This window comes from Calypte anna, chromosome Z (genome assembly GCF_003957555.1).
Source record: "Calypte anna isolate BGI_N300 chromosome Z, bCalAnn1_v1.p, whole genome shotgun sequence".
In the NCBI taxonomy this organism is placed as follows: domain Eukaryota; kingdom Metazoa; phylum Chordata; class Aves; order Apodiformes; family Trochilidae; genus Calypte; species Calypte anna.
The window spans coordinates 17,487,118-17,775,475 of NC_044274.1; positions in this window are offsets into that span (position 1 = coordinate 17,487,118).

The window sequence follows — 288,358 nt, forward strand, 5'->3', positions numbered from 1 at the left end:
AAAAGGACTGAGTTTCCTTTTTAGTAGTTGGTGGGGCCATAGCTGTTATTTTGTTAATCACGTCTATTGGGATGTGGCGACGTCCATCTTGCCACTTAACTCCCAGAAACTGTATCTCTTGTGCAGGTCCCTTAACCTTGCTCCTTTTAATACCAAAACCAGCCTCTAGAAGGATTTCAATTATCTTCTTACCTTTCTCGTAGACTTCCTTTGCTGTGTCACCCCACACAATGATGTCATCAATGTATTGAAGATGTTCTGGAGCTCCACCCTTTTCCAAAGTATCATGGATCAGTCCATGGCAGATGGTAGGACTGTGTTTCTACCCCTGGGGCAGTCGATTCCAGGTGTACTGGACACCTCTCCAGGTGAAGGCAAACTGTGCTCTGCATTCTGGTGCTATAGGAATAGCAAAAAATGCATTAGCAATGTCAATAAAAGCTACCACCTGGCTGCCTTTGACTCCAGCTCATACTGAAGTTCTAGTATGTCCGGCACAGCAGCACTTAGTGGCGGTGTAACCTCATTCAGGGCACGATAGTCCACTGTCAGCCTCCACTCTCCATTAGGCTTTTTCACTGGCCATACAGGACTGTTGAAGGGTGAATGAGTCTTGCTGATCACTCCTTGGCTCTCTAATTGCCGGATCAGCTTGTGAATGGGGATCACAGCATCTCTGTTGACACGATATTGTCTACGGTGCACTACTGAAGTAGCAGTTGGCAGACGCTGGTTTGTAGTCCTCAGCAATCCCACTACAAAGGATTTATCTGAAAGGCCAAACAAAGTATGCAGCCATTCTGCATTCTCAGTCTTAATAGCTGCAGTACCAAAGGACCAGTGGTACCCTTTCGGGTCCTCGAAATCACCTCCCTTGAGGTAGTCTATGCCAAGGATGCACGGAGCATCTGGACCAGTCACTATTGGGTGTTTATGCCACTTTATTCCAGTGAGGCTCACATCAGCCTTCACAATAGTCAGTTCTTTAGATCCCCCCGTCACTCCAGAAATAGTGACGGAGTCTGTGCCTTTCTGATTCAATGGCATTAGGGTGCACTGTGCACCAGTGTCCACCAAGGCTTTATACTTTTGTGGCTCTAATGTGCCAGGCCATCGAATCCACACAATCCAATAGATTCGGTTGTCCCTCTCCTCCACCTGGCTGGAGGCAGGGCACCTCTAAGCTTGAGCACATACAGCATTGTCAGTATGTGCATTACTGGAGCTTGCATCCCCAGTACTCACACCTGATGTGCATGGATCTTGAGTCACCAGCATTTTTGGGTTGGGTAACTCCACACTGGACACTTGAGCAGCCATCTTTTTAGAAGGACCTCCTTTTGCCTTTGGCTTACTTATCAACTCAATCACTCGGTCCTGTAGGGCAGCAGTAGGTTTTTTGTCCCACTTTTTCATGTCCTCCCCACATTCACACAGGATTACCCATAGGGTCCCTCTTACTGATTTCTGTTTCTCTCGATTCTGTCTCATAGGAGGGCGTCTCCTCTTAATGGCTGCAATGGGGCGTCCTCCGTCTGTCTGAGGAGAAAGGGGTGAATGCCATTCCTCAGATGCTCTCTTGATAGCTGAGACCCAGGCCTGACAAGGGGCTATGACAGCATCTTCACACTCTCGTACAGTTTTAATCACATCACCCACAGTTGTATCTATCTCTGCAGGAACCCATAGCATTACTGATAGTGTATGATTAAAAGGTGGTGGTGCAGCATGCACAAACCTTTGCATCATAGGTTTAGGGCATGGTACGTGATAGGGATCTTCAATGTCATCATTATTATAGATCACATCTCGCACAGCCAATTCTTCGAGATACCTGATAGCTTTTCCAAGTCTGCGTGCTTTGATCTGTGGGCAGTCTATTTCCTCTTTATAGGGATATCTCTCCTTTACAGCTGACGAGAGTCGTTTCCACAGGCTGGTAGTTCCAGCCTTTTCCCCAAATGCCCGATCAATACCTGCATCTTTGGCCAGGGATCCCAACTGCCTGGCTTCCTTCTGAGTTAATGTTATGGTAGCAGCCCCCTCATTCCAGCATCGGAGTAACCAAGAGAGAAGTGGTTCACCTGAAAAACGGCTGAAATCTTTTCTCAGAGTACGCAAGTCTCTCATGGAATAGAGCTGAGCAGATTCTGAGTCTGAGTCCTCATCTGACTCTGCTCTAGCTGCTCTAGCTGGTCTAGGAGGAGAGCCATTATCCTCTATTTCTTCTATCACCTGGTCATCTTGTTCAGACTTGGAAGGGTTAAGGCTTGCTTCTGATTTCCATTGTTTTCCTTTTCTCCTAGTTACAGGGTCAACAAGTAACTGTGTGGGCTGAGGGGGAGAGGCTGTAGTATCTGCAGCAGTAGCAGCAGCAGGGCTTGCTTTCTGAGCAGCAGCACTGTCTGTGGGAGTAGAGACAGCAACTGGAGCTGTAGCCGATAAGCTGGCAATGCTGGCCGGCTTTATCTGAGTTGTGCCCTTGCGTGAGGGGGGGCGAGAAGCGGCTGCAGAGGCAGGAGTGGGGGTGCTCTCTTTACAAGGTGCACTCGTTCCCCTAGTTGTAGTTGTCTTACTCCTCACCAACATATGGTAGTACATGAAAATATTCACAGACACCTGAACAACAATGCCTACAAGAATCAGGAGGTTCAAAACTATAACAATCATAATGCCATTTTGACTAGAATACATTGAACTCAGCCCAAGAGTGGTGTATTTCCTCAAAAGCAGGCTGAAAATGTAATTACCAACAAAGTTCTTAATCCTTCTATGAAACACCACGACACCATGCACGATGATATACATCAATATGGAGGACCATATTGCAATGATGGTTCTTAAGCATTTCTTACGGAAGAAAAGCCACATATTAACAGCAATTCCAGCTGCGAAAAGACAGATTGCATACCCTAAATACCAGAGGTACGGCATGATTGGTTTAATCTCCAACCCTGTGAAATTTCCAAAGAACAAGGTCTGATTCCAGCTCAGGAAAGCCATTCTTTCACTGGAGTTGGAATTCAAACTGTTCAGGCAATTTAGTCAAAATTTAAACTGGACTCGAGCCAATTAGCTCGGGCCCCACGTTGGGCGCCAATAAATCTGTCACGGTTTAACACTGGCCCGGCAATTAAACCGAATAGCAGACGCTCTCTATTAATCTCTCTCTCCTTGATAGAGAAAGGAGAGAGAATAAGGGAGAGAGACTTATGGGTTGGAAACTAAACTACACAACTTTAATGAAACAGTAATGATAAATAGGTAAAATTACTAAATATATACAAATATACAGGAAAATGGAAAACACATTCCTCCCCTCTCTCCCCCAATAACTCTCACGTCACCACCGAGGCTGTAGGGCAGCCCTGGGAAAGTCCAGGCTGGACTCCTGGAGTCGGCAGCAGTCGGGAACCGGAGGCAGGAACACACAGATATGGGCTGGCACGGATCACGACCACAGGCAGACGAACGGACAGGATCCTTCCAGGATGCCGGGTGAAGGAAGGGAAGCAGGAAATCAGGAAAAGATCAGGCTCGGCCCTTGTGATGCCTCAAATTTATACTGAGTGTGACGTATATGGGATGGAATACTCTGGTCAATTCTGGCATCTATCTTGTCTGTTCCTCCCTAAAGGAGGGCTCAGGTGGGACCTCTGTGTCCTCCTGGACGGTAAAATGTTTTCCTCAGAGCTGAGCAGTGTCCTTGGCTCTGCATACCAGTCTCTAGCAGTAACTATAAACATCAAGTGTTATCAATCCTAGAAGCACACACTATCTGAGAAACTTAGCTAAAAGCAAAAGTACAAGACAGAAAATCACCTTTATCCTGGCCCAAACCAGGACAATTCATAAATGACTTAGATGCAGGACTTGAAGAATTAATAATTAAATTTTCAGCTGACACCAAATTAAGGGGAGTGGTTGACTCCTGAGGGCAAAAAGGCCCTGCAGAGGGACTGGGACAGATGAGAGTGCTGGGCAATTGCCAATCTTGTGAAGTTTAACAAGGACAGGTTCTGGATCTTGCATGTGGGACACGGTAACACCCTGGGAAGTGAGAAGCTGGAAATCAGCCCTGTAGAAAGGGATCAAGGGTTTCTGGTTGATGGCAAATAGAACATGAGCCAATAGTGTGTTCTGACAGCCTGGAGGGCCAACGAAGTCCTGGGGTGCTTCAAGCATGGCATTGCTAACGGGTCAAGGGAGGGGATTGTCCCACTTGACTCTGCACTGGTGTGGCCCCATCTTAAGTATGGCATGCAGTTTTGGGTACCACAGTACAAAAAGGGCATAGAGTTACTAGAGAGTGTCCAGAGTTGAACTACAACGTTGATGAAGGGTTTAGAGAGAAAGCCATATCAGTAGCAGGCACTTGGTCTGTTCATCCTGAAGAAAAGGAAACTGAGGGGACATCTCATCAGAGCTCACTGCTTTCTCACTGGGGAAGGAGGAGGAGCAAGTGCCGACCTTTTCTTTCCAGCTAATGTATTTCTAGCTAATGTATTTATAGATACATGGTAGCTCACTAGTGTTTAGCTTTTATTACAGCAGTTTCCTCTTGTTGCTCTGTATATATATATATATATATATATATATATATATATATACGATGATGCAGTCTTGGCTTCAAAAAGCAAGGTAATATAGCAAAAAAAATAAACAAATATGACAGGAATTGGTAGCAAGATGGAAAGACAGACAGTGATTGCTTTTTCTATCACTAGGTTATGTGTATTGAACAATTTACTTTAATGAACTTTTTTTAGAGTGAGAAGGGAAATTTAGGAGGATTACTTCCCCCATTCCCATAGCTGTACTTAGAAAAGGCCTGAGAATATAATTGATACAAAAACACTGATACAACTGTAGATGGGAAAAATCACAGAAACTAAATTATCTGCCATATAGCAGATATGACATGAATGGAAATATGACTTAATTTTGAATATCTGAATTATGAAATTTTTTGACAGCTGCAGCTGACTACATGGAAGAATGGACACCTACATGGAAAACTGCTGAAATAAGTGCCCCTACATCTGAAAAGAAAAGCAGAGCAACTGGCTTATGCCTGCATTACTATCTATAACCTGTGTCTAAACAGAAGATACTAGAAAGCAAGCAAAGTCTTTCACAGAAAATGTAAAGGTATAAAAGTGTGCGTCGTGGATTTCAGTCAAAATATCTTTGACAATTGTCATGGCAAGTCACAAGGTCAAGACAGTGAATCTATCTGTTTAAACAAGTTTGGAAAATTGTTCTGCACCTCTGTAGCCTTAACCTTTGGTGGTTTACTCTAATGTTCATGCAGGTAGAGTAGATTTTTCTCCCACCCAATAAAATATTCATCCAGATTCTAACAGTTGTCTAAAAATAATTGCATGAGAACTGGACTTCTCCACTAGTAACAATTATAGAGGTGATAAAAGTTAATAAAAAATGTGGGTTGTACAGTGCTATCAATACATGGTGGAACGCACACAGAAGTAATCCATTGAATTTCCATTCAATGTATTCTTCAAACTGCTGAATAAATAGAGAACAGGTTGTGATTGCTTACAGGGGAAATCTTTTCAGTAAATAATTCTAATTGAGATACTCACTACTAAAATGCCAATTAACCTTGATTTTCCCTCCTTTATTATTATTTAAACTAAGCACAAAATAACTTTGATGCAGAACTGTAAAACATTTAGTGATGTAAATTACTTATGGAGCTCTAATTAGTTCAGTCATTTTCTGTCAGCTCTAATTACATAACATAAATATCAAAAATGTCACATTTAGTATGAACTTTTGTTCATGGTAATTAGCTCAATATTTAATGACCTTTTTGTACACTCTGGTAACTTAATTTATATTTTGTAAAGCTGCATCAGTTTTAGTGTCTTTTACCAATTCAAAATGGATTTTCAGCAATTCATTTCAATTGTATGGAACATACTATATAAATGATTATCAAAGTATCTGAAAGTTTGCTTTTCATAAAATCATAAGATTTTTAGGGTTGAATGGGACATTTAAGATCATTTTGTTCCAACACTCCTGCCATGGGCAGGGACACCTCCCACTAGATCATCCCATGCCTGTTCTTAAAAACTTCCAGTGATGGAGATTCCACCACCTCTCTGGGCAACCACCCTCATGGTGAAGAACTTCCTAATATCTAATCTAGATCTACCCTCCTCTAGTTATAATCCATTCCCTCTGTCACTACCTGACATCCTAAAACATCACTCACCAGCTTTCTTGTAGCCCTCTTCAGATACTGGAAGGCTACAATAAGGTCTCCTCAGAGTCTTCTCCTCTCCAGACTGAATAACCACAACCCTCTCAGTCTGTCTTCACATCAGAGGTGCTCCAGCCCTCTGACCATCCTTATGGCCCTTACATGGACATGATCCAGCACGTCCATGTATTTCTTGTGACAGGAGCTCCAGAACTGGACACAGTTCTCCAGGTGGGGAGTCTCGTGACAGAAGAATAGAGGGGGAGAATCACTTCCTTCGACCTTTTTGCCACATTTCTCTTGATGCAGCCAAGGATCTGGCTGGCTTTCTGGGCTGCAAGTGCACACTGGCAGCTCATGTTGAACTTCTCTTCCACCAACACCTCCAAGTCCTTTTCCTCAGGGCTACTCTCAAGGCAGTCACTTCCCAGCCTGTATCAGTGCTTGGCATTTCTTGACCCAGATGCAGGACCTTGCACTTGGTTTTGTTGAACTTCATGAGGTTGTATGGACCCACCTCTCCAGCCTGTAAAGGTCCCTCTTGATGGTATCCCTTCCCCCCAGTATGTCAGCCACACCACACAGCTTGGTGTCATCAGGAAACTTGCTGAGGGAGCACTCAATGCCACCATCCATGTCCATGCTGACAACAAAGATGTTGAAGAGGACCAGTCACAACACTGATCTTTGTGGGACTCCATTTGTCACTGGCCTACACTTAGACATGGACCCATTGACAGCCACTCTTTGGGTGTGGCCATCAAGCCAGTTCTTAATCCACTGAGTGATCCATCCATCAAACCCATGTTCTACCAACTGGGAGACCAGGATACCATGTGGGACAGTGTGGAAGACTTTGCTCAAGTTCAGATAAAAGATATTGGTTGTTCTTTCCTTGTCTGTTGATGTTGTGAGCTATTCAGAGAAGGTCACAAGATTTTTCAGGCATGACTTGCCCTTCTACCCAGTCTTCATTATTCATTTGCTCCAGCAGTGCCTCCAGGAGGATCTACTCCATGATCTTATTGGCACAGGGGTGAGACTGAGATCCTATGGTCCGTCCTGGCCCGCCCTTTGTTCTAGGGCTTTGTCCCATGGTACTTTGGTCAGCAAATCCCTGAAGTGATCAAAGCCTGCATTCCTAAAGTCCAAGGTTGTAAGCTTGGAAATATTCAATTTCTTTTGCACAAGACTTTAGAAAACTGATATTATGGCATCTTTTTTAGCATCAATGTTGTTTCCTTTCAGCTACCTGTGGTGGTGCTTAACTATGCACATGGTAGACCCTCTATTCACTGACCCATGCTGCAGCATCAACACCAGCCAACATGGTTCTTTTCTTAGCTACAAGACCTGTGGGCCCAACATTACTTACTAGAGCAGCAAATTGAAAAAGTGGGCGCCTTCTATTCACGGATTTGGGGTGATCTGCAACCACACCTGGAACTCTGTTCTTTGTGAAATATATCTGAGACGTCTCCTGCTCGAAACACAGGCTACTCTGAAAGCTGTCAAAGATGATCTTTCATGGCCATCATGGAAAAATACTAACCAAAGTCCATCATCTTGTGATCCAGTAAATATTGGTCTTAAAAGGGAGGCCCTTTGGAACATTCTAGAATTGTACCAAGCTGGTATAGAATCATAGAATCATAGAAAGGCAAGGGTTGAAAGGTCTTGTAGTCACAACCCCTGCCAGAGCAGGGTCACCTAGGAACATGTCCAGGTGGGTTTTGAATATCTCCAGGAAAGGGGACCCCACAACCTCTCCTGGGCAGCCTGTTCCAGTGCTCTGTCACCTTCACAGTGAAAAAAATTCTTCCTTATATTTGTACAGGGTCACCTATGCTCCAGTTTATAACCATTGCCCCTTCTCCTATTGTTAGTCATCCCTGAGGAAAGCATTACTCTCTATTCCTGGCATTTGCCCCTTACATATTTATAAACACTGATGAGGTCACCTTTCATTCTCCTCTTCTCCAAGCTGAACAGACCTCAGCCTTTCCTCATATGGGATTTGTTCCACTCTCGTAATTACCTTGTTTGCTCTGCACTGAACTCTTTCAAGCAGTCACCTGTTCTTTTGGAACAGAGGGTCCCAGAACTGGACACAATGTTCCAGATGTGGCCTCACCAGGGCAGAATAGATGTTGTGAAGAACCTCTCTTAACCTACTAACCACCACCATTCTAATGCACCCCAGGATGCCATTGGCCTTCTTGGCCACAAGGGCATATTGCTGGCTCATGGTCATCCTTCCACCTCCCAGCACCCCCAGGTCCCTTTCCCCTTCACTGCTCTCCAACAGCTCAGTCCCCAACTTATACTGGTATCTGGGGCTGTTCTTTCCCAGCTGCAAGACTTCACACTTGCCCTTGTTGTAAAACATTAAATTTCTCCCTGCCCAGCTCTTCAGCCTGTCAAGGTCTCTTTGAATGGCAGCACAGCCTTCTGGGGTGTCAGCCACTCCTCTCAATTTTGTGTCATCAGCAAACTTGCTGATAGTACACTCTGTTCCCTCACCAAGGACATCAATAAATATATTGAACAGTAGTGGTCCCAGTACGGACCCTTGAGGGACTCCACTAGAAACAGACTTCCAACTAGACTCCATTCCATTGACTACAACTCTCTGGCGTCTATCTTTCAGCCAGCTCCACCTCACTACCTGATCATCCAGGCCACACTTCTTCAGTTTAGTTCCAAGGATACTGTGGGAGATGGTGCCATATGCCTTCCTGAAATCAAGATGAACTATGTCTACTGCTCTGCCATCATCCATCCACCTGGTTACATCCTCATAGAAAGCTATCAGGTTGGTCAGACATGACTTCTCCTTAGTAAAGTCATGTTGGCAGCTCCTGATAAGCTTCTTGTCCTTGATGTGACTGGAGACAGCACAAAGAATGAGTTGTTTTATCACCTTTCCAGGAATGGAGGTGAGGTTGACCAGCCTGTAGTTACCCAAGTCCTCTTTCTTGCCTTTCTTGATGACTGGAGTGACATTTGCTTTCCTCCAGTCCTCAGGTACCTCTCCTGTTCTCCTTCCCAAAGATGATTAAGAGCAGCCTAACAATGGAATCTGCATGTTCCCTCATCACCTGTGGTTCCCTCAGCACCTATCTGTGTCTCATGAAGAAAGTCGTTCCATAAGATTGGAAAGATGGCTACTTTTCATGCATGTTATAAAAAATTCAAATTATATTTTGCTATATCTCAATGTGTCAATCAACAGTATATTGCAATATGTTTTCATGCAGTTGAAGGATTTTCAGGTACCAAAATTTAACTTCTTAACATAATTTAACCTCTACAATTTGTCTGTCTGCACAATTTAGTTTAGAGACTTTGTTAGATCTTTAATGTAATGTCTGTATTGATTATAACAAATTCTTGATTATTAAGTTGCTGTAATTATTCATTATTCATTATAATAATGCCAATCCACCTTAATTTACTGCTGCTTCAAATCACATCAGACCTATAACTTTGTGTTAAAGTACACTGAAATGAATGCCTACACTTAAATCCTTTAGTTATAAACTTTTGACCATGTCTGTGAGTAGGTGGATATATCAGCACCCAGAATCCTCCCTGAGAAGGATTTTAGAGAACAAGGGGGTTCACTCTGAAATCTGTGACTGAACAGTCACAAAGGTCCTTTCTCAGATGGCAGAGAACTTACTCTGATACTGCTATATTTTTTTAATTCAACTTGAGCTTCCTAATGCTGGATATTAGTATTCTTTCAATACATAATTACATCCTCCATGTCACAAGCAACTTCCAAAAATGTGCCATAACCTCAATGTTAACCAAGTTTTTCCTACATGTTGAAAAACAGCACTGTCTCATATTTTAGAGCATCCAATTAGCAGGATGTGATTCAAAGTATCAAAAACAATGTCCAAGAATTACAGCATGGAAATTGGATCTTCAGCTGACAGTGGGAAGAAATCAACAAAATTTATCATCTTAATGTCTGTGTCATGCCTTGCTCAAAGCACAATGCCGACAAACCCAGGAAGACAATAGCTGGTACCTAGAAAATTAGTTACTTTTATCATTAGAATTTTTGCCAGAAAATATTAAAATAGTGAAAGCTGGTCAGTATCTGAAAAATTGCCAGCATCCTCTGATGATGTATTTTTTTCCCTAAAAACTATAGGCAGATTAGCACTTGTGAGAAGCTGCATTCTGCCCGTGAAAGGCACTTGATATTTTCTTAATTACATTACATTCTTGACGTGTCATGAGAACTGGAACAGAATGGACGCATACCATGTAAGAGAATTCCAAGAGTATCTTGACCATTAATTATCTTGAGGGAAAGAGTGGTGGAGACGCAGTGTGTTCCATGCCAAACCTAGAACATACAAGAATTGTATAAATCAAATATAGTTTTTTAAAAAACAGACAAATGTAGGGCATTCAGAAACATACTTTGTTTTCAGTGGTGCCCTCACATTCATATTCTACCACATATACCAGAAAGTAAATGACTTTTTCTTTTCTCCTTTACACCAGAAGAATCTGTCTAGGAGTGGATTTACTAGGTGCCTTAATTCCTACATATTTTTGAAAGTTAAGAACATTAGGCAAAACTTAAAAAACAAACAAACAAGCAAACAAAAATTTGGAAAGGGAAAAAAAAATTCATAGGAATAAAACAAAGCAATCCAAGGAATGTCTTGTCTATGGCTTAGCCCAAAATACCAATAGCACGTTATATTTAGTGTGATATTAAAAGACTAACACAAATAATACACTTGTTCTTCCCCACAAAAAGTCATCACTCTTGATTTTTATACAGAGTACCTGAAATATATCAATATGAGTCAATCAGCTGTCTGATTAACAAAAATTATAGATAAGAATCAATATATACATTTCTTATTTTAAAGTAACTTTCATAAGTTATTGTTTCTATTTATGTATTGTTTGCCTGCCACATGTCTAAGAACTTTAAAAGATGAAAAATCATGATGCTACACTTCTACTTTTCAAACATCTACAACATCATTGTGTGAAAACAGACAATGTAGGTTGGTCTCAGGACCTTTCCTTTTAGTGACCATTACATTTTTAATTAGAAAGTCTGGGTTTATTATTTTTTAAACAATAATTTTTCCTGCATTTTATGACATTATTAGTCAGAATCAGACACTCTGAAGCTTTAGTTTTAGAGAATTACCTGATATAGCCACTTAGTTTTCTTTTAAATTAACAAACAGTATCAAGCAAACAAGAAAGTTGTTTGGCTTTGGTACTGTCAACCACCCCCACCCCTGCCTACTTACCACTCCTCCCCTATTTTTCGCGGTGAATGCTGTTACACTGTGCTGGAATTACAAAAGATCTGTCCTGCCCTAAGTGAACTTAAATTACTAATATTTGTGAATAAAAGAATTTCCTTCTGTGCTCTAATACTGTGCTAAATTGCTTTTTGCAATGTGAATAATTTAATAAAATTTATATCTCTATGATATAGACAAATAGAATAGAGCTATGTTATCTCAAACATATGTTGACATGAATTTTTGCCGTAGGTAACATGCCACTCACTGCATTTGTCTGTGTGTAAGCTACGGATGAATTTTGTTTTTTAGTTTGTACTGTAGCTTCCCCATTAATTAACTGCTTGTGAACCTTGTTTGTATAAGTAAACTAACACAAGATGTAACTAGATTTGAGATAACAGCATATTAATAAATACTAAGACCTTACAGCTGAATTGGACACATTTTTAAAAAAATAAAATCCTCATCTAGAGAAGTATATTTAAAATATACAGAAGTCTAGGGATGCTTGTTTAGGTTATTGTCAATACCTCAAAGATATGTCAGAAATAATTTCAGAAAACATTTACTTTGTAATGTGCATGAAATTTTATAATCTAAAAGATTAGATGCAAGTAGGTGATAAAATAATATAGAATAATGATTTCCTAAAATAATCTTATTCTATCATTAGAAATTTTGTGTTTAGCTTTTCATAAACCATGTTCTCTCTTTTTTCTGGATAAAATAAATACAACTTGTCAATTCTTCAGTTATTTTTTCATATCAAGATGATATTCTTTTTGAGTCTTACAAACAAATACAGTACATTTAAACTGAACTTTTGATCTAATTGTTCCTATACAACTTGTATTTAACATCTTTGATGTCTAAGTTAGTGATCTAATCTGCTGTATAACTCAGCTTTTATTGATCTGTTCTCATGCTGAGCAAATCAAGTCTCACTTTTATGGGAGAGATTGAAAAAGATAGTAAAACTGCCTCTGAGACAGCAGTTTAAATCTGTGCAATAACAGTGGAGGCAAGAGATAAGACTTTTATTACACTGCCAAACTTCACATGAACTCAAAGTGTCATTAAATAGGTATGTGTCATTTGCCACATATATTTATTTTACTAGATAAGTTGGTAACCACCCATTTAGATGCAGTGCAGTACCACATTTTCTTTGCTACATATTCTTTGCCACAGAATCTCAAAATGCATTTGAAATGTCTTTCTTGTGGTGCTTTGAATACATTTCAAATATTCTGTTCTCATGCCGTTTTCAAAAAGAATTTTTGAACCTTTTTTGATTGAATTCCAAAAGCATTTGTCAGTAGTTGTACAAGTGGGACCATTTTTAATACGCTAGTCTGTCTTGATAAAAGAAGATTAATTCTCATATACCCAGAGCTTTTCAATCATGCTCCATAACATATGAGTTCTGTAATGCCTAGTGTTATTACATTACTAAGCATGAAGGAAAATAAAAGCAGTGAAAGTGCTGTATCTCAGCTTGAAGTTATTGAGTGTAGTTTTACTTTAGAGGGTTTCTTATTGTGTTATTTTTCCTATTGTTCGGTAAGAAAGACCTGATGATCACACTGAATGTATGCAGTATTTGCAATGGATGACACTTTTCACTCCCATATACAGAACATTGGTGAAACAGAAAATGCTTGAAAATAGATTGCCTGAACATTTTTAATATCCTGGAATTAGTCTAAGATTGGTGATTACACTACAAGGTTTGCACGTCTCTCAGTTACAAGATTCTGGTGAACAATCTCACCTACCTTTCCCATGTAAAATTCAAGCATTTTATGGTATTAAGCACTGAATGCCTTTATGTAGATCATAAAGAAAAGTTTGTTTACATGCCTCTAGATTTTATTGTATGGGTGTGTGGGCACTGCATAAGAGCTGAAAGAGCTTGAAATGCATGGCATAATAATAATCTAGAATTTTATAACATTTTTTTCCTATTGAGATCAGTGGGGGGAGGGGGAAGTCTGCGAACCGTCTTTACTGTTTATTGCGATGAGGTCATATGAGTGAGATGTGTGCTTCTGTAAAGACATAATGGCATTAGTCAAGTCTATCTATCAATTATCTTCTACTAGCAGCTTCATTTTCTCTGAGACAGCTGAGGGGTTGGGATTTGCAAATGAGAGAATGAACAATGGAGGAATATGACTCAGGTCTAGAATAACAATTCAAATCTAAATTATACATTATCAAATTTATGAACACAATTTTATTTCTTTAAGATTTAGTACCAAGTGTGGAAAAAATTCTAAAACAACATATTGATTACATAGAATCATAGAATGTTTTAAGATGGAAGGGGGCTTTAATGGTCATTTAGTCCAACCCTCCTGCAGTGAGCAAGGACATCTTCAACTAGATCACGCTACTGAATGCCCCATCAAACCTGACCTTTAGTTTCTCCATGGATGTGGCTTCTCAGGGCAACCTGAACCAGTGTTTCACCATCCTCACAGTGAAGAATTTCTTCCTAATATCTGGTCTAAATTTAACCTCTCTCAGCATTTCAAACCACCAGTTTTAAACCATTACCCCATGTATTGATGCAGTGGGTTACCCCACCACCTGCAGGATGTCACACTTGGCCTGGTTGAACTTCATTATGTTCACATAGGTCCACTTCTCAAGCTTATCCTGGTTCCTCTGGATCACATATGGTGTTTCACTTTTGGATTCATATTTTAAAAGCATAAGGATACCATTCAAGCACTGACTTCTCTCCCTTTTCACCACCAAACTCAAAAAGACAGTGCTTTCAATGCTTCTTAGGCTGTCGTGTGGGAACAATTAAGATTTAACCATAATGATATCATTAATCTTGATGTACAATCTCAAAATACCCAGTATAAAACTTCAGTTTCTGGCTGAGATACCAACACTTCCTGTCTTTAGCAGATGTATTTAATATTCATTTAGTAGGACATAATATATTCCTGTTTAGCTTTCTATATTAGTTATATTTCAGTGGAATGTAGATCAAAGCCATAAACAGAAGTGGGATGAGAATGTGTGGATTGTGAGTGGGGGAAGGCAGACAGTGATGTGCAACCATGAGAGAGAGAGAAAAAATATTTATAAAGGCTAGACAAGGTTCAGGATGACAGGATGTAAAGAATTCCAAGATTTTTAGGTCTGAATTATGCTACTGCTAAGTTTTGCACCTTCATACACCTATTGTAATTGGACTACTTAAAGGCTGTTAGTTGCTGCCTTATTCTGACTGAAATGTCTGCCTATAGTGTGGATTGGATACAGCTTTGGTGAGAGGGGGCTGGAGGGGTTTAAATTTCCTTTCCTCTTTCCCATTGGTGTCAGTCCATGAAATGAATACTCCCTAGTCCTGCAACATTGTCACATCTGGACAGATCCATCCAGTCAAACTAAGTCTGTAATTTGTCCCATGGATCTGAGTTTTCCATTCTTATGAAGAAAAGAGTTGGCAGCACAGAGTCATGTAATCTTTTGTTGAAGGGTTTGGCTTGCTTTTGATGTATCTGAAATTACACACAGAACATGTTAAAAGGTAACTAAATTAGGAAAATTCAATGCTTGTCATTGTTACCAATTGTTTTATCTGAATTAATATTTTCTTGGTCACAGCAGCACTGCTAGGGTCAAATGTTAAGGAAAGCAGCAGGGTAATTATAATAGAATACTGGCAGTCAATGGACTCAAGAGAGTTGAACAAGTTTAACCAAATTAGGAATTTTTAAAATTATTTTTCTAGTGTCAACAGAGCATTAGAAAATACAGATGAAGGTACCAGTGCAAGAAAGCTCACCAAGCCCTAAAATCAAGTTGTGCATTCACTCTGTCAGGAAGGCAGCCTGCCAAAGGGGTATCATCTTGATTTCTCAGCAAACAAGTTTGAAAAGCTCCTGATGGCATCAGCTTTTGGGCTGCCAAATCACATGCTGCTTTGTTAAATTCAACAGCAGCCTCTTTCACCCACTTCTTTTTCAAAAGGAAGAAACTATGTTGTAATTTTATTCTTTTGGTTGAATACCTAAAATTGTTAAATGGAAAATTTTACTTATTGGGGAATGATTGCTTGGCTGTTTTCTTTCTTGATCAATCTTAAAGATGAATCAAAGCTTTAAGAAGAACAATTTTTGTAGGATTACACTGATGGCATGGTATCAAGTCAGTTGTTTTTAACACAGAGAATAAACTGATTTCCATCATTAATAAAACACTTTTTATCATGTGTGGTGAAAGAGACATCTCCTGAGTGGCATCCCTGAGAATGAACCCTGCCTGCAGACACTTCACTTCAACTATTCAAAATTCTGCAAACAGAATTTAGGAAACCTAGCTGTGAAGTAAGGCATGCCAATCAATATTAGCAGTCTCATCCATCTCTCTGTTGGAGGTGTGAGAATAATAAGACAGAAGCCTCCAGCAATTCTGAGCCACATGGGAGTGACACAGGATATCTTCAGTATCACTGATTCCCAACCTGGAGGTCATGACCCCAGGGTGGATAGTGAAACTATTTTCTGGGGAATGCAGAAGTTTCCTTCAGAAAGAGTGTCTCTTTAGATCTGTTTATAGACTTTCTGGCTGAGTAGATAAGCTACAGGAACTGTTTCCTTGACTAATGAATGTATGAAAAGAGACTATAGCCAGATCCTGAGACAGGATGGGAGAAATCATGTTCCTGATCTTTCCCCTACTCTGCCCATCAGAGCAGCCCTATGAGAGGTGCTTTGCCAGCAAAAGCAAATAATCTGTGTAACCAGGGCTTCTCTTCAAAAGGCATAAATCTTCTCCCAATCCTCTGCTAACCTGCTGATGTGGGAAGACTATACTGTGTCCAGGCACACCCGCATGCTTGCCAGACACAGGCTAACCTGTGCTGTCTCACAGTAAAATAATTGTAACTGTCTTAGGGGAGGCAATGCCATCTGACAGCTAGGGAACTGTGATGCCAGCTTTGCGACATGTCTTTTAGCCACGTATCTTTTTCCTTGTTTTCCCTTCCCAGCCCCCTCACTTTGCAGGTTTGCTTTTCTGTGTGGAAACATAAACATTTTGAGATGGATGAGGTCTTAAACTTTTAGTGCTGAAAACAGTAGGATCTGTGTCGCTGAGGGACTTCTGAATACTAGGTTAAAAATAATAAAAAGTTTTCCTCATCTTCCTGACTTCTAGATAGCTTGTCAGCTTTTTGATGGGAAAAAAATCAGTGCTGCATAGACTAATGTTAGGTGATGTGTGAATAGTCTTTATTTTGCTGTATCAGACTTGGAACACAAGCATCAGAAGTTTCAAAAAATGATTTTTAAACATACTGATTTTTTGATTGAATGTTTAAAATTTTCATTTTCTAAAATTTTCATTTTCTTTATTTTTACATGCTAGTTTAAATGTAAAAGTATAAGTGACTGTATTTTTCCTGTAAATTATCTTTTCTTTTTGTATATAGGATAACAAACCTCATTTTAAAGCAAAAAATTTTCTTTTTTTAACTTTTAAGCTCTAGATTTCAATACAATATAATTTCATTGATTAATTGAATTAGATTGCTGTATTACCTGAAAATTGCTAAAAATTTCAGAAAAATTACATTAAAATCTTGATGTACATTCCCTGAAAATGTCAATGAATGATGTTTGGTAATGTAATTTCCGTTACTAGTAAATGTCTACATCACAAACCCACTATACTTAATTTTGCATGATTGATAGTCTCTGCTTAACTGAGACCTAGGGCTGAGCCAGCCTGGGAACTTTATTAGCTCCCATTCTAGTAAGGGTGGTCCAGCCAGGTCAAAGTCGAGGTCAATAATAGGACAGAGACGGCACTACTTTTGCTTTGAAACAGACTGCTCTTCATGAAACAAAGAACTTTGTTCTCCAGTGCTATTTCATGACTAGAGATAATCTCTTGGGAATGAAAATGTTTCCAATATTATCTTCTTCACATTCTGCTTTTAATCATTGCAAATGTAATTTTTATAAAAAGCCTTCCTGTATCAAATGATCATCTATTTTTTTAGGATGACATGTTTTTTACTTAATTTTGAATTGTCCTACTTGACGCCAGCCATGGAGAATGGTTTTGTGCCTTTCTTTTCTTGGTTGTTAAAAAAGGAAATGCTCTTAACATTTGTTTATAATTTCCTCCGAGTAACCGGAAGTTTTCTCAGCTTTCTTGAGAAAATGCTAGCTACAGAAATATTGCAAGGTCTCAATATAACTGAGAAAAGTAGTCATACAATTAAAATATGTTTTTATATATTACTTATCTGCTTACTATTGCACCTATGATCAGATCTTCATATGATATAAAAGTCCATTAGTGAAATGTTCTAATCCAGAGGAGCATTAACAGTGAGACTGGGGGACCCTGAGAAAGCCAGAAGGAGGTTAAATGAGTTCGTTTTTATTGCATATTTTGATTTCTACTGCGAGACATTTATTTATATTAGAGCTAAGGAGTATCCTCCAATGACATCACTGAGAGATGAATCACAACTGCAGCAACTTACACTAGTCAGGTCCCAATTCAATCATACTTGTAAATCTGTAACTAGTATTAAGTATTTACTTAAGTTGTACAAAAGATAGCAAAGTGCTAGTTAATCAGGCATTCACACTTAAAATGAGGAATGCTCTTCACTTGTGGGAATTAACACTTCATAATTTTTAGAATGTCCTTAGCTGAAATATATATCCAATTTTTTCAGTGAATGAATTTCACTCCAGCATTAAAAAAAAAAAAAAAAAAAAAAAAAGTATCTTTATGTACTATTTGGAGTGGTAAATATGTGAGGCTGTAATGAAATGATCTTCTGTACCTACAGAGCCATCTTCTCCATAATGAAACTGCGGATTGTAGGGAGGCTTCTCAAAGAGAGAACAAGAATTGTTTTTTTCTTTCTCTCACATTTATGTAATAGGTACTCATCTGCAATGCTTCTAGGGATGAGAGGATGTAACAGAAAAAAATATGTTCCATTCCTAAGCATCTAAATTCTGGGACAATTTTGAATTTTAAATTTCACTGAATCAAAGTGAAGAAGGCTTTAGAAAATATTGAAATACAAGTCTTATTTAGGCATACTAATAGGAAGAGGACATTTTTACCTGTTTTATGTGTTTTTTTAGGATATTCATGCACTTTCTTAATGAACAGGTCTCACTGTAGAATTTTTAAAGTTAAAAAGTCACAGTTTCATTTTCTATGAATCTATGAGAATACAGATGACTTGGTTAGAAGGGAGTTTACCCTATTCTATTATAAGACATCAAGTGCCTAAAATGAGACAAAGAATGTGTTAAAATTAAGGACAAAGTGAAAGTTGTCTCTATAAAATTATTTAAACTGCAGTCCTCTTTCTTATTTCCTCACCCCCCTCAAATCAGTAACTTAATTTCTGATTGCGACTTGAGTGTGTAGTCTAGCTCATCTGAAAATGAAAAAAAGTTATTTATTTAATTGTACCGAAACAAAAAAGATCAACTTTTTCAAACTTGAAGCAAAACACCTTTCAGATGAGGTGTCTTTAATAAAGGGAATATGGACACTTGACATACAAAAGCAAGTATGTTTTGGCTGGAATTATTTGCTACTGTTTCAAAATCTCTATGCTACTAAAGGTCTTACAGAGGGATTAACATTGCACTGTTGATAAAAGATCAAGAAGACAATATAGTATGACCTTACTTTGTAAAAGTAAGGATTGAGTATCTAAAGACTTCTGGAAACAAAGCATGATCTGCAATGAATTGGAACCATATGGAGGAGTGGAAAACCCAAGTCTAAGAAGTAAACATTAGTTGACGTTCATAGTGAAGATCAAAAGCTCCCATAAAACATCTCCCACAAAAAGGATGGAGAAAGCTTAGACTAGAAACTTTGTTTATATTCTGCAATTAATTTTCACACTTCTTCTTCACTAATTCATAGTACAGATTCATAGTACAGAAGAGAGACTGAGAATTGCATAACTTGGATGTCAGGTACTTCACATATATTAAGGAAAAAGAACCTTATTCATCTTGTATTCCCTTGTCTTTACAGTACGATAACTTTGATAACAGTGTAACAATATTGTAACACAGGGTGTAGTGCTGTGAAGACTTAAATGCAGAGTAGATTGGGTTGTTTTTTTGTTTGTCTGTTTGCTTTTCTTTGCTTATGAGTTACATGATACTAATGGAAGAAAGTAATCTTCCTTAAAGGTCTGATGATGATTTTTATTAATTAATCCACTGACCACTGATAGATTGACTTATTCTCAGGTGCTTGGGTTTTGGTTTTTTTTTTTTTTTTTTATTGTTTTGATTTGGATTTTGTTTTGTTTTGGGTTTTTTGTTGTTGTTTGTTTTTTGTTTTTTTCCCCAGAAAGTAGCACAACAGGGAATAATACCATAATGACAGAGATAGTCTCATCTTCATCATGGTTTGATCTCACTGACCTGGTGTATTTGGCACATATGTTAAAAAACACATAGTACTTTGTAAGTTCTTTAATTTTCTCTTTAACAGCTGCTAAATATAAGAGATAAAATTAGACTTTTTATCTTGTTCATTTATCCCTGCTTCTATAACAGAGAAGCTAATAATCCAAACACGTTTGCTTACTCTCCTTTATGTATACCAAGGTCTGAAATGATTTTCAGAATGCTAAGATAAATACACAGGTAAGTATTTCATGATTGCATCCTAAGCAAGCATAATGAATTATTTTAGAATGTAATCCTCTATTGTTTTTACTAAATATTTTATGAATCTCAGAAGAATTTTATTTTATAGGAAGCTTTTTCTTGTATGATTCTCATACCTTCTCAGGTCTGTCAAATAGTACGTTGACTATTTGTCACTCTCTATAACACTTCTGGTGGTTTAGGGGGCATTTTATTTGAGAAGAATTAGAATATTCATCTTAAAAGGAATATTCCTACAGAATACTTAGAAAAAGTATGATATTTGTTTGAAGCATTTTCCTTTCCTATATTAAAGCAGTTAGCAAAATAAAATTAATTTAAAGCTGATCTTAATACTGCCAGCTCATCTTGATTTTTTGTGTTCCTAATTTAATTTTTAGGACATGAAAATAATGCTTGAGCGGTATTTAAGTAAAACAATTCCTCTTTAAGAGGATTTTCACAATAGTTTTTTTTTTCTAAGGGTGTCAGTTTTCAAAAAGAGTAATGGTCATGATCCTTGATTTGAAAGTTTACTGTTTGGTTTGTCATTTGATGATTTAATATCAAAATTATTTGTATTATTTAAAACACATTTCTCAAGTACCCTGCAATATTAGAAAGATATCCCATATTCTAAGCCTTTAATTATTAGTAGCTTTGATAATATTTTTTTTAATCTTACTTTATTTTTAAAGGTTCATTATTGAATTCAAAAAATAATTTGAAAATCTACTTTTTTTTGTCAAAAAGAAGAAATTTTCCATTACCACCACTAAATCTCATCAGCACTTACACAGACAATATGACTCAGCCAGCCCTATATGTTTTGTGAGTAGTTTGTGAGTTTTAACATTTTTTTTTAACTATTTGGTTTTATTTTCCACAGGACTTTAAATGTCAATATGAATTTAATTAATCGATTTTTCTACTAAATGTCCTTTTCCTAAACAAGGAAACCAGCCTGAAGTTAAACCATCAGTGAATTCTGTATTGTTACTGCACTGCAAATCCTTTTTTGATTCATTCACTTGATTCATCCAAAGGCAACATATTCCATAAGAGACAAAAGTAGCTCTGTGAAAAACCTACTTATGAAATACCTGTTTTTTTTTTCACTCTTGTAAATGATGCTTTGATGGCAGAAAGCTGATCCTTACTGGACCTCTACAGACCTTTAGATCTCACCACACTACAAGAGAATTGTCAGCAGCTGCTGTACATTTACTTGTATTTGTTTTACATGAGCTACAATCAGCAAAGCTGCTGAGGAACTTGAGTTCTTCTACTGGGCTGGTCTTGTCCAAGACCTCCTTTGTATTTGAACTTTCTACTAGATCCTACCTCTGTGATTCATGCAACTTCTCTGAACATGCAATACACAGACAACAAGAAAAAGCAAATATACAAGAGAAATGTGCACTTGAGGAAGAGATCAATTTTGAGCTCCTTTGCAGTTAGCATGCTGGGAACATGAATCTTTCTGGGATCTCCTGTGGCACCCCGAGTCCATTGCTAAAAACCAATATCAGTGCCATGGAGCTCTCTTCTTCCTCCTGTCAGAGAGGGACAATGAGGACCCTGATGTCTTTGCTGAATCCAAACTACATGTATTACTATATATATATGTGTTCTAGCCTGAGACAGCTATTGCTGTGGAGGTGAAAAAAACTCAGCAACTGCTATTTTTTGCTAGGCATGGCATGTGTTAGCATGTCACTCTCATCCCCAATGTACAAAGCATCATATATAGCATGAAATGGGACAACATAAATCTCCCTTTTCAAGAATTCATGATCTAGAGACAGTGAAGGGACAAAGCAAACACAAACCCACAGGATGTTTAGGAGACATTGCAGAAGGACTGCAGAGAGTTTCTGCAAGGAATAACTCTGTTCTGGGAAGTTTGTTTTTGTGAAGGAGGTGGGATGGGACAAAATTCTCTGATTGTTCCAGGAGTAGGGCAGGGTAGGAAAAAAGACAAGGTGCAGTCTGGAAGAAGGAAAACTGGAGCAGAACAGAGCAAGTGGGGGAAGCAGCAGTGTTGAACTCCAGTGAGATATTTTTCCACATTCATTATATTTGCCAGGTTCTTCTGCCATGTGGATTAACTGAAGTCTGAAAGAGAAAACTTTACATGCAACACCTGCAGTCACGAATGCCATGGGCAGTCATCCCCTACAGACACTGTTTAATTGTTCAGTGGTTTAGTCCCATGGAGATTATTTCTACAACTTCTCTGTCAGAATTGCCAGTGCACACAGTTAGGAAGATGTGTATCTACACATCTCAATGTGCAATGCTTCTAGCACCCTTTGGGGCAATTTCTAGGAACTGAGAATTCTGATTCCTAGCCTAGTGGGTGACACTGGCTAATACAAGGTAGAAAGCCTAACTGCAGAATACATGAAACTTTTTGTTGTAAAAAACAACAGGCAAATTCAATGCTGCCTGGGAGGGTAAATTTGAGTCTGGAAGCTGTTAGACTTTAGATACTGATAAGGGAATGTATGCTGCACTGCGTTTTAAAAAAAGTACAGTAAACACAATTCCAGTCAGAACAGGTCATTTAAAGTCTTTCCTGCCTCAGGCTTAACATGACACTTAAGTGCTACTACATGTGAAAAGAAAAAAGCAATTCAGCACTCATAACAAACTGCTTTTTTTCTATCACTGGTCTGGGATACCAAAGGATCCCTGTAAGCAAGGGAATTGTTGCCTGAAAAAATTTGTGTTTTCATTTGATCCTCTCTTTGTGCAAGTCAAAGAAATAAATATTGCTTTAAGTAAGAAGAAATATGAAAGCATATAAAAAATCTTCTATATATATAAATGCAATAAGTGGGCTTCTCTTTTCAGAATCATTATGCTGGAAGAAACCAAGAAACTTTCAGTTCAAGAGGAAATACTTTGTCCTCCACTGAAAATTGCAGGACATTAGTTTTCATTGGGCTCCTCTGGGAAGAACTCTTTTGGTCGTTGTTCTCAAAAATTCAGCTCTTACATTAGAAACACAAAAATGTGAAATAGTGTCTTTATTCTTAGGGTAAAAACATTTGTTCACAAATTTTACCCTTGAAGCTGAAGTTCACTTTGATGAAAGTAAAACTTCAGGTCTAGACATAAACCTGACTGTGAAACCACTAGGAAGATGGTGACATGGACCAAAATAGTTACCCTTGTAAACTAAATTTTGTAACCATTTTGAAATCAATACAAGTCATCAAAATTATGGATATTGTCCTGAAGTTCTTTCCCAATCTCTGACAATTAAAATGCCTCATTCTGGTAATTTGGAACAATCTATTTTGTACAAATGAAATTTTCAACTAGAGAATTATAAAATTTAGGTTATTAATTTTTTTTTTAATTCATTAATTATGTAAATTATTATTTTTTGCAGTTTAATCTAGAATCTCATATTGGTTAGAATGCAAATACTTCTCTATGTATCTTGCTTTAGTGATATACTGAGTATATTGGCACATTCCTAACTCTCTCCACCCCAAAATGTATATATAAGGATGTTTTACACTGGAGAATAGAAACCAAGTTATCCAGAAATGAAATTCATACCCTATTCATAGAGGGGTTCGTATTCTGTGAACTCTTGAAACTTCTGCTGAAATGGCCACTTCCTGTCAAGATGACAATTATGCTACTGAACAATAAATTCACTACTGTAGATCCTTTCAAAGACAGATTATGGCTTTAAAAATAAATACATTAAGGCTTAATTAGCTAATTATTTTCCTTATATTAGTTATAGAATAGAAATTCTTGTGAGTGAAGCAATCTCTCATTCATCCAGAATTCCTGCAATCACTTTTTTTTTAGAAAAAAAAAAAATCTATGTAAATAAGACTGTCTAGTATCACTTCATTAATGAAAGTGGAAAAGATCTTTGACCTTTTTGGGTCCATTACACCCTAATGAATACTCTGACATCCTCAGATCCCACCTTTTAATTTTCGTTTGTGCTTCTCTTTATCTCTCTTCATAAGACAGTTATTTTAAATTCTTTCATTGTTGTTAATTTTTTCTGAAACTTTTCCTGTTTGTCCTAGTGTATTTCTTATTTTCATTGTCAAATTCTATTTCGATTTTCCATGGCTTTGAGAGATCACAAGGTTAAGGAAAATCTAGATTTTTCTATAGCAAAAATAAATAAGACATAAAAAACATGCAAAATTATAGCTTTCTCTCTTTCCCACTAGACTGTCCTACCCGAGGATGCTCTGGACTGGTGAAAACTGAAACTCTGTTGTTAGGCTAGTCAGAGGGGTGTTCTTTCAGAGCTGCCTTTGCTTTTTATTTTTCACTTTTTTATTCCCAACATAGGAAAGTAAAATATGATGTAATGAATTTTAGAAATACTGACACTACACAATAGTTTATCTTTTTCAAAGCCACTGCAGTTTATTATATAATAACACATATACTGCATAATAACATACATTTATGCAGCATTTAGGAAATGTGTGCTATTTACCTGATGGACTAAAATAACTGCCTCGAAGCTGCTACAGTTTTAAACTAAACATGTGCTTTGGCATTCATGCTAATTTTAAAAACATATACTATTTACCCCATATGCTGTAATTGCACTGTGAGTTGTATACATGTGTAGAAAGGAACACTTCTTAAATGGATTTTTCCTGAGATGTTTTGTAATAGCTCTTTCAGAGTCCTCGCAGCTATCATGTAAATTAAGTACTCAGATGATAGATCAACCATTTTCAGTCACTTTTACTTCTTTGTTGTTTGGGGGTGCTGGAAATGCTTTCAATTTTAAAGACATTTGATCATAATATGAAACAGTGAGCAAGTGACACTACAAGTAATCATGGTATGTCTATGAGAACTGCCAAACTCCTTGTTTGTTAAAACCTAACTTCACGTTCAAGGGCATTTATGTCCCTTAGTGATGTGTTAACAAAATGGCCAGTGCAAAGTGCTGCCTGAGGGACCCTGAGACATTGATCCAACACAAATAGCTCTGTTTACTTATATGTGGATATGCCAGAATTTTAGATGTGCAGAACTTTTTGTCCCATAGGACAGTGTAAAATAGTCAATCAAGAGAGACAGAGACATCTAAAAGTCTCTTTGATGCACCACCATACATACAGAATATTTGGCTAAATTACTTTTTGTTTTCTCTCTTCAAAGGAAAAATTAGTAAATAGAAATTTTTTTTCTTTCTTTTTTTGTGTGTGTGTTTGAAAAACCTCTATGGCCCAGGTAGCACATGTATGAGAATGTTTTTGGGTTTGTACAGACACAGATTTGATACAGAAATGTAATAAATATTGATTATTTTCTCTTCTTGTGTCATGCTGTCACTGGGAAAAGACCTGTGCAGCAAGTTTGAATACTAGCTTACTTGACCCTTTTTAATTTTTCTTTATAAAGCAATGTTGCTTTGATCATATAAACCAACAAAATTTTGATTCCTACAACAAGTGTGTGGAGAGATCAATTTTATTATTATTATTCTTTTCAGTATTTAATTTCCACGATACGTAACAAATTGCAAGTGAGCTATGTCAAAGTTCAATAGTTTGACTGAGAAAATTAGAATTATCATTAAATTAAATTAAAGCAATATTATTTGTTTTCCTGTCATACCAATAGAGACATTTCTAATGTTAAGAAGCCAAATAAAAATATTGTGAGTATCATATTATAAAGGCTATATGATATTTGAGAAAAAAAGCTATCGTAGGCATAAAAATATTTATAGTTAACAAAATCATATTTTTAAACTAACAGAAGGCAAGCATGCCTTTTCATGCTATGCAGAACCAGAAGTAACATGGATAAAACATTATTCATTGTGAATTAGGGTACCTGACCTCAGATGCTCTTTTGAGCTTGAGGTCTAGTTTTTGGGAAAAAAAATTATTTAATAATGTTAAATGTATTCTGTAAATATTCATGAAAACAAAAAGTACTACCTTAAAGGGATAAATAAGGACACCTGGAAGAATTCAGCATGTGACAGTATTTATGTACATAATGTGTTGAGCTTTGAACATTTCCTGCCTCAGAGAAACAATATGCTAATACTACACAGCTGTGATACCTAGAAAAAGAATTCTTCTTGGAAGACCTTTTTCTTTTTTGAATCCAGCCTTCAGATACCTAAAGTTCAATTTCAGTCTCACTCAAAACAAAAGCCATTTGTTGAATGATGCTATGTGTTCTTCACACATGTGAAACATAATATGCTTTGGTACTACAATTTCATATAAAAAAATTTAGATTATATAAAAATTTTATCCTAGAGCTATATGAATGACCAGAATTGTTACTATTAAAATAAACCAGAGACAGTTTGACCTCTGCAATGTTTTATTGTACTGTGTCAGAACAGTGTGACAGCTACTAATTATTACATGTTTTTTGTTGCCTGAGGGATCAGCTATAGGAAAAAAAAGCCTCAGAGAATTTGAGGGGAAGACAGAGGGAAGGTTACACAGTGTGCTACCATGAATAAATATTTACAAGGCATCTTCAGTATAAAACTTAGCTGCTTAGATCAGTGTAGTCTAATTTGACTCTGGATTCTTTCACACTAAATTCTTCTAGCTAGCCAAAAGATCTCCAGTCTAGATGAAAATATAAAAGTAATGTTAATGACAGCACCTTCATTTATTTGAAACAATCAAAGTCACAAAGAGTAAAAAATCAATAAAAATAGTACAGTTTCAAACATTACTGAACAATATTCTCAATCTGAATGGTTGAATTCAGTGGTGGTGGGTCCATTATCTACATTGTCTCCGTTGTCTGCACTAGGATCAAATATGGGCTATAAAATATAGACCTAACCTACATAAAAATATAAGCCTGACAGTATTCTTTTCCCCAGAGGAGGTAAATTGAAAGAGTAAGTATATGTTTTAGAAGAAAAAAATATTTAAATGAACTACAGATTCTGAATAGTTTTAAAAAGACAAAAACCACTACATTTTAGTAAAGAAATACAAGATAGAGTGCTTGGGTATGAAATATTTAAGAAGTAAAGTTTCAGTCCTGTTGAAGTAAATAGGAGACTAAGTTCCAAAAAGATAGTTAAACACTTTTGGAAAAAGATAAATCTCAAAGGTCTTATAAAAATGAAAAGGTTGTAATTATTGAATAAATTACCTGAAGAATATCCTATATAGGAACTTTTATTGTTCATCATAAAATCAGCAATAACTGCCTCTATAATCCCCATATTATACAACAATAATTTTTTAACAGATATGAGACTGAACCCTGCTTTCATCCAATTAAATAACAAGTCTTTCATTAATTTCAGTAAGAAACTGCTTTTTGTTCCTATACAAAAACACACCTGTTAAAAACCAGATGTGATGGATATATCTTTTTGTTTTTTTTTTTTTTTTTTGAAAGGAGGAAACATATGGTACAAGACTGTGTGAAACAAGTGAATTCCTTGTAGTTTTATTTTTAATTAATATAGTTATGCTCATATATCTTTACTGTATTTAGAAACATAGTAGACTGAAAACATTGTGGTCACTATTTACACTTTAAAAGAACATAAGAGACATATCTAAGGAAAATTGGTTAAAATTATAGGCACATCAAAGATTTTGTAGATCGTGTAACCACTACCTAAGGTTATAAAAGCTTATATATTATTTGAAATACAAAAAACTGTTCTTATGATGTCTCCAAATTACTTCTGCAAAACATAGGATAATGTTAGGTCACTGTGGAATACAGAAAACCAGTAACCAGATTGTGAATTACCCTGCTCTGTAAGGGACAGTAGTCTGAATGTGAACACACAATGTATACTTCTAACAACAGAGAGAAAAACATAATGGATATTTAGAAATGCTAATAAGAAAAGAGGCCAAAAGAAATGTAATAATTTACCAGTTCCTGTGCAGTCTATTGTAAGTTTTATCTCTAAGGGGGTAGTAGGAAAAAAAAAAAAAGCTTAAACAGGGCCTATTAGCAGTAAATACTTCTGCCAATATCCCTCACAGTAGGGGAACTCCTCCAGCAATTTTCACGATTAATTACCAGTGGCAAGCGTATTCATAATCTGGTGTTAATTTTGCAGTGTCTGAATGAACCCGGCTCTGGCATGCTCAGTTATTGTTTCCCTGCTACTAGTAGGATGAACTACTTGTTCAGTTCATGCTGTGTCAAAAGAGTGCTAATGTGTTTATATAAACACTACAAACAGCACCTGCTTTAACCACACTTTTTATTATTTTTTTTCTGTCACCAGCTAGAACACATAATCCTTTGGTGCAGGAATGCAAAAAACAAGAAAATATTACTACAGCTTGTACTACTATTTTGGATTAAGTCTTTTCTGTCCTTATTTCATAATGTTTGGAAAGACCGCTAGTGGCTGATTTGTCAGCTTCTCATGAACACGATCATTCTTTTGTTGAGAGCATCCAGACAATTAAATACATGGAAAGAAAGAACAAATCCGACAATTGTAATACATTCTTTATGCTATATTTGATTTTCTTTTTCTTTATTTTTTCTCTTTCTTTAATTTTTTTTCTCTCAGTCATATATTTCAGAGTAATTTTTGTAATGCACTTTTGCAGATTCTAGGGGTTGCCCAAGGAGAGCTATTTCTGATAGAATTAATTGCCTGATATGCATGGCTTGCTGAGCAGTGACAACCCCCACTGGTTAATAAGGATTCTCAGATGTGCAATGACACAACCACATCTATGAGTACATTACCAAAGTTACTGAAAGGCACAATTTTTATAAAACCGTAATATGCTTCAGGGTGTGCATTGCCAAACTCATACGCCTACTAGACATGAGGTTTTTACAACTGACATTATGATTTCACACCAGGTCCTGTGTACACTTAGAGGATTTATACATGCTAATTAACATCAAGAATGATTCTCACATCCAGAAGAATTTAAGGGATATAATTAAGGAGAGGACAATTAAATCAGGTATACGCATTGGCTTTATATATTAAAATATAAAAAGTTTGCAACATTTTAAATGGTGTAAAAGTGTTACTCAAGAGGACTGGAGTGCTAAAGGAAATAAAGAAAAAGAAATCTTTTCAGACAAGATTATAAAACAAGTGGAGCATTTTTAAGAGTTGTACCGTTCTAAATATGAAATTAGATAGACCCTATTATGCACATTACCTTTCTACTTAATATTTTATTTTATCTGACAGTCTTTGTTTATCTGATGTTCTGAAGTTGACCATATTTGTAGCAATTGATTAAAAATATTTGAAGTACTTAGCTGATTAGATTTGTATTAACAAACAGCTGAAGCACATCGGTGGCTAACAAAAAGAATGATATTTAGGCCATAAAATATAGCTCTCTGTCCTTAGTATTAATTCACATTGATTTCTGCATGTTTCTAACTGGAATTAAGGTGTTATTCATGAAGTATAAATTGTAATAAAAGCATTTACAGTTCCAAATTAAATCTGCATTTTTTCTAGAAAAAGAAGGACTCGTAACTGTAGTTATGAGATCCAGAGGTCTGACAAAAGACAGACCTTAGTGGACTGGGTACACGGTGAAAGAGACGGAGCCATCTGAGATTGCCACTTCACATTGTATCCAAAAGTCCTCAACTAATATATTCAGCCAATGTATTTTCTCTGCCAGGTGAGAATTCAGCTGATGCGAGTTCTATGATTATCTTTGCATTTTTAAACATACATTTTTCCACCTTCAGCCTAACTAAGAATGTCTGCAGCAAAAAGCTTTTGAAATTACATCTTTGTACTCAGTGCTAGAGCTCCAAGCTTCATACAAAGTGCTATATATAAGAAAAGTATCTTAAGTCAAGATAATGTAGGTATCAAATTATGAGTTTCAAGCATGGAAGGTACCCTTGAAGATACCCAATGTATCTCCAGTCTAGAGCATGAAGAAAACAATGGATTCTCTTTTTCCACTTCCAAGCTTGCCTCACGATTGCATCATGCCTTTGACATTTGATATAAAGCAATCACACCTAGGGATTGAGTTTGGTTGGGCTTTATCTGCAAAAGACAGAGAATCATACTTAGGTTATGTTAACCATCCTGGGCTCCGTGTCTGTAACACATAAGCCACCCAAATCTTCCATGGTGACACTGTGGGGGGAGCCGAATGGCAGCAGAGAGGGTGGCAACAATGGACCCATTCTGCATACCCACATGGAAGGACTAGAGAAAGGAGAGTTAAAGACAAACATATATAGCACAGGGTGCTATCTCAGCTCCTCAAGCTACCTAGGGGCTCACTCTAACTTTCATTTTTGAGGAGGAGTCACAAGCTGGATGGAGATTAGCTGCCAGGTCAGGAGCAAGTCTCCTGGTCTCAGTGCCCCAGACAGGGCTAGTAGCTGCTTCTCCTGCACCAGGGCAGGTCAGCCAGGCAGAGTTCACATAGCAAATGTGCCTTGCAGAGGGTAACTTTTTACCTTAATAAGTGCATAGCTTGTTAGAAAGAATAACTGGTTCTGTATCAAAGGTGCTATGCCCTTCAAGGGAAGGATCTTTGGAAGAATGGCACTCAGGACACTAACAAGAATTTCACTTATATTCAGGATATCAGCAGCAATGTGGAGGACTGAATGTGAAAATATGTTTGTGATCCTTTGCTTATGACATTGTTTTTTTACCTTCTAATCTGGTTAGGCACAGAGACTGTGGAATTACAATAAGATGGAAACTGCAACCCCATCTCTTGCAATATTTTCCAGTTTAGACAGGAAGGCCAGGTTGTCTTGTCCTAAAGATTTTTTCAGAATAGGATCCATGCTCACCACATGCTGCCTACAATGGGACATATCGTTTCTTGTTAGTGCCTAAGCACAGTGAAACAGGAAGTCATCCCAGGACATCTCCAGCTCCCTTCACCAGGCTGTGCTTGGAGTGGTCTGAAGTCTGAATTTGCACTAAAGTGAACATAATAAAAGAACAACAAGCCCTTGACCTTTATTCTCAATTGCAGTGATGGAAATAGGCTTCTGGAACAGAAAAGCTATACTACAAGTGTATTCTTGTATGCATTTTTCTGATGACAGAATAAATCCCACCCTTGGATGGCAAGTGCTCTCTAGTCCATTTGAACTGTTTGTATAAGAAACGGAGCATGTCCAGCAAATCTTTGTTATGAAACTTGAAGATTTCAAATCTAGTATGCTTGCTGGGATACCGTTACTTGATATATGTAATAGTTTAATCAGGAACTTGATTACAGTGATATTGCTCTTAATTTCTTGCAATGTCATCTTGCTGCAAAATTCAACAAATATGCAGCTTCTTTATAATCTGTAGCCTTGGTCTTAAATGGACATGAATTCTACAAACAGCAGAGACTTTAAGATGATTGAGTCCTGCAAATTATCAGTATAAAGCACTGGCAATATGACTACAGCTTTTTGCAGAAGTTGTGTGCTGAATATGTGATCCTGCTTCTTTGCATTTATATCAAAGAATACTAGAAATCCCTATAGTTAAAGAAAAATAAGAGGAATCCAGCAAAGCATTTATATCTACTTCTACATTGTTTTTGGCAATTAATATCCTTTATCATGATTCAGGATTGCTGGGTAATTAAGGCAGTCACTTCTAATTGGATGTTTAATGATTTGCTGAGGAGGAAAACATCCCCCATGAAAAAGGAATTCCTTCTTCCATTCTACATAATTGGCTTAATTATTCATGTCTTGGAATCTGCAAATTAATAATACTTAATTAAAATGAATTTCAAAATATTTTCAAGCTTGAAAATTATTTAATTGCCACATACATTTATGTTGTTTTTCATTTAACATCAGGCTGCAAAGACTTTATTTGCCTGTCTTCTGATATGCTACAAAATATGCCTCTGTAATTGAAAAATATTTATTCAGTTCTATCTTACAATTTCATTCTAGGAAAATAGAATAAACATGTAGCTCAACACTCATGTAATCCCTTGAAGCAAATCTTTCTTTAGCTTTCACTGGTAGTCAGCACAGCACAAATTTGTAACAGATATTTTTTTTGTGTGTGACCAAAGGCTGAAACAAGGAAGGAAGGACAAGTTATGCTTCCCCAGGAGGAAGCTCAAGGGATAATTTTCCTCACAGATTGCCTCTGTGAGCATCTCTTAGAAGCTAATAAATAGTAGAAAATAGCACATATATAAAGCCACAAAAACGTGGCACTTCTGAAGCAAAACATGGTCCTTGCTTCAAAGATTCACAGGTCACAGATTGCACAAGAGCTTTCAGCTTATGTTTCAACAAATATAGTTTCATTGAGAATGCTCAGGTTATGTCTGTGGAGTCCAAGACAAGCACATTTATTCCTCACTTGTCTACACTGAGACCCGAGTTACTGTAAGGTGTCTCCTCAGGATTTGTCACCAAGGAGCCATGGGGCATCTGGCCTGAATGTGACCTGCTGTCCAGGAGTAGAAAAGGGCTCTTTTAGGAGTTTAAATCCCATGAGACTGAAAAAGTTTTTTTCCAGTGGTTTGTGATGACACTGACAGTCCATTCATTTCCAGGCTTATTCTCACAGGAGTTCAGATATGTTCAATTGAGTGCTGTTGTAAGAAAACCCAATGTTATTCCAAACCCTTTAGTAAGACACATAGATATATATTTCTTAAAAAATTTCTCCATTAAACAATAGCATTTTTTTCAGATAAATGTGACAAAATACTATTTTGACATATTAATTAATACGTTTTTACTTTTATCACTTTCAATAATGATTTGATTTTAAAAAAATTAGAAAATCTAATGCCAAGCTAATAACCCAAAGTAAATCAATATTAGACATACTGAATCTACTAAGGACTCCCAGATAACATGCTAAACATAAGCATTCCTGAAGAAAAAGAAGAGTTTATAATGGTACCCCGTGGTTTTGGAGATTAATATACACTGTAAAAATTAGATAATCCCTAAAATCTGTAGAAATCGTGATTAGAAGAGAGACAGTAAATGGCTCCTTTACTGGGCATTTCAAACTTGAGTTGTTTAGACAATAGGCCAACTTATATTCATGTCTTTTCTAACCTTTACAAAATAGATACAATAGTCAATATTTCCAGGTTTCACAAGCTACGATGCAAGAGTCCTAAGCAAGAAGCATGTGAGAGAACATTCAGGTAAGCTGTATCTAATTTGGGCATTAAGGGGTTAAAACATTACACTGACTCCTCATTTAAAAACCCCACAGTTCATTATTCCATGATTTTTTCCTAAAATCTGACTGGGGAGAATTGCCATATTGTTATACATTTACAAATGCATACTGATAAGAAAATCAGTTATTCCCTGAGCAATTCCTTTTCAAGTTTAAGGCTGGAGCTGTTCATTAGGCAGTTTATGAGGCTAAACATAGGGTTTTTTCCTATGTCTCTTTCAAGTGCATACAATTCATGTATTTGACAAGCTGAGCCTCCTGCTCCTGTCTGCCAGATTTCCCTCCTGTCATGAACTCTGCCAGTTGCAATTATTTTCTTGTTATGATGTTACTGAGAATACTGGAAACACTTAGATTATTTTTTTGTGGCATGGACACAGCTGCCCTCCTTTGGCCTCTTAATCTGTGTCGGTGTTCAATGCAGAGGCTCTCTTATGAGGTAAGAATTGAAATTGCTTTTTCTAGCCCACTCAAGATATAGATATGCATAAAATGACAAGGCACTGCTAGCCTAGTTGTCTTATCCCTCCCCTACCTTATTCTTTGTCACTCAGAGGGGAGTTTAGCATGTTACTATTATATGGTATTTCTATTTTCTATTCTCCCTTCATTGTGCACGTGCTTTCCCTTTTCAGTATACTAGTCTTCCACCTTTCTCATTATTGCCTAAAATTTTATGTTAAGAATGGCTTTCCTTATAGAAATGACTTCTTACAGAGTGGATTTTTTTTACCAGGATAGTACACTATGTCACTTCCACATTTCTTCAGAATAGTAGTGACTTTGTTCACCTAAGGTAACATTCTCTAGCCACTGCTGTCTCTGAATATTAAAACTGCTCTATCAATATGTGGTTAAAGATGGCACAACATTTATTTTCAGAAAACAGGCATAGTTCTCTTGCTCAACAAAAGAGACTATTAATTGTCTCTGCCCAACTGATGCTGCAATACATCTTCAAAGAGGCAGCAATGTACTAATTTCAAAGCCATTTAAAAAGCAGCTTTGAATTTTTTAAATTGAGAAGTTGAAGAGTACTCCACATTTTCTCATTTTATTTCTTCATAAGGCAAATTTAAAAGTACTGTTCTTATCAAAGACATACAGATACAACAAAACTGGTGACATCGTACACTGGGAAGGGTAGAAAAAAGGAAAATGTGGTTTTGCTCAAGTTCACACAAGGTTAATTAGTTCACAAGTTCAGCTATAAACACCCTTTAATTTAGATTCTAGGTAGACCATCATTTTAAAAATTGAATTTATTAGTAAATTCCAGAATAAAAAAACCATGCCTAACCTTAACTACCTGTAAATGGTAAAACACTAGTAGCAATAACTAATTGATTCAAAATCAGATCTTCCAGGAAATGATAAACCTTCCAGAAAAAAACATTGCAAAAATCAGGAAAAAAGGAAAAAGTAATAACAGATGCATTTAAAAAAATTTTTATTTAAGATTTATAGTTTATTATTTATATCCTAATGTAGATGTTTGGAATTGGGGAACATCAAAGAAAACCCCTGGGACTGAATCTCAACTCTGAATGTACAGAATTTAAGAAATAACCTTGTTATTGATCGGAACTAGACCTAAATCTTAAATTCTTCAGTTGGCTTTATTCCTAAATTAACCAGGCTTACTCGGTGTCAGTATCAAAGTTAAATTTTCTAATCCTGGATTTAAGACTTTTGTCAAAGGAGTAACAAAATTACATTCTTGTTTATTAGGAACTTTGAAATGTAGGAGTGCATACTAAAAGCAAGAGACTAATTTTCTAATTTTTGTGAAGACAAGACACATAGTTATTATTATGAAATATTATATGAATTAGAAAGACATAAATGTCAGCATACTATCCTGGCCCCCACATCACAAACACAGTTACAGTCCAGCTCATTTAGTACTACTAAGGAAAATGGTTATGTTAAACATAAAGTAAAGAAGAACTTAAGTGTTCTATCTGACCAATGAAGATGGCCTCTTCTTGGTGTCATTCTGAAGGCCTCTTGAGCTATCCTGTCCATCTCTTTGTGGTGTGAAAAATGCAGGCAGATATGATCCTCTCCAGAGAGATCAAAGTAATTTAGTTCTTTAATTTCAAAGTACTTTCTTACTTGAAGACTGCTGCTTCTTAAAAAAAAGTAGGCATGAATTAATTGCCTACGGAAAATGAGGTGAATCTAGCCATGGCCTTCCCTATATATGTATTATAGGGATAAGGATTATAGGGATTGCACTTTCTTGCCCAGTTAGAGTAATGCTTGCTTTAAATGGCAGAAGACAATGATGGCTTTGCGACTCTCAGAAGTAATGGAATGGGACAAGATCCATTTCTCGTATTTTGTGTGCCTCCAGGAATGCTCATGGTAAAATGTTACAGTCAGCAGAGGAGCGATGGATTTTCCTCGATTGCCATGTGCTGTGCAATGCTTACTGAGGTTTTGCAGTTGAGGAGTGCAATCTGTGAAATAATAAACCCTTGACTGAGCTAGGACTGTATGTATTGTGCACTGTTGTAAAATCACAGGTGACCTTTTGGTAAGTTTATTGATGTCTTCAGAAAAAGAAACAAACTGAAAAAGGAATGTGATGGATTATTGCTATGAACCATAAAAAACCCCTATGATAAATATTTTCAAAGCTTAAAAAAAGGATTGGCCTAAATAAATTTGGGAAATTGGAGTAGATAACACTATCCCTCTGTTTCTAATTGATACCAAACTGTATTTGATCACTCCTTTTCAGATTTCCTACCTCTCTGGAGTCAGACCTTTTTGAGCCTCCCTCGGGTTCATATTTTGCTTAATCATGTTGTTTAAAAAAACCTGATTCTTTAGGATTGGAAAAAGAGAACAAAACCTTCAAATGAAGTGAGGTTTTTTGATGTGCAGAATTTTTTTTTTTTTTCTTCTTTGGGGCCTGTATTCCATTTCTGGAGAAACTTTAAGATTCTTTAAAAGTATGTGCAAAATTAGGTGAAGGGTAAAATTATGAATTTCCCACTTGGAAGAAAGTGGCTTAAATTCTATCCAATTATTTGCCATGGCAACCAGCTAAACACAAAAGGGCTGGAATGGATGTAGAGTACTGCCTCTATAATCATCACTGTATGTCCTTCAAATCATGGATATGCAGCACCGCTATCCCAATCTACTTCAGGGCCATAAGCCTACACGTTAATTATATGCTTTGGAACACTCCACTTAAGTGCATCAATAATATAGTGAGTGAACATGTTCTTTAATTCCACACCTGTAAATGGAGAAAAAAAAAAATCTCTATCAGAACATGGGGTGGAGGGAGAGGAAATTAGATTATTACAATATTTTTAACCTACTTTTTGATATATCGAGCCCTATATACAGTTAATTTTAAACGATCTTTTAATAATCAACAAGTAAAAATGTTTGCTGAGTACCTTTCAAAATTATGACATGCTTTTATAAAAGAATTAAAAATTAGGAGCTCCAGATGAAGGACTTAATCCCATCAAGTCTTCTTTTTCCATAAGGCTTGCTGTGCTTCCCCTGGTGGATTTCCACTAGTGGGTTTTCGTGAGTTAGGAGGTGAGTAATTTTGCAGCTCAGACTATTGATTTGCAGAACCAGGCCCCACACAGTGACATAAATAGGATCCACCTTGACCTTCATGCATATAAGTCTCTCCCGCTAAGGGCTATGAGGGAGAAAATGTAACTTGCCATTCATGCTTCAGATGTGCTCTGGGCAATTTGGATTGCAGATCAGGAGATGTGAGTTCTTATCTGGCTCTGTTATTGAGCTGTTAAAGCTTCACCTTTGTGTGCCTGTTTGCCCCCCTGCTCTTCCTTTGCTGAGTGTTTGGCTTGTGAACTCAGTGGAGCAAGAACTGCCTCTTATTTTCTGTTTGTACAGTGCATTGCCCAATGGATCTCCATTATGCCTATCTGTAGGTGTTAATACAAAATATGGTCAATATAAACTCAGGTTAGCCTTGAAGTTTGTTGATTCTCTTTTATGTCTAAAAAAGGTTGTTTTGTTCTGGTTTAGCTTTTCCAACTCTATTAGCTGACTCATAACACAGATTATATTTCTCCCCATGAATCTTGTATTGTTTATACTCTTAGACTGCCAACAGCTATAAAGATGATGATAATAACAACAACAATAATAATAAATTGTAATGATTAACATAATTGATGTTACAACTGTACTCAATAACTTTTCGCTGAACACTAGAATGGATGTTACATGGTTTTGGGCAGTCAGCTCTGATTGAGCACAGGGGCCTAGGGGTGAGCAGGAAGTCTTAGTTCTGGAGCTGTGTGCTTTCTATGAGCAGCTGTACATTCATAGTTGTAGGGGTTTTTTTAGACAAGGAAAGGGAGAAGCCAACCCCAGTCAGAGTGAAGCTGACATGGGCAAACAGCTCTGCAGCACACCAAGGAAATGTAAAGAAATTAAAACACAAAACTAAACTCAAAACACCTCAATCTTCCACGACTGATTAATCCTGCCCCAGATGTCTCAGCTCACACATAAACTTCTAACAATGTTTTTAATTTCAGTGAGCCCACTCTTGAACTTGTGTCAGTAATTTGTATTTTAGATTATATATTTAATGTTAATAACTACTTGACTGATAAGAGTCAATAAAAACTCAAGATTTAAAAACATGCGGGTGTTTAAATCTCAAAGTTCTGCAAAAATATTGCAACTGTTAAATGAGTGTCCTTTGAAATGAAGAATGTAGACAGGAGATGAGAAGAATCTGACAAATATGATAATTTAAACATCACCAGAAACTTAATGACTTCGAAACAGATGTCCTGACTTCTGAGAAATAACTTTCAGATTTTGAGAAATGTATTTTGTTCATACTTGTATTTATTTATCATACTTAGAAAGGAAAAAAATGAAAGTGTTTGGGAGAAATTAATCTATACACCTGCCCTACATCTATTGCAAGGTATTAGGAAATCTCATGAATCGCTCCTGAATACAAGCAATAGCACACAGCAATAAGCAATACACAGCAATAAGGAGGTTGCTAATTCCGGTGCTTGTGTGTAAAGCCCCCCTACAATAATGAACTTCATTTCTCTACCAAACTGAGACATTTGATAAGTAATAGAAATAAATTCTGTGGTTTTATCAGACTGTTAAAATTTTAATATTTAACAATACTTTAGAAATGAAAAAAGTTTTAATACACATCATATATGCCCCAGAAATTCCCCAGAAAAAAAGACAGCTTTAAAAAAAAGCTTTAAATCTAAAACAATTTTCTTCGCTCACTTTATATAGTCAAAAATTAAAAAGTGGATATTACCTGATAGTATATTGCTTACAGCTTTTTTACAAGAAAAATATTTCAAGGGTGGAATAGCAATGTGATTAGATACACACTTTACCTGCCACACAATACATTTTGCGTATGAGGAGAATCACTGGAGTTCTATGATGCAATTTGGTCTGTAAAACTGATGGGAGGAAAACTAGTTGGATTTTTAACAATTCAGATTTCAGCAGAGTATGCAATTTTTTACTGACAATTCTCATTGTTCCATAAAAAAATGTGACATGTTCTTGTAGAGAAGACAAACCAGGTGCCTTGAGTTGCCAAAGAGTGGGTGTGAGTCCACCTGTGCCTGATTAGGACAGGCCCCTATTGGGCATGAGCAAGGCCAGGGGGCCAATAAAGGTGGAACACACACCCACAGAGAAGAGCTCAGCTCACTCTGGTGTGAGGCATGGAGAGGCCAGCAGCTCATCGAGCCTCTGGAGCAAGAAAGGCTCTTCCCACTACACTTCTACCCTGGAAGCGCTGTGTGGTGGCTGGAGTCCTGGAAGAGACCAGCAGCTCGTCGAGCATCAGGAGCAAGAATGGCTCCTCCCGCTACATTTGGTGGAGAATGCGGGCAACATACAGACATCTAAAGAAGCAACTTGTGAAGAGCTGGCAACAGGAACATTCTCCCTGATTTGAAAAAATGCCTGGGCTAACACTCTCCCTGAAAGGTATGACCAGCAAGCTCTTTGGCAGAGGGAAGCCAAGATAAGGATTCTCTCTTTGGAAGCCCCTGAGCAGAAGGAAGCCAGGAGGATGGAATCCCATGGTATGGAATCCCACGGAGGAACCAGAAGAAAAAAAATTAATTAAAGTATAATAAATTAAAGTATGGAATCCCACGGAGGAACCAGAAACCCATGAGGAACCAGAAATCTCTTTGGAAACCCCTGAGCAAAGGGAAGCCAAGATAAGGATTCTCTCTTTGGAAGCCCCTGAGCAGAGGGAAGCCAAGAGAAGAGCAGATACAGGAGGGAGAAAGAACAGAGACTTTGTGAAAAAGTGCCTGGGCTGACATTGAACGGTTGCCTAAGCTAGGGTTAAATCCCGTAAGTCGTAAGTGTATTTTTGTGTAAAAAAAAATTTTGTGTGTAAAAATCCTGTATGTCTATGTCTAAATCCTGTATAAATCCTGTATGTCTATGTCTAAATCCTGTATAAGTGTGTTCTGTACTGCCCCTTGGTGCCCCCTCGATGCTCTTAGCTGAGTGTCCCGCGGGGCCCAAAGAAAAATCCTGTGTATAAGTGTAAATGTTTAAGTGTAAATGTTTGTAAAAATCATGTTGTATTCTGTAATCAGTGTTAAAAAAAAAAAAAAAAAGGGGGGGAAATGTAGAGAAGACAAACCAGGTGCCTTGAGTTGCCAAAGAGTGGGTGTGAGTCCACCTGTGCCTGATTAGGACAGGCCCCTATTGGGCATGAGCAAGGCCAGGGGGCCAATAAAGGTGGAACACACACCCACAGAGAAGAGCTCAGCTCACTCTGGTGTGAGGCATGGAGAGGCCAGCAGCTCATCGAGCCTCTGGAGCAAGAAAGGCTCTTCCCACTACACTTCTACCCTGGAAGCGCTGTGTGGTGGCTGGAGTCCTGGAAGAGACCAGCAGCTCGTCGAGTATCAGGAGCAAGAATGGCTCCTCCCGCTACATGTTCTCCATAAGCTAAACTAAAATCAACAAACAAAAATTACATTTATTCTTTGTAAGAAAATAATGATTCACTTACTTTATTTCCAGGAAGTATTTAAATCTTATTTTTTTAAACAAAAAAAATAAAGTTCAGGTCAATTTTGTCTTATCTATGATAATTGATGGTGTGAAATTTTCTATTCAATTACTCAGAAACACAGTTGCAGAGTTCTTTTAAGCATAGCTTTAACAGTCACATAAAATAACACTTTACAACCATTCTCCACATCATCCTGAAGAATTTTCAGACATTTTACAAGTCACATTTCCATAAAGCCATTGGGAAAGAAAGCCTTTCTTAAGCACCAAAACTAATGCTCTGTTTGAGCTGTTCTTAAAAAATCATGGTCCCAAACTAAGCTCCACATTCTACAGGAGGAGATTATGCTAGGCAATAAGACTTTATTTCTTTAGTTACATTCAAGATCTATGTGAACACTCCTTATAACCCTTATAATTTCCTCGCATGATGACTTGACATTCTTTCTCTGCTTTTTATACATTCACCGTTTTCTGATTTCCACTTGTTGTTATTTTAACCCTGGGTGGTTGAACTGACTATGGCAGCCAACTGGGCAGGCTGCTTACCTCACATTAGCACCCGCCCCCATTGCATGGCTAGCACCAGAATTTCTGTAGCACTGAGCATCTATAGAGAGCAGGTTCCACCCTAGCCCCAGGCTCCTGGTTCTGCCTCCATGACTGTTGTTTCCAGAGAGGAAGCAAGGCACTGAATGGATATTTGTTCATCTCCCAGCTAGTACGTGGCCATAGACCCATGATAACAGCAATCACTTGGAGTGACTCAATCAGGTTTTGAATGAGAGGTTGCACCAGAGAGGTATAAATTTGTTGCTTCATCACAAAGACAGTTAAAAATCCCAGTTACTATTAGAAATTCCACTTACTGCTGCTGTGCTCAATATTATCTACTATTGTATTATCTGTTGTTTTTTACATATATAAAGTCCACCAGTAAGACTTTTATAAATAATATCTTCCCATTATTATCATTACCATGATAACACAGAAGGGAACTGTTGAAGTTTTAATGATAACCATTCTTATTTCAAATTTCTCATTAACAATATAAGGTGTGTGAAACATGTCGACACACTTAAAATATGTTCATATGAGAAAAAAAATAGTCCAGTTTTTTTATGTTTTGATAAGCCAGTGAATGTTTATGGATTACAGTTTAGAGTGAAAGGTTATTGCTTAGTTATATTATGACCTGGAAATAGGGAGAGAAGGTAGGAAGAGTTTCTAAAAAAAGACTCAAGGAGCATTATTTCCCTAAGACTACCATATTGTATGACCATACCAATTATCTGTATTATCAGGCAGGCTCTACATCCCTACTTGATGTTAATGGGCAACATTAGTAGTTCTATATTGCTTTTATATTGCTTTTATAAATTTGTACACAGATACATGAGACTAGATTTTTGTCCGCCACTTAGAAATTTAGGCTATTTTTTGTTAATGTAACATCCATTCAGCTGTGGGTACTTAACCATTTTTTTATTGAACTAATGTTGTTACAATCAATTAAAATAACACAAGAGGAAAATTTCAAACCTTTGTCTTCTTTCCTGTTATAAAAACGTAAACTTCAGAAATTTATATCAAAATTTTGACATTTCTTCCAGCAAGAAAAGACATTTCTTAATTCTTAACATCAAATCCTGTACTGTTCATTTTGAGAGAACAATAAAAGTAGCAGAGAATAACCAAAGATATAATTCTGGCCTGGTGAAAGTCTGTGATCTTATACCAAGGTTTGATAATACCATGTTTCTGCATTGTGTGGATTCTCAGAGATTGATTGTGACCCACAGCAAATGGGAAGTTTGCTGTACAAGCACAGGCAGACTCTTGGTTTTGGCAATACAAATGATGCATCTGTAATAGGCAATTAGAAGTATGCACAGCAGGGAAGGGGAGGTAATGTTTGAGATCCACTGTCCAAATGATCATAAATTCCAAGCTGTTTGCACTCTAGGACAGTAATTGATAATATTAAAGTAAGGTATCTATTAATACTTTCCCGATTACTTAATTTGCCTACCTCTGTAATCTTAATTACAATCTCAGCAAGAATGTCACCTTTTGACCAGACAGATGAATAAAGAATAAAAAAATCAAGTCTATAGGAACTATCTCTTGGTGTCATCTAGTGGTTACATTCCCATACTGCAAAAAGAAAACTGTAGTTTTATTTATATATATATTTACACTCATGCACACATGTATAAAATACGTTTGCTTCTGACTGAGTGGAGTAAAGGAAGCTGCCATTTTTAGCAAACAAGGCAGGGTTAACCTTTCTCTGCTCTTCACCCTGGCATTTTTGCTGTGTCTTCTTATGAGGTCAAGACACATCCGCAGAGATCTGTTAGCATACACTGGTGTGAAGGTGTTGCCTGCTGCCCCATTTAGGCTGCTTGACTGAGTGACTGGGTGTTTTAAAAGAACTTCCTCTGCCAACACACAAGGTAGTTCCTTATGGCTGACTGAGTAGCACTCAGGGGGATGCTGACAGATTAAAATGACATGCCACCAATCTGATTGCACATGGCACTGGAGGAAGACTAGAAAAAAGAAAAACAGAAACGGCATTCCCTAACCCTCCTGCCAGCTGTCTGCCTTTCCCTGTCCTGAGAAGGGGATGGCATGGCTGACACCAGGACAGGCAGCACTGTAAGAAACATTTTACCACAGAGATGCTGAAGTTCCACTTAACAATAAATAAATTCTTTTTTAATATATCTGCCTTAGGGAAAGGAAAGGCAATAAATCTCTTCTTCTAGTTAGAATGGTTTAAAACCCACAAATTTTGCTGGAGATACTACCCAGTAATAAACACAGTACCCAGATCTGGAAGTCCTTTCTCAGGAAGAATATCCATTGATACCAGTGAATTATCAACAGGAAATTGTTACAGGTATTGCTGCAATAGAAAAGGGAAATACATAGGGCAAAGAAGATTTTATTCTAAAACCAAAGCACTGGAGCAGGCTTTGTTTCTGAGTAAGTAAACTCAGTTTTCATTTCCTGCATTGTGACCCAAGATGTCTAAAAACACATGCTGATCTTTTAATAAGTGACCTGATATTCAGAAGTTTTAATTGCAGTGCTACACCTCAATTTTTTGGTGGGGTTTACTGAGTGTTCAACTGCAGAAAATAGTTTGAATAGTGATAACATTTACCTTCTTTTGATGTCTAACAACTTTATCAGTGCTTTGGTCAGGCATTTATGAATCCATGTTTGGGTCTCATAACCTAGATTTTAAAAAATAGGTCATTTTTTGTCCAAACTGAGTACAATAGTACAAGAACACAAGTTCCTAAATGTGTTCCAAAAATAATTTTTAGTTTTTTTTTTTTTAATAATTTTTAGGTTTTTTTTTTTTTTTTTACTTATGGAAAATGAGAATATGAAAATAAAAGACTGTTTGAAAATTTATAAAAAGTGTTTCCAGATCTAGCTGAACTCATTGTTTAAGAAGACACTCACAAAATTATGTTCCTTGGCACTGGCTCTTATCAAGGCAAATGAGAAAACACGAAGGAACTTCCTCTGTTGGATAGTTTCTTGATGATCTGCAAGAGGGATTTAACACCAAGAAGGAATAATACTCTGTGTACCTCCTGGAGACAGAACTAAGAATAAGTGAAAATGAGAGAAACAGCCATCCACATTTTGTTCCAGCAGACAAATAGACTCTAGGGCAGCACCAACTAGGATAAACCAGAGCAGCATAGAAAAAAATCCTTTTGTGGGACACCCTATTTAGCATCCTCCAAAGGTCACCCCTCACACAGCTCTATTGTAGCTACTGTCGTAAACACCTGGTCTGCCCATCTAGTTGTCAGACCCATGGCCTGACTCTGAATTTTAGTTTTGTATTTAATATTAACATTTCACAGGATCACAGGAAGGCCTATTCCAGGCTGATGTTCAGTTACATTAAGCATGGCACACATGTCTAACATCAAGAGACTTTTAAAAAATTCAGGCCTAAAATGCTTTTACATTTTAAACCTGGTTAGAAATAACTCATTCAGATGGATGTTATGCAAGGGCACTGAAATATTTACTGATCTGTATAAAAATAACTGCTCCAAATACTGAATTTTAGCTTAGGTAGAGAGGGAAACTATGCAGCTAAAGCAGTAAAGAAATACTTGAAAGAATAAGAAAAATTATAAAAATACATATCCTTTATGTATACTGGCTGAATTTCACTTGTAAGAATATATTTAATCTTGTTCAGGTTACCTTATAAATTCTTATTAACATCTTGACTACTGCAAAGCATTTAAGCAAGGGTTTATCTTTTTGCTTGAGTAAACCACAGGAAGTAATGAGATTTTGTATGTGCTTAAAGAGCACGCCTCTACTACTTTTTTTATTCCTTTTTGAACTGGGGATTATAACATCAATACTTAAACCTGTTCTTGAACACTACAAAAGAATAACCCTTTAATATTATCAGAATAGGCTCAGTTATGAGGCTTATTTCTCTCATTTCCATAGCATATGTTCATGATACCACTGAAGTTATATTTGCTATGCATATCAAATCAAAATGATTAAAGCTATGTCCTGTGTGTCAAGAAGCAGTACTGGCTGGTCCCATATGCTCTGCCTTCCTCAGTGGGAAGCTAATCCCATGCTCTGCCACTGAATAGTGTGCATTAGGCTAGGATCAGAATACTGGGAAAACCTGAACCACCAAAGGCACAAAAATGTAGTCTTTAATTGTGGTTTTTATATGACACCACACCTGTATTCTAACTTCTATGTACTATTAGTCTCCCTATACTTAAAAGTATTTTGTGACACATTTGCAATGGGTAAGTTTGGTGAATACATAAACCTGTCACTTCCGCTTCTTCTCTAAGTTGGACAGTAGGCCCATGATTATTGATATATTTATCAATAATTTATTAATTTCTTTCTTTTGGTAATATTGCATCCCAACATCTTATAAATGTTAATGGAGTTTGACTGTGATAGTTATCATGAAACAATGATTTGGAAACTTTATTTAAAAAATCAAAATTTTAAAGGCTGTCCAGAGAGATGACAAGAATAGAAGGATTAAGATCTTGATTTAGCTTTCTCTTCTGACTGCACTCCCACCTCTCACATCACTGTTCCTGAAAAAAAGTTTCTTTTAGCTTCAATGCAATAAGAAATATCTATTCTGAATGGAAGAACAGGAACTAGGAAGAGCAGCCTGGTTTATACATGTCTAAATCTAACTCTGAACATGATACACTTAGGAAAGACTGAGGTAACAGGAATTTAGAAAAGAAGACAGGATACGAAAAAGGGAAAAGATGGAAATAAGGAAGTCCCTTAAAAAAATCTCCAGATCTTCTTTATCAAAAAGTGAGGAAAAATTCTTTTACAGTGACAGCTTCTGTTTTTTATCAAAAAATGATAGTAGTAAAGGTCACATAAAATAAATACATACATAAATGGTTCATTGCTATTCATGACGAGCAATGTTGTTTCAGTCACAAAAAAAAATCCTGTACATGAGCAGAATACTCACAATTTGCTATGATTGTTTTATCTCTTAATTAATGCAGATTTTATAACTAATTTGTAGGAAGCTTAACAACAATAATTTTTTCTTTTTGTTTGTGGGTAACCTGTAAAACTTATGTAAGTCTCTATATATAATTTTTTTTTCCGTGTGCATGGAAGCTAATTTTATCTTCTAGATTGTCATCAGAAGACACTGTTTGTTCATGAACTACCATCCATATGACAAAAAATACTGTTTTACACTGAAAAGTTAAGGCCTTAGCCAAATTTCTGTAAAAAAAATATTACTCATATTCTATGAGAGTAAGATTTTGGATTTGTTTTGAAAAAACAGAACACATTTCTGGTAGGTACACCTTGGAACTTCCAATCTTAATATTTGTTTTGAAAATGTGACAAAAATGCATTGTTTCTTTTAATATCAAGACTTACAAAGTGGACAACTAATTCAGACATCATTTTAATTTGGAGGCACCGAGCTTCTCCTAATATAACACCCCAGGAATGGCAGCATCCAGTCCAGTAAATTTCCTATGCTATCTGGATGGAAGAATTCTATACTTTACTCTCCCTCTTTGCTGTTTCATTATTTTCTTCCATTTTCTAATGCATGAGTTTCAGAGGGATGTTTTACTACACTTCCCAAATAGAAAATAAGGTTAAAGGAACTCTACTTCTTTCTAAATGTAAATTACATTAAATGCTGACCCAGAGACAATTTGATATAATAGGAATACTTTTGTAACCTTTTCCCCATGTAGCCATAACCTGATTTTTCTGTAAACTCAGAGAAATCAAGGTTATAACTTAGGAACTAAAGCACTAAACCTTTATAGAATTTTAAAAAAATATTTAATATTACTGAGCAGAGATAGTAAAAGGCTATATATTGCCCACTTATTCTCTTCATGTTTGGCACTGTCTTATCTGAATAATCTCATTGGAAAGAAAAAAAAATATTATATTTTTAAATTTGAGTTTTCAAATTCATAAATAATGCCAGAAGAAATTTAAAAGGTAAACCCCAAAGATTAATCCACTTGGCATGTACTTACTGATTAAAAATATTTGCTGTATTATGTTTATTATCTGATAATTTTTTAGCTCTATGTCTGTGAAGAAAAAGCTATCAAAATTTTGCCATTACAAATCATTTATTAAGGCTCTTGATTTTCCATGCTGAAACCCATTTTCTGCTGGTATATGAGAATCTTAAGGTGGATTTTTGTTGTTTCTTTAAACTTTTCTTCCCAGGAATGTTGCTCCTAATTGAAAATATCTCAGAATTTGTAAAAATTTTCTCTTGTTCTTTCTATCTCTGTTTTGCTAATTTCTCCATGTGGTCTGATTATCTGCTTGAAGAAATAGATAAATTTTGTCTTAACCTTAAGGCCTTTTCACCAAAAGAGTTGGTTCCATTTAGTATGCACTTGATTGACTGAAGTCTGGATTCATAAGGGGACTGCAACAACCTCTTCAAAAAGTATCTTCAGACTTGCCTCTGAAGTTTTTCGGGTCCTTATTTTTAATATTTGAATAATATCTGCAGAAAAAAACATTAAAACCATTAGTTGAAAACAAATTAGTTTCTTAGGTTTTGCAGTAAATAAGTAAAGGTCAAATGTTAATAGACTGATTCTTCTGGCACCTTTAGATTTGGAGAAAATTCATAGCATCACAGAATCATAGAATGCTAAGTCGGAAGAGACTTCAAGGATCACCTGGCCCAACTATAATCCACAGCAGTCACTCCTAGTGTCCAAATTCAAAATACATCTTTCTAAATATCAGAACATTTTAAAAAATATTATTTTTTCAGACTTTTTAATACTACATTGACTTGTGTTGCAATATTTCTAGAGGTATGAAGAAAATATAACTGTGATTGTGATTTAATATTAATTTTGAAAGAAGGAAAATGTGTGTTTCCTTATCAGCATCTCTACCTGCTTTGTCCCCAGCTCTTGTAGCTTTTAGTACCAGCTGCCTATATTAATCATGGAGTAAAAGACATACTCCACAAAGTAAAAATTCAGTCCACTAAATTCAGTTGTCTCCTTGGATGTATGCACAAGGAAGCAATCTTTGCAGTTAAGCTTTATACTCTTCCCTAATTAACTTAATCTTACAACATATTTGTAGAGAATTTTCTGAAAATTTCTCAGACAATTTTCTCAACAAAATGGTGTCAGATAGCACCAAGTTCCACTCAGTTTCTTTGTCTAGGAAATCCAGAAAACTTAGTCAGCACAATATTTTGTTAGTTTCTAAGCAATAGAATGTAGCTTCATGTCTTGTCATATGCACTTAAAAACAACGACATCTGTATAACGTACATCATAAATTTGAATTTTTTCTGATAATCACTGTCCTCATCATAACCATCGTAACTCTAGATCAGCTAAATATACAAAGAAAATGTTCTATGGTTATATGTAGGATATATGCAAACCAAAAGATTCACAAATATTCCAGATTACAACCAATTCCAGCACATAAAGTCTGCAAATGAGTTTTACATTTCTGTTCTTGAACTACATTTATCTGATAAACTGATAATGCATCTCACATCACAGTATAATCCTGACCTTTCAATGAATATTACTAATGATAATTTATCATGAAATGGTAACATTATATAATGTCTTTTGAAAAAGAAACATATGTCTATATATGTATATATACCAGATACATGCACAGAGAGTGAGAGACAGAGATGTGAAAGTGTGTGAGACTGACTTGATATTATTTCAAAATTGTCAAACTTCATGAGAGAAGATAGAGGCCAATCTTTGCAATACCTAAAAGGAAACCCAGGAAGGTAAGTGGGGTTAATTCCTCCTCATATGATATAAAGTGCAATCATCTCCTAACTAATGCTAGGGTTTTTACCAACAAACGTTTATTATGTTTAGTATTAGAATTACTCTTGAACTGCAATTACAAAATCAGAAAGAATTAAACAAACAGAATAAGACAATAACAAAGTTATTATAAGAACTCTCAAAGTAAAGAGCTTTAAAACTGAGCTACATCCACTATACTCAATTAAGGTTTTTTTTCAGGCCATTTTACATTGAATTTCTTTACACTTCTAAGAGGAAAATTTTTTGTGATCCACATTGATATATACATGTAAGTTATGATAACAAACTACCTTGAGCCTAGAATCCTATTCTTTGAGATATGTTATCTGATGAAAATCAGAATGTTAAGAAGCATATTTACTGCAAAGAGTTATGGCTTACTTATATATTAGACAAACACATTTTTAATAGAAAATTCTTGAGTAGAGATGCAGCTAAAGCACTCCATAACTCCCTTTCCCTGACAAACATTATTAGTGGTAAGTTAAAAGTTTGCCTGCTGTCACTGTGACCCCAGATGACCTCTTAATTTCTTGAGTTCAAGTCCAATTAACCTTTCAGAAGAAGCACAACTGCTCTAACCAGACAAGTCAATAGAATCCAATAGTAATCATTTCATTTTCTGGTTTGTCAAAGGGCAGTGGTCCCACCTCAACCATTTCACACAAAGGTGGTAATTTATCAATGTTTAGAATGCTCTGTACTGGACTATACCCAGCCCTCTACGGAGTGAACTAATCAATTAAACAGGCTGTATCTCAGTCATGCCACCCTGTGTGCTGCCACAGAAGAAGGCGCCAGTTGAAAAATGACTCTCTTCTTGTGATATTTGCTGGTTTAGTTTCAGGAATGAAAATATTGATATACACTTCAGGCTCTCGTTGCCACAAGAGGCTTGAATTAGATCTATGAGAGTATGGTGGGAAAACCCGTCTGGTGTGAAAAACTACTTTTCAACATTGTCTGTCTTCTGCCACCTCTTTGTACATGTGTGGCTGCTGTTGAGTTTATCGAGAGCGATCTGTAGCATAATGATGGGGCAGAAAAGCATCCCAGGAGAGTAGGAGCAAAGTGAGATTAATTAAAGTTAGCTTCAAGATTAAAAATAGGAAAGGACAGAAAAAAGGAGTGACAAAGTCTTATTGCTTTCTTTCTTGCTACTAAATGCTGTCACCAGTAAATATCTCAGTATGCAGTGGAGAGAGAAGCAGTGTCACTCTACAATGGTGGTAAAGCTGGGCTTACAGTTCTCCAGCTATCTAACTATGACTTCCTGATTATTTTATGCATGTGTGTGAATATAGGCTGGATTGTATGGCAGGGGTTTGTCAATAAGAGGTAAGAGCAGAGGGAAACTCTATTAATAGCGTCAGGTATAATAGTTTCGTCCTCAGCCAATCTCCCTAAGTGCTTCTCTTCTCCAAGATGATGATCAGGTTTTGCTGTTGTTTTTTTGAAATAAAAATATGTGTTTCCGTGGTATTTCAGATGGCTGAAAGACTTTTGGATGAAGATACATAGCAACAAGCTAGGTGTTGAAATGCGGGTCCCCAGGTTTAATGCCACAGTTCAGAGAGAAGACCAACAAATATTCAGCTTTGTTCAACAAGACTAAGACATAGTTCTGTGAACATCTCTTTGTAGAAGTGGAGCCCACTTGCTGGGGTAGAGAAACATACTTATTTTTTCCTGTGTTTTCTCCCCAGCTTCCTTGTAATTGCACACATCAATCCACCTTCCCAGATCCAAACTGAATAAGGAAAGGTCATATCTCAACTTCGCAGAGATGGAGCCTTTGACGTAAATAAACTACAAATGAATTTCTTAACCAGTTGTTTGCTTTAATAAGAAGGTTTTTTTCTAATTAATTGCTTTCTGTTTTTCTAGTTTAAATTAATAAATGTCTAATTTAAATAATAAAATGTTTTTAATACTTCAAACATCTAAGTGATTTTTCATTGACTTATGAATACATTAATATACAGTAGTATTTGACATTCATAAGACAGAAGCCATATTCATCATTTGCTAAGAGCAACAGCAAAATTTTTACTAAAAAAGCTAAGTTTGAGATCATAAGAAATATTTAAAATACAACTGAGTCTATTTTTAGTTTAGCTTTTTCTAGTTTATTTTCATATAGAATAAGCAAAGATAGTAAAAAAAATAAAATCAAACAACAACAACAACAAACCTTTAAATTAGTTTTGCAGTTTCTTACTGTCCTATGCTAAAGGCAACCTAATAGAATTTATAGGAGTAGAACCCTTTTAGACAGAGCTCTTTATATTTTTTATTAAGTCCATACTTGCAGAATCTACTTAATGTCAATTTTGTACAATGATTACACTGCACAGAGTATTTTATTTTAAACCTGCAGGACACAATGATAAATTGATAATTGACCCCAAGGCCATAGCAAATAAAGAAGCCCTGTTTTTCATTAGTACAGTATTACATCGTTGTTAGGGGAAAAGAGAGCAATGCTAATTGAGTACCGAGGAGCTATACAATTAAGAATTCATTCATGGTTTTAATTTCACATGTTTAAGGCTGTAAAATTCCTAATTGTGAACAGTAAAGTAAAATAAGATTAATGTGAGATAAAATTATAGAAACCTTCACCATCCAGAAGCAATTTCCAGTCCTCTGTATTTGATTACATGTACACTAGTGGTATAGTCAACAAACACTGCACTTTTGCTTTTGTCTCTGCTCCTGTAAATCTGTTGTATTCCTCAATTATCATACAACACAAAGAAAAAATACCATGTTGGCTGTAAAAATTTGGGTGTTTATTTTGAAAAGAAACTCCAGAGTCTTCCATTGTAATTGAGTTTATTTTCTATTGTGCTTTCTTATGTGAAGACCAGAGGTCATTCATATTCAAATAAGAAGCAAGCTAACTCTGTGGTGGAACAACATGGAATCACTAAAAGTATATCGTGACTTTTTTTTTGTTAGTGTAAATTAATCGTTGTGCAGACTGTAATCGTTGTGCAGAATTTCCCAAGCATTCCAAGTTTTAGCACCTTCTCACGTATGGGATTAGCTGTGACTGAGACATCTTCACTACAGGCTCTGTAATTCAGCTCCTGATTATTTCTTCTTCTCTCCAGCACATTTGAATTCCTTTAGCTCACACTCACACAGTTAGCTTAGAGCAGTTTTTATTATGCCCAAGCTCAGTGCTAGTTTGTGCTCATTCCTGAATTACACTTTTTTTTCCTCAAAGGCAGTATGATAATGATTGCAGCAGCACAAGGTTCCTGCTACCCGTGTTGCATCAGCTTTAGTGAAAAGTTCCAGCCCAAGCACTATCAGAAGGGAGGGTATGTTCTGACTACCAGGAAGAGCCACTGCTTTAGACTGAAATGTTTAATAATATAAAAAGTAAGCAATTCATAAATACAGTCTAAAATTCAAGAGTTGGGCAGTAATACACTTGGATCACTTAAGCAGTGATAACACCATCCCAGAGGAACAAAAAAGCTCAGATGAAATTAAATCTCCAGGTTCTGGGAAGCCAATTAATGTGACCTATTTTGTCACATGCGAGTAAAGCAGAAAATCAGGATGTATTCCAAGTATCGGAAGAATTTTCCCATGTGACCTCTCCCCATCAAGTGGTATTAAATGCAAAATTCACTAGAGGAAGAGGTATAGCAGCTGAAACATTTAAAAAAAAAATATATATAAATACATTTAAAATTTTGAAAGCATTCCTTCTTCATTTAGAAGTACTAACAAACAATCCAGTATTTTTTGCTATTTCCTTATCTAACATCTTCATTCGTCTTGAGCCTTTGCCATTGTTACTCGGTTTAATTGCACCTTTATCTTAGCCCAAATCAGGACAGCCATCTTTTTTTCCTCTGACCATAGCTTCCAGGTCTCACCTATGATACATATGAAATCAGATTTCATCTATGAGGAGCATCTTACTTTCTTTCATAACATCACAGAATCATAAAATCATAGAATCATATATTCATTTAGGTTGGAAAAGCCCTTTAAGGTCAAGTCCAACCATTAACCTAATACATGGCCACATCCACCACTAAACCTACTCCCTAAGTATCACATATGCAAATCTTTTAAACACCTCTAAGGACAGTGACTCCACCACTTCCCTGGGCAGCCTCTTTGGAATGGTAAAGAAAAATAATATAACTGTGAGAGAATAAATATTTGTGTTGTATGGAAAAATTCTCCTTTATAAGTAAAATTACAAACTGGAATAAAATGTTGTTAAAGTACTTTGGAAATAGTGTACAACTTCCCCTTCTGCTGCTGGCTAGTTCCCAAGATGTTCATCAGATTCACCAGCCGTCAGTTACAGTGTTTAGGAGGCCGGGAACAAACAGGCAGCCCACTGGCCCTGTAAAAGTCCTTCATTGAAAGCTGGTATAAGAACAGAGACATAATCCAAGTGTCACTTGTCCAGATAATATTTGGCAAAAGCGACTGAGCAAGCTGGCAGTGGGTAGGGAGCCATGAAGTCGATGGCTGTAAGGAAAGCAGAAACCTTCTGAGAGTAACAGATAAACTGGCAGGAGTCAGATGGCTTATCCACCTGGCTTGAACCAAATACACAAAACTGCTACTTCCATCTAAATGTTGCCCGAAAAATATTCTTTAAAAAAAAACCAAGCATTTTGTTAGCCTTGTCCAAACAAAGTGACAGGTGCTCAATAGCCATTGACCTAGGTTGGCATTATCATCTTTTGCTCTCTTTTCACTGATATGCTTTAATAGAATTTCCTGAGAAAGATTTTGGCCTTAGGAAAACATAACTTGGAGCAAGGCTACAAAAAAAAGTGTAAAGCAATTGTAAAGTCCACAGTAATAAAAGAGTAAAGGATATAAGTAAATAAAAGAGTAAAGGGTATAGAAAAGCATAGGTTCATCAATGCTACTATTATAATAAATATTTCTTTAAACTCACTTTCTCATATAATATGAGAAAAAGCTTTTCCTTTGAGACTTAGCAGTTGATAAGTTATAGGTTAATTGTATAGCCACACAACTGAGACCAATATATGCTACAGGTAGAGGAGCACTATTCCTTCCTACAGGACATTTTCTCTGATAAACAAACACAAAATCCTGGTTGGAAGAAGCACTTCACAAAATTCTAAGATGTAACACAATGGTTGTTTTATATCAGAGAGCAGAATTTAAAACATTTAGAATTTTTTTATTGATAATTCCGTAAACCAGTGTCATAAACTAACACCAGGTTTACATAATTTATTCAGAATTCTGATGAAAAAGTGAATACTTTCTCAAGATAGCTCTTTGACTTTGCAAAACCAGTAGCATTTTGTATCAGAATATAGAATGCCATTTAGAGATGGGATTTTTGAACAGTGAATAAATCTCGCTGTATTTTTTCTGTTTTCACTATGGTGTTATAACAAAAAAATATTGTTAAAACACTGTAGGAACAGCCCCCAGTAATGATTAAATTCTGGGTGAATCAAGTGTCTTCTGCTTTGAACATGCAGCATCCTTTTAACTCCACCTCTATTTAGTTATTTATTTTGCAAAGGGAAGTGGTGCATCAGTCCAGATGGGTCACAGTGGCAGACTTGGTAAATTGTGGAAGTGGAGTCTATTAACAACCTAAAAAATTGCCTCATACCAATAGTAGGAACAGTGACTGTATGCCGTGGGTCATGACTTCAGATACATCCAGGCTGGAATATCCTAATTCCGGAAAAATTCAGTTTTAGCTAGAAAATCTCTTCTTGAAGCAAACTAATACAGAAGAGTAAGAGAAATTATATAGGAAGACAGTTTATATTTCAAAGCAACCCTTCTCTTCTGAACAGAATTATTTCAAATTTGCACAGTTTAATTCTGAGCTAATCAGAAATAATGTGGTGAGTGTAATACCAGACACAGCTTCTGGACACTGAGATCTTTGTGGCAGAGTTAGTCACACATGTGAAAAACAAGGTATACAAATTAATGTCATCAGTATCTCCACACCAAAATAGCAAGTCTCATGACCTCTCCAAGTCCAGAAAAGGAAGTGAATGGAAAATGTTATGAAAATATTAGAGAATGTTTATGAGGATGATGGGCATCCATACACCACCTCGTTTAAATTCATTATTAATGCTGGGAAGATCTAGCATTTTTCCTATGGACTCACATCTAAAATTTAAGTCAGTTGTAGATGTACAACAAATGTAAAATAGGCTCATATATAGCATGTGGAACCTCACAGTACACTGAGAGATAGAAATCTTTTTTTTGGCATAAATTACAATTTAGTTTGAATAGAACAGGTTTTCTAGCTGAATAACTAACAAGTAGAGAAACACTTTTAGGTTCAGTTGGAATGCCAGTAACATATATTTGCTTGGATACAGTGTATTTTCTGTCTTGCAGCACTATATTTCATTTAATGTGCTTTCTGTTCCCTGTCCAAAGGGCAATATGAAAGCACAGGTAATGACAACTTTTCACCAAGAACATTTCAAAGCTTTGTTAGCAAACTTTCAAAATGCCTGGATGATGCTAATGGAAACATTTAAAACACACACTGGTAAATATTTATGTGACTCAAAATTGTTCTTTAGAGTAATTTCATTTGTACAGCAATTGAAAGAGATTGGCAGAAGATTGCAAAATATAAGTAACACAAACACTGGAAAACCTCATTTTACTAGTGGTGTGTTCAAAAAGAAAAGCTTGCATATGGTGTATTGTCTTCCAGAATTTAAGTGCATATCATTTGATGCATGGAGATCATGATAGCCAAAAACAACTAGTTACACTTACAGATTTTATCAAACGGTTCTCTTTAGTAGACCTACACCCATGATAAGAAAAAAAAACAACAACTAAAAAAAGCACCACCAACAAAAAACAAAACAAAAAAGCAACCAAAAAAAACCTCAAGCCCCTGTCCTTGTTTTTGACTAATCTGTTGTCTCTATAATAAGTGTGAAATCTGTAAGTATACGCTCACTTACTACAAGCAAACAAGCCGTCCAGAATCTAATTAGACAAAAATCCACCCATCTGTTCTGCATTATCATGGGGCTTGCTCACATGCATGTTGTCTCATTACTAAAAGGTGGAGAGAAAAATTGAATTGAGCTGGACTTCCTCATAAAGTGGGATCAAGACATGAAGTCAGACTCTTGCTGTGAACCAACAAAGCACCACTGGGAGAAAGTAGGATGAAAGTTTCTTTTTCCTAAAGCCACATGTCCACTGCTTGTCATGAGGCCTAGGGGGGTGTTAATACCATTGTTTGGCACAGTACAGCACACACTACTACCCTATAAACCTTGTTTTCAATTAAATTTGTTTGCTTTTTTCCCTAGTCCCCTTCATCCCGTGTCTTTTTATTTGTCTGCCATGGTATGCTGCATCTGAAGCATAAAGCTTGTTTACTGGAAGGTAGGAAAGTTTCACTGAAGAAAACTTTTCTTATAAAAGTAATGAGAAAAATGTTTATTTTAAAAATATTTTATTTTCATTTTTAAAAAGTTTTATTTTCAATTCATATATTTCTACCTTATTCAGGCTTTTGAAAGTGCTATTCCACATGCTTCTGAGAGAAATCTTATATGGAAATTGGAATTTTTTATATGACTATGCTTATTTTGTTATTTTCTAATAATTTTTATTATTAATACATATCAGAAGGGATTATATATAATATATTATATATGTTATATAATATATATAATATAATATATATTATAATTATATCATATATAATAATTATATAATTATTATATTAATTAATATGAGCATCATATAATTATTACATATAATTATATAATTATATATAATAATTATATATAATTATATATTACATTAATTATATTTAATATAATACTTATATTCAATAATATAATTATATTAATTAATATAATTATATAATAAGAATTATACATAATATATAATAATTATAATATAATACTATAATATAATAATTATTACATATAATAATTATATAGCATATTATATAATATATAATGTATACATAAAAATAATTATATATAATATATATATTATTATATATATAATTATATAATAGAATAGAATATATATATTCCTCTGATTTGAGAACTTTGCATCAGCAGTAATTAAAAAGTTAATTATTTCTGAGAGTAAATATGTCTAGTGGACCATTACTACCTTTCTTTAGCAGAAAAATGTTGTAAATGCTTCAAGATAGTAAATACTGTGAAAAATTGTAGGTTTTTTTAAGATTAACAGAATAAGTACAGGGTTAGTTCAGATATGAATAAAAAAATCGAAGTAAGTAGGGAAAACCTAGAATGCTTGAACACAGCACTAACTTAATTTAATAATTCTGTTCACAAAGAGCTCCTTGAAATGTGCAGGATGTGTGCATCAGATCATCCCAAGGAGTAGAATGATCTGTCTTTCCCTCCTCTTGCCAGAAACCGTTTTTTTCACTCCCTGGAATTCTTCTTGTCTGCTTTCATCTTGCTCTATGACTGATCAGATTAGTAGATTAAAAGAAATGGAGAGAAAATCCAGAATGTTACAAAGACTGTTTGCATAATTTTTATGCTGGTGGTATGAACCTAAGCTTGGGTACAGGAAAGGTTATACAACCTTTTTGTCTGGAACCCTGAGCAGAAGGGAGTTTGCATAACTGAAGCAGACTGAATACTCCTGTGCAGCTGTTTACTTTCCTGATATACCTAGCTATATCCCTTCTCTGACAGCATACCAGGCAGGGTGGGACATTTTTCATCTAATGGCAGCTAAGTGTAAAATGGAAGAAGTGGCCTGAGATCTAGAACCAGAAGTATAGCTTATTTTTTACAGCAAGAAATTGTATGTTCCCACTGAAGCTCAGAAGAGCTGGTGTCTCTTAAGGGAATGAATAAATAAACAGATCAGAAGAGAAAATTATAACTATTTGGCATAAAAAATAATGGAAATATTGTCACATTTAATCTGTTATACTAACATTTATAGTAAAAAAATGTATGATACATAACACTTTATAAAAACCCCACAAAATTATCTCTCCATAGAAAGCAGAATTACTTTTAAAGTGTAGAAAGGGCAAAGGAGTTAGATACTACTAGTAAATTCCCATGGCAGGATTTGGTTCATACTTGCAGCTTGGTGGACAATAAGCATAAAATGAGTGAGCAGCATTCTGCTGCAGCACAGAAAGCCAACAAAATGCTGGGTTGCATCAACAAGGATATCATCCCAGCCTATTGAGTGCTCGTAGGCTACACTTGGAACACTGTGTTCAGTTATGGTTCCCGCTATACAAAAAGGATTTGTACAGGATGGGGAGGATCCAGAGAAGAGCCTCAAAGATGATTAAAGGACTGGGCAGCCTGCAGTATAAGGAAAGGCTGAGAGAACTGATTTGTTCAGCCTGAAGAAAAGAAATTTTAGGGTAGACGTTATTGTCATGTTATAGTATTCAAAGGGTGTCTACAAAGAAGACAGAGGCTCCCTTTTAGCAAGGAGTCACATGGAAAAGATGAGGTGCACGTTAATCCTGGAGTAATCTCTATTGGACAAGAAAAGAAAATTTTTCACTATGGGAGTAGTTGAACATAAGAACAATCTACCCACTGTAGTGGATTTCTCAACACTGGACAGTTTTAAGACTGAGCTTGACGGGATGCTGGGCCATCTCATCCATAGCACATTCTTACCTAGAAGGGTTGGACTAGATACCCCTTGAGGTCCCTTCCAAGCTGGCATTTCTATGATTCTATGAACTGCATTTCTTCCTTTAATATGAAAAATTTACTGATGTTGTGAATAATGCACAATCTCTCATAAAGACTTCACAGGCAGTGGTGGCAATATCAACCAAAGCTGCTCAGTGAAGACTGCATTTATCCTGCAAACATCAGAACTGCAATGTGAGGGAAAAAAAATGAAAAAAAGAGTCATGCTCAGACACCAATAATGAACTGTGGGTTATAATAGAGAACAAAGTGGAGGAAATGTGTCATGGGAAGGAAGAGTCAGAGGAGTTATAGGGAAGAGACAATTACATGCATAAGTAAGGAGCTGGAAGCATTAAAGAAGAAACAAATTCAGAGAGACCAACTGAGCTTTTCAGCTAGGGAAAATCCATTTTTAAAATAGATTTCATGATACATTTAACTACACATGTTACGGAAAATCCAGGAAAATTTTGGAATATTCTTCTCTGGCTATATTGAGCACATACATATGTTTGCCCCGTAATAAGAGACACTTAAATAATAGCTTCCATAGAACAGAAACTTCAGTGCCATAAGATGACCAAAAAAATAGGTGCCCGTTAACTTTGTCTTTAAATTTTATTTGTCTTTAAATATCTTCTGTTTACTTCCCTTCCTAATATACATATTTAATACAACTTGGTCGCTATGATCTGTATACTGAATTAAAATATACTGTGCTATACTGATAGTCATCTCATGCAAATTGTAAGGCCACTATTTATCCCTAAGTGGTTTAATAAAAACTTGTTTTATACAATTCTTACAGTTGTCCAGACTCTAGACAACACATAAGTGACACAGAGCCCTGAACTATTCATTCAGTCTTTCTCAGTTGACATAATACTGAACCTAAATTCATACTTTTCTGTCATCTTTATACAGTGCATTTCATACGTATATGATGTACAAATCAGTAAAGGAAGGATAATTAATAATAATTTCCTTTTTAACATCTTATTATTTTCTCTTTATTCACAGAGGTGGAATATGAGACAAGACTAGAGCTTCCCTATAAATACTCATTTGCCAAAAGAAAACAAAATATATTTTGCCTTTAGACAATCTGCATTGATATATTGAAATAGCAGGGAAGGGGGGAAAAAGCCCATAATGCTTCATTAGTTAATTGTGCAGAGCACAGCTCTTTAGGGGTAAACAAGTGAAGGACATTTGCTGAATGGTCTATGCCCATCATGCACATTATGGTCTAATGGTGCTAGTAATGGTAGGAGGCTCCTGGAGAGTCATCTGTCAAATTAGCACACTGAATTATTTATTGCCTCAGAGTAAAATTGTGGAAGGGAGCAGCTGAGACCCATTTGTAAGAAAACACAAGATAAAGAAACATTCCCTCCCCAAAATAATGAAGTATCCCTGCCCTAAAATAACTAGTACAAGGGTTTTGAATGTTCAGTAATGTCACAGGCACTTGTGAACAACAACATTTAAACAGTATGTGTCTGTAAAAATATTGAGATAAGTATATAAGTTCTAATAAACAATAAATATTATATACATATTATTTATATATGTATACTATATTTATTTACTGCAAAGACAGGCAACTCTGTATAGATTATTAGCATTGCATGATGCTAATTACTATTTCTTTAAGGCAAAAATGATAGCACTAACTTCTACTGCATATTGTATTCTAGTTATGGAATGTAAAATATATACAGTATATGATACATCTTTTACATTTTTATAAAATTATATATTATTAATTGAACATGAACAAATTACTTAAAAAGTGTGTTTCTATTGGACTCGTTATTTCTCTACAGATCTCAGGATGTTGGTTCTCAACATATATATAGTGTTAAAACCATTTCACAAAAACATGAAATAACTTTTCTAATCATTGAAGGATATATGCCTTACTGCAACTGCATCTAGAGATCATGGAAACTATGTAAGATTTTAAAATTTGCATTGTGTTAAAAAGAGTAACTGCTGGAATTCCTCACTGGTGATGATTTGAAATTAATATTTATTGTTAAATAATTCCTTTGCTCACTTCTGTCATTATCCACTGTAAATTATCAAAGTCAGGGTAATTTTCCAACACTTCTGATAATGATTGCATACTGTGAATGGACTTCAACCTCAGGTACTTTTCACATCACCCAAGTGTCCCAGATTATAATCAGCAGGCTGTCTGTCTATAACTCTCCTCAGATTTGTTTGAGTGAGACTTCTGTGACATCTGACATCAAAAAAATATATTTGCAAAGAGTTATTACTAAAGTGTTGAAGGTATTTTCAACTACATATTAACTAGCTTGCATGGTAGCATTCTGAAAGGCACTGAACAGTCTAATGAGTGATTTCACAATGAGTTTCTGTGGCACTGATCACCAAAAATACAGTTAAACATGTTAACATACGCCTCACTGCATATAAAAACAGATTCCAAGACAAATAGAAGATAGTTCATATTGACTAGTAATGATGACATGGAGAATTTACTACTTCAAAGGTGTTATATACTTGACTACACCTAGAAATCAGTGCTACCAAATTTTCAAATACTTATTTGTGTGATTTTTTGTTTGTTTGTTTTCACTTTTCTTGCAACATTAAATTTAAGGGCTTAGTATTTCTTGTTTAAAATATCATTTAGTTCTTTCAGTACTGATACTCTGAAGCTTCCACCCACACATATATCAGGCATTAGGAAATGATGAACAAAAAACTGTCATCTGAAGGAAGAGAACTTCCCCTCTCTTCAGCATAGAAAAAGACATGTTGATAATGCAAGAAATATTTCTTGGAATGATTCCCATGTGAACAGACCTAATTAAAGAAAATGTGTATGTTGGTAAAAGTCTGCAAGAAAAAAATTATAGTAATATAGTTGATAAAATCTAACACTGTATTTTAAAGAAAATATCTATGATCCTGAAAATATTTCTGATCAAATTATTTTCTCAGACCTTATCTCCTTACATGTATAACTGTTTATTTCTTATTTATTTTCTGGTTTTCTTTTGGTCTTGTTTTTGGTTTTTTGGGGGGGGTTGTGTGGTTTTTTTTGGTTGATTTGTATTTTTTTGTTTGGTTGGTTCCATCTTACAAAGACAGTTGTGTGCATACACACATGCACACTAGGTCTTTATTGCTGCAATTTTTATCTATATAATGCTGATTGAAAAGTAAAGAAAAATAGAATTTTAAAAATTACAGTGTACAGTTGCTAAAAACTATCCCATGAATTAGCACTTGGAAAAACTTGTGTCATTAAATGTAAACTTACAAATATTTTGTCTGATTGTATATATAACTTTAAAAAATAAAAGCAGCAACCATGACTGGATAAAGACAGCAAAAAACAACTTGTCTCTATAACACGGGGTAATTGTTCCTCAATATTTCACATTCAGGTGGCTTGACTACTTGATGGTTATCATATGAATAAACTTAATTGACCTTAGAATGAAACCTGAATTTCTGAAGGCCAAAGATTTTTACCTATCAGTCTAATATTTTATTGTAAGGTTTCCTCTTTTGGAATGAATTTATATGCCCAGTCCATGACCATTGCCTGGCAGAGAGAAAATAGTGCAGAATTAATAAAGAACTGAAATTCATAATAAAGAACTTTCAAATCCATATGACAAGCAGGCCACCATCTAAGTGCCAGAGGATACTGAATATTTAAGTGTCCAAGTCCATCTAGAGCTGAATGAAAGGATCTTATCTGAAACAAAACCAGCAAGTAAGACATAATTATCACTTATTACCCAGTAAAAAATAAAAGCAGTTTCAATGGCAAAACACCAACGAAGCAGCTGATCCTTGAAGGACAGTTGGTCCTACTTTATTTATCATCTTTTAAGCTGATCAGCCCTCCATAAAGATCTAAAGTAAATGTGCTCTGTGGAACTGTTTATGTGTGTTTGCAACAAACAACCTGTGTCTTTTAAGCAGCTGGCATCTGCTCAAGATCACACAGGAGCAGAGACTGATTTTTTTCAATTGTCCCAGGAATAAAAAAGGCAAAAGACAATTGTCAATTCATGCCAATTAATAATTATGACAAATAATAATTTCTAAAAGAACAGCTCACACCCTGCTTTGTGTAAAAGAATATGTGAACCACACACAAGAAGGAAATCCTGTCCGCATTTTTAGTTATAAGCTGCAAATATTTTTGAAAAGGAAAAAAAAAAGTGTAAATACTTTTTAAAATTTTAATCTACCAAGGATTATGTCCTGTCAGCTTTTCTCCTGTTGAATATTAAATTGCTTCCAGAAGCCTTGCTGTAATCAATGAAACTTTGTGAAGGCAATTATTTTACATACAAGCCTGGATTAATGAATTTTATATATTTTGAGTTTTATAAATTATATATATATATAAGAAACATATATATATATATATATATATGAGTTCTATATATTTTATATATGAGTTTTATATATTTCATAGATCTTGAAATTTGTTAAGAAGGAGTCATGTCCAGGTGCCCTAACAGAAATATCTCCCCTGAATCCATGTAACCAAGCCTGGCATTTGCTGAATGGTCTAGCAGTCCAATATCAGAATAAAATTTTTAAGATTATTTGCTCTAAAAAACCCTGTGTTTAACCATCCCAGGAGGCAAACTCCATGAAAGTAGTTTTGTTTATCTGCAGCCATATGAGTGTAGATTTGAAGGTGTTTCATGTAGAACAGGAGATATACACAAGGGAACAGTCATGAAACTTTATTGAAAGATCAATAGAGGACCACACTTACCCAAGCACATTACTAACTCATGTGTGATGGTAAGGATAACATTACTAAGGACTGTGGAAGATTATCGACAGCTAAAGGTAGCAATGGGAGGGAGAGAAGAAGGATTGAATAATGAGTAGACTGTGGATAGGAGGAACACGTGGACATCATAAGATATGTTGGTATATCTGGCTTCTTTCAATATTCTTCCAATTACAAGTGTCAGGACTGATGCAGCTTCTGGAGTTCATGTAAATAAATATCAGTACTCTTCCCTGTTCAGCCCAGCACTTGTCCCAGAGCACTGTGAAGCGCTCAAATATCTGTGCAAAGAAGCTAGCAAGTGGCAAGGTCCATCTCCAGAACCTGTGGTACTCTACAGTGTCTTGCAAGGGACCTGAGACTTTGACAGAAAGGGATATTGCAGAAGAAAGAGAGCAGCCTCGCAGACAGGAGCAACTCCTGGTGTACAGAGTAGAGGTTAAAGTATGAATACCCTTGTGGAGAATAGCCAGCAGCAAAAGTCTTCGTACACAGACTTCCAGGACAGTCTAGACTTTTTGGGTCCTTGTAAGCAAATTTCTTACATACAGTAAAGCAGGGGTTTATGGGATGCTCACAGTCTCTGCCAGCTGGATAAAACATGAAGTAGACAAGCTGTAAATCTATGAATACAGCTCAGATGAGCACAGCAAGATTACCTTGAAAAGTAGAACTTAGTATTTGGATCTGTAACAATTACACCTTTTCTCATAAGAGCAAAAACATCTGGTGAAATAAATTTGTAAACCAAAATTCTTAATCTGCTTGATCAGCCACTTCTAGATATAGTGCTATATAGTTTCTAAAGAAATTATATCTTACGCCTACAGAGGTTACACTTGAAAACTTTATTTGAGGGGAAAAAATTCCCTTAAAATTAGTTGCAAGTTCTGATTGAAAACTTGATTTTTAAAATTTAAAATAGATATTTTAGCCTTTGTTTTAAATTTCAAGTCTAACTAATTACAGTTAATTTATCTGTTTTTTAATTACAGAAGTCATAATATCATTTTCCTTTTTAAAAAATTTTAATAATTTTTTTTAATATCAGAAGGCATAATATAATAAAAGATCTCGTTACAGGAGTTTTTTTGTCATGAACGTAATTTTTTACTTTTCCAAACTGTTGTTGAGTAAACAGACAGCATTACTGGATAATTAATATAATTCTGTTTCTGTTTTATTTTGTGTGACTGATAATGATCCTGGATAATTAGTCTGGTACATTTCTTTTTACTTTAGTTTTCTTATCAAAGTATTCCAATTACATATTTCATTTCTTGAGCTGGCAAAAAAAGTTACAATTTATACATAACCTTAATTTACCAAATACAGTGTAGCTTTAGTGAGATGTGGTTTTGTACATGGAAACTCATGTAATTTTACAAAATTATATATGATATGTGCTATGCTATAGATATTTAAAGGGCCTAATTTATGTATAAAAATAGATTCAAACCATGTATTAGAAAATTATTTGATAGACTGAGTTCTTATAACTACAGCTACTTCACAAAGGTATTTTTTACAGTGACTGCTTCTATTTTAATTCTACTCATACACAGCTTATTTATGAAACCCAAAATTCAGGTTATAATTCAGATATAAAGATGCCTTTGTTTTTTTCAATCCTATTTTGTTTGTTGTTTTCTGTTGGTTTGTTTCTTTGTTTTGTCTTTTGGTTTGTTTTGGTTTTTTTCATCTAGGAAAGGTCACCAAGATTATCTCTGTTCAGGTTTCTAGCATTTACTTCTGTCCTTGCTGTGTACTCAACTCTGTTTATATTAGGTGACCTTTAAGTCTCTAGTCTTAAGCAATAAAATGAAGGCTTCCTGTCTTATTGATTTGGTGAGGCCTATTTTCACACTAATAAAATGGAATCCAGTTTACTAAAATACACTTTTAACCAATGTCTGTAAATGAACCCAAGTCTTGAGAATTTTGGAAGGGGTCAGCCTAGAGTAAGCAGGTCATATCTGTGGTAAATCAGCTTCCAGGAACAGATCACTGGACACTATAAAGATCAGGAGTGGTTTTTTAGGAGACCAACTTGAACCCTCCTTAACCAGAAAATAACATTTGACCTTGGCAGTGAGATGTATTACAACGTTTCAATTAAAACTTGGCAGCCGCATAAGCAATGCAGTGCACTATTGCAACTGATCTTATTGCAGGAAGCATGTATGGAAGGAGACGCACAGGTAGGCTGCCAGCTGTCATGTGAATATGAAGGATACACAAGTCTTAGTGCTGATGTCTGAGATTTACTAAGTGCCTCATTAACATTCTCAATAAGGAAATTACTAGTTGCCTACTGATGTTGATAATCACTCGGTATATGTTTTTCATTTCTAAGTACATGTACATTAATTTTAACATAGCTCTGCTTACATCTTGTGCTTCATGATGAGTGAAAACTGCCCAGTATAACAAATAACTGTTCCGTTTTCTAGAATTTTAAATCTGAAAAGGAATGGATGTAGGTTATGTCCTGTTTGTCCTCCCCAAACAACAAAAAGTTCATGCAAAAGTTCATATGATTTAAAAGGTAAGGTTTTTTGCACGTGCCACTGTCTCTTTCATTGAGCAAGATGTTGCAGATTTTCCTTGTGGAGCATGCAGTGTGTAGGGGACAACACTGCTTCTGCAAGTCTGCAGTACTGGGACTGCAGAACAGCCCTTTGCTGTTTCTCCCCAGACTCAGTGGCTCAATGAGGAGAATGATTCCACTTTCTATCTGCTGGTTGTCCCTAGCCATCAACAGTGGTGGCTCAGCTAGTGATAGGAGTTAGCAGGGTTGGAGAAGGGGAAGTGAGAAATAGCTTCATTTTCCTGCAGACAGTGGCAAATTGTATTAGCCTACAATTTGATGTGGAAAACAGAGTTCACTCTGTCAAGCCGATGGAAGAAAATACCTGCAGGAGACCTGACAGCTGTCCTCTGCCCCTTTGAGCTTTGTGCCCAACCTGGATTTTGGAACATTGCATTGACATTGCTTAAGTTTGTGTTTGTTTGTTTTTGTTTTTGTTTTTGTTTTTTCCCTTCAAAAGCTTTTAGAACTGGTTGTCAAAATCCTCCAACTATTCCTTCAGTGATAAAGTCACACACTGATCCCCTTCCCCCACCCCCAATTTCCACTACTATTGAAATAAACTCACTAGGAATGATTTTCTGTAATGTCTATTGTTATTCTAAGAGATATTCAGCTCAGATCCTTCCTGCCTCCCACAGGATGTGTTCTGCCAGGTGCTTGCATGCAGTACTACCATGAACAATGGAAAGTGCATCTCAGTGAAAGTTTGGCTGTGCTACAAATCAAGTGTCTGAAATACATATTACTTTTAGCACTTATAAATGGTAGCAGTTAATATACTAAAGTTGCGCATCACATAGTTTGGAAAGCTGATGTGAAGGTGAAAGGAGTGATCTCAGCTTCAGGTCCATGGCTTTTAATGATCTGAACTTGTTAGTAGATTTATTCTTGTTACAACTAGTTGTAAATAGGCCATACAAAAGCCTGATACTATAATTTCATCATTTGTATTTCACCACTTTGATTAGAAATATTCTTATGCACAGCTATGCTTCATCTCTGTTTGCCACTAGGGCACTTTTTATTCAAAAAAATCATCATTTTATATGTTCTGACATTTTACATCTCCTATTTTATCACATCTTCTAGTTCAATATACGAAAATATTCCTTTTAATTAGATGTGGAAATTTTCTTATACATTTCCAGGAAGAGACTTCCCAGGCTTAATTTACTTCATTATGCTAACATCAATCACTTCCTAGTAATTTGTGTTTCAGAGAGCTCATCCTGTACAACTTTTCTCAGAATATAGGACTTCAGCTGCCCACTAAAGAAATTAGACAAATCCTAGTATAAGTATAGATTTAATGCCAGAAATTCCTGTGGTATACATTATTCAGCATCTCAGATGAGACTACTGGAAAGTGATTTCTGATTTTATAATATGTGCCCCTATAATTCAGATTTTACTGAATCAAGTCTAGATGCAGCAGTTCTTTTGCAGTCAGGAGACATGGTGAATTAGTAAGAATGTGACATCAAAAGAAGTTAGCACGTGGACTAATAGCACGTGGATCTAATAGGATCTCACAGAACAGACAAAGTTTTAGTTCTCTGCTATTTCATTTCAGAGCAGCAAACAAGCATTCAACACAGTACCCAGGGAAAAGAGAGAGCAGTCACTTCTGTGATTCAGAATTAGTGCATTCCTGAGTGTTTTATTCCAGCAAGTATTTTCTGAATTAGTGTCTTTTGCTTTCAGCTTCACAGAATGTATGTTTGGAATTTCTATAGTTTAGCTAGGACTGGTTTTGTTTTCTTTGGTCTTTTTTTTTCTTTCTTTTTTTTTATTATTTTTTTATTTTTTATTTTTTATTTTTTATTTTTTATTTTTTTATTTATTTTGTTTTGGTTTTAAATTCTGTATCAAATAGCCAACAAATCTAATTCATACATGAAACAACTCATGTTTTCAGGTTCTGCTTCAGAAAATCACCCTGGAGAGACCCTGTTTCCAAGGAAGACATTTTATGCAGTGTGTATGTAGACACTAGTGTGCCATTATTAAGATACAAGCTTGCAGGATCTTCCCATGGGACAGAAGCATTGTTTTCTTATGCTCTATCTTGCTTTATTATTAGATTATTAGATTATCTATTATTAGATTCTATTGTTTATAATGTGATTTGTGCTTGAGTCTGAACCTGTACAGACTGGAAAAAGTGCTCTTAGGTACAATTATTATTGCCCATATTCTACCCTGACTATGAGCACTCCAAGTAAGGGGTAAAACACCACTTCATTATCCTTACATAGAGATTATAAAATCCAGCCTTCATCTGGTGAGCAGAAGATATGCTTCCTAGCCTACTCTCCTGGGCTTGTTACATCTATTGAGCAGTCATTGGATAAAATACAGAAACAGTTCTGGGACCAGAGATGTGGTCGCTCACCTCACATGTGAGTGCCCTAATGATAAGACTAGAGCATCACACTCACTCCTGTGAGATCTTTCTAGCTGAATAAATCTTGAACTCCTTCAGCAAAGTGGCACAGCTTCAGCAGCAGATTTATGTCTTCCTTGCGTCCCCAGGCAGTTCATATTCCAGTGGCTTGAATAGAAATTTGAACACCTGTGGCAATAGATGGCATTGAATATCTGTATCTCACTTTTTTAAAAAAAAAGAAATAGTAACTCACTCCACTGAGCTGCTTTTACTTTGCTTGTACTGTAGACCAAAGTACCTGATGCAACAGTGCTTAAAAAAATGCAAATCCTGTTGGGGTATGTTAGGTTCACACACTAAAGATGAACACAAGCTTGAGCCTCTCTAAAAGAAAGCAACATGACTTGGAAACTTCAAAGTCACAAAATAGTTTATGAGGTTCAGACACTTTCAGAGTTAGGCATCAGCTGAGAATACAGTCATAATTTAGAGCATCAGTTTCTGCCCTAAGTCCTGTTTGCTTTAAATCCTTCATTGGATTGGACACTAACATAGTGTGGGCCTCCTTCAGGACCTCTCTGATTTCGTAGTAGGACTATAGCAAATATAGTGGAAAGCAAGTATAGCAAGTATATCAGAAAACAACTCTACAACTTGAAAAGTTATAGAGAGGAATATGTTTATTCAGTGCTGGTTGCACAAGGGGATAATTCCTCCAAAATCCATATGCACCAACCTTGGGCTTTTGTTATATACACTGAAGTTTTACATGTTCATTAGATTTCACAATATGCCTATACATATGTATCATCTACTCCCACTTAGTCCCAGGAGGTCATTTTCATAATCTCCTCCTTCCTGCACTTGCGTAGTGTCTCCTGGTGGTGGTCGTGGAGATGAAGTAAAAATGAAGCAAAGGTCTTTCTCTGGGTAAACTTTTCACCTCTTCTTCTCTGGGCATGCGCATTTATTCTGTCTACAGCCAAGCGGACAACGTGTTCTGTTTCTTATCTCAAGGTTGCTATAGTTATCAGTTTAGAACATATATTTCTCTTATAAGGTGATGACTACCTAAACAATTTCTTAGCTTCTATTGAACAAGTATTTTGTGTTCACTTCTATCAGGTCAATGTGACCCCTAGACAATTGCTAGCAGGCATTTTATGTTAACCCTTACATCAGTGGTCAGACACAGTTTGATACAGTCAAACCAATATTCCCTCCAGATTAAAGTAGCGAATTGGAATAATCCCATGTTATTAAATCTGCAACCTGATTATAATTTTCTTCTATACACTATTTAAGAAATACAATGAACAAGATTCAATAAATCATATTCATCTGTGACTTAAATATGTCATGTAATTTAAATGAGAAATGTTGCTGAATTTAACAAGGTCTCTGGTTCAAATTATGCAATATTTGCATTCTTATATTAATTTTAGAAAAATGTTGCTGATACATAATTATATTCAGGAGCAATAGAATCTGATAGGTTAATGATTGTGGTTGAAAACAGTTATTTACCCTGACATAGAATATGAATTGCAGATTTGATGGAGAAAGTGAGTTATTTAGTAGAGATGTTTCTCAGAGAGACCCGGAGAGTATTAGGACACACAATATTATCTGAAAAGTGTATTTGTAAAACTACTGGTGTAGAATATGTAGCAATTATTAATTAGTTCTTATATGAGGAAAAGAAATCATTCCATCACTTCCAGAAATGGTGTATAACTGGCTCAGTAATTATTTTTTAATGAATTAATTAGAATAAATATAAAAAAAGGCATTTAAAAGGTAACTACTTAATGATACTCCTTTTCCAAGTTAATAGTTATTTACAGATTTCTCACATTCTTCCTTTAATATAATTTTTCTGGAAAATAAATAATTTTTTTAAAGTAGTATCCTGTACAGAATCCTTTAGCATTTTTAAGGAATCTACAAAAAATGTATTACACAACTTTTGTGTAATACACAATGTATTACACAAATTTTGTACATATGCAGGCACTCTATCAAAAATTATATACCCTGGCCCATTGCCAAAATAGACATTTCTCTCAACAGAGGATGAAGAAAGTCTGAGTCCAGGGGGGAAAAAAATTAGCTTTGTCACCTTCAGTATTTCAAGATCCCTTATGACATTTTTTTTTTAAACTAAATGCTTCTCTTCATTGAGCTGCAGTAAAAAGGAAATTTATCTGTTCAGTTTAGATTGTTGTAAACACTTCAATTGTTCTCATGATAGTTTTAAGATTCACCTTTTATCCTGTTATATGTTTACCCATTTTGCAAAAAAGAATAGGTTCCAAGTCAAGTTCAATCACAGTGCTAAAATGCTGAATGGATACACCTGATGTTCTCAGGAATCCATGATTCCACATGTAAATGGATATTCTTTTATATAACTGTCTGACATAATTTTTCCTATTTTAATACCTTATCAATATATAACGGTAACACAAAGATACTGAGAAACTTCAGGAATGTCTGCAGCAGAGCTGTTCTCATAACACGCTAGTGAATAAATATTTCTGTTGAGATTCCGTAAGTCTTACTGAAGAGAAATTTATACTTTTGGTCCAAAATTGAAGATTAAATTACAGAAAAATTTAGGTTATAAGTATATTTTGGTATCAACCCTTCACGTTCATCCTATATGCAAGTGATATTTCTTTTTAGTATTGTTTTATTCTTGGAAAAAAAAAAAAAATAGACCAAAACTATTTCTGATACTATGAAAAAAACATACTTTTTGCTATCTGCCTAAGTGTTTGGTTGTGTCCCTCTGCTGGTCAAATAAAAACTATCCTGTTGTAATCAGTTTCTCTATTTCTTACTTCTTTACATTTCTATAATGTTTCCTATCTGTCTTGAAAAGACTGCAGGAATATCATATTTAAATAAAAAATGTAAAAATGTAAATGCAGCTGTTTAAATCACAGGAAATGTGTACCTAATTAAAATGTCTTGACATATTGATTCTAAGATTTTATGTGGAGATAAAGTGCCTTAAAATTAAAGATAAGACTATAAAATCTGAGATATCCGATTATCCAAGATCAAAATTTATCCAGGTGAAATGGATCTGTCTTCAACTTGTGATCAAAGCAGGAGCCTTTTCTCTGCATATTTCATAATGGCTAAAAGTGCTGCTAGGAGCCACTTAGCAAGCTCTGGCCTACATAGTCTGTTATGTTATGAGCTGGACATGGAACAAATCTGGTTCATCCTTGTCTGCCTTGCTTTGACCTCACTGACTACAGGCATTTATTCCATTTGTAATGAACAACTAACTTCCCCTCCACCCTCCCAGGAACTGGTCTGGATTTTAAAAAGAAAAAAATTGGTTATGTCAATATTCTCTTGCTACTCTTATCTTTCCATATTCTACCAAAAGTCACAAAAATCTCATGCTGGTTTTAGAATGATCTTTCCACTAGGAATAACAACAAAAGTTCTTCCAAGAACTAGTATGCTGTTCTCCTACACATGAGCTCTTCTCTTAGACCATACTGCCACAAAGCAATTGGGTAAATTGGTACTTATGTGTGCCAATGGTTATCAGATTCCATAATCTCAAGGATTATGGAACGTGTTAAACTGTGTATATGGTTCTACACTGTAGATGATACTGTCCACTGATGAGTCCTCTATTGAAGATGAGGGACAACAAAAATTTTTTTCTTGATCTTTAGAACAACAGTACTAACTACAAAGATGACTTAAAAGAGAAAAAACACATTGCATCTTTCTCATTTATTCTCTTTTTGATCCTTTTACTGATTAAGAAGCAAAGATACATGGGACATTTCCTGTCCTTTAAATAACAGATGTAGATGCAGATGTAGTGCCCTAAATCTGAGCAAGTCTTAAGTCAGTAAAAAAATTATGTAATGCAGGCTGCACCTTAGTATCTACTATTTACAACACTTACTGCTGATCTCTGCAGCCTGTGGTTGATGTGTTGCTGATTCTGCTCTTCTGCCTGACACTCATGCAAGATAAAGATATCCCATCACGGTATAGAACAGTTCTGGGACAGCAACGTTGTTGAGGGAAATGACATTAAATAAATGCTTGTGAGATTTAGATACCTCCAAACCATGTCTGTAGACAGAACTGGGCTTCTATGTGTTGAGTGGACTCTGAGAATAAGGCATTTGACATGCTGACCTTTTCAACAAAGGTCAAATGCATTATTTTGGTAGTGCTGAGTATTTCTCCCCACCTTCCTCACCCCTCCTTTCTCTAACTTGATTTTTCAGTAGGTGACTTATTTGAATGGATATTTCAAGAGGTCAGCATGGACAAAATTCAATGATTTGAAAATGTCATGCATTCTTACTTCCATATGCTATTTATACTCAACTGTCATTTGGACATTATGGTCAAAAACTTTGAAGACTTTTGATGCTTTTTCCTTCATATGAAATTTTGCACAGTTGATTGACTTTGTGAGAAGTCCTTAGCTATTATAATACTTAAAGGACATATCTAATTGGATCACAGCTTGAAGTGGTAGCAAACTGAGTTTGCCCTTTGCCTTAACGTACCTAGGAATCCTGATCTATATTCCTGATTGGTATTGAATTTTCTAGATTTCATTATAAAATCAATAAGCATTGCACATGGTAAAATAGTTTACAAGAGCTGCAACATATTGTGGACTTCTGAAAACATACTGAGCTCACTGAAGCCACCCAGGCAGCCAATTAGGAGAAAATATCTATTAAGGAAAAACAGGGAAGTCCCATTGACTGCTATTGATTTTCTTGGCCCTGTGAAAAGACAATCAATTAGATAAAGAAGGCTAATGTTACAGCTGCAATTTAATAACCCCTAAAGAAAGGAGGAGGGCTATTGATTCCTGACATGGAATGTGGAGCTTATTGAAATATACTGAACTTCACCTGTCTTATAATCAGGCCTTGAGGAAAGAGGAAGGTCTTTTTGGGACTGAATGTAACTTGTGGCATAGAATCTCAACTATTAAACTGGCTTGGTGATGTCAGACCTAAAAGATGCAAATGAAACAAAACTTTAGAGGAAACACAAGCCTAAGGTTGAATAATAAATCACAGGAGCTATTGACAGATGCTGTCTTGCTGAAGGTTGTTTCTCTTTTTCAAACAGAAAGCACCAGAGTACCACCTGTCATTTTCAAAAGCGAAGTCAGTTTTGCCAACCAGCCATGAATGACAAATAAAGCTTTATATGAAACACAAGGACATATTATGTGCTATTGTAGGTTCTGCTAAGTGCTAATTTATCTGGCTTGTTCTCTTCAGCAAACACGCACAGACACATGAAATAATCCATCTAATTATGTAGCTATTTAGGAGAAAAGCAAAGCAAGGTGTTTTTGTCTGATACAGAAAGTACATGATACAACAATGGTTTCAACAAAACCTAACATAGTTAATGAAAACAAATGAAGTGCTGTAAGCTGAAACAATTTTAGAACAAATAAAATTTTGCCAGTTTTATATTTAGGGTAGACACAGCTGCATTTCATAAATAGGTGAGTACTTTCTTTCATTTTTTGGTAGTCCCTAATTGGAAATGGCTAATAGGCCTTGTCACTTTCCACTATAAAATCTGGTCTAAAATACTTTATATAGATATTTTCTTGATGCTTTTTTCTATTGCTTGTATTTGATCCTTTCTCTCTCATTATATATGTGCCTTTTTTTTTTTTTTTTTCCAGCAGACAGCTGCTATTCACAATAATTGCTAGGGCAGTCAATTATACTTTAAATAGGCCTACTTGAGGGCAAATGAGCGTATGGTGGCCTAAATTGTTCTGGAGACATATTATACACAAAGACTGACATTTCAAGGATCTGGAACATGGCAAATATTATTTGGAATCAGAGCAGTACCTATATCATGTCTGTGCTCATCACTATATGAATATAGCGATACCCAGTGGACTGTGCTTGGATGTTTTGTAATGCTGGTGTACACACACACACACAGATATATATATCCATTTATTATTACTTTATTTACATACACACAAAAACCCTTCATACATGTATATTTAAAATGCACACAAATCCATATATAGACTGTGTGGCAAATAATTGGTTTCCTCAAATCCATGTCTATCTTTACAAACTGAGAGAGAGTACAAGTGTTCCTACATAACAGGTTTTCTCAAAGATATGATTTTTCCTAATATTATAGAGTAATATGGAACCAACTACAGCAAATACATGGTTAATTTATCAGAGCAGTTAGTAACTTTTCTTCCTTGTGTGTACTTTAAACTCTAATTCTTTACTACTCTAATTCTTCTCTAATTCTCAAATTCTCATGTACTTTAAATACTAATTCTTTACTAAGTTAATATTTATGATCTAGAAAAGTGAGTCAGACTAGAATAGCATTACGTTTAACATAATTGAAAAAATTCATGTAAGAAAGTTGTGACTTAAGGCAACAATGACTACAAGAAACAGCTTTTAAGGTATTGAAGATAAGTGAAACTTCATTATTTTGAAGCTAAGGAAATGAAGCAAGGAACAGATATGAAATCTGGAATTAATTCTTAGAGTACTATTGCAGATACAAGAATTTACATTGGAGGGTTTGTTTCTTAGAGGTACCAAGTATATCCTGTTGGTTCCCGTGGGAGCTCTGAGTATTGAGCTCCTTTTAAGATCAGGATGCTTGTAATGGCTTAAGTCTTCAGAAGGAAGTAATAAAATCCATCAATACATGGATGCAATAATACAGATAAGATGCATCTTACTATATCCACTCTGAAAATTAAGAAATCACACAGAAAATAGGCAGGATTAAAAATTGGTTATGTAGGTGTTTGGCTACTAATAACCAAAGCGGTTTTTTTGGTGGTTTTTTTTTTTTTTTAGATGTTTTAAGTTAAAAGAGTAGCACGGTACAGGTAGTACCTGTAGAAGGAAAGAGAATGAAACAATATATTCAAGCTTGTATATACTATTTTTGAAGGTGGATGAAAACAAATACAGGGGCTAGGAATTACTATAAAGTTTCATTAGAGTATAATGTTGTAAAGCACAATTCAAAACACGCAAAAATAGTGAACAAAGCAACATATACAGGCAAAATATGTTTGCAAGGAACATGCCCAAATAACAATTTCTTTCTTGTGAATTAAGTTGCATCACTTCAAATACAAAATATTACTAGAGAACGCTTGGATTATTAAATGAACATACTAAAAAATAGTTTCATGTTCCTTTAAAAAACTAAAAAATAATTCAGGTCTGTAACTCGTGTGCCGTTTTACAGATGATAAAACATTAAGTCAATTTTTTTTTCAACTAAGCATTATTTTGTGATGATTCAATAGTGCATTTCACTCACAGCACGGGTTATATGTAAGAAAGGATTTTAGTGCTTGCATCCAATGTCCAGTTTTCAAAAATCCCCCACTAAACCATTATTTGATCCTGCAAGCCTAAATTCAGTTAATGTCACAGATTTGAAGTTCTAGTTCTCCTTCCAGCACTACACTTTCAATAAAAACAAGAAGCTCAGCAGTTTTCCTGTGTCTTAAAGTGTATCTGGAGTAAAATCATAGGGAGTCTTCCACAGTAAGTGTTTGAAAGGCTCCAACTGCCAGTATTCTGCAAATGTACCATGCTTATATCCCCAGGGTCTCTACAACTGGTAAGTACAGCCATCAATTGTTTTAGAGCATGAACATAAAGAGATTTTTTCTTTTATGTTGTAGCATATGAACACAATGGTTGAAGCACCCATTTTTCATGTAAGAGATCATACCTGAGCCGGGGTTAAATACATCTTCCATTAGCTAACACTGAAATGCATGCACCAAATAATAGCTGCTGTTGGAAGGTTATTCCCCACTTGTCTTCTTGTATTTGTTACTGCATACAAACCTTCCCAGTTTAGCAAGCTAGAAAGTAGACTAGAGAGGGCTACTCTTCAGACTGGAGGGCTTTGGTATGGGAAGAGGAAGACGTTGCATCTGATCCCTGCTCTCAGACACTCTTATGTATTTTAAGTGACATAGCTTCTGAGGACAGACACTCAAAAAACCCCATAAATGGTAGTGGGAGTGAAAGCTTGTCCCAGGAGACCTCCACATTTACATGAATGCCACAGATCCTGGGCAATGGAAGACTGCTTACTTACACAACCATTTGTCTCTCAGAGGTTTTTCACAGTTTAAACTGTAAAGGTAAGTGCAGAAGAAAATTTCTTAATTTTCAAAAAAGAGGGTTAGTCTTCATTAACAGTAAACAGTAATAAAAATATATTAACTACATTCATTGTTCTTTCAGTGTTGCATAAAATTTAGGAGAAATGTGTCTTGAAAAAATCTCTGGTCAACAAGATAAAAGTATTAGGATGTCTGTATGTCAAAGTCAATTAGAAAGGTACCTTCTTATCATTACTGCTCATCATAACTGAAGGAAATGAGTGGTCCTGATTTGCAGAAATTAGTTAAACATCTAGTTAGACTAGATTCAAGTGCCAGCTGTTCACTGCTTTAGAGGCTAAATTACAAAATCTGTATTAACAAGTAAAGAGGAAAACTAAAAGGTTTAATGTGTTTCTGCTTTTGATGGAAAAGAATCACTTCTAAATTTGAAAAAGGCTATTTTGTTCAGGACTGTCTTCTGGTCTTTCGAATTCCTCCTGTGCACAGGTTATGTTTTCTTCTTCATGCTGTCATAAAATGGAGTAAATAAGCATAAAAATGGTAGTTCAGGAATTCTCAGTTTCTAAATAAGCAACATAACATATAGGTTTAGGGTGGACCAGGATAGCAGTTAAGACTCTGGTCTTAAAGTCTGGAATCTTGCTGATCTCATGGGCCAATCTTCAACATACTAATAAGGATAGAACTGGAATTAGAAGATGAGTTTTGATACAAAGTACAGCAGAAGTAGAGAAATAAAAAAAAAAAAAGACCAAATTCAGTTAGGTGCTATAAGGGTTAATGCAAGACCTATTTTTTAATAAGGTGGAAAGTATATGTATACCCTTGTTCCCTTCAACACATGCACTAAGCCATCTGTTGTCAGTAAACAAAATGACAGGATGGTACCAATAAAGACATCTTCACCAGACAATAAAAATATGAAAATTTCAGTCCTATGTGACTGTAATATACAGCTTACTGTTCTATGTAATTTTCATATAGATAGACAGTTAAGCAAATTTATTGTTCCCTCTTTAAGCTCAGAAAGAAAAAAACATTGCAATAAAAAACATTGTAATAAAAATGAATTTGCTTTGGCTGAGGTCTGAGCCACAAAACCTTGAAGCCCCTTGATCTAAATAAAATTCACATTGGTGCATATTGGGAAATGATAGGCTTGTTTTCTGGGTCCAACTGTTGTTCTGGGTAGTATTGTGGGCTGACCCTATGCAGCAGCTAAACATCCACACAGCTGTTCACTCACACACTGCCTCTCCAGGGTGGAACAGGGGAGAGAATTAGGAAAAGCAAAAGTGAAAAAACCCATGTGTCAAGATAAGCACAGTTTAATAAATGTAGAATAAAGGGAGAGACAGAAAAAAAAAAAAAAAAAAAAAAAAAAAGTGATACAAAGTCAGACAGTCACCACCTCCCATAAATTGGCTGATGCCCAGACAGTGTCTGAGCAGAGGCTGCCTTAGAAGTCAATACGTAGAAGTCATACCAGTTTGTGTTCAGTGGGAAAAGAGAGAGAAATTCTTATAGTCTTGGTTCACTGAATGGCATAAACTGGAAGTAGGGACATTTCCAAACAAAATAATGATACTTTTATGTTCCATGGCCTCTGGGGTTATGAAACAAGCATACAGGAGTACTCTGAGATAGTTTTGTTCCTCAGGCTTATTGCCCAGCTTAAGCAGCTAAAACTTCATTAATTCTAACCCCCAAATTGTTTAGAAAGGGGCATTCCACTTCTGGTTTTAAGAAGACCTCCCCTTTAAATAGAGGACATCCTTTGGAAAACTACTTTTTTCTCTAAAATACAAATGAAAATTTAAGAGGAAAAATCCATAAACTATGTAAAAAATATTTCAGAAATAATTCTGCAGTTGCCTAATGTTTCCCTTCAGTAAGGAAAAAAATATAAAATTATTCAAATAATGTGACTCACACTTTAATAATGGCAGAATAACAAGAAAGACAACTGTCATTCTAATTTTGGGAAAGAGAGTATGTTTTGTTGAGAACAAAATGTTTTTTAAAAAAAAATATTCTTTTGAATACTATGGTATGCTATGTTGGGCAAGAATTTACAATATATGTGAAACAACATTAATGTGAAACTCTCTTGATCCATCTTTTTTGTAGAGGCAGGGTCCACTAATGAATCATTATCCCAATAGAATTTCATGTTGACTATCTAAGGATTTTTGTTAAAAAAAAAACAAACAAAAAGCAAAAAAAGACTCTAATGGAATGTGCTTCCATATGTTGTCTTAAATACTTTACTTTATGTGCAAAAATAGTAGATTTCTTGACCATGGAATAAAGTGACTATTTCCTCCTTCATTCCAGCTTTAAATTGTTATGTAAGAAAAAACTCTGAAAAAAGATTTTACCTGGTCACAGATAAACTGTTTTGAAGAAGAAAAAGAAAATAAGACAAAGGCACATCTGAGGATCAACGAATAATTTTATTTCAGGTGGATTACATTTGTACAGTAGTAAATTGAGGATGTTGTATAGTTCAAAATGAAAAGAAATGTCTAATTCTTTTGTTCTGTTTGCTGGTTCTGAAAATCTGTGAATTAACAGCAATTTTTTGATATGTTGGTTCTTCATAATTATATGCCAAATAATGTCTGCATAATTATTGGGCATGAACTGATTCATAAATGGCTTTTTGCTTATGCTCAACATTTGACACAGGCTGTGCCTCCATGTTGTGAAATGTCTCCTGTTTTGGAATGAACCTGACAGCTCCAGAGCTCTGGCACCACAGAGATCAGGGAGATTATTGCATCTGAAGAACAGATGAAACATTTTTTAAAAAGTACTTCCTTTCATATCTGACACCTGTGAACATTTTTCAAAAGCACAAAGAACACTCCAATTTTTAATAAAGAAAAAGACTAATATTCTTGGCATCTCATCCTCCCTCTATACTTGTTCCTTTTACAACACAGATATCTATACTTCACTTCAGTGCCTGCTTTCCTCTTATCTGTTTTATGTAATTGAATTTATTTCTATTTTTCAAAACTGTTCACTTTTCCCCAAGCTGAGATGATTTCTATGACATTTGCCTCATTCCTCACACTTGATTCTGTTCATTAGATGTTAATTTTCTTTCAGTTAGTTGTTTCTGCTTTGCTAAGCTTTTTGAAGCATGTAATTTATCTGTATAAGACAAGCTACTAATCTATATAGGGATTAAGATTTACTATTTTTAGGATCTACTGTAATGAATAATAGTATCAAGATGACATAGAGCAAAACAAAATGAAAAACAATATTAAGATGGTCGTCTTCCTTATTACCATAATCAAAACTCAGTGGAAGTTCAAATTCTGAATATTTCTATCCTCTGTTGCTAGTGCACAGGTTCATATTTGAAATATTTGCATTGTATCATCCATTTGTTGGAAGTCAAATGTCAGTAATAGTTAGCATATTATCAATTATACAGACTATTCAAACAATGGATTAAACAGTTGTATAGATAAAGATGTTAAAGATACTAGGCATTGTCCTAGACCTTAGAAGTAGTGTTTAATGGTTCTTTTTTACCACTTACCTATATGGACTTCAAGGTTTTAAAATCACAATTCTAAAATATAATAATCCCTAAATAATCTACTGAGGAACTAAGTGTGAATTTAACAGGCTGTCATTCATCTGGTAAATATAAAATCATCAGTAATTTTCCCATGTCCATTTATGATGGTTTTTGAGAAGAGAAGACTATCACAAATCAAAAGAGAAACAAAATTCAGTTTGCAGCTTTTTTTTGTTCTTCTTTTCTCTTTCTTCCATCACCACCTGTGACAGATATTAAGGAAAGAGATGGTTGTTTACACCCTTTTGTAAGTTATAGCTTACTCCTTGAGTTTCACTTGGAGACACTTGCTTCTTATGTAGAGACAGTCACACATTCCCTATCCATCTGATGATGGGGGAAGAATATAATTCATTAAGTCTTTGATGAGCTCCTCACTGGTGTCCAGAGCCACAATGCTCTTAAGGGATAGGCAACTGGGAAACACCATTCCTTTCTACACCTGAGAGCAACTGTGTCAGTCCTGGAGACAATCTAACTCTTTGTTAGCATATTGAGCAAAAGAAATAGATGTTTTGCCCACATATTCTATTCAGATTTAGGTATAAGGGACCTAAGAGAGTATTTAATCAATGTGAATGTGAGTTTTCAGTGTGGAAGATTCCTGGGTAACTGATGTCTCCTTAAAGGCAGCAAAAGTGGTAACAAGCAAAGTATCCTATGCTATTGAAATAACTGGGAGTGAATGAAGGCTCTCAGTTCAGACAGCTCTCACCACAAGAGGAGTTATCACAAGTTCACTAAGCAGAATTGAAGATTTACTTATTTCTTCTGGGCTGAAACTCAGGTCTGATAAATGAAGAGTCATTCTAGTCAATTACGAGTTCAGAAACTGAATGGGAACGAATTCAATTTGTCATCCCCCATCCTGGGGTCATTGAATAAAAAAAAAAAAGTGTAAAAGAGCTATTAAAAAATACAGGAAAAAAAGGTTCTTAACTCCTCCACGCATAAATTCTGCAGAGAACTTCTTCAAAATGCTTCTTATGTGGGTAGAATTATTTTTTCAGTTTATGTTATGTATCTGACTGAAAGAATCATTTAGAACTGGCAAAAAGGAAGTTCTTTCAGAACATTATTATAAAATAAAGTATAAAATCAATTTTTAAATACTTATATGTATTGAGTCCATTAACTAAGTCTTTGATAAGAATATAACCATATCCAAGAGTCAAAATGCAATTTTCTTAGATATGCCTTGTCCAAAATAATAATAAACAAAATATGTTGCAGACATTATTTCTTATTTGTTAGCATTTGTTTAACACCAGAATAATGAATGATTTCTTGACTAAAATCTTCCTTCTCTCTTGTTATTCACAAATGAGAGGTAGTACTGGTACATAGGTTTGCAGGCTTCAGGAACAGATTGCATGAAAAATGAAGCAGTGATGGATATGAGCATGGGGGAAGGCATACATAGGAAGATGGGTGGAGTTGCAGTTCAAATAAGAAGTTAAATTCTTGAAACTGTACTACAGAATGGACAATCTTATGTGATTGATTCCTAGGGAAATGGTTGAGATCAGAGCCAAAGGATATTTTGGTGGGCATCTGATTCAGACTGGCCATGAATTGAAGATGGAGAGGATGAAGTATTAAAGTATCCCAGTCCTTAACAGCACAGTCTTCATTCCTATGGGGGAATTTTGGAGGAAGACGTACTTGGAGTGGAGTGGAGAGTGTACTTGGAGTGGAGAGCCTGCGTAAATAAGCTGGAGTTATGCAAGGTCAGAGAAGTAAGTTTAAAAAAGAAAGGGTGATCCAGATAACAACAGAACAGAGCAAATAGAATCAGGTTTGCCCACAACCATACCTAGTTGAATTTTCAATATTGCCAAAGCTGGAATTTCCATTGCCACTCTGAAAGCGCGTTATAGGTGTTGACCATCCTCACAACAAAATATTTTGCATTTGTATTGACTTGAAATTTAAAGATTCAAGTGAAAGTGGAGGTGTGTGAGAACAGCCAGCAGAGATTTTCTGCAGTTTCTAAATCTCAGTATCCTTTGCCTTAAGTTTGTGTATCACACCCTTGTCGAGGTAAAGGAGTGGAAAAGACAGTGTTTTTATTTTTACATTGAATTCTTTCTCTATTCTTTAAGGCTTTCTGTGTTTTATGCTTTGCCTGGGAAAACTGAATCAAATCAAACCACTAGCACTTAATACTAGGTACAAAATAGACTAAATGCGTATGCTAGTGTGTTGTAACTGTCCCTTAGTAGTCATAAACTGTCTTCAAAGGCTAGTAGTATGACAAACTGTCAAAAATCATTATGCAATAATTAAAATGTTGAGTAATGATGAAGTGTCCGTGCATATACTTGTTCAGTTTGTTTGGGCTAATAGTTAAGTTTGTCTCATTTCTTTGTTGATATTGTTGGTGACATAATTTTGTTGAATTTTTGATGGTCATAAAAATTATTATCTATTGTAACAGATATTTTTAGACTGTCTTCATTATTTGACAGTTTTGACAGACATTATTGATTTGGACGGCAACTGTGGCTAACCAGAAGGGGACAATGTGACAGTTTTATGTAACAAAAGGCACAGTGTCATGTCAACTGAACTAAATGTTGTACAAAGTGACAGCAGGACAAAAACGCCTTTCAGACTTAATTTTCTGCTTCATTTTTTCTACCATCAATACATAAGACAGTGCAGTAGGTGACACAAATTAGCAGGATAGAGCAAAAGGTCTATCCCCGCTTCTGTTGCTATACTTGACTTCTTTCCACTACGGTAACCAGCAATTATTTTTAAGGTGAACGAAAAAGAAGAGCAGCTTATAGTAATCAACCTACCATTTTAGGAGAAAATATATCCCTTATCAGGATTCTTTATATGTTTCTCCAAGATGGCTTTTTGGAAAAGATGAAAGAAAAAGTCTCCCATCTGCTAGGTCATGCCTACAAGACACATTCTGTCAAGTCTTAAAAGCAAGAAGAGCTTTGCCTGTGGGATACCTATAATTACTATGCGGAGTGGCCTTGTGCCTGCTGTAGCTCATTGTTCTGCTAACACAACCCGAATGAGAATAGTGGCTCCAGGCTGTGAGATGATAAAGTGCAACTTTTCGATTTTGCTCTTATACGGCTCTAGCATTGTGCACAGCCCGTGAGTGACATCTTTGGCCTTCCTTTGGGTTGAGCAGATTGAATCTGTCATGCTGAGTTAAACAATGAGGAAGGGACACAACCTTAGCAAGGCCTGTAATTTTTTCTTACTAATTCAATCTACATTTAATCAATGAAAGTAATTTCTTGTTTGTTTAAGTCTCATATCCAGTGGATCTAGAGGCTCCTGAAGTAGTGCACCTCCACCATGACCTTCTCCCCTTTTTGAACTTGGACTAGTATATCAAGAATGGAATCAGTGAAAATTGCACATTGTGAAGTTGTCACACTTCTCACTATATATTTAGTTTCCTTTAATATTTATGTATAGCTATCTGAGTGTCATTTTATAATTCAGCTTTCCCATGGATCTGATGAAAAAGAAATTACCTAGAGTTTTATCTCCAAATCCCAACTGTAGTATAATCCTACTAATAATTATAATGCACCCTCTTAACAGAGCACACATAGTAAGTAATTCAGTGGTTGTCCACATGTATGTTTCATATATAAAGGTACTAATGTAAGGATAGTTCTTCCTAAGTACTGGCTATCACTGTTATTGAAAGTAGCCAGTAGTGACTTATGCAAGTTCAAGGACTTTATTGATCGGTTTAGCTGGTCTTAATCAACATCTGTCTTCCTTTCCACTCATAGTGATTAAATAAGTCTAAGAGAGCCTGACATCAATTCTTTGACTTTTTATTGGTTCAGAGCAACTGCTGTGCTCAGCACTTAGCGGTCAGCAGTTGCCAGGCAGGAAGTTAAAAACTGAAGGAAAGTTTGAAAAAGAGATATAAATATATATACAACAAATTAAACATGTCAAGAAGCAAGAGCTTGAATACAAGTTCTTATGCTTTCTGAGCAGTTTAGTTTATTTTTAATAAATGGTACCTTTTGAATAGACTGGAAGCAGGAAATCTCTATTACCTGATCATGCATATGAGTGGAAAAAAAATCTGTGGTTCTTTAATTATATTCAATATTTTTACCTGGTTTCACATCCAGATTTTAGCCAGTTAATCTGGAAAGATTCTGGAAGGAAAAAACAGTCCAGCAAAGGAATTAGCTATAATCTTTTGAGGCAATATATGTTGTCTCTAAAAATATATAGAATTTTTAGCTTATGTATTTGCATACAAATTTATTTCAAACAATTAGATGCTCTTTCTTAAAGATATAAGCAGAATTTGAAAATATACTTTATGACTGACTTTTTCCTTTTAGAATTTCTTTCACAGAATCATAGAATCATAGAAAACCAACTTGGAAGAGACCTCAAGGATCATCTTGTCCATTCTTTCTTGGCAAAAGCATGATCTAGACAAGGCGGCGCAACATCCTGTCCATCTGAATCTTAAAAGTACCCAATTCCAGGGAATATACAACTTCTCTGGAGAGATTATTTCGATATCTGACCATGTTGTGATTTTTTTCCCTCTTGTGTTCAACTGGAATCTTGCCAGGAGTAACTTGCACCCATTAACCCTCATCTTTTCCATGTGACTCCTTGTGTAAAAGGAGTCTTCATTTTCTTTGGATACTTAATTCTCCATTCTACCTTTGTATACTTAAACATGGCAGTGAGATCCCCCTTAAACTTTCTTTTCTCTGGGATAAACAAACCCAACTGTCTCAGCCCTCTCCAACCTGTACACACCTCTTCTATTGTACAGCAGGAACCAGACTGAACACAGTGCTCCAGGTGAGACCTGACAAGTGATGAATAGAGTATAATGATGACTTTATCTCTTCTGGTGATGCATCCCAGCGTCCTGTTTTGTTTCTTCTCCTCAACAGTATTCTGTTCACTCATAATGTCCACCAGAACCCTCAACAACCTTTCCCTAGTGTTGCTCATCATCAGGTAGATCCCATCCTGTGTTACACTCCTGGATTATTTCTTCCCAGGTGCATGACTTTACATATTTTTTTGTCAGATTTCATAATGATCTTCTTAGCTCACTCTTCCAGGTCTTTCTTCAGCATGGGTTTCCTTTCCAAGGTGGCTGCTTAACATGCAGTTTGGCATCATTAGCAATCTTAATCCGGATACACTTGATCCAATCATCCAGATCACTTATGAAGATATTAAAAAGTGGTGAGTCCAATGTCTTTCACTGGGGGACCCTACTTGTAACAATCTTCTAGTTCAACAAAGCTATTTACCACCACACTCTGGATGTGAATGTTGCTTGTCAGTCAGTTCCCCACCCACTGCACAGACTTCTTGCCTAGACCACAGAGCAGCAGTGTCTCCGCGAGGCTGTGGGCAACTGTAGCAAAACCTTGGAGAAGTCCAGGTAAAGTATATGTTCACATCATCCAAGAATGTTACTTTGTCATAGAAGGCTATCAGGCTTTTCAAGCATGATTTGGCCTTCGTGAAACCCTGCTGCCTTTTTCCAATCACAGGCTTGGTTAAACTTGTGATAGACTCCAGGAAGGATTAATCTATAACTTTTCCAAGGACTGAAATAAGACTGGTGGGCCTGTAGTTTCATAGATCCTCCATTAACACCTTCCTGAAGATGGTGGTGACCTTAGCTTTCCTCCAGTTTTCTGGGAAGTCCCCTGACCTCCCCAATGTTTCAAAAATTACAGAGAGTTCCTGTGCAATGTCATCCAGCTCTTTTAACCTCACTGGGTGGATATGGTCATGGATTTATAGGCATAAAGTTGCTCTAAGGGTTCATATATGAGCTTTGTCTTCAGTGAAGGTAGGTCTGTGTGTTCTTGTTTCAAAGGCCTGGGGCCCAACAGCAGTGGTAAAGAAAGAGGTGAAGAAAATGTAGAGAAACTCTGACTTTTCAATATTGCTGGAGACTAATTAACCTCTCCTTTTTAAATACTGGACCCTTTCTTGTAGTTTTTGACATCTGGTCAATTTCTCTGCACACTGTGGCAATGCCCTTGTAGATATCAATGGGTAATATCTGCTTTTCCATCTTTGTTATGTTTCTCTTTTGAACAGACACAGTAGCTCAGTTAAGCCAAAGGAGTCTCTTGCTTTTCCTGCTTCTCTTACCTTTTTAATTCAATGGAATGTTTTTGTCCATTTGGAGAGTGTTCTTGAAAAATTCCAAGTACTTCCTAGCAGCTTTATCATCCATGGAAACTTTCCACGGCATCCCTCCTGACTGAGTTCTGAGAGATCTGAAGTCTGCTCTTTTAAAATCTTAAATCTTTGTCTTAATCGTGACTTTCAGCATGCTCATCAGGATCCCAAATTCCACAATACTGTGATCACTGGAGCCAAGACCATCACTAATGGAAATAATACAAAGCAAATTTTCTTGCTTTGTGAGTAACAAGTCCAGCAATGTCTCATTTCCATTTGGCACATCTAATATTGTTATGAAGAAGCAGTCCTCTACACATTCCAGAAATCAGAGTAGTTGAGATCACCTATAAGAATCAGGTTCTGTTGATATGAATCTTGTTTAAGTGACTCAAATATTGCTTTGACAGCCCCAGGTTTGGCAGTCTGTAACAAATGTTTACTATGACACCCCTTGGAGATCGTCCCTGTGATCTTGACTGAAGTCATTTGACAGGGTTTCCACAATTGCCATAGCTGAATTCAATACAAGGTTCTCCTTAATATAGAGCAAGACTCCTCCTCCTTTTCTCCTCCACCTATGTTTACAAAACAGCCTGTAGCCATCCACCATAGTCATCCAGTCATGTGAGTTGTTTCATGATGTTTCAGTTATTGTTTTGATGTCATAAATTTCTGACTTGTTGCAAAGCTCCAGTTCCTCCTATTTATTCCTCAGACTGTGCATTGTTACAGATGCTCTTGAGGTTCTCATCTTCTGGTTCTCATCTTGGGAGGTAGCTAAGGAATTGCTGCTCTAGTTGGCCTGGACTATTAACCAGATGGCTGCAATGATGTAAGCATTGTCATTTTGGACCCCATCCTTCAAATCCTTTAGTTTAAAACCTGCCTCACCAAGCTGGCTAACCTGCTGCCAAAAATTCCCTCTAGGCTCGTGGATTCTGTCCCTCCCTAAGAGGCTGTAGTCATTAAAGATTGTTCTCTAATGGCACTAGCCATGAAGCCAGAAGCTGTATGCATCATACATTTTTCTGTCTGTACCTTTTTCTGTAACTGGTAAAATAGAAGAAAAGATAAATTGAGAACTAATAGGTTTTTTATGCATCTTGAGGGCTTTGTAATCTTCCTTGATTCTGCCCAGATTCCAATTTGGACTGCTCCTGAAAGGCAGCATACCTTTCCTGACTTCTTGTCTAGCTGGCAGATTTGCACCTCAGTGCCCTTCAACAGAGAGCCACCGACTACAAGCACTTTTCATTTCTCTTTGCATTATCCACTATGTGTTGCTGGTCCAGTTTGTCTTTGCAGACCTTACTCATGGGTGTCTACATCTGTTAAAGCTTCATTTCTGTATTTTGGTTGCAATGCTGTAGGGTAGGGACTAGAGACCTGTTTTTGTGGATGACTAGGATCTGGGGTCCCTCATTCTCTGCAGTGTCAGTAACAGGAACCACTTTTTTATCTGAAACCACTTATCTATCTCTATCTCAGCCCTAAAATGTGCACAACCTTTTCACTGTTTCCTGAAACTCAGTCCACCTTTTCACAACAAGGGTCTGGACATTTGTTGCAACCTACTGTCCGAACTGAAGTTTCCTCTTCCTTACTGATTCCACTTCTGTGGAGGCATCAGGCATCTCAGGGTCTCTCTGTAGAAACACTGGGTTTTACTCTGAGGGGTCTGCCTGCCATCCTGGCAGAGATCTAGAGTGTCTCTGGGCTGTGGGCCTACAAGCACAGTGCATATCTCTTCTTGCATGCCCTTTAATGAACTGCAGTACCATTCCCGTGTGCCCTCTTAATCTCTGTTTGAACACCCTGGTTGCAGTGTTCCTGGTTGCCAGCAATCCCTAGGACTATTTACATCTTCTGTGTCTACTTCAGGTAATGCTCAAGCTGTGTCTGTCTCTCTGGTGAGAGCTGCCTGCTCTTGGAAGGGCTATTCACTCTTTTTTGTGTTGCCCTGGTTCTGAGAACCCCTCTGTACACTTGAGCTTGTGAGTCAGCCACAGAATTTACCTTTGCCCAGCTGTGTGCTCGAGACTGAGTCTTTGGTTCAATGTAAAGTTATGACATTGGAATGGTCTTCTGAGAACCTGGGTAGCATTACAGATCTGCCTAATTTGGGGTTTCAAGGAATTTTACTTTATTGATGTTCCTTTGTGTTAAAGGCATAGGAAGAGTTTCTTTTAGAACTGGAAAACTGAGCAAAACCAGTTTCCTTAAACAATGCTTAAGCAGTTTTAATAGCCCAAGCAGGGTAGCAGGACTGTTAATGGATCATGCCAAAGTAAGAGTGAAACAGGTAGAAGTTTCATTTTCTGGCCATGTAAAGACCTAGCAGATCTCCCTCCTTCTTGGAAAATCTGGCAAGCCCACCCACATGAGAGAAGGAATAAGGAAAGAATTCTGAAGTGTTAAGGGAATTAGGACTTTGTCAGCAGAAACTAAGTCCCACAAAAGAGCAGGCTCTCTCAGTAGTCCTACGTGCTGTAGGAGTGCTTACAATAATGGCCCCTGATACAACCTATCTCTACTTGGCTCATGAGCATATAGCCAGGCTGTAATAGCATTAGTAAGAACAGTGACAGAAATAATATGATTTTATTCCAAGACAAATGAAAGGGTTGTGTGGCAGAGAGGTTCCAAAACAAAGAGTTAGTTTGATTTTGAAAAGCTGTACATGTACAGAATCATATCATTATATTCAATTTGCCAGTTAAGAGTGTTGCAAGTGTCTGATTATAATAAGACATGGGATACTCAAAAATACCAGAGTGATTAAAAGGAAATTGAAGACAACAATAATGATTCATTTGTTCTCTTTCTTATAACAGTATTAATGTACACCCACATAGTTTAATTACCTTACTAATTGTTGTGTATAGCATGAAAACCACCTATAACTACCAAAAATTTTTTTTAAAGTCATTCCACTCACCAGCAGATTTAGATTATCCAATACAGACAGTTATTCCTATCATCTAATGAGTGCATTTTCAGAAGCAGGATTGTTCGACAAATTTTCCTCCGTCTGTCAAATGATATGATACCATTTTTTTCTAAGTCGTTTGTAATTTTAATTTACTATTTCAGCATTTCCATGCACATATATGTGAATACAGTATGTTTTTGGGTAGAATCAAAGTGTTGTTCAGGCCAATAATGTTTAGACTTTTTTTAGTTGCTTCTCTCCTAAAAATTCCACCTTTATGGCTGGAACTATAGCCCATCTCTAGTGATGCTTCATCTTGAATTAAGATAAACATGTGCTCCACTGTCAGTTTGTAAGTGTTTAGTGAATGAGTTTAAGTTTAAGGATACTTATATTATTAAGTGTGTGGCTGAATATTTGGCTGACTAGTCCTGCAGTGAGGAGTCACCTTCAGAGCAATTTTGCAGCCAGGGTCTAACCTGCCCTCAAAATTAGAGAATTATGTGCTCATTCTGACAGCTTTCTCCTGTTATTATGTCATTGAAGCAGAACAAACTTGATGTGTAGGATGGGACAGTGAGGTGAGCTGCTAAATGTAATGTTTAGAAAGGAATCCAAATCATATATTCAGAATGTATTTATTTGGGGCTTATTTCAAACCCACCTTTCTGAAAATGCTTTCTACTTTCATATATTTTCATCAGTTCTGTTTGAAAGTTAAACATTACAGTCACATGTTAAAAATTAATAAAAAAACCCATTGCTAAGGTACAGAATGAGTCCTACTATATTTTGATCAAAAAGAGCAACTGAGAAAAAAAAAATCCTGGAAAAAAGCATTCAGGAAACAAGTGGAAATAAATTGCTAGTTTAAGCGGTGCATCATGCAGTACATGTTCAAGAACCCTTTGGCTTGTTTCAAACCCTTTATTACCTTAGTTTTTCTGAAAAGCGCTTGCATCTTCAGAAGAAGTCTCACAATGCTCCTATATTTTTTTTATGCTCTTACATCTGAAGTCTCTGTAGAGTTTGCATGAGAGGATTTGAGGTACTAAGGGGAGCAGCTGGGCACAGGAGAATGATACAAAGAAAGGCAGTACCTTTAAATTTTTTGTGTGTTTGTTTTGTTTTTCTTTGTTTGGTTTGAAGTTTTGTTTCCCTGGGTGTTTTGTTGTTGTTGTTGCATGCCTGTAAACACATAGCACAGTAAAGTGCTATAATAATGTGAATAATACAAGCAGAAGCAGTAGTGTCCCAAGGACTGAGTGGGTTATTTGCTGGTGAGGTGCCAGCTAAGGCTAATACATGTCTTGAGATAATCCCTACTGACTGCTTTGAAATACAGCTGTTAGGAAACAGAGTAAGACCCTACAATGGAAAAAAAAATAATAAAAAATAAGAGAAAGCTGAAGTGGGGAAAGACCAAGTGCCAGAGGACATAGTGAAGAAGCATAACTCTCCCTGCTTTGCCACCCCAGGAGATAAAAAATGCAGAAAGGTGATGGTGATATTCTGAACTTTTCAGAAACCTCTTTTTTACAGCCAAAAGTGAAAGTGAATTGTTTAAAATGTCAATGGTTATTATAGCTGAAATTCTTATACTGATTATAATTCCTTAATATGCTATTGTAAACCATCAGAACAAAATATCTTGCTCTTAAATGCAATTAATTCAGCCAATTAAAATGGGTAACAGGAGAAGTAAAGACAAGTTTTATTTCTGAATTAAATTGTCATTGAAATAGCTTACCCATGTTTTTCTAGGTCTTGTGCACAGAAATCAGACGTGGAAATCATCCATAAAAATATATTTATTATATTTTTAAGTTAATATGTGTATAAGTCTGTAATGTATAAGTAAATATAAATATGATCTAATCTGATTTGTCAATTACAGTTCCAGAACATCTGTATTCCTTTTCTTTCAGATAAACATCAAAACTCCGGTAAATAAGTATACCCTGGTTGTAAAAGCTGTTACAAACAAATTCTGCTTGTGATGTAAGATCATTACTGTACCATTACTGTATCACATTCTGTATTTGTTTTGAAGATATGAGAGCCAGATACTTAGCAGTAGGCTAAGTGTATCAATTTCAAAGTATTAATGGCTCTGATTCTTGTTACTAGGAAAAACATATTAAAAATATTTATTATTTCAAATATTAAAGTCTACTTCAATGAAGGTACATAAATTGATCACAACTTTTTAAAATAATAAGAAAATTATTTCTGTGTCTGCATGATATTAAAGGAGTGCTTCATAAGTAGCATGGTTTTTTTAAAGTCCAAAAAATAATCTTTGTGATTCCTACTCTATGTATATATTGATATATATTAGATTTTTAATACAGCCATCAAATTAATTATGGGAACTCCTGTCTGAATTGCCCTATGAAATAATTTAACATTCTAGTTTTTCCTTCTTCTATGACACTTTTTATTAAAGGTGTTTCCAAAGGTTAAGAGATTTCATCATCAATATAGCAGGTGAGAAGAATAATGGAGGTGACCATAACACACACAATGTCAGAACTGCTGCACCAGTCTTCCCCTGCTAAGCCCTGTCAGTCCTTTCCTCTTTCTCTGACAACCAAACAAAGACTGTAGTTCAAGGAGCAGGAGCAAAGTGTCATCTATGCAAAAAGACATGCCTCTGCAGCATTTATGTAAAAGCTTCCGGCTGGCACATCTTCCTCAAGTCTAAACACGGCAAAGGAAGGAGTTATTACTAATCAGAAAGGATAACCCCTGGCTTCTCTTTCTATTAATTCATTTGTTTTGATTTTTCTTTCCTTATCTTTCTTTCCCATATACCATTCACTAAATTTGCCTTTGTGTAATTTCAGACTAGCTTTCCCTTCCTGACTCACTTGTCTCCCTCTGCATGGAGGTAGCCTGCACTGTATCAGACAACAGAAGCATTCAAAGAATGCCACAATTTCATTTTGACAAAGGTTTTGACATACTTAAGGAATGCTATTTCCATATACATAAATAACCTTAAAACCACTAAGAATATGTCTGTGGCCAGAAACTGTCCTCATTGGAACTTTGGGGTTTGTGGTATTTCAATAGTTCATCTACTAGCTTTCAAAATAATTCTGAAACAAAACTTCAAATATTTTCAAAACTTATTTTTCCCCTTAGAACATGATTTTAATGCAATGCCATTCATCATCTTATCTGCTGTGTTGAGACAGACTCAAACTCTTTCCTCTGAATTTGCAATAGGAGTTTACTTTTGTAACCAGCTATGTAATGTGAATTAAACATCATATTTGTGCATAGCAATTTAGCAATGTATATATTTAGAAAACTATCTACCTAATACATTTACAGAACAATTAGGAATACTTCAGTACAGGTAATTAAAGGATGAATTCTCAGAGCAGGATTAGTACAGATATTCTTTGGCAGGTGAATCTAGAGACCTTGATTTTCAAGATTAGTAGAAAAGGAATAGAATTGCTATATATTATACAATATTATCAGTTCTGTTGTGTTCTTCCTTACTAATCTTATCTACACTATACTGTCAATCTTAGCTTCTACTTTAATGCAAATGATACTCAACACTTCCTCTCATTTCAAATTTTTAATAATTTGGAAACCTTTTCCTTGTTCTATCTCAGGCAGCATCTATGACTTCCAAAATATTCAGCTAAATGTCTGCATTATAAGTGCAAGAAAAACATCCTCATTTGCAATTCTATCAACTGCACCTCATCTGCCTACTCCCTGTAATCTTGACATCAACCTTGATCTTGAAGATTATGCCACCACATTTTTTTTTCAAATTAACCAACTTTTGCAGAAAATCTGTTAAAGTGACTAGTTTATTTTCTTTTAGCTTAATTCCATATCTTGAATCTCTATGGTCTTCTTCAGCTTACAAACCTCTGAGCCCTGACAAATAAGAGATGTCCCTGACCTCCTTCACAAGGCCATTGAGACATAAACAGGTTTTTGTCTCTGCACATCTATATGCCTAGTTTGACAAACATGCTCAGAATAACCATCATTAAATTTTACTGTGCAAGTACCTTCCAACTCACTAGCCCCCTCTGTTGCCTTCTTTAAGGCCTCTGACTAACAATTTCTTCTCCTTCTGTTCATCACACCAGACACTGTAAGATCACCCCATATCTTTGTGGAGCAAAGTATTTCATCAAGTGCAGGTCTCATCATAGTGAGCAAGAATTAGGTAGCCAGGCTTCAGTACATACACAGAATCATACAATCACAGAATGTTAGAGGTTGGAAGGGACCCTGAGAGAACATCAAGTCAAAATTCCCCTGCAAGAGCAGGATTACCCAGTGTAGGTGACACAGGAAGGGTTTTGAACATCTCTGGTACATGGGGTTCTTTCCCAGATGTAAGAATCTACACGTGCCCTTGTTGTATTTCTTTAAATTTCTCCCCACCTAGCTCTCCAGACTGTCTAGGTCTTGTTGAACGGTAGCACATTGTGATTCATCTGGTGTGTCAGACACTGCTTTCAGTTTTGTGTCATTAGCAAACCTGCTGCCAGCGTGCTCTGTTCCCTCATCTAGGTCATTAATGAATATGACGAATAATACTGGTCCAAGTATTGACCCCTAGGGGACTCCATTACGTACAAGCCTCTAACTAGACTCTGTCCCATTGAGCACAGCACTCTAACTTTCCTTTAACCTTTAAATCCTTTAATCCTTAATCCTTTAAAGTTTAAAATCCAACTCGCTACCTGCTCATCCAGACCACATTTCTTCAGGTTAGCTGTAAGGATTCTGTGGGAGACGGAGTCAGAATCTTTACTGAAATCAAGATAAACCCCATCCACTGCACTACCATCATCTATCCTCATAAATGGCTGTCAGGTTCGTTAAACATTACTTTCCCTCAACATGGCAAAGCCATACTGAGTGCTCCTAATGACACTCTTGTCCTTGGTATGCCTACAGACAGTGCCAAGGATAAGTTTCATCACTGGTCCTGGGATAGAGGTGTGGATGACTGGCTTATAGTTACCTTCTTACCCTTTTGGATGACTGCAGTGACATTTGCTTTCCTTCAGTCCTCAGGCACCTCTCCTGTTCTCCACAACTTACCAAAAATGATGGAGAGTGTCCCAGCAATGACTTCTGCTTGATCCCTCAGCACCATCAGGCACATCCCATCAGGACCTATGAATTTATGTGCTTAACTGATCCTCATCACCCGATGTAAACTTCTCCTTTATCCTGACTTCCTCTGAGGCTCCTGAGAACAGTCTCCAGTGGTATAGACAGACATAAAGAAGACATCCAGTAACACTTCCTTCTTTGTATCCTGTGTCACCAGGGCACACACCTCATTAAGGCCAATATGGCCTCTAGTATTAGTTTTTTTGCAATGTATTGGAAGAAGCCCTTTCTGTTGTCCTTGGACTCTCTTATAAGGCTTAATTCCAAGGAGGCTTTAGCTTTCCTAGTTGCCTTCCTACATCTTCTGTAAACAGTCCTGTATTTCTTCCAAGCAGCCAGCCCCTCCTTCCATGAGCTGTACACTTTCTTCTTCCACTTGAGTTTGCCAGCAGATCTCTCTTTAACCATGTGGTTCTGCTGGCTCCCTTTCTTGATTTCCTACCTGTAAGGATGGTCTGATATTGAGGCTGGTAGGAGTGTTTCTTGAATATTAACCAACTGTCTTTGGTCCCTTGATATTCTAGTACTCAGTCTCATGAGATTTTCCCTAGCAATTCTTGAAAAGGACAAATTTAGCCCTTATGAAGTCCAGGATTGTGATCCTGCTCGTTATTCTACTCCTACTGCACAAGATCCTGAACTCCACTCCACTCCATCTCATGGTCACTGCAGCCAAGGCTGCCCTCAACCTTCACCACTTCAGATAAACCCTCCTTGTTAGTGAGTATAATACCCAGAAGTGTTCCTATACTGGTTGGTTCATCCATCATTTGCACCAAGAAGTTATCAATATGCTGGAGTACCTGCTGGACTGTTAATTGCTGGCTAATATAACAGAAAATATTCTAATATTCCAGAAAATGTAATTTTCATGTTGGCCAAGACAAATTTCGGTCCTAGAAGTCCTCCCAGGATAGAAATGTGTTAATGCTCCAAGACAGATTTAGCTGGTCTATTAGTTGTAATTATATACAAATTATATATAAATATTTTATTCTGTGATTACTATCCACCACAGGTTGAATCAGTTACTTTATAATTGTTCCTTTCTCTCACAGGCTGCTAAAAGGAGTATGAACAAAAGTATTAGATGAATGAAGTTGCATTAGGTAAATCTTAGCAGAGAATTTCCTTAGGAAATTATTTTTCCTAGCAATTGAATTCAAAGAGAAAGTTTATCTCTGTACAAGAATTACATTTTTAAAAATATTTAAAAGAGAAGAAATACCCTTTACTGAGTTAAACATTTCCCTTACACCCTTAAGCTACTGCAGTTACATTAAATCAATACACTGAAAAGAAGGCAAGTTTTCAAGTGGTGGATGTTAAACACTATAAAAATAATCTAATCCTATCATATATCTTTGGATGAAATCTTTAGACTGCAAGAGTACATTTAAAAGACAAAAATATGTGATTTTGCAGAATTTGTTAAAAAAAAAAAAAAAAAAAAAAAGCAAAACCTGAAAAAAACCAAAACCTGAAAAAAACCAAGACCAAACCTTCAGCTGTGGAAAACAAAACCCACAAAACCAAAACAAACCAAGTAAAATTACGCATGACATATGTTGAAAAAAAAAAAAAAGTAAAATAGTAAAATCTTGATAGGAGACACTATTTTAGTACAATAAGCAAAAGTACTACACAGCTCAAAAAGAGACTAAATTTTCTCTGAAGGACAATTATGTATTTTCCATCCCAATTTATTCTGATAATCTGCAAGACAGTAAAATTAGTTTCAAAGCTTCCCTATTTAATATAAAATGTAAGCCCTCTTTAAAGTTCCTCTTTCTGCCTCTAGCAATTTTACTAAATTACTACAGTAATCTGCTGAGATCCATTAGATGTTAGCTTGACCTGCTTCTCAAGTATCTAAGCAGATGTAGCTGGAATGAAAACAGATGGAAGGTGTAAATGAGAAGATTCAATTAACATTTTTTCTCCTTCTCATATGGGTTTCAAAAAGAAACTCCCTCAGGACTGAAAGTGATCCTTTAATTTAAGAAATATCTTTTAGTCTATTCAAAATAAAATATTTTAACATCATTGTGAGCCCTTTTGTTCTGCCTGGGAAATGGTGCTTACAGGTTCATGATGTGAAAACAAGAAAAATGAAATCAAGCTGAATCAAAACTCTGCATTTACTATCTAAATAACCAAATGGTAAAGCCTTAAGGACAGTTAAGTTACTTAGAAAGCAGAAGATAATTTGTACAAGAATTTGCTACAAAATTAGAATTTCACACAATGCTTACATTTCCAAACATAATGAAAAACTAAATTTCTTGTATTAAGATGTTGATAGATATGATAGACCTTAACCTCATTTGATGTTTTTTGGTACAGCTCTGCTTTTGGTAAAACTACACTAAAGGATGAGTACCAATGACATTTCAGATGGGATCAGTTCCGTAGTGATAAAAATAAATACCCTACTTTTATTTAAATATTAGTCTAATATTAGTCTACAGGTTATGACAGCTTAACTTAATATGAAGATACTACCTAACTGTCGTTTATTACTGTTGCTGAGTTATCCTGGTTCACATTGTAGCACCTTTTTAATAACTGAAGACTTTTTAGTGGATTTTATAAGCAGATAAGTGAGTAAATAATATCTTGCAGATAGCCTTAAAATATACAATTACATTATATCATCATATACAATTACATTATATCATCATACTTTCTATTAAAAATATCTATGTCTTCAAAGAATATCTTCAACAGTAAGAGGAAGAAGTAAATAAATTCCACTGAGTCCCATGTTCATCACCTACATTTATGATATGAAGGAGCAAAGTTAGAATTTTAATTTACAGTGGAATTTTCCAGTCACTGAGAAAAAGTCATAGGTTTTGATTCTGTACACATTCATAGCCTCTCAAACTGACCTCTGAATTTTTCAAGGCAGTACTTTGTCTTCCCTATGACAGTTTCTGTGTCAGCTATCACAGTCAACTCAGTGTCATAGAGTCATAGAAACATGGACTCGTCTGAGTTGAAAGGGATCTTAAAGATCGTCTTGCTCCAAACATCCTGCCATGTGAGAGGTGCCTCCCACTAGACCAGGTTGCTGGCCTTGAAAACTTCCAGGGAACTGGCATTTACAACTTCTCTGGGCAATCTCTTCCAGTGTCTCACCAGTCTTACAGGAAATTATTTCTTTCTACTACATAATCTAAGCCTACCCTCTTTCAGACTGAAACCGCTCCATCTCATCACATTACCCTTGTAAAAAGTCCCTCCTCCTCTTTCCTGTAGCCGCTCCAGATACTGGAAGTCTGCAAAGAGGTCTCCCTGGCTGAACAACCAGGCTGAACAACCCTAACTCTCTCAGTCTGTAGAAGTGCTACAGCCCACTGAACTTCTTTAAGGGCCTCCTCTGGACTTCCTCTAATTTACTCTTGCTTATGTTGAAAACTCTAGAACTGGACACCTTTCTCCGGGTGAGTCCTCACAGGAGTGAGTTAGAGGCAACCTCTCTATCTATCAGCATAATCATCTATCAGCATAATCTCTATCATATCAGCATAAACAATTTGATCTCTTAAATTTAAATTTTGCCGAAGTTTAGTGGTTTCCTAAAAAAGATAATTTGTTGTGTTTTATAGATGTAAGAAGATGGGTTCATAGTTTCATTTTCTACCTAGGGTAAGGTATTCAGCACTTTCTGCTTATTAATGGTTTTGGATGAAGAAGAAAATTTAATATTGTTTTCTAATAAAAAAATGTAGTGAACAAAAAAAGCAGTTCCAGATTTTCAACAAGTTGTATACTGAGTGAATGGGAGCAACTGAGCATAGACTATGTCATGGTACAAAAGTAGGATAATAAAGGTACTAGAGTACTTTTACAAGACTAACTTTATATTTTTTATATAAAATGTATACAGCCATTCTTGGCAGGACCCTACATGGAGACTAGGAAAATAGATTGATTGTACTCTTTCTCTCATGTACAAAAAATAATGAACTGTACACAGCAATGCTTTCTAGACTGTTCTCTGAGAACAAGCCCCAAGGTCATCCTTACAAGGTTTGCTGTTCAAATGTACAGCCAATGTGAATGCAAAACCCAGGAGTCCTGACAGAGCATACTTCAGGGTGCAAGGGTGCCCATCCTAGACAAGCTCTCTGAGGACTTCCTGGAGACCTGTACATATTGAAAGCAGAAGGATGGTTCCATGATGGCAGCCACCTACTTCTGGTTGCAGAGACCTATTAGTGTATGTTCATAATACAATGGAAGCATAGATCTTAACACTAATGTAAATATTTTCCATATTGGAAAAGGAAAAACATTCCTGTTAAGTTTAGACATAAAATATATATCAGAATTTTTTATTTTTTAATCATTCAGAGCCTTAAGAAGATAGACCTAGGCTGGTGATTATTGGACAGTTAGGAAAGATATTTCTTAAACAAAAAATTTATTCTCTTTGAAAATCTGCTGTGATAATTATTTTCTTGACCCCTCTAACATTGTTTAGGTAATGTAATAAGTATTTTCTTTATTTTAACATCAGAGTTTAAAAAACGCCCATTTTTAATATAAAACTAATAATTGTGTTATTTCTGAATCCAGTTAATATCACAGGGGATCCATCTACTACCGTACAGCATTCAACAGTGCATTTTTTAGGCAGTCACATTCAAAACATATTTTGAACTCATTTGGTTACTCCTATCTTCTTTTATCTGGTAGCTTCCTTTTGAAAATGTTACTTGACTTTTTCTTGTCCCTTGTGTATAGATACATTCAATACTTTAAAAAATTTTCAAATTCTAATTTTAACCTCTTCACTCTCCTTTTCATTCCCCTGTACATTAGGACCAACAATCCAGAAATAACTGCAGATGTGCTCTTTGATATCTTGAAAGTATGGTTGCCATACATCATCTTGGGTGTGAGAGGGTATCCTACAATAACCATTATCATTGCATTATGCAGGCAGTGATGGATCAGGCTGCAATGGCAGTGGTGGGTTGTATTGAATGTTTCTTGTCCATTGGATGTTCACACTAATAGCAGTATAATTAATGGCTCAAGGGAAATATACTCCTACATTCACTTTTCATTTATATTACTGTATGTATTTGCATGTGAGAATACAATGTATGGTGAGTATCTGTCTTATTTTGCTTTCAAATAAATTGGTTTTCTTCCTTAGTTTTTTGGCCTTTTTATTGCTTGTTATTGTTTTTATTATGGGATTATCTTCTAAAATATAAATCACTCAATGATATAGTTGATTCTAACTGAATAGCTCCTGGCTTGTGACTCTTCTACTAAATGATAATCACACCCTAAATTCCATGTTTTTTCAATAATTTCTGATTCCCACAGTTGCACTGGATTCCTTTCTGATCTAAGTAAAACCATTTCTATGTCACATTTCTGCTAAAATCTTGACAATTTATAATGATGAAATTAATTATGACTCCCTACACAATAACTATTTTATATTTCTGCTATATTTCTGCTATATTTCTTGATATGTAAAACTCATCAGTGATGACCAAAATAACCTTTTTTATATTGTGTGTTAAAATGTGAGGTCCATCTCATACAGAAGTTAATTCTTTGACAAATTAGAATAATTATTTTTGCATACCATTCAGGAAGGAAGACATTTCTTCTCTTAGTGATGTGCAACTTAAAAGTACATAAAGAATATTTTAATAAATGTTTTATTAATATTTTAGCATATTAAAATCAGGTTAATATTTTAGCATATTAAAACCAGGTTTTCCAGTATAATGTTTTTAAAGGAGCACAAGATGAGCTTAAGAACAAACGCATATTTTTTTGCTCAGGAAGGCATTCAAGAACAAATAGACCCTGTGATTTTTTCAAAATATAAATTTTAAGATATTTCTGAAAGTATACTTATAATGATCCTACATGAATAAATAAATAAATAATCTATATTCTATGGTTCTATAATATTTCGCAAGTGGACTTTTTATAAATATGCTCAGAAACCGAGATAAACAAAAATCATAGATATGTTTTATTATTATCCAAATGAATGGATAGATTTTTCAAAATTATCAAAGTGATTCAGATACTTAATACATGTTTAAAAAAATTCATTATAGGTAGGATTTTTTGTTACTAGTTAGATATAAATGTTGGGATAAGTTATAACAACGATATTGAAAATAACATTGGGACTGATTCACACCCTCAGGAACCCAAATACCTTAAAAATACCTTAAAAATTTACTCTACCTAATCATTCTTGAAAATTTCTTTCTGTTTTGAATGATGCCTAAGAAAGAGAAAGCCTACAGCACTTCTAAAATTACCACATGCTCATCAAACACAATAATTTTTGTTCAATAAGATCACATTTACAGAATATTTAAGCTCCTCAAATTTGGTAAAAAGGCAAGATTTTGATTACAAAATACTTTTTTTGTTTATTTGTTTTTGTTTTCTAGGACATCCTATTTGCATGTGATCTGCTTGCACGACTCTTTGCATGTTTTACAGTAGAAGAACATGTATAGAGTAAAATGATAATTGATACGTATTTTCTCTTGACTATAAAACTGTTTTCCTTACATTGTAAGCACATGACAATGGTCATCAGTAGGAACTAAAATGCCAGTGGAATTGCAAATATAAAGCTTCTTGAACTGGATAACTCAGTTTTACTTGATCAGTGAACACAGTGATTATGTTGGGCCTTGCACTTATGTAAAGTCCTCCAAATCCTCCAAACCTCCAAATTATCCTAGGTGTGATAAATTCAAGTAACCCATCTGTGTATAAGAAAAACAAATGTCTAGCATGTAGCTGCCTACTTAGTCCATAGGATGCAGCTTACACAACCATAGTGACTATCTGGAATCAGATACCTTAAATTTACTTCTTAGGCATTAGTTTGAGGTACAAAAGAGGCTTTTAGTATTAAGTATTTCATGTTGCTTTCTTCACAGAATTATTGTTCTGAAAAACCACAAGTATTGAACATTTTCTTAATATCTTTAAGAAGAAAACCCTTGCAATCAAGTTTTGAGAGGTATGGCCTCTGTATGTCCAGGATGCATACTTTATGCCTGTGTGGCTTTGAAAAAAAAAAAAAAAAGAAAAAGCATTTTAGAAAATTTAGTCCCTAGCTCTGAAAACAGTTTATATAACAGCACTTTTCATTCATCACGGGGAAAAAGCATCTTCTCTTTTTGTTTCATTTTGCTTTCATATCTGGCTCCAGCCCATAAATAAATTGCATTATTTGCCTTTTATCTCTCTGGATATTATTTTATAAAGCTTTTTATTCTGTTTGAGCTACTCTCATGGACAGATGGACTGGAATCCAACCTGCTGGCAAGGGTTTAATATGTTACAGGAACTCTGCCAGTCTTTCTTACCTCAGGCTGTTTGCGGCATAACATAAGGAACTATTATTTACACTTGTGATAGTGGAGCAGATGTTTCTCTGCCTTGTGTAATCCCCACCTGGCACCATTTGGGTTGTCTATAGCTATAACACATGTAGTCAAGAGGTCAGCTTGCTTGTCACTTATCTTTAAAATGGCTCAAGTTTTTTCTTCTTGTCTATTTTTAGACTAATACTGGCATGCTAAAAGAATCCAGCACATCATTACTGCAAATTCTGCTGAGAAGACTTCTGGCTTCTATGGAGGCAGTAGTCACACAGTCACTTCTTCCATTCAGTTAAAATTTACGACTGAGTATTTTTCAGTGATGGATTGCTGTATCAACAGCATAGCCAGGGAGAGAACAAGCCATTATGTGTAGCAGTTATTTTTTCTCATTAGGTTCATATCTGAGATCTCTCACTAAAATTTGAATTAAAAAAGAGCAAGACTATTGAACAATCACTTCAAATTGAAAACAATTTCTATAATGAAAGGAATGCTCAGTCGTGGAATTAAAAAAAAAAATTGATTCCCCACCCTCTTCCCAGGGGAATAGTTGAGGACTCTAGAATCCATATCAGATTTTGGTGAATCTTCCTTAGTATTTCTTCTGTGATCCTTATGGCTCTTATAAAGGGTGTGAGACTGACTATCTTCAGAATTTATAAAAACCCAGAACATTTTTGACAAATGAAATGAGATATGCTGGTCAGGAATGAAGAAAGAGGCAACTGGAAATACTCTCTATTAGTTCTTTTTCATCTGGCGTTCACCACTAAGTTTGCTCTTGATTTCTTTCAAGACCTTTCATGAATGTAAGCCTGTAAACAGCTGGCAGATTTAACTTCAGTTCACCTGAATACTATCTGTATTTAAGTACCTAGGATAAGAATGATAATGAATGGAAAAACTGAGCAAAACATTCCATTGTTTGTTTTCTTCTGTTTCTAATTTATATTTTTTTCACAAATCTGTTTGCAATGGCATTTCTCTACTGAAGTATGCTTTGCATATATGTAAATGTTTTGTATAGTGCTACATACTCTGACAACTAAAAAGCATAGAATTCTGAGGATATTTTTTTAGTCTCAGCTAAAATTCCATGTTCTGTTCTTCAGTTCTGACTTGCTTCCCAAGTAGATAAAGATCAAGCATTACAGATCAGTGTGGATTTGCTGTCTGAGTTCATGGAAGATTTGCTCTTGGAAGAGCTGGAGAAAAGAAATCAAATTCTTCACTAAGGAGCATGGCTTAAACATAAAAATTAACCTTCTGTGTAATTAAACTAAATCTCACAAAGGCCAGTGTGGTCAGTTGACCACATGGACCTAAGTTAGGCACGTAATTTTCTTCTACATTATATAGGCAGAATCGGGCTTTTAGTTATAGATGTCTGGGTCTAATCCAATGCAACATAATTTTCTGATACAGTTCTGGTACAATGTGAGTAACACCTTAATGATGCTTTAGATGTGCTTACCTACATTTTGCTAAATATCTGACAATATGACCTTTCCTCATTGTTTGGTTGCCTTCATTTCTGCTTCTTACCACTAGTAGCAATTTCCATGGCTATGACCTCACTCTGGAAAAAAGTTTCTGCATGTATATAGAAAATAAAATGTTTTGAAAATTGTAACCACCAGCTAGCACACTCCTAACTGGCAAATGTACTAATAAATCTGGAAGGAGCAGCAAAAGAAAAGAAGGAAGAAACCTAGAATGTGAAGGAAATGAATGATAGTAATGTGTAGCAGAAAGTGATATCCACTTCATATTCAGCTGTAGGGACTGGAAATACAGGAAAGAAAAGATACAATTATTACAAGTAAGAAGTGGGTATGTAAAGAAGGCAGGGAGATGAATTGTAAACGTAACTTGGAAAGGCATGAATGGTGACAATCAGCATGTTTGGTTTTCTGTAAACTCAGTAAGGTTTTTATCTTTTCTCTATAATTATTTCTGAAATGTAAAATGTGTTGCCACTATTGATCCTACCTACACCCACCTACACCATTGCTCCTGTTCCTATTTTGTAAAGGTAGATTCTTAAAGATGACGAGCCAGATATAGTGGAAATATTTGATCCAGTGGCAACTTTTTCTTCTGCTAGAAAACATACATTCATGCATAGAGGGCACTGATAATGTTTTATAAAACACTCATTGATTTAGTTCACTTTAAACACTACAAGAAGTGAATTAAGATAAATATTGAACAACTGGATCGTCAGCAATATTCCTCTCATCGCTGGCTTGATTTATAAAACTGAAGCAAGCAATCCCAATGTTAAAGGCTAACTTTTTACCTATTGATTTAAGATGACATACTCCCATAGAGTATTATGGTTAAGACTGTCCCTGTAGAGCTACATAAAACAAAAGAACAGCATGACTTCTCATTTTTGCCATCCCCAGAGAAGATCATAGAATCATAGAATCATAGAATTGGCTGGGTTGGAAGGGACCTCAGAGATCATCGAGTCCAACCCTTGAACCACCGTTGCGGTTGGATCAGAATCATTAGCCAATAATAACATCAGAGAAAAACCTATTAAAACTATTATAGGTGTCAAACAAAAATGATGACATAAAAATAAGAGTGAACAGTGATGGTGGCCCATAGGGGATGAAATAATTGTTTTGTCTGTTATATTTTGTTGTCTGAAGTAAAGTACATTTGGGTTTACACTTCTCAGCGACAGCTACCAAGAGTGCCAAAACACTTTCAAGTTTCAATTCCATAACAACTTCCCTACCTTTGTAAGTGATCTTATTCATTACTATCTGAGAAATAAAAGCTGGTGCACAACAGATACTGGCAGGAGATATTTATGAAACTACTATCTCACAAAATCCATTGTGACTCAGAACTTAAGCATATGAAGGAAATACGGATTGAAAGTCAAAATAAATCAGTTCAGTCTAATCAAAACCAGTGAAGATTAAAAAAGGAAAACATATAGAAAAATTAATTTTAAGTTTCCTAGAAACTCTCACTCAGAAGATCCCCTATAAAAAAAAGAAATTTGAGGGGTGCCAGGTCCTATTGCAAATATTGCCCTTGTCATGTATTGCCCTTGTCATTGGAATTTTTTCAGGCTGACAGGAGTTTGAAACTACATCCAGACATTTTATGGAGAAAACCCCACCTGACTACCAAGAAAAGGTTTTCCTAGACAAGTTCAAACTAAGAACCGAGATATCTATTGAACTGTTACAATCTGATCTGTACAATTACTAATAATTTTAAATTTAGAAAATAGCTTTTATATTCCTTTAAAACTGTAGTCTAACTGTAAACAGATATCCAAATAGAGGCCTATTTAATTACGGTTATATTTTTACAGTGCTTTCCACTCATGACTGCCTACAAACATATGACTTTTTTTTACACCTTAATACATAACTTTGTCTCTTCTCTAAATGACTCTACCCAAAGCAGGAATAGCTAGAGTTACATAATAGAAATATGTTTTTATATGTCTTTTAAAGAAAGATATGATGTTAGAACGTTACTTCTGAGTATTAATTATGTTAGTGTATTAACTTCAGTATTGTTTTATTATGTTGACTTAATTTATAATGGACTTTTCAAATGGAACAAGGACAACAGTGTCTCAAGGCAAACCTTCCTGAGGTTTACATGAGTAAGGAGAGCAGGACCCCATCACACATGAAAACTTATTAGAATTGTTATACAGACACAAATACAGTGCTGACATGATTTTTTTAACAGCAGAACAACATTTTAAAAGAAAAAGAACTTTGAATAATGGAGTTTTAAGGAAATTCCTGAAAATATGGTCCAAGTAATGGTGAGAGTGTTCTCTAAACGTCTCTGATCTACAATGAAACCTGTATATTTTTAGGAAAGCTCTGAGCCAAGTTAATTGCAGTGTACTTAATGAATACTGAATGAGTTCTCAGAAAATTTAAGAAGTAATACCAGCTCAGTGACTTTCATTAAGCTCAGGAGTTTCATTAAGTTCATATTTATTTATTTTATCAGAGCAGTAGTTTGCTTCTAATGTATCGCTAGGCAGTGTCATTCACTTTTGTTAATTATGCTTTATTTTTTAAATATTTCAAATTTGATAATTAAAATTATATAGTTTTGATTATATAAAATTAATTTATAAACTGTAATTTAAAAATTTAAAATTACAAAAGTTAATATTATAAGATAAAGTACATTATAACAATAATATGATATTATAACACAACAGTATATATCTATATATTAAAAATAATGACTGTCCAAGACAAAAGTTCATCATACAAATTTTTTTCAATAGTTTCCCTTTATCTTCTCTCTTGGGCATGCAGACAAGTGAAGAATGGACATGTCATTTAATATCAGCCAGCTCTGCCAACACACTTGGGTGCATCCAGTCAGGGCCCATGGATCTGTATACATTCAATTTGCATAATAGATCTCTAACCCAGTCTGCATTGACCAATGGTGAGTCTTCTCTTCTCCAGGCCTTCTCTTTTATGTCCAAGGCCTGGAGTTCACAAGGGCTGCTCCTAGGAGCAAAGACTGAAGGAAAGAAGCCATTCAGCCATTCTGCCTTCTCTGAATCCTCTGTTATAAGGGCTCCCACCTCATCCAGCAGTGAGCCTACATCTTCCCTATTCTCCTTTTACTACTGATTCTTTTGAAGAAACTTCTTGTTTCCTTCCTCAGCCACTTTGAGTTCTAAGAAGGGTTTGGCCCTCCTTTTTGCTTACCTACATCTTTGCTTTTTGTTTTGTCAGCATCTCTATAGTTCTTCCAAGTGATTAGTCCCTTATTCCATGAACTGAGAATTTCTTCCATGAGTCTTTATTAGAAAGTTCATTGTTGATACATACATGTCTCTTACTTCTACCCCCTTTTTTACTCAAGAGAATGCACCTATTTTGGGCTCAAATGAAGTAACATTTAAAAGTGACCAACTTTCTTGGGATCCCTTCCCTTCCAGAGTCTTAGCCCATGTAATTCCCACAAGTAGATCCTTACGAGTACAAATTTAGCCCTTTGGAAGTCCAGGGTAAAGGTCCTAGTTATAGACCTTCTTCTTACTTGTAAAACACTAAACTCGACCATGTCATGGTCACTGTTACCAAGGCTGTTTAAAACCTAAATATCCCCAACAAGACCTTCTTTTTTTGTTAATACAAAGTCCAGCAGTGCACCTCTCCTAGTTGGTTCTTCAACTAGCTGCATAGAAAATTATCATAGATGCACTGCAAGAGGCTTTTGGACTGGATATACCTGGCTGTGTGGGCATCCCAACAAGTATCAGGGAGATTGAAGTCACCCATGAGCACTAAAGAGTGTGATCTAGTGGCTACTTCCATTTGACTATAAAAGGCATCATCAGCACTTTCTTCTTGGGCTGGTGGTCTATAACAGACACCCACAACAGTTTCATCCTCATTTACCTTACCCTTAATTCTTACCCACAAGCTCTCAACCTCTTCTTCCTCTCTATCTGAGTGGAACTTGGTACATTCCAGTTGTTCTCGCATGTAAAAAGCACCAACATCCCACCTTGTTAGTCTGTGCTACCTAAATAGTGCATAGCCACCCACGTTAACATCCCAGTCATGGGAGCTATCCCACCACGTTTCATTGATTGCAATTACATCTTACCATGCAACCTAACGCAGATCTCCAACTCTTCCTGCTTGTACCCCAAACTCCGTGCATTGGTGTATAAACATTGCAGAGAAGGAGTCAGGCAATTAGTTTTTCCTTTTGGTATTTGACCAACCCCAGATACTTCAATAGCCACTAATCTAATTGTGAGCCCTGTGTTTTTGTTTTGCCCATGTATATCAGCATTTCTCACCTCAAGTGGAATGGCAAGCTGATGGACGTTCTTAGGCGCATCTCTAGTTCGTTCAGAAGCTAATATAATTCAAAATATAGTAATTATTTGAATGTTATTTACTTAATTAATTGAAACTGGTGTTTTGCTTTGCCATATGAATTCAGTGGTAAAAACATTGAATGAGTCCTGTGGTAGGAAGGAGAAGTTTCTGCCTGGTTTTCCTGTTGTACTTCAATTTTCACCAGAAATAAACGAACTAAAATATAACCAATAAATAAATAAATAAAAAAAACACCCAAAGAAACAGAAAAAAAAGCTCCTCCTGTGCTCCAGTGAAAAATACATTCCATTATTTAATTGTAACGACAACCAAATAATAAGATAGTGGATTTCATCTGTGGGTCATCTTTGGTTTATTAAGTCTCAGGGTCCTCTTTATGGACAAAGCAAGCAAACCATATTTTTCTGACAATGCTTGCAGTGGATCTTCAAGATATTTATAAATGACATTTCTTCAATATTTTTCCCCCAATATTCTTTACTGTTAAGAATTAAGTCCACATTAAGTATTGAGATCTGAGCACTCAAAATGTAAAACCTATTTTTAAATAGTGATATATTTAGATAAGTCCAGAAAAAAGATTCTTTACAGACAACATTGTAGCAATTTAAATCTTTAGAAAATGATACAGAGACACAAAAAATAAATTAAAAAAACCCAAAAAAACAACCAACACACACCAAAAAAAGAAAACAAAATTAAAAAAATATTGAAAGGATCAACAAAATGTACACTAATAATCAGTGTTAAAAGTAAAACTCATGCACAGGTTCTGTGGAAGGACCCAATGACAAAACCTTTCCTTACTACTTACTTTCCTGGATCATTGATATTGTCTCAGTTACATTTTAGCCAAAGACATTCCCACTTCTCTTACTTTAAAATTCTGGTTGAATTGTGATTGAATGGTAGAAGACATAACTTTTCTTTACATCCATTAAGGAGGCAGAAAGACTGAGTTTGGAGAAGGCCTAGGAAGAAAGAATAATATTTTTGTGTCCTTTCTAGTATACTTTATGAGACAAAAAAAGACAATGAAATACATTTTTAATTTTGAACAACACTTGCAATAAAATTTTGAACAACACTTGCAATAAATCAGTTCTTACAATAATAAATATGCCTACAATTTTCAAACAAGATCCCGATATCGATTAAAAGAATAAATATTTCTTCTTGTATTTTAGCTTCTAGACAATGATCTGAGGGCCAAATATTTACCTTGTGCTGCAATTGAATATTAAAGAATAAAGAAATGAGATTTTTTAAAACCAGTAACAATGTATATAAGCTTTAATAAGATTTTCTATTTTAGTAGATGATCTTGATGCTTCAAGCAAAATTTTCTTTTGAATTATCTTTTTAATGATTCAGAAGAAGAAACTAGTTTTCTGTCAGTTTTATAATCCAAGCGAAATAATCCAGCAGATGGGAAGGTAAAAAGTCACTATCAACATATGCTAAACAGTCAATGAAATATTAGTGGGAAAACAAACTTTCCTTACTTGTTGCTATGCAAACATCAGTCAGTTCAGAAGCTCTGAAAGGGGAATGCTGATGGTAATGATGAAACAACACAGTCAATTGTTCATATCACTACGTGAAGCTTCAAAGTTTACAGATAACATAATCACTGCCATTCGTAATGTGATGTTGACTTCTGCTGACATGTTTAAACCTTATCTTATAAAATGTATATTTTTTAAATAATGTAATCTCACCTTCTTCAAAAGCCCCTTATCTTTCATTAACTTTTTTTTTCTCCCAAGAGTGAAATAATAACATGATCAGCATTCTATTGACAGGCTTAGCAGAACATATTATTTTCATTGCAGGAGAGTGTTAGTGTGTACCTTAAAGTCCAGACAAACAGTACATACTGACTCTATATTTTAAAAAAATCACAAACATGATGCTAAAGTGACTTTTTTACTCTGTTTCTTGCTAAATAAATCTATTCCTTATCATCCAATTTTACACATACTTTCTACATGAGTCAGACTACTGTTTTTTATTAGGATGGCTTGGAATTGTTTTAACTGCTGAGGCGTCTGTAGGGTCTGAAAGATAACTGTATTCTCAGCTCTTGCAGATAAAAAATATTCAGATATAAACATATTGTCTTCAGAATATATATAGTCTAATGAAGCTCATTGAAATGGGTATTCTGAGTTGAAGAAAACTTGAATCCACACACATATTGAGGTGGGAAAAAGAACTTTGAAGACAACTGTTTTCTTCCACTTCCAGTTCTTTCTATTTATCTTTGTCTCAGGAAAAAAAGGAGTACATCATGCTCACTAAATAACAATTCTAATTTTACAGTGGTAGTTCTGAAGTTCCCTAACATAAACTTATGAACAAGTTCCCTTATGAACTTGAGCATAGGGGCTGTTATTTACGATGTTCTACCTTTTGGCCAGAGAGGCTTCTGTTGGTTTACAGGATAGGTTAGTGCAATTTAGCTCTGATTTCCAGTATTGCTTATAGCAGCTTCTGAAAGTACTTCATGAATGAATTTGAATAGAATACTGTGATGGTGCTCATCTTTGTTCATTGTAGTTTGGAATTAAGATTAATAATTAAACCTTGCAACTGAACTTGCAAGTACATAGCCATCTGCTAGAAAGACAGCCTTTTAAGCTTCAGAGTAGACAGATATTACCTATGTAAGTTGGCTGTTTCTTCGGTTTCAGGTTTTTATTGTGTTAGACCAGTATACAGTGCTGGAAGCTATAGCAAAAAGTCAAGTAAAATAATACATACATTACTTTCTTTTGCACTACTGCATTATTTTTTTTCTGAGTTTCAGGTAGTTTCTTCTTCCCTTGGGCTAAGCAGAATATAAACCCATATAACAAAACATTTTTTATGTAGTGCAGCTGTGAAATCAGACTGACCTTGACTTCTGTTTCCAAGTAGCTATATATTCCTTTTTAAGAAACAAAGATGGAGAGTGCATGCAAGAAAAATCAGATATGGAATGCAGAATGGTCTTGAATCTGAGTTAACATGATACTGTGACAAGCCAAAAGATTTGATGAGGTAATGCACTCACTCCATGGTACTGAATGATTGTACTAGTCCATTTGGAAAGCTTACTTATCAAGATCACTTAATGTAGATATATGAACCAATAGCTGTTTATCACTTCAACAGATATTCTCCCCAGTTTCTTCAGATTCAAACATCTGTACTACATGCTGCATTGAGAGGTTTTATAGATGATGTAATACAAGAATGTGAATAAAAAAAGCTGAGATCACTCTTTTATTGATTTGACTGTTCATGCTCAAAATATTTAGTTGGTGGATGATGTTAGGTCTATAAAGTAATGAAAACATAGGACTAGACTATCTCCATCTTTTTGCTAATGCTTTATCAAGATGTATGTGATGGATTTTACTTGGTTTAGTTTTTTTTTTTTTTCATTTGTTTCCAACATTTGTAAATACCCTAACTCCTGGCAAATGGATGTTTCTGGCAGGTTCCTTGTCCTTGCTTCTCTTTATAACAAAACCAGCTTCTAGCTGTATGAAGATTACTTTTCTGCCTTTTTTGAGGACTTCTCCAGCTGTATTACCCCATACAGCAATATCATCAATGTATTGCATATGGTCTGGACCTTCACCTTTCTCCAGTGCAGGATTAGTCCATGGCAGATGGTGGGACTATGCTTCCACCCCTGAGGCAGTTGGTTCCAGGTGTACTGGACACCCCTCCAGGTAAAAGGAAATTGGGGCCTGCACTCTGCTGCTATGAGAGTGGAGAAAAACATATTAGCAATGTCAATAGTTGCATACCGTTTGGCTGCCTTAGACTCCAGTTCAAACTGAAGCTCCAGCATATATGGAACAGCAACACTCTTTGATGGTGTAACTTTGTTTAGACCACAATAATTCACAGTTAATCTCCATTCTCCATCAGGCTTTCACACTGGCCATATAGGTGTGGGAGTCTTGCTGATCACCTATTGAAAGGTGAGGGAGTCTTGCTGATCACCGCTTGGATCTCCAGTTGGTGAATAAGATTTTGTATGGGGAGCAGGGAGTCTCTGTTGGTACGTTACTGGTGAGGATGTACTGTGTTAGAAGCAGTTGGTACCCACTGTTCCTCTACCCACATCAGGCCCACACCAGAAGGGTCATTGGAAAGACCAGGAAAGGCAGACAGCTGGTCAATGCCCTCAGTTTCTACGGCTGCTACACCAAAGGCCTACTTATTCCCTTTTGGGTCCTTGAAATACCCTTCCCGGACAAAGTCTATACCAAGGGTGCATGGAATATCTGGGCCTGTCATTACATGGTGGGTCTCCCAGTTATTTCCAGTCAGGCTCATTTCAGCCTCCACTACAGTCAGTTCTTAAGACCCTCCTTTTACTCCAGAGATGTTAATAGAGCCAACTCCTTTGTGATTCAATGGTAGTGAGATGGACTGTGCACAAGTGTCTACCAGGGCTCTGTGTCTCTGGTTCTGCTCTGCCAGGCCACCTAATCCACATTGTCAGGTAAGGTCGGTTATCCCTTTCCTCCGCCTTTCCTGAGGCAGGTAACTCTAATGTTGAGTACAACACCCATACTGAAAAGAGGGGTTAGTGTGGCAAACTAGACCCTCACTCTTACTTCCTTGATTCACAGCTGGATTGGAGACCCGTCTGCTGGGACCAGTAATGGGTACTTCTTGGGAGACTAGAGCAACCATCCTTCTGGAAACACTGCCCCCAGTGGTGTTACCTTGAAGGTCCTGTACTCTTACACGCAGGGGTGGTTTACCATCCCATATACACATGCTTTTGCCAAGGTTGAGGAGGGTCAAACACAGAGAACTCCATGTCAAGTTCTGCCTACCCTGAACTGGTGTCCTAGGGAAGCACCTGTTTTTGATACCTAAATTTTTGATACACGAATCCATTCAGGAGAACAATGAGTGTTACTATTGTGTCCATCTTGGATAACTTATCATGCAGCTTCAAAAAGAGCTTTCTAACTTCTCGGCTGTGGTTTTGAATTCCCCGTCCATTTTTTCCACAGCTGAGACACAAACTTGTAAGGGGTTAGAGTCACTGTCTTCACTGGTCTTAGCTGACCAATAAATTCACTGACAGTTGGTGGTGTTTCATTATCTCCCCAACGACTCTCCACCTAAAATGTGGGAGCACATAGCAGGTGCACTCTGAGTTTTATTAAGCAGAGGCCTCCTGCATGGAATTTCATCAGGATTCTCAGGATCCCTATCACCATAGATGGCCTCCCAAAATGCCAGCTCCCTCAGATATCTGATGCCTCTTTCCACAGTGTTCCATATAATAGGGAGACATCTGATATCCTCCTTATAAGGATATAGGCTTTTTACTGTGGATAAAAGGTGTTTCAAAAACTGTAAGTACTGCTTTTCTCCCAATTTATCAATGCCCCCATCTCTGCCTGATGATCCCAGATGCCATGCCACTATGCCCTCCAGGTCTACCATACCTACCCCCTTGTCCCAGACACACAGCATCCAAGCAGTCAGTGATTCACTTTTGTTGCAAGCATAATCCTTTCTTTAATTTAGAATCTCTTTCAGAGACATAGAGTGAATAATTATCTCAGGTTCCGAATCACTCACCTGTGTCATTCTTGCCTCAGGATGATTCTCTCTCCACCCCTGGAACACATCTAGGCACAATGATAACCAAAACAAGTAACACAAATCATCACCAAAGCCTCAAAACTCTAAAGGGTCGAGCTTACCAGAGAAATGAACAGAATAATTTTGCATCGTGAATTCATTCACCAAAGAGTCCCAAAATTCCCCAGTCAAATTCCCAACCAAACTCATTCCCTCAAAAGCCACGGTTTTAACAGCATAGTAAAGCATCATGGCTGGGAGATGAAACCATAAAAACCAAAATGCATAGTTGAGTAAATTCAAAAAGGCAGTATATACAAAAGGCTTTCATCCATGTAATTTTTAAAACAATTTTTCTTTTGTCAATTTCCAGCTTTCCAGTACTTTCAATTAAAAGAAAAAATTAAATTCAAGCCCTGTGTCAGATGTCAATTATTCTGTCAAAACTTAGCAGTTTGGGTGAACTTCAAGCCTAGGACAGAATTCCTCTCTATTTCCCCCCTTCCACTCCCACCCACTCACACACAAGGGGAAGATAAAATGTGACTAAGGAACAGAGACTTTAAATTGGAAACTAATAATAATTGGATAAAGATTTTATATAAGGGAAAGGCAATAACGTAAAAAATACAAATATATATAAAAAAAATATATATATATATACACACAACCTGATAGCATGTGGTGAGCTGGAGGTAATGAATAGTAACACAGCTAGCAGGAAGTGGGAGGAGAAAGAGGGAGGATATGCTGACTTTCTGATCTTTTATAGAGTATAGGAAATGGGAGGGAGAGATCCCTCTCTTTGCATTTTGCCCCTCTCAGAGTCCAAAAACTTCCCTTCTTCCTCTTATTTGAATGGTGACAATGCATCAGACTGTTCAGAGTGTAGCAAGGTTTCTACCAGTCTTCCATGAATATTACTAATGGAGCTTGCTGAACCCTTTTTAATCCTTCTTTAGGGCATTCCAGTAACAACAGAGTATTTTCCTATATGTCTAAGACTTCTTCTCCACAACTGCCCAGAAACATTAATAATTAGGAGTGCCTGAGGTCTAGGTCTGTCTTTTCCTTGGCATGTTTTGAACAACAAATGTCTTCTTGGTTTGTTAGGGTTGGTTTGGGTTTTTTTTGTTTTGGTTTTGCTTTTGTTTGCTTTTTTTTTTTTTTAATTGAATTTTCCACCTATATAATACAAATATGTGTAAATCTTTATGTCTTTATATTCCTACTAATTTTGTGTGGTTTATTTGTGAAATGCACATATAAAGCTTGGTATAAATATTGGGTTATAGAGGAATGAAAAGCCTATAATAAATTGAAAATCACAGAGCAAGTCTTGAAAATGTAGAAAATACCTATGTAATAGCTGTCAAAATAAAGGACTGTAGTGATTGGTTTTTTATTTTATAACATCTAGTATAGTGAAATAGGATTGCTTATCTGAACAGAGGCCTTGAAAGATGATAAGAGACACACACATCTGTGTGGCCAATTGAAATGACATAATTAAAATATATGACTCCCAGTTGTAGAAAGGGAGACAAATACACAGAAATTAAAATGATAGCAAGAGATCGCTAAAAAAGAGCAGCCAAAAAGAAAACAGTTTTCATACGTACTACTAAGCATAGCTAAAACCTCCTAGAGTATTACAGACATGCATTATAGAGCACATAGTGTAAAATAACAGATCAAAGAAATACAAAGCATATATCTCTAATAAGGTGTTTGCAAATTAATGTTTTTGTCTGTCACACATGCTTTATTATAATTATTCTATTTAGTTCTCTTACAATACATTTGACAGCAGTGGGGTTTTTTGTTTGTTTGGGGCTTTTTTTTTTGTTTTTTTTAATCCCACTACTTAAAAGTCATTCATATTTTTCCTTTGGAATACACTTTTGTGATTTTTTTTCTTTTCTTTCTTACAAATTTCAGACACTAGCTTTGAAAATTAGAAATATGTGACACAAGTAATACTGAATGTAACTACATAAACATAAAGTTATATTTATGTAATATTATAAAATAACATTAAGGTAAACAAACTGTAGAAGTTGTTATATAACCTTTTTTGTCACTGCTTCCCACTTAGCAATTTCATTAGAGACTTAACCTTCTATGAAGTAGTTCGAATAGGATCCTCTTAGTATGGTACTGGAGACAATTTAATGATATGACTCTCCAGAACGAGAGAATAACCCAGGAACTATTTGAGTGAATCAAAATATTCTCAATGTTGTCAGTAAAAAATCTGAGTATTATAGCATTATTTATCACAAAGAAGAAACAGTGGTAGTTGTCATCCCAGTAAGTTGACAAGAAATTTGAATTTCGGCCCCTGATCCACCGCTTAGATGATCTTCAACAAATTTATGCTGCTAAAAATACAGATACTTAGGAGTCAAGGGTCCCTTTGTTTCTGTAGGTATAAAGAACAAATATGTACACTGCAGGCAAAATTTGCCCCAGCCACCCGTAGGAATGGAAGTGCTGGAGAGTCTGACATTGCTGTCTCTGAGTATATCAGGTCTGGAAGCAAAAAGCTATACTCATTAAATGCTCCATTCAAGGAGGTAATTCCTGCTTCTCAAGAATATTTTTTCATGTACAACACAAATTTGATTCCAGAGCCTTCCTGTGGCTTTCCCAATGTGGAAAGGTGACACTGCCCTGTTCCTATGAAACTCCCTATTTGTGTTCAACTAGTTTAGAATATCTGCACTGTGGAATCTGACTCTGATCTGCTTTTGCATCTGAAGCAGACATGCTCCAAATATTTTAAAATGTAGAGATTAATCTCCTGCTAGTCAAATTTTCCCTTCTGAAGGCAGTTTAATAACACTTTCTAGGAATGCCTGAAATGTGCTTAGTCAACATTAACGAGAGCCAGGTAAGTAGTTAACATAAACTGACACATTTATGCCATCCTATAACATAATAATAATTTAGCCAATATAAGTGACATATTCCTGGTATTCCACAAGTAGGCTGTGAAATTTTCTAGAACAAGAGAACCTGTCTGAAGCAAAGCTGTCAAACTGACATCGTTACTCCAGATGAGTAATTCCTCTGTACGAGAAAATTTTCAATAATTTTTCAGTGCTGCTTGAGTTATAGGCTCAGTATATCCACAGTAGTAGAGATAGCAGAATTTACCCGTAGACAAAAAGCAGACAGTAGAAAAAGCTATCAAATGTATTCCCCCCAGTCCCCGCACACATACACATCAGTTGCCTGCCAGCTTCTTAGTGCCAATATTTACCACTGTGACTAGCAGCCCCAGGAGATATGTGAAGCAAAATGTAAGCAGAACCTGGTGATATGACCATTTAAAAGTGCAAACAAGCTGAAAGAACGACTATACTTCAAAGGAGTCTGCCATGGTGAAGTCACCAGAAGGAATACTAACAATGAAAATTTTATAAATGACTGCCCAGTGAGCTAATATGCTTTTTAAATAAAAGTCTTTTGTGCAAAGTGATAAAACACAGTCACTATCAATCTGGTAAAATGAATGAACTTTCAACAAGAATCGACGGTGCACACTGTGTACTCACTTTGTCAGTTCTACACATGGCACAAAGGAAAGTTATCTGAAACAAATCCCTCCTGTGAGAGAGGAATAATCAGTAAATATATTGAGCTGTTATCACACAGGCTGATAACATTTATGATGTGTCGATTGTATAATGTGTAATATACAGGACAAATGAGTTTCATTCATGTAAGAGTTTATTGTCTATGAATGTACTGGCAGTTGGGGCACTTTAAGAATGCTTTATGCTGAGACAGTTCCCATCTTCTGACTGTACACTGGATTACTTGTATTGCTGTCCTGATGAAATTTCTACTTTGTTCTTTTCTCTGTGTATAAGTTTTGGATCACTGCATGAATCACTTGCTTTAGACTAGCTTTGGGTTTACAAGAAAGCTTTGGTGTCACAAGGTTATTTGCAGTGAAAACCAAAGGGCAAAAAAGAGAATTAAAAAGAACCTCAACAAAGTCTCTAATCTACAACATCTAGCAGCAATAATTTCAAATATATTATTGCACTCAAAGTAAAAAAAGTGGTTCTTTTTATTGTAAACAGTATTGTAAAGTCTACCTAGTCCAGTCCTTCCTAGATACTAGCAGGAATCAGTGCAAGTGCTTTAGAGGAAGTGAAAGAATTCCACTACTGGTAAACAATCTGTTTCTATTGGTCACTAACAGCAGAAGAAGGCACACAACAAAAGAAAAAATGCCAACATCCATGGCTCATATGTCTACATTCTCTTACAGCCTTCACTCAAAAACAAATTATTTGTATATCATGCTCCTAGTCTGGTATACTTCAGAGTCACCTGTAAATCATCTTAGAATGTGTGCTGAAGTTTATTTCCTGAACTGTCCAATGTTGGGTTTTTTTTTCCCTCCATGGTCAAAGGTTAGAAAAATCTGAGGGCCTACTGCATGTGTGGATTGTGTTCTACAAAGGCTTGGAAACTGCTATTTGTGACTTCCTTCTATCAGGTTAAATATGTTAGTTATGTAAATATGACTTCATAAGTGAGAATCAACATATGATGTAATTTACTTTTTTTTCCATTTATTTGGGACTGTATATCATTGTATAACTAACACAGTTTAAGCACTATTTCCAGATAAAAGAAGGATGTAGATATTATACATATTTGACAAATTAAATAGCTTTTATTCAGGAACTCTAGATGAAGAGAAATCGTAGAATCATGAAGACATGAAATCCAGGGAGATAAATGACCTGGTATGTATGATAATTAGGTGACATTGTGATAAGCAGCTCAGAAATATGGTAGATAGACTTTGCAATATACTGTTTCCCTGATAATCTTTCTACAACATACTCATTCTTTCCCCTTCAGAACAATATTCAGTTGTTAATCTCTTTACATTTGTACTTGTTCTTTGCCCTTTTGGTCCCATTCACAGCCACATGAATTACTCCCCTTCCAGTTCACATAACATTCTATGAACATTGCTGATGGTTCATCTAGCACAAAAATCACAAGTAATAAATATGTAAATTGTTCATTTTCATATAAATACAAAGCCTTCAATAGAAATTTCATGAAGAAATTGTTGCTGGAACTTGGGAACTTTCTAGGAAAGGAAGCATTACTGGCAAAAATTTAAACCAATAGGTGTTTTGTTGCTACTTGACAGTTTCCAAAAAATATTGGAAAACTCTTGAAAAAGTACTACCTGTTTTGTCATGAAAAAAGAAAAAGAAAAAAAAGGATATTCTGTCCAGAATTAATTTGATATAAATCTTCAGCTAGTGTAGCAGAGTGTTCGGAAACCCCAGCTGGATAAAAGCTATATTTTTGTACTTTAAAATTAATGCAGTAAACTTATGCTGAAAATCACCAGGGCAGCTGGTGGTGTTCAATTGTCCCTTTCCAAAAGTGCAGTTGTAGGGAATAAAACCTTAGCTTCAGAGAGAAAAGAGTGAGACATTAAAAAAAAAAAAAATCAGTTTGAGAAAAGCTGCACAAAACCAGCATAAATATTGAAATTGATTATAACCAAATTACACTTGAACTTTTTTCTTTGTAGTTCCTCTGCTATCTAAATATCTTAATTTTTCTTTCTCACATATCCCGCTTAATAGCAACTGTGCAAGCATTATGGATAAATTTGTCCAAAATTTTCCAACTTAATTTACTTTGCTTCCAGTGTGGAAAATGGCAGTTCAGAGCCCAGATAATTGCTAAATTAAAAATTTATTTGCTTCAAAACACTGTGTGAAAATGAAAAAACCACCAAAGCAAAACCAAAACCAAAACTAAAATAGAAACAAAATAACCCCCACAACATAACAAATGCCAGTAATTCACCTACCCCTTACACATGAAAAAAAAAAACCTTACCACAAAACCACAGGACGGCTATATCAGAGAAGACTTTTCTATATTTCCTATTTTTCAAGATAGAGTTGAACTTTAAAAATTATACAATTTTTCTGTTGCATTTCACAAAAAAGGGCCATAGTTTAATGTTACTAAATATGCAGTTTAATTTAGCTATGATCACAGTGTACAGTTCTGAATAGCTCCAGATTACATGCTTTCTATTCACTTTTGTTTAAATTACTTGGATTCTCAAATCTGTGAACATTTATTTTGAAGCATTAAGTAGCTCTCAGATGCCCAGCAGTCAGCAGTTCCACAGCTTTCCCTGCTTACTGTGTCTCAATTTACCACCTGTCTCTCCAGACCCTTTCTCACCCAGTTTTGTTTAGTTCTACTGCCTTTCTCACGCTGTGGTCTTCACACCGTACTGATAACTAGAATGCAGCCCTCCTTTTGCTATACAGCCGTGATCATGTTTCAATTATTCCACCTTTACAGCTTGCACAAATAAATTACTATGTAACTATAATAATGTAGTAGTAAAGCAACTATGCTTTATGTATAGAAATATACAGTTTCTGCTTGTAGTCCTCTGTGACACAGCTTGACACTGTGTTTGACAAATACCAGTACTATTAGGCATGTCCATGACCAGTGCATATGCCAGCAAGTTGAGCTCACTGAAGGAATTAGGAATTTTCACTGCACATATTAATTTAATAAGGTAATGTCAGATCTTTGATAAAGTTATGTAGCAATGTTTCTGACATATTTGAAATAAATCCTTAGTACTGGAAAGGTATGCCCATAAGCTAATAATATGCTTTTTTATCAATCGTCTCAGCACAAAGTTTATTCTTTAAATAATTAGAATTTATATTTATGGCTGGTAGATATATTGTCACTGCTAAAATAAATATTCACCAAGTCTGATTCCTGCTGTTCATTTTTTAATCAGAAATTCTTCCTCTAGCAGTGTGGGACTACAGTGTTGTTAGACAGGACTGAAATTTAAATTTTGATATAAATTTCACAGAATGCTTCATTTTACAGGTCACAGTCTTATTTATTCATCATTCTGATTCTATCTGATCTCATTTTTCTCATCTAAACAAAAATGTTGGGATTCTGTTAATTTCAGTTTGTCACACATGATTGCTTTGTAAAACATTTTTCTGGTATCCTACATTTTATGACTATCTAATATCTATTAAATACTTCTTAATGCATATTTGATTTTTTGACATTTATTCTGTTTCTCTCTTTTTTTTGTAGCCCTCCAACCTGTGCCATGAATCTGGAGTGGTTCAACTGTCTCACTATTTAAAGAGATTAGGCAGATTGTTAGATCCAACACTTGTCCCATACTACTATAAGTTAAAATCCAAACTTGAACAAAACTATTAAATTCAACATGGAAGCGATGAGCTCCAAATTTTGTAATCAAACTCCAGATGTTTTCTCAGTAAACAAAGATAGGTCATGTTTTCATTTAATAGAACTTCACATGGAAATTTTAGTGCCAAATTATTAACATAATTTAAAACAATCTTTTTAACATAATAAAGATGTGTAGATTCTTTTTCATTGCTTTCTAGGTTTTGAGTTTTAACTCAAAGCAGTGTAAAAATAAATATTTTACTAATCACAGATTTGTAAAAGTCCTCATGTAAATCCTAGATTCTTTCTGCTATTTCAAGGCTTAGAATCTTACTTTTTCCTAAGTGAAAATTGAGATTTTTCATCTGTTCTTGAAAACTGATGCTCTCAGAAAATGAAGCTCATAGTAAAAGGAATTAATGTTGTCAAAAATGTGTTCTTAAGAAATATTTCACAGCCATTCTTCCATCCAAAAATGGTAGCAGGTATCAAATGTTCATGGCAGAAAGTATAATAAAAAGCTGAAAATATACTTCTGGTTCTCACACTGGCAACTACACTCATAAGCTGCTGATGCCTGGCTGGAGATCTGTGGTCCTAGTGACAGATCATGGTGCAGAGAATATTAGTTCTGACATCTGGTAGGAGACAGAGAATACTCAGGAGACTCTGTGTAGCCTGCTCAGAACAGCCAGCTCTTGGCTAATTAGCCTGTCAAGGGAGCTAGCTCTGGCTCTACTTGTCTTTTATTAACTATGTCCTCCAATTTCAGTTTACATGCAGATAATTTTGAGTTGCCTGGTGACACTAAACACATCTGTAGGTTCTACACCTCTCCTTGGCTGGATACATTAGAATTTTTGCGACTACTTGCAATACCCAGTCCATGTTGTGATATGGTGCTGAGAGAAATTCCTGTCTTGTACTGGTGAACAGGAATCTTGAAGAGGTCTTGGTTTCATTTCCAGTTTGCCAGAAGGCAGTGTGCATAATCACAGAAAAGCTACTTATAATTCACTCAGTTTTTAAGAGGTGCTGAGAACCTGTACCTTGCATTGAGAGACTACCATTAATCTCTATGTAGCAGTTGCTTTTATGAAAAGAACAGTTCTGAATTTATGAAGTCATGCTGGCTTGGAGACCTGTTTTGACAGAGCTCAGTACCTACTGCAAGTGCAGACTATGCATAAGACACAGGAAGGGCGGAGGGCAGAGTCATGTTTCTGGATATAAGGGGGAAAAAGAAGTGATTTAGAAGTTACCATGAATTACCAAGCCTCAATCATGTCTGAATAAACTGATCGTTTTCTATGGCAAGTGCAATGATTGTTTTCTATGAAAAATAACTGTATTTTGGGACAAGGAGAGAACAGAGGATATCACCTATCCTTACCTCACTCAAGCTTTTGGCACTTCATTTCCACAACATCATATGCAAGTATGCAAGCATTCTCTATCTGGAGAGAAGTCCAACCATCTAGAAAAAAAAATGATTGGATCATTCATCTCAGGGAGTGGTATTAAGTTGGTTGTATGATGCCTAAAGGCTGATTAGGTGCAGTGGTGTATACTGTGGCATGCCTTATTTAACATCTTCCTCAACAGCCAGGGGGATGTGTGGAGACATTTTCTACTTGGGCTGGAGGATGACCCCAAACTGAGGGATCTGGCTGATGGAATAGAGAGCAGGGCTTCCATCCAGAGGAACTGGAGCATACTAAAGTAGAGAGTGCAGGTCACTGTAGAAAAATGATGACCCTTCCCTTGAGAAAGCAGAGCTCTGGGCAGTCGAGGCTGAGCACTTCCTACCTGGGAAAGTCCTTGGGGTCCTGGGGAACTCAAGCTTCAGAGGAGCCACCCTGGAGCTGGCAGCATTTGGCACTACAAGAGTAGGAAATGCTGAACCTGGCAATTGTTCTCTGTTCTGTAGTAGTTTACTTCCATTAGAACAAATAACATTTATTTACTCTTAAAAGTATTTCTGTTTCTTTTGTGACTCCTTATTTCAGCTGGGAGGAGCAAAAAGCACTTTTTCCTAATGAGAGACTCTAATTTTCTACCTTTCTATGGCTTTGGAAGGGAGATCATCTCAATAGCATTCTGAGATCAGATTCAGGATGGTGGTGAGGGATGTTCCTTCACTGATGCGAATGACATGTTCACTGCAGAGCTGAGCACTGGAATTGCGGTATCTTTAGACAGAAAGGAAACAAAAAGTGATGCAGATGAGATGACAAATAGCAAGGTAGATCTCAGTGAGATCTAAAACCTGTAACTGGCATCTGATAGGAAAAAAAAGTAGAAGGTTCCTCTTTGCCTTTCCCAGGCACTGGCCTTGCCCTCTCCAATAGACCACTGGTAGTGGCAGTTATTTATATTCATTACAAGAAGTGATCTCTTGATATATATGAGCAGATTTTATAACCTGGTAATCTTTTATAGTTTGTGTCTGCAATGTTAATTTTAGAATGTCTATAAAATTCATTTATGAGCTTTAATGATATAATGTTATTTAGTTCAAGAACATAGATTGAATATTTTTGGATACAAAGCATGAAACTTTTAATGTAGGTTTAGCAGTCAGACCAAGTTTAGCTTTGAAAAATACCAAAGCTTGGTGGGATGAATGAAATTCCTTTTCTTGACAGTTTGTAAACACTAGGGACTAATAGCAAGGCACTTAATTGGCTCTTTCTTAGTTTATTCCCCTATATTAACATCAAATGAAGTCAGTAACAAGGTCTCTACAGACATGGTCTTGAACTGTATTGATTTGCATTTCCTGGTTAATGAGTATTTACATATGACTGCAAAAATTGAGATATTTTAATTTGGGACCATTTTAATTTTACTTTACTTGTTGGAATTTAGAATGTCAAAGAAGTGTACAGAAATTTCTTTTTAATATATGGTTGTCTAGTAAAACGTATTCTCTCTGGGGTCTTTGTATGGATTAGAACAGAGATGTGAGTGTTGCCAGAATGCAATTTAGGTGTCTGGACAATGGTGAGTAGGCTGTCGAGACACAGCTAACTGACAGAAAATCATGGAAGTAATGAAATATTTTTCACAGTAGCCAGATATTTCTTCCAGACCAGGAAGTTTAAGTTAACTCTTATATTGCCATATTCCATGAAACTTTGTTATTCTTTTAAGATGCTACTATTTTAGAAACAGCATAAAACAAGAAGGTAGTGAAAAGCAATCTGAGTGCAATTTTCCTGTTTCAGTAATTGTACATGAAATTAACAGATATACAGGAAAGTTTCCAAGTCTGACTGAAAGACAAACTAAAATACACTAGAAGAAATAAGGGAAAAATTTAAAGATACAAATATATGAAGTTTCCACACTAGCTCCAGCATAAGAAAATATAAAACTGAACACCTTGAATTTGTACGGACAAGGAAGGATGTATTTCCTTCTGTTTTACGTAGAGGCAGCTAGAGCAATTTTGACTAACACAAGCTGTGAAGTGTCACAGAGTTAATGGCATTCTGAAAGGCAGGGCATATCAGTTAGGTTTAACTCCTCCACTGAAAATAGTTCATAAATAAAATCTCAAGATCTCCTGACAAAGTATTTTCTGAGAAATGTAAAATTAGAGGTGTATGCTTGACAGTAAAATTTATACTAGAAGCAGTAAAAGAACTTTATTAACATAAACAAGTCAAGTACCCTAATCCCTTTCAGAACTCCTAAGCTTCTCAGTCAGATGAACTCCGGACAAGAAAGTTATCTTGCATGTAATTTACCTCTGTAACAAACCCTTGTTATCATCTTTTTGAACAATACTTTCTCTCAAAGGATATTGGAAGGTTTTGTACAACTTCTGTTGCAATGCAGTTATCACAAGGTCTGCATTTTATTTCAAGAAAAGACAATGGAAATATGTACAGAAAAGGTTATTTTTTTTTCAGGCTAACACACAGCCTTGATTATTTATCACTTTTTGTGAAATTTGAAGGGCATTAAATAAAGCCAGCTGTACTGGCTCCTGTGTCAGGTTACAGTCTGACACCCAAATAACAGAGAAAGACTACTACTTCTTGTCTTCACCCCCATACATTTTTCGTCTGGTGAAAGATGTCAATAATTGTTGGTTTGCATTTTTTTGTTTGTATGTTTTTGGTCTTTTTTGTTTGGTTGGTTAGTTTGGGTTTTTTGTTTGTTTGGGGGGTTTTTTGTTTTATTTTGTTTTGCTTTGGTTTTTGTTATGTTTTGTTTTGCTTTGTTTTGTTTTTTTCTGTGAGTGCTCATAGGTGGCTTCAGACAATTCTGGTAGTAGAGAATCAATACCTTAGTGCCAGCAGCTGTGGCAAAACTATTATCATTATTGTGTTTATCCTTGATCAAGTTACACTCTTTTCTCCCAAAGCTACAGAAAATTCCAGCTAGTACACACAGTATCTATTTGTTTCATTTTATTTTCCCCTCATGGGACGCTGCTATGGCTAAGAAATAAATTGAGATAAAAACAAGCAAAGAGACAGAAGGTCTCCTGGTCTCTAATTAAATGACATCAGGACACTGTTTTGAAACACCAGTGATTATTGAATTGGCACTCCGACCTAGTAAAATCAGGAAAAAAAAAAAAAAGCCAGTAGGAGAAATGTACCATGAAAAACTTTGTGTTTACTATGACAGTAAAAAATATACCCTTCCAAAGATTTTCTTCTCTGCTCAAAACACACACACATGAGAGACTGTGCTCAGACTGCTGAAGACAGAACCATGAAATGGAGTGATTTTATAGACACATTTAGCCTACCCTTTAATTAATCATCAGAATGCCTCATTTTTACTTCAACTCATTCAACATTTCTGGCTTTGTTGTGTCATTAAATATGACATTTCCACATTTGGAAAAAATGTCAACCTATAATGATACACCTACTGCAGTGTTCAGCCTCTACTAAACAGAAATCACGATTGACTGGCAGTTTGCATTTCAGAAGGAATAATTTTTAGTAAATAGGAAATATATAACTTTCATTAATGGCTGTAAAATATTTGAAAGAAAAGTGAAAAAATATAATTTTCTTTTTTTTGCATTTTTCTTATGTTTCATGAATCATTAATCCTTTCTCTGTTATTTGGTACATGACTTAATAAAATATTTTCTATTTTTTAACCTTATAGCCACTCTATGGTCACCAAAGGCATAATAAAACTACTACTTTACCTCAGTTTGACTGAACTATAAGAGCTGTGTCACTTACTAGGCGAAGTGGCATGTATTAATAATGGGTCTGCTCTTAAAGATCTATTCACATAACTCTCTTTGATTGCATAGAATAATTGTGAAGGTGGAAAGCATGATAATTAAAGAAATTTTGGAAGAGATTTTACTACAATTACTACTTCTAGTTTGCAGCTATTACAAATGTTTTAGTAGGACTTTTAACCTGGTATATTTGGAGGGGTTTTTTAATTATTATTATTTTTTAATAACTAAGATGAAAGTAAAAGTTCACTGAAGTAAACATCAGTGAAAGTAATGATTAAAATGGTTGATCAGGATTTGAGTTTAGATTTTTCAGGGTCAGATAGCTTCATTTAGACAAAAAAATCCCTGGTGAAGATAAGGAACAAGCTGTTCCTCAGAGATTTTCATACTTAAATTTGAGTGCTGGTCTTCCTTTAATAGTAATGTAGGGTTAGAATTAAAGGGCAAGTTCTCTGCTAGAAAGAAAACCCCTGAAAGGGAGGAAATAATCCTAGCATAGAAATTAATTTTTCCAGTGACAGAATTTGTACAGAACTGTTTTAGATTTTCAAGACTCTTAAGAAGAGACAGCTAGGAAATTACTATTCACTGAAATTGCAATGGAAAGGTCTTTTCTACCATTGTAAAATATCAATGATTTATGAAAAAACAGGGTCATATGAAACCATTTATTAAGGGTTGACCTTTTTTTAAAAAAAAAAAGTCAATATTTGTCAATATTTGAAAAAGACTAAACATTTCAAAGTTATATCTTGCATTTTCAAAGAAAAAGTCTTTTTTATATCATAATAACATTCACTGCTTTAAAAAATGGTGTTTCATATCAAAGAGGGATTTTTCCTTTAATTTCTAGTTCAGAAATTTGTCAAAGAACAATTCTTCTACTTAGGAGCTTTCTGGTTTGATGAACTAATGACCTTATAAAACCTGTTTCACTGAAAAATTCCTTACCAGCTCAACAGCTGATATTTCCACTGATGACTAAATTCACTTCCCTGCACTTAATTTCCCACTGTGAAGCTTGAAGCTGAAGAACAGCACTAGCTGTTCCACTGTGCATTCATACCTTTCTGAAGTGCTGGAGTGTGGAGCAATGGCCTTTCTTACTCTATTCCCTCTTTGCGCTTTGGGGCTATGCAGAAGTCTGAGTGGTACCAAGCTCAGAAACACTTTTCTCTGGACCTTTTACCTGTTGCTGAGCCCTGAATGTCACTACTGAGCAGATCTGGTGAAGTGTTTTAGGACAAGCTCCAAAAATTCTTAGCAGAGTCACTGAAGAAACATAGTACTGCTGAGATAATGGATTTCAGAGTCAGAGAAGAGCTCTACTAGCTCTTGTTTACATACTGCTGATATTATATCAGGTGTAGTTAAGCTCCACCAAGAGGTACAGACTCATGGAATGCTTTGGGTTGGAAGGACCTTAAAGATCATCTAGTTTCAGCCCCCAAGCTCAGTTCATCATTATATTTATTTGTGTCATTTTTGTGTCATTTTCTCCCCTCCATACTGAAGGTACTTCCATTTTTGCCTTCCTTATTCTGCTCAATGCCATGGGTCATTCTCTATCACTTCACAAAAAAGCAAACAAAATCACTCTCAGTATTCTCAGTAGACAATGCTCCATAGAGATACAAATAAAAGAAACTCATATTTCTATTCAGAGGGAAGGTAGGGTTAACCCAAGAAACCAGCTTGCCCTGAAATTTACTAGGACAACTAGCCAAATTTTGCATATTTGCATAGCTAAGATATCAACCTCCAAAATTTTGTGGAAACTGCATAGAAAGTCTATGAATCTTTTCCATATACTATCTTATAAGTTACCTTTCTACCTCTGTGAAGAGACTTCTGTGCTTGTATAAACTCAAATACAATAAATATAACATTTATCATAATATCTGAGAGTAATTCCAGTGCCTGTAGACATGAAGAAATTTATTCTGTTGAAAAGAGAAATTGTCAGTGCAGTATGAAAGGAGTTCAGGAGGAAAATGTATGTCATTGTAAACATTGCTTTCTGTGAGATTGTGTATTGTGTGATCTCCTTCAGACATGTGAAAAGACAGGAATAAATTCAACCATTATAATCTAGTGAATAATACATCTCTCCTAAAAGTTTTGTATAAATCAGCCATTCCATAGAAATTCTGATAACAATATTTTTCTCCTCCATTATATATATTTTTAAATTAAGTATCATGGACAAACATTGTTTAGATAGAAACCTAATGTTATTTCTCCGAATTACCTTAAAGAAAAGTGGGATGTAGGAGGATATAATATAAATCTGAAGTTTTTGTCCAATATAAAACTTTCACACAGTCCAGCCTAGTTTTTCTAAAGACTGGGATACTTGAGACATTATGCTTCTATATTCTAAGCTAAAATATATATAAACTTTTAATAAAGGAAGTATTTAACAGCACTACAACCATACCCTTTAGCATACCATTATACTGCCTAGGTAGCAGTCATAAACTGGTAGAGGCACTATTTAAGAAGTCTAAGTCTTTTAAAAATATATAATTCTGAAGAATAAAAGAGAAGTCATTAACCTGTAGGATAACCAATGCAACTTTTGAGATGTGTTATAGTTTCGTTAAGAAAAGACTTTGTTGACTTGGGATAGTAAAACAAACAGGAACTTTTTATATTTCACAAAATGTTTGTGAAATATACCAATAATCTCCCTTTTGCTGGTACTGAACAATGAAAGAGAAGTTGACTTCATCCTCAGCTCTTAAATATGCTGTAATTATTCTTCCTGCTTCTGCATATATTTTTATTTCAGCTTTTCAATGACAGTCTAAGACCACAATAAAGATAAAAAGAAATAATATTTCTTCTATTGACTGAGCCAAGATCCACATCATTGTGTGCAGAGTATTTGTGATTTGTCCTTTGATTTGTCTTCTGATGCTACCAACCTAGCTGCTGTTGCAGAAGGCAATGTTGAATGGCCCTGCAGTCATTCACTGTGGGAATATGTGGGTAGGTGGGAATTTTAGAGTATGACACGAAATCCACAGAGCAATTATTTATCTCTTTGAGATAAGTAGCAGGGGCACTTAAGATCAGCTAAGAACTCTTAACTTCCCTCAGGCCAAGTATTTCCATACTATTGTGTTCACCCAATGCAGACACCTGCACAAGGTCCTTTGGTCTCTTAAATTAAAACAAGCATAGTCTCAAAGTCAAGGTTAGTAACAGTTTCCAATTTAAGATTAAGCATTTAGAACTGCATCTGTCTGACAAAAGAACATTGTTTTTCTCCAAATATAAGCCCAGTGTGGAAAGGCTTTACTATCTTTTCACAGAAGTCAGTGGGAAAAAAATCAGTTTTTTTCCACATTACCAGACTTAAAAAGGATCATTGTTGTTGTAGCATCTTGAAGTTGAAGAAATTAAATATAATTTTATATTTTACTTAACAGATAGACTAGGGGTAACAGACAGTATTTTAAAGATATCCTTTATGTCATAAATTTGGCAGCTTTTTTCTTTATATTTTAAAGTAAAAGTAACTTGTGTTTAAAATTAAACACAATCTATTTTCTAACTGATATTATTTGGCTTTCATGCTCCCATCTCAACTTTATTTATTTCATTCATGTTTTTTTATCCATTGTCTTGTATTTGTCCATAATATATTTTTTAAAAGTAGGGAAATGTCAAAATAATGCTGAAAAAACTCAAGAGTATTGATCACTCTCCTTCAAATATGGTGTCCTCTTCTTTAGGGGGATGTATCTATTAATTTCATTCTCATTATTTCCTGGACTATAATTAACAAGCTTTCATGGAGAAATTCCAATTTCTGGCTCCCTCTCATGGCCCACAGTGGAATGATACACTCCAACTACCCACTAATATAAAATATTTAATTTATAATTTTTTCAAAAGTTATTCTTGGATTTGAATACCATAGCCTTTTTCCTTTACTTCCCCTTCACTGTGTTGAGAGGGTGTTTGTAAGACACTTTTAAACTTTAATATGACTCTACAGCCATTCACTAGCAGATCTCTAGTACTTTATGTTCTTAAAATTGCAAATTAGAATTCTAGGGCTTTCTCTTTCCAGGTTTCCATAGAAACCCTTATACAGCTTATTCATTAGAAAGAGTTCTGTTTAATTGATCTCCTAATGTATTGCTTAATAGTAACTGTTAAGCAGTCTTTTGTTTCCAGGTCATATTTAGGGTTCACATATTTGCATAAAAGCATTTCATTAGCTGAAACCAATCATTATTAGTAATTTTCTTTTTTTAGTTTAAAATAACTAAACCCTCATTGAGATTTTCTGAATAGCAAATATTTATATCTTACTAAATGGGTTTTCTCTGTGAGCCTAGGTGCTTTGTTTCTCTGAACAGCAAGAAAATTACAGAGCTTCAAAATGTTAATCAGAGAAGACAAAAAGAAAGTGGTTTTTTTTCCAATTGAAATGTAAATGCACAGTGACAATAACCATAGGCCACAGGCAATATTTGATGACAAAGTTGTAATGGATAAATATCCTTTAAAAATCACAGTGCCCAACTTGAATACATTTGGATTTTTGTCTAACATGCATAATACAGCTTTTCTGACACCTTAGGCCATAGAAGTTTAAAACCTCAAAGAAATATTTTTTTTGCAATATAGTATAATATTTTTTTGCAATTTTTTTGCAATATATTTTTTGCATCATTTACATTTGATGAATATTTTTATAATAAAATATATTAATTTATTTAATTCTGCAAAAATTACAAGCTGATTTTCAGCTTACTAGGGCACATGAATGTCAAACCATTCACCAAGAGTCACATTATGAATATTAGTCCTGGCAATAGAAAATTGTATTCACAAAAAACAATACTTTAAATTCTATGATGATAATAACTTCTATGGAAAACAAAGCATGTAGTTTCTCAAATACCTTACAAACAGCTAACCCATGTAACTTTCTCATGCTGAAAACTGCCTCCCAGATTTAAACTCTCTCAGCTTAGAACAGTCTCTGCTATTTTTTCCTCCTTTTCTTTCCAGGAGCCAGTCCTAATATTCATCTTTCTTTCTATTAGTCAACACTAAGGCTACTGCTCTAAAAAGCCTTTCTTATCACCTGGATTGATCAAACACTCAGGGTTGTGCTACTGTCTTGGATGCCAATTTGATAACACTATTTGTCTCTTCCTTTCTCTTGTAAAGGGACAAAGATTATTCTTTCCTCATTAAAAGGGGAGAAAAAAACCTCAGACAGCTTCCATTAGCACAATGCACATTTCTAAGCATTCACAAGGTGAAAATACTGTGTACATATTCTGTAGAATGTTAACTCTGTTACACAACTTTTACATCCTGCAATAGAGTGATGGGTGCACCTTCAATGAGAAAATTCAAAATAGAAACATTGTTTAGAAGAAAAGATAGAGATTTTAATTGCATGCCTACATATAGAGAATATCTGGCAAAGTGTTAGGGTCTGTTAGAGTGAAAAGCATGAAAGAGCTTGAAGAAAACTATTGGTTTTTAAATGTGTCTGGTTTATGAAAAAATTAAATTTATCATCTGTGGTTATTTTGCAGAATGTCTTTCTAATGATTACTTTAATTGCAGACTCTGCAGTTTTTATTAATCAATAAGACAAGGATCCTTATAATGAGATTATACAAGTAGCAACTAATCATTAGCTCATCATCAACCTCTAAATCTGTTTCTCATTATTAAAATCCACAATACTTTAGATTCCTCAACAACAATATTTTACAGCTACAGTGTATGTCACAGCAAAGGTGTTTTCACTGTCAATTATCGTTTAATTTCCCTGCTAGCTATATTATTATGAGCAAAAATTGGTATGTAAGATGTTATGAGCCAGTAGCAGTGACATTCAGCATTACGACTGCCTGGATTTTTCCTGCAGAGGTTATAGAGTTTTTGAAACTATGTGTGTCTGTCTTGATATACTACCTGCTCCTAGGCTGGGGATGAAAGGAAGAAACGTGGCTGATGTTTTCTGCTTAGTTTCCTGCAGTTAAACTGGTTAAACCTGGTGCAGGTGTCATCAATCAAGACCTAAACTGTGGAGAACCTTCCAGAAGGTCAATCTGTGCGTGCCTGCCCAGCAGCAGCCAACTCATCAGGGGTTGTGGGATTTAGGCCAACAAGCACTGCGTGTACTCCACCCAGTCCTGTAAGAAACACAGCTGCTGAATGTCTGAGGGTTGCTGGAGTGTGTGAGGGTTAATATAGGGAAGCTGTGTAACCTGTATGCTACTAGTTTGGGCTGCCACATTGGTCACCCGGCTTCTCTCCTTGGCTGTGTCATGCTTCCCATGGAAGTTTGTATGGCTCACTAACAGAAAGAATGAATGTGACTATGAATGCTTTGGTTTCTGAGCCCATTTAGTCACACACTATCATTTTAATTTTTAAACTGTGGCAGCCTCCCACCTGAAGCATGCTGAGAAGACAAAGACAAAAGAATACAGTGTGATAGATGCTCATTTAAAGGCAATACACGTTAAGAGCATATTTTTTTTTCTTTTACCTCCACTCTTCCTATGCATCCCAGGAAAACACAATTCCTGACATTCCTGTAAAGATAATCAAAGTGAGAAGTGCTCTCTTGCTTGCAACTTCCAAGTTACCAGCTTTAATCAGTTTTAAAATCTGTGATAAATTCTTAATTTTTCCAATACCCTCTTGTCCTATTTCAGCAGTGAAAATGTGTTTTATGTTGTCAGTACTGCAAACTCCTACAATCCTTGTTGAAAATAAACAGAACAGTCTTCTGCTATAAGTTTATTCAGTTACCCAGGATCAAAATTACAACAGCCTTCTTTTGCACCATCCCAGGATTAGCTGCTTAAAAGTTTATTGTTTTCGTTTCTGCTAATTTCTGTTTATTTGGGATTTTTTCCTGATTTATTGTTGATGCTGTGTATATTTCATTCAGGTAAACGATCAAGGTAATCACTGTTCTGCTCAATGTGAAGAGAAATAAATAAGTGTCTTCTCCTCCCCTGGAATCAGTATTGACTATATGTTGTGTGTCTGACTGCAAGTCTACTGTGCATTCAGGAATTAGTGATAGACAAAACATTCACCATGGTCAGGCACAGGTCCAATGAGGCCTTAAGATCAGTCCTCTGCTGAGCAAGTCCCTTGCCTTTTAGAAAACTCACTGTACAGGAAGACTGCAGGCAGCTTCCCCTCCATACCTGCAATTTCACCACCTGCATGGCCTTTCCTTCATCATAATTTTTATTTGACTGTAAACTTGATAAATAAAGCTGTTTCCTGGTCAGAAAATCATAACTGTTTGTTTGAACATCTAAGAATATCTGCTGTGGATGAGTTCTGCATGGTGTGCTTCATATCTGTGGCAGCCCTGTATGATTCCAATGTTAGCACCTCTACAAATAGACAATTTTACACTACAAACTCTCCCATTTCAGTATTTCTCACACATAGTATCTGTAATTCAGTCCAGCTATGATCAGTTTGGGTGAGTAAATGATTTATGCGGTTTAACTTGACAAAGTCCATGTACTGGGCATCTAAAGAAAGATGAGGGTCCTGTCAGGAAGATATAAACAAAACCTGAAGGTCTTTGAAACACAAAGGGAAGTCTGATATGGTATTGAGGAAAGACAGATAAATTGGTATAATAATTCAGGATTAGGTAGGATGAGACCCTTCTTTCCTAGCAAAATTAACAGTCTTTCAAACGTGATTAGAATAAATAATTTAATATCATGCTTCAAACCATAAATGCTGTATATTCCTCCAGGATCACACTAACTAAATATGTTTGATTTCACTGTAGGAGCACAGATTGATGATGGTAAGCCATACACGGAAGTTTCTATAAATAGACATCCACAGTGTAAGTATCAAGTGTTTACTGATTACCAAATGCATGCCAGAAGATGACATTCATGCGAACTGTTCTCTCTCTCCCTTTTTTTTAAAGGCTATATCAAGTCTAGTTAAAACTTTTCCTCCAAAGTTTCATGGACTTCTTTTATGATGGCCAAATAAAATTATTTCCTACTTAATACTACTAATAAAAATGATAAATCAGGTTCAATAAATTCTGTCTAAAATTCAGGTAGAAAACACTGCAAATTGAATGAACAGCAAAAACTGAAGCAAAAAGTACAATAAAATTAAAATTTATAACATCCTGCTTTGGTGATTTACATATGTTTGCTATGATTTTTATGTAGTACACATGCTGACTTTTCTACTGAACTTTAATAATCCATGTTTGCAGTAAGTATTTTGAATACTCTTTGAATAAATGTAGATGAATAAATATGTCATCTACATTTGCAAAAAGAAAACAGTTCAGAAAAAGTATGACTTTGTACTTAGACAACTCTTGAAGAAAAAAGAAAGATCTTTAAAAGATGTGTGATTACTTAGGTTATTTGTGATAATTATCCTTCCTATACTTTTTTGCTTTAATTTTATAACCATCTCCTAGTTATTTCATATTTTTCATGTAGAAGAACTAAGTAGTAAAATATATTGAGATGCACATTGGAGAAGTCTTGTGCTCATTCCATGACCTGAGATATTTGAAAAGGACATATAGTCAGTAGAAAAATACAAACAGCATTACATACAGTATAAAACAGTACAAAAATAATTCAAAGTGTAGAGCTATTTACATTTATAGCTTTAAAGTGAGCTTCCAAAGAATATTTCTGTCATCATACCTACTTAATGGCTGAAAAAGTCATTAAGACATCTCTTATGATACTTTAGAAAAAGACATTTTAAAACTCATAAGACTATCAGAGTTGTATTCCAATAAAGTGAGATTTAATTTGCAACACTGCTCTTACGTGATTGGAAAGTAAATCTTGAATGCATAGATGCATATCATTATGACTCAGGGAAGAATTTGGCACTTGGGTATGCTTGCTCACACAAAATTTTCCTCCCAAAAGAGGAAAAGAATGCAATTCTTTTCTACCTGCAGTGTATTCTGATGAATATACTGTAAAAATGTATCCTCATCAGCCATCTGTCTTCTTTTTTTTTAATGCATTTTAATGTTAACACTGATATCTCCATAGTGATGAAATGGTTAAAGTAAAAAGGTTTAACCTCTTTCTCTGCCCCTCCATAATTTATGCTATTTTTCCAAAAATACACGTTTTTCACAGAGTAATGAATTTAAGAAATAGATTGTTTGCATAGAAAGTGCTCAAGAGGGATCTGACCTGATAAAGAGGCTTAAAAATGTCCAGTTCCGTAGAAATTTTTTCACATTACTCCATAAGGTGGACTAAGAGAAGTAAAGAGTAGTATAAAAGTGGGTAAGAATTATGAGCCAGATATGTTGACTGTGTCACTAAACATTAAAATGTTAATAAGAACAGCAATCAAGAAAGTGCAAATTCCTACACGACAGGCTGAATTCAGCTACCCTCCAAAAACATATCTGAAGTAATTCAGAGGTCTGGCAGGAAAAAATTCACTTTGTTACTTTTCATTAAAAAAAACCAAAACCAAACCCAAAACTAGGGTCCAGATTCAAGGATACATTATTCACCCATGTACAGAAAAATGCAGACATACCTTAACTTAAGAATAGCCTCCCTGAGTCTACCACTGATCATGAACAGAGGAGAAAGAAATAAGAAGATGAAGAAATAAAAATAAGTACAGGACAAGCAAAGAATGAAATAGTTCTTTCTATGAAAAATTGAAATTCATTACCACCCCAGCTTCTTCTAACAGATTAAATTTCTTCATCAAATTTATCAAATTTTCATATACTATTCTTCCGCTACTTTTTCTAATTTCTTTTTAAGCCTATTCATTATATGGTTTTGTCATGCAATATAATTTATGACAGTGTGTTCTGGGATACAATATCTGAGTTTATGAAATTTGGTTTGAGCCTGTTTGTCTGGCAATTTCAAGAAATGTCCCTGTTTTTCTGTTATGGGCGATATGAGTTAATTATTCTTTGTTCATCATTCTTGTTTCTATAGAACACTTTTCTGTTGTCTCTCAGTCTTACATTTTCCCTCTTTCAAGAGTTTCATCACAGAATGGTTTGAGTTGGAAGGGACCTTAAAGATCACCTAGCTCCAATCCCCCTGCATGGACAGGGACACCTCCCACTAGATCAGGTTGCTCAAGTCCCCATCAAACCTGGCCTTGAACACTTCCAGGTTCCAGGCAGCCACATGTTCCCTGGACAACCTGTTCCAGTGTTGCGCCACGCTCAAATTAAAGAATTTTTTCCTAAGGGCTATCCTAAATCTACCTTATTCAAGTTTTAAACCAATTCCCTTGTCCTCTAACTACACACTTGTGTAAAAAGCCCTACCTCATCTTTCTTGTCAGCCACTTCAGATAATGGAAGGTTGTTATAAGGTCACCTCAGAGCCTCCTCTTCTCCACTTTAGCCTGTCTTATGTTAAATTAAAGTTTATGTTTAAGCTTTCCACCTCTAGGAGCCACCATGCACTTCTGACAATGCAGTCAATTTTATTTGAAACATTTTCTAGATTTATCATGTTATTTTGAGATTATGAGACAAGAACTGAGTGAAATTTTCAATTAATTGAGCAAACTGATTACTTTTCATTTATTTTATGATCAGATTTCAAAGAAGTTGATTTGGGTTTCAAGGTTGTTTTTTTTTTTTCACAAAAGTTTTCTTTTTGCTTTGCTATTATGGTAATTATAGAATTACCATTTGCCATTGCACAATTTCTCTGTGCAGTTACTAATCTTATTTTTATGCAATTCCTGCTAATGTGTCTTGTACAGAATTCATATTTTTTAGCCTATGTATCTAAAACACTGCCTTAAGTCCTTCCTCAAAATAAGTGCCATGGGATATCTATATTTTTGACAGGCAATGTTAATCACATACTCATCACCCTTTTTGAGCTCTGTGCCCCATATTAGACATAAAACAGAGAGTTTTGGGGTGAGTGACAAATATCCTCATGTTCAGATGACATAATAAATGGGAGGCTTGCCAAGATGGTAAAAAATTCACGTTCACTGAAAAATTTTGTAGTAGTGATAAGGGAGAATGGTCAGGAATTTAGTAACCAAAAAAAAAAAAGCAAGAAAAGATTTTTTTTCTCCTTTCCAACATCAAAATCTATGGGTGAAGAAAGCTGGGAAAATACTACTTTTCCAGGTGCTTGATACTAAAACAGAATATTATTTCTAGTAATGTTGAGATGAACTCAACTTTATGCAGAAAGCCTGCCCACTTTCTTCTTTCAAAACTGCTATCTATGAAGATTATCTGATATCACAGTGGCAGAAGTATTTATAACCAGATAATATGGAAGGAAAAAACCAAAAAAGCCTTGAAAATGCATATTAGAAAAAATAATAATTATAAATAATAATAAAAAAACTTGTTTAGTTGGATGGGAGTTTTATATAATTTCCATTTTAAACAGCCATGCCATTAAATTATTTTGTCCAATGATATGAGTACGTCAGCAGCAGTGTTAAATGTAGAACCAGCATATCACAATTCATGCTTAGTAACACTCCACTGTACTGGAATTTCATTTGTTAACTGCCACTGATGTAGTATGACACCGTTCAGTCTAAACCTACCATCATTTGGCTGTAGATATTAAAAAATGTACTCTACACTTGAAGTATTAACCACTTACATTTTTGCACATATTAATGAAATATTACATGTATATCTTTAAATACAGAGTTTGTCTGTCTGTCTCTAACATAAAGTTCACTGTGTTTGTATTTATTAAATGAGACTGCACTCCCAGTGACATATAGATATTTAAAACCACAGATATTTAGTTTGTGCAACGGTAGATCATGGAAAAATCTCTGGTGGGAATGTTGTAAACTGTTGGTAAACTTGTCACAGCCTAGAAGTGAGATATTCTCTCACTGTTTACAGTGGTTGATCTTGGCATCTGAAATGGTGTGAACAGCAAAATGTGATCTCAGCATTAGTCTGTATTAATCTGCCTGCTAAAAGTAACTCAATTGCTTTAGAAATTCTCTGAATATTTATGAATTGTGACAGAAAGGATGCACTGTACCTTTCTGTGTTCTGTCATTGTACTATAGATCCATTTTTAAAGCATAGCAGTTAATCTTAGTACATATACTAGAATACAGTAAAACTTACATTCTGCCGACTTTTTTCTGCGTATTTTGAATAACACATAAAGCTTAAACTTATAAGTTTTATTCAAGAATATGTACTCATTTTGAAATAATATTATTTTTTTTTACCTACTTCTTAGATTCCTTTTTTGACCTTCACACTCAAAGTTAAAAGCCTTTATAATTTTAAAGCCATTGTGCTGGCAACTTACCTACTTATATGAAAAATCTTGGAAAGGTGCTCTGAATGTGACTGATAGAATTCTGTGTAGGGATTTTTGTCATGGAAGTTTCTGGACATGATACTTAAAGGATCTCCCTCATTTCAGCAGCATTATTTCACCATAATGCAGTTTAACTCTCTGAGATAAAAGTGGCAGCCCAGGCACTGATCTCCAGCTCAGATGAACATTTTCCCTCCCCCCTTGAATTCTGTTCAGAATCCTATGTGAGCTTGCAAAGCATGTTCCTGCTCTTTTGTTCACAGTTTCAACAACAAACTGAAATTTCATGCCATACCAGTTTTCAATTTGCCTTTATTTCACTGAGCCTAGAGTTAGCCATCCAGCAAGAGAATTCTGCCATTTGATTATCCTTCACATAAAAGAAAATTTTTGATGTAGTATTTTTGGGTGAATCATTGATTCCTGTGTAATAGTATATAAATAAAGAGACCATAGGCTATAAAAACACGGGTAAATCAATTGCATCTTCCTAAAGAAAATGACACTAGAATTACAGAGTCATAACTTTGAAAGTATTATGCTATATATACAGTTCCCTTCCATATCCATGGCTTAGTCACCTGGCAAGCCAAAGGCTCCTGCTTCAAGAACAAATTTTTCCACTGATGTGCAATGAGACTGGTTGAAAGAAATTGTGTGCTGTTTTCTTAGTTTTATTAATTTTCTTCTACTGTTCTCAGTATGCTGCAGCCAACTAGATAAATGCTCCTAGTGTTTGCTACACAGCATGAGCAGAGTTTCCTTTTCTTGCATATAGGCTAAAGTGATAATTATAAAGTCTCTCGGTTTAAGACACAGCAATACACTAACAGGAGTCAAGAGATATTTTGTCAGGTAAATGTCTTTTACTTCTGCTTCTACTCTCCACATCTTTCTCTGATTCTTTTAATTGCACATGGAGCAGCTGGTACCTTTCTTTCTACACTTAAGTTACTTATATTTAATGATTTTGCAATTGTGGAGTTATTCCTTCTGCCTGCTGATTTTATTTAGTATTACAGACCTCTCTAGGCTACTCTGTGACTATGAGGCCATAAGAAATCTATCTGTCAGCAGGTATAAAACTAACACACAAGTACATTTGGAACATCTATAGATGTAATGATTTATTGGTCAAAAAGAAGCATACTGACCACGAGCTACACTTGGAACTTCATCTGCTTATGACAGGCTTGGGTACTACTGCATTTTTTGTCATTAATATATTTGAAAACAGAAAAGGATATTCTTTCTTCATTATCTGTGCAAAATCATTAATGTTATAAGTGTGTAAGAAGTCCAAACCAGAAAATTTACCTATTGTTTGATTACGATCTCTGATAATTATAGACTCTTCCTTCTTATGAGAATATGGCCACATGAAATATAAAATCATCACATGTAGACTAGGTTATGTAGGGATATTACATCAGAGCAACTGATGTCATCTACCTGGACCCGTGCAAAGCATTTGACACTGTCAAATGACATTTCATAACATCCTTAACTCTAAATTGTAGAGACATGGACTTGATTAATGGACTGTTCAAAGGGTAAAGAATGGGCTGGATGGCCACACTCAACGAATTGTTATCAGTGGTTTGATATGCAAATAGAGACCGGTGAAAAATGGTGTTTCTCAAGGGTCTGTACTGGGACTGGGGATGATTAACATCTTTGCCAGTGACATGGACTGTAGGTTTCAGTGCACCCTCAGCAAGTTTGATAATGACATCAAGGTGTGTGTGGTGCTTGACACAATGGAGAGAAGGGATATGATCCAGAGGGAACTTGACAGGCTTCAGAAATGGGCCCATAGAAATGGCATTAAGTTCAATAAGGCCAAGTGTAAGGTGTACCTGAGCTGAGGCAATCCCAAGCAAAATTACAGGTTGTGTGGAGAATGAATTGAGAGCAGCCCTGAAAAGAAGGACTTAGGTGTGTTGTTTGATGAGCAGTTAAACATGAGCTGGCAAAAATAGAATCATATCATCATTTGGGTTGGAAAAGACCTCTAAGATCACCCAAAGGTGTGCCATAAACCCCATAACCACTATGTGCACCTGTAGCCCAGAAATCCAATTTTATCCCAGCTTCAAGACAAGAAGCATGTCCAGCTGGTTGAGGGAGGTGATTCTCCCCCTCTACTTCACTCTCATGATTACTGTGTCCGGTTCTGAGGTCCCCAACACAAGAAGGCCACGGAGATATTGTGATGAGGTTGTATGGGACTTTGAGTAAGCTGGTCTAGTGGGAGGTGTGCCTGACTATGGCCAGGGAATTGGAATTAGGTGATCTTTAAGGTCCCTTCCAACCCAACCCATTCCATTACTCTTTGATATGTTTTGAGTAGTAGCACACGTTCATTCACAGTAAGGCAGTGGCACTTCACTTTAGGCACTTACTTATCTTTTCTTGTCCTAGCTATCAATCTAGACCATTGTGGTGAAAGCCTCAGTCTTACCAGACTGCATTGGTCACCCAGGCCAATGAGTACAGCTCTTCTCACATCAGTAGTTCCCAGAGGCCAGTACTTCATGGGAACCGAACTTAAGTATCCTTCATTTAAAGAGAGTGGCTAAAAACAGGCTGCAGAAAACAGTGAACTAAGGTTCAGCTTATTTTTGTCCAAGCTGAAAAAGTTAAAGTTTCTGTCACAGTGCTTGCATATGATTGTGCTGTTACAAACCATATATTGCACCGTGTAAACTGTATTGTAACAGATGTCTCTTAAACAAACAATTAAGCCAAGACTGGATACCTCTCTGATCTATTTTGCGGTAATTTTCTATTGTATTTACTAAAAAACATGCCACTCAGATCATGTAAACTAATCTCCAAAGCTGTTTGTTTTTTCTGTTTGTTTTTTTATTCATTTTTTATTTATGTTCAACTCCATTTTTTGTCTTTTTTTTTTTTTAGAGAAAATGTAGTTATTTAAAATGCAAATTACTGATAAAAAAGGGAAGGAAATCAAGTTTTCAGTTCCCACTTTTAAAGACTGATGCAATATTTTTTTCAAAAAGCTCACTTCCTTTCTCTTTCCTTTATTTTTCAGGGCTCGTGACTTACCAAGGGCAAGGTGATTCATCAGAAAATCCTGTAGTTTAAAAAAACGCATCGGCTAACAAACTTCAGATTTTGGAAGACAGATAAAATAATGGCTTGTTGAAAGCCAGTGTAAAATTGGAAACCATGCTAGAGACTTGGAAAAATACCTGAAGCAGAGTATCCATATCAGCTTCTCTCATAGTTTGGCTCTTATTTCTTCTGTTTTGTTTTGCTACAATACTCAATATCAGACCCTCAGGAAGCAACAATTCTACTTAGCACAGTCCTTATTCAGAGAAATTTAATCTCTGCATTAGCTGTGGATGCTATAATAGGAACGCTGTGATGAACTGTGGTCTTCTGTTCACCTTCTCTCAATACTTCAGCTTTTTAACCTTTCCTTTTCCAAAGTCATTTTCTCAAACGTATGAGATGATTAATGAGAGCAGCTCTTTTCCTGTGTTTAACAATCATGTATTCTTCTTACCCATCTGTCCTTGCATAATTATAGTTGTTCTGTTCATGCCAATATTTAGGGCTGTGTCAGCACTTCCATTACAAATCCCCGTTTTCAGGTGTTTGTAATAATAAGGCTGGTGCACTTGGCATTTGGCTGAAATTGAAAAGGGCTGGAAATCACACTAGTCAGAACACTGAATCCAAAGCATGAACAGTGATTTGTTTTGGGCTAGGCTCCATGTTTGGCAAGAAAGAGTGGCTGACAGCAAGCGCAAATAATGCAAAAGAGATCCAAGCGTCTGATAGTACAGCTGAGCTTTACATAGTGTCAGAGAACAGTGCAAGACCAGGTCCAGCTAAGTAAGAAAGTCTTTCTTAACACAGCCAAATAAAGTTCCCTTTTTGGAAGGAGGCCAAAGTGGGGAAAATGAAGAGGAAGGACCTATAACTGGGATGGATTTGTAGGTCTCTTATTGCCAATTCATTTATTCATGAAGAAATCCCTAACACAGAGCAATGAATACCTACGTACAGTTATTCAAAGAGGAACAAATTAGTAAGGTATTTAAAGAAAAATGAGTCCATTTTGAAAAGTTACTGGTGATTCTGGGAACAGAGTCTTATAGAGTGAATTCGGCTTTATTTTTTTTGCCATGTGTTGAGACCTTTCTAAGATCCTTTGTACAGCTAGAGGCTGTCAGTCAAAGAGCACTTAGACTCTTTAATAACTTGAATCCATTTAACCCTAATATCCAAAGATCATTTCAGACTATACAGGATAATAAAGACCGGAATAATCTAAATAAAGAACAAATACAGATAATGCAAAACCTATGCAAATTATGTTGTAAGAAGATGATTTATTTAGTATTTTTTACCTTCAGAAAATGAAGTTATGATGTGAGGGAGGAAACTATGCAGAAACAAAAGAAAAAAGATGGGGTTATCACTCAAATGGAATTATCTACAAAATTAATAAACTCCTCTTGGGTTATAAAGAAGTAACTCAATAATAAACACAAATAAAATAATTTTTAATCCCAAGTACTCATTTTTATAAGTTCTTGCCAGTACTCACTCTGTTGTTTTTTTCATGAATAAACCTTGTCAAAGGTTTGACTTTGCTCTATGTAATTAATGTGCAGTTTTTGACTTCTTGTCAAGACTAAGAGTTGGTTGCAAATTTGTATCCTCTAAGAGAAAAAAATACCACAAGTCCAACATGGCACTAATGACTTGCTAGTACACAATTTTAATTTGCTGTGGGGTTTTTTTTTGTTTGTTTCTTTGGTTGGTTTTGTTTAGTTTTCTTTTTCCAATGACATTACAGGGAAAGCTGTGTGAGAAATGATCGAATTCACAAATGTGCAAGCAAATCTAGAGAAATTAACAAGTTAAAACTGAATAAAATATTGTCTGACCACTGATTCTTTGGTAATTACCTCTGGCTGCTATTCACATCATTATTTGTGATGAACATGCAATCCTCAACACACAAGCACTTACTGTGATCCCCTGTATTATATGAATGTATTTATCTGTTGCTCCGTGTGTTTATCCTGTCACTCATTCTCATGTAATTTATAGACCATATACCATGATATTCCTTGAGATTGGACCAGCTTGAGTTCAGACCTCCTCCAATTAATATTTACTTCAATTGAACAAAATAGTTTTCTTCCATAATTTCTAATAGAATATTTTTGATAGTCTAGTTTTGTTCAGTCTTGAACATAGTAAAAACCACCAAATGTAAACCTATCAAATGAGATTTTTAATTTTTATTTCAGGAAGATAATCAGTAAATATTTAGAAGCTCGTCTTATAATGGGTTCATTATAAATTAACTCCATATTTATAAAGAATGTTCTTCATACTGTACGGCGATTCTGAGAGACCAGAACACGAATATGTAGTGAGAATTGCATGGTTCAGAACTAAATCTTTCCCATGGCCTGGAGCAAGAAGTGGACACCCAGCTGTACCAGTGATGAGCATATAGATAACAGCACTGCTGCAATCTTGCATTATTTGGTAAGCTTGGAGAAGCAGTTAATAGAACACTCTTCACATATAATTCAAAATGCATGTAACATTGCCTGAATAACCATTTTTTTTTTCTTTGAGCAAGGCTTAAGACACAGGAATTTAGGAAGTAGTTTATGCCTGAAGAGACTGTTTTCTGCTTTTCTAGGTTAAATAAGCTACATCTGCAAAGCAAATGGCATCTGCTACTGCTATAGAGTCTCATCACTCCCGAAAATCATATGCCTCCTAGTTTGCCCAGAAGCCTGATGCTGCCCCACAGCATTTTCAGCATCCCTCTTTGCCTCTGTTCCATTTCACTCCTACCACTGACATAGAAGGTCCTTTAGCCATCTAGAAGTATTTTAGAGAATTCTGAATCTCTTCTGAATCAGAATATTCTGACTAGATTCAAAAAAGGGTGTGAAAATAAGTCAGACTTTTATTACAAAATAGAAGTAAATTTTGAGCTTCTGTATTTCTGGGAAATAAACCTCTTATTAAACACACTTATAATGGAATTATATTACAATGGAAAACAAGGGAGAAAAGCAAGTCTTAAAATTATTTGTATAATCAGGAGACTGTGACAAAAAGAGAATAACCGCTAGGTTATTATCAGGTTTTATCATGCATTTTCACAGCTTTTATAACATTTTTTTTCAAAAGGTTGCCCTGTGCTCTTTAATTATGTATTTCTTTATTGATTAAATATCACTCTGCAAAAGCTCATAGAAATACAACTGTCTGTGGCATGATGTCCTTCCTATTGCTTTTGGATCAGAGGAGCAGATAGCATCATGAAATAAGCTTGACCTTTGGTTTCTCCTATCATAAACTGACAATAGAAACTTTTTTTGTGAATACCTCACATTTTCCTCCGGTAAATTTGATCTACATGATCTGCCCTAGGAAAAGTGTTGTAGTTTGTACTCAGTACAAACATTATTCTTCACTGAGGCTGGAGGAGGATAAGGAATGTTTTCCAAAGAGCTATCCAGCAAGTGCATTCTAACTCTGAATTTAGTAAAGGCAATACAAGAGGGAAGAAAAGGAAAATGGAAGCACTTGTTACAATACAAATTACACTGAAATGAAGAGAATGTCAAAAACCAGTGCTAAGAAACAGAACTAGCTTTTGTCCTTTTACAGATCTTTGTGGTATTAGAGAAAATAATAGGTTTTACTATAAATCAGGTGTCTTTGTCATGTTGCTGTATATTTTATTCCATTACCATATAGTTGGTGCACTCTAAAAGCTTCTTTATTAAACCACTAAATGGAACAAATAGAATTGAAAATGTCAATTTGCTATTCCAGTGTACTAATGAATTACAACTATGCCAAAGATTTGGGTTTATTTATCTTTCTCAGCTGCTTTACTGAGAAGATATACATGTTTTGATTATTACTTTGTTTTAAATAAAACTACTTGGCTGGGACCATACCTTGGAAATGAAATTAAATTAAAAAAAAATTAGAACAGACATTAACTATAGACTAGAATGTATTGTTTTTCATGCTAAAATTAGAAATGTAACTTCTCTTGGAAGTTATCTTTGTAATTATATTTTTCTTTGCCTTGGTGATGACAAATGTCACTTTACCAAAAGAAAAAAATCCAGAATTTTCCAAAACGTCTTGCATTCTGATTCCCATGCCATTTTGGTTGTCTTACAAAATTCTTTAGCATAACATTGTATCTAGCTAAACTGTACTTTTAGCAGCTGGAAAAGTTGGTATGTTCATGAATATCATTAAGTATAATTTTCATGCACATTGGCTGCCTCTTGCCTATGTCACTGTTTCAGTGGCAAACTAAGCACTGTGTGAATGGTTTTTCTCTGGGTTTGGAATTTATAAAAGTTTTTTTTTTTTTTCTTTTTTAATGTCATACAGAAGAAAAAGATTATGCCTAAAGAAAAAATCCTTTAAAAAAATTTCATGAATCAAAAACACTTCTTCAAATTCTACTTCTTTTTGTTGTTTGGAACATCTTACATTGCTGGAGATAGTATCTCATTATCTTGATACCTAAGAGTAATGTCATATGATGAGCATAGTTATAATTTGATAAAGGAGGAAATGTCACACATGCATATGTATTCTTTTGTTACACTAGTCATTGGATATGCTTAATTGGACAGGTTCTGAATTTGCTTTCAGAAAACTGTTTCCCTTAGTATGAGTCTAGGACAACTCTCTGTCACCAACATGCCACTGCCATCTTGTTGCTCAATAGCTCTTTGCCAGCGTTTCTACACTGTGAGCTCTCTGCCAGGATAATTGGACATGGGTTAGCCGGGGGCCCTTGTTCAGTTCTGTGAACAGAACCTTGTTTAGTGCCTTTGAATAGAACCTCAGGGAGGGGGCTGCTCTGCTCAGGGCTCAGAGTGCTCTGATTTTTACAAGGAAACTGAATATATAGGGGAGTCTAAGAGTATGAGTAACAATTTGTAACGTGCTGATGAACCCACACCTTCATTGTGCTGGGCCATCAGAGGCGTCCACCTCCCTCTGTTTCTCTGTTTGACTATGTCATGATTATCTGAAGGCAACTCCATCAAACGTGAGAAAACAAAAGACACATAAAGCAATTGTCTATTTCTGAGTATTACTATGAGACTGGTTATACTGCAGTTTCTTTAACTATTTGCTGCTGTTGTTTATACCAGCGACAGAATGTATCTCTACTTCTCTTTTGGGCCAAATGTGGTATTTGAACATATTCAGTAGTATATCATCAGACCGTGTTTGCTGGTCAGTTTCTCAATCATTCAGAAAAGCTAAGCCATTGTAAGTGAAATTATTAAAGCTTCTGGAAGTCTTATCATTATAAATTTAACTTTTTTAGCCATGGGATACCACCCTGAATCAGTAGCTTACCTTAAGGGACTCACATTGGATAGGGTCTCTAATAGCAAAGAGGGCTTCAGTTTGAGAGCAACAATACCGCTGTTCAAAAATAAATGATCACTATAAACCATTAGTGAAAATATCTTGATTTTATTTTACTACCTGCTGTAAATATTTACTTTAATGATCTGCTTTGACTATGACAATACAATTTTGTGTGTGATAAGACTGAAGGTCAGTGCTTGTTTAATAAACTCTAAATAAAGAATTATGTGATACACTGTACATATTTCACATCCAGTGATGTATTAATGCATTGTTGGACTCCGTATAATCAGTTCAAATTACTTCCTTTGAGAAGGGAGAGACTGCTTTTCTTGCATTTTTTTTTTTTTTTTAATAATTAAATGCACTATTGGTCAAATTTCAGTAATTCAGCTAAAATTTAAGTTGAATATTATATCAGATCTATTGAATTTTGTAAATTTTAATGTCTTAAAGGTAAACGAGACATAAATAGTCCAGCTTATATTGCAACATACTTTTAAAATAATTGCTTGTTGATACTACAGCCAAATTCAAAGGCATAATTGTCAAATATTCATACTTGGGATGTTTATATAACTTAAGTGTTTTTCACGCAGAAGTTTCACCATGGGTGCTTTATTGTATTTTTCTAGTTGCTTATTTATTCCTTTCAATAAATGCAGGAGATTGCAAGATGCATAAATATATATAGATATTAATAGATACCTAAAGTCCACTGAACAAAACATTGACTAAATGTTTGAAGTTGGGTAGGACAAAGCGCCTCTGATTTGCTGAGCTAGATATAGATAGGAATATAGGCTAGATAAAATTTCTGTCAGTGTACAGTTGTACTGTCTGTTTGTTTGATGTTTTTAAAATTTCAGCTACTGAAAATGCTGATGTGAAGATATTGAAATGGTGACTCCATCAGTCTGCTCTGGGATATTAACTGTCTGAGTCCAGATGTATGGATCAATCTCTGTATGGTTCTCAAAGTAGTTCTTGAATTATTAAAATCATAGTGAGAACTATCTCACTATCCCAAGGTCCCTATATTTTGTCCCAATATTTATTTTTATTTCACTCATCGAAATATTCCTTTTTTCTAGATCTCTCTCTCTCTTTCTTTTTTTTTTTTTTTTTTTTTTTTTTTTTTTTTTTTTTTAAGAATTTTTTCATATTATTGGTCATAAACATTATTGTCATAAGTCAAAACAGATAAAAGATTTACCTTGGTTTAGTTCAAAATCATAGGGTAAATTAATGCATACAGGAAACACAAAAGTTTGGTGTTCATAGGGTAGGAAAAATAAATCCTTGTTCTTTGAATATTTTTTTAAATGTTTCAATAAAGTGGAACCTATGTTCTCTGTGTGTATGCACGAATCCAGTCACTTGTCACCATTACCATTAAATTATTACCTTTCAGTACCCCTTAGGGCACAGGAATATGGTTGAGATGGAATGTAACTCAGAAAGCTTTGGAATACTCCATTTTGTAACTACACAGTGTCCCGTTCCTGGAACACCCTTCTCTCCTAGAAAGGAATTTATATTTTTTTCACATCAAGACCGGATATGTTTACACAGATTCAGCTGAGCTGTACACTAGATAGTTTAGGTTGAGTAGTTTTCTGTGGCTGGATATCCAATTATCAAATCTAATTTTTACTTTCTGTAAGAAATTACAGAAATTAAGTTAATGGAAAATAATTATGTCAGATGAAACTCAGGTATTGCATATCATTGGGGAAGATGTCATGGTGATGTATTGATCTTTAGTAAAATTGCTTACAGAGTTAGCTTAATACGTTCATGGAAACCAATGACTAAGAGACTTTACATATTTAAAAGTGGTATAAAACAAGTCTCTGGCAGTCATACAGGGGGCAGGGGTAAGACACGTGAAAGGCAGCAGCAGCAGTAGAAATTATTTAAGACCATCAGGAATCTGTTTCTTCCTTCTGCATTTCAAGAGACAGTGAGAAAGAGTACATTTCCCTGAAACTTGAAGAAAATTAACAAATGCAACTTTCTGGTAAGAAATCTAAGCACTTATAGCTAACCTGGGAGCAGATCATGGGAGTAAAATTAAAAGAATGGAATACATGCTGAATACCTTGTGATACTGTGTGAAGGGAGGGCCTTTTCAGTCTCTTCACCTCTGCCTCTGTATCTATTCTCTCTTCTCTGGCCTTGAGGCCTCTAAAATCTTTTTTTTTTTTTTTTTTTTTTTTCTTTTTCCTTTCTTTCTGTGTGTGTGTCTGTGGATCATTGACTGTTTACTCTAGTGCAGCTGTAGCTTGAAGAGATGCAGGGTCTGAGATGAGATGTTTTATCTCTTGTCAGAGCTTGCTTCAATTAAATTAATGGATCCATTCAATTCCCTCTTTTCTCTTTCAGCTGCATCACTGCCAAATACATTAAAAAGATCTTAAGTCTCAAGATGCTACATCATGGCAATAGCCAGGGCACTCATTTCCCTCTGTCTTCTTTTTCTGTAAATCAAATAATTAATGAGATCTCTACCTCAATAGAGCATTTCATCAATATTTCGTAGCAATAGGAAAAAAGATGTGCTTTTTGCTCTTGGAGAAGCTTTTATCACCATTTGTGTAGGATTTGTTGAGCAAATGTTGTAATCTTAAAATTGCAAAATATTGACTATATTTTCAATGTGTTCTTAATTTCTGTGAAAAAAATCTACAGGTTTAGCTACTGATTCCTTCTGTTTTAAAGATAGGTGCTGCTTGAAGTTTGGACTTGTGAAAAGATTTAATTGAAATTCAGTTATTTCTAGAATGTGTGCAAAAGAGTATATGACTAAGTATCACAAATTAATGTTCAATACTTCAATTCAATTAATAAAAAATTAATTATCCTGCACATAATGCTAGCTATTCTATTTCCTTTCCAAAACATTATTGGCCTTGGTATCATTGACCCTCTCATGGGAAAAAGGAAGAAAAAAAAAACACATTAAAAAAGTATATAATTAAAGATTTTCAAACTTAAAATACAACCAGCAATTTATTGTAACATACACAGATGTGCAGAAAAATTCAATAACTTACCCAAGGCTAAATAGCAGGTTAGCAGCAGACACAAGCATTAACTTTCGTTGCTGCTATTCTAGTCTTAATAATTTTGTTCTTTTCTTAAAGAAAATTTTATCTCAAAAAAAATTAAATAGTGCTTATGATTCTGTTGTTGAAGTGACACTGATTATTTAGCTGAATACCAGGCCTCTTACTGAGAATCATGCATTGATTTGTAATTATTTTCAGCCTTATGTTTCGGAAAAAAAAATAATTTCAGTTTAATGATTTGACTGCAAACTGCATGGAGATGAATAGAGAACATATGACTACAGTGACAGGTTAGGAGTCAAATACAGTCTTACTGAATTGTTAAAATATAATAGCAATTTTTACCAAAATGACAATTTCATTACATTATAATTAGAACAATACCTTTTAATGAAAAGTATAAACATCCAGTCCTGGCACTCAAATGAATACCATTAAATATCACTACACTGCTGTGTTAAAAATAGTCCATTACTACAGGAGAAGCGTAACTGAAAACTGTAGATGCACAAAAATGCAAATAATGTCCTGTCTGCATGCTATTCCTTGCAGAAGGAAATGTCTTACAGACATGAATCTGTGGGCTACATAGCAATCAAACTCCATACAGCACTAGTAACACAATTTCTTCCACACATTCCATTTTCAGTACAGGAGCAACTTTGTCTGTTCAGGCACTAATAGAGGCATCCTTCCCAGAGGGTGATCTCTGTCTCTCAAGGCAGGTGTAAAGGGTGGCTAAACTCCAGCTTGCTCAGGGTCAGCCCATACAGCAGCTTGCCTTCGTCTACAATGGGTTTTATGTGTTGCCTCTGTGACCACATGTGAGAGTCAGCTGATCTCACTGATTAGACTTTGTCTCAAAAGGACAATTTTAAAGTGAATAGCCCTGGCTAGGGTAGAATGTACCTGGCTAAGTTGTCCGGAAGGTCCTGGAAGGAGATAAGAACAGATGACTGGTTGGGGGGGACTACAACTTTCTGTGGAAGGCCCCTTCAGGCAAACCTGTCTTCAGTGGCTCTTATGCTAATGAGCCTGGCTTGGCCTGAGCAGAGGGAGGAGTGGGAGAAGATAAGAACTGATTGCTGGCATTGAACTGATTGCTGTAGGAAGTCTCCTCCAGCCTTGACCAGGGTGAGGAAAACACCTTGATTGTGCTGATGCTAATGAACTGGCTTCTGCACAGCTGACTGACAGCTGCCCCTTTGGAACAAAGGAATTTGGGGGTATAAAAGGCAGCTACTTCTGTGGCCATGTTGTTGCTTCTTGACCCGTTGCCATCTTGCATCTGACCCTGTCCAGGATCAGCACCATCTTGAAGAAACTTGCTGGACAGCGCTCTCTCTCTTCCTCCCTCTCTCTCTCTCTCTCTCTCTCTCTCTCTCTCTCTTTCTTTCTTTCTCTCTCTCTCTCTCTATTTCTTTCTTTATGTCTTATCATTTTCCTCTCTTCCTGTTTTGCCTGGCTACATATCTCCCACACTTTCATGGGGATTTATCATTTTGCTTGTGTCAACTGTCAAATAAAATTCTATGCTTGCACTCGACCCTTTGAGGGTTGGACTTTGTTCTTGTCAATCCAAAACCAAAATAAATTTTAAAGTTACTCTGGACCATAACACTACAATATGCACATAGATCCACAACCACGTGCAGTTTTTCAGATTTCACTGAATGAAACCAATGAAAAAAATGCAGCATAGCCTCTTGCAACAGTATTTTGGCAATGAGTAACAGATAGACTATGCTGAATATTTGGGTTTTTTTGAGAACAGGGACCATAGGGACTGCTTGGAAAAACTGCCAGAATAGATGAGATCAAACCTGATACAGTTCTGCCCATACTGCTCAGTTTCAAGATCAAACTATATGTATCTTGCAGCCTCTCCAAATCCAAAATCCTGAAAACTTTTTCTTTTAAGACTCTCCCTTTGCATCTTTTGAGAGAACTCAGTTTAAGAATAAAACATCATGGGTTTAACTACGTAGTACTGTGTTCACATCAACAACTTATGCTTGTATTTGTGTGTAGTGTAGTGCTCAGCTGGTGTTGCTAAATGAGTAATACTATGCACACAGTATTGCATGTAGTGCTGAGGAAAGAACTAATCCTGACATGAATTTTTGGCACAGGTTATTTTGTCTTTGGAGACAAAACTCTTTGACATTGACATAAAATCCTTCCAGGATATAGATTCTATATGTGTTCTGGTTTTGGTGAAACCTGGAACCCTGTGTCTTTGCCTTTTCAGAGACAAGAAGAAAATCACCTGGGATTTTGTCCTTGTGGCTGGTGGAAATATTGACTCTTATATGGTATTTATGTTTATCTGTATCCTTGTTTGTTTGGGGTTTTTTTTGTTGTTCAAATATTTTTTAAAGTATTTTTTCCTGTTTCCCTTTACTACAGAGAAGTGAACTAAAAACATTCTCAGCATCACATATATGGACAAAGTATATGAAGCTTTCTGCAAAGTTTATACACAAATGTCCTGGAAAAATAGTGAAGCAGTGAACTTCAGGGCCTCAGGAATACTGACACACAGGAGTACAAATTCAAGGATGCCAAAACAGCTATTGTGTCAGTATTAGATTCAGAAACAGTCTCTATCACAATAGCTTTCCCCTGAAACTTGATGTTGCCCTCAACTGACTTAAACATGTTTAGGACATCACCAATACAAAGAAGGATATAGATGTTGGAATGTTTGTATGTTGTTTGTATGTATATTTCTCCCTGTCATCAGTGCTAGGGTTATCACATAGGGGTGACATCACATCAGTGGCAAACGTACTCATTGTGGATGGACTATGTGTCACGTTCCAAAGGCTGAAACTGGAGATTCTTGTAGGATCCCACAAGAGCAAAGTAAAGATAACACAGTACTGGGTGCAATTACATGATTTTATTGAATGCAGAACTGATGGGTATTAAAACTACAGTTGTTAGGAAGAGAAGAGAAGAGAAGAGAAGAGAAGAGAAGAGAAGAGAAGAGAAGAGAAGAGAAGAGAAGAGAAGAGAAGAGAAGAGAAGAGAAGAGAAGAGAAGAGAAGAGAAGAGAAGAGAAGAGAAGAGAAGAGAAGAGAAGAGAAGAGAAGAGAAGAGAAGAGAAGAGAAGAGAAGAGAAGAGAAGAGAAGAGAAGAGAAGAGAAGAGAAGAGAAGAGAAGAGAAGAGAAGAGAAGAGAAGAGAAGAGAAGAGAAGAGAAGAGAAGAGAAGAGAAGAGAAGAGAAGAGAAGAGAAGAGAAGAGAAGAGAAGAGGAGAAGGGAAAATACAGCATCACCCAAAGGTAGAAGGTGAGAGTGAGAGAGAACAAGAGAGAGAAAGTAAAGTCACCAAGGATCCAGTGGAATCCCATTGGTCTCATGGCAGAGAAGAAAGGGGGATAAAGGTGGCCCCATTCTAGGAGAAGGGCAAGGGGTTAGAGTCTCTCTTCCTTTTATGCTATCAATTTCCTGCTGCACTACAGCTGCTAGCCAATTGTTGATCAAGCTGACTTGGCCTGGAAAGTTTGGTTGAGTGGTTACCTCTGTTGTAGCTTGCTGTCTGCTGCCTCAGCAGAATTAACAGGTTTGGGATAGGTGTTTTCCCCAACTGTCTCTCCTAATTAACAGTATTCAACCTGGGCCTGTCAAGGATCTGTTTTTTCTCAAACTTCTTTATTTCCTTCTTATCTCAAGATGCCTCTTCTCAAGGCTTTCAGACTGCTTCAGAGACAAACACATCGTTCATCCCTCTAATTACAGAGTGAGAGAGAGAGAGAGAAAGATAAGAGTACCACCACTTGCAGGATTCTGTGGCCTGGGGTAGTGAGCTAGTCCAATGCAGAGCTCCAGTAAATATTTCTTTGCACCTTGCCCCCCTCCTCCCCTATTGTATGCCATTTGTTTCAAAGGGGTAGTACTTCCAGTTGCCAATTGTCATTTGAGGCAAAGCCTGACTGGAACCTCACACTATGTTAGTAGCTTCAACTAGAAAAGTATATGGTGAGACACAGACTAAACGACAATTCATATGCCATTCCCAAACAGACTAAACACCATGTAGCTTTTCTCAAAACTTTAACTACACAGCTTTGTGTGCTTCTTGGTGCTGTTTGCCTTGGAGAGGTGTGTGGAAGCAGTGACAACTTGGATTGCTGCCCTGTTTTTATTCCTACCTTGTGCAAAAGAGTGATTCACCATGTACATATTTTCCTTGGAAGACATTTCCAGAAATGCCACTTGTCTCCAGGAGACACTTGAAAGTGCTGCTGGAAACTTTCTTGTTGCTGTTGCACTTTTTAGGCTTTCTTAGAACTGTTAACACTAATAAATAAAAGTAGGGAGGGGAAAATACAGAAATAATTACTTGGATTTAAAAGGTGTCTTGGTTTTGCATCTTTTCTTGAGTGAAGTTTTCCTCCAGACTATTCACTTTCATATTTTCATCCTTTCATTTATTTTTCATAAGAAGCCTTTTCTTCAAGAACAGTTTGTTAACCAAAATATTGGCACTAAAATTTTTAGTACTGTACCACAAGAATAAAGTCATATCTATATGATTTAATGCATGTGTAAAGAAAGGAAAAACATACTGTACGACTTATGTCTTAATATTCAACTCCTGCTTTTAATGACTGGTTGTCTGCCTAAACCAGTCTGACATCCTACAAAAAAGGTTCATGATTGCTTTGGAGAGGGGTTTATTATTCTTGGAGGATTTCAGTTACCTGAAAACACTGGTACAGACTGCTAAGCTGAGATATTCTGCAAGAGTTGCTTAATAAAATACAATTTCCTTCTTATGCTTTCTACTATTGCGTTCCTAAAAAACTGAAACTTAATTCTTCTTTCAAGTTCATAGAGACCACTGGATTGACACCAAGAAATCTGAAAAACAGTCAGAGACGTGTAGCAAGTCTTGTCTTGCTTTGTACAAATTAGTTACTGGTCTATGAAAGACATTAGAAAGATCATAAAAGGAACTGAAGTTAATTTTACTCTTTTTTTTTTCCTGGCTCATCCAAAGGCAGTTAATACTTTCTAAATTTGAAGTCATCAGTAAAAGTATTTTTAGACTCTTAGTACAGCTCTCTGGTATGGAAGCACTGAAGAATAACTGACTATCCAGGTTATTACAGCATGCTTTAAGGCACTAAGTTTTTTTGAAATGTAGTTCTGAATGGGAAGGGAATAATAGAAAGCAATTCTAATCCAAGCAGTCACTGAATGTTACTGTGAATTGTGATCTTATGCTTTTCCTAAATAATTTACTTATGTAAATAGTTTTTCTTCAGGTTTCTTTTTAAAGATAATAAAGATGTAAGGGATACATACAATATCCAATGCTATAGATGTATATCAATATATTTATGTGCATATGAATACTTATTTTTCTGTGTTTATTCATATGAATCTACTTGTGTTTTCATACATTTGGTAGGTTTTTGAAAACATGGAATATCTCCTCCTTTTTCTCATGTACAATATAAATAATTTCTGACTACATATAATCTCTCACACACAGAACCCATAATTATCAGGAATAAAACTGACGTGCACACACACAAAATTATTACCCATGATTTACTATATAGATGGTGTATGATAATGTCAAGATTTTCAGTTGAGGAAAATGATTCTGCAAATAAGCACTGTCACAGCCACTCAGATTAGCTGAGTATCCGTGAGATAGCTGCAAAAAAATCTTAACATTACTAGATGAAATACTAACCAGGAGCTGATACTCTTTTTAGGATCCAATTGCATAAACTTAAGCTTTTGGCAACTGGCACTACTCCAGAGTACTCAAAATATCAGTAAAAGAATGTTAGGCCCACAACAAACCCTCCAGGTTTACTGTAGCATCAGCAGGAAAATGTAAGCATTATACAACTGTGTGTGCACCCAGGTGAACTCGCTGTCTCATTGGTATTTTCTTGCCCTCTACTGTTTTTTGAGGTCTTCAAGAAAACTGGGCAATCACTCGTCTGGTGTTCAGACTTCAGGTTTGGACCTAGATACTAAATCTGTCCCAGAACCTGGTTTTGTCCAATACAATTTTTCATCATAATTTAGCTACCATCCTATAAAATCCCTTGCCTTCAAATCTAAATAGTTTTTCTTTTTCTTACAAACTTCTGAGCTTCTTTATCGGAGTCTATCCTTAGTAGAGAAGCAGCTTTTTTGAGTACTGGAAAAGAAAATAAAATATGTTATTTGCTGACATGGTTAAAGCACAGCTTCTAATTTCAACTTGTCTCCTCTGCAAATATGCATTTGATAGAAAGTAGGGAGGGAGCACTGATCTGCTTGAGGGTAGAAAGGCTATGCAAAGGGACTTGGACAGGTTGAAACAATGGGCTGATGCAAGCTGCATCATGCTTAACAAGGCCTAGCACTGGGTTCTGCACTTCAGTCACAACAACCCCATGCTATACTACAGGCTTGGGGATGACAGACTGGAAAGCTACTCAGAGGAAAAGAACTTGTAGGTGTCTGTCAACACCAGGCTGAACACGAGCCAGAAATGTGCCCAGGTGGCCAAGAGGCCAATGGCATCCTGGTTTGTAGCAAGAACAGAGTGGACAGCAGGAGAAAGGAAATGATTGTGCCCGGGGTGACGCTGCACGTTGAGTACTGTTTTCAATTCTTGGGGCCCTCACTACAAGAAAGATGCTGAGTTATTGGAGTGTGTCCAAAGAAGGGCAATCAAGCTGGTGAAGAGTCTAGAGAACAAGTCCTTTGAAGAGAAGCTGAGAGAACTGGGATTGTTTAATGTGGAGAAGGCTGAGGAGTGACCTTATTGCTCTCTCCAACTACCTGAAAAGAGCTTCTAGTGAGAGCCTCTTCTTCCAAGTAAATAAGGAGACGACTAGAGGAAATAGCCTATGTGCCAGGGGAAGTTTGGACTAGATAATAGGAAGAATTTCTTCACTGACAGAGTAGCCAGGGTGGACTCACCATCTCCGGAAGTATTTAAAAGATGTGTAGATGAGGCTCTTCAGGACAGGCTCCTGAAGTACAGGGCATGGTGATATACTTATATGTATATGTATATATATATATATATTTTTTATTTCTTTTTTTTTGAGGGGGCGGCGCGTCTACAAATTCTTGTGGGTTAGACACAGTGATCTTAGAGGTCTTTTTCAACCTTGATAATTCTCTGATTCTGCAATTAAAGAGGTGGTGGCGTGTCTGCATCCAGTAAGTGCAAAAGTTAATGCAGCTGCAAGTGAAAGTGAATGTAGACAAAAAGCCTTGATCAATGCTTGCAGTTACAGGTCTGTGCACAGTGTAAGATCTTGATGTGCTATGAGGTTATTTGGTGACAGATCTAATGCAAACATATCTTTTTAGGACAGGTAGATGTTTTTTTTTTTTCTTGTTACAAATAATTTTCTCAGGACTCTGCTGGTACACCTCAGTATAAGTAATAAATAGTAATAAACTGGATCCCTAAAACTGCGCTTTAACCATAAGAGGTCATCTGGGTTGTAATGGGATCCCCTGCTGTAGCGTATTTGTGGTATAGAAAGGATTAAGATAGGAACAAGCAATGGATCTGGGTTGAGAGACATACAGCTGCTTGTATCTGGCACACAGTTTTGTTTTGGTTTTTTTATTTGACTGCTTCCGGTATCAAATCCAGATTTTTGAGAGGACCCACATGGTTGTTTCACAGAAAAACGACATATCCTCTGACAATAATTAAAAATAGACCTCTCTCATACTAGGCTCTGTACTTGGGCTACAGCCGCTACACCTTCTTTCCAGCAGACTGAGACAGTATCAAGTTATCCTGCCTTTCAACAACTCAGTGGTAAAGGTATTGAATTAGAATGAAGCAGGTACAGGTGGCAGCAGCTGCTTAAGTGTAGGGGTATTTAATTTTATACTGTCTCTATCTTTTTGTTTGTCTGCTTTATTCAAGTAGTTTCCTGATGATAAAGTTTCACTAAGTAGTGGAAAGGTATCCTCTATTTCCAGTATTTCACAAAAAGGACTGTCTAGTCTTCCAATATCAGAATTTTTTAATGTCATTGATAAAGCTTGTTACAATATTGAAAAAATCAAAATGCATATACTTCTGAAAGAAATAATAATAATTTTAAAAAAAGGCAAAACCCCTAGTATTTTAAAATTAAAATGAAAAGGGATTAAAAAAAAAATAAAGCAAGCAAGCAAGCATGATGCAAAGAGAATCTTATTGTACATGAAATGCAAAGAAAATAAAAAAAGACTAAGAGGAGGACATCCAGATTCTGACTTGTCAAAGTTAAGTTGTTTTGAAAATAACCGAAGTAAAATTAGGTGATATACAAACATATATTACCAACAGGACAGGTTACTCAAGGTTTGGTAGCAGATAGATATTGGATGGGCAATGGTTACCTAGAAATCTGGAACTCAAAAGATTGTAGTAAAAGCACTGTTCCTACCTCTTCTGAAATCTGTGCATATGAAGCACCCTAATGCCGACTTAGAAACTTAAAATGTAGGTAAGAGTTTGACCAGGTATTTGAAGAATGGAAATCTAAACATGAAAGAATGTAATTATCCTCAAGCATTATATATTAAATTAGGGTTATTAAGTCTGGAAGTTTAGTACAAGAGACTCAGTTTTGGATTCCCAGATTAGCATCACAGACATTTTGGCACCACTCTCAGACATACCCAACTTCTTTCTGCTATCCATTCATTACCAGTGTGCCAGGCATAACAACTAGCAATGTTAAATCAAATAAGTTTATTGCTGGATCAAGGTACCTGTCCATCAAGAAATGTGAGTAGTGCTAATAGATACAAGAGACAACAGAGCCTTAACAGGTAAATCATGAGCAAAATATCTTTTCCTCTTTTCTTTTTGTTGGTGCATGCTAATAAGCAACATTAAACAGAGATTTTTCTTTCCATCTTTGAAGCTATCACTATCATATTAAAAGCTGGCAAGACTGTTCAGAACATGTGTGGCATAATTTATTGTGGTACTTTAACATTTGACCCAGGTTGTTTAACCTAAATACCTGCAGATTTTTTTAAGTTACACCTATGATTTTCCTGCAAAGGAAGACAGCACATCTGTAATTATGTAATGATTATATATAATTTAACTGTGTCAGATAGGGAGAAAAGATTAATTAGGCTTCTCTCACACAAGCACTCAACATAACAGAAAAAATTAGGAACTGACATACTTAAAGCAGCATTTAATATAGTAATGTACCACAGCACTATTAAGAGCTATTTTTGTTGTTGCACATATTCTAGGATTAAAGAATGAAAAGCCTGACAGTTACAGTTACAGGAGGTCTGATGATGGATCCTGTTACAAAATTTCTTTTAGAGGCATAGAATCCTGGAAGAAAATTAAAATCTCAAGCTATTTTATCTTAATGGATCAGAAAAGAGTACATATTGAGTAAAATGTTTCTGGATGTGGGGACTGCCACGGAAAAGTCCTTATTAGAATGGAAAGTATAACAGCCTAAATCTAAAGGTGGTTGACAACAGAAACTTCATATTTTCCAAACAAAGCGTGTATTGAGATTGCCTGGTGTGAAACAGCATTCTGCAGTGGCCTAGTTTCACAGCGAAGTAACTAATCTCAGTTCAGTGGTGACAAGTGCAGACCTTATGGCTTTCACTGGCAGCTTATTCTGAAATGATTCAGCATTTAGTATGCTGAGTCTCAGCTGCATTCTACTTCCTCATCACTTTTTATTTACTATATTTATTAACTGACTAAGAAGCAATAGGCTAATACTTTCAGTACTTAATTTGACACCTAGATAACATCTAAAAGTATACAGTTTAATTCTCAACATTTACATTAGAAATATTTTTAAAGATATTGCCTAGAATCCTATAGAAATCCATCATAGAAATAAATTCACTGGCAGCAGGAGGCTCAAAAAATGAAATAATTGAATGCCTACATTCAAATTTTTTGATAGTCACTATATATATATGTATATATATAAAAGTATCTTTTGCCTTTTTAGTCTTTTTATTTATTTATTTTTAATTTCAAAAAAAGGAGAATTCAGGACTGTTCTTGCATTCCAGAACGTGCTTGCTACTACCTCTGTCTATGTTTCTATAATAATCCTCTGATGTGGTTATTGTGTCTCTGCAGAGAAGACAAAGATCAGCAGCAGCAGGGAGAAAAAATTCAACAACAGTATAGTAACAGGCAAAAAAAAAAAAACCTTTTGCTTACTTTAGGGAAACACTGATAGGAGGGGATGAATGGACAGAAACAGTACAGAAAACTATAATGTAGAACAAAGACATGGCAATGCTGAAAATACCAGTAGGTGCAGAAACTAAACTTAAAGTTCCTTCTCACCATATGAATGGAGGGAACAAAAACTTCTTCTTTTCCTGGCCCCAAATTTTATCAAACAATTTTTAATGCCATCTATATCACACCTGACCCTTCACAATTTTTTAACTGAACACACATCGCCTTTTTGCAAAGTACCTAGGAGTTCACTGGAAGAGGAAATTCTGGGGAGACAAAACCTGGAGAGAGAAAATTGTGATTCAAGCGTGTGTTGGCACCCTTGCTGCAGAGATTATTTGTGTAAAAGTAGTGCAACTTCAGCTGTAACTACTTAGAAGTGTCTGTCTTGTTCTAGACTTGCTCAGAAACTAAACTAGTACTGCTTGCTGGTGCAAGCTCTGTAGAAAGATATATTGGAGAAGTAAAGATATTAGCACCTGCTGGACCACGGCTGAACAGGGCAAAAATGGCTTTGGAGATCACCTACAGGGATCCATCAGATACCTCTCATGAGAACTCCATTTGGCTCAGCATGAATTCCTCTCCAACCTTTCTCTGCTAGCTTCTGCACTATGCTCACTGTGGCTAACAGCAATCTGTGCTTTTTGGTAGCACCTCGTTCTTTTCCTTTACGTTTTTTTCCCTTGATTCAATTCTTTTCTAAGTAACGAGCTAACGCTCTAGTCTTAAACTAAACATAGTGTAAACAATAGTTTCAGCTCTTCATCCAGCTTTTCCTTTCTAGTCTAGGGTGCAAAGTTTTGAAAATCACCAATAAGTCAGACTTGCTGCATTCTCAGTGCTTCAAATAAGTATGAAAACTTCTTTGACATGTTGCCAGAGAGACCAAACACAGATTAAGAAGATAGGGAAGCAAGAGGAAATAAATTTATTTTAGACATGGTCAAATTTTTTCTCAATCCTCCTATTGTAGATTTCTTTTTTTCCTATCCTGAATTTTTTTGCAAATCATTGCTTCTATATGACATCTTTCTTATTAAGATAAAACAAACTTATTTTCCTACAAACATCAAGGCACCTTGGTTCTTTATTCTTAACACAGAAAGTTCATCACTCTCATTTTCAAATAGCTTGTCTTTTTCATCCTCATGGCTTTCTGCTTTACATGTCTGGCTTCAGCTTCCAGCTACAGTTCTTATTGTACTTCTACACACTATATTAAGATATCATTATGTTATTTCCATTTTGTAACTGAATTACCAATCAATGTTCTTTCTGATAGTCCTTCTCTCCTACAGTGTCTTCTCTGGTAAGAAATCTTTTCTGAATCTCTCTAACATTTCAAGATTTTTTAACAAAGTGACTTCAGCCTAGACATAAAATCAAATGCAGTCTTAAAAATGAGAGGTAGGATCTCTTTGTACTTCTATTTTTCATTTATGTATCCAAGACTTAAATAATATCATAGTTATGTTCTATCTCATATTTAACTTAGCACAAAACCTAGACATTTTTCAGTCACAATTTTTAGAACCAAAGCTTATCTCCTGTCAATGCTGCCTGTTTTCGTTATTAATAGACAGCTTAATTTATGCTTAGTTTTATTAAAACACATTCAGAATGAGATGCCCCAGTTTACCCAAATGGCTCATTATGGCAGCCTGTCATCAATCTGTGTCATCAGTCTATAATTTTTGTGTCATCCTCAAATTTTAACTGCAATGATTTTACATTTCCATGAAGCTCATTTGTTAAAATGTTGAGTAGCACTGAGTCTTTGTGGAATCCAGATTTGACAAGAAGTCTTCTTTAACAAACACTTTTTGAAAACCATCAAATAGCCAACTTTTAACCTATGTGGGAATTGTCTTATAGGTACTGTATAGCATTGGTATATCAAGTAGAATGTGTCGTGATATTATCACAGACACTGTTAAAAGTCTAGATCTACTACTTCTCCAGTTACCTTTATCACCCAGACTGGAACCTAATAAAAAATAGTATCACCTTTGTTTGACAGGCCATTATTTAAAGGAAAAAACAAAACAAAATAAAACACACACACTCACACCCTCTCGTGTTAATAGGCATAATTGTATAACAGTTCAATTCTTCTTTAACTGAATACCTCTTAAAATTTTCATGTCTCTTCTGATACCTTCTAAGCTCTGAGCTATCACAGCACAGAAAGTCACTGGCGTGTATCAGCCCTCCATCAAGTACAGAAAATAGCAAAATTTAGATGTCCAGTTCCAAGAATAACCCAGCAATATTTTCTTATAAACGGAGTTTAGAAAGCTTGATATCTTGTAAATATGTATTATGTCCTCTAATATTTTCTAAAATATCTTTTCTCAAATTCTTTACCTCCTCTAACCTACATAAATTGATGTGCCAAATAGACTGTCTGGTAGCAACAAACCAAGAGACTGGTTCAAGAACATCACATTTGCTGACCGGGGACATTTCTCAAAAAATATTCAATAAGGTGAAAAGAGAATAATGAACATCAAATGGGAAAGTGCCAATGATAAGTGTATGGTTGTGCTTATTACAATTTAAAGTGAACTCTTAATCATCCTTCTTTTTACAATCATAGCAAAAAAAGCAACTACAATGAAAGTAAAGCAGAATTTTTTTTTTTTTTTTTTTTTTTTTTTTTACTTCTTATGTCCTGCTGTCTTCCAAAAGGTGTTTAGTTTGTACTTTGGATATGGCACTCCTGTGGTACTGAATCTTGCCTTTGGTGCATTTGATGCTTATGAAGTCCTTAATGATGGCTCCGAATAACTCTTTCAGCCCTTTACAAGATCCAAAGAGCATTTTTCTTTCAGGGAACTGGAAAGAGGAAATGGAATGAATAAACATTCCCCAGGGATAATATTTTCTGAGACCCTGTAGAGAAGGGATTCAAAAAAGTCTGAAGATAAACTCTAAAAGTTGGATGCCTCCTTTCCAGAAGTCTTGAAAGACAATGTGGATGGGACTTCAAATAACCTGTTCTGGTGAAAGATGTCCCTGTCCATGCAGAGGAGTTGGAATTTGATGATCTTCAAGATACTGTCCAACCAAAATCACTCTATGGGTCTATGGTAGGTATGAACAAGAGGTTAAGGCTGTGCATGGATGCAAGGAGAAGACCTGTGTATGAATTTAAAAATACAGTGAACGTATTTATTGTTATTGTTTTCTTCTTAGCAAGACGGAAATGAGGAATTGAAGGAAAGGTAAAGTCTTACTATTCTGTATCAGAAACAAAACAGGAAGGAGATAATCCTTAGGTTATGACGGCTCTTATTAGGTAATTCTGTGACTGCTTGTACAACTTGTAAACATTTCAGTGTCTCCAGCACTCCAGCACTCCAGTATGAAATAAATACCAAAATACCATAGTAAATGAGACTGAAAATGTCATTCATTTTGTGTGTGAGGAAATGCTCCGGCCACAGATCAAGAAGCTGAGCCTCCCTACCTGATACAGTAACAATGCTTGGAATTATGAGTTCAAGGGATCATAAGAAAGGATCTATGTCACTTTTCATCTCACTTCTTCTCTTCATCTTTTTTATTACATAGTCAGTCATTGTCATAACATTGTTTCTAGTAACCTGTCTTTTCAGAGATTTATGTTGTAATAAATAAATTTGCTGTAAAAGAAGCAATATATATAACAAGATATATAACTGTCTCTATAACATGGAGATGCAACAATATTAAATAGTTAGTCTTTTTGCAGCAGTTTTTGAAAGAATAAAGCCAACCAGCCAGTGGTAAAAAATGTACTGATCTGCAACATATATTCAAGCAGATAGTTTTCAAAGAGCAACAACAGTATTCAAATCAGAAGTAAAATCAGATTTTTGTAGGGTTGTTTTGGAGTTGGTTTTTTTGTGACTTTGGTTTAAATGGTAATAATGAATTTCTATTTAGGCAAATGAATTAAAATTAAATTAATAAATTAGTCAGGAAAAATGACTGAAATCAAGTCCTGGGACTATCAGTTCTGGAATGTGAATCAGGAACAGAACCTCTTCACTGAGCACTGCATGTCACCTCCTGTGAGTCCTTCACACTTGGGAGACAGGTAGCCATCTGTACATTAGCACAGAGATAAATACAAGGAATAATGTAGTAAAGTCTTTCAGAAATAAACCTAAAAAGTGCTATTTCTTTTTCCATGTGAATGGGAAGGGGTAAACTGCTGACTTCTCTGATATCTAGCCCAGTATCAGCTCTTCCCCAATCTAGCTAAATACCCTCAGCTTCAGATATAGATGTTGAGTGAGAAAAAGTGCTACTACAAGGCAAAAATGAAGGAGATTCCTGAAGGAATCAGAACATCACCAAAGCTTTCAAAATATCTTGTGAAAATCCAAGGAGATACAGATTGACTGAGGGCCAAGACGCTATAAACTATAGATTGCATTAGACATAAGCCTCACATCATGATGAGTCAAAACAACTTATGAACAATCAACCTTTATATTAAACTATTTAAAATCCTTTTGCATTTTTAATTTTATTGAATATACTGAAAATATCTTCTTATTCCATGGAAACTGTTAAAATCATAAACATTGTATTTTATCTTAAATCTAAATAAAATTAAATCTCAATTTTCCTTTAATAAGTATTGATCAGATTAAATCAATTAACATCAGATCATAACATTTCTATCCATTTCAAAATACCAACTTTTAAATCCTGGAGTTTTAACCCCCTTCTTCTCCCATTAAATTTTTCTAAAATTGAATACCATAAAGCTATTTTGAAAATGACTAAGACACTTGTTCTCTCTGAAAATTTGAAAGCCATTCTGAAATATTTTTGAATTAACAATCAATAACATATTCTTATCAACATGAACTATTACAGCTTGATGAATTAATATGAGAAATGTGGAAATTGTAGGATAATTTCCAACCCATTTTAATGATGTGGTGGCTGTCTCTGTAAATAAGGGAACTTTAGAAAACTCTTATCATGAATTCTGCTCTTTTAAATAATAAGACATCTTTATATCACTGAAGATTAATTTCATTGATATAAAGGCAAATTTTTTTGAGATTTTACATTAAATATGTTCAAAAACACATTTCACAACAAGCCCTGTTTAAGGCCCACCGTGAATTTGAAAACAATGCAGAGTAGTGTAAAACCCTCCAAAACCAGACAATAGAATGAATAGGAGAACACAGATGTAAGTTAAACCAATGTTAATTGAAAAAGAACTTAAGAGGTCTAATTTATATTATGTCTAAATAATTGAATATAAAGTGATTTTCTGGGCTATGGTGATTATTTTTACCTTAGTTCATAAGGAAATTGAAAATTCTGTAGAGTATGATAGAAAAAAAAAGTGCAGGTCCTAAAAAAAAAAATAAAATGCTGTGAAACCTTGCCTAGTGTTTATGTCATCAATTAAACCAAATATGGAAGGACAAATAAGCCTGGGAATTTTGAGTATTTTTGAACTTTCCTTGAAATAATTTGTCTCTACAATCTATTTTCCCTCATTGCTACTGAAAGAAGCTGACTCCATGTTAATCCAGCTTGCTTTTTTAGCATCAGTTTTGATGCAGAAAGCATGGGTACATACATGTTCCTTTCCTGTGAGGAAAGTAACACCCCTGTAGCTTGGGCTGCTTTTTGTTCTCTTGTGAAAAAAATGTCAGTCAGAGCATGGAAGCAGCATTTTCCCAACACAGGGATAGCTAGAGAAGAAATTGACCTCTTCAGGGAATTACGTATAAGATTAACAAACCTCTACTGAATATTTTTCACTAGGGAAGTGCATCAGAAAAACATTTGAGAAAAGGATGGGAAAGGAACATACTTTTTTGGAGAATAGTGGAAAATTAGATAATAACAAAAACATTTATAATGCTTATGTGCCAGGAAGAGCGCAGTGGGCAACACGCAGATTAATATAATCGAAGTATTGCCGTTTATTGAGAGTAGCAGTAGTCCTTTTATACACAGTCTGGCTGATAATATAATATAAGCTTATTGCTGATTAGTACAACACATTCTTCATATGCCATAGGGCACTACCTAATAACTGTTTACGTGCTGTCTATGCGATGCTTTCCCATCCTGTTATTCTTCTTTTCTTCTGCCAGCTCCCTTATCTTTTGCCTGTAGCTGATCTTTTAGTAACCTTGCAGCTGGGCCTCAAGGCTCTTAGCTCACTCTGGCTAAAGCTAAATAGTCAGGACTGCTCACAAGTCCATTTTCTTCCAAAAATTCTCCAACACTTATGAACTTGAAGTATTTTCTAAGGTGACAAGCCAGTTTTGAGTAGCTGCTGTAAAAACCAGTCTTGATTCACACTAGCTGATACAAGTAAACTCAATGCATTCTAGGCATTTAATTTTTATTCTGTAAATATATTTATTTATAAGGATTTACATTTTATGACCATGGTCAGTAGCATCATTCTGCTAAGCCCAGATGTCAGGGTACCTGGGTGTTCTTCCCCTGTCTCCAGCCCTTCACCACTGCTCTGATGCTGTGCTGGCAGTTCATGTGTCCCACTGTCTTGATGCATACCTACCTGCCTGTGCTAGTTAACTAAACAGTTTGGACTTGAGTGAAGTCCCATTAACTGCTAGCAAGTGTTTTGTCAAACTCTTAGCCTGACTCAGCTGCTGGTTATACTTGGGCATGGTCTGGATGATGATTGAGATTGGACTTCATTCCAATAAGCATCATGGGCAAAGCTAACTACTTTGCGGTGCAAGGGAGTTTAAGTATAGGTACAAGCCACATTTGTCTTCTCACAGAATCACAGAATCACAGAATCCTAGGGGTTTGAAGGGACCTCGAAAGATCATCTAGTCCAACCCCCCCTGCCAGAGCAGGGCCACCTAGAGTACATCACATAGGAACGTGTCCAGACGGGTTTTGAATGTCTCCAGTGAAAGACCCCCCTGGGCAGCCTGTTCCAGGGCTCTATTACCCTTACAGTAAAAAAATTTTTTCGAATATTCAACTTGAACCTCCTATGCTCCAATTTACACCCATTACCCCTTGTCCTATCACTGGTCACTACTGAGAAGAGCCTAACTCCATCTCCCTGACACTCACCCCTAACATATTTGAAAACATTGATGAGGTCACCCCTCAGTCTCCTTTTCTCCAAACTAAAGAGACCCAGCTCCCTCAGCCTTTCCTCATAAGGGAGATGTTCCACTCCCTTAATCATCTTAGTAGCTCTGCGCTGGACTCTTTCAAGCACTTCCCTGTCCTTCTTGAACTGAGGGGCCCAGAACTGGACACAATACTCCAGGTGCGGCCTCACCAATGCAGAATAGAGGGGGAGGAGAACCTCTCTTGACCTACTAACCACAACCTTTCTAATGCACCCCAGGATGCCATTGGCCTTCTTGGCCACAAGGGCACATTGCTGGCTCATGGTCATCTTCTTGTCAACCAGGACCCCGAGGTCTCTTTCATCTACACTGCTCCCCAGCAGGTCAGCCCCCAACCTATACTGGGACATCGGGTTGTTCTTCCCCAAATGCAAGACTCTACACTTCCCCTTGTTGAATTTCATCATGTTTCTCCCTGCCCAGCTCTCCAGCCTGTCTAAGTCTCTCTGAATGGCAGCACAGCCTTCTGGTGTGTCAGCCACTCCTCCCAGCTTAGTGTCATCAGCAAACTTGCTGAGGGTACATTCTATACCCTCATCCAAATCGTTGATGAAGATATTAAACAACACTGGTCCCAGCACCGACCCCTGAGGGACTCCACTAGTCACACACCTCCAACCAGATTCTGCCCCATTGACTACAACTCTCTGACTCCTTCCTTTCAACCAGTTCCTGATCCACCTCACTACCTGATCACCAAACCCATATTTGATCAACTTATCTACAAGGATGCTGTGAGAGACGGTGTCAAATGCTTTACTGAAATCAAGATAAACCACATCTACTGCTGGGTCAGAAGACAGGAACTGAGTTCAGTGTTTACACATATAATTATGATCTACTGTTCCTCATTTCCAAGATCAGCCTGCAAAGATCTGGACAGAATCAGTGGAGCTGTTCAGTGTGTCCACTCATGGTTGCATCCATCCAAGCACTATGATCTCTCCCTTTTGCCTTTCTGACTCAAGTGCAGACATGTGCCTGGATTGTTTCTGCTACAGAGAAGTACACCCACAGCTCTGCCACTGCCCAGCCACCTGCACTGAGGGACAGAAACTCACACAGAAGCAGGGCACAAATGCACAGTTCAGAAACAGTGAACTCCAGCTTAAAAAAAGATCAGGAAGTGCAAAGCACTTCACAGTTTCTCAGGCAGAGACCTGATGCTTTTAATACGCAGAAGTGAAGACAATTACAAGGATGATGACAAGGCAGATGTAAATATTGGAGACAGACAGCACTAAGAAAAAACAAAGACAGGTTTTCCCAAAGTCACACAGGAACTCTAGGATAGTAAAGTCTTGTAAGAGAACCTGTATTGTGGGAATTATGTTCTGTAATAATCATGAACTGTCCTTTGTCTGTGGAATCCCTATTAAAATAAGAGTACAATGACACATGAAATATCCTGAGCAAGAATATGTCCATGAATGGTATACACTATATAACCTAATCTTAATATCAAGAACACTGGCAAATATATTAAAAACTTTCACTATTCCGGTTGCCCAAGTACCTTAGAAAACTAAACCAAATTCATTGTTTCTGCAAGCATATTCAAGGCAGAATTTAATTTTCTCTTGGTCCCTCACCTTCTTTGTAATAGTTGCATTTAAAAAGATAGGATATCACACAGGCATCTTTCAGTTAAATGGTACATTAATGCCTCAAGTGAAAAAATGCTATGTAAATTTTATGTCAAAGGCTTTTTCCCTTTTTCAATTAAAGTCAAACAACACGACAGTTTCTGAGTAGTACTGTAAAAAACCTATCTGAAATGATGTATGATTCTACTATCATTTGTTTCATAGCAATGAACTTAAGGTATAAAATACCTTACAATGAAATTTCAGTATTAAAATTTTCTCATAAAAATAACAGTACTTAATTTATATCTTCCTAATGTTCTTGCAATCCAATTTATAAGAAATTCAGAAATTTATGGGCACATCTGTAATAAACAGATTAAACTTTCAGTATGAAAGAACTGTCATGTGTAACAGTTGTAAAAGTACAGTTATGCACTGGATGTATCATAATAGTAGCCCCGGACAAGCCTCAGCAGTGGTATCTTAAAGTATTTGCTTAGATTTTTAGTCCTTGTTTATAAATGTTTACTGAAAAAGAGCTCATACCATAATGCAGTCAAGCTCCTGACCTGGAGGGTCAGTGGACCAGAGCTGCAGGAGGCACTTTAGTACAGCACTATTTAGCTCTGAGCTCAAAGTGGTTTTGTTATATATGTTTGTAGTCAGCAAAGCAAGCAAGGTTTGCTGTGTGCATTTACAATAGCATAGGTGCAACCAGCCTTGTGATTCCAGAGTTTTCATGATGGATATGAATTTAAATATAGCCAAAGGGATTCAGGAAATCCTAGGCTGCTCTGGAAATCAACTCCCTGTCTATCATCTTTGGGTACATGCTGTAACATGAAACAAGAGTGGGCTCTTCTCATTTTACCATGTTTTAAAGGCAGCACATTTGAGTGAGTGTCCTCAGGAAAGGGTACAGTACTGCTGTGCTGAAAAAACCACACTGCCAGACCCCCAAATCTGGGGAGATCCAGACATCTGCTTCCATGGGACTTGTGTAACTGCAGCCAGAATGTTCCTCAGACCAGGTGTGGGTTTCTTTTTAATGCATCTTGGTTTCTAACCCCAGGCATCCAGCCTCCAAATATATTCTGCAGGAGACAACACTGAAAGTAGTGGTGGCTCTACATTGGCTATGTTCCAGATCTGGTCTTTTATTGGTAGAAAAGTGTAGTAATCATTAAGGTCTTACAGTGATGTCTGGAAGTCTTTTGTCACTGTTTGTGCCTTGACAAAATTTGTGTACTCACATTGTCACAATTGCTCCCACTCTGTATTAATAATTCACCAGAAATTATTTCTTAGTCACTGCCAATCACAGTGCTCTCTAGACAGTATAAATATGAGCACTTCTTGAAAGAGCACCCTAAGAAAGGAGTTGTTTGCAAGTCAGACTAAACTGTTTATTAAATAAAGTAGAAGATGATATCACCAACACCTAAACAAGAGTGCAATCTGAGATACCTTTTGTGAATTCCAGAATTCCCATTGGTCTTAATTAGAACAACTGACAGAAACTGTTAATTTCAATCAGCTGGTGAAAGGTGCTGCTGTTGCTATCAGTCAGGCATGTGAAGTTCAGTTTTCAACTTTTTAAGTAATGGACAGTCTTACACAAAATATACTGTTTCCCCAGAAAAGCATTTGTATCTTTTTTTTAAAAAATTTTTTTCATGGATACAGTTTCTTCTATTTTGTCAAGTAGAACTGAAATTTATTAACAAAACAACCTATGAAGAAAATAATTATACTTTCAATAAAATTATCTTCAAAGCCTACTCAGTGATTGACCAGTAACAGACAATACCATTCCTGTGTATGCAACTTGGTGGCCTACTTTGCTATAATTAAAAAGATAGAGTGTAAATAAAACATACATTTTTACTTTGCCAAAACTGCAAAGTACTTATACTCAAGTGATATGTAGATACTTAAAAAAATAATTTCACAAAAAGTCCACTTTTAAGCGGCACAAAACTTCTTAAAAAATTCAACTGAAACTCAGAAGAGCCAGGATGTTTGTCTAGAAGACAGAAGACACAAGCTTCAGTCTCTTTTTCTTCTTCATTCACAGTTCAGAACAGAAACTGAAAAAGAAAAGCTGACTTTTAAGAGTAATGGTACAGCTTGCCCAGGGATGACCACGGATTTCTTCCCTTTTGGAAACATCAATGATATCACCCATTGAGAGTCAGAGTAGTAACTAAGGGACATGGGAGGATGTATTTGCATTCTGAATAGTCTAGATTCAGTAGATTCTGAAACAGTGGTGAAATCACAAACCGGGTAGTCTTCAAAGGCAGAAAATTTGGATGCAAAAGCTTGCTGACCTGTTTGTAAGAAAATCTCAAGACTAAACACCCTGCATGTTGGGCTGCTGCTACATTGTTGTCCCTTTATTTTCTAACTCATCTAGAAAATAGCTAGCTCTATCACTGTTTTGATTCTATAATAAAATGCATCTAAAAATCTTACTCTACTCAATTTTTATTATTATTATACTCTTTGTGCAATTTCTTCCTACCATCTTCCCTCAGGTCTAGTCAAGTCCCAGTCAGTCTAGCCTCCTTATACAGTCCAGAATTGAATTACTGGGAGCAGAAAGTGTTCTGAAATGACCTTTGCAGAACTTCTACTTAATATATATTTGGTTAAATATGCCACAGAAGACTAGAAAGTTCTAAAATCAGAACTCTAATGAGATTCACCAAGTGACGGAGAGAGTTGCAATGTGGACTCCTGTTGAACATTTTGTAGACAACATTCCCTTAGCACGAGGAAGGTGAACAACAAAATCCTTAGTATGGTACAAGACATTTCCCAACTTCCTTAGACGAATTAAGCCAGTACTTAATAGGATTTCCCTCTGCCTTTGTTGTAGCCACACACCTATACAACTAAGGGAAAATTTCACATGCAGTGATGACCATATAAACATGATTTTCACTGCTCCTTTGTTACTCAGTCAGGAACTGAGAAAAAAAAGCAACACAAGCACCAGAACAGCAAAAAGCACATGATCCTTTGCCTAAAATTGAAAGGTAAACAGGCAAAGAATAAACATAAGAAATAAAAGGAACCATAAGCAGAATGTAATGTAACTGCTGGTATTGCTTAGCATGATTGTGTCCCTGCCTGAAATGTTTTTACAAGGACATTCTTGTTACCAGGGTGAAAAAAAATCTTAAATGTTAACGAGAAATCACTTTCTTTCTTGCTGCATCTTTCCCCTTTAGTAAATGAAGACAGGATGAACAGCTAAAATTACTAATTGGTTTACTGATCAGTTGTAGTTTGTTCGATTGATTTGTAATTAATTCTGGTTTGTGGTGTATAGGAGAGGAAGGTTGGCGCCAACCTTTGAGGCAACTGATACTCAATATCCTCCAAGAGAGCTGTGGGCCAGAATATCAATAATCTGTTTTGAAGCAGCTCATGAAAGTATTGAGACTGTCTTGAGCATTTATAAGAGCTCCAGAGAATAAAAGGAAATCAGAATTTTTTAAATAAATATCTTTCTATACAGATCATACCTTTTTAATCTTATAACTAATATTTAGTGGTTTTCCTATTTCAGAAAGGTGTAAATGTTTTTCACAATCCATACACTTATTCATAATTTTGTTGATAGGTGTTAATGTCAGAACATGAGCTTTTCCAGGCCTTTTACGGAAAAATAGAAACTTTAAATTTAAAAACTATAAATTTTGCTTCATTGATACTCAAAATTCACAGAATATTACCCATCATGCATGATGTATGATAAATATAGCATTTATTTTGAGACACAGAGGACCACATGTAGAGCAGGTAGAGATCATTAATTTCAGTTATGAACTAAAGATTTTTTAACTAGAAAAAAAAATATTGAATACAGCGATTCTTAGAATCAGAATCCAAACACAGGAAAGTTAAAATGGAGTCAAGAATAAAATCACATTCAAAATTACTAACTCTTCCTATTCTGCTTATTTGCAATATGACATCATATTAGCAATGTGACATCAAGTATTTTCTGTTAGGAACTTGATTGAAATTTGATTTTAATATTCACTTGATGAAGCAATCCTGAATTATTTTTTTCACATTGATATCACTCTCTGCTTGGAGTAACTTTCCAGAAAGATATAATGATATTCGTTTACTCTGGCTCTATTTGTCTCCTATTATTAGTCTATGCATTGCCTTCATCCAGTTTTCAATTTTTTTCTTTCTTTTCCTGTTTTTTTCCTATTTCAAATAAAAATCCCCAGCAAATTTCTACAAAATGTGTCTTCTCCTGTACCTTTCCAAGAATTTTGTAGGTATTTTTATCATATTCTTCTCATCCCCAAAAGAGAATGAAGTTTTTCTGAGATGAATTTTTAACTTTCTTTTTTCTGTTCAGAACTGAGAGAAATACCTGGTGATCTGATGTTCTTTGGAAAACATTTTAGGAAATCTTAATGTCTTGCAGACACCTTTATGTAGCCTAAAAAGTAACAAAATGTATGGGGACAGGAGAAAAGAATGGCCATTCATTGAGACTGTTTCTGAACCCCTAATAAACATCTGATTAAAGCTATAGACAAAAAGTGATAAGGAAAACTGAACTGAGTTTCCATGCTACTTAAGACTTCGTCTTTTCACTATAAATGTGATCTTGTTTCAGACTGTGAATGAGTCTAATACTGCATGTTAGTAACTGCATTAGAGATACTGTAATAGTGGTGGATCATTGCCGTGAGAAAGGCAAGCAAGGCTTAGTGACTCCTATGTAAGAGAGCTATCTGTCACAGATGTCATTTTATCTGATTGAGACTCCTTAGCTGCTGCTATACTTGCACCCTTCTCTATATCAAGACCTTTTGCATCTACAAGCTGCCATCAGGAGAGAAAATACCCTTCTTCTGATGAGATAGCATTAGGATCTTTGTGGCTTTTTGTCTCAGCATTAAACAGTGGTTTTAATTGGCTGACATTTGAACTTTGAAAGAATCCTAATTCTTATGGGATGTGTGGCTTTTTACTGTATTTCATAACCCTTCCATCATTTCACATTTCTTATACTATTAGCCCTGTATGTGGCCAGTCTGTCAAAGTAATCTGTGGATCTTTTATCTGATACACCAAGAGAACACTTGTATATATTTGTTGGTCATAGTCAGAGCTTTTGTGATAATTTTGATGAGAGAAACAGTAGGGGTGAGAGCTATGCAAATCACTAAAATGTAAAATTGCGACAACAAAGGCTGCCCAGCCCTTCAGTCCATTTCTTTTTCTTATTGTTTGACATTCATCTTCACAGAGATTTGATTGTAAAGTGAAGCTTTTTATTTTTATTTTCTTTTTCTCTTTTTTCTTTTTCTTTATCTCTTTTTCTTTTTCTTCTTTCTTTTTCTTCTTTCTTTTTCTTTTTCTTCTTTCTTTTTCTTTTTCTTTTTCTTTTTCTTTTTCTTTTCTTTTTCTTTTCTTTTCTTTTTCTTTTTCTTTTTCTTTTTCTTTTTCTTTTTCTTTTTCTTTTTCTTTTTCTTTTTCTTTTTTTTCTTTTTCTTTATATTTATCTTTTTCCTTTTCCTTTTCTTTTTCCTTTTCTTTTGTTTTTTCTCTTCCTTTTCTTTTCTTTTTATTTATTTTTATTTTTATTTTATTTTAATTTTATTTTTATTATTTTTATCTTTCATTTTCAGTGAGTTTTAGTTTTTATTTTTATTTTTTATTTTTTTGTTTTTATTTTTATTTTCTTCATTTTCTCTTTTTTTCTTCTTCTTCTTCTTTTTCTCTGTCTTCTTCTTTTTTCCTTCTTTCTCTTCTTGTTCTATTTATAACCTTGAGAGTAATTAATGATAAAAAGCAGGCAATCCATTACTCTACATTTGCTCTATATCTTTAGCACACACATGTGCACATACCACCAACAACTGCACATGCTTGCTTCAGACAGCAGTTAAAACCAATTTTTAAAAAGCTTATTTTAATATAAAAGATATATAACTGGAGTAATTGCCTTCACTGATTTATGGAGGGACTGGGAATCTGTTTTCACTCTTGTGTCTCTTACCAGACCACTGATTCTTAATGTAACAAAGTTACCCTCATTTGCTGATTTTATGAATGTGTAAGGCTTTATGGTGAGAATAATACAGAAAGACAAATCAGCCTGATGAAGAAAGGATAAATTGGGATTGCTCTCAACATCATCTCCATTGCTTATGATTGTGTGTGTAAAATTTATAGATTTACCACTTCTTTGTAATGTATTTACTCAAGGAAACTCTGCTATAAATCGTTTATTTTCCAATAGGAACCTGTGTGTTTCACCCCAATCTCCAGCTGAGTTCACTGAGGCAAGAGAAGGTCAAGTGATGAGCCCAGTGTTTCATGATGAGTCATTGAATGAACCAAGAGCTCTAGGATCCTCCTTGCCCCTAGCCCTTTATATCAACAGGCCACAGGGGCTTTGCATTTCTCCTTTCAGTGGCCTTTAAATCTAAAGTGTTAGTTAGACACATTTTCCATTAAATCTTAGCCTGTCTCAGTGCAAGCAACTACAGTCCTTTAGATGGTCTGTTCATACACTAGATATGTTTCTCTGGTTTTAGCTGTGGCACCCTTTCTGATAAGATTTGTTTACTGATCTCCATAAATCAGCATTCTCATCAGATGTGGTAATGAAGCCCCACTAGAGCCAGCCAATATTTCTGGAGATGTTAAGTAGTTATCTGAAGATTTCTTCCATTTTTGGCTTGACTCACCACTGGGTTTCTTCAGGTTTATGCTGGTGTAAGACTAATGGGTTCATATTGGTTGCAGTAAATCAACACACAAAACTTGCCCCTGAGCTGGTGTAAATCAGTGTAGTTCCACTATGTTCAGATGTAGCAATCCTTATTTATGCCAGCCAGAGATCTTTCCTGTGTAGTTCAGAAAAGCCTACTTCATGCTGCCAAGCCAGGTTCAGCTTTGATGACCAGTTGTTCACAGGTGGAATGTTACACTTTAAAAAATGAAAATCAGTTTTATTACAATGATAAAGGAGAGAAATTTTTGTGTGTGATAGTTTTGTTGTCATCTATTATTTTTTTCTCTGCAAAACCCACTCTCCCCTTCAGAGCTGCTCTTCTGAGGTTACATATGCAGCAGGAGGAAATTCACTGACTTCAGGCTAGCAGAGTGGCAGATGTAAATAAATCATTTGAAAGACATTTAATACAAGTGAAAAGAAGAAACATGAAACCAAATCTAGCAAAATTAAACACAGCAGGCAAGCCCTTCTGTATTCCTTCTACACATTATCAATTAGGTTGTGAGTTGACAAAAACTTAGCCATATTTTTCATAATAGCACCACACTTCAAGATCAATACGTGTCAGTTCTCAACTATTAGATATTTCTGGTTCATTTTAAATCAATAAGTAACTAAAGAAAACATAGAAAGAATTCCTTTTGCTTTCAACATGTACAATTACCTACATTACACGTTGTGCCTTTGAGAATCTTCCAGGTTCTTAGTGAGCTAGATTATCTTTTGTGTGGGTGAGGACAGATATGTAAATTCTCCGTTGTACAAACTCACTTTTTAAAAAGCATGCTCATGTTGCCCTCATCTTTGTGTACTCTTTAATGCTTGTACCCATTAAATAGTAAAGTTGGAAAGTGGGTTTGAATTTAACAAAGAAAGTTAAGCAGCACAGGAAGCAGGATATGCTCTTTATTATTAATGGACAGCTGAATTTCTGTTTTGCTATGTAAACAACTAAAAATACAGTGGAATAGTTATGTCATCACATGCAAAACACAAACAAAAAGTCTTCTCACTGACAGTCATGAGTTTTTTTGCTCAGGTGTTTACTGTATTGTATAGTGAGAAGTCTCTTGTGTACTATGACAAAACTTCCATAGCCAGATTTTCTGATTTATGGCTTGTATTTATTTACTAGCTATTTGTTCAGATATGTGAATTTTAGGGCCTTAAGCTCCTGCATTCTAAAAATACACAACAATAATGTCTTTTATTTGTTTGCTTGCTTTAATTTAGGGATTGATGTGATTAAATATACATGAAAAGACAAAGGAAAACTGGCCTAGAAGTGAACTAAGTTCACCATTAGTAAAAACTTCACAGCACGTGCTTACAAGACCATGAAATTAAGTTCATATTTCCATTCTTTTGCTGGTTATAGAAACAAGTATACAACTTATTTCCAACAATAGAATTACCTAGATGCCATCTAAAATGGTTCACACAGAGCTCCTAAATAGCAGAAATTGTTGGTTAAAACTTATTCTTACATCAGTCAAATATTGTTTTACATAAAAATGTATAATCAAATGTCAAAGGTCTTCCGATTTTATAGTCTCAGTTTTGGAGGGAAACTGATCCCTTTTTAAAGTGGGAAGTTTTAATTAGAAATAATTCTACTAATGATATGAAGTGAAGGAGAAATGCATTTTTAATTATCTATAATATACATTTATATATACACTCATAAATACAGAGTATGAAAAAATATTTCTTATGTTGAAAGATTGCATATAGAGAATTTTCTGCTATCAATACTCTACAAATTGCAAAATCAGCTTTTAAAAGGATGCATGCAGAAAGCAGAAACTACTTTAAGCAAATAGAGATATAAAACTCATTACAATAATTTTCTAATATGTACACACATGTATGCATTTTGTTACTTATATATATAAAGCTCAGTATACATGTTAGGGTAATCTGGGATTAATCAGTTACTTTGAGAAGTTTTGTGCATGTAATAAAATGTGTAATAAAATAAAATGTTTGCTATGTAATAAAAGTACATAGCAAACATTAGAAGCTCCTAAATTTATAAAACAGGAATTAAAAAAGAAAAAAAAGGAAGGAATGCAGCTTTTCCGAGCATGTTGTAAATATAAATATCAGCACAATTTTTGATTAATGAATAAATACAGTTTATAAAGTTCCTAAATGTATGTAATTTTCAAGGTTGAACAATCCTACAGCAGTGTTATTCATTATTTTCTGAAAATTGAAAATTAGCTTTCATTTCAACAAACACTGCATTTTTAAACTGTAATTTCAGATTCATTGGGATGAGATTTTCATAATTTAGATTAAATATTGGACAAATATTGTTTTGTTTTGTTTTTTTTATTTTGTTTCGTTTTGTTTTGTTTTTAAAAAGATGAAAGTCATATTTAGTGTTTAAAACACAGGGGATGATACTGCTATGAAATATGTGTTGAATGTTAACTAAACATGGAGCAGAATCTGAAAGTTACTTTAGATATGAAATAGGTTCTTCAAGTCTGTGTATTTTATGAACTGAAATTTATAATGATTGGTACTCAAATTGCCTGATTGAAGTCATCAGCCAAAACTGTCCTGTGCAGGTTAACTCTTCAAAGCTCCCTTGAGCTGTTTGATGACCCTAAGACTTAATGTCAGAAGTTCTTTCTAATCCTTAAATATCCGTGTCTAATAAATTCATAAGGCTAAGAGAAGGACTTTATTTTCTTTAATTGATACAAGTATGGATTTATTTATTCCTAAGTATTCACTAGAGAGAGAGATTTCATTGAAAAATATCCCCTGAAAGTGATTAATTAAAACCCAGGTGTCATCTTTAAACAATTTGCTGGAAATTGTACCATCATTGTATCTTTAATGCCCTCCTTTTTAGGTAATTTTAAAAATAAAAATATTTCTCTAATTTCTTCAATGCTGAGTATAATAAATGCAGTTCACTTTTGCTACAAGAATGACTGGCTATATATTAGAAACAAGAAAAATAAAATAATGAAAAATAAAGGGTTTATTTGAATTTGGCAAAATTAAAATAGCATTGAAACTGAAGATATGTATTAGAAATACATATGTGAAAAATATGTGTGAAACTGAAACAGTGTCATTCAAACTCTTTTTCTTTTTCTCCAAAGTGAGTGGGTGAAATGATAGATCATGATAGATCAGACTGAGTGACAACATTATTTTAAAAAATAAAACAAATAAAGGTATGGAAATCAATAACTAAAATGTATTAATATCCTTAAATATGTGCAGGTGCAAAATCATGCAGTAGTGAGTTCACAACATTAAATATTTTTATTTTGCTTTCCTTATTCTGGTTACAGAATATATTTCTTTGAATTACAAGGCATGTTTGCCCAGTAATTTGTCTTAATGCAGAGACTCAGATTTAAAACAGTTGTGTCCTGAAGTCTAAAAAGTTAAAGTTCCTAATCAACTGAGTTACAGCTCCACTGATAAAATAATTTCCTTCCCAATGGTAAAAACTAGCAACATCACAAAACAAGCCCCACAGTCAGACCAAAGCTGGGGCAAATGTGCACCTAAGCAGAGCTTTCACACATGGGGTTTGTCTTATTTGCAAATGTGACCCTATTCAGATCCAGCTGCAGGATCCACACTTTTCAAACAGCTTTGCTTTCCCTATTGAAGCATTTTTAGCCACTACACTGGCCAGTGATAACAACATATCAGTTTCTGTACAACATATAAACTCATCATTCCTGCCTCAAGTACATCTCAGACCTCATCTCTTTCAGAATCATCATAGAAATCAAGTAGTTAATTAACGGTCTTGTGGCATAAAGATGAGAATATTTATATGATTACTCTTTCCCTAAAAAAACAGAGGTAGATTTTGTAAGAAACTAGTCATGCATTTTCACCTGTGAAAATCTAGGAAGAGCAATAGGAATGTCTTGCAAAAGTCATCTGCTCAGGTCTCTGACTTCCTGAAGTGCTACTAAGTGGTCTAAATATATATTATATACATAATGTGACTTCTACAACGTGTTTAGTCCCATGTAGGGCTCTGCCACTTCACAATGATTGTTGTAGGAGACACAGCTACAGTTTTGCATGTCTCCATTAGCAAAACAAGCAGTAGCAGTGTCCCTCAAAAAGTGCCTTCTGCAGCCTCCTTTCACTGACTCTTTCACCAGTCAACTTTATGAACACAGGAAATGAATGCAAATGAGTTTATTCCTCTCCATCACTGGCTGTGTCTGATTAGGCTGCAAGCTCTCTCCTACGCTACAGGGACTTTCTCTGTTAATATGGTTGAGAAGAGGGAAGTAAAATCATACCCTATAAGGCAGAAGCTTCAGGAGCCCGAATAATAAGCCCGAATAATCTTTGTTTGCCTAGCACTGGTTCAATTGAGGAAGCTCTGCAAATGTAAACTAGATGGTTTTTGCAGTTCCTCTGTTTCTGGATTCATAATATTCTTATTCTTTTTTTCCAGAATCCCTTATATTAAAGTATTTGTTAATGCTATCATTTAGATAAGACTCCAACTTCAGCTTGTCAGCAGTCCTTTAGTGTATTTAATCACTTCTGAATATTATTCACTCTGAATTACACCAAAGAGAGGTGTGAGGTCCTTCTTTGGAGTGTGTCTTCTGACTGTTAAAGTACCAGAGAACTGGAGGCAGAAGAAAGTTAGTGATATCTGCCTGACGGATAAATAACAAGACAATTTTTACCAAGTCAATTGGAGTGTTATTACAGCCTGCTGTCAAATTAACAGATCCCTCTTAGAACTGTTCTTCTAGTTCATCATCCTCTGTGCTTGCTTTATTAACATACTGAAAAAAAAAAACAACCCAAAACCAAAAAAAGACAAGCTTTTACAATAATCCTAAAAAACCCTATGTGAAACAATACAATTAAAAAATAATTACATATAAATATGGGTGTCTATATATTTACATATGTACATGCTACATGCATATAAGAAATGGGAAAGATAGATAGCACATAAACATCCATATGAAAATACATAAAGACTGTTCTGTAATCTGCCTGTGAAATGGTTAACAGGAAAATAATTTGACATTCCTTTCTATGTGTGTTACAAACATTATTATCTCCAAGTCACTTTTTAATATCATACTTGATGCTCCAGCTCATGCCATATTTTTAGTTAGCAATGGCCTATTAAGCTGATAATTTATATACTGTTGTGAAGGCCTCTGTAAATGCTGCTCTATAAATAATAGAGCACTGATCCATAGCCACCTTCCATGTAACAGCACAGAGTCCACTGCAGCTAATATGAAAGAACTGCTGGTTGCTAGGTGCCAAAATGCTGCCTGCCTATTTAGGAACTGCTATAGTTTTGTCTCCCTGCTAAGATGACAAAAGTGTAATTAGAGATTAATCAAGAGCTACATTAGTGCCACAGTTTCCTGCGGGCTGACTTTTGTTGCTCACCAGCAGTTAAGTGCATCTGCCTGTATTTACCTTTTCTCTGAAGATTTAAGTATTTGTTATATTTACAGGGGCAGCTACAGTAAAAGTTATCAAATTATGAAGAAAACTTAGCAAAACATATGACTCTTTATTTTTTAAAGATTTATCATATGCGAAAGGTTTTAAATTTCCTGCATCCATGTACTTTATTGAATAGGATGAGGGGAGGAAGGCTTAGACACAGACTGCTTTATCCCATTCTGAAGCTCCATTAACATGAAACTTTACATAATTTTTAATATTTTTATTTATTTCTAAGTCTTTTGTAAGTTTCATTTAATATCATGTGGACCCTTTGAGTATTTGATTGTAAGCAGATCCTAGAGATACTGGAACCTTTAAATAATTCTTTTGTTTCTTTGTTTACAATTTACAATGTCCCATATTACTAAGAGATAATTTTAGATTCCTGAGATCTAATATGGATTATATGACTACCATATATATTTCTTGATAGAAAATTAACACTAAGTAGAAAACAGTGGTGTAGGGTTTTCTGATTGAGTGTATATGGGTTGAGATTAAAGGGAAGAGGGGAGAAGGTGATGTTACAGTAGGGGTCTGCCACCTTCCCAGAAGAACCAAGCAGATGTGGCCCTCCATAGGCAGATAAAAGAGGCTTTGCATTCACAGACCCTGGTCCTCATGGGTGGTTTCAACCACCCTGACATCTGCTGGAGGGACAACACAGCAAGGCATCAGCAATCCATCAGCAAACCAACAAAAAAGGTGCTATGCTGGACCTTGTTCTCACCAACAGGGAAGGGCTGGTGGCCAACATGAGGCTCAGGGACAAGCTTGGCTGCAGTGATCACAAAGCACTTGAATTTAAGATCCTCAGGTATCTAAGAAAATGTATTCCAAGCTTACAGCCCTGGACTTAATGACTGCAGACACTGATTGCTTGGATCTGCTGGTCAAAGTACAATGGGATAAAGCCCTGGAGGGAAGGGTGGCCCAGGATGGGTGGTTAGTAATCAAGGATCACCAGGAGGAAAGTATAGCGACAAAGAGGAATGCTAGGAGACCTGCCTGGATAAAAAAGGAACTCCTAGACACACTATCACACAAATAGAAACTCTACAAGGAATGGAAGAAAGGACATCTAGAATGGAGGGTATATAAGGAAGCTGTCGCAGCAGCAAGAGACCTGGTTAGAAAAGCCAAAGCCAGTTAGAACTAAATCTATCCAGGGAGTTGAAGGAGAACAGTAAAAATTTCTATAGGTATATTTACAGTAAAAGGAAGATTATGGAAGGTGTGGGCCCACTCAGAAAGGAAACAGAGAACTAGTGACAAGTGATATGGAGAAGGTTGAGGTTCTCAATGACTTCTTTCCCTCAGTCTTCGTTGGCAAGGGCTCCAGCCACACTCCTGAAGTCACAGAAGTCAATGGCAAGGGTTGGAAGGAAGAACTCCCAATTATAAGTGAAGATGAGGTTCATGACCACCTGGAGAACCTGAAAGTGTGCAGGTCCGTAGGACCTGGTGAAATACACCCATGGGTACTGAGGGAATTGGCTGATGTGGTTGCTAAATCCCTGTCTATTATAATCCAAAAGTCATGGCAGTCCTGTGAAGTCACCACTGACTGGAAAATGGGAAATATAACCCCCATTTTCAAAACAGGGAAAGAAGGAGGATTCAGGGAACTACAGGATCTCATTCTCACCCCTGTGCCCAGTAAGATCATGGAGCAGATCTTCCTGGAGGCACTGCTGGAGCAGAAGAATAATAAAGAGGTGACGGGATATAATCAAACACGGCTTCACTAAAGGCAAATCATGCCTGAAAAAGCTTGTGACCATCTATGAAAAGGTCACAACAGCAACAGACAAGGGAAGAACAACCACTATCTTTTATCTGCACCTGAGCAAAGTCTTCAACACTGTCCCGCATGGTATCCTGGTCTCCCAGTTGGTAGAACATGGGTTTGATGAATGGACCACTCAGTGGATTAAGAACTGGCTTGATGGCCACACCCAAAGAGTGGCTGTCAACGGGTCCATGTCCAAGTGGAGGCCAGTGACAAATGGAATCTCACAGGGATCAGTGTTGGGACGAGTTCTGATCGACATGGACAGTGGCATTGAGTGAACCCTCAGCAAGTTTCCTGATGACACCAAGCTGTGTGGTGTGGCTGACATGCTGGAGGGAAGGGATGCCATCAAGAGGGACCTTGACAGGCTGGAGAGGTGGGCCCATGCCAACCTCATGAGGTTCAACAAGACCAAGTGCAAGGTCCTGCATCTGGGTTGAGGCAATCCCAAGCACTGATATAGGCTGGGCAGTTACTGGCTTGAGAACAGCCTTGGAGAAAAGGATGTAGGGGTGCTGGTGGATGAGAAGTTCAACATGAGCTGCCAGTGTGCACTTGCAGCCCAGAAAGCCAACCAGATCCTTGGCTGCATCAAGAGAAATGTGGCCAAAAGGTAGAAGGAAGTGATTTTCCTCCTCTACTCTGCTCTCACGAGATCCCACCCTGGAGTACTGTGTCCAGTTCTGAAGCCCCTGTTACAAGAAAGACATGGACGTGCTGGATCATGTCCAGAGAAGGTCCATAAGTATGATCAGAGGGCTGGAGCACCTCTGATGTGAATACAGACTGAGAGAGTTGTGGTTATTCAGTCTGGAGAGGAGAAGACTCTGAGGAGACCTTATTGTAGCCTTCTAGTATCTGAAGGGGGCCTAAAAGAGATGAGGATCTTTTTAGGATGTCAGGTAGTGATAGAGGGAAGGGATTCAAACTAGAAGAGGGTAGATTTAGATTAGATATTAGGAAGAAGTTCTTTGCCATGAGGGTGGTGAGGCATTGGCACAGGTTGCCCAGAGAGGTGGTGGAAGCACCACCATCACCTGGAAGTGTCCAAGGTGATGCTGGACAGGGCTCTGAACAACCTGATCTAGTGGGAGGTATCCCTGCCCATGGCAGAGGGGTTGGAACTTGATGATCTTAAAGGTTCCTTCCAACCCTGAAAATTCTGTGATTAGATGATTCCTCACTGCATCATGTTGTAAAAGCCATAGAAGTATTTTCTTCAGAAATTTGTTATAATTAAGAACATTGTGATTAATTTATTCTTCCCAAACTGGAAACGTCTAAGATGATCCAAGGTTTTCATTGGAAATACATCCGCTTTCCTGCTAGCTCTTGTAATAATATAAAAAGGATAGTTAGGAAAACAGATGAAACCACTATGGGACTTAACCAAAGTTGTATAACAAATCATTAGTATCTGAGAACAAATCTGTCATTCTTTATAGTGCAAAGAAATCTGTATTCTCTTTAAATGAGAGGCTACAGATAATGTTACTTGAAAATTTGCTCCAAAGCATGACTAAGAGTCTAGCAAGCAGTTTTTGTGGAGCTCTGTGCTCTCCAATCCGAAGAACAGATTGATTTGGGTAAGATCATATTAAGCACAGCACAGTCACTGGCACATGGGAGAGACAGTTTAGTACAGCAGTAAAGAGCATAGTATTTCCAACACATGAGCAACAATCTCTACAGGGAAACCAAGAATAACCCACTTCCTTTAAGGACATCAATTGTTGCATTCTAACAAGCCAATAAAAAACAAAAAGAAGACAGTAAAAACATAAGAGTTTGTGCAGCCTACTTTGAGTAACTATTTAAAGCAAGCAGTCAGAACCCAAGTACAGAAAAATACCATTTAAATAGCTCTACTGAGAATGGATTAATAGTGTAATTTTCAGCAATGCAGCTTTTCTTCCACAACAAACCCTTTAAAAAAAAAAAACAAAACAGAACCAAAAATCAAAAAAAAAGCTTGGTTACTAACTGAGGATTCAACTACAAAAAAATGTTATTACTATAGTTCACTTCTATATATATAGAAATATGCATGCCAACAGTTTTTTGTAGTTTTAAGCAAGGAATTCCAGTCCTAGGGCAATAGAACAGGAAATCTGTGACGGAGAGTTCCTAGAAACACCTGTATTTACTCATAAAGCTGACCTAGTGAAGAAAGATCTGTGCTGTGGCTCTGTATTTACTCACATCTCATTTCAGCAAAGGCAAACCAAAACCTCTGATATTTTCAGATGAAAAGCAGAGATAGACAAAGCCCTCATACTTGTTAGATATTGTTTTAGATATTATGTCCCCTTTGATTACACTGAGACAAAGCTTTGTAGATGGTAGGTTTAACAATTAACTCCTCATTTAGTGCTTCCTAATCTTTTTTTTTTCCTCTTCCTTTTGCAAAGATCTTTATGACACTTATGAAGATAACATTTAGGTAAAATTGGAGTATTTCTTATGTAGATTCTGGAGTTCAAATTCAGGGTTTTTTTAAGCCTCCTTTTTTATTTCTTCTGTCTTAATAACTACCATAAAAGCCAGCATAAAAGACTTTTTGGCTCTGCAGAAAGCCTGACCTCAAAACCTCAAAACCAAATGATGAACCTCAAATGTTTGAAATGAAATCTATTTATCAAGTTTTATCTCATGTGCCTAGAAACATGATATCTGAGTTCAGCGACAATATGTGCTCTGTATACCAAACGGTATTTTTTCTTCCCGTCCTTTGATGTATTTGTCACGGAATAAATAGATCTCACAATCACAAGGCATTTTTTTTTTAGAAAGTATCTTAATCTCTCTGAGGTCTGAAGTGAAGTGTCTGCATCTTTTGCTAGTCCACTAAAAAAATAGAGATTTATCTCATAGAAAAAGAGAAAATTTATGTTACAGCATGTGAAAAAAACAAAGCTTTGTGAGGACAAGCTGGCCAGATAGTAATAAAAATAATTGCCACAGAAGCATTAAGTGCTGAAGTCCTAGCAAAAAGTGGGTCTCATCTTTCTTCTTCTCCTGGCTGTTACCCTTCCCTATTGATATCACCTTACTTCCAATATGGTGAAGTGTAGCAGCTAACAGAACTTAGATGTCACTAAAATCATACGTTATGGTTATAAATTATGGTATAACCACAAACAGAAGTTAACTGAACCATAAGTTCACATACAAGATTCATGGCTTCAAACACCCTCAGAATGAGAAAATATGGCATAACACAGCTCCTGTTTCCAGGAAAGCATATTAACTCTTCAAATACTTTCAAAACCGGGTGATAACTCAACCATACTGCCTTCTTGCATCTGGATTGTAAGAGCATAGGAACAATAAACAAGAATGGCACCTGGTTTCTCAGTGTGGTATTTAGCACTCTGAGTGTGGTCACAGTGTAATTTTAATTGGATCAAGAAAGTAGCTTTGCTACCTGTCAGAAGTGCTGGAGAACAGGCAGTCTGAGAGTGAATACCTCCAATTTTGGGAACCTTAATTTCACATAGTGACCATTAAAGAACTTTGAATTGTTCCAAATAACAATACTTAAAAAAAAAATAAATATATATATATATTACAAACTTAATTTTCTTCACTCCCAGTTCTGAGTTTTAAAGAGGTGATTACATATTGAAATAAAACTTAAGTTATCCAGGATTAAGGAAGAACATACGTATAACTCAGCTGCCTGGAATTAAACATTACATCCAAAAGGCAGCTGCAAAGCAGCTTGATTGCAGATAATCTGATTTGGGTTGCTGTATGTGTATGTATGTGTATCCAATCTTACATAAGGTTTGATGCCTTTGCTGGCTGAATTAGGTCAAAATACAAAAGACAAAATAACTAATAACTAAGAAACATTATCAAAATTTTAAATTCACAATTGTACTCTATTTCCACAAACCCATTGCTTTGATGAAAATTGTTTATTACATGGCTAAGTTCTTAGCTAGAAGGTATCTTCGGGGCTTTGAAGATTTTGCCATAGTCTTAGAAATAATAATAAGAAAAAAAAATTGCTGTGCTTTTCTGTAATTTTCTAAAACAGGGTGTTTCAAGATAAATTATACTAGCTCTCAGTGTCTGTCTTGTTCCACAAAAGACATGTAAAATACCTGCAATTTAGTCATTTCAAGGTATGCATGGAAAAAGGTAACAAACACAAACACATCCATACTAGTTTTTAGACAAGCAGGCTTCACAAGTTAGAAAGATCTCAAGCTCGCTAAATATCAAAGATAGGATCTATACTGTATGCCAAACTACATAAAATTGCCTTCAAATTTAAGGTGCAATTTATTTCAAATGGCACAAAGTTGTAAATAGCAGTACTAGCATACACAGACACAGTGGATGTCTGTGTCTATCAGTGACTGAGTTGAAATAGAACTAATTTCTTTAATATAGATACAGTTATATTTAGACTGTAAAAAATGCATAGGTAGATGTAAACATGAAAAATATGCTTGTTATGTTGTGTTTTAATTCCAGTCTCACTTTTTCTTAATAATCTAAATTACTCTTTCAAACACTTTTCTTTCCAAATTCACTCATTGTATTATGTGTTCAATATGATTTCCCGTTCTTTTTCCTCCTTTCCCCATTCAGAAAGAACTTACTGGACTTACTGAATATGTTTCCCTTTCTAATGTCTGAAAAAGCAAAAAATAGTTGATTGCATTGTCTTTGTACCAAAATCTGATACAGGAAGGAGAAGGTGACTTGAGCAAAGAGTATGGTGAGCTTTAAATTGCTTTTTAATGCATTAATTTTATGACGCAGCATTTATCCCCTTGAACTCACACCAACCTGAAATATGAAAATGTTTCTCGGAAAGACCTTTCCATAATGGCTGAAGATACTTAACATTTTACTACCCTTTTTCTGGTTTACTAATATATTTTAACACTACTGTTGCAGTCCATATTGTAGTTGATTATCTTTTTCTGAGGTAGGATAAAATGTAGCTGCCTACATGAGGTAGGATAAATTACAACTATTTTTAAAAGCTCTCTGTGACTCTTAGAACCTCTCACAGTTTTTGTTCTCAAAATATTTTCACAAAGGGAGTCATGTACATCATTCTTCTTCAAAATTTCAGTAAGCTTCTGTCTATGTTGCAGGACTCTTTTATATCATACAGGGGCAGGAGAGACCAAAAGTTAGTGTACCAACGTGGATTACACTTGAAAATATTTAATTCATAATGGAAAATATAATGTGCTTCCAAAACCCATCCCAAGTATTTGTTTGAAGTCTAAGATTTCAGTTGTCTCTTCTCAGTGCTAGAGAGTAACTTTGCATTTTTTGAGCTCAAAACATTGTGGTAAATTAAACTGGGAGAATTATGACTCACTCATCACTGTGAACTGTGGATATGCACAAGCTACCATACTAGCACAAAGGAAAATTTGTCTGAATAGAGCTTATATTTGGCTAAATCAATGAGTTTTCTTACCAATCAAATAACCAAATAGTTCCACAAATGAGAATTAATGATACATCCTTTTCTAAGAATGTCTCTCTATGATTTGTCTCTCATGATTGACTGAAGACTCTGATTAGGTTATGCCCAAGTTCCATCTTGCATGTAAGTTCTCTTATATCCATGAACAGATGTTGACAAGCTGGCTTTTCCTATGGTTTGGGTGTTCTATACTTTTATTCCTCTGCCTAATCCCTTGTTTAGGGCAACTTGGATTAACCTTTTTTATTTTTAAGATCCTCAATTAATTGCCAAATTAATTGCCTCATTGAAAAATGGGAAGGGAAGATAGAAACACTGCTTGGTCACAGAATCTTCACCTTCCTCAAATTTAGAACTAAGGAGGGTAGCAATAAAAACAGTCCTTGGATGACAAGGCAACCTGAAACACTGAACCAAAAACATATGAAGAAAGCATTGAAGAAATGCCTGAGAAGAATGAATGTCATCCTTCCATCAGAGGCCACACTCAAGGAATACACACAGATTTCAGACAGACACAAAGTTACAGCATGGCAAATTACCTGGTTATAGATAAATGCAATAATTGTCTTTTAAACAGACAGATTCATTGGCACTTGTGAATTTTCCTATATATCTGTTAGCCTCTAGTCTTAGGAGCTTCCCTTATCCTTCCCAACACTTAGGAGCTTCCCTTATCCTTCCCACCAGCATCTGCTGCTCTGATCCACAGCTGTACTGTAGCCCTGTGGATTTCTGCTCCTAGGAATACTGTTTTTTCAGGAGCAGGGATCCAGAAATGACGTTTGGGTGCTGGCTGAGCAGATTCACTGGTTTTGATATGTCATTTCCAGAAGCACTGCCTCTCACAGACATTTCAGCATGGCAGAGCAGTGGGTCGGAGGGTAAAAGCAGGTTACCCAATGGGTAGAAGTGGATAATGGCATTTTATTACAAAAACATCTCTCCCCTTAAAGCTGTTATTCACAAGGATTATTCAGGTCACCTTAGTCATGATTTTGATTTCATAAAATGGAATTGCAACACTGTTCATTTTCACTACTGATTATGTATATGGGAAGTATTAACAGATTTAACGGATTAACCTCTTAACTGCTGGGCTTCTCTGAATAAAAGGTTAATCCTTTTTTACGCTGCTCAACCTGGTTACTAAAAATTATCAATTAAGTGGGATGAAAGGTGATTCATACTTCTGACACATACAGACAGTGAAAAAATTAATCAACAAGCTCTTGTTTAAACATCTATTAGTCCTCCTCTGAAGGACAGTAGAGATAACAAAGAATAACCTAGGCTTTCTAAATACTTTTTTTTCCCTAAATATAGAAATTCTATATTCCCTGACCAGGACAAATAAAATCTTCTTATTGAAATAAATAAATAAATACCAGAAAACATTTCCTGAAATGTTCTTCAGCAGAGATTTTTCGTTCTCTTGTTCAGTAAACATGTGCCTCCCTGCCTTTGATTCCAATGCTGTTCTCAGCTCTTTGGTAATGTCCAGGACTTCAGGCAAGTATTTCACGCTTACCTCCAGCACCCCTTGCCACTCACTGCAATTTGTTTCCCTTTCTATAATGCTAATGAGGATAAGGAACTGTTTTGTTCTTCCCCTTCTATTCCCACAACACTCGAAGAATGGACAAGGTTTTTTGGAAATAGTTTAATAAATTCTTCTTTCTAGAAAATCTTTCTATTTCTGGTTTGTGGTTGAAGTGAGATAAGCCAGCAGAACCACAAGTGGCTGTACTTCACTGGAGTGTGATGATGTGTTCAAATAGCTCAGGAGTCAACTCTTGGGCATCTAAACACATAGTTATGTTCTCGTTATTAGCTATTAGATATTTACCTGGGGGAGGAGAAAAACGTTGTAGTTCTTCAGTCTAAAATGGATGTCAGATTTTTTTGGAAGCAAGGAGTAATAGCTATATTATGCCAGCTTGCTCTCCCTCTCTGTGCTAGTCAAACTGTGATTCTTTATGTTTAACTCATGTTTTAATTAAATAAGTTCCAATAGCACAAAAGAACTAGAAAAGACTTCAAAATGTCAATACTCTTGACATCATGAGTTTTTTCCTCTCGCTTACTGCTAACAGATGTGTTATGTGGGTTGGCAGAAAATAATTTATCGGACCTGTCCTTGTGACTGCGATTTAAATGGGAAGTCAGCTTAATGCAACTGTTGCCAGTGATCCTAACTGCCTAAGAAAACATCATTGTTTTGAATACCCTTATTATTCATTAGCTGAATAAATGTCTTTTTCACATGGGAATGTTTATCTTTTTTTGAAAATGAAATATTAGCTTCTTCCTCCTTCTATGATTTCCTTTCATTTGTGTTGAAAGTTTCTGGCTTACTATCTGTCCTGTCTGCATTCTGTCAATGGATACCTCTCAGATCAGAACAAACATTGCTTCACTTACATTGCTGTACAGTGTTTGGCCAAATAATAACCATATAACCATTGTGTCCCTAAAACTCCTACACACCCAGGGAGGTAACAGATCTGCTGTAACACTCCATGGCCCTTATTTTCTTGAGCTTCAATCTGAAGCTAAGTCTGAGACTATAGAGCAAAAATATTGACTGCTTCCACGTAAAATGTCATTTACTGTTTTGTACAAGTATTATTTTATATGGAAATTGACAAAAAATCAGTCCAGTCATATTCCCAGTGATATTAAACACTGGAGGGGAATGGACCTTAATACTGTTTTTCACTAAAAAGTGCAGCTGCTTTCAATAAAGGCTGTGAAAAAAACAACTTCAGCGATAATATTGTCTGTTATTGCTATGGCAATTAAATAAAAAAGTATTCATATGTTTATGCTTATAATCAGACAACATATACATCAGTAGATTGTGAGTAAAATAAGAGTTCTACTGTACTAATAAAAAAATCTATTCTTAAATAGTGCTTAGTTGCTAGAACGAGTCAACTGAGTGATAGAATACTGCATAGATAAATGTACAGGAAGATATTTAATGTACAGGAAGATATTTAGTGCTGTTTTTAATAAGATACATTATTCTGTGCCTTGTTAATTTATATATACACTTTTTTTTTCCTTTTCTTTGCATCTTTAATAATTTAATCTTATAAATGCATAAGCATATTTGACTAGTCTTGAGTAAAGCTTCCAGTTGAAGCCCAGCTTGTGACTTATTTCAATCTACAAGTGGTGGGCCCACTTATGTGAATAATTTTCCACTGATTCTCAGACTTTGTATTGTGGTCTGACGGTCATCAACAGTGACAAATATTTACATTTTCTGGAGATTCACAATAAATAACTAACTTCATTGGACTATATAAGTGTCCTAAAAACAGAATAATGGATTTTTCCAAGGACATAACAACAAAAACTCTGTCTTCTATCAAAGACAAAAGGAAATTAAAGATGTCTGGTGTACACTATAGCAGAATACCCTACAACGGTCTGACAAACAACAAGCTCTGTCATGCAGATCCATTTTTTGATAGTTGTCTGCATGAATTTTTCTCTTGTGAAAGGTTCTGTGATATTTTCTGTATGTTTATATTTTGTTGCTTATATTTTTATGATTAAAATTATAATACAAAATCTCTCAGATACACATGCCCATGACATTAAGGAACAGCTATTAAAATTAATAATTTCATTCGTTAAGAAATCTTCTACTAAAAGTTACTTTGAAAAGTGAACATATTTTAGAAGAAAATCTTAGCTCAGAAGTAGTGTGGAAGTGTGGGTTCATTCTTTAAATGAAGAAGAAAATGTGGCAAACAAATGCTTATGTTTCTTGGGAAGCTGATGTAAACTCAAAGGCAAAGTTGCTGTTTAGGGTTTTTCAGATGCCAGTTTCCTGTAATTTCTGCACATTGTGTCTACCATATGGGAGGGGAAGGATTTAATCTCTTACTGTGTGAAAGAAAAATGTTGTTACTTTTGAGGATTAAGAATTTAGATGTGTTAACAGTTGGGTGGATATCTAAACAGAAATCCTGCAGCCTATTCACCCTTTTGTAGTTAATGTGAGGAAGCTGTGTGTTTCCCTTCCATCTAGAGGAACAGGAAGAAAATTTCTAGCTCTTGATCAGGTTAGATGGAAGAAATCTGAAATGGTATTGTGTATTATCCCCCTTCAGGCTTATAATAAACAGGCATGGTCTGCAAAGACAACAGTGTAACATACGGCAGGGTGTATATGTTTGTTTGGGATTTATGAAGTAATAATACGAACCAGTGTCTGCTTTTATGCCTTGAGCTCAGCAGCTACCAGGCTGAAAAAAATTCCAGAGGTTAAGAATTTAACCAAAATCTGATCAAAATATTTGCAAAATAATTACTTTCAATGTCTACTCTAGACATATTGATAGAGGGCTCCAACGTGCCTTTGGAAGAGTCTGTCCTTCTGAGCACAGTCACCAGAGAATTGTGTGAGGAACCAATCTGAATTCTGAGGAATCTGAGAATTTTGACAAATCACTCTCCACTAATGGAGATCCTGCAGTTTGAGTTCAAAAATTAGAGACAGATGCTGGGAACTGGTCTTCCAGACTTTCAGCCGTTCACAGGATATTTGTTTAAAGATAGAAAAAAACTGAGCCAGTAGAAAATTTTCAACTCTGCAGGCGGCATAACAGCACTACTGCTTTTGGGTCTGAGAGACCCACATGCCAGTTTAGGAAGACTGAAAGGAAACCAGAGCCCACCTTAGTGGTTTGCTGAAAAAAACACTGGTTTATTGCTTTCATCAAGGCTAATTTCAACCATACTGTACCATCAATCTAGACTACATGTGCTGCAAAAACCAAAATCACTCATAGAACTAATAGCAGTTTGGAAACAGAAGCCATGAACTCACATTTAATCTCTGTAATCATTTATGCCAAGAGAAAAGAGAAGGCTAAGTGAATATCAAAGGCTCCTATATCACTGAGAATAGAGCACATTGTTTTAAGTGGCAATTTGTCTTCCTGAATTTTTGTAGAAGTATTTAAACTAATCCACATCTTAGGAGTCAGTTCAACAGCTAATACGAGCTATTACAGACACTCCTGATATCTTTCATAAAATGACTGGAATCCTTGCCTTTCTCTCCTGTTTTTCTTTCAGCTAAGGCTGGAACAAAGTTGATGAGTCCTAGTTAAATCTTTGTATTTATACACCAATCTTTCTCAAGTCTTACAAAAGTCATATTTTAATTATTTTTCCTCTTTTCTCCATTGGATCTTTGGGAATCAATCTCAGATTTTCCATGTCACTTCCTACTGTGATTCACTTTGTGATCTGGATACTCAGAACATCCATGGTGTATTTAAGTTTAGGTGGCAATTAAATTAAGTTAAGATGGGGTGTGATAAATCAACCTCTCCTTGTTTTCTCAACACAAGTTGTACTTTTAGTTATGATGAAAATGTCTACCACAAACCCTTTAATTTGGAGGTTGCCAGAGAAGGTTATGAACTCTCCTTCTATTAACAGATACTAGTTGGTTACTATCTGGACATGAGCCAAAAACAGAGAGAGGAGAGATCTCCCAAACAAGCTAATGTGATCATTTAGTCTTTGTGTAACTCAATATTAATCAGATGGTTCTCAAACCTAGCCACCTGACTGAGTGAATTAGAGGATTTTTTAGCCCAAGAATGTTTTCTTCAGAACTTCATAAGCTTTTCAATTTGCATTTCAAAAATATCCAGAGGCAGCCTTTATGCCCTTACCACACCAGGATTCCTATTCTATTTTTTTTTTCTGACAGAACAAGAACTAGAGTGTCCTACACAGTCACACACTCAGAACTTATTTTAACTCAGCCATTCCTTGCATGGACTGTCATCATACCTGTAGACAAGTTCTGTGCATCTCCTTGTTTGTAAAATTTCACGTCTTTAAAGACCATATTGCAAGATACTGCAGAGTTGACAAGAGGTATTTCTTGATGATGTCCTTTTAGCTCCTCTGTCCTCTGCTGTACATTTGCAACAATGAGCATATTGCCAGTCTTAAAATTTAAGGTGGCCAGAGGAATGAGCAATTGTTAACTTTTAGTCAGAATACTCATTACCATTTACAGGTTTCTGCCACTGTAGGCTGCATGCCCAGTCTATAAGCTGTTTCTCTGATAATCTTCACATATTAATTTCTGCATAGGGGTATGCAAATTATCCGGTCTGCACTTACATTTGCTGAGAGCTGCAGAAATATAAGATGCATAAAAAGTTTAAGTTATCCCTCAATTTGAACTCACATCAGATGGTTACAACTTTTTAACTTTAGTATCAACTGGAACCCATATCTTAGGTCCAATTTTATTTAGCAGGGTAATGTTTTGACTGCCTAATTCTGAGCATTTGTGTTCAGATAAAATTTTACACCTGATTTATAGATTTCTAAGACTGGATGTATGAAACAGAAATGCTAGCAGCCAGTTAATTTTCATGAGATGAGCAGCACTACAATTGATTCAGGAAAATTCACACATGTAAACAACACCAGAGAAACAGATGTTTACTAGAGACTCACTGGGCTGGTCCTGCTCAATCACCTCATGCTTCATTCTCTACAGCTCCTCTAAGAAGGACTAGTAAACACAAAAAGTTCAGAAAATAAAGTCAGTTACATTCATAGCATCCCACTGTATTAGAGCACAATAGAAATCCCTTGTATAATAAGAAAAAATAAAATGGGCATCTAGCATCCCAACATAAATTAAATTTTAATTAACTGCATAGATGGAAAAAAAATCACTATGATAGTTTATTGTATTAATTATCTCCCTTTTACCTACAAGATAAAAGCAACCTTGAAGAATCATGCCAAAATACAGCAATCAAACGCAGTCAGTCTTCTGTTCTTATCTAGTCTTGCAATGTAGGAGAAAGGGAATATAATTTGAAAGATAATATAGAATTAAATTTTGCCATTTGTTCTGAGGAAATCAGCCCATTCTGAAGGGGAAAAGAAGCAGTTTTGACTTGCAACTGCTAGAAATCTATTTGTTAAACAAAATTTATATACTGGATCAAGTAAAGTTATTAAGAAGAAAGTTGATTTTATGTCTGTGGTAAATGTCATTCCTGTCATTTAATGAATGTTATTATTTTACTCTCAAGTTTTACCTTTTATTTTCTTGGTTTTTTATTGCTTGGTAATGTCCCTAGTTCTTTATGCTCCCTCTCTCCTTATTGAATTAATAATTTAATTATTAAATTAATAATTTATTTATTTTATGTGTTTAATGAGTATTGAAATATGTATATGAACTGTGTGATTTACTATTGTGGGTTTTTTTACCATTTATAGACTAGACCTTAAAAAAAACAAACAAAAAAACCCCAAAAAATCCAAAGAAACCAGTCAGTTATAAGTATTTGACATTATTTTCCATGTATTTTATTTCTGCAGTTTTTTGCCATTATGAAAATTCTACTGAATAGAAATTCTGAATGAGACTCTGAAGAAATAATTTTTATGAGTTTCTATGTACTCACCCACAGATTAGGTAGGATGTATCAAGATTATATATGTCTTTTGCAATCCACAGGGAGAAAAACCACAAACTGAGTAGCTAAAGAGATTTTAATAGCAAATCTAAGAAAATTGCTTTAATTCTTCTCTAAACACTCTGCAAGGAGAAATAAAAAAACCAAAAAAACCAACCCTGAGGTCTAAAAGCTTAGCCAGCATTCAACTCATGTTGTTCCAATCTCTGCTATAGAGCTGTGAGGAGTTACATCAGTAAACTTGGCAAAAAATATCTTAAAGTTCAGTTTTTTTCTTTTTTATTGGTTATTCAGCACTAATCTATATAATTTTAACAAAGTTTAAATAGAACAAATTTTGTGACAGGGAGAGGTGGAAAAAAAGCTGAAACAAAACACATGTAAAAGAGATTGCCAATCTGAGCATGGTTTTACAGGGGAGTGAGAAATGTCAGTAATTCAAACAAACATAAGAACATGGTTACTGCACAAATTATGGTATCAGCATGTTACCTAGAGATGAATTCCCCTTTCTAACTTACATTTATTTTTTAAAGTGAATGTAAAGTACTGAAGATGTAAAAAGCACAAGTATTTCTCCATAAATAGGTTGTTTGTGATTAAGTAACTTGGACTAACTCCTGTTTCCTTCCATAATGAGAGTAGTCGTATTTCTTTACTGTCCCCAGTTCAGCAGAGCACTTAAACATGTGCAGAAGTACTACTGATTTCAGTGTGTTCTACACATGGTGTAAATTTAATCACATGCTCAAATTCATTGCTAAATTTCGAATAAGAGAAATTGAAGTGGATTCCCTGTCCAATATTATGATTTGGCTATTTCAGTAATGTTTTGTCACAGTGAACTACAAAATCTAGTAAAATCAAGTTTTTCATGATGAGCAAAATGAGACCAGGTGGGCTTGCCAACCAGGTACTTCAGGATTACTTTTCTGTGAGTAGTGACTATGGACCTTTCTCCAGATAGCATGCAGCTCTTCTTGGATACCAGTGGAGACAAATTCAATGTGCATATTGTACTAGTGTTTCTGAAAGCAATGTTTGCATAGAAAACAATGTCTGTAGATAAATATATTACATACTGTGTGTTTTCCTTTCTAACCCAAGATCTCATGCTGCTACTACTACTACTTCTGCAGTTTGCAACACTCCACTTCGCATACATATTCCATTAATCCGACTGTCCTTCAGCAGACTTGTGTACTGTAGACAGTATACAAGATTTTCTGTTGCATTTACAATATCTGGAATCTTACATCTTCAAGACATTTTAGTAAAAGTTAATTAATTAATCTTTCTACAATTATGAGTGCTCACATGAAAAGGTCAGTGATGATACACCACCAAGCCTTCAAGTGGTTATCATGGTTTCTAAGAGTTATAAATGTGTGTTTTCAGAACTCTCCCTTCTCCTTAGACCACTTTGCATGATGTTAGGAACACTTATCTTCACCTTTGGAAAGGAATAGAACCTTTTAAAAACTTGCCATTCTTGTGACTAAAAATTATCAGCAGTGCAGGGAAGAAACCATTCAGTGCAGAAAAATACAGGCAAAGCTTTCTGAGAAATAATAGCTACAGAACAATGTTTTTACTCTTTAGAGGAAGTTTTTGAAAAGCCTGTTTGCTTCAAGATTTTGGTGTGTGGAGCTTGGTTTTTGAATTATCTTCCAGAGTAACTTTTAGATTAACCATTCTAACTAGAGTCTAAAAGGCTGTAAGAAAGTGGATCTTTTTTCTTTGTCATGTAGTTCTTAAAGGTAGAGCCTTCAGCAGATAACCAATATTTTAGTAGCTTTTTTGGCAATTTTTTTTCTTTCTTTTTTCTTTTTCTTTTTTTTTCCCTCCAGCTGTAGGATGTTTCCTCCTCTGCTCTTACTTCCCATCTGACTCTAACCAGATGGGAACAGAGAGGGCCTTCTGGACCCAAAATTATGTGCCACTTGTGGCTACATTACTGTACAATACAGAAAATGGATTTTCAAGAGTAACACAGCTTGAAAAATTGGGCATTATGTAGTGATGGTGCCAAGATATATCCTAAACATTTCTGTTCACTTCATGTGTCTTTTGTAAATCAGCTAATACCACAATGCTGAGGAGGGTGGGGGGGGATAGAGACATATCAGAGGGGAATAAAATATTCTAGAAGTCTTGTTTAATTTAAGTAATGTCACTTCATTTCTTTTCCTAGGTATTTTATACCTCTCTCAGTGGTACTAATGAAGTTATGGGTAATTTATTGTTCCATTCTTAGAAGTGCAGATCTTTGCACAAGCTGAGGTAATATCACCCCCTTCTGTTCACACTGGTATTAGGCTCTAACAGTTACATATTCAGCATAGCAAAGCACTGGTACTCCAGAGACATTTTCACAGACAAATGAAAAGACTGGTTTTTACTGCTAAAGTCATATCACAGAATTGAACTATATATTTTCAATTAAACTCTTTTAATCAGACTCTGAAGTGGCATATTACAAGAATTCCTGGATAACAAATTATTAAAATAGCTAAACTATATTGAAATTTTGCTTTATTTCTCTAGCATGCATAAATACAAAATTTAATTAATAAAAAAGTCATTTGGATGTTAGAGAATTCTTTTTCTTCTCTGTAGCTCATTTTCATTTTAGTATTCTCTTGACCATATTTCAGAGCAGAATATCTCTTCTGCTGTAACAGTGGGAAGATTTGTCCTTTTATGTGATGAAAAGAATTTTATTTGCCTGCTGTTTTGCTTTAGAGGGTCATTGTGGTACACAGAAAATACTTACTACTCATAGGTAATACTTAGGGAGGTTCCTCAGCATTACTCAATTAGTTCTTTAATTTGATTTGCAGTCTAGTACACCCATTGTCTACCCAAATTACTCACTTTGACACAATTAAATCTGATGCTGAGGTTTCTCTGATTGGAAGCAGTAGCTTGAGCCGTATGATTCCCTCCATCCATGGATATTCTTTTCCATGCCAAAGTAGTGAGCTGAACTGGCACTGAGCCAGGTTAAACATAATCTAGCTAAAACCAGCCCCAGGCTGTCATTTTAGGGAAGTGGTCCAGGTCACAGCAGAGCTGCAAGAGCAGCACAAGCTGAGGAAGCAGCCCAGGGACAGCTGTGAAGAAAGAGACTGGTATAAGAGAAACTACTTACACTTGAAATTTTTCAGCAGAAACTTCAAAATGCTCTTGAGTTTTTCCCCACAAAGACAACAATTATTTTACATGGTAAATCAAAATTAAGAACATTCTGACATCTTTGAACATATCAGAATAAAAACCACCTCTGTGTATATTTCTAATGTTAATATTTTTTCATGTACATGAGCTGTGAAACTTGGTCAGTATGAGTGTTATTTCTGTGTGTTCTACAATACAAGACAAAAGAACTGACACATCTTCGTGGTGTTTTGAAAAATCCCTGTTCTGTTGTAAGATGTTTGTTTCCCCATTTACTCTGTGAGGCCAGGGAACTCAGTTATCCAGGGTGAATCATCCCAACCATGAGGCAGGAAATTAGTTTAAATAGAGAAGGAGAAAGTTGGCCAACTTTCTAGAGAAAGACTGGCTTCTTTCTAGTATCACAACAGTAAAGACAAGCTCTTGTGTTAGTCCTGAAACAAGGTACTTTCACAACATAACACTCCATCTGTGTTGTGGAAGGTATTTCTTTCCCAAGATGAGAGATTTTATGGGAAGACAGATCACACTATTGGTACTGTACCTGAACAGCAAGTTGTTCTTCACAGGTGTCTTGGACAGACATCTTCATGGTAGTATGGACCCATGAAAAGCAACCCATAAACTATTCCAAGGTGCCAGGTTGTTAAAGAATTAGGGAAGGGAGGATAACAGATTTGCACAGAAATCTGTTCCTTGGTTGGACAAAAACAAAAAACAAACAAACAAAAAAACCCAAACCCAAACCAAAACCAAAGCCAACCAAACAAAAAAACCCACAACAACAACAAAAAAACCCAACAGCCCTGTGTGACAGTTGAGTGAGCAGAGCAAAGAGCAAGGGCAAATTCAAGGCGTACCCTGCCACAGTTTCAAGCATGATGAAAATGGTGGGCCTGGACTTAAAAAAAAAATCAAGGTGCTACAAAGAATAAAGAAAAAGAGCGACAGTCCTAGGAAAGGGGGGAGCTAATGCTTCAGTGGAAAAGTTCAGGTGAAGAGTGAGTGCTTTGATTTTTACATTTTCCTGCCTCTCTGGCACTTGCACAAGGGAGTATCTCAGTTCTGTATCTCTATGCTACATACATAGTCAGCATCATTCACTTCTACCAAGTGAATCTCTTCTGCTACCAGGAGATCATCAGTACTTGCTGGAGATAAGTCATAACTTGTCCTTCTGTGAAATACAGAGGAGTGTAATTAAAACCAAACCTGACCTCTTTTTTCCATTGGCTGGGGGAAAACTTCCCAAACTTGACTTTGATGTTAACCTGCCATGAACAGGAATTTCGCCTACAGGAAGGACTGGAGCATGGTTTCTGCAATTCTGCAGTGATTTCAGAAAAAAACCAAACCAAACCAAACAAAATGGGAAAACAAACCCAAACAAAAAAACCCAACCACCACCAACAAAGAAATACAAACAAAAAAAAACCCCAAACAAAACCTCCAAAATACCTAAATTGTTCTATTATCTTGTTTTATTACCTTGTACCTTGAAGGGTACAGAGTGAAGTGACAATCTTTCCTTCTTTAAATATGCATTTTTAGATAGTTAAAAGTCTAGAGCTCAAAACCTCCATCTTGGTGTAGATTTCCAGATTACTCCTGAACCAAAAGAAGGGAAGGTTTTTCTGGAAATTTAGTACCCAGAAACTCTTCCACTGGACAGATTTTCAGAGCTCCTGGTAGGCATAGAGACTTTTTGAAAATTATGATTTATGCAATGAATAAGATGTACGTATGGAATTCTTTGTTTATTTTCAACATAATCTTCCATAGTGGCTGCTAAATTTTGTAGAAAAGTTTTTAAAAGTCATTGTCTGCATTTTGGCTATACATTTTGCTGAATGATTGCTTCCAAAGTTTTCATAGTAACCCATACATTTCCAAAGGGCAGCATCACATTTTCTTCAGGTTCTGGAAGCAGGCTTGCAGGGAGATTTCTGCCAGACATCTCTCAATACTTAAAATCCGAATGTGTAACAAAGATCAATGAAGCTCCAGTTGGTTGGGTTAGAGGGAGGATATTTTCAAGTGAGGCTGGAAAAAAGGTCTGGCTTGAACACAGAAAGATCCCAGTAGTAATCATCAAGGCAATCCCTTACCATGGGTCAAGAAGTATGGCAGAAGAATATCCAGAAAGTCATTATGGGAAAGAAGATATTTCATTTCATTGCAATCACCTGCAGAAGCAACTAGAAAACTTGCTCAGTATAAATTTTAAAAATTATAAATAAATAAATAATTTTTAAAAACAAACAAACAAACACATTCAGGAAAAGTTCTAAAATGCTTTCAGATGTCATAATATATGTAACTTAAATTCACTGTGTTGGATACTCAAATTACCAGAAAGTACGTTCCATTATCCACCTACGAGAACCATTTAAAAGAACTAAAGGGAGATGATGTGTTTAAAGCAGAGTGAGGGAGCTACATAAAAATAAAATATATATAAATCTTCAAAAATCAGAAATCATGTCAAAACAAGAAAGGGAGGAGGGGAACATTAACTCTGATATGTTAAATCAGAATAAAAGCTTATCAGTGTAGACCTGTAAGGTTCCAGTTATATGTCCTGTGCTGCATGACAATAATAAATGTACAGGAAAAGTACATGGTTCTGAAGTTCTCTTGAAGTCACACCATCAGCAATGAACTTGCAGATATCAAACTGACATGTCATGAATCAATGTGTCATAGACATTGTGTCCAGTATCCAGAGGGTGTGTACAATTGGCTTCTGTTCTGGGAAACAGTAAGTTAATTTTTAAAAAAATGTTGGCACACAGTTTCCTGGCAAAGGCAGAAAAAAAAATTATCTCTGAATCTGAAATTTCCATCCACTAATTGAATCTGTGCAAGACCCTAGCAATATGAAAAGCAAGATGAGCCTGACTTTGGTTAGAAGGTTCACAGGCACCTTGTAGTGGCCCAGCCTGTGACCACTGCTAGCCAGTGCACCTCTTCTCCTGTGATAGTTACCTGGAATCACAGCCTACATAATAAACTTCAGCAGCTTCTCATTTACTCATATTTACTCATATTACTGCTACCTGGTATCACATTTTTAATGGAAAAACAACATGGTCCTAAGTTCCCCATGACAGGGCTGCCTTGGACAGAAGGCTGTGCTTGAGCTGACATGTGGAATGCAGGATACGTCGTATATACTTGTTCAGGAACTTTTAGGATGTCCGTGATTCCCAAATGTTTCGCTTTGATAATTTTGAGGACATTTCCATGGTTAGATATGTCTAGCAAAATTGGAGGGAGGCTCTGTAGTCTTCACCTGGTACCTTTACTGGGTAACTTGACAGGGTAGTATAGAAGTATCTTATATATATATATATATGTATGTATGTATATATCAAGGCAAAATCACAGAATCACAGAATTGTTACAGTTGGAAAAGACCTCTAAGATCACATCATCCAATCATCTACACTCCCCCCCAATAGAAAAAATAAAATATATTTATCAATATCTGCATCACCATGTTCACTAGAGCACGTCCTAAAGGTCATGCTTGTTACAGTTCACAATATGATCAAACCTACTTCTATGGAGCTAGTCTCTTCATGGCTAGGAATCAGTAACAGTAGCTTTACAATTCCTCACACATATATTAGAGATTCCTCAAAATCTTGATTTACACTTTGCGTCCTGAGTCCAAAGTTAAGTATAATAAGGCTCAGTTCTTTGTCTTGTGTGCACATGAGTAAATCAGTCAGTAGAAGTAATTGTGGAAGTACTTAATTTTGCTTGTCATGCAGCCATTACAAACAATCGAAGTAATATTTCTAAAATCTGCTCTAATATAAAGGACCATTTCTTTCTACTACTTATAGGAATCACCTGGGAGTTTAGCATGAAAAAACTTTAATTGTATAGTTGAATATAAAAAATTCCTATGGGTTAAAAAGACATTAGATTATCCTCACATAACACTAGCATATAAAAGTACAAGATTTTCATGCTGGAGCAGAGCATCCATTGAACATATGGATAGTCTAACTGGGACTTTAGAAAGAGAAAGAAAGGAAAAGAGAATACAACAAATTTTTGAGCTTCATCTCAAAGCTTTGCTCAAAGGCTTAACTGTCTTTCAGCACCAACTTCCTTGCTTTTCACTATAGACAGTTTATTTTCAAACCAAGTCAAGATGGTGAAATGAATATATACAAAAGACAATTCTAAAGCTTTACTGTGCCATTTTGTTACGTAAAATAAACAAAGCTCTAATAAATTACTGTCAAGTTCAAAAAGAATAGCATTTATTCCTTTGTGACCTTTTGTCAAACTGTGTATAATTCTGCTTCCTGTACATGAACCACCTGTGCAGATAAGCCTTTTTGCATGTCTATATTCATTTGGACCAAGACAACTCGAACTGTTTTCATGGCAAAGTTCTCACTTTTCCACCTTTTTGTGCTTAAAAATCTAAAATAAAAAAAAAATATTTCTAAGGAGTTGAGTTACAGTTTCTAGATTTTACTGTTGCTCTCAAGCATTAGTTGCATTTAAAAATCATGGATATTTATAAATGGCTTTGCAGGTAAAATTATCAAAACAGATCACGCTCCCAATAAAAATTAAAAAAACCACAAACAAACAATAAAGAGAGGTAAGAAATAATGAGTGACCACTCATATCATGGTCACTTTTCCTACTGTGACATTTGAAACTATCACTGAAGTAGGAATCACCTTAAAGTTTGCTGACTTCTATCAAAGAGAATGACACAGTTTCACCAGAGAGTCCTACATATTTCTTCATATACCTTAATATTGAAGTTGACATAAACACTTAAGATGTATTCAATATTATTTGTATGAGCTGGACCTCCTCAAAACCCATCTAAGATTTTGACCTGAAGAATAAACTGTATTCTGATGCATTTTCCCTCTGAACTTCATCCACCTCCTTAGAAGTCTTAGTAGTGTTGTAGTATGTTCTAATGGAAACATTAGAAACTCTCTCTGAAACACTGCATCATTAGAAAGTGTTATAATATCAGATAAGCTCACAAATCTAAAAGAAAAAGGACTTTTTTCATAATAATTTACAGGAGTTGCCTTCTTTTAATAGAAAAATTACTTTTTTAGGTGTTTCTGAATCAGCCTTTTCCAGCCAGAAAAAGAATGAGATTTAGTTTGAATCATTCAAAAAAGAAAAATATTACTTCTCAGTGTAAGAATTCTCTTTTATAGCATTCATAACACTTGAAAAAATCACAGAATCAGAATAGATGGAGAAGACCTCTATGATCACCATATCCAACTGTCATCATTCCACCCTAAACAAAATACATGTATTGATATCTGTATCACCCATAAGAGAATGTCCTGAAGTGCCTCATCTACTTAGGTTTTAAATACTTCTAGGGATGGTGACTCCACCACCTCCCTGGGCAGCCCATTCCAATGCCTGACTACTCTCTCGTAAAGGTTTTCTTCCATATTTCTACTCTAAATCTCCCCTGTTTCAACTTCAGGCCATTTCTTCTAGTCCTATTATTGTTCACTTGAGAGAAGAGGCCAGCACCCACCTCTCTGCCACCTCCTTTCAGATAGTTGTAGAGAGACATAAGGTCTTGCCTCAGCCTCTTCTTCTCCATACTAAACATTCCCAGTTCCCACAACCTTTGGTCACAGGCCTTGTTCTCCAGAACCTTCAGCAGCTTGGTTGCCCTTCTTTGGACACACTACAGTAACAAAATGTCCTGCTTTTAGTGAGGGGCTCAGAACTTGAGATGCAGCCTCACCAGTGCCAAGTACTGGCACTGGTACAGAAGCACCATCACTTCCCTTCTTCTGCTGGCCACATTATTTCTGAGACAAGTCAAGATGTTGTTAGGTTTTTTTGGCCACCTGGGCACACTTCTGACTCATTCAGCCAGGTATCAACCAGAATCTCCAAGTCCTTTTCTGCCTGGCAACTTTCTATCCACTACTCCCCAGGCCTGTAGTGTTCTGTGGTGGTGGTGTGACCAAAGTGCAGGACCTGACATATAACTTTTTAAACCTTACAGATTTAACTCTATTGATTACAACTCTCTATGCGCTGCTATGCAGCCAGCTCTCAGCCTAAGACAGAGTACATTTTTCTATGCCATGAGTCGCCAGCTTCTTGAGGACAGTGCTGTGGGAGACAGGGTCAAAGGCCTTACTATGGTCCAGGCAGACAATGTCCACAGCCTCCCCCTTGTCCACTAGGAGGGTCACATGGTCACAGAACAAGATGAGGTTGGTCAGGCAGAACCTGCCTTTCCTGAACCCGTTCTGGCTGGGCATTATACTCTGGCTGTCCAGCACTTGCCATGTGAGTGCCCTCAATATTAACCATTCCATAATTTTTCTGGTCACCAAGGTCAGGTTTACAGGCCTTTATATTCCTGGATCCTCCTTCCAGCTCTTCTCGTAGAGCGGCATCACACTGGCAAGCCTCCAGTCATCTGAAACATTCCTTCTTCAGCAAGACAGTTGGTAGACCATGGAAAGAGGTTTCTCTGCCATCTCCTTCATTACTCTTGGGTGAATGACACCTGGCCCCATGGACCTGTGGATGTCCTGGTGCCATAGAAGGTCATTAACTTCTTCCTTGTGAGTTATGGGGGGTTGTCCTGCTCTCTGTCCTCATCTTCCAGCTCAGGGAGCTCACTACTTTGGGAATAGCTGGTCTGGCTAATGAAGACAGAAGCAAAGAAGGCATTAAGTATTTCAGCCTTTTCCTCTTCCTTGGTTGCACTGTTTCTCCCTGCATGCAATAAAGGATGGAAATTCTCTCTGGCTCTCTTTTTGTTACTGATGTATCTGTACAAAACTTTTTTTGTTGTCTTTTATGGTAGTAGTCAGTTTGAGTCAGATTGAGTTCCACCAGGCCTTTTGTCTTCCTAATTTTTTCTCTATATAACCAAATAGATCTCTAGTACTCACCCCAGGATACCTTCCCCTTCCTCCAAAGCAGGTAAACTCTCCTTTTTTTCCTAAGTCACAATAAAAATTCCTTGTTCATCCAGGGTGGTTGTTTTGTCTGATGGTGCATAGGGATAGCCCACTTCTATGCTTTTAAGGAGTTCCTTTTTGACCAATGTCCAGCCTTCCTGGACCCCCTTTTGGTCTTAAGGACTGCCTCCTAAGCCACTTTCACTTATTGCTGCAGTTTAACAGGGAAGACAGATCCTCAAAGATCAAAATCAGTTATATGATAGATATCATCAATCAGCTTTTTTTGACCGCTGGTACCCTTTACCCTTTCTGACTATTTTATGCCTTGTAGGTGGAGAAGAGAATAACATGATGGAAAAAAGCACGCATGGACAAAGACTCAGACCAGTAAGTTTCAGGTTGTACATACTTTAGAAATCTCAGGTTTGTAAGAAGAGATTTCATCTTCTTATAGCTTTTAGGGAGACAATATATCCACCAGACTTAATTGCAGGAGTCGTATAGTGTGTCTATAAGCACCTGGAATACTAGATAGATTCTTCTGTTTATGTCTGTGTGTCTGGAAGGACTTCTAGGAGGATCTAATAGATGGAGGGAAAGCAGTGAACGTAAAAACTTTGGATCGATTTTCGATAGTTAAATGATAAAAGTACTTCTCCATGAAGTACGTGCATGTATACTTCTAGCCAAGGTGCCAGTTTTACTGTGTGGAAAAATCGTGGTTTATACTCTCTTTATTTTTAGTAGCGATCTCTTTCTATCTGTGGAGCATAACAATCCTAGAAAAACAAACCAAACCAATTTTTTAAATTCCAAGATTTCTGTTCCTCATTTTTATCCTGGTTTTTTTTTTTTTTTTTTTTTTTTTTTTTTTTGTGAACCTGCAAATAAAAGATCTCAGAACTTATGTCAAGACAAAACAAATCATACCACTGAGTGCTGGGAAATAACAAGTCATTAAAAAAGTCTAAGTGAAGAGCTGATGGTATTATCTAAGGTTGTTATGCCAAGATCTTCCCTTAATTCACAGGAGAAAGTAATAGAAAGTCATCAAGTAAGCAAGAAAATGAGAGACAGAGAGACAGAGTATTTTTCCTTCTGATGATGTGTAAAGCTATATGAATGATCATTGTACATTGATCTAAAAAATTTAAGATGCCACGAAGGTGACAGCTATTAGGACCAAGAAGCAAATATGAGGTTTTTTTCCCTCCACATTTGCATTTCTTTTCCAAATGGTTCTATAGAGTACTAAATAGAAGGAAAAGGAGATTTACAACAAATTCTAAATATTGTTTAGTTAACATTATCATAAATATGTTTTATTATCTATTTAAATCTATAAGGATTTAAGAAGCATTTTGTATGTAGAGGAGAACTTAACAAAGTATATACACACAGATTTAGACTTTCATGAAGGTGTTTGCTAGCCTCCTATATATTTACAGAAATATTCTTGGGAAGCATATTCATTATAAATACATAGATGAAATTCTAAATTAATTTCAAATGTTGGTTTGGGCGTACCTTTGCTCATATCTTGACTGAAATGAATATATTTCTTGCAAGTGTAAATGTGATTTTTCAAAAATGGTGCGTACAGCAAATTTGGTTATCCAGGAAAAAATACAGTTGTGTATTTATATAAAGTTTTCTAAGATCTATATTAGAATCAGAATTTGTGGGTTCTTATACCATATTCAAGTTACTGAAAGAAAAAAACAAAAGCTACTTTTGTTTAAAAATTCTCAGTGTAGGTTAGGCAGGGATTTTTTTCATGTAATCTATGGCATGCAGGTAAAAATACTGAAAATTTTTACTCAAAACTTCCCACAAAACCTACCAAGACTTCAGCAGGATATTTCAGTTCAATCTGAACAAAACAAAGAATGAGAATCTGGATGAAGACTGCTGTTATCTTTATGTGTCAAGCAGTTCATTTCTTAGCTCCCAAATATTGCTTTATAAAGGTCTTCTTTGTCCCAGATAAACTGAGAAGATGATAAAGGCGTGGTATTTATACTTTATTTGTTGCAATATTATTTAATAGGTCACTATTCATCATTTCCTTCCTCATAACTTTCTGAAGTTTCTCCCAACTCTGTCTAACTCCATGCATGGTTTGAAAGGCAAGATGAGATAAAACATATTTATGGACTCTCAACTAGGTGGGACTACCATCCCTGCAGTCAGATATCACCCAAGTGTTTATAGGGGTCATCATTAGTCAGGAGATAATCTTTTATGATAGTGTACTGTTCATTGTACCTGCCAGCCCTGTGCTAGTCTAACAGGGCGCCTGCTCTTATTCCAGTATGGAAAGCAGCACTTTTTCAAAAAGAAGGAAGTTTGTGGGATAGGTTTGTAGCTTTCTTTTTGTAAAATAACAGGTCTTTAAAAAGTTCTGCAGAAAGAAAGAAAGAAAGAAATATATGGTTAGCAGTGAATTCTGCTTAATGTAACACAAATGTACCCATGAGTTAGCTTTTGAGCTGTTCAGTCTAAGCAAATCTGGAGAACTGCTAAGTTCATGCAAAGATATGTGCAGGGTAATTTACTTTTCCTGTTTAAATTAAAAAAAAAAAAAAGTAATTAAGGAAATTAAGAAAGGCATTTATGGAATTTAGCTTCAGAAGTGAACAATAACTGTGCTGTTTTTTTTTAGAGTTGTGATTTTTCAGCAGTAAGATTTCTACTGCACTTTTTTTCATTTATTAAGCAACAACACCATGCACAGAAAATTAAATAAGACAAATAGAGGCTGAAAAACCCAACTTCTAAAACACAGGATCATTAGAATAACTTCTACTTACAGTACTCTTTATGTTTTTACTATGATGTACACATCGCATAGCACACTAGGGGAAAATCCTTCCTGAGCAACCTAGTGGCTTTCTACAATGGAGTGAATACATCAGTAGAAAGGGAAAACAGTGGATGTCATCTACCTGGACTTCTGCAAGGCCTTTGACATGTTCTCCCATGGTATTTGTTCTCCCACGGATTTGATGGGTGGACTGTTCAGTGTAAAAGGAAATGGCTGGACGGTTGTATCCAGAGGGTAAAGATCAGCAGCTTGAATTCCACATGGATACCAGTAACAAGTGGCCAGAGTTCCATACTAGGACCTGTACTGTTTAATATTTTTATCAACTATATATAGACACTGGTTTGTGTGCAGCATCAGCAAGTTTGCAGATGACAGTAATCTGAGTGGTCCCCTCGATAAGCCACAGGGATGGCATGTCATCCAGGAGGACCTGGACACATTGGAGAGGTGGGCCCACATGAACCTCATGAGATTCACTAAGACCGAGTGTAGGGTCCTGCACCTGAGTTGGAACAATCTGCAATATTGTTAAAAGCTGGGGAATGAGGTTTTAGAAAGCAGCCCTGGAGAAAAGGACTCAGGGGTGCTGGTGGATGAAAAGATGGGCATGGCACATGAGTGAGTGCTTGCAGCCTCAAAGGCCAATCGCATCCCAACCTGTATCAAAAGTAGCATGGCTAGGAGATCGAGAGAGGTGATTCTGCCCTTTTATTCTGTTCTGGTAAGACCTCACTTGTAGTATTGCATCCAGCTCTGGAGCCCTCAATACAGGAAAGACCAGGGTCTAATGAAGCAGGTCCAGAGGGTCATAAAAATGAACAGGGGGTTGGAATACCTCTCCTATGAAGATATGTTGAGGGAGATGGGGTTTTTGATCCTGGAGAAGCATGCTGAGAGACCTAATAATGACTTTCCAGTACCTGAAGGGGACCTACAGGAAGGTTGGAGATGGGCTGTTTGTAAGGTCTCCTAGTAATAGGACAAGGGGAAATGGTTTTAAATTAAAGAAGAGTAGATTTAGATCGGATATAAGGAAAAGTTTCTTTACCGTGAGAGTGGTGCAAGAACAGGTTAACCTGGGAGGTAGATGAGGCCTCATCCTTGGAAATACTAGAGATGAGGCTTCATAAGCAGCCTGAGCAATCTGATCTAGTTGAAGATGTCCTTGTTTACTGGATGGGTGTTGGACTACAAGACTTTTCGATCTCCCTTCCAACCCTAATTATTCTTTGACTCTATGACCTTCACTTACCTTACTATTCATAGTACATGCATTCATTTACTGGTGTAAACAGCATGAAGGGCAAGGCACTAAATATGAGTCAAGGCAATCCTAAGCACAAATCTATTTTGGGTGAAGAATAGATTGAGACTACCCCTGAGAAAAAGGACCTGCGGGCTTCGTTGATGAAAACCTAAACATGAGCTTGCAGTGTGTTCTCTCAGCCCAGAAAGACAGGAGTATCCTGCATGAAAAGAAGCATAGCCATCAGGTTAATGCAGGTGATTCTCCCCCTCTACTCTGCTCTCATAAGATCCCACCTGGAGTACAGTGTCCATTTCTGGAGTCCTCAACAGAAGAAGGACATAGAGCTGTTGGAGTGAGTCCAGAGGAGAGCCTTGAAGATGATCAGAGGCATGCAGCACCTCTCATATGAAGACACTCTGATAGAAATGGGTTTGTTCAATCTGAAGAAGTGAAGTCTCTGGGGACACAATCTAGCAGCCTTTTAGTACCTTGAAGGAGCTAGAGGAAATCTGGAGGGGGACTTCGTAAAAAGACCAGTCATGATAGCATGAGGAGTAACAGTTTCAATCTGAAAGAGGCTTGATTTAAATTAAACATTAGGAAGAAATTCTTTCCCAAAAGTGCAGTGAAACACTGGCACAGATTACCCAGGGAAGCTGTGGTGCTTCCCTCCCTGGAAATATTCAAGGCCAGGATGGATGGGTTTCAAGCAATCTGATCTAGTAGGACGTGTCCCTGCCCTTGGCACGGGGCTTGGAACTAGATGATATTTGAGGTCCCTTCCAACCCGAAACATTCTATTATTTTATGAATCTATGGTTTCTCTGTCCCTTGTTAATTCTCTATTCCTGTGTATTATGTGTGAATCTTGCCTAAAGAAGCAGGGTTTTTCTCATTTCCTCATGAGTTCCTTTAGATTTAATTTAATATAAGCTTTCAAGTTATGTCTTGATTCCAGGTTTGTTAAGACCCTCAACAACAGTTTGTAGGTGGGTTCTTGGTATTAATGAAATCCTCAGCGAAGAATACATGTTCAGTCAAGAGCACCATGATCACTAAATACTAGCATCTACCAACCTAAACTGAAATGTTCTGATTGTTTAAAAAGATATTAATTACACAAAGCTCCTCAGTACTACACTTCAGTCCTTTCTGAATTATTAATTTATATTCATAACTCACCTGCATCTAAAACCCCTTCTTTTACTTTTTCAAACAACAAAATTTTCAGTAATATTCCAATGTCATAGCTGTAAAATGCTACAGGAAATCTACTTTTTTTCTGTACCTACAGAAATTCATAGTAAGTCTAAACCTGGAATGAGTTAGCTTTGTTAGTAAGATGGAAAAATACAATTCACATGGTGTAAGTAAACTAGGAAGGAAAAGACCATGACAACTGTCACATACACATTTTTCTGCTTATTATTCCTTTTGCTTATTGCCTAATTCCTAATTTGGTGATGGGAGCTTACTTATAGAAAATGTATTTCATTAATAAAAATGTGGTATTCTTTTGTAAAAAAAGACTTTTCTTTCCTTGTGAATGGTGGGTCATATCTGAAGTTTCATCTGTACTTTACTATACGTGATCTTATCTTTTTTCTAAGTAAGAAGGAGAAAAACTAATGCAAATCAAATGCATCAGACAAAAATCTTGTCAATTGTACTTATTCCCAGTCTAGCAGAGTTTTTACATAAATTTAAAATACACTTCATTGCTGCCTTTCAGTACTGAAAAAATTACACCTTCCCTCACACATTAATCCTTTTTACTCCACAAAACCCCTACAGCCTGTGTGTCTTCACAGTCACTGTGTGTGTCACACACAGTCTTCACAGAGTTTTGTCTCTCTAGGCCTTTGTCCATGGAACTGGAAAGAATAAATTGAATGAAAAAATACATGTGCTAGAAGATCTGTCTCCCAGAATATGTACTGTCTGTCGCCAGTAAAGCCAAAGATGTGAATCTCAAACACTCCTGGCAAGTAATTTTCCAGTACTAATACTTCTAACAAAAGATTCCTTCAATCTTTCTTTTGTCCCCATTTGTTTTCAGACACACACTGTTCCCCATCTAAGTGGTGCCATTTTTACAGAGAATAAGTATACACACATACTGTAGTATCATGCCTACTTTGTTATTTCTTTCCTTCAAGGTTTCTCTCAAGTCAGCATTTATAGCAAGAAATATTCACTATATTCCTAAAAGCAGCACAAATTGTCAGTGGAAGCTTTCATACTGAAAGATGTTTTTTCTTTTCTTGTAAAAATACAGGCCACATTAATTGAAATGATTGCTGATTGAATCCCCTAGCACTGATTTTCAGATTAGTTGTTTAATCTTTTACTATTGAACTTGTGAAGAATCAGTTTTTGTGGGCCACAAGTGAGTATTTTTCTTTCATACTGACTTTTTCCAGCTATTGCAAACAACTATTTTGAGTTTTGTTGCTTCTTCATAAGCAGTGTATATGAACCAAAGACAATTTATTTCAGTCTATCAGATGATATGTTCCCTGCCTAACAATATGAAGAATATGAAAATATTTCCCAGAACCAGTGAATGAGGCAGAGGAAAAAAATAATAATACAAAAAACTACTTTACTATCTAAACTTACAAATTAAGGATTCAAACCTGCTAAACTGAATGCAGAATTTTGGGAGAAAATCAGAAACAGTAAAGTGATTCAAGATAAGTGCTTCCTGGAGGTATGAAACTTATTAAATATATGAATGAAATGAATGAAATGACCTGAAATCACTCTTTTCTTACAAAGTGAGATTGACTGAAGATGTGTGATTGCAGGCAATTGCTTGTTTAGGTCATTCTTGAAGTCATCCAGTGATGAGGACATATCAGCATGAGAATGTCCATGATGAGGACATTCTAGACAATCCATGCAAGGGCTTTATTATCCTAGTTCTTCAAAAGTCTTCAAGTGCCTAAGATGAATATTCCTCACTTTAACTTAAACTTATACTTCTATGTTTCTTTGCTATGGAAAGGGAAATAGATTATTCCCTTTCTCTTTACAGCAGCCCCTCTGTAGCAGACTTCGATCATGCCCCTCCCTCAAATCTTACCTTAGGTACATGAAACAACCCCAAGACAATTGTTTGGGTTTTCTTGGCTTCTGGTTATTCTCTTAAGTCTCCTCTGGGTTGTCTTTGTTTCTTCCAAAAATGCAGTTCCTGAAGGACACTTGGTACTCCATGCGAGGCCTCAGGAATGGAGAGGCAAGCTGGAGGATCCCCTGAACATATTGCAGGAGCTCTGCTTATTTCACAACAGCATGACTCACCCACTCACAGTCTTCCAGCTCTCAGATCTTTCCCAGAAAACCTGCTGTCATATTGTCAGCACTGAGCATTATAGCAGCAGCTTATAACTGCTGAAGGGTAACACTTCACATTTTTCCTGTCTGAAAGTCACCTGACCATTTTTCCATTTTGTCAAAATAATTTTGAACACTAACTTCTTGACATAATTGACATTTCTACCTTTTTGGCATTAGAAAGCTTAGCATGTTTCTTCTCTTTTCCATTAGATAGACTTTGAGTAGAAAAAGCTCCACATAAGGTTATATGATAACTGTGGATTTCATATTCTCCAGCTGCTAGCAGCTAGTTAAATTTTGTCCCCACTATTGTATCAGAGATACAAGCTGAGATAATAATTCCAATTTTTTCTTCCATTATAAATCTATACTTTGTGTTTGCCTTTTTTTTTCAGATATTCCTATGTGAACTGCCGTCTATGAGCTCTTAAGGATAAAGATCCTCTTAAGGATAAAAAGATAGTTGTTTCAGACAGTATTTTAATTATCCTAAGATAAGTTCCTCATGTGCTTTTTTACTTCATATTAAAAAATGTTCTGTCCTCTCAGAATTTGTCTAGTTTAAGACTGTAAAAGAAAGCAAGCTTGACACATGATAGTTTTGGATGTCACCATCTACAACTGTCCACTTTGGTGGATGTTAATTTAAACTGATTTGGTTTAAATAAACAGGATCATTGCTGTGATTGGTTATGGACTCAGTAGTATGGTAATTGCTTTATCCTGATAACTTGAAACAAAACTTAGGGCAGTATCTCTACAAAGTATTACAGATACATCTAAAAGACCGTATGTATAGAATCTGTAAGGTCAAGGAAGAGCTTCTGTTAAGACAGAAAACCATGATAGCCTCTGTTTTTTACATTTATTTTACACATATGAGCTTTAGTAAAAAACAAAAAAACCAAAAAAAAACAGTGTTGTCTCCACATAATGCAAATTGTTTTTCACTCTGCCAGCCCCTTCCAAAAGACCCCTAGGAAGTCAGTCTAGCAGCTTCTACTCAGGTTATTAGCAGGATGCAAAATCCAAAACTTGGATTTTAAAATATCTTAGACATCTATCTACAGATCCATCACAATTCTAGGGAAAAAGCAATAAAACTGAATCTGGCTGATGGATTTTAAATGAATATATCTGCATTACTTTGTTTATGTTGTGCAGCCTATGAAATTCTTTCTCTGTAGAAATGGTGACATGTGAATCTGTTTATCTTCAGGGCCCTGTTAGAAATATTCCCAGGCTCTTGCCTGATGAAGTGGTAATATAAAGTACATGTATTTTATCCCATACCAGAGGATTTTGCTTAAGGCTGGTGATGGTTACTCATAAGTAGGCTATGTACACCAATGTTTAAATTACGTAAAGGCCTCCAGAAGAGTTATCAGTAGATACCTTCTCTACTTCAAAATACAAGATAGAAATGTATATAACACAGCCTATGTATGGCATTAAATCTGACTTCATTTATGTTCATTTAAATCAAGCTCAAGTAAATTATTTATTACTTAGGCAGAAAAAAATTCTGGTGCTCAACTGATTCTTCACATATATCAGAACTGTCTAAATAAATAAATAACTAATAAGCTTTTCTATAAATTGCATATAAATTTATACAATTTTTCTATAAATTTCTATCCTGAAACTACTTCATAATGACACCTGGGCTGGTCAGTCAGCCAAATGCTAGCAAATAGGTTAAGAGCCTAAGACTGTACAAGTCTTTTGCTTTGATATAGTGTGCACAAGTTTGCATCTTTATCTCTGCCCATGAACCATTTTTTACAACATTAATATCTGCATCTTCTGAAAAAATTGGAATTCACCAAACATACTCTATTGTATTTTTGGAAATGTATCAATAGTATGGACTGAAGAAACGATTGTTCTCTGTAACTTGGGAAACTCCATAGTAATGTGAGAAGGAATTACTTTTTCAGTTGAATCTCAGAAAGAATTTTGCACAGTTAATAAATATTCTGGCAAATAAATAACCTTCAAAAAAAAACCCCATAGTTTTAGAAATTCTGGAGAAAGATAACAGGAAAAGACTCTACAACAGACAATATTGTTAAACAGACAATAGGTCTTCAGGAATGGAGCACAGTGGAAAAAAACAGGGGAAGAAGTTTACAATAGGTGTTTGTTACAGATAAACAAAAGCAGATTCAAAGATTCTGTAATAACCAACTAAACTAGAATCAGGACCTTTGTAAAATGTCCACACTTATCAAATTAAACACAGAAGATTCAGATAACTTCAGATAACAGGTAACTTCTCCGTATGACAAGTGCAAACAAAAGTTACTTGTAACTTTTCCTCCCATGCTTTGGGCAAAATTAGCTTAAAAAAATAATTAAAAAATAATTCATGAAAGATCTAATACCACTGCAAAACTACCAAGGATAATTGATAAGTTTGCATTTTATGATATTTGGATAATTACAAGAAACCCAGCAAGTATTATAACAAGGACAATCTTTTAACCAAAAAACAGTGCTGAAAGTAATGTATGGCAGAGCCTGGAAACTGCTTATCAATGGAATTTGAAGTTTTGTGAAGCAATCAAATGATTTGTGGGTTCACAGGTTACTTCATGATTTTTGACTCAGTTTTTCCTGTGATATTTTTTTCAATTTAGACAATAATGTTGTGGGAAAAAAAATTCCCATGGTACAGGAAATATAAAATTTATTTTCTTGCACAAAAATTAGACATTTTATCTCTTTTTTCTGCCTTTTGTCTTCATAGTCTTTTTATAATGGTATTTATTATGCGTCTGTGATTTCTCTGTTTACCTCATCATAGGATGAATCCATACTTTTGTTCTAATTACTTGTAAACATGATGGAGAGTTATTTAACCATGATATTCTCAAAAGTCAGAATAGTATTTAAAAAAAATACTTTGAAAATCTAATCTAAGCATTTTCTTCCTATTTCAGAACAAGAATGGACAAATTATTTTCCTAAATCTTTTTAAATTTCAAAATATTCAGTCTCCAATGAAAAGCATGATTCTGTGTGTGTAAAATCATCTAATTAATTTAATTTGCTAGAATAATAAGCAGTACTAAGGATATTATTGTCTTACCAGTTAAAAAAAAATTTTGAATGTATAAATATGTACCTGATACTTTCGTAAGCTTTGCATCTGTACTTGTATTCATATAGAAAAATAAATATGCATTTATACAAAGGCATTACTTTTCATTTTGTATTTTAGATATACAAAAGGATCATCTTTAGGGTCAATCTTTTAATGTAAAATTTTTTTACTTCTTACTATGTTTAGACAGGATCTAAATTTTACAGTCTGATTTCATGGAAGCAATTTAGCATACAGGTTATACAGACAGCAATTTAAAGGCCCAGAAAGATACCTTTGGGACTTCACAGAAATCTTAAAATGTTCTAGTGTCTACAGAAAGTAAAACCAAAAAGAATTATTCACTGGGGCAGGAGGGAGGAGAAAGTTGAAAATTTTGATTCAATTTGGTAATTTAAAGCAGCCTGAAGAGGAAAGGAATTTAGGAGATTTGCTGGAGACAGAGATGTCTTATGCTTGTTTTCAAAGGCAAAGGCACTCATGACAAGGATCTCTTGAAATTTTTTCTGAGACAGTGGTTTCCAGATACTAATAAGCCACTGCCATGACTCCCACTGAAACCACTGTTGCCGCAAGAGGCCTCTGGTGGGTTTCCAGTCTTCTATCTTTCACCCTTCAAAAATTAAGAAAGAAACAGGAGGCAATGTATAAAAGAAAAAACCTGTAACACACACTTTCAGGCCATTATTTTCTTTCCCCTGGCACTTGGTAGTAGTGGAGAAACTGCCCACTCCTTCTTCCCTACATGTGGGATGGTCCTCCTTACACATACAGGGCTGCAGCAAAAAGTTCCTGTTATCAATAAAGACTGATGGTCTAAAAATGCTTCTTTTAAAAAAAAAAAATTAATAAACAACAGTATTGATTACATACTCTTATTTACTTATTAAATATCACAGTATGGTTTAGAATATTAACATGGAGGGAAATATGTCTTAAGCAGATGGGTTTTTAAGGAAAGGTCAATTTGATATTTGTACTAGTTCACTAGTTCAGCAGTGGTATATTTTTCATTATTAGCTATCCTTCATCTATCAGTGTGATCATGCTTAAAACCGAGAAAATATAATTCATCTAACTATTTTCCGTAAGAGAATTTATCACAGAAACATAGAATAGATTGGGTTGAAAGGGACACCCAAAGGTCCTTTAGTCCAACCTCCCCTGCAGTGAGAAGGAACATCTTCAACTACATCAGGTTGCTCAGAGTCCTCTTCAAGCCAGCTTTGAGTACTTCCAGAGATGGGGCTTTTACCACCTTTCTGAGCAACCTGTTCTAGTGCTTCACCACTGATATCATAAAAAAAGTCTTCTTTCTATCCAATCTGAATCTACCCTCTTTTAATTTAAAAGCATTACCCTTTGTTCTACAGCTACAGACCCTGTCAAAAAGTTTGCCCCCATCTTTCTTATAAGCCCCTTTTAGGTACTGGAAGGTTGCTATAAGGTGTCCCCACAGCCTGGTCCTCTCCACGTTGAACAACCTCAAGCTTCTCAACCTGTCTTTGGAAGAGAGGTGCTCCAGCCCTCTGATTATTTTTGTGGCCTTCCTCTGGACCCACTCCAACAGGTTCATCATCTACAATTATTCTCTGGAAACTACAGAAAATGTGGTAATGGAGTTTTCATTTACAATACATATAGAGATAATTTCTGGTAATTGTAATCAGTAGTTGTGTCAAAACTCCAGATTTTCAGTGAATACTAATTTAACCTGACTGAATTTTCAATTAGTATTAGGGCTTGAACACTTACAGAGCAATCAAATGCACAACTCCAACTCTCTCATGCTGTCTTCATGAGATAGGCATTCTATCCCTCTAATAATTTTTGTGGCCTTCTCTGGTCCCCTCCAATAGATCCATGCCTTTTCTGTCCTAAGGACTCCAGAGATGGATCCAGTACTCCAGATGGGGTCCCACCAGAGTGGACTAAAGGAACAGAACCACCTTTCTCATCTTTCAGGACATGCTTCTTTTGATGCAGCCCAAGATATAGCTGGCACTCTGGGCTTCAAGAGCACATTGCTGGCTCATGTACAGCTTGTCATCCTCAGCTACTCCCAAGTCCTTCTCTGCAGGGCTGCTCCAAATTCCTTCATCACCCAGATGATAATGATGCTGCAGACTGAAGCAATCAAGCTTCAGGACCTTGTATTTGTGTCATAGAATCTCATAAGGTTCACACAAGACAGATTACCAAGCTTGTCCAGGTTGCACTGGATGACATCTCATACCTGTACCACTCATCCTGGTTTCAGGGGCAAATTTGCTGATGGTTCACTCAATCGCACTGTCTATGTCATTGACGAAGATATTAAACTGCACTGGTCCCGGTCTCTGAGGTTCACCACTCCTCATTGTTTTCTTCATGGACACTGAGTTGTTTGCCAGTACTTCTGGCTGTGACCATCCAACCAATTCCTTGTCCACCAAACAGCCCTCCCATCAACCTGCATCTCTCCAATTTAGGGAGAATGGACCATGTCAGAGGCCTTACAGAAGTCCAGATAGGTGTTATCCATAGTTCTTCTCTTGTCCACATCTCCTGATGTAGTCACTCCATCACTGGACACTTATTTGGTCATTGTAAAGGACTGGGTGGAGAAACAGTTGTAATTCTTCCACTGAACCCTCTTAGAACTGGTCCACGGGGAGCAGCAGGAAGCCACCTTTGCAATTATTTGCTGGAGACGAAGGAGACAGTGATAAGGGTCATCTATGCATATGGCCTAGGCCTACATATGATTGAGATAAGCACTGGGGAGGAAAGTGGGCAGAGGAATGCTCTGGTTGTTCAATCTGATATGTCTGAAACCGACTTACTAAGTGAAACAGGCCTAGAAAATGAAGGGCTGCATGGTGGGCTTTGGGAGGTTCTTCAATCAGCCCTGCCCTGTTCGTTGGCCTAATGCTGGATTGCATTATTCCCAATGCAGGACACATGATTTTCTGTTATCTGTCTCTCCTAAGTTTTCATCTCCTGCTCTCTCACTTCATCTTTTTCTTTGCTAAAATCATTAAGTCCCAGGTTCTGCAGCTTTAACATCCATGTATTGTGGCTTTTGTGATCTGAATAATCAACCTTTGTGATTGTGCAGGCTGAACATATATAATGGCAAAGTGTCAGCTTTTTAGTTTTTTTTCCTTCTATAGTTCTAATTAAATCTTATGTTGAAATATAGACCTTGAGTGTTGTTTCATCTTAATCTGATCAAGGGTTGCTGAATGGTCCCATCATTTCCCCAGATGGAAAGATTTGCCTTTGGCTGTGGTCTGGGTCAGGTCATAGGATGTGACAGTAAGGAAGGACCATACTGACTGTCTCAGATCACCCTCCCTGTCCTCCGTGAGTGTTAGCATAGCATCTAGGAGGATTTGTTCTGTGATCTTCCCAGGCACAGAGGAGAGACCAACAGATTGGTGGTTACTAGGCTCTGCCTTTCTATCATTTTTAGAAGTTGGTGATACATATCCCTTTTTCCAGTCACGAAGGATTACAGCTGGCTGCTGTGACTTTTAAAATAGCATGGAAAGTGGCTTGGCAACCACATCAGCCAGTTTCCTCAGAATTCTGGTATGCATCTCATCATGTCCCATAGGCTTTCATATATTTATGTGTGCCCTGGTTTGGACCAAGATAGAACTAATTTTCTGCCTTGTAATTTTGCTCTCAGCTAAGTCTCTTGTAAGTAGCTGCACTTTCTGAAATTAAATGCAAGTTTCTCAGTCAGTTTCTGCTTCTAGAACTGATAATATTCCATGGTTATAGTTATGGCTAGAGAATAGTATGGAGAACCAAGGCCACTGCTCAGTTCTGAGGAACATCTTGTGGTCTGGAAAGAAAAAGGGAGTAAAGAGGTCACACCTGTGACCCTCCTTTAGGGGGGAGTGTACAAGATAAATGATCAAAACTGATCAAACAAAATATTGCATCCCATAAGCATCATACTTGGTATAAATTTGAGGGGTTATGAGGGTCAAGACCCTTTTGGTCTTCTGCCTTCTTTGTCCTTTCACCTTTGCCCTTCTTTGCTTGTCCCTGTTTGCTTTGGCATTCTGGGATGATTCTATCCATTCATCTGCCCATGGTCCTGAACCCTGCCAGCCTGAATCTGTGTGTTCCTTCCTCCAGCTCCCAACTGCTGCTGAGTCCAGGAGTCCAGCCTGGACTTTACCAGGACTTTGCCCCTAAGACCTTGGTGGTGACGTGAGTGTTGTTGGGCAAAAGGAGGAGGAACATGGCACTGGCTTTTTTCTGCATAATAGTATATAGCATTTTTTTTAATAATTGTATAATAATAATTTTTCCTTTTTATTATTATTGTTTCATTAACGCTGTGTCATTTAGTTTCCAGCCCATAACTCTCTCTCCCTTATTCTCTCTCCTTTCTTTATCAGGGAGCGGAAGGGGATTAATAGCATCTGTCATGCTGTCATGCCAGCCCAGCATTATACCATGAAAATGTTCCTCAGGTGTTTACAAACCTGATCTTCTTGTGCAGTGGGAAAAACTCACTCACTAGAGAGGTGTGGGAAGAAAAGCTGACAGTGAAGACTGAGACAAAAATTTTCTTGGATGCCTCTTCTCCTAGCTTGTTGTTACTAGTTTTCCATTTTCATTTATCAAGATAGGTACCTTACCATTTATATATAAGTTTAGTTTGGGGTCAGGGGAAAGCACAAGTTAGTATTAGAGGTGTCTGAGGAGTTTAGAAGAGTTGAGTTAATAGAAATGGGAATGAAGTGAAAAATTAGGGCAGAAAAGTCTTTATAATTTGAATGCATAGTATTCCAGTGGCATTGTAAGAAGATCATTCACTATTTATATCAAATAAACAGAAAACAGGAATGAAGACTAAAGGCATCCCCACACCCCCAACTGGAATTTCTCATGATGTAATCTGTTTCTAGAAAATATAGACTGAAACATCAGGAGCAAAAAGCACTGAGGCCGAAGTCTCACTTCTTATTCCTTAGTGCAAGAGCAGCCCTGGGTTCCTAGAGTGCTGCGTACCTTCCTGGATGTAAATGTTATTCTGTGCAGCAGAGCACCCTTTGTCCTCTGTCCCTTGTTACCACACTACTGATGGTAGGGACAAAATGCATTGCAATTATTAAAATAAATTTTTGTGTTGCTTGTTCTTTCTACACATTCATTTGTTCTAAATCATCTGAAATTCCACAACATGAAACTACTCCAGTAATTCATCAAGTTGTTTTCTTGATTCTGCTTCTTTGTGTTCCAGCTCATGTAGTTTTTTGGAAGAAGATTGTTAGACAAATTATGAAATTTCCCATTGAAACTAAACCAGTTCAGTCAGTTTCAGATGGGGCATCATAAACATGCAGGTGGAGGATCATAAACATGTTTTTTTGTCCTCTAGAATTATCTGCAGGACAGTTGTATCAATGTAATCTTTTTCAAACTGTAATGTAATGCACAATGTAATGTAAGAATAGAAATCTTAGTTTAATCAATCCCATTCTTTTTCTCAGATAAGGATGGGTTGTGGAATTTGTTTGGTTTGTTTTGTGGTTTGTTTGGGTTTTTTTTTTCTGACTGCTTGGTTAGGTGCTTGATTTAACCCTACATGCTTTGGGAAGAGTATTTGCAATTGAGGTTTTTTGCTGGTGCACTGTATACCCAGGACCAGCAGAGAGAAGGAAGGGATGCCTTTTGTGCTACTCTGTAAAAATAAGCATTCAAGAGTGCTGACTATCCACAAACTTTACCATCTGGACAAGGCTAAAGAACAAGTCACCTATAGAAATTTTTTCTTTCTCATCCCGTAACCTTCTAAGCCTTGCTTGAGTGCATCACGATTCACAACCCATCAGGACTTTCTCTGTTGTGGCTCACTTTACAACAACTGCACATAGCAAAGGTAGCTGGGTAACAAAGGTTGTTCTGTTGCTTTCAAGAGCAACAGAGCTCCAGCTGCTGCATAGGTGAGTGAGCAAAGAGCCAGGGTCCACAACTTTCTCTAAAGACTTTAGCTGGAGATATCCAATGGAGCAGCATATACACAGGGGAGAGGAGAGTTTTAATGTTGAAATTGACCATTTGCTTCTTTTGAAATAAACCAATGACTTTGAAAGATCATTGTTAAAAAGGTTAGATTCCTGAAAAGCCTACTGCTGTCCCAGATAATCTTTCTTGAATAATGGCTTCAGGGATCCCTATACTTATTCTGTGTCAGGTCAGAATATCTTTTATGTCCTTAAAAATTTTTATTGCTTTCAGCGAGTTAGGGAGGGAAAAAGTGTATCTCCTGGTCAGCCAGGGGAAGCAATGTTAGTTAGGTGGACCAGGAGTGTGTACATGAAGGAACAGCTGTAAAGACCTGCTTCTAGAAGAGTCCTCATCAAATCTCATCCTCTTGAGCTTGATGCATTTCATACAGATCATGGGGCTTTTCTTTCCTCTTTCTCATCTGACTCACCCCCAGACAGTGAAGGGCAAAGTGAGGGTAATGGTCACAGAGATGGACTGTTTGAAGGGCAAGGCGATGTGAACATTTTTGTTTTCTCATTCAGTTTGAGGTTCTCCAGTTACTCTGTATCTTAACAGGTCCATTTCTTGAGTTACCGCAGAGAGAATATCAGAAGACATCTCTGCCACAGAAGCATAAAAACCCTTTGCTACTTAAAAATTAGATTTTACCTTAATTTAACTGATGGACCTTCAATAAAACATATCTCAGTGTGCTACCACTGTAATCAATACTTCTCCAAGATACTTCTTCTACCCTAGAAACACTCGCTTCACACAACTATGGAACTCTACTTTAACATTTACAGTTTTAAAAAACAAGTTCAGTTTCTCAAGTCAGGGTCATTACAACCATATTACTTTCCAAGCATTGTGTTATTGCCAGATTCCTCAAGTATATAGAATTACTCTTTATTCCACCACCAGTGCCATGATTTAATATTAGCACTTCCTGTCTGCCCAGTAAAGGACAATGCCCCAAGACATATTTCAGAGAATTAAAAGCAGCTACATCAAGAATTAATAATTAATAAACTGCTGCTTCTAACTCCAGCTTCTCTGTATGAAGTATTTTTCCTTTGAATAACTTTGTATAAAAAATGCATCTGACACTAAAGTGTTCCTAGCTGTCAAAGAGAAAGGAAAAGTAAATTGTAGCTGTGCCTCCTGCAGGAAGACAGATTGAGCTTTCTTCATATCAAACACATGTATCTAAAAATCATGTTTCTGAATTTCTGTAGTCAAATGCCTATCTTCAGGAGGAGATTTTCAGATGTTTCAGGTACACCATATATGAAGTAAAGGATTTGGAAGGGACATAAAGAGGTGGCATAGACATGAACCTGTTCCCTGAGCAGCAGTGGAGATGCTTCTTTTGGAACTGCTAGTGAGTGTAGGGGAGAAGTTTAGTATCCCTTCAGATTCCTCAAAAATTCACATCTGAATCTTTTACCATAAGCGTAGTTGTGGAGGCTTCGAAAGGAAACACAGAGTTTGAATACATGCATTGGTCTAAACCTTTACTAAATAATGGTTTATCTGTCCATAAATTATATCAGACATAGGAGCAAAAACAAGAAAGGAATTGTTTTTACTGACAAGACTACTGAATTGCAAATTATTTTCTTCTGTTATATTAAAATTATAAGGGACCAAATATCTTGAAACTGATAATTACATTAAATTAAACATTTCACTATTATATGGGGGTAAAGAAGGTTATTTGGACAAGATATAAAAATTACACATGCCAGAAGGAGAAAAATTCTGGATCATTCTGCATTATGTGTAAATTTGAAAGTGTTTATTAGAAACCAGAAAATTTTTTTTTTGTTATGGAAATTACTTTCAATTACAACATGTTAATCAGGTAATAAGTGACTTGTCCTAAAATACCAGTAAGTTTGTTAAATTTATATTCAACTGATATTTATGAATTGCAACAGAGATTAAATAATCCTTTGAATAATTTTCATGATATAGCCTCATTTGGAGGAGTATAATCATTGCATAACAAAAAATTAATACAAGGAAAAAACGCTGCATCTGATGGTCTGAATACTACGCTTATTCACAGTAAGCATCTTTAAGGTATCCTTCACAGATCATTAGCTTAATGGGATTAGGAATGAGCCTGCATAGATTTAGCAATGAATCCCCCTCCTCAGGATATTGTAACAGGTATGAAACCCTTTCCCGGCCGTACGGTGACAGAGGGCAGCACATTGTCCCAGAGGCCTCATCAGACTTTGCCACAATTTGTCAGGCACAGTTGGTGAGATCTGATACTGAGTTCAGTGTAACAGAAGTCCTCTTAAATATACTATCAAGAGTACAGTGATGATACCACATGACTTACATTCCAGCAGTCTGCCACATTTCTCACATAAATCTGCATATGATTGTCAAATTTTTAGTTGTTTCACTTTTTTCCTTCTAAAATATATTCATAGTTCTGTACAATTACATATGCATGTTTAGATTTACCATTATAAAATTCAACACATAAACTTGTTTCAAAGTCGGTATGGACCTATAGCTGGAGTACACTCAGCAACTGGAAAAGAAGAAAATACTGATATGTTATTTAATCATCTGTGTGTTTGAATCTAATAAATACCCCTCTTATTTTCCCACAAGGTATTTTATAAAGTTTGGATTACTTCCACTTGTAAAGGAAAATTTTAACTCATTATAAGAAACATACTGTGCAGTCATGTGGTGCACACTTTAGTGGTGCCTTTTAAAGCAAATAGAATTGTTGCATCTCTACACCATAACAGCTTAAATAATTCATATAAATGCAACTTTTGTAAATGGGGGCTGGGAGAGAAACAGTAAGGCACAAGAGATTTCTTCTGTAGAGCCCTCTTTTTTCTCTAGAAGGACTGCTCTTGTCCTTCTGTAGTACACAGATCTCAGTCAACTAACATGTTTAAGGCTGCAGTTTTGTCTACTGCCTAGAACAATCTGGAGCAAATTTATTTTCAAAATCCCTGCATGCTCCCCTGGACTATAGATCACACATAGCCCATACAGCACAAGCCAAAGCAGAAGAACTGTTCTTTCACCAGTGGCTCCAAACCAACAGCAGCAGAAAGATATCTATAGGCATGAACAATACTTAAATCCAACTGAAATTAATCGGGAGCTCAATTAGGCAGAAAGTAATTACCAAACCTATAATTTTACTAGGACATAGTAGCAGATGTTCTTATTCTTGCATATAGTATCATGGGAACTTTAATTATCTTAAAATAGCCCCATCTTTGGAATGCTCTTCCCATCCTCTTGGTCAATAATGCTCTGAGTTTATTGAACTGCAAAGTCCCTGTGTTTTTCTCAGCTGCAAGATATTGGAAAAACTCCAGTGCAGGATGTTAAACATGTGTTAGCTTGAATTACTGCATTTTTGCAGAATTAGAATTACAGGAAGGATTTACTGCATCAGAGTTTGTGTCAGAGTTATGAAGAAGCCAGGCAGAATATAAGCACACTGATCCTGTATCTATAAAGCTCAGTGTTAGAAGCAGCGTTGAAGAGTATTCCTTCTATCATATGCTCTATACCTTCTTTTGAGAAAGATTTTCAGGAATGACTCAGAGAGAAACACATCAGCACATAAGTCATTGACCTTCCTTTCTTGAGCATGTTATTTTCTCCAGGGAAAATTTCCATCTGAATGCTAAACAAGAAAGTTGGTATTTTGCTTTGTCCAACAAGATCTACCACAATGATGTAACTTGAAACCTCATATCAAACTCCATACATTGGAAAAAATAAAATAAAGTTTTAAAAGAAAAGGAATTTTATGGGTTTTTTTTCTCTCATCTGCTTTTCCCTAGCAAATAAAATCTTGTATTCAATATTCATATTTCTGTTGCCATGAGAATTGTAGAGATTTTACATGCTGGTATTTTCACTATTTCTAGATCACTTGAAGAAGGAGATGAAATAGGGCAAGATGAGCTAAGAAGGTAACACAATGATTTAAACAAAAGCATCTCTCATAATTAAACCAAAATGTCAAGGATATTTATGGAAAACACAGAAAAGATAGGCAGGTTTAATTGTAAAAGTACATATAAAGCATTAAGCAGGTTTCCCATTGCAGCTTATGTTCATTAAAATTATTGTAAACTACAAAGAACAGACCCCTTTTCTCTGATAAAAAGCTTGATAATGTTACCTAATGTTGTTCTATTATATTGACAGGCCATGGAACACTTATCAAAGCAGGTTAAATCCACAAATGGAAGTAACATGTCGAGGTCATCCAGATTAATAGGAATAATTATAATAAGCAATTACAACAGCAACAGATTCATTTTTTATTGTAGTCTTTTTCAAACAAATACCAGAAGAAGCTTCTCTAAAATCCTGAGAACCACTTCCAGGCACATTAAGGACAAGAAAATTATCAAGCATAGTTAGCATGGTTTCACCAAGGAAGTCATGCTTGTTTAACTTGATCAAATTCTACAACAAAGTGACTGGCCTTATGGCTGAGGGGTGAGCTGTGACTTAAGAAAGCCCTATGGGGACTGAAACTTCATTAAGGCTTTTGACGCTGTCTCCCATAAGTTCTTTAAATATAAGATTTTGATGTATGGGCTGGATAAGTGAACATTGAGCTGGACTGAAAAATGTTTGAATGCTCAGGCCCAATAACACAAAGTTGAGTTGGAGGACAATATCTGTGAACCCTAGGGGTTCTGTCTGGGTTCTGTCCTGCTTAATGATTTGCATAATGGGGCAAAACATCCTCAGCAAGTCTGCAGATGGCACAACACCGGGAGAAGTGGTTTATATTCCAGAGGTTTGTTCTTTCAGCAAGAGGGACTTTGCTAGGAACCTCAGGCAGTTCAACACAGAAAAGCACAAAGTCCTGCACCTAATAATGAATAATCTCAGGTCACCCATCTGCATAGCATCTTGGCAGAAAAGGATGTGGTAGTCCTGCTGGACACTAATTTAAACATGAGCCAACAAAGTGTTCTTGTGTAAAGAAAACTAATGGTATCCTGAGCTGCATTAGGCAAAGTGTTGCCAGCAGGTTGAGGGAGATTATCCTTCTCCTTTACTCAGTTCTGGTGATACCACACCTGGAGTCCTTCTGTGGGTTCCTGAGGCCAACGGAGACATGAACATACTGAAGAAAACTGAAAAAAGGGCCACAAAAATTAAGGGACTAGAGCATCTCCCACTGGAGAAAGGATAAGAGAGACAGGACCAGCTCAGGGGGAATCTTATTAATGTATTTAAATACTTGAAGGGAGAGTGCATAAAAGGATGGACCCAGCTTTTCAGTGGTGATCTGTGACAGAACAAGAGTCAGTGGCCATAAACTAAAACACAGAAGGCTTAGAAGGTTCCTTCTCAATATCAGGAATCACTTTTTTATGGTGAGAATGACTGAGCATTGAAACATGATGCCCAGAGAGGTTTCAGAATCTCCATCCATGGAGATATTCAAAAGACACATGGACATTATCCTGGGCAACTCATTCTAGATGACCCTACTTGAGTGTTCAGTTTGTGTTAAACCAAATGACCTCCAGAAGTCCCTTCTTATCTCAGTCATTTTTTGATAATGTGAAACCCAAATGTTTCAGCTTCCCTTCATATGTCATGGACTCTACCTCCTCTATTATCCTGATCACTCTCTGCTGGACTCGGCTATGTCAGTGCTTTTGTGCTGGGGAATGTGGACCTTGCCATACAGCAAGAGTGTGTTTGCCAGAGTTATTTTTCTTGGGAACTCAACTTTTTGCTTCTCCATTCTAACCAAAGACAGTTAAATATAACCAGAGGAAGCCTATGCAAGTACATACAAAATAGATAATAAAAATCATGTTTCATGTGAAAGAGAAAAAGTCTCAGCATCTGTCACCTAGAAAAAATTGTCATGTTTAATTTCTTTTTTAAGCATTCAGTTTCTAAATGTCCTGTCATGGATAAACATTTTTATTTTTGTCTGTGGAAACATAAATTAAAAAAAAAATATTCCAAATAATATCTGAGTTGACCTCAGTTCTTCAAAATATCATCTCTAATTTTTAGAAGCTTGGCACTTCTGATACCACTCAAAAATGGAAGAGGGAAAATCATCACCAGCTCTACTACAGAAATAAATTTATCAGTGGGAGGTGAGAGGATCTGTCTACCCCTCTCCTAATAAAATTTACCACTCTGCTGGAAATCCTGTGAAAGTGCTATTGCATCAGCACTGTCCTTTCAATTTTCAGAACACTGAAAGGAGACTATAAACCAAAGTGCAACCTAAGCTGCTGCTGATTTCTCTATTCAGCACACATAAATGTTTGCAAGGGGCTCCACCCCCTTCATTCTTGTTTCCCTGCACATGGAAAACTGCAGGAGTACTTCACAGCCTGAGCACCATATGCATGCCAGTGCAAATTAAACCAGATGCATGAAGCAGTTCAACATCAGAGAAAATCGTGACTTAAACATGTTGTAGACTGAGTGTGCAGATGCTGAACCCAAAACATACCAGTTCAGCTTGTTCTAGAAACCATAAATAAGTATTTGATCAAACACTGAGCACTGACAGGCAATGAATGTTGTCCTTTAAATAGGGTTTTCTTTTAACAGCAGAAATTCCGCCAGCTGAAGACTTGTGATAACATCAGAGACCAGGCAAATTATCTTCAGTAGGCTACTATAGAACATTACAACATACTTCAAAATATTTGTAGAGGGAGGAAAAAGTAGTATTAATTTATTGTATGCTACTATCCAAACCAGAGTAATCAACTTGTCAAGAACTCATGCCTAGCCAATCTTAGGCTTTATTTATTATTAAAAAGATACAATAATCCAAAAGTTAGCTAATGGACTTATTCTTTCTTAGATTTGTGGACTTAAACTATGTTTCATGAGATGTTCATAGACAATAAACAAGGATTTAATTCACAGTCTTTAGGTAACAATATAGTTATTCCATTAAAAACATTGTTCCACACTACTTTGTCAATCACAGAAAAAGTTTGATTCTAGTATTGCAATTTCTCATCTTGCAGTTTTTCCCATAAGATGAGTCAAACAGTCAAGGAGAGAGTTGTGTGGTTTTGTGATCAATGTTACAACATGAATCTTAAATCTCTTCACACATTTTTTTGAATATATAAAATAACAAACAAAATCCTCCAGGTATAATGCCATTTTGATCCCGTCACGAAAACTGTGAGCATTATTTAGTAGTGACAAATAACATTCTAATTTTCAAAGCATCTGTGCTTGAGCAGATACCTACATATAAAAACTGATCAGATCATATCCAGTCGAGGGACAATGCATATATATGTATTTTTCGCATCAAATAATTCAACTATCTCTACTCATGAGGCTAGAAAAATTTACTTATTTTTCAGATCCCAGGTAGATGTGCACTCATCTGTTTCTTATAAATCTGCTTAAGTCTCTTAAGCTTGTGAAATATCATTTAGATCAATTAGATGAAGTGGAATCAAAAGCAGTGTTAGGTAGCTAAGACAAGATACATGGAATACATGTACTAGTAGATTGCATAACAATAAAACGACAAAGTAAGGTATTGCATTCTAGACATTAAATCCTTGCTGCTCACCTGGATCCTCATTTTTTGGTCCTTAACTCAGAAGCTGATTAGGAGAATATGATAATTCAGGAAATTAAGTAACACATGCAGGCTAGATTCACAGCAGGCACTTCTTCCAATACAGCAACTGGCACAGCTGGTGTCCAAGTGCAAGTAGTGGCACAGCACTAGGTCCTCCACTTCAAAATCACTCCCCAGTACATCAGGCATTTCGTGCACTTCAGTCTTGGGGAAAAAAAAAAAAATAAAAAAAAAAAATTCTTGCACTCAATGTATTTTTTCAGTTGTCTATTTAAACGAATGATAAATTGCTGAGAAAGATGTCTGTTTATGTTACTGTCTTTTTACAAGTTGTTTCATTTTACTACTGAAAAGATTTTGGTACAATATGTTCTATTCAAGGTGACCTCTAGCTTGGACCTTGAACACTTAAAAGTTTTTCAAACACAAGTTATAAAACTTGTGAGGATAAACAAATAGGTTAATATAGAAGAGTGGCCGCATGGGTGTTTATACTAAGCTTGAGTTCATGCCAAGTGTGAAGTAGACATCTAGTTCAAAAGGCTCTTCATCTAACTAACAAAAGTGTGTGTCTTCTCCCACAGAAATAACCCTTTTTAAATGTTTCTAAACATTCCTTAATTTAACCAATGTTCTGGCCAACCCCAGAGAATGTGGAATTCAGTGAATAATTCTTTGCAGAAATTTTTATATCAGCTTTACTGTGGCATACAGATGAAGGCTATAACAAGTTTTACTACATTAGAAATGCAACTTAGCTACCTGAAACCTCTCCCAGATGGCAACAATTTGTTGTATAATTTATTCCTAGCATGTACCTAGGACATCACTATATCCTTATGAAAATTAAAAAAGGGAAAAAAATATATTGTCTTATTTTCATCCAGCTTCCCAGACATTTGACTGACAAAATTTATGTTCAGTCTGAACATTGAGTTGGACCTGCTTCACTTCAGAAGACCTCTTTACCTTTAAGTTACATTATTTAGTTTAGAATTCTTATTCCAAGACTTAGATTCCAGGAAGCAACATTTCTTTTCCTACAAAACATTTGTGAAGTATCTGGGACAAACCATTTTCATTCCTGCATGTATGCTACTATGCTATTATGTGTAATTATTATGCATAGTAATAAATGAACACTCAAAGCATAACTCTGGGCTTTTTGCTGTTGTATGTAAATGAAAACCACTATGACAGCCCTGTAAATGTTTGTTTTTCTTTGAATGGAAACTATGCCTTGGAAGACCACACAAAGAATATATTAGATGTTGCTTAGTTCTTTCCAGGAAAAATTGAAGTCAGTGTAGGTGCAGGTCTCCAGCTCTGATACAAGTCCTTCCTGTCTAAGGGTCCAGGGAAAGTGCGACCATGGAGTCATCGTGAAGCCACGGTCCTGACAAGAACTGTAAGCTTGGACTCTGCTTCTGTAATTCAGGGATGACATCTCTCACTCTTTTGTGTCAGGATTCATAAAAACCCCAGAGAGCTCAGAAAATTTTAAAATTAAGACACAGAACACAAAAGCATCAGAGATCATCCAAACATTCCTCCTCACACAGCATAATTCATAGAAGTTTTCCCTTGACAATAGTTCCAACTAAATGCAATATAATACTCATTATTGTGGTATTTAGACTTCCTAGGTATTTCCATGTTTCAGTACCTGAGTCTATGGAAAACAGATTTTTCAAACTAATGGAGAGTAAAATCTAGTCTTTTTAACCATTTTACATTTTTTTTTACCATTTTACTCAACATAAAGGCTGAGTAAAACTGAATATTTTCAGCATCACGGTCTTAGAGAAAGCAATTGCTAGTGGCAGATGAAGGCTCCTAACTTGATACCATTGAATTAATGACAATCTTACTAGAGCTTTCAGCGAGAAGAGGGTAAGATTTCTACATTTGTTTTAATGGTTGCTGCATAAGATTAAAGACTGGAGAACTACTAAAAGGCTTCATCATGATTCTTATCTACACTCTGCTTGAGACCTCTTAAAAAATCCTACTTGTCAAGCCTAAATAACCCTTTAACATTACTTCTGCATTATCTTATGTTCTCTCCCTCATTTTTCTTATATATGGATTCATTCCTACCTTCCTTGTATTTAAAAATTGTGACTGAAAAACAATCACCATCATAGCAAGCTGTCCGTGATATTGTACAAAATAAAAACAGAATATGGTTAGGGTATTGGCAACATTACATTCTTGCATACAGTATCATCTACCACAAAGGGTTTATCACAACACAAGCTTTGATTGTTGTCATTTTTTTCATGGTTTTTGTATGTAAAGGGAGAAGGTCATCAGAACAGGTATGAACTCTGAACAATGCAATCCATGGTTATTTGTTTAAAAATAACAAGACATATATTACTGAGAGAGTAGTAATGGCTTGTGAACAAACTTCTTTCTACTCAGGGGAGGGCTTCTTTTTAAAGGGGAAAGCAGAAAAAGTATTGTGGATAAAATACTTTTCATCTGAGAACTGGAAAAATGCCTAATTTCAAACCTTTGATAAAAATTTTTTTGCTGCATAACAATACTTTTTGTAATTATTTTGAAAACAAAAAATGCAAGTACTTCTTGCATTTGCAAAAAATGCAAATTTTCTATTAAAAAAAATTGAAAATAGAAATCTAACTGCATTATTTTGTGTCCCTAGGAAGTGAGAGAAATATAATTTCTCTTTAAAAAACCCAAATCTCTGGGTTGGTTTTTGGGGTTTGTTTTTGGTTTTTTTTTTTTTTTTTTTTTTTTTTTTGCTTGTTTGTTTGTCTTTTGTTTTGTTTTGTTTGTTTGTTATGATAATGTGAAATGATTTGGGTACTGTGTTGACCATGGCCAGATAATAAACTGGCCTGAAAAGGAGCTTATAGTACAAGAAACCACCTTATTTCCCTTGTAGTGTGTATGATACACTTGTATCAAGTTTATGCTATGCAGGCAACTGTTGTTTTTTTTCCTGATTGATTCACTCTTCTACATGGGCTTCAAATCTGTTTTATAACATCATGAACAGAAGAACTCCAGGTGAAGAAATGCAGCCTTATTCATGTTCTATCTGAGAGACACAGGTGTAACAGAGAAGCAAGTGAGAACTGGAGCAAGGTGAGGAGCTATGAAGCAAGAGGATATCAGCAGAAAAGTTTTTCAGCTCTGTTGAAAGGTCCTCTTTAGAAGGAAAAGAACTGTTATTACTGTATAATGGAGTAGAGTATTTTTCTTTAAATAGATTTTCCAGTGAAGGCTTTTAAAGACTCCTGGGTGTTAGGCATGTTGTATCTTACTTTAATATATTGGTACATTTGAAAAGGCACAATGGGCCGTGCACCGAAGGGTGCTCTGCCCCTTCAGTTAGACCTACAATTGCATAGTAATTAGTGTGATTTTCTTATATGTGTTATTGTTTAGGCAGTTGGCACTTGGAGGAATTTCACAGAGGAAAAAAATGTTTTATCTGGCTCAGCTGTTAACATGAATCAGAATGTCAGAACAGAAGACATATTTTAGTTTTTAATCAGGCAATATCAGGGCAAGTAAAGTGCAGTTTTACTCCATCTCATTTGACAGCCTTTGAATTCAGAAGCGGTGTATTTAGATAATGAGGCATATCACCAATTGTGCCCAAGCTTTGCTCACTGGAACTTCGTACAGATATAACTGTACCGCAGAGGTATGCTCTAATTATGCTAATCGCAGTGCCTTGGCATTCACTCAGAGGAGTCACTCTGTATTCATCTGCAGCAAGAAAAGTGTCAGAACAGCATGCTGCTACTTGGTTACTTCCTTAATAGCCCACCGGCTTCTGTTAAAGGCTGAGTGTCCTGTTCCCACACAGTTTGTCTAATCTTACAAGTTCTACAATTATTTTGTCATTGTGATGGCTGAAGGGTGGTCTGCAAAAAGCCTGGTGTGTTTCTAATTGTGGGTGGTATTTAGTAGCTTCTAGAACAGCAGAGAAAGATATTGCTTTTTTTTTTTTTTTTTTTTTTTTTTAAATTTAAAGCAGGAAAGAAAATGATAGTAAATTTAATGGGGAAAGGGCAAACCACAAACCACTAATAAACTTTGTAATCCACTGTATATGAAAATGACTGAAATTGGTTGTCTGCTTTGCAGTTAGGAAAAGTATACTTATCATTATTCATAAACCTATTAAATTCTCTGTGGTGAAATATCCTTTGATCTGACACAAGATAATGAATTTCCTTGAGAAAATGGAGTTAGATATTAAAAAGGGAATTGCATCTGTTGGAAAATTATAGAGCATGGTATCTGTAGGTGATAGCAACATACCTTCTATTTTCTGGATAAAGTAAATATAAAGAAAATAAGGCAGTGAATTTCCAGTATTTTAGTTTTGTTTTTCCATCATGAGACACTTTAAAGATCTGATTTTTAGTACTGCAAGTACACTCTGTGAAATTAATCTTTTTTAAGCATATCCCAGCCACCAATATCTTTTCTTTAAAAGCATATTTTCATTAGTAACACAGAATTCCTAGAGCTATCATTATTTTACCTTGTCCTCATGTGGGAGAGTATAAATATGAAATTTTTGTGAAACAGCTCAATAAGTAGTTTGTTTTTTTTACAGAAATCTTCTAATGAATTAAAAATGTATGGTAAATTGGGTATTCCACTAAAAATCTGGCAGAAAAGTAAAAGAAAAAAGCAGGGAATGGAAAAATCTGTGAAACCAAATCCTTTCTTCCCGCCAATTTAGTAACTGTGTGAGAGCAGAAAATATATGGAAAATGGGGAGAAGATAGAAGTGCAATCTAAGCTATTCTGACAACTGGACACTGAAGAAATATTTTCATCTTCTAATCATCACCATTTCTTACAATGAAAAAATTCAAACTCTAGTTCTTAATGAGTCTCCCCCAAGGAAGTGCAATTCATCCCTGAAAGCTGCTGAGTTTGCTCTCCTCACTGCTGCAAAATGTCCCATTCCTGACGATTTTGGATTGGGATTTCTTTTCCCATGATGACTGCAGATGGCACAGGATAAAGCCCTTTGGTCCTTCTGAAATATCTTACACAAGACAAAAATTATCAAGCCCTCTATATGCAACTGACTTTTCCCCTTTAACCTTTTCAATATTATGCAAATATTTAGAAAGGTGTGGCTATACATATCTGTAAAACTAAACATTTCATTATTCCTGTAGAAAGTAGTTAATTTGCTTCCCAATTGGGGTTAATATGCTTTTTTTTTCCTGTGTAGAGAAGTCAGTTATCAAGATAAATGTTAAGAACACAGTAGAAAATACGTTCTCCACTTACTCATCTGTACAAGAGATTTAAATGGGAATTTAATATGGATATTTCTAGATGCTGAACAAGAGCCAAAATAATTCTATAAAAGTATTCTGTCTACATATTAACTACTGTAAACATGCACAGATTCCACCCTATTTATTTTAGTCAACATTTGATAGCATTCTGCTGCTTTTTCATAGTTTTTTCAAAAGCATCAAAATGAACAAAACTGAGCATTCAGCATTTTAAGAAGTTGTTATATTCACTTAAATGTCAGAGATATTTTAGAGATTTCAGTTTTCCACCATTTGTTAGTCCCTAATCTGATTATGAATTTTCAATGTAGGAAGTAACCCCTAGGCAAATCAACCATTTCTTAATGAGTTAGTGTTTCTCCTACATTTAGCTTTACCAGAGATCTACTACAATGTTGACCACAGATAGTGTGGCATTAAAAACACAGAAATGTAAATATAGCTGCATATATGGGCAATTAAATTTGTCCAAAATTATTTTTTAGGGGAAAAAAAAGCAAGTGGGATTTTCTTTTTTTTTTCCATATGGCCTGAAAAGAGGTATAATGTGGTAAATTTTACATCAAATTTTTACTCTACTGAACCTAGGCAGTTATAGTATTATTAGAGTAACCCTCACATTATGTTAATGTTACAACAGCATTTTGTCATTTTCCTTGACCTATTACACTGGAGCAAACGAAGAAAATAAGCCTCAAATTCTATCATCATTGATCTGCTCTGAGCCTGTCAGGCTATTTGCTTGAGACAAATTTCAAAGTAAATTTCTTGCATTTAGATAGAAGAATCGTGCTTTTAAAATCAGAAAAAATAAAATGCAAAAAAAATCCTAAACAATTATTGATGACTGAAGAGTCTTTATCAGGCAGCTCCACTGAGAAAAGAAAGTAATGTCAAAGCCTTAGAAGATGGTAGGAAACTGACAGCGCTTAATGTCTGAATTCAGAAATAGATGTCCCTTTATAGTCTACTTGCTTGGGCAGGTTTCTTATAAAACAGTGGCTCCACATCTGTGCAGGACTGTGGTTTAGACACTGGAAATCCCACAGGGTAGCTGGCCTCTGGACACAGTAAACAAAATTTTTCACTCTGACTGGAAGTTCTGTTACTTTTTCCAGCTGCTTTGCCTCGTCCGTCCTATTGGAACAAGTCTGTCTAATAGATACCATGATGTAGAAAAGTCCTTGGGTAACGCAGAAATTCCCCTGTCCCTCAAATCATCAACACCTGGAGCCCTCAATAGTCTGAGTCCTGAGAATTCTTCCTCAAAGGCAAAAACCCACTTTGAAGTGAGATATCTGTCCACAACAATGTCGTAGCCAAAGAGAAAACTCAGAAAATAAAAGCACTCCACAAGGCATCCCCTGGTCACTTCATGTATCTTAGGTTGAATTGGTGAGGGCTGTGTTGTAGCAATCTCAGATTTTGTTGCATTGCAAAATGTGTATGCACATTAGCCAAAAAAAAAAAAAAAAAAAAAAAGAAGGAAGCTTTAATAAATTTCATATTGAAAATATGAAATCTTCATCTTTCAGAGTCTGATGTTTGCAGACCACTAAAAAATGAATGTGTTATTTTGTAATATGTGTGTTATCACAGAGCAATTCCATAAATATGTTATTCTGTATGAAAGTACTTTTCTTCTTGTATCACTTTCAATTACCTGCTGTAATAGGTAGCTGGTATGACTTTCTCAAGTCCTTTACTAATACTGAAAGACACAATAAATATTCCTAAATAGACAAATGCTGGAGTGAGTGTCAGAAGACAAATTACAACAAGGTAGAGAAGAGAATTGAGTACATATAATTAAACACAGGGACCAACACGGGGGCAGCAGAGTACAACGGCCTTGTTGCATGCTGGTCCCAAAGTTAAAATAACTGGTTGCACTGTCCATGCCTTTTATTCTTTCCTTAGAAATATTGTACATAAAAGTAATGGCTAACGTACATGTATGCATACTTGTAATTAAAAGCTGCAGAGTTAGAAGCAATGCTGACTGCTAATTATTTAATAAAATTGTAAATACATCATGTAAACTTACCCCTCCCCAGTTTGGAAATAGAAGTCCCAGCTCAAAGTGGAAGTTTCAAGTTTCTCATGGCTCTCAATGTCAGCTCACTTAGAAGACTTTTCTGTGCATAAGAACTCTCCATTTCTGAATACGGAAAACCGCTTCCTGATTTTAACAAATGCAGACACAATTTTGACAGCAGATATTAAAACTTCACTGCTTTCAAAATATAACAAGTTTTTACTTTTACCACCACGTTAGAAGCTGTTCCAGCATCAAGTAAAGTAAAATGTTATTTTCTTCTGCAATTTTATGACTCCAATCATATCAACCTAGCCAGTGTGTATCCTGCCTAAGGGATTTGAAAGGGCATGCTGATGGCTGATGCTGGATAACTGAAATATATATGTATTGACTATAAGGTAGGCTCAATTGCCTGCCTCTGGAGCATTTGATTCCTCCCTTTAATACACTAAGTTTTTTGTCTCTCTGTTTTCAAATTCCTAAAGTGGGCACATCAAGTAATTGAATTGCATTGCATTTGCATAAAAAAAATATTCACAAGTTCATCTTTTGCACTCAAATATGATGCTACATTGAATGTATAATTTGGTACTTATTTTCAGAACAAATAGCCTGGAAAAATTGCATGCACAATTGATAGCTATTTGGGTGTGCAACTTGAGATAGGATCTTATTAACATATTCGTTTTGTCCAAGCTCAGTGTGCAAATTCATACCATGCTGTCTTAACAAAGATTATACCAGGCAGCAGAAACAGTGTGCACATCAGAACAGTGCATGGTAAAACTATGAAAGAAATACAGAAAGAGAGATCATGTTGAAGTGCAAAGACAATTATTCAAGTTCACCATGTAATGGAGTCAAAATGTTTTGATGTTATGGAAAACAGATTTTATTATCATGATAAGTAATAAATAATTTCATAATTCTGCACAACTTCTAATGTCTTTGCCTGAAGAGTTCATACCAAAAAAAACCTCATCAGAGTAGTAAAACCTTAAGTGATACCATAAAGTACTGTGGTTTTAATTTTTTTAACACAACTTAAATTGTCAACTAAAGAAACATAGTAACTCAAAGCTGTCAGTATCAGTGAATCTGGGCACCTTTTAATAACAAATTTTATTGCATTCATGAAAATATCGATCTGGATCTGCTTCAAGACAGCTGCTAAACTAAGAGCCAGAAAGAAAAATCATAATTGTCTTTTTACCCCTGCAATCAATCCAAACCTAAAGAAATATAAATATGATACAAGGTGGGTATACACACACCTACATGCAAACAAAATGAGAGAAAAGGCCTCTCATGTGGAATAGGATTTCTAAGACATTCACATCTCTTCTGTGGGGACAGTGACATCACACAATTTGCTTAATTACTATCTATGAAAAAGGGAGCATAACAACAGAACATACAAAAGCAAAAAAAGTGTAGTAATGTTTATGAAATGTTCTCTTCATGCTGACACAAGTAGATATACAAAAGCATGAGTATTAAACACATAACTGACAAATCAAGGAAACTGCTAAAATTATAAATTCACTATGAACTAAGGTTATATATTTAATACTACGGTTTTGCAGAGTATGTCTTTCAGCATTGATGCATTACATAAGACGATTTGACAAGGCTACAATTTGTGTTACTAATGAAAATTCTTTTCAAGAATTAACCTTTAGACTATAAAGAATGACAGGTATTCAAATATTCTCAAATGAATATTTGAATTGAAAATATCTATTCATTTTTGCTCCCCAACAGAACTTCCATCCTGCATTGCAGTGTGTCATACATACAATTGAATTCTTAACAGCTGCCATTCAAGTGAGCTGCAGAGGACCATTTGAAAGTAATATTTTGCTCTGTGTGACATCTCATTTTTTTCTTCTCAGAAATCATAATTTTTTTACACACCTAGTAGTCTTCCTAACAGGAAACCAGCTCTGCCTGTCATTTTGATCGGGGAAGAACCTTGTTTTCCAGGTCGCTGGCTTGAATTCTGGAGACAAGATATTCATGAGGGACCTGTGTGGAGAATTTACATCTCAGTGCAGAGTTTTCCTCTCCATTTGTCAGCATGCCAGGTCAGTGAGCTGCTCTCTTGTCAGAGGGAAGATAATGGATGCTGCATTGGCTCCCGCTTATTACACACTCAGTGCATCTGACCTCCATGTGAGACCCCCAAAGGATTCAGATTTTTGGCTTTCCTCATATCCTAACTCAACCCTTTTATCCCATGAACATGAGATCTGTGACTTTGGGTAGTTTTTCAGTCTATAACAGCCATGCTTTGCCATAAAAATCCTACTGCTGTATGTCCTTTTATTGAACAAAAAATAGATTGCTTCCATGTATTGTAATTTGGTAGAGAGGCACAGTGTTACCACAGTCAAAAGCAAAATATACTTTTCTTAATTTTTAGCATTGGAGGACTCCTTTAAGTACTATTTTTATATATTGATTATATTAATTATTAAGTAATTATATCCATCATATTGTATCATATCATCATATCACATTATATCACATTATATTATATCAAATTATATTACGTTATATTATATTGATTATATAACATTATATTATATTTTATGTTGTATTAATTATATTTCTCTGTTTATGTATTATGTCATATTATTAATTATGTCATCCTATGTTATTTTATGTTTTATTATTTTTATTATTTTATTATATTAGAATCATTATTTGTACCTCCATCCATTTTTCTCAAATCTTTGGTAGTTTAAAAAATATACAAGTGCATGCTTTTATTCTGAGCTCCTGAATTTAGAAAAAAAACTATATACTGTTAAGGGTAAATCTATCACTCTCTTGTGGTTTGTTATGCTATCACATACTAAGTACTTCTCATGTTAAATACACAGCAAGGTCAGTGGTTACAATTGCGAATACTGAGCTTTGATTTTATTAAGGCCTGATCTAACCCATATTAAAGTCAACAGCCACAAGACTGCCATTATATATCACTTTGGTTTAGATCTTACATTTATTGCATAGAGATTAGCAGGGTATTTTGTGAACTGGTAAGACTATATGGTTAATGTCATGTTAATGTCATTTTATGATGCTGTAAATGCACATTTAAGATTCAAGTATTTCTACCACATAAAAGACACCATTATATTAAAAATCATAATTAGAATTTATAAGACTTCTATTTATTTGAAAAGTTCAGTTTGTTCTCCACTGCCACACACCAAATGTTACCTAAATCAGAAAAATGAGGCAAGTGGGTCATTCTTTGGTCTGCTGTGAAGATGCCTCAGCCTAAGATGGGTCCTTGGTGAACAGTACCCTTTGTAATAAAACTTTTTCAGAAAATCTCCAAAACCAGATGCACTCTAAAAAGCAAGAACATAAATATAGTCCATATTCAAAATCCTACAGTCTAATTTCCAATTTGATTTGGCTTATCTACAATCTGCAGAAAGATCTGAGCTTTAAGACCTAAAAACCTTGAACATCACTGGGGTTTGGAAAGATTTGGAGAAGATAGGAGTTAAAAATACATTTTGTAATCCCATCTGTGGTTGACACTTGAGCTCCAAAAACTAAAACCACACTACTGGGCAAGAAAGGAAATCTTACTAATAATTGCATTGGCTAATATTTCTTTGACTTATTGTAAAATGGTCAATGTGAGGAAATATTACTGAAGTTGAATAGGTTTTCTCAGTTAGAGAGAGGAGTCTCAGGAGTGAAGAGTATTTACATTTTCAGAAAATGTATAAGTATCTAAGATAAACGACAAAATGCCACTGAAGAGAAATACAAATTTATCTGAAAAAAAATTTGTACAAATGCAATAGATGCAGCAAGGAATACAATGTCTTTGTAAATCAGTGTAGAATTAAGACTGCTGTTTTGCACTTGAGAATATCAGTTCACTGCTTTATTTTCTTGCAATTATTTGAAAATAATCTGGATAACTTTACAATCAAGGTATTTCCTCTTGGCTCCCTGGTATATACCAGGCTGCCTGAGGAGATGATCGACATCCTAAGGTGTCCACAGCATAATCAGTCTGAAGAGCCTCCAGTATTAAAATTCTAACTAATGATAATCAAAGAAACAAAAACAATAACAAGGTTGTGTAAAAAAAGCAAGCAGATAAAAATCTACATCTGATTTAATGGAGCAGGTAGATGGCTTGCCTATATGCTGCTAATATACAGCCCCAAGGCGTGTGTTTTTTACTTGAGACAAAGAGGCTCCTGAGGTACCTTCTAGCACAGCACTGACTAAACTCTTCCCAGAGAAGAGACCTGTAATTATTCAATAAAAACTGTTCATGTAAACGTAGAAGTCATCACATAGGACAGACTTTTGTACATGTTAAGATAAGTATATGTTTTATGTGTAATTTATAGGAGCCAGTAAAGATTAATTATGCACATGCAGTGGTCACAAAAAGACGGTGGTTTTAAGAACTGATTAGAACACAGACTGGGGAATATCACCTGATCCAGGTGATGACTCTAGCTATAGAGGTCCCCCATCATCATCAGGCCCAGAAGTAACCATCCTGTCTGAGAGATTTCATTCTCCATGCAATCATAATGCAATGACATCACAATATCTATTAATATGCACTGTCTGAATCTCTGTGCAAAAGCAGATGTTATCAAATAGTTGTGTCCTGAACTTGCAATAGTCCTGCTCTAAAAGAATGTTTTTTATAATGATTTAATAACAAAGCATCAGCTACCTGTAAAGAGAGAAAGTTGCGGAAGAGTTCTCTGGAGAGGCATAGCAAGTCTTGCATTTGAAAATAAATATCATCCTTATAGCAGAGAATAAGCACCTAGGTGAGTGAGGTTCTCTTCTGACAGGGGGATGTCAGGTAGTTAGCCTTCACTGCATTATTGCTGGGAGCAAGTAAATATGTCAACTTACAGCCTCTTGTTAGAAAAGAGAGCTTGTCCACTGGACTGGTTTTCCCAGACTCTCAGAGCTACTCCTTCAAAAATATTTGCAGACTCTCAGACTAAACATGGAGTACATTACTGATACAGTACAACTTTTCTGAAAGTGCTTTTTACGGTAAAGGACCAAAGGGGTTTGAAATGAGGTTATCCCTTAGCAGTCATAAGAGAAAGAATACTCCCTTAAGCTCTGGCCAGAACATATCATGTCTAATGAATTTCAGAAGGTATGTTAAGCCACCATAATTGAAGGAGGAATGGAATGTATATACTTTGTACCCTGCTGTTTATCTGAACCTTTCAGGGCTTTAAGAAACTCCAAAATCACATAGGCTCTCTTAAGACTCAGATACAATTGGACACATCTTTCAAGATTCTGCTGGTCGGTAACTTAAGACACCAGGCAGTGAACCAGACACATACATGGAATCCACAACTTTTCCTCTTCTGCATAACTTGAGAAGAGACCAGTATCATTCTCACTTGGAAAGGAATACTTCTGGAAAGTAAACTGGGTTAGCCTCTGGGGACTTACTGAAGCTGGACTTTATTCAGTTGTGTTTCTTACGTTCTCCATATGACATAAATGTTATTTTTTCCTAACACTTCTCTCAAAAAAATTCTCTTAAAAAGAGAGCTTGTTCCTTTTTTTGTTTAATATCCAAAAGAAAGATAGGAATAGCTACCACCATACATGGTCCTGACATAATAAATAGATAAGAAAAATGCCTTAAGCAACTTCTAATGAATGAACTAGGTAAAATGATAAATTCTACACTCTGTCAAAAGGTGTCAATATTCTATTTCTTTAGTGTGGGGCATGACCTCTCCTTTCTGCAAATAAGCCATGACCCACATAAACCGCAAAGTTCTGTTTAAAATAGTTTTAATTCTTAGCAGCTTTTCCATGAAGATGGGACCATTTTAAGTGTATCAATATTTTCAAAAGAAAAGAGTATTTTCTAAGAGCTTGATACCTTATTACCTATCCTGTAATGGGTATTAGGTGGGAAAGTATGAGGTATCATTACCAATACATTAAGCTTTTTTGCTTTACTCCTTAATATTTCTGAATGACAAATGAACAAAGTACATAGCAACACAGACAACAAAGCAAATTCCTGCACTATTATAATATACAAGAAGAATTTCCAGATGGTCTGTAGAAATAAAATAAAACAAATGTGAAAGAAGAAATGTAAACATTATTCAGAAGTGAAAAAATATTTTGAAGAAAAACAGTAGGAAAATTAACTGCAAGCAATATTATAGTAAATACTGTGCTACTTAAACAGTTGAGACACAATCTGTGCAAATGAAAATATTCTTTTGACTTAAAAAAAAAAAAATCTTCTTTGTTCTGAACACTGGTAGCCTGCTTTTGTAATGGTATGCTTTGTTATGAAATGTTCTCTTTTCCTCAACAGATTCCATGATTCTTTGTCCCAATAACTGGCATACACAGTCATCGCTCACTGGCACTCTGTTGACAGCCATGTTTGCCCAACATTTCCATTTTTCAAGTGACTACAGGTACCCCCATACTTCTAGTTCAGCACAGAGCTTGCAAGGCTCTAGTAGAGCCTTTAGTTATTTTCTTCATTTAACCTTTCTGAACTCAACAGACAGGTAGTTGTTTTGTTGGGTTTTTTTTAAACACAAGTCTTAATTTAGGTTAATCTCTTGTTTTGGCTTGCTTCATCCACAGTGGGGACAGAAGCTATTGTGTACATTTTGTTGAATGAGGGTATTTCATTACAACTCAGAAAACCATAAAGAGTGGTGTCAGTACTCCATTAATTATTTAGTTGTGAGATCTAGTTGTGAGGTCTAACCTTTATTATATTCTCCACAATTGAATTTTCTTTAGTTTTAAAAATTATCTGAAAAATATAACTTAATAACACAGCAAAATATTTTTGAGATCAAAACCATATATCACTTTTCTGTAAAATATCTAGTCTATATTTATCTTTGATAAACAGCACTGGGAATTCTATCAGAACATTCTGGAAAAAGAGTAACTGAAAATCTTGCTAACCTGTGACAGGTCTGGTCATCGAGAAAGGATCTACTCATATCACAGATTCACCTATTGTTCCTGCAAAATGGAATGTTTTCTTTCATGTTTTCAGATATTTGAAGATCCATTACCATAGTGGTTTATGTGAAATAAGCATTGCTGGTAAATACACCACACATAAAAAATGCAATGCTAATTATTTGCTTTGTGCAGTAAGATTTCTGTGGCCAACACAGCTGTCCACAGAAGAATTTCTGAGCTTAACCTGAGAGTGAAGAACAAAAATTGTTCTTATAAGAAAATATTATTCCTTAATTTATTTATTTAGATTTTATTGGAGAATAAATATCATTAGCTAGTCATACCACAAAATACTAAAAAGATTTGTCAAAACAGTTGATAAATCTATAGGAAAAGTGCACACAGGAGGTCTAAACAGTACACATAACTGTATATTATTGATAACTAATAAAATATCTCGCTCTGGGGATACAGGAGAAGAAATGGATTGAATAGACAGAGTTAATACCATGAATATTGAAATTTTTTTTCAACTAATTACTTTTTTTTCATCATGTGATATAATGAATATAGAGTGCTGTATTTCAAGAATAATAAAACTTTCTTCTCTCTCTTTCTCATTGAGTCATCTCCCACTTAAGTGATCATCATGGAAAAAAAATGTTGTAAAAAACTTTTCTCTTGTTCTATCTGTTCCAGAAACAAAACAAGAATAACTTCTCTACCCCACTCCCAAGTGACTTTTAAAACTCTGCAGAAAAATAACATATTAATGATTTGCTATTTATGAGATTATCCTACTGAAGGTTCAGCATGATAAATAGAAAATGAAATGCAAAAATGTTTGCTGGCAAAACCTTAAGTCTCCCATGCATCTTATAGCTTTATGCATTAATGAATTTTTAATACACTACTTTCCTTTTGTGATTAGACTTGTCAGAAATGGAGCTACAAGATCACTAGCTCAGTGGACCAGAGATAAGTCCTGCATGCATGCAAATGGAAAAGTTGTTAGCAAAAGAAAAGTCAATACTTTATTAAGTATGGGTTTTGTTTTCATATTTTTGTCATCCTATAAAACACTTAAGATCTTTAAATACCTCCTCATGCATATACCAAAGATTAGGCATCTGTTTTTCAGCTTCCTAATTATGCAGTGAGTTCATCAGCTATTTTACATTCAGCTATGTCATAATGGGAGCCCTTCTGTTGTTTGGGTAAGAGCAAAACTGAGGATTTATGATCCAGAGCTCTTATTCCTGTGTGACAACAACCGAATGTCTGTCCAAAATGGCATCTTGTAGCTATGACAACTGACCTTCAAGATCACGTTTTCTTTTCCCATTATTAACCATTTAGGTGTTATTTAATGTGCCAGAAGGGCACCATCATAGTTCTTTAGTATAGAGCTTGTTGCCCTTAAATTGAGAACATTTCATTGCTTCATCAATGTCTCTTCTGTAAATGCATGAAAAAGAACAGTAGTGTTCTTTTTATCTTATCTCTGTACTCCCTGTGCATGGGTGATTTGCACATTAGGAATGGCTTCTTCACAAAATCTGTAGGCAAGGTCTTGTGAAATTTATTCCCAAGAGAAGAATTGGTGCTGAAGCATCCAAAAAATCATTTGAAAGAGGCAGATCTGTGACATAGGGATTTTATTTTTTCCTGCCAATTAAGTTTTATTCCCTCAAACAAAGATAAAATGGATTTGTTTTGTGATAAGATGCACACTTTGCAGACATCAAAGACTGAGACTCAGAGAAAGTGCATGGTACTTTTTGCATCTTTAGATTTGCTACTAGGAGGTGCATATAAATCAGAATAAATTTTTAGTTTTATATGAAGTGTGTAACTGTATTTTTGCTACATTGGGCTGGAATTGGGAAACTGAGGAGGGAAAAAGGAAAAGAAAAGCTCCACAGGAGGCTTAGGATGTTTTCAGAAGTTCCAAGAAGGACCAAAAGCATCAGGAAATTCCTTTCACTTCAAATTCTAGAACTGGAATCCAAATAATTATTCATGGTTTTATGAATTCTAGTGAAATGCCCTACCTTCATGATACCTATACTGCAGTTTAGATGCAGGTTTTCTCTTTGTATTCTTGCAAGCTAAAATCTCTAGGAAACTGGCTAATCCTAAAATACTTCTAACTTCAGAGATTCAGAGTTCACAGGGTAAAATCATTAACATGTATTTTACCAGGATGGAGAAAATCCTGTTGTCACTCATCAAAGGAAAAAGCTAAGAAATTCGTTCTCAAAGGCACCTATATCACTTTTTGGGGGTCTTTCCCACTTTCCCACTGTACCACAGACAGTCCTTTCATGGTAGGTGCTCATGGTAATTAGAAAAAAAGTGCAGATAGAAATCAATATATGTGGTCAAAGGTTATAGGAATGTGATACACAGAACATTTAGCAAAGGCAATTAAATCTGTCTTCAGACCCCTTGCACTATATTTCATCCTACATGTTATTGCTCTATATATATTACAGGTTTAACCAAGTGCAAAATATTTATGTTAATTTCCCTAAGAGGTAATAAAGTCAGAAAATATAAAAAACAGGCAAATTTCAAAAGAGAACACAGTGGAGGGATTTCAAAACAACAAGAAAAGCACTTATTCCTTAAGTTTTCCAAGGTACGGAAAATTAAAATGGATAAAAATGCATCTTACACCAGATGATATCTGGCATCAGTAAAGTTACTCTTTGTTGATTTTTCTCTCTGAATTTCAGCCAAGCATTTGCTGCAGTGTTATAAAAGAAATCATGACTTAAGCAGGACTAGATGGAAATCAGTAGCTGGATGGAATTAGATGGAAATCGCGTTGTGGGCAAGGGAGATGGCTATGGCTGTGGAGAAAGAAGAAATACAGAGCAATAGGAAAAGCTCTTTAAAACTGTAGAAAAAATAATTATTATTAAAAATTGTTTTCTCAGGCCTGGATGACACCTCATGAGAAATATTGGATACAATTATAGTAATTTGAGTCTGGTAGAGGAGAAGGAAGATGGGCAAAAAAAGGAAAGGGTAACCTAGAGGAGGTGCAAAGTAATATCTGCTCAGAGCAGAGGGAGGTGGTAAAATCGTGTTGTTGGTTAAGCAAAGCAAAATGGAATTTGGGAAAATCTTTGACTATCAGTAAGCTGCAGGAAGAAGAAAATGATAAACTGAAAGGATAGTGATTGGGCATGTTTAGGAAATAAACCAATAAACAGAACAACTGAACCACATGACTAAGGTGAGAAATTTACTGGTCTTATAATAGTATGAAATCAGCTTAAAGTGATCAAGAGGCCTGTTTTGGTCTGAAGTCCTATGTCAAATGTGGTAATAATACGCTGATCATTGTGGTAACCAAAAATGTAAAGCTATTAGATTTAGATATTTTATATTATAATTTATTTTGGAAAATGGACGGAATAAAAATGAGATATGTAAATAAATATTTTCCTATTTGTGATACTAAGGAATTAAAATACACAAAAAATGGTTGTCAAAGTGAAGATCCCCTGATGTATTTATCAGAATGATGTTCAATACATACAGCATCTAGATGTCTGTATATATGGTACCTTCAGCTTTCTTTTTTGTAGATTAACATGGTTATGATTATAAAAAACAAAATCAGCCTATTCTCTCTATTTTATTTGGTTTTATTACACACAAACCAGCTAGCCGGTGACTGTAAAGGTTGAGTAAAGGTTTGTATAAAGTAGTTAAAACCAGAAAACAAGTGTATTTAAATGCAGACATTGTTTCACATTTTCTAATCACTTCTTTATTTATTTTACAGCTGCTAGTCTCTGGCTTTCTGACATTCAAAGTATATTCATGCATGAGAATGAGTCCAGAAAAAATTATATTAGCGGTAATTTACATTTTTTAAAACAGAATTGTTGATAGTTTTTTGTAAGAACAAATAAAATTAATATCAATTACTGAAAAATCCCTACATTTGTTAAAAAAAAATTGTAGGAATTTAATTTGTACCAGGATTAAACTTTTTTCATAGCTGTTTTATACTTGTTATACAATCTTTATTCCTGCTGTGACTATTTAGAACTTGGCTGAGCTTTGTGATTCGAGAAAGCTTTTTGCCTATACTGTTTTGTCTTCCAACAAAATTTCACGGATATTTTTTCTTAATATAGACTAATCATAGTAATGGTGATTTTGGAGCAAACCAAGAGAGGCAATGAGATTATTTATATGGTTTCTCTTTTATTAGCTAACCATTGAATTAATTAGTCTATACTAAAGACTAAAAGATCTCTGAGATTTCATTTTAAGATAAAATAATATAAAAAGAAAAAAAAAAAAAAGAAAACAAAAACAAAAACCTGCTTTGAATCACACTTCTTTCCTGCATCTGAAATTATCACAGCAGGGTAAGTAAAAATTTTCCAAAGATAGCTGGACATCTTAGGCAATTTTCTACAAGCAGAGGAAAAAAGACACGTGTAAACACACACACACACACACACACACACACCTGCATAAACACACACACACACCCACCCTTGAACTGTAACTTTCTGATGGTGAGACTTGGTAATACATGACTATTCTCATGAGCCATTGAGTCCTGGGGATTGGTAAATGGATTCTCAAGCCCTCTTCTACTAAGTTCCTGTTATGAATAGCCTGAATTTCTCAGTACAAGATGTCATTACTATCCAATGACTGGTCAACTGTAAAATGAATTGGTGTCCCCAGTTCATCTCCTAGTGGACAAGTAATTACCACTGTTGCTGACCTATGGGCTCTTTTTTCACTCTTACACAGGTACAAATAAGTAATTCAAGTAACTCTAAGTGAATTGAGCTAGTGTAAATGCAAATAAGTTCTGGAAATAGGTTCTGGCTCTTTGGCAGCCTGCTGTAAGCCAGTGTGCCAAATTTTCTCAGTTACATCAACATAAGAATTGTCCACAAGAGGGAAAGCCCCACAAAAGTGAGGATGTCCACAGTGCTAGGGAGAACTTACAGTGTGTATAATCACGCAAAAGAGCTACAAGACAGTCTAGCAGGAGTCTTCACAGTCTACAATACATGAGAATGATGGCAGTTAGCATCTGCTATCATGTGCTCACTATCCAGAAACATAAAACACAATTTGAATTATATTGAAAGGCTGTGAATTCAGTATTGTGAAAAATAAGCATCTTAATTCATACATACATACAATGCTGTGTATGAGAGTAAACATATTTTTGAAACATCAGAAAAAAAGATATATAATCTTTTATATATCATTTTTATATAGTTAAAACATCTCCCTTCTTGATTGAAATGGATTTATGTGCTATTTGAAATCATAACTTTGGCACTTTCAGACAGAGTAATGATTTCTAATCTATTAAAATTAGTTGTAATTAGGAAATGTCAGTGAACCAGTTCATTAGGCAAAATCCAGTGATCGAATGTGTTACAAAATGTGCAGTGGAAACCAAAAATATAAATCAAACAAATACCTCTTATCTACCATAACTCCAAAACCAATTGTTGTAAATGCAAATGTAACAGAGTATTCACAAGCAGACTGAGTATGAAATTCCTGTCAGAGAGAATGTTTCACTTAACATGTTAATCTTTGTCAAATTAGAATGAGCAGTTTTCAGGGGAAGTCTGGGGGAAATAAACCAATCCTGACCAGGCAGGTGGGAAGCTGGTTTCATATGCTTCCTTGCTTTCATGGAGAACAGATACCTCTACCTACAGCCACCATCCACAATGAAAACCTTAAACATTAGGCTATTAATAATTAATTTCAATTTTCTCCTGTTGGTATTACTCTTTTCCCACAGAAGGTGAAAGGAAGAAGAATTAGGGATCAGTCTCCCTAAAATAAGTGAGAATATGAATGCCCACAGGAGTGACCTTATTCCTGTGTTCCACTTACTCTGCACTAAATGCTACACCTCCACTTTCCACATAACCTTCCCTCCACTTAACCTACCTGTCTAAACATTTTGTAGGTCTTTTGCCTTGCCCATCATGTGGGATAGGAACACTTCTCATATAGCAGGTTCCCCCAAGTGTTTTCTCCTTGCCAGACAAAAGGTACACAAAGATTTGACTACAGGTAGCACAAGCTGCTGCATTGAGCATTCATGGATCTGAATGTGTTAACAATGCAGTAAGTGCCTTCTGTGTCTTTGTTAATAGGGGCTTAAGTCTTGAGCTTGACGTTATTTGAATGTAGTCCTCTGTGGTTTAATTACTATCATTATTATTATAGATACAGTAGTAATTATCTCTTCTTACTGTCTCATTATGTTTTGATCAATTCACATAGAAGTTTACTGTAAATATATGGTTAGGTAACATTAAAGAAAACATATAATTATGAAATATATAATCAAGTACCTTCTAAACATCTGTATGCATTCCAACAATTACTTGCTTTTAAAATAAACAATTAATTGTTTTTAATAGGCAAGTTTCAGCTTTTGAAGCAATGAAGATATAAAGCTTTATTTGTTGACCTCAAATTACTTTACTCTGGTTATATTGATAACATTTAGGTTTCTCAAAAACCTGCTGGCACAAAATCTTTTCGGCTTTATTAATGATTCAGATGGCAGTTTCTGAAGAGACAAGTCCCACAGAGAAGGAGCACTTGATTAATGACCTGGAAACACTTTTCCTTTTCAGCTGATTAAATAAAATTGACTGGATTTTTACATTTTTATAATAAAATGACCTACAGGGCTGAGATGACACAGTGAAAGCAGCATGTTCACTCTTCAACACATTTTTATTTTGTCACTTGTAAAAATGAAAGGGCTAACCACCCAAGCAGAAAAATGCACTTTATCACCGTCCACTGCTGACATGCTGACAATTGCTGCATACAAATACAAAAACATGGAGGAAACTAGGCTGTGTTTACACTCAGCCTGATTTTGTGTAATGATGACAAAAGGTCTATGACTTCTCAGGGTTGGAGTGATACTCTTTAATTATTATGCAAAACAGATTTACAAAAACACTACTTGCAATCATAAAAGGCTTTATAATATGGTCACTTAGAAGTGATATGACATACCTTTCCAGAAATTTGCATATCACAAGAACTTTCATTTTCTAATACAAGATGGTAGCTCTTAAACAAATGAAACACTAATACATTTACCAGTTAAAATAGATGGAGAAATTACATTAACTCTTACAGAATCAAGACGGAACATCCCTTGATACAAGTAAAAATAACAGATGAAATAGTCTCTGAATACAAACGCACTCACAAAGTCATATAAGGCTGATGTATGTAAAGCCATAAAGCTGCTATGCCTAGCCTGCCTGAGTTTAAGCTTAAGACCTTCATTCATTTCTCCCTTTTAGTTCCCATTTTTACCCTGTCTTTACATAGAAGCACCTAGCCTGACAAAACAACCAATAATTTAAGTCTTGATAAGCATTCAAATGTTTTGCACTCTCTTAAAACTTCTTTATTTGAATTTCTAATACTAAACAGTATCAATATCAATAACTTCTTCTGGGCTGATACAAATTGCCTATTCCTCATATGAAATCTTAGATAAAATTTATCTTTTATAGATTAACCATCTCCCTATGAAACAGATCCACCTTATCCTGACCACTGGGAACAGTCCATGGCAGACCACAGCACTGTAATCAAGCCCAGGTATCGGAAAGGAATATTAAATGGACTAGGAATAATTATGGTACTTGTTAAACACTGCCAATTTTCATATCCCTGAGCCTTGACAAAGCAGTAAACCTAGGGTTACACAAAGAAAATGTAAAAAATACACAGTGTATCCAGACCTTCCCAAAACTGTATAGGTCATTGTACACATGTAGAGTTTGTGTGTATCTTTTTCCTCAAGTTACATTTTAAGCCTGTAGAATTTGAAGAGCTGTTCTCTAAGACTACCTGAAAGGAAGTTGCAGGGAGGTGGGTGCTGGCCTGTTTTGTCTTATTTCCCCAGGTAAATAATGATAGGGTTGAGGAAATGGCCTGAAATTCCACCAGCAGAGTTTTAGACTTGATTTTAGGAATAATATCTTTACTGAAAGAGTAGCAGGCACCAGAACAGGATATGCTTTAGTGGGATTGAAATTTGCTTTTTTTCTGGGGGGGGGGGTGACGAGGGGTTTGATGGTAGGATGCAGTGATCTTAGAGGTTATTACCAACTGTGACAGTTCTGTGATTCTGTGAACTTAATGGTCTCCTTTGGAAATAATGTGCTGGATCATTCAGCTGTTGTTTTCTACTCTGTTTTGTATTGGAATATCAGAGAAGCTTTCAGTCTTCCAAGCTGCAAGGGAGGGAAGGAGGTGCACAGCTTTAAGAACATAAGCATTTAATTTCCAGGTTGAATCACTTCCATCATGCCTTTAAAATTCAGTGTTTAGCTCTTGCACCTAAACATGCATGATTAAAACTACTGATACTTCTTTGCTTCCCACATGAGTGGTGTTGTTACCTTACATGTATTTGGTAGAACCAGTGTCCTCATACTCGTATTGTAAGAAGTAGCAAAATGTACATGATTTTTGACATTTAATCATTAAGAGCTAAGCTAGGACTTCTAACATGATAATCACTTTAGCTCAGGGAATAGGTTACTCAAAGCCCCATCCAACCTGATTTTGGACACTGTCATGGAGGGGGCAGTCTCAACTCCTGGGCAACTTGTTCCAGTGTCTCATCATCCTCACCATGAAGCTGAGACTTGTTTTTGTTGCTTTACCTCAAGCATGCGGCCATCTTGCTGCATTCAGTGCCTGCCACCCTCTCTAGTGAGATAACTCCCAGAGAAACTGGATTAAAGAAGTCAAAACAAGGGACAAATCATTGCTGGTACCAAAGTGCCAATACCAGCTGAGGGAGTGTCCTTGCCCATGCAGGGTGTGTTTGAACTAGATGATCTTTAAGGTCCCTTCTAATACAAAACATTCTAAGATACTATAATACAGTTGCATATTTAAGAAAACAATTCTCATTTCTACACATTTTGTTTTTAAGTAAATATGGGAATATCCATTCCAGCACTGATTTTACTTAGTTTGTTCCTGCTTCATCTAGGAAGTTCTGAACTGACTATGAATGAGATGTCATGCAGAAATATTTTGCAGTCTTAAGCAAAGTTTATCCAGTTTGAGATATTAAGGTTAGAGAAACCAATTTTTAAAAGGTACTTGTCACAAAAGTCATCCCGTCTCAAAAAATATCTCCATCAAAATAAAATTTTCACTAACATAAAGAACCAGAAGCTTGAATATTAGATCTCTTAAACATGGATAAGATGGGCTTTTGCACTCTACTGTATGTTTCACTGTTTAAATTCAGTCAAAATGTGTTATTAACTCTTAGAATCTTTCCCATCCATCCACACAGACAGCCCTACTCACGGAAAAAAAGGAAGCAAGAACAGTGGGGATATAACTAGAATCAGTATTCTTCAATTACCCTATTTTTCTTTATAAATGGAAGCCAATGTAGTAACAGTATAAAAAAATAGTGCTCATATTCACTCAGCCTCCCACAAAATTGCCTGATCTCACTAATTATAGTAAGGGTAGTATGGATAAACTACATAAAATATTAGGTTGGATTTTGAAATGACAGAAGAGGGGGGATAATCTATTACAGCAAAGTATAGTTATAACATCAATCTATATATTTCCACTTTGGTTAGCCAAAAGAAAGACTGAAGCAGGAGGAGAAAAACATGAGTTTAATTTAAATCCTTGAAGAACATAGAGCAAGAAATGGTTTCTAGGAACTACAGACTCCCAGAAATAAGAGCTACAAGTTATGTGTTGTTTCTAATACTGTGTATATTATGTCCTACAAATGGAAATGACTGGGAAAAATTAATCTTCTCTTGGAACATGACAAGTGACCTCAACCATGGAAATTCAGTGCTTATGTTCAATATCAAGATTGGTACACTGTACAAATTTCCCTTTAGCAATAAGAAAATTGGTAATTGTTAATATAATGAAATCAAGGAAAACAAAGCATTGCACTTGTTATGAACAATCACTTGCACAGGAACAGAATGAGATATAACTGGCTGGCTGTCAGATTGGCAGAAGATTTAGTTGTTCAAAAATTGAATGCGAATCAAAAATTTCAGGACATTGCTGAAGAGGCAAACACTTTTCTGTGATAAAAAAGAATGCAACTTTCAACAAAATAAGTGTTTTTCACTCAACTTAACACTGGAAGGCTAGAATTACTTAGTGATGTCAAGAAATATGTGCTGAAATTGAAAGAATCCATAAAATGGAATGAATTATCAGAATTTTAGGAAAAATGGACTTGAGAGAAATAGCTGAGGGAGTATGACTATTTAGTCCACAAAGGAAAAGGACTGGGACATAAATGCTTTTTGAATCTTCAAATAAATTCCATAGCTGCTGTAAAGAGGAATAAAATATTCTTCATACCTGTGGCAGATAGAAAGGTAGAAAGGAGTATTTAGCCTCACTACTAGGAAATATTTCTAACCATGAGATTAACAAAGCAAATCAATGAGTTGTCTAGGGAGATGCTGGTATCTTGTCTATGAGCAAGAAGAATCCCTTCTTTAAGAAAAAAAATTAAGCATATGTCAGAAAAGAGTAACACAGGTTTAGATGATCGTGTATTGGGCTCGTGGGATAGAGCTGATGACCTCCTGAGGTCACTCCCCAGCTCTGGGACACCTCCCAGGTTCAGTGACTGCTGTGAAGACAATTTGTTGACAGGTCTCTGTTGTCTTTTGAAATTCCTGAAATGCTACAATTTGCAACAGCTGAAGCATCTACCATGTTGCCAGAAATAAAGCTTTACACAACCAGTATACTTCATGGCTAAACTAGATGGAGATACTATTTCTGAATGTAGAAGAAAGTGAAAAGCACTGAAATTTTTCACCTCTGTGGCATTCAAATGTAAGTATGCTACAAAACAATGGCAAATGATTTTAAGACACCTTAGATGGTTTTGCTGGCAAACAGGCCTTATAATAAAATTTATATTAATAGAATTAATAAAATATCTATTACAGAATCAGAGAATGTCAGAGGTTGGAAGGGACCCCTAGAGAGTCCAGTGCCCCTGCCAAAACAGGACCAGAACTAAGGCAGGTCACTCAGAAATGCATCCAAATGGGTCTTGAAAATCTCCAGAGAAGGAGACTCCACGATCTCTCTGGGGAGCCTGTTCGAGGGCTCTGTAATCCTTACGGTAGGAAAATCTGTCCTCATCTTGAGGTGCAACTTCCTGTGCTTTCCCTTCAATCCATTGTCCCTTGTTCTACCACAGGACACAAAGGGGAAGAGGCTATCCCTTCCTTCTTTGTGCCCAGCTCTCATATATTTATACATATTAGCTAGATCCCCTCCCAGGCTTCTCTTCAAAACAAAAAGCCCCAGGTCTCTCAGCCTTTATTCATAAGGCAGGTGTTGAAGTCCCCCAATCATTCCTGTAGCCCTCTGTTTTGCTCTCTTGAGTAAATTCCTCTCTCTCTTAAACTGGAGAGCCAAGACTCGATGCAATATTCTAGGTAAGGTCTCACCAGGGCAGAGTAGAGGGGGAGGAAAATCTCCTTCAATCTGCTAGATGCACTCTTCCTAATGCACCCCAGGATACCATTTGCCTTCTTGGCCACAAGAGCACACTGCTGTCCCATGGATAACTTTTTGTCTACCAAGATTCCAAGGTTCTTCTCCATGGGGCATCTTTCTAACAGATCACCTCCTAACCTGTACTGGTGCATTTTGTTATTCCTTCCCAGGTGCAGCACTCTGCACTTGTGCTTGTTAAACCTCAATATCTGCATCTTCGCCCAGCTCTCCAGACTGTCCAGTTCTTGTTGAATGCTTGCACAGCCTTCAGGTGAGTCAGCCAGCCCTCCCAGTTTTGTGTTATCAGCAAACTTGCTGAGAATACACTCTGTCCCATCATCAATGTCATTGATAAAGATATTGAACAGGACTGGACCCAGCACTGATCCCTGGGTGACTCTACTTGTTACAGGTCTCCAGCTGGACTCTGCACCATAGATCACCACTCTGGGCACTATAGTGTAGCCAGTTTTATATCTATGTCATGTCCATTCTTCTATCCCACATTTCCTGAACTAAGGATGTTACTGGAGACAGTGTCAAAAGCCTTGCTAAGGTCAAGATAGACTACATCTACTATTCTCCCTGCACCTAACCATTCAGTCACAGCATCATAGAATGCTATCAGATTAGTCAAGCATGATTTCTCCTTGGTAAATACATGCTGACTACTCCTAATAACTTTGTTCTTCTCTATGTGCTTAGAGATGACCTCCAGAGCAGGTCATTCTATCATTTTTTCCAGAGATGGAGGTGAAGCTGACCAATCTGTAATTACTTAGATTGCAGATTCTTGCCCTTTTTTGAATACTAGAGTGATACTGGCTTTCCTTCAGTCATCAGGCACCTCTCCTCTTAGCCAGGATCTTTCATAGAATCATAGAATTGACTGGGTTGGAAGGGACCTCAGGGATCATCAAGTCCAACCCTTGATTCACTACCCTTGCAGTTACTAGACCATGGCACAGAGTGCCACATCCAGTCTCTATCTTTTGAAAATGATGGAGAGAGGTAGGGTGATAACATCAGCCAGCTCTGCCAACACTCTTGGGTGAATCCCATCAGGGTCCATGGACTTGTGTATATTCAGTTTGCATAACTGATCTCTAACCCAGTCTTCATTGACCAGTGATGAGTTCTCCCTTCTCCAGACTTTCTCCCTTATATCCAGCATCTGGAGTTCACAAGGGTTGGTCTTAAGAGTAAAGACTCAAGTGAAGAAGGCATTTAGCCACTCTGCCTTCTTTGTATTCTTTGTTTTGAGGGCTCCCACCTCATCCAGCAATGGGCCCACATTTTCCATATTCTTCCTTTTACTACTGATGTTTTGAAGAAGCTCTTCTTGTCTCTTCTTGTTTACTTTTAATTCCTCTGCTAGTTTGAATTCTAAGAGGGCTTTGGCTTTTTATGTTGCCTTCCTACAGATTCTGACAATGTCCCCTTAGTTCTCCCAAGTGACAAGGCCCTTCTTCCATGAGCTGTAAATTCCTTTCTTCCTTTCCATAGTTCTATGATCATTTTTACAGACCCTATCTGGACCAGCTGCAATGAGTTCATTATTGTAATGATAATAATCTGTAGTTATTTTATGGAAAACACAGAAAGTTTAGTATTCTAGTTTTCATTTACTATAAATATTCATGGTAGAAATAATTTCTGGTAATTGTCATCAGTAGTTGTGCCAAAACTCCAGACTTTCAATGAATACTACTTTAATCTCACTTAATTGGCAAGTAATATTAAGGCTTGAACACTTAAAGAGCAATTGAATGCAAAATTTCCATTGATTTCACTTTGTTATCTCACTTTTTATCTTTCACTAGGATAACCATCTTTGAAATAGATCAGTAGAAGGAATAATGTGAACCTTATCTAATTTTTATTACCTGAAGAATTTCTTTCCAATAATTCATTTGACAAATAATAATGAAATCCTTATAAATAAAATTAAAAAAAATTATTCAGAATATCAAGTTGGATTTTATATTTTGGCACACATCTGACTAAATGTTTGAGAAAAAAATGACCTCTCATTGCTACATGGAATTTTTAGATTCACAGTAGCATCAGAATGCTGTGGATGAAAGAGATTATTTTCCTTTTAATGTGCCTTATGTTTCATAACTGAAATCATAAGAATACAGGGCTAAAGGAAGGTATTCTCCTTCAGTGTAGTGAATCATATATATTTTACAAGAAAAATTTATGAAGAAACTAGTCTACTTTATCTTCTCATTCACCAAGTATTTGTTGCTGCTTTCAGTTCCCTCTCTAGTGTCCTGTTTGATTGTTCTCAGTCCATGTGTGTGTGTATAGCAACCACAAAAACATAATTATGGCACCATACAGCCTTATTGAGAGAAACTACAGCTTAGCATGTACCTGAAGTTAATAATATTTCATGTCATTCCACATATATTCTGATGTTCTCCTCTGGAAAGATATATTTCTTTTGTCAGTTGCAAGTCAATACAACCTTGAAGTACAATGAATTATTTCATCCATTAGACTGGCAATATGCTATTACAAGAAGCTGCAGTCTCTATTTCTCTTCAAGTATGTCAAAAGAATAAACTGTGACAGAGAACAGCAAAACCAAAGTGAGCTGAAGAATCAGCTCAAGGAATCATCAGTGATTCACTACAATTATTACAAAAATAATAAGTTCCCATAAATGGAAAAGCCTCATGGCAAAAATTAGCAGCAGATAATCTATATCCTGAGTCATTCAGGAACGGAGGTGTATACCATGCTAGTTAATCTTTTGCTCAGAAGAACTTGATGCTAATTGAAACTTCTTTCTATAAAACTAATTGACAAACTATTGAGATGACAATGGGCTTTTTCTCTAGAGAACAGAATCTTCCACTTCCACCTATATCATAGTGGTAACGCTATAGTGATGAATGTACATCTTCTCAACAGATGCTTTGGGGAAGGAATCCACAAAGTAAGCAATCCATTGAGATCTGCAGAGAAATACAATTTTGGACATATCACTAATTGGTGGATAGCTGTAAACCGTTTAAGGTTCAATCAGTATTTCATCTCTCTTACTTTGTTGTCCATCTTTCCACAAAGATTATGCAGAAAACTTTGGTGATTTCCCAAGAATCAGAAATTAAAGTCACATGTCTAGATTAAGTGAAATATAGAACTAGAAAGTGAAATATAGAATTCCATGATGCTAGATTTCTTGTAATATTTTTGGGAGAAAGAAGAATGAAGTAAAAATAAAATACAAGAAAATCTAACTGTAGATTCTTTCATATTTGTTTTTAAGGAAACAGTGGTAAAGGGCAGGTGTCTTCAAGGGTACAAAGACTTTATAAGCAAAGCTTTTCCCTATTCTTATAACTCAGTGTTTTAACCATATAATCACCTATGTAGTAAAAACTGGAGAGAGGGGGGTAATAAACAAAACAAACCCAACAAAATCCTGAACTATGAGGAATCATACAGGATTGAAATGAGGAAGATGACAGGGTTATTTGGGCTCTTCCTCTGTGGAAGTGACAATCAGGAGTAGGAGGACTGCATCAGATCAATTTTTCCTTGAAGGTAATTTTTTAAGAAGTAGTCTAGTTTTCTCTCATTAGTCTCTAATTCAGATAGTTCTTATTTGTTTTAAAGTGTGGTATATATTTTCACTTCTGGGAATGTCTAATTCTCACTGGGTTTGAGTGAGAATAGTTCTCTGTTTAAATTAGTAGAACGGCATCTTGATTTATTTTTTTCTTAGAATTCTATTCCCAAATATTTTATTAGTGCTTGTTTCCATTGTCTTCAAGAGAATTTAGTTTTAATAATTTTTTCTAGAATTTTACACTTAATCTGATAAGTATTGTAAAGAACAGAATGTTTAAAATTATTTTGGAAGTTTACTTGAAGAGTTTTAGGCACCAAGACTTAAAATATCAGCTGTGGAACTGACTAAGAAAAATCACTGGACACTCACAGTCTGTGATCAGTTATACAGCCTTCTAAACCCACATTTAAGGCTTAATACAGAAAAGCAAATGCAAATTTTTAAAAAATAAGAATTTTAAAAAATTGTTATGAGTCTTCATATTAGAATACTATCTCTGAAAGTCTATAACAAAAACACTGTAGGACACCATTTGAGGACAGAAGAGAAAGCTAGGACAGCAGGTAGATTGCATTACACTGGCTGATGAACAGGGGGTCTGCTTAGTATTGAATGCCCAATACAATATATAATTTGAATTAAGATTTTTATTTTTTAATCTTTTATGGAAAGAAATGTCTCTGAGACACTACACCTTAATTTCTATGCTTCAAAATACATTTTAACATGTGGCAGATTTTTTTTAAAACAAAACAAAGTTTCAAGAATTTAAAAGGACATATTTCAAACATAAGAAATAGTTCAGAAGAATTCTTACTCTATGCATGTAACTAGCTATTCAAAAGAAATTCTTTGCCTCTAATTATGGAAAGTTCATCTATGCAGTTATATTAAACAGAACTGAATAGTTCTGGGAGCTCACTGACTAGCTCAGCTCTGCAGTCACAGTAATGGCTCCTATGTGGATTAACTTTTCCAGATTAGCAAGGAGTAAAACACAGTGTCTACAATTAATCTGTTCCTAAGGTTTTTAATATATTTTTAATTACCATTATGAGGCAGATGCCACTGATATGGAAATACATATTATAATAGAATAAGGGGTTTTGTTTCAGTTTCTTCCCAGGGCTCAGTTCTCAGTACTGAGGTGGGTGCTCTTCATTATCTTTATAAATGACTGGATAAGAGGACCTAGTGCACCTTCAGTAAAGTTGGGGTGGGATGAGTTGGGTGGGAATTTTAATCTGAGTGAGGGTAGGAAGGCTCTGTAGAGGGACCTGGAAAGGCTGGATCAGTGGACCAAGGACAACTGTGTGAGATTTAACAAGCTCAGATGCCCCATCTGCACTTGCGCCACAATCCCATGTAATGCTACAGGCCTGGGTAAAAGTGGTTGGAAAGCTGCCCAGAGAAAAAGGATATGGGAGTGCTGGACAGTGCTAGGCTGAACATGAGCCACAAATGTGTCCAGGTTGCCAAGAAGATCCCCAGCACCCTGGTTTGTATCAGAAACCATGTGTCCAGCAGAAGGGAAGTGACTATTTCCCTGTACTCAACATTGGTGAGGCTCCACGTCAAATCCTGTATCTAGTTTTGGTCTCATTACAAGAAGGACATTGAGGTATTGTAGTGAATCGAAATAAAGGCAAAAAACCTAGTGAAGGTTTGAGAGCACAAATCCTATAAAGAGCAGAGTGTTCAAAGTATCCATAAGTCAATCCTGAGAGCAAAGTGCAGTGGCTCACCAAGGGAAGGTCTGAAGGTTTTTTTCACTTAAGATTTCATATCATAGAATCACAGAGTCATAGAATGTCAGGTTAGAAAGGACACCTGGTCTAACCCTTCTAATTTTACTGTTTATACGATATGTCTCAGTACCGTGTCATGGTGGGATTTAAAATTTTCCAAAGTGAGAAAGCCCACCACTTCCCCTGGGAGATCATTCCAGTGTCTGACTCCTCAAAATGAAAAATTTTCCTCTTGTGTTCAAATGGAATATCGTCAGGAGAAACATTTCCCCATTGCTCCTTGTCTTGTCCATGTGACTACTTGTAAATAGGGATTCTCAGTCTTTCTTTAAATACTGGAACATTGTAATAAGGTCTCCCCGAAGCCTTCCTTTCTCAAGGCTGAACAAACCCATTTTTCTCAGGCTCTTCTCATAGAACAGGTGTTCCAGTCCTCTGGTCACCCTCGTGGCCCTTCTCTGGACCCTCTCCAGCCTGTCCACATCCTTTTTGTACAGCAGGGACCAAAACTGAACACAATACTCCAGGTGTGGTCAGACAAGTGATGAGTAGAACAGACCATTACACTACAGCATGTCCTAATGTGTCATTTATTTGTTTTTTTAATATCTTCAGGGATAGAAGATATCCCTGACTCCACCACCTCCTGGGCAGTTCATTTCAGTGCCTAAATACTCTTTCAGTAAAGAATTTCTTCCTCAAAACAAGACTAAATCTCCCCTGCCACAATTTCAGGCTATTTCCTCTAGTCCTAACATTATTTATTTGAGATAAGAGGCCAGCAACCACCTTTCAGGTAGCTGGAGAGAACAATAAGGTCTCCTCTCAGCCTCCTTTTCTCCAAACTAAGCAATCCAAATTTCCTCAGGTTCTCCTCATGGGTACTGTTCTCCAGACCCTTCAGCAGCTTTAACTCACTCCTGTTGGACTCAATGTCTTTCTTGTAGTGAAGACACCAGAACTGAACACAGTATTTGAGGTGTAGCCGCACCAGTACTGAGTATAGGGGAACAATTACTTCCCTTTTGCTCACCACGGTATTTCTGATGAAAGTCAGGATGCTGCTGGTCTTCTTCGCAACCTGGGCTCACTGCTGGCTCATATGCAACCCAGTGTCAAACAACACCCACAGGTTCTTTTCCTCTGGGAAGTTTTGGGAACTTTCCTGGGAAGTTTTACAGGCATTCTTGCCCAAGCCTGTAGCATTGTGTGGGGCTGAGTAGTATTGCATGGAGATATTGAAAAATATATAGTTGCTTCTTTTGAAATTACTAAGTATTACTTTCCTATGTAATGTTAACTGTTTAAATTGTTTAGATATTAGAACAGTTTTATGGTATTTTGGTCTGAGAAGTCTCATCACAGGTTTGTTCTTTTTTTTTTAATGTCTATACATTTACACATGGGTTTAGTCTTTCCATGAGAGCTGTGAAAACATTCTCTTCCTTAACTTGCTCACTAAGTCAAAACTGTTAAGAATGTGATTCTATCAAGATGAAAGGAACATTCAAAAGAAAATTAAGCACTTTCATTTTTATATTTTTTATTTCTTCTTTCTTATTATATTGGTTTACCATCACTGTGCTTTAAGCAAACTAGAAAAAAAGTGACGTTTCTGTTTTCGTACCATGAGAGCTTGTGTCGCTTGAATCTTCTCTAACTCCCAGGAGATTTTCATTCTCCTAGTGTACACAGAAATTATAGATTATCTTCCAGGGTTAGAGGGGAAAGTCTCATAAATTAGTGACAAAGTTACAGTTTTCATTAAAGCACTGTCACATGGTGGAGTTAATAACAGAACCAGATCAGCCAATGCAAAGAAAGTGGTGCAGAACCACAACTGAAGCTTTCTTTTACACCTGCTGAAATCAAAAGATGTTTTCTGCCTCTGCAGTTCTTATGACCAAAGTTTAAACATTAAATAGTAGCTGCAAAATCATGATTTAAAGTGTACATTTCTCTATGAACATATCAATGTTTTGGCAACACTTTCTGTAGGAAAATGCTTTGCTGAGAATGTATGTAATTCATGGCTAGGTTCTTTCTCTACCAGATATGAGGAAAAGCTCTGCACAACTAGGCACATATTTTAGCTTACACATAATTTGTATATGCACACATATAAGGCAGGAAGTAACTTTCCTGTGTGACCAGTTATTTTAAAGTTTGAAATCTGAAAGGCACAGCACCGAAACAATAAAAGCATCTCCAAAGACAGACATATATCCTTGCAGCACCTTTAGAAGACTGGCTTGGTTGAAGAGGGACAAAAATTAAATCTTCCTCCCACTGACATTTGTAGACACACCTTGTGACATGTAAGCATGTACATGCATGCAGACTCAGTCACAGTTCATTAGCATCCTATATATTAATTTGTTTGACAGTTCTTCTATGCACAAGTATTCTACAAAGAAACAAATGCAAAGACTATTTTTTTACCTTAAAATAATATGACACTTTCCCAAGACATTGATCAAAATCCATGTAGATCACCACACTTTCAAAGAAAGTCCGCCTATATCAGCATCAAAATCAGTGGACTGAGAAATCAGCAGTGTCTAAAAGATGCTTATAGTTGCATTTCTATTTAATGATACAGCCCATATGGCTTCATTCTTCCATGTGGCTCATGCCTGTTCCTCAGCTGAAGAAGCAAAAGGAAAGACTTTCATACAATTTATTCTGTTTTCCTTATGCTTTGTACATTTTTAAAACATCATCCTAAACATTATATTTTGCTCTATAAGTAGTAAGAAAACACTTGTAATTTCCATAGTAGCAATTGATTAGCATTCGGGGCCTGTCTTTTATCATTTGCTTTTAGCTGAAGAGCTGTGTTGTGGCCACAGATTCACTGGCAAAGACAGGGCTTAAGTAGATGTTATCTCCTTCATACCAATGAGTACCAGATGCAACAGTATGTCCTGTATGACAGATTGGTGTATGAATACATATTTTCCTTCTCTTCCTTCCCATTTCTTCAGATAAAAAGAAAATACAGGAAGTAGATTACTGTTTACTAATTTCTATTTGTCTTTATTTCATGTCTAGGTTACAGACACTCAAGGAATCATACAATGCTTTGGGGTGGAAAGTACCATAAAAGGTTATCTAATCTGACCCCCCTTAATGACCTGGGACATCTTAAATTAGATCAAGTTGCTCGGAGTGAAAAATTTCTTCCTTGTATTTAGTATTAATCTGCTCTCTTTTAGATTAAAAATAAATATATTAAGTTTAGTAAAATAAGTTAAAATATATGAAGACCTACAAATAATCTCAGCTGAGTACATGGGCTGGTTTGTGTGTCTTTCTCCTAGATGTCCTGGTTTTCATATGTGAAGTATCTGTGTGCTTGGCACGGAAGAACAATGTTAGGGTGGTTTGACTTACAGTCTGATCTAGATAAAGGCTAGTTTTAAGCATGAAATTAAATTAACTTATGTTAAACCACTACTAATGACGCTAGGTGAAGCCAATGTAGGACATATAAGGGTGTATGTAGGAATTTTGCAAAAGGAATCACTGAGGAGATTTCTGGAATGCTTAATCATTTCCAATAGGTGTTTGGTAATTTGGTCATCTGTCTCAGCAGTCTGAAGTCACAAATTTTCAGTCCTGAATTGTTCCTGGAGGCTAAACATATTTCACCAGAGCAATGGAATGAATTCCAAGCAGAAAAAGCTATATTACAGAAGTAGTCCCATATTTACAATGAGTAACAGCAAGAGGGGGGAGGATTAGTCATTTAACAAAATATCTATTTATCTTTTTAAATTTCTTGACCATACCTCACCTTATGGTACTGAAGTCTTACCTAACACAAATGATGTCTATGATCTTGAACTATGCATAATGCTGTCTGATTATCAATATAGATATTCCCGTATTGATGATCATTGCAATCTCTGGGTTTCAGAATAATTTAGCTTCATTAGCCTCCAACTGACTATATAGAAAAACAATCCATGTCTGCTTTGACAAATAAAATTATTTTTTTTTTCTTACTCACGTATTCAATATCCAGCCTTCCAGACAAAGGGATACTATCGGAAATAAAAATGGCGAGGCAGGAAGGGAACAGTCTAAACAATATGCTCACTGAAAGAGAATAGAAAAGTAACACCTGTAACTTACTGTTTTCCATCTCAGTCTTAGGCTCTTGGCCATCTTCAAGTTGCTTTAATATATAATAAACGTTTATAGAGATACTTTTGGCAGAAGAGAACTGACTTTGGCAGCTTTTCAAGTAAGTGTTTGCTCTGAGTTGTCCCAGGCCTCTGTGAAATATATCAGAGATTACTTGGCATCCAGGAGTAACTGATCTGTTCCAAGTAGCAATCCTTATTCTCATTTTTAAAGAATTCTAGAAGATTACTTTTAAAGATTTCTAGCAACTAAGAATAGCTTGGGGCAAATAAATAGCCAGTAATATTTTGTACAGTTTTCCTGGGTTTTTTCTGTCATGATTGCAGAACTTCCAGATTAGTAAGGATTTTGTTACCCTACTTCAATATGTTTCAATAAAATTTTGTTTTAGCTATATAGAAAAAGTCCACCAATTAAAAATGTTCACACCATTTGGAATATACAGGTATCAGTATCCATGTCCATCTATAGTACATATATATTTATGTATATATATTTTTTCTTTCACATACACTTTATCCAGGCTTTCTCCAGTGGTTTGCTTAGTCTTTTTGTGAGCACTATCAGGTGCTTAAAACATATACCTTGATAAAATTTTTATTCAGTATTATAATTTTGACTTGAATAAAATTGAATAACCCTAACTAAGCTCTTAACTCTTGTTCTTGTGAAGGGAAAAACTATATCCCACTGTGTCTAACTTACTTAGTGGACTGTCTTGTGCACTACTATAGAAGGTTAAAATTTGTAGATAAATAATTCAGAAGTGTCAACTAAACAAATATAATTTCTTCCAGCTAAACCAAATTTTTGAGAAAGGCCTTGGTAACTGGAAAATATCTTTTTGACATGGCACAATAATGGCTTCAGATAAAACAATTTTAAAATATTCTAGTCCCAGTTTATAAAGACATTTTTGGAATCTAAGTTTATAGTTTGAAGAATTAAATAAATCATGCTATCTATTTCCTGATGCTTAGGACAAAACACAGTTGAGTAGTCAGTGTCAGTTTAGATGGGAAAAATGCATTTATTTTACCTGGAAAGAGCAAGACTTTCTTTCACTGTCATAGTTTTTTAAAGATAGCCATCAGTCTTTTTTAACAGAGGAAAAAAAGGAGAAAAAATTATTGCAGCACTTTTCTATGAATTAAATTATACCACATATTGCAAAAAGATAGTGTTTTTACAGACATATATCTGCCAATCATATTTAATAAGTAGTTCTTAAGAGTTCTTAAATGAAAATTATATATAAAAGCATTGCTCAAATTGAGATGAAGCAGAGCTAAAGAGTCAGCTATGTGGCACCTAGTGAAATAATATATGCTTTGGAGATTTTTAACCTCTTCAAATGTTGACAAAACTTATTCTTACAATGGAATCTATCAGAAGCTGTATTATTACAGTTACTCAATTTTGTATTTTTGGCCACACAGTTTTCCATGTGTTTCTAACTGTATATTGCTGTAAAAATCATGTAGAGAGAAAACGTTGTTACATGTGTAACAATAACTTCTGAATATAACAGGAAATTAGAAGGACAGATGTTTTTACTAGTTTGGTCAAAGCCATAGCCTACAAAACACACAGTTCATGTCTATTCGGACTGGGGAAGAAAAGAGACTCAGGAAATTAATTTCAGCAGCTTCCACTCACTGCATGCCCTGGACTGAGCAGAACATTTAAAGGCAAGAGCATCCATCCATCCTAAATTAGAACAAGAATTTCAGTCTTAGTAACCAGCAGTGATCATAAAGCAATATTCAGTAGAAAGAAACTGGATGTGATCAACAAACTTTGCTAGCAGCTATGGAAAACAAACTACTCTTACCTAAGCCAAGAGCCAGCAGAGCTTTCTTTTCTCCAGTATGATGGGCAATGACATTACAGAAAAAAAGATGTTATGGTAAAAAAATTCAATGTAAGTATCTTTTCACTGGTCTTTTTTTTTCTTTTTTTTTTTTTTTTTTTTGGTCCACTATCAGGAATACAACAATTAAAGACAATGAATTCTCAGTTGAGAAGAAACCATATGCATTTTCATACACGGTTTTCTTTCTGAATTTATGTGTGTGCTCAGTAATTTCAAAATGAAAATGGAAACACTGGCAATCTGGAAAAAAACATTAATAACAAAAAACAGTATAGCGCACTCTACAGACTAAAATTTTCAACTCTTAAAGAAAAAGATTATTTCAAATGGAACATGATTTTCACCTAAGCAACTAAGGGTGCTATTTGGACAGAAAAAAAGGACAATAATTATTCAAAAGTAAAGATACACTACAAATTTTGGTCCCTCCCACTTTCAGTCCAAGCCTGTGTATCTCAGATGATTCACACTACCTGCAAGAACTTTTTCCCACTCTGTCTCTGAAGTTTTCCAAATGAGACTCCGGGTTCAGGTGGCAGAGGAGTATGCTCATCATCTAATCAGGAGAGGTATTTCTAATCTACCTCATAATTTTGACCCAGTGCCTACATTAACTCCACCATAATCTTATATGTATTACAATGTTGTCCTCTAACGCACTCTATCGTGAAACATATTAGCACCCAAAGACCATGTACGCCTGAATTTTATGACCAAAATCACCTGAATAGCTTACCGCCTCAAATAGTGGATACAAAATAAGAGCAATATAACAAATTATTTTTAGGAGCAGAATGGTGGCTGCTTCTTCAGATTGACAGAAATGTGTATGCTTCCCCAAAGTATCCAGTTTTTGCAGTATAATTTGAGAACCTGTACATCAGAGATCATGAATATGACATGACACACCTAAAATAAATACCTAGAAAAAGGCATAAAATAATATTGAAAATAAAAATTAAAAATTCTGAAATCAAATTTTGCAATATGACATTCCAGCACTACAAAAAAGATACTTCTACAAATAGGAATGTGACAATTGTTTTTTTCCTAAAACTATGGAATTTCATAAGAAAAATTTTCTTACTATTGTAGGATATTCAAATTGTTGATTTTCAGTTCGTTGCCATCTCACAATAAAGAGAAACAATTTTCTTGACAAATTATGCATGCTTTATACTTGATGTGCAATTTATCAAGTGTATGATCAAGAAGCACTGCTTTTAGATTTTTCTTGTAGAGGCTTCCTTTAATGAATTTATGGAAATATAAGGTTGAAAACTACTTCAGAAGTTCATCTTGTTCACTGCTAATGAAATGGTAGAATCAGAAATGCCTATGCCATCTCAGCCAGATGTGTATAGCCCATTTAAACAAACTTCTACTAGTGCAGAATATACAATTTTGTACTACATTCTATAGAAAGAGGTGCATGGAATGCATCAGCATTAATGAAGAAAAGTTTGTGGGTCTTTTTACTGTCCAGGCAAGAGGAGTTTTCAAGCATATTTTGAGCTAAAAAATATATCAATTTACAGCCAACAAACAAAAAGGTACAATCTGGGCCTGAGTCTGTTGAACAAAAAATGAATGATTTCACTCTTTGTTGACTCCCTAATAAGGGGTCAGTCTACAGGTTAAGGTGTTGGTTAGCACTGGTGGCTGTAAAAATTAAATCTCTGCAATAGTTAGGGGCTTAATTCTTTGAAAGCACAACTCTCCAAGACTTTCTCAGCATCATTAATTTTTTAGTAGCTGTGTTCTTAACAAGTCTTAATCTTTCAAGTGGAAAGTACCTACCCACCTATTTTAGCTAGGGGATTCTGAAGAGTTCCTGTAAATCAGAGGCTGAATTGCTCAAATATTTTGAAGAGTGACCTCTTGGATGCTTCTATTTTGCTTTCACTCTTGGCTTTTATTTTTTGTTTTTTACCTTTTTTTCCATTACAAGGAACATCTAAAAGCACTAATTAGATTTTTCTATTATTACAAAAGAGGGAGGAACAAAATAAAGAAAATGTCTTAGCATTTTACAATTGCATTTTAATACAAACAAAAACTACTGCGCTTTTGCTGGCTGCAGTTTTAGAAAGGAAAGGTCAGTTACCAACCATCTCCAAGTGAGAAATCAAACCCAAACATAATCTTGTGATTCACTATTTCACTCAGTGTATTCATTTTGTCCTTATATTTTTTAAAATATAAAAAGGAAAATACTGTTACAAAAGATATCCATTACAAATCCACAAATAAAGGCAAAATCTTTTTAAATTTCCATATGACCCTGTTGGCCTGAACTGCCAGAATATATTGCTGGCTAGAGCTGAGGTTTTTTTGCAATGAACATTTTACAGTAATTATTAGCAACATAATTATATGTTTTAATTTTTTGGTTTTAGCTCTCTTCTGAACCAAAGCTTTCACTGGAGCAACTAAAAGCCAGTAGGGTAAAGGTTGAATTCTGAAATTGACTGCAAAAATTTTTATTATTTTTCCAAATAATCACAAGCAACTTAGGTGAATACAGATTGAAGGAATGACATCCTTACAAAATTAAATTCAACAGATAAACTATGAATCTGAAAACTTTTGTTTGTGACCAGATAAACCTCAAAGGAAATTAACTCTTTTTCCTTTTTTTTTTTTTTTTCCCCTTAAAAAATAGGCCTGAGAAGGAAGGATGCATGAAATGAAAATATTTTTCATGTAGAGGCAAAAATTTACATGCATTTCTAGGTGTACATGAAAGAATGAATTCAGTGTGGATTAAAAAGTTGATATGACCAGCCAGGATGTAACTCAGTGGTTCTAAGTTCAGTGTTGACATTCATCCTCCTAGTCTCACAATATATGACATTAAAACCAGACTCAAGTTCAAATTTGGTCTTATATAAATGAGTCATTAATAAAATGGGAAGTGTTCACTAGACAGTGACATGTTGGCTTAACCATAAAGTTTGGTGACGTTGCTGTGGGTGTATTTGATTCCATTGTTTATGCTGCTAGCCCTCAGCACTGGTTAAACACTGACCCTGAGCAATGACCCTTGAAGAACACCACTCATCAAACATCCCCATTTGGTCACTGAGCCACTGATCACAACTCTTCGGGTGCAACCAGCCAGTCAGTTCCTTATCCAGTGACTGAATCCATATCTTTCCAGTTTAGAGATCAGAATGTCATGTGGGACTGTGTCAAATGCTTTGCACAGGTCTGGGTAGATGATGTCTGTTGTTCTGCCTTTGTCCAACAAGACTGTGATCCCATCATAAAAGGCCACCAAATAAGTCAGGCAGGGCTTGCCCTTAGTGAAACCATGCTGTCTGTCACCAATCACCCCTTTCTTATCTGCTTACCTTAGCAGAACCCTCTGCTCCATCATCTTGCCAGGCACAGAGGTGAGACTGAACGGCCTGTAGTTCTCTGGGTCTTCTGTTTTTCCACTTTTGAAAATGTGGGTTATGTTTCCCCTTTTGCAGTCAATGCAGTCAAAGTCCATTCAGATATGATGGACAGTGGCTGTGCAACTTCAGACACCAGTTCTTTCATGAGACATAGGTGAATCTCATTGGGTCCCATGGACTTGTTCAACTTCAGATTCTTTTGGTGGTCGTGAACCTACTCTTGGTCTACAGTGGTAGTATCTTCTTTTTCTCAGTCCCTGCCCTTAGCTTCTGCAAGATCTTTAGCTTCTGCAAGAGTCCTTGCTGGTAAAGACAGGAAAAGTAGTCATTGAGTATCCTGGTTTTCTCTACATCTTGGGTGACCAGCTCTCTTGTTTCCTTCTGGAGTGGGTCCACATTTTCCCTAGTCTTCCTCTTGCCATTGACATACCTATAGAAATTTTTTTCTGTATTCTTTAACCCCCCTTGCCAGATCCAATTCTCTCTCTCCTTTTGCTTTCCTAACCTGATCTCTTGCTTCTCTGACTACTCTTCTGTACTTCTCCAATGGTACTGTCCTGTTTCCAGCTTAAAGACAAAGAGTATTTTCTCGCTAAAACAAAGCCTGAAAATACATCTATTCTGTAGGCATAAGAAGAAATTTTCATTATCAATCTTTGTCTCCACTCTTCAAGTGCTTTATGAAAAAGGAAACAAAGAAAAATTTCAGTTACCATATTGTGAACACCAGATTTCATTGTCTCAAAGAGAATTCTCTGGTCATATGGGAAAGTTGTAATCATAGTGTAAATATATTAAATTAATTACAGAATTATTATAATGGTAATTATAATGATCATAATAGTAGCTATTAATAAATTATTTATTGATATTATTAATAATACAGAGTACTTGCACAATATATAATCAAACAGTTTGGAAGCAAAAAATCTACCTGAACAAAAAGAGACTCTAATAATCATCAAGTAGCAGGCTACAGCTGACTTGGCAGTAGGCAATGAAGAGTGGGGAAAAAAAAAACAAAGCAGAAAGGTGTACTTATGTTCTCCATCTAACTCAGTTACTAACTCAGTAGCCTGACATCTTCAAAGAGCTCCCAGTAGATATTGTTTGCTTCTCCCTGAGAAAAATACTGAAAAGTTAGCCTTTACACTGAGTGAATTCAGCTTGCTGCACAGGGATAGGACAGATACAAGTGATTTGGATTTTATTCATACGAAGGACAGCATTTTGAGAAGATATAAAATTCTCAGTAGTCTGTAAAATATTCTGGGCTTTAGATTTTTAGAGAGTAGTTTAAAATGTTGAATAATGAAAAAAATCAACAAAACACATGCTGTCATATACAATATGACGCAATGGATTCACAGCACTTAAAAAAATTATTTATAATTGTGATGCCACATCTGATATTTTTTTGACAAACAAGATAAACACCACACTGATAAGGCAGTAAAACTTCATACCTTGTGTTTTAAAACCCACACATACAATTGCACAAACTGCATTGTAAGTCAGTCAGAACAATCTATGCTTTTCTGTCTGAAGCAGAATGACAGCTAAATGTCACCAATCATGCAGGTGTTCATTAAAGTGCAGCTAAAGCAGTCACATTGCAGCCTAGAAACAATGCAATGCAAAAATGAGACCTCTGAAAACCTGTGTAAGCCAATGAGCACAACCACCAGGAGATGCTATTCAAACAAACAGGCAGTTCATCAGTTTGTTATTGCTGGTCCTAAATGTATAAAACCCTCTGAGAAAAAACAAGACATGACAGTCACAATCTGTGTGGAGATGCTTAATCCAGTCAAAAGGACTTGGAAAGTGCATGTTGGTGCTGTGAAACTGAGGAATGTAAGTAGAGGCAGAGCATCTGAGGAACCCTCCACAGTCTGTTTTGAACCTGCTAATGTGTTCTGCTCACTTAATGGCATCTTATAAAACATCTGGTCTCAAATGCTCAAATATTGATTCAGTATATGGAAATCTGGTATTACACTACTGCTGTTTCCAGGAACAGCTTATATAAACAGACCTGACATGATTGTGCCATATGGTTTTATTTCTGGAGTGCTTTAACTACATTTTTTTAGGGGAAGGGGAGTGATTAATTAGAGTGATTTATAGGTCTCCCTCACTTCCTTCAAGGTAGATGATGACTAAGCTGTAAAAGCCACACATTTTGGTGTCCAGGCTCATAAGGGTTTTCAGTTAACGGCTAACCAAATGTCGAATCTCTGCTGTGCATTCACGTGTGACTTCAGTGAGTGGGTGAAAAGGCCTAAATCCTCCATAGAGTACAAATGTGCAGGTTGAAAAGGAAGTGGGTTTTACAGGTTCTGTGTGTTTTTATCATGCCACATTTACTACACATTAGTGGAGGCAAATACAAAGTGAGAGGGTTTGAAGAGACAGATTGTGGCTCTTTTGCAAATATCAGTAACAACTTGAATATTGTACCTTTATAAAGAGGGAAGCTGCAGGCTCTGGCTTAGGTTTAAAGTCTAAGGAATTTTTTCAGCCTGAAGATGCTGTTTGTCCTGACATTCCTTCCTCACCGACCTGACTCTCAGGACCTGGTGTCTCAGGTTGTTTGACAGAACTGCCATCTTTCTGCCATCTCTTCATCTGACTACTCACATAGAAAAAAAAAAAAAAAAAAAAAAGTTTAACACTTGGTAGAACACTTGGTAGATTCTATTATATCTACAGAGAGATGTTCAGAATCATGTGGATACTCTCATGTGACATGGCCTGGGGTGTGGACAAACGAGTAGGAAGCGATATATACATCTGAAGGACTGGTTTCTTCTATCTGTGTTTCTTTGTCAGGAACATCTGAACCCAAAAATCTGCTATCCCTTATTCCCTTCACATTTATTTTATTTTGCCCACATAGCTTTGTGGCTGCAGTTCACCTCTTTGCTTCCACTATAGAATCACAAGAAGAAACATGCAGACAGTAACCACCTGGTAACAGTTGAGATTCATGGCTGTGCAATCCTCTCCTTAAACACATTGCAAATAAACCATCTCTTGAATATTTGTGCAACTTCTACACTCCTGTTTAGTTGCACTGAACCAATGCTAGGAACAGAGCAAACTGTTCCTATTGCACATAATTTGTTGCTACTATTTCTAGAGTGGGTACTTACCTATTGTTCTCCTATGAAGTCTGTCTGGCAATGAGGGGTGGGAGGGTAGGTTCATAGGGAGCAGAAAAAGTGTCACAGACAAAGCTGGCCAGAGGCAGGCCAAGGTTAAATTCTTGAGTGAGCCTGTGCCTTCTGTGTCTTGGCAACCCCTAGGTGCATCCTTGACATTTTTAGCTTTCACACCATGTAGGCCCAAAACCACTGCAGAATACAAGATTATAAATATGTAAATTACCACATCAGATCAGACTGGTAGCCCGTCTGTGAAAATCCTCTTATTGTAGAAATATCAAAAGTTTTGGAAGAAGTAATCCTGAAAAGAATATTTTTCAGTGCTTAAAAAGAGCATTTCATCCAGCTCAGTGGCATTTATTAGCAGGATGTGATGAGTTCTGCTGACTCATTTTGCTTACAACAAAGATTATTTCCTTGTCTTACCTTTGAATGACACGATTATTTAATTGCTTTATTGCTTTTACATTTATAAGAGAGGTCAAAGAATACTCCTGGACTGACTTGTTGCTGTTAAGCTTTTTATTATATAACTTTCACTTTTCTTGTATTAATATTTTCCAAAGGGAAAATATTACTTCCCTTCTCTTTTGTTAGAACGTTTTGTTAATTTCTTTATTATTCTTACTCTGGGGTTCTAAAACTGGTGATATATACTTTTCTTCACAAGCTGCAAAGGCTGAATACAATACTAAATATTAAATAGTCTTTGGCTTGTACCTGGTACTGCGATTTTAAAATCTCCTATATTCTTCATTACTGATATTCTTTCCTTTTCTAAACTAATGATAATATGTTATAATATTTTTAAGGTGACATCACATTTTGAACTGTGCTTAAAATGCAATTAAAATATTATTTATTTTGAAACTTTCTGTATTCTTATATCTTTTCTATAAACCTTAATTAATACAAGGTTTTGGGTTGTTCATGGTTTTTTCTTTTCCCACTGCCTACCCATGTAGAATGGATATTCAGGGTTTTCTTCCATGTTTTAAAAAACTATTTGCAGGCTCATTTGCCCTACGTGGAGGTGGAAAAAAAAGCCATTATTTCTCCATTAAGAAAGCTTTTCTCTTTCATGTTTGAGGGGCCAGAAATGCCATCCTCTGATACTCCTTTCATAAAACTGCAAGTCAAGAACAAATCCTTCATATGAACTGTTATCTTTCTCTTCTGGTCCATAAATCCATATCTGACCGGCTTATCTGGTGTGCCTTTCTGGACTGAGAAGTTGTGATACCAAGCTTGAAAGCTCAGAAACTTCAGCTGCATCCCTTTGGGAAGGAGTCTGATGTAGAAAGATGCTCTATGCCAAGTATAATAATCATTTGGGGTGGCAGGAGGAGGACAGAACAGAAAGATGGGCAAATTATGTCCTATGCTGCAGTGTCAGAATAGGTGTATCATGACTGCATACCTGCAGAAGAATCCTCTCGAAACACAGCCCAGTTCATCCTCAAGCTGTACCTGGTACTAGGCATAACTAGGCTCATCCTCTAATAAAGACAATGGCAAGATTTAGAAGGAAGAACTGCCCATTGTAAGTGAAGATCAGGTTCATGACCATCTGAAGAATCTGGAAGTTTACAAGCCCATGGGATTCAATGGGAGACACCCACAGGACCTGAGGAAATTGGAAGATGTGGTTGTTAAACCCCTGCCTATTATATTCGAAAAGTCATGGCAGTCCTGTGAAGTCACCACCAACTGGGAAATGGAAAACATAACCCCCATTTTCAAAACAGGAAAAGAAGGATGATCTAGGGAAATATAGGATCTCTGTCTCAGCCCTGTGCCCAGTAAGGTCATGGAGCAGATCCTCCTGGAGTCACTCCTGGAGCACACAAATTCTGAAGAGACGAAGAGGTATAATTAACATGGCTTCACCAAGGGCAAATCATGCCTGACAAATCTTGTGACCTTCTCTGAAAAGATCACATCATCAGTAGACAAGGGAAGAGCAATCAGCTTCATTTACCTGGACCTGAGCAAAGCCTTCAACACAGTTCCTCAGGGGACTTCTGGTCTCCAAGGTGGTAAAACATGGTTTTGTTTGATGGACCACTGATAGGATAAGGAACTGTCTGTCTAGCCACACTCAAAGAGTGGCTGTCAACTGGTCCATGTCCAAGTGGAGACCAATGACAAGTGGAGTCCCTCAAGGATCAGTGTTGAGACCAGCCCTGATCAACATCTTTGTCAGCGACATGGATGGTTGACAGGATCCATCAGAGAAAAGAGCATATTGTTTCTCATTCTCTGGTAATTGATCGCATGGTGGGGCTTCTTCATCCCGTTTTACCACTTTTTCTGGTGGCATTCCAAAGTGTGTGCCTTCTGGCCAGTGTTTTATTGCTTCTACAATTCCTGGATGATTGAGTCTTCCTATCCTAGCTCTGTGAGAGTAAAGCAATCCATTTACTCCAGGTAGCATCAGTAGCATGATAGGAAGATTCTCTACCTGTGTACATAAAACCCAGTACAGGTAATCGTGGCACCAGGAGGAGCTGTGCTTCAGCACCAATCACTTCTGAAGCAGCTCTAACTCCTTCATATGCGGCCAGTATCTCTTTTTCAGTGGCTATGTAGTTGGCTTCAGGGCCTTTGTAGCTTCGACCCCAAAATCCTAGAGGCCGACCTTGAGTCTCTCCTGGAGCTTTCTGCCAGAAGCTCCATGGAGGACCATCACCTCCATCTCCGGTGTAGAGCACATTTTTAATATCTGGCCCTGTTTGAATTGGTCCAAGGGCCATTTCCTGCACAATCAATTTTGAAAGTTTAATACTTTCAAAAGCAGCTTGTTCTTCTGAGCCCCATTTAAAATCTTTCTTCTTCTGGGTAACCTTGTAGAGAGGTTTCACAATCTGATTATAAGCAGGAATATGCATCCTCCAGAAGCCAACAGTTTCTAAGAAGGACTGAGTTTCCTTTTTGGAAGTTGGTGGGGCCATAGCTGTTATTTTGTTAATCATGTCCATTGGGATGTGGCGATGTCCATCTTGCCACTTAACCCCTGGAAACTGTATCTATTGCGCAGGTCCCTTGACCTTACTCCTTTTAATAGCAAAACCAGCCTCTAGAAGGATTTTAAGTATCTTCTTACCTTTCTCGTAGTCTTCCTTTGCTGTGTCACCCCACACAACGATGTCATCGATGTATTGTAGATGTTCTGGAGCTCCACCCTTTTGCAAGGTATTATGGATCAGTCCATGGCAGATGGTAGGACTGTGTTTCCACCCCTGGAGCAGTCAATTCCAAGTGTACTGGACACCTCTCCAGGTGAAAGCAAACTGTGGCCTGCATTCAGGTGCCATAGGAATAGAAAAAAATGTATTAGCAATGTCAATAATAGCTACCACCTGGCTGCCTTTGATTCCAGCTCATACTGAAGTTCTAGTATGTCCGCCACAGCAGCACTTAGTGGTGGTGTAACTTCATTCAGGGCACGATAGTCCACTGTCAGCCTCCACGCTCCGTTAGGCTTTCGCACTGGCCATACAGGACTGTTGAAGAGTGAGTGAGTCTTGCTGATCACTCCTTGGCTCTCTAATTGCTGGATCAGCTTGTGAATGGGGATCACAGCATCTCTGTTGACGTGATATTGTCTTCGATGCACTATTGAGGTAGCAGTTGGCACCCGCTGGTTTATAGTTCTCAGCAACCCCACTACAAAGGATTTATCTGGAAGGCCAAACAAAGAATGCAGCCATTCTGCATTCTCAGTCTTAATAGCTGCAGTACCAGAGGACAACTGGTACCCTTTCAGGTCCTCGAAATCACTTCCTTTGAGACGGTCTATGCCAAGGATGCATGGAGCATCTGGACCAGTCACTATTGGGTGTTTATGCCACTTTATTCCAGTGAGGTTCACATCAGCCTTTGCAATAGTCAGTTCTTTAGATCCCCCTGTCACTCCAGAAATAGTGACGGAGTCTGTCCCTTTCTGATTCGATGGCATTAGGGTGCACTGTGCACCAATGTCCACCAAGTCTTTATACTTTTGTGGCTCTAATGTGCCAGGCCATCGAATCCACACAATCCAATAAATTTGGTTGTCCCTCTCCTCCACCTGGCTGGAGGCAGGGCACCTCTAAGCTTGAGCACATACAGCATTGTCAGTATGTGCATTACTGGAGTTTGCATCCCCAGTACTCACACCTGATGTACAGGGATCTTGAGTCATCAGCATATTTGAATTGGGTAACTCCACACTGGAGACTTGAGAAGCCATTCTTCCACTGGAGTTGGAATTCAAACTATTCAGGCAAATTAGTCAAAATTTAAACTAGACTTGAGCCAATTAGCTCAGGCCCCACATTGAGGTGCATCGAGTTTCCTGATGACACCATGCCCTGTGGTGTGGCTGACATGATGGAGGGAAGGGATGCGATCAAGAGGGACTTTGACAGACTAGAGAGGTGGACCCCATACAACCACATGAAGTTCAACAAGACCAAGTCCAAGGTCCAATTTGGGTTGAGGCAATCCCAAGCACTGATATAGGCTGGGCAGTGACTGGCTTGAGAGCAGCCCTGAGGAAAAGGATTTGGAGTGCTGGTGGAACAGAAGTTAAACATGGCCTATAAGCATATACTTCCAGCCCAGAAAGCCAAACCAGATCCTTGGCTGCATCAAGAGAAGCATGGCCAGCAGGTCAAGGGAGGTGATTCTCCCCCTCTGCTCTCGAGAGAACCCCCCTGGAGTATTGCATCCAGTTCTGGAGCCCCTGTTACAAGAAAGACATGGATGTGCTGGATCATGTCTAGAGAAGGGCCATGAGGATGATCAGAGGGCTGGAGCACCTCTCCTACGAAGACAGACTGAGAGACTGTAGAGGAGAAGGCTCTGAGAAGACCTTATTGTAGCCTTCTAGTACCTGAAGGAGGCCTAAAAGAAAGCTGGTGAGGGACTACTTAGGGTGTCAGGTAGTGACAGACGGAATGGATTCAAACTAGAGGAGGGTAGATTTAGAGTAGATATTAGGAAGTTCTTCACCATGAGTGTGGTGGGACACTGGCACAGGTTGCCCGGAGAGGTGGTGAAAGCCTCATCCCTGGAAGATTTTAAGGCCAGGCTGGACAGGGCTCTGAGCAACCTGATCTAGTGGAAGATGTCCCTGCCCATGGCAGAGGGATTGGAACTAGATAGTCTTAAAAGTCTGTCCCACGCCTGAAAATGCCATGATTCTGTGATTCTATGGTATGGAACCACAATATCAGCAAATTGCTTAGCACCTCTCTAGTGAAGGTAGCCAACAGGAAATGTAAGGATAAGAGCATTTACACTGTATTAAGCTTCTCACCCTCCTCTTGTGAACTCCTGTGCCACTGCTGAGAAACTTTCTACACCTAAGCAAGGAAGTAAAGCAGACATACTGTTCTTAAGTTTTTCTAGAAGACAGTGACCAATTTGATAAGTGAAGTAATCTGTAAGGATCCCTAGACCACTGTACACTATGCAGAAGACTTAGCAGAGCACAAAGGGAAGAACAGAGCTGACTTGAAGACCAGTGTCAGACGGCCAAGGAAAGTTTCAGTCCTGAAACAAATCTTCCTTGGAGCCTGGATTCCTGCTGAGGTTCTGCTGGCTGCCAGATACCATCTCAACAGGGTCCAGATATCACCACTGAGCCTTCCTCATCCTGACCATCCCCAGCAATCCACCTTGGTCCCGGGCTCATGGCAGCCCCACCCAAAGCTCTCATCCTGGCCTCAGTGGAGCTCAAGGAATCAACATAGCCCAAATAGCACCTATACTTTAGCATTTGCACTTAGCATGAGCTCACCAGATATTCTTCAAAAGCCCTGATTAGTTTGAAGTTATATGAATATGTCACCTTATTAAGCAGTATCCTCAGAGACACATACAAATTTTAAAATATTTGAAAAAAGCCTGATTGCTTTGATATATATATATATATTTTTATATATACACTACTCCTGTCACCACAAGCTCTCCACAAATTCATACCCTTTCTTTTCTCTTGTTCCTGTGTGAGCTGATAAGACTTCCTGCCTTTGAACTTTTGGTCTCTTCTTCCATAAAATGCTCTGTAACCTGTAATTTTCTGATGCTTTCACCATTTCAGAGGTATTCATACTGCCTCTGGCAGCTTCTGCAGATCACTAAGCCCATAAATATGCCTCAGCCTGTGGTTTTCTGAGTGACCCAGAAGCCCACAGAACTCTCAGAAGTTGTTTTCAAAAGATAGGGAAGTAAACAGTCTAGTATTGTTAGGTGTGCATATAAGGAAGAAGAATAACAATGTATCATTTAAGATTCCTGGTTCAGCTATGAAGATATAAGGATCTGTCAGTAACTGCAAACAACATTAATTGCATCTAAACATTTGCTGTGCTGAAAAACAAAGAAACAAACAAACAAAAAACAAACAAACAAACAAACAAACATAGCACTCAAACAGCTATGATTTAGAATAAAACCCAGAAATATTCAGATGAGATATCAAAAACAGTGACCCTAATCAAACCCTTACATTTCATTTTAGGATTTTTCATAAATACTTGATCCCACCACCTTGATTCGGTGTTAGTTTGTGTGCAATGCCAGATGGAGGCCCGTTTTTTGTATTTGGTTTAAATGTGGTCCAGGGGTATATCAATCTCTCCAGACTTGATTTCAAAAGAACCTAAGTGTTTAGTCAATATTTTATAGTGATTATTCATGGGGTTTCAATCTAAATCAATTCTAAATATACAATTTCCCATCATATGGGCTTCAATGTGAATTCCAGACAAGGCTTATTTTTATTTAGAGGTTCAGGATTGATAATACTCAATGCGCTACTGATGATTATAGTCTACATAGTTTCTTTTTATGCAGGAAAACACCTCTTTTGGCTATGGAGTATTCTATTGTACTCTTCCAGAATATTTCACACAAAGTGTGCATAGGTTCACTTTTTTGGAAATATACTGATAACTGATTTTGTTATATAAGCGAGTACATAAAATAACATAATGGACAAAATTATTTTATTGCATGAGTTGAGAGAACACTATCAAATTGTGTGTGTTGAACAGAAGAAAAGAAATAAATTTGAATGGCTGTCAGACAACCTCCAGTACTTGTCTTTTTAATTTCATTGGTATTCACAATTTTTTTTTCCAGTATGACTTTCAGCTTGTAACTACTAGGCAAGAATGTGAGTTCTGTGAGAAATACCAAGATAGGTTTTGTATCTTGTGAGGAACATCAGACTAATTTAGGACTTTATTATATATTCTTGGACCAAGGTCTTAACCGTTGCACATGTCACTCACTTGGGCCCAGGTCTTGATAATATCCACAATATATCAGAGAAATGCTAAGTTCACACTCAACCTTTAGAGTGGCTAAGGGGATAAGAGAGAACAGGTTTAGGCCTAATTAACTCTCAGAGGTAAACCCAAACTCCCACACATTTTGAACTGGAGATTATGTATATCATATGTTGAAAACAGGATGTATGACTTTTATCACAGAATCACAGAATGGTGTGTAAACTTGTAAAATATCACTTTTTTTGCCTTTTTAAATACAACCTCATTTCATAACCACATAATATTTTTTGCAACAACAATCAACAACAAAGAAAACCCTAAGCAATAGCAAACTGTTGTCTCATTTGTATATTTGGTAGAATTATTTTGACATATTATTGAAATTATTAATTGACATTGATGACCTTATCTTAATATTATTTTGTACAAGCTAATTACAGAAGAATTCATACTTTTTCTCTTTTGCAAACTTTTGTGTGATTACATTAGAATTCTTGCTGTCATTATAATTCTTGTTCAGAGGCAAAGAAACCACATAAAACAACTGAATTAATTTGCTACATAGTACCTGATAGTTTATTGTTAAACTGATTAAATTTTTTTACTATTTCTTTTTCACTGCACTTAACTTGAATGAAGTACTTTGTTATTATATAGAAGGAAAATCCATGTGCACAAGATGAGCAGAGGAAGATGTGTGAGCAGCAGAAAAAATCACTCAGTTTTTGCCAGTCTTCCCAAAGACAGGAAAAATTCAAGGAAAATGGATGAAACACTGGAGGCAAAACTATATGGGAAAGCATATTAATAAATACATCTCTTATGAAAATTATTGCTGAATGTTTTAAATGCTTTCTATTAGCATTCTTCTGTACTGTAAAAGCAAAACTTAATAAAATCTTTTGCTTCTGATGACAAGGACTCTAATATTTTTTGAATACACACAAATATATTAAAAAAAAAAAAAAAAAGAGAGAGAGAAAAAAGAAAAAAAGGATTGTGGTTTAGCAATAAATGGTATTCTATTGTTATGCTACATTATAACCCAAGACATATGAGTTACTTGGACATGACACTTCTCAGGTAGCCACAGAAGACTCACCTCTGTGTAAAGCTGCCACAGATTCTGTATCACTCCCAGGAGAAGTGGGGCACTGCTGACATGTCTCTGGAACCTGAAGCAGTCTTCAGATGTCCTCTGGAAACATTCTCCTCCTTAAAATTATGCTTGAGGACTCACTGGCATTCAGACAGGTCCAGATCACAAGGTCACAGAGAAGGCTTCAAATCAGCTTTTGAAGTACACAGACACAGCATAGCGGTTAAACACAGCAAAAGCTGTGTGCTCAGCAGTGTAACTGTAGCAAACTGTGGGCAAAGAATGAGAATTACAGTTTTACCTTCTGCCACCAGAAATTTTGTGATATAAATTCATGGGACTAAACATGAGTCAGTCACAGTCTCTGTGACAGATTGTCTGAAGACATAAATCTACAGCTAAAAGGTGCTTAGAATTGAGAGTAGCCCAATATTCACAAAGGGTTAACGCTTTGAGTCGGTCATGAGTATGGATATGGAGGAAGTTTGAAATGAATAATATACCTAAACAGGCAAGCTCTTGAAGATGTGGCAGTTCATGTTTAACATTCATCTGTCACCATTTATCCCTACTGCTTCCAAATGCTGGGACATGGCAAGCAGACAGGACAGTCTATTGCAGGTTGCTCTCTGAAACTAACTGGCACTTCAAACAGGACAAGGTAGGAAGAGTAATGTTGGGTTTCTCTGAAATTAATGGGAAGGCTGTAGCTGAGGGTACAATTCATGCATGCAGAAGAGATCCTGGAGTGCCATGTTCATAAAGAACAACCCGCTGGGTCAGACCTTATTCTAGAACCTTATTCTAGCCAAGTATTCAGTCCAAGGGTGAAAGTGCAAATGGGAACCATGTCAGCCTTACCACTGCTGAGAGCTATTCTTCTCATAATTCCCCAGTATCCTAAGTGTTAGGGAATATAGCCCTGTTTGCCCTTCTTTTTTCCTTTTAAAGACTTTCTTAATTTGCCTGAAATGTTTCTGAAACTGCTATTAATGACTATATCTACAATTCCTCTGTCATAATGATCTAGAAATTCAGACTGCTATATAAAGAGATATTTCATCTGCTTTAAACTGATCTCCTACATGTTTTACAAATTGGCCCCTACTTTTATCATCATGATGTTTGATGCACGAAATCATTCTACTCTACTTTATCCAGGCTTTCGTGACTTTGTAGTTCTCCTTGTCTATATGTGAGTTCAGGAGGTAAAAGAGATTCATAATCTCTGATTCTAGGCTCTTATCTAAGAGCTTCTCCTGAAATGTCTTAGGATACATCTCTAAAATTAGATAGCAGAAGGAATTCTTCCGTGTTAAATATCAGCTGTTGAATATTTTTAAGAATGTTGAAAAAGACTTATTTATTTAAAACATATGAGCTCTCTGTTTCTATCTTTTCTCCTCTCTCTTTTTTTAAGAAATCTTTCAAACTGGAGCAATTTTAAATCACTTTCAGAATTTTCTTTCATTAAGAAATATGTCATCACTTTCATCCTTTTTAAAATGAAAGTTTAAAAACTTATTACAATATAAAAAAAGGATAATAAATACTGAATGTATATGTTTCTATTTGTATGTTGGATAACGTGTGGGTTTTGTCTCTGGTATATGAAAGTATAAAAATTTCAAAGGATCATGATTTACAGTAATGAGTTTCAACAGCCTGACTAAGGAATCATAGTAAATAATGAGATTCTTACAAGTTTGCTTTGTGAAGAAGTTTGTTTAGGACAGATCTCATGGAGATGAACATGCTACACTGACATTTCTTAGTCTAGTAGAGGCTTTTAATACTCTTTTCCTTATCAACTGAATGAAAAGTAGAGATTAAATGACAAAGAGTAAAGAAGACTGATACAGGCTTAGAATCATGTGCCTGAGCTTATGAACAAGCTGTAGCTTTGATTAGAGACCTGTGCGTGGTCTGTTGTTATTGTATAGGTACTTACTGCATCACAGGAGCCCAGTGTTCATCTGTGTTTGGGAACTAGAAATTAGAAGAAGTAAGGAATATTAAGATGGTAAAATTTATGCTTGATTTTTTCCTTGGCAGTAAACCAAGAATAAATTAGGCCCATGTATACAAACAGAAGTAACTAAAAATGTACAAGCATTACAGAGCCAGATAAAGAAGCAAGTCAAGGGAGAACAGAGGACATCAGTTTTAGAGGTAATCAATATGCGTGGGAGGCTGGAAAAGATAAGCAACACCAATGTCAATAGAAAGTCAGAAGCAGGAGGGAAAAGCTATCACAAAGTGGCATAATAAATACTTTCTCTTTCCCTCTGTATCCATCAGTGAATCCATTGCCTTTCTTTAATCATTTAACTGTTTAGAGTTATATAATGCACTTAAACTACAATAGAATGCAAAAGTAGAAGTCATCAGGAATATTTTGGAATTTTTTTTGCTGGAATGAAGCCTTAATATCCCACCCTAATGAAAGAAACTTAGTTAGCAATTTTGCTTATGACTCACAACATGTAGTTTAAAAAAAGAAACATTATTAAACAATGTGTACAGTACGGGCAGAGTAGCTGGAAGGATCATGTGTTGTCTCCAAAAGGAACCAGCAATTAGAAAATCAAGACTTTATATGCCCCTGTGTCAATGCCAGTAGTTTCTAATACATGAAAGAAGCTTTTAAATGAATTAATATACATATAGGCAGATCCCAACCATAATGCATACAAGACCCTTGAGGTCCAGTTATGAAAAAATAAAATGTTCACTGGTCAATGGAAGATCTGAACTGAATATGCCATGATTATTTCTAGTAAAGAGCTCCATTTATTTGTCCAGATTTAAAGTGTGGTCTAACATGTGGGCTTGGAAGTGTAAAATGTAACCTACAATGAAAGAAACACTTTGTAAAATGAATACATAGATTCACTGCTTCCCAGTTTCTTTGTAGCCATTTCTGTCCAGGAAATGTAGAAATAAACACCTTATCAACTATTAGAGTTTACACTCCTGTAAGTCAGAGGCTGCTCTAGCTCTGTATAGGTAATTTAGAACTTAGTATGCTAAGTTCTAATGTTAATTTACAATTTAGAATTTAGTATGCTAGCAAAAAAGCCACAGTGTGTAAGTTGGAACAGATCTGCTTTCTAGAGGGCTTTTGAAAAGCTTCAAGAGTAATAACTATGAGTGCTGTCATAGCTCTACAGCATCTTCTTTTTCAAGAGTTTTGTCTAAACAATAGATTTATATCTCCAGGTGCAGTCCAAACCCTTGTCTTTTGATTCCCCCAATCAGAGGACCAATTCAAACACATTGAAGACTCTCTTTTCTTATTTACTCAGGTCCTCATCCACATGAAACAGGTTGTAGTGCATACATCTGGGGTGAGATATGGGAACCTTTCTCCATCTCCACCCAGTATAGACACATTCAGAGTTTGCCAAGGTGATGATATTCTGCTGTCTGTTTGTATGACTGTTTTTAAGCTGCTGCAGTTCTAGATATGATAGGATAGAAGATACTGGGGTCGTGAGAGGGTGGAAATTTTGTTCTTTTCCCCAGTTTTTCTTTTTTTTTTTTTTTTTTTTTTTTGGGGGTGGGGGGGTGGGGGGGGTTCAGGTGTTTGGTTTTTGCTGAAAGAACTAAATTAATGACAAAAGCTCAGATTCTTTTTCTATCATACAGTCATAAAATGGCTTAGGTTGGAAGGGACCTTAAAGATTGTCTACTCCAACCACACTGCCATGGACAGGGATACCTCTTATCTAGACAATGTTTCTTAAAGCCTCATCCAGCCTATCCTTGAACACTCCCAGCAAGGGGACACCCACAATGTCTCTGGGCAATCTGTTCCAGGGTCTCACCACCCTTGTACTGAAGAACTTGTTCCTAAGATCCAGCCTAAACCTATTCTCCTTCAGTTAAAAACCATTTTCCTTTGTCCTAGCACTGGATATTCTTATGAAAAGTCTTTCTCCTGCCTTCCTGTACTGCCTTCAGTTATTGAAAGGCAGCTATATTGTCCTACCAGAGACTCCTCTTCTTCAGGCTGGAAAATCTCAGCTCCCTCAGCCGCTCCTCATAGGAGAGGTGCTCCAACACCTGGATCATTTCTTTGGTCATCCTCTGGACTCACTGTAACAGCTCTATGTCTTTCTTATGGTGGAGACACCAGAACTAAATGCAGTATTTGAAGTGGGGTCTCACAAAAACAGAGTAGAGGGGAGTAATCAGCTCTCTTGACCTGCTGGTCATCCTCCTCTTGATGCATCCCAGGATATGGTTGGTCTTCTGAGCTGCATGAGCACACTGCCAGCTCATATTGAGCTTCCTGTCAATTAACACCCCCAAGTCTTTCTCTTTAGAGCCATTCTCAACCTATTCTGTACCCAGTTTGCAATTGTGCCTGGAATTGGCCTGACCCTGATGTAGGGCCTTGCACCTGGATTTTTTGAGCCTCATGCAGTTTTCACTGGCCCATTTCTCAAGCCTGTCAAGGTCCCTCTGGATGGCATCCCTTTTCTCAAGTGAATCCACCACATCACACAATTCTCTACAACTCCCTGAAATGAGGTGGTAGCCAGGGGGGGGTCAGTCTCTTCTCCCAGTTAGCTACCAGTAAGACAAGAGGGCATGGACTTAAACTCTGACAGGGGAGGTTTAGGTTGGATATTAGGAAAAAATTCTTTACAGAGTGATCAGACTTTGGAATGGGCTGCCCAGGGAGGTGGATTCTCCTTCCCTGACGGTTTTTAAGAAGAGACTGGATGTGACACTCCATGCCATAGTCTGGTAACCACAGTGGTAGTGGATTTAAGGTTGGACTTGATGACCTCAGAGGTCCTTTCCAACCCAGTTGATTCTGTGATTCTGTAAGGATCTATTTGCAAAAAACAATAAAAGAACTTGGAGCAGTAAGAGTGCTGTTTTGTTCCAGCTCCACACCAGAAAAAGGTCAGGATTTTCTCTACTTACTATTGAGTGGCTGTCACCAATCACATGTAATACAACCTCTGTGCTACCCTTATCAACAGAAATATTTTTTCAAGTGTGTCTTGTTAACTTTATCTAAAAATCTTGGAAAGTTTGTGGAAAGCACATAGAAAAGAGAAGGATAAAGAAAAAAAGACAGACAGATGAGACTGCAAAAAGCCTTGTGCCAAAAGCCTTTTGAAGAAGTTTGCTTTTCTTGAAGTTTAGGTATCACTTATTTCAGTGTTGTTATTTCTTCCCCCAGCCCTCCTTCTGTCTCCTTGTATCACTTGGTAGCATCTACGATAACACCTCTAAAAAACTAGCACAAAATCAACATAGGCCACCAATGTGAAGAAGTCTCTCATAATACTGAAAGATATGGCTTCAGAAATAACCACTAAATGTTCATATCAAGCTGTCTTTACAGACAATTGTCTATGGTGTGTTTTAGTTGTTTGTCATTATCTTAAATTTTCACATAAAAAAACATTCTTTAGTACAACATACTTTTCTAAACAGAAAAAACTTGTGCACTTTGTGGAAAAAAATGCTTTACAATATCCCAAACTGTGGTTTGTTTTTTTTTTCCCTCAACAACATTTAGGATTTATGTGTCTATTCAGACTAATAAGGCCCTTCTGAACATACTGATTGATTTCTCTTTATTCACACTTCGAACCCACACCAGTTCTCATTCTTTTTGCATAGTTACTAATTCAGAGTAGCAAAAAAAAGTTTCTATGCCTCTGTGCACTTCAGCTCATGGATGCTGCTTTAAACAAATCTGAGATACTGTCAGTAAAACCAATCACAAAGAAAATAAAAATTCTAGAGTTTCTCTGCTGAAAGATACAGTGGATTTCTCTATTCCTCTCACTGGAATCTAGTCCAGTAGACCCTCTGAACTGCAGAAGAAGCCCCAAAATTATGTCTAGAAGATGTAATAATATAAGTTCAAATTAACATTTATATGTATTGCACTACAAATTTTTGATTGAGTCCATAAGTGTCTTAATAGGATAACTCAGCATTTACAGGTGGGATTTTCAAAATATACACCACTAACATAATTGACTTTCTGCTGGTGTTAATCTCACTGTGTCTTTTGTCATTGACTTTATCAGGAGCAGAGCCAGTCCTGAAAGTTTTTAGAATTCTATTCTAATATGTATACACAGTGGCTGTCTTTTTATGAGTGTTTTTACTCTTT